Below are 277,016 nucleotides of genomic sequence, written 5' to 3' on the forward strand. Positions count from 1 at the left end.
ACTTTATCAAGAATCTATCTGGCACAACACTGTAAATCAAGTATATTTCAATTAAAAAAAAAAAAGAATCTATCACTTGTCTCGCTGTTTGTGTCATCAGCTAACAACCTATTCACATGGATGAAATCTGAGAAACTCACGGAGCCTGGCCAAGCACAGCTTTCTTTTAGGGTCATTATCGGCTGGAGATGGCATTCAGAGGGTAGTATTAGAAACCTGAAAAACAGTGACATAAACGAATTAAGGGTTCAATTTTTCTGCATTTAAAGTAACTCTCAAGGTGAGAACAGGGCTCCTAATGGGAACCTGGCTCCCTCTAGCCTCCTGAGCCATCATCTATAGGGCTGACTCTGTCCTGCCTCTAGTACCTCATTTCTTAATTTATTTTCCTCCTTGACACTTACCACATTCTGACATACTATGTATCTATTTGTTTATGATCTGTAAGCTCCTTGAGCATAGGGATCATTGTCTGTTTTCTTCACCCTGAAACCCCAGCATGGAAAATAGCATGTATTTGTTGAGTAAATGAATCAATGCTCTCAGGGTGACTGCTAGAACTCAGACTACCATGTTTATGTTTCTGGCAGGAAGAAGTGGGATAGTGAAGGAGAAAAGGGGACCCAAGACCAGAGAGCTGGCTTCAGAAAAGAACTCTTCTGCAAGCCCATTTAGTGACTTAGGCTGACGCCCCCTTGGCCAGAACTGTGTCGTGCCGTCACTCCTACCTGGACGGGACATTGAGAAAAAGAAAATTGTTTAAAGCAGAGGAATATGGATAAGCGAAATAAAACTGGAGTTCTGTTAGAAGGAGGAATGGGAGAATGCATATCAGGTCTCTGCAAGCTGCCCTCTCTGAATGCCTGGAGCTCCAGAGATCATCCACGGGGCTCTTCACCGTGACCCTAGGCCCTGGACTTTCTACTTTATTTACTCTTATGAGTAACATCAGCTTCCTTGAACTTCACCACACTGTGATTCCTTAATTCTATACTTACTGATTATTTGTTGGGTTTCTAAGACGTAGTTATACATAATTCCAGGAACTGTGAGTAGTAAGAACCCCCTCCCCCAAATCTGTCAACTATTCTATTTCTTAGGCACCATTATTCTTACTGAAACATTCAGTGGCTTAAGCTCTACCCTACAGGTTCCTGACTGCATATGTGCGCACAAGTGCGCATGTGTGCCTGTGTGTGTACATGAACCTGTGTCCACACATCACAAAAAAGAAGAGGGTGGCAGCCTCTCCACACCCCTTCCTCCTCCCTTCCAAGGCTGCTGGTGTCTGGAACTGAAAATGCTTTCATGTGTAGAATGCAGGCTTATGTACCCCAACAGGTAACTGGAGGAGCAGGGAGAGTTGGCGCCTAGGGCCCTGCCTATGAGCTCACTAAGGTGATGAGGAGGGCTGAATTCCAGTTTGTGCTCAGCTCCCTTGGGCTCTCACCACGGCATAGTGCAAGGGCTGTTTGCCCAGAGGAAGGGGCCTTTTTTTTCTAGTTTATGAAAAGTGTGCTCTTCGTTGCCGAGCATGTATGCTTATCAACCGCTTGTGCCCAGAGGACGCGCCTTTTCCTACTTAATTCACTCAGAGGAGGAGTCTTTAAAATGCACCCAAAGGCTCCCTGTGGGCTGGCTTCAGCACCCTCTCCTGTATGGAGGTCAGTAGATTTCGCCCCTGCTTATTCTGAAAGCCAGAGATCTGTGACCACTGCCGTCCCCTGCTTCCTTCTTTTCTCCATCCAGTCAATGTCGGACTACTGAATGAAAGTAATCTGAAGACAGACACATTCTGTTCTTCTCTTCAGACCAACACCTTCTATTAAAAAACCATCTCCCCGTGTGCTGCCGTGAGTGAGATCCAGCCGAGCTCACATGCGGTACAGCCTATGCTGTGCTCCACTGAGTGGTGAGGAATATCCCAGCCTAGTTCACACTCACGTCCAAGTCACCTCTGCAGGTGTCTGACCTCAGCCTCCCTCATCTTAGTTCTATTTTAGAGAGTGGCATCTTCTGATGCTAGCACCAAACTGGGATGAGCTGTTTCTGGAGCCCCTGTGTACTAGCCACAACTTCCAACTTGGAGAACCTGTGAATGTATGAAATAATCTGATCGTAAAATGCTCAATAAATAAGGAAAGTACAGAATAGTTATAGAGCAGACTGGTTTTTAAAAAGTGACAGGTTAACCTGTATATCAAATTAAGTCTCATAGAGAAGCTCGCTGTATAACAAAAACGTGAAGGTGGAGCTTCTCTGTGTGAAGAGGGTGAAGGAGATGAGCCCTCCCCACAGTACATCCACCCAGATACTCGTAAGAGCCCCTCAGGTGCCTCTGTGGTTCTCCAAGGATCTGTTGAGCATGATTTGCAAATGTATAGGTAGTGGAAAGGACCCAGGCTTGGACTTAGGAAATGGCATGAGTTCTTGCTTTGTGGCCTAGGGCAAGTGAAACAGCCCAGTCTCTCATGTCAGCCTCATGTGACCCACGGGAACAGAACAAGTCACGCAGGAGCCCAAAGTTCAAATGGAGAATTACTCAGAAATACCTCCTCCTCGTCTAAGTCTACTCGGAACGTCCTTTCTCAGCAGCCTCCTCCATCTCATCATTTGGCCGTGGATCTTGACATACTCTGGGAGGCAGAGCTGATTGCCGCTTCAAACTCCATTATCCCCCTCTCCCCCAGCAATGGAACCTCAATCTGGTCTGGGCATCTGTCCTGTGGGAGTCTGATGACAACTAGAGTTGATCCCTGATGATTAGGCTGTCCCTTTAGTTGCATCTGTATATACTCTGGCGCTTGTGGGGTATGGAGTCCGAGGTAACGGGTGCCCAAGAATCTGCTGTAGGTTTTTGAAGCTGAGGAGGTGGGAGGAGGAGACGTGAGAGCGATTATGGGAAGAGGGAACTGAGAAAAGTAAGAACATTCAGTGCTTGTTTTGTGCTTCTGTACACTTTTGACCCTGGGGAATTTTAAAGGACTTTTTCTAACATTTATCTTAGATGGATGGAGTCATTTGATAAGTATCCCAGGCACTATGGCACTATGTAGGGGTTGGGAACAAACAGTAAATGCTACAGAGTCCCAGCCTTCAGGGAGTTTTTTTGTTTGTTTCTGTTTTTAATTTTTTTTTATTTGGCCGCACTGTGCAGCATTTGGGATCTTAGTTCCCCGACCAGGGATCGAACCTGGGCCCCAGCAGTGAAAGCACTGAGTCCTAATCACTAGACCGCAGGGAATTCCCCTTCAAGGAGCTTTCTAAGTTTGTTTTTTAACCCCACAAGGACAAGGTGGAAAACCCAGGAAGGTGTTTTGACTGAGGCCCCAGAACACCCAATGCCCAGATGTGTGGACAGAGACACAACTCCCAGCAAAAGCAGAATTCCTTTAGAGCTCTGCTGATTGTGAGGAATAAGTCAAAATGGCAAACCTGCAGCATAACATCCTGGCTCATTTCCTTCTTTTTCTTTTTCTTTTTTTTTTAAATTTTAGCCGCGCCACACGGCTTGCGGGATCTCAGATCCCTGACCAGGGGTTGAACCTGGGCCATAGCAGTGAAAGCACCAGATCCTAACTGCTAGACCACCAGGGAACTCCCATTGGCTCATTTCTTATACAAAGGAAAACACGGAGGGTTTGCTGAAGACAGGAGGAGAAAGCAGCATATTGGGAACAATGTGGCAAAAATGTAAACTGCTCCCTGGCGATTGCTAAGATCTTGATGACCTGATAAAATGGTGTATAAGGCAGAGCAAACACACCCTTGTGACGAAGCCAGAAATTTCATCCACAATGAAAGATGCTACCAGAGGCAGTGCCAGTGTGGGTTGGGGAGGATCAAGATTGTTACCGTGTATAAACAACAAGGTCCTACTGTAGAACACAGGGAACCACATTCAATATCCTGTGATAAACCATAATGGAAAAGAATAAAAAAAGAATGTCTCTATGTGTATAACTGAGTCACTTTACTGTACAGCAGAGACTGCCACAACATTGTAAATCAACTGTACTTCAACAACAACAAAAGACTGTTACTGAGTCCAAGCTCCTACTGCTTGCTGCACAACAGGCTAATAAATCGAGAGATGAGTTGCTGGGGCAAGGAACAGCGACTTTATAAAGAAAGCCAGGGGCTTCCCTGGTGGCGCAGTGGTTGAGAGTCCGCCTGCCGATGCAGCGGACACGGATTCGTGCCCCGGTCCGGGAAGATCCCACATGCCGCAGAGCGGCTGGGCCCGTGAGCCATGGCCGCTGAGCCTACGCATCCGGAGCCTGTGCTCCGCAAAGGGAGAGGCCACAACAGTGAGAGGCCCGCGTACCGCAAAAAAAAAAAAAAGAAAGCCAGCAGACCGAGAAGATGGCGGACTGGTGTCCCAAAGAACCACCTTACCAGAATTAGAATTCAGGCTTCTTTTATACTAAAAAGGGAGGGAGTTAAGTCCTGGTTCCAGCCAGACTTGGGGGGTGGAGTGGGGGGTAGGGAGGGTGGGGATGTGTTAACTTCTTCCTTCCTGCAGCCATTCACAGGTGGACCAGATCAGGATGTTTCCTATGAGCTGAACAAAGGTATTTTAAGGTATTTTAGCTTACCTGGGAGGCAGAGTTCCCAGAGATGGGCCATTGTGTATAATTTAAGCTCATAGGCAACATCCCTTTAGTGATTAACTTGTAAGAGAATACAAAGGTTCTTTCCTATTACAAGATTGGTGTCTGGAAAAATAGCTGGGAGGCTATTGAAACTGTCTCAGTGAGTGGTGATGAACGTTTGAATGAAGACAGCTGCCAAGGGCATGTGGGGAGAGATAGGAGACCGATTTCCAGGCAGGAAAGACTGATGTAAGGGTAAAGGAGTGGAAGATGACTCTGGAGAGAATACCTAAGGCCTGTGTTCTTTCCTCACATACCATGTTGCCTTCCCATGGAATGGGGACCCCACCTCAGTCCAACTCTTCCACTTTATAACAAAAGGAGGACATTAAAACCCAGCAAATGGGGACTTCCCTGGTGGCACAGTTGTTAAGAATCCACCTGCCAATGCCGGGGACATGGGTTCGATCCCTGGTCTGGGAAGATCCCACATGCCGCGGAGCAACTAAGCCCGTGTGCCACAACTACTGAGCCTGCGCTCTAGAGCCTATGAGCCACAACTACTAAGCCCGCGTGCCACAACTACTGAAGCCCGAGTGCCTAGAGCCCACGCTCCACAGCGACAAGAAGCCCACTCGCGGCAACTAGAGAAAACCCACGCACAGCAACGAAGACCCAACGCAGCCAAAATTTTAAAAGAATTAATTAATTAATTATTTAAAAACCCAGGAAATGGAAACCATCATCTATGGCTGAGCTGAAAGTTGGGGGAGGAGCCCAAGTAGAAGCCAAGTCTCCCTTTCCTGATCCTACCCCTTCCACAGGTGCACATTAGAGCCAGCCAGGCCCTTTCCACACACCTGTGCCTAGGCCACACCCCCTCCAGTGAATCAGAATCCCAGGGCTGGGACCATGAGCTATTCCAAGGCAGTGCACAGGTTTCTCTTCCTGCCGTGACCATGATAGCACGTTCTGCCTGGACCACACTATTTCTCTGATTCATAACTGCATTACATAATTGCAATACATTACGTATTACTACCGATAATTGGAGAGGTGCTGAGTGCTTGGATAGAGAACTATATGCAAACAAAATCCTTCTTCATAGGCCCATTAGTGGTAATAAACTAGAACTAATTTGTAAACATCTCATTGCAACTGCAGGAGAGGGAAGACTTTGGAGGATGTTCTCCAGTAAAAAAGGGTTAATGGACAATCAATCATTGTTCAGTCAGCAGTTACCAATCTAAGTTTTGTAAAATTGATCATCTCTTTATGAGTTTATTTTAATAAAAATAAAGAATATTTTTATAAATTTATTTATTTTTGGCTGCGTTGGGTCTTCATTGTTGTGCACGGGCTTTCTCTTGTTGCAGAGCACAGGCTCTAGGTGCACGGGCTTCAGTAGCTGTAGTTCGCGGGCTCCAGAGCTCAGGCTCAGCACTTGTGGTGCACGGGCCCAGATGTTCCGCGGCATGTGGGATCCTCCGGGACCAGGGCTCGAACCCGTGTTCCCGGCATTAGTAGGCAGATTCCCAACCACTGCGCCACCAGGGAAGTCCCAAGAATATTTTTAAAAAACAAAATCTTAAAATTAAAAAAAATTGTGGTAAAATACACGTAACATGAAATTTACCATCTTTACTATTTTTAAGTGTACAGTTCAGTACTGTTAAGCACGTTCACATTGCTGTGTGACCATCACAACCATCCATCTCCAGAACTCTTTTCATCTTGCATGACTGAAGCTCTGTACACATGAAACAACTCCCCATTCCCACTACCCCTAGTCCCTGGCAATCACCATCCTACTTTCTGTCTCTACAAATTTGCCTAATTCTTAGAGGTGGAATCTTACAGTATTTGTCTCTTTGTGGCAGCTTATTTCACAGAACATAATATCCTCAAGGTTCATCCATGTTGTAGCATGTATTAGAATTTTCTTTTCTTTTAAGGCTGAATAATATTTCATTGTATATGTAGAGACCATGTTTTGTTTACTCATTCGTTCATTGATAGACACTTGGGCTGCTTTCACCTTTTAGCTATTGTGAGTTGTGCTGCTATGAACATGGGTGTATAAATATCTCTTTGAAATTCTGCTTTCAGTTATTTTGGGTATATCCCCAAAAGTGGAATTGCTGGGTCATATGGTATTCTGTTTTTAATTTGTTAAGGAACCACCACACTCTTTTGCTCCACTACTTTACATTCCCACCAACAGTGCACAAGCGTTCTAATTGCTTCATATCCTCACCAACACTTATTTTCTGTTCTGATAGTAGCCATCCTAATGGTGAGGTGACATAAAACCTTTCTAAAACACAGGTTTGCTAATGATTTTGATCTCCCAAACCCTTAACTTTTCATAAAGTCCTAAGTTCCTTAATCACAATATTTTCATTCATGAATATTTTTAGGAAATGACCCCCCCATAGCTAGAGAAGGAATACTGTATAGTCATTTTATCAGTCTTTACCAACTAGAAAGGTAAAAATTTTAATTTATTTTAATTTTCTTTCATTATTAGTGAAGTTGAACTTTTCACTATAATTGTTAATTAGTTATAGTTTCTCTGCTGTGAATTGTGTCTGAATTTCTTACATGGTACAATATAAAAATAGAAATAACTATTGAGTGCTTTCTATGTGCCAGCTAGTGTTCTAAGAGTTTTACATGTAGTAACTCAGTTAATCCTGACCCACCACCATGAGGCAGGTGCAATGATTAGTCTCATTTTATGGAGGAAACAGAAACACGGAGAGGTCAGTGAACTTATCCAAGGTCCTACCCAGGAAGTCTGGATTCAGAGCCTGTGCCCTTAAATACAAAATGGCCAATATTTTCCTAACCTATTTGTTTGATGTTTTTTCTATTAACTAAAAAAATTTATCAGTCTACTCCTTTCTTTTGTTGGCATTTTTTTTTTTTTTTTTTTGGCCATGCCATGTGGCTTGTGGAATTCCCCGATCAGGAATTGAACCTGTACCCTTTGCAATGAAAGCGCAGAGTCCTAACCACTGGATCGCCAGGGAATTCCCGGCACTTTTTTTTTTTCTTTCAGCCAGTCTAGAACATCCTGTCCTTTTCAGATAATTGAAAAACAAATTGTTTTAATATATGTTTTACATATGTATGTATTTTCCAAACATTTATCCCAAACTATTTTTTGAATTATATTTTTTGTTCCATTGTTTTGTGATGGTATCTTTCTACTGGTCTTTATTTCCTAATTGCTTGGGGTTTTTTTTGTTTTTTTTTTTTGTTTTTTGCGGTACGCGGGCCTCTCACTGTTGTGGCCTCTCCCGTTGCGGAGCACAGGCTCCGGACGCGCAGGCTCAGCACCCATGGCTCACAGGCCCAGCCGCTCCGCGGTACGTGGGATCTTCCCGGATCGGGGCACGAACCCATGTCCCCTGCATCGGCAGGTGGACGCTCAACCACTGCGCCACCAGGGAAGCCCTAATTGCTTGTTTTTTAAATGAACATTATATGTTCAATCATCTCTTTGAGAATGCTGAAGTCTCTTTCTGGTTTTCATATTCTTTTCACTTCACCTGGCATGAATCTGTCTCTGGAGAGTTGATGTTGCTGACTCCCTTCCTCAGTGTTAGTTTTTGTGTATTTTGGAATTTTAGTTTCCAGGTCATTTCCAGGTTTTCTATCTCTCTTCTCTGGTTCCTCACTCCTCCCTGTCCAGTGACTGAGCAGTTGCCCTCCTCGGAACCCTGTCCAGAGTGAGGTCTTATATGGCAGCCAGGGTCCCTGCCCTGGCCTGACCCTGAGGATGACTCAGGTCCAGCCCCATGACAGAAGAGGCTGGGTTAAGGTCATGTGTTGCGCCATTTGCTCCATAGGCCACAGTCCCAGGCAAAGTCAGCAGCAACTTATTTCAATCTATTTTCTTGAAGAAGGTGGGGAGAGGTCAGTCACAGCTCCTGGATTTTTTACCTGAATTGATGACTCTGTTCCCCCACCTCAAGCGGGCAATTCAATTCTTTCTCATCATTCAACAGGACTTGAATTAGCAGCTGCCTTTTACTGTATCCAGACTCCAAAAGGCCACAGCATCAGCCCTGTTCATCTTTTGCATTTATAGTCAATTTCTGGGAATATCCATGGGGATATTCTCCACTTGTTGAATATGGGTTTTGTATTTTCTCTAATAGTTTATCCACCATTGCTTTGTACGGGAAGCCTTGGGCTGTGTATTCTGTTTCACTCGTGTGCCTGTGTCTTTATGTACAAGCATTCATTGTAGCTCTCTGCTATGAGTTAGGAAGCCACTCTCACAAGTTCCTCCAATCATGTCCTGATAGATTTCTTGAGGCTGGAGCAAGTAGGAGGCTCTACAGCCATTACCTGAGATGAGAGTGGAGGAAGTGCTACTGTCCCCCACCCAATGTGAAGACGCATCAGAGAAGCCCTGGGGTAGCTGCTCTGGGACAGGAGGAAGGTTTCTCTTTGAGAGCTCCATGCCACCATGTCATCAGGGGTCTCAAGCCAGGGTAGATCCAGTACCAGGGAGTATATGAGAGCAAAGATTGGTGGCTTGACATGGTCCCTAGATGGACAACCAGAAGTTTCAGCTGTGGTAGGGTCCCTGCAGGACATAATGGTGTATATGGTGCCAGGATGCATGTGCGGAATTATGCACCATGTCCTTAGGACCCCATGAGTAATTCGTCCAACATTCCACACGCACCCCTGCCTGCAGGCAGGGCAAATACATGGCCCCAGCTCCTGCCCCCTCTCCTGCTGCACCAGAATACTTCTCAGTGCCATGGGCACAGTGATCTAAACACGGAGCTGCGTACAAAGTGGTGCCTCTTTTGCGATATAAACAGAACCAGATCTGCGGCTTGAGTGCTCTCTTGGCTATGAATTCAGGGGTAGGGAGAAGCAGCCTCTGCCCCACCCAGAGGCCCTGGCTCCCTTTCCAAAGGCTCAGCCTGTGATAAGGCCCAATGGGGCTGAGGAGCAGACATGGGCAGGCTTCCCTAGCACCAGACACACTGGGCTCCCCGCTTGGCCAGACCGTCTCCTGAGGTGCCCGTGCAAGTTTGCCCCAGAAACCCTTTCTTCCTGGGACGGGGTGTCACCTCAGGACAGAGAATGCCAGGAGTCCTAACTTGGCCCTGCAGCAACTGAAGTCTGCCAATCCAGCCTGAGACAGCAGGTTGTGCTTGGGCTCTGGGCCTGAGCTGGGACTTGCAGCTCCGTGGGGAACCTCTGGGAGTGCCACCAGGGGGAGCCCTCTCTACATCTTGGGCGTCTGGGTCTGCGTTCAGCCTCCAGAATGTTGGTGTCTACACACACGACTTAGTTTATGGATTGAATCACGCCTCCATTTTCGCAATTTATGTAGTCAACCTCATCTCCTGCCACGGTTCAGGTTCTGTCTCGCTTCAGATGTAGTTATGTAACACTGTAGTCACAATCACAGTGTGGGGTCGGGGAGAAACGGGAGGGGTAATGTGTGTCTTCACTCCCCAGATGCCAGTCTGTCCACCTCACCTGGCAACCAAGGTCCTGAGATTGTCCTGAAGCTTCAGAGGCCCAGGCAGCGGGCGGAGAGGGGCACAGAGGTGGCGTCTGTGTGTGGGGCGTCTAGATTGGCTGCACCGTCCTCCAGCAGGTACCTCCACTAGGATGGAGAGGCCTGGCTGCAAGCAAATCCTTCCTGTTCCCTTTGGGTGCTCTGGACATGGCAGGTGGGGCTGCAAGTGGTTCAAGGAGGCTCAGGGAAGACATGCCGGGTGAGGAGAGAGTGTGGCCGCATCTGAGGAGGGCAGTGCTGACCAAGCTTTGGGTGCACAGGAGGGAGACTGGGGAGCGGGGTGAGGCAGAGAGGCTGAGGGGGAAAGGTGAGGCCAAGGGGGCCTTTCCAGCTTGAATGCCACAAACACCACTGTAAAGCTCCCTGTAGAGCACCTCATGCTCCCTGCCTGGGTCACAACACTGGAGGGTGTTGCCATTAGAGGCCATCAAGTAAGTTGGAAGGAATTTCAGGGTCTTGGGGGCCTTATTATTCTCTGGTGCAGGCTGAGAAAACACCAGGCCCTTCTAGAAAAAGAACCATATTCAACATAGTGCTGCCCACATTGTAGGTAAGAGATGGGAGAAAGGAGGGATCGAAGTGGAGAGAGAGGGTGAGAGGTAGGGCCTGCTGGTCCTCTCTGGCTCCTAAGTTTCAAACCCTAGTCCCCTGAGGGAAATGAATGGATTCATGACATAAGCCCGGCACCTAGACACTAAGAGCCACCTTCTTAACCCGATGCGAAGGGATTCCCTTGGACTGGAGGGCGGAGGCGACTCACTGAGGCTGTGGACATTTGTGGGTCCTAGACGATGGGGGTCCTTGGGCTGAGCCCTGGGCCTTGGGCTGAGCCCTGGGGAAGGGGCAGAAATGGCAGAAAGGTTTGTGGCGTCAGAGGGAGACCTCTGTCGTGCTTCTTTGGGCCTGTAGCCCCTGAGAAGGAAGCACCATGTCAGCACGAGCTGTCAGCAAGGCGGGGCCTCGGTCACCTCACGGCGAAGTCCTGTGCCTCAGCCAGAGGCAGGAGATGGGGGGCGTCTAGATTGCACCCCACACAGATGCACCACGTCCCCCAGGGAGCATGCTGCAGCCTACACTGGAAACCACCCCAATACCCTTCCACAGGAGAGCGGGAGGGAAAGTTGTAGCAGATTCATGCAGTGGGACACTTCTCGGTGAAGAAAACAAATCATCCTACAGCCCCATGTGACAATGCAGTGAAGCTGCAGACAAAAAGTTGAGTGGAAGAAGCCAGACCCACAAGGGCACATAGGGCACCATTACATCTATAAAAAGCCCAACTCCAGAGGTCAGGAGAGTGCTTACCCTTAGGGGAGGGTAGCGACTAAAAGGGGACATGAGGGAGGCCCCTGGCATCCTGAGAATGTTCTATTCCTTAATCTGGGTGCTGTTTGCACAGATGTGCTCTGTGTGAAAGTTCATTGGGATTCGTGTGCCTTTATGGATGTTATATTTGTGTAAAACATTTTTTGAGATTTAAGTGCAAAAAATGAGACTACAGAATGGAGTGAGGAGATGGGAATGGTCTACTATTATTTCAGTGCCCACGGTGCTCCATGCCTTCTTCATAGGATCTTTGCTCTTGTCTTATCAAGAGGAGGAGAGGCAGGGCAGAACTTAAATCATGAAGGACTTTCAGCTCTTTCATTCCTGACATCTTCTGTGAATCAATATTTTTTTTTGATCAACTGTTTCATGGCATCCTAAATTTATCTCATGCATTTTCCAGCTCCTGCAAAAACTAAAAGGGATTAGATGGGGTTTGTGTTATTGTGAGCCCCCAATTTGCTGCCTCCTTCATAAAATACTAGCTGGACTCTTGTATATGAGCATCAGCATGTGTAAAGCCAGCGGCAAGACCTGTGGGCTGCTCACATCAACCTGGCAGACACTGCTGATCAAGTCTGAGGTCTCCTTGGTATCATCTCCAGAGCCCCCAGTTTCACTGGTGCCATTGCTGCGGCAGGTCTCAACTCACCTGGACTCACCTGGAGGAAGGGGACTAATTCCATCCACTGCTAGAGATTAAATAAAGATGGCCACAAACGCTTTTGGTCACTTCTCCCACTGAGAAGTGGGGTCTCCTTGAATCTGGGTGGGTTCTGTGGCTTTTCGATCAACAAAAATTGGTGGAGGTGTTGCTGAGCCAGTTTCCAGACCTAGGCAACTTCCACTTCCTGTCTCTTGGAACACTCTCTGGGAGCCATGAGCCGCCATGCAGGAAGTCTAAATTCCCTTGAGGCTGCATGCTGGAGCAGCCATGCCCAGCACTGTGGTCACCATAAGCAGAGCCCGGTTATCCCCACCAAGGAGACAGAAATGTGAGGAAAGCTGTCTTGGACACTTTGGACCAGCCCCTCTGCCAACTGAGTGTGACCCCAGTAGACACTGATAGGAGTAGAACTGCTGAAATGACAGATAAAATCATGAGATATGAGGCAATGATTGCTGTTTTAAGCCACTAGATTTGGAGTAGTTATGAAGCAATAGGTAACTGGAACATTTGAATTTCTACCTGGACCACAGCCTTTGTGTCCTTGGCTCTGTAAGAATCCATCTCCTTAACTCACTTTGCCAGTGTGGCTATAGCATTTGACAACTCTTCATTCCATTAGAATTCTTCTGGCTGCCAGGCTTGTGGCAAGATAATTTATTGTGGAATTATTTTTTTGTTCTGTTTTTGTTGCTCTATGTATATTTCCCTCACTGAGAAAGTTATGAAGCCCTTGTTCTCAATTCTGAGCTTCTGTTTTGGGTATGGAGAGAGTCGGTGAGTGTTGGCATTTGGATTATGTGCAAACACCTAGGCTAAGAGAGACAGAAGTGGGCTGTGAGCATGTGCTGAGCAGAGACTGAGAATCTCTGAGATCTGGAAATTTGGTGCCCTCCCCCCAGTGAGTAGTAGAGACCCAGGCCCCTAATTTTTGCCCAGAGCACACCCAGGCTGAACAACTGCTGGCAAATGCCCAGAGAGGATAGGCATGGTTTCTCCTAGGCTGGGCCATATAGGCCAGGGGAGACTCTGCAGTCAGTGATATGGACATCTGTAAGGGGTAGTGCTGGGCCTGACCCAGAGGCCTCCAGGGTTGACAGCAGCCTCTGAAATCAGAGGCAGCAACAGAAACAATGGCTGCTGCTATGGACTGAATGTTTGCGTCACCCTCAAAGTCATATATTGAAACCTGAAACCCCAATGCAATGGTATTGTAATGGATGGGAGGTAATTAAGTTTAGATGAGGCCATGAGGGTGGAGCCCTTAAAAGAAGAAGAAGAGACCAGAGGTGTGTCTCCCCGCCGCCACCCACCATCTTGTGAGGACACAGTGAGAAGGGGGTCATCTGCAAACCATGAAGAGAACTCTTACCAGACACTGAATCTACCAGCACCCAATCTTGGTCTTCCCAGCCTCCAGAACTGTGATAAAGAGATGTTTGTTGTTGAAGCCACCTAGTCTGTGGTATTCTGTTACAGCAGCCTGAGCTGACAGCTACCACTAGTTAGTAAGGACCTGTCTTGCTCTCAGCTTTTCTGGCACTGCATAAACCCCTGAGAGTTTATAGTCTCATGAAGGGAGGAGGGAACCCCACTAATGACCAGGGTTCAATTTCCTTCCAGTCTGGCAGTTTGGGACACAGAGCAGATTCCATTTAATTGAGAAAAAAATAAGGAATGTGATATTTCATGCACATTTTATAACCCAAAATAATAAATGTAACATGCTTCTCAAGCCATCCAGAACATTTAATGGCTTTCTCTTTATTGCATTGTGGGCTCCCGTGCCCATTGAACTGTTGGTATTTTCCTTGGCAGGATTTTCGTGAAATATCTCCAAGATTTGGATTTTTTTTTTCTTTTTAAATAAAAAGAAGGGCATGGAAACAGAGGAGGGGCTTGCTCAGAAAAATAAAACCCAAATATTGTTGACGCATGTTCTTTATTTCTCACTTACTGAATATCTGCTCTCTGTATTCTTTGATTTTAACAAATCATGTATGGATTTTTAAAATTTCTAATCTTTTTAGTAGCTATTACATTTATATAGTTTAAAATGAAAATTACATCAAAAGGTACATGAGAAATGTCACTCTCACTCCATTCCCACCCTCTGTTTTCTCTCACTTTGCCCCTGAAAGTAACCACTTTTATTATAATAGTGAAGTGGGGCTTCCCTGGTGGCGCAGTGGTTGAGAGTCCGCCTGCCGATGCAGCGGACACGGGTTCGTGCCCCGGTCCGGGAAGATCCCACATGCCGCGGAGCGGCTGGGCCCGTGAGCCATGGCCGCTGAGCCTGCGCGTCCGGAGCCTGTGCTCCGCAATGGGAGAGGCCACAACAGTGACAGGCCCGCGTATCGCAAAAAAAAATAATAATAATAGTGATGTATTTATCCTTCTGATGTTTCTTTATGCAAATGTACCTTTATTTTTTCCTTTCTTACTCAAAAAAGCATATTATACATATTCTGCTCCTTCCTCTTAAAATTTTAACTACTTACTCTGGATATCCTTCCATGCCAGAGCACATAAAACTCTTCCTCTGTTTTTTTGACAGTATTCCATTGGTAGATATACCAGAGTTGGCTGTTTAATAAGTCCCCCATTGCTAAACACTTGGGTTGTTTTTGGTTAGTTATTATTACAGATAATGCCACAATGAATAATCTTATACCTAAGCAAGTTTACGTTTGTGTGGGCAAATCTATGGGATGGATTCCCAGAAGGGGTCTTCTGGGTCGAAGGGTAAATGCATTTCTAATTCTGGTACGTACTGTAGGTTCTGCCACACAGGACTGTGCTGTTTGCACTGTTGCCAGCGATATATGGAGGCGTCTGTTTCTTCCTGGCCTCACTCACGCAGTGGGATGTCAAACTTTTGAATTTTTCCCAACCGATGAAAGATTCATGTAAGCTTAACATGTATGCACTTGGACTAATTCTCCTTCCTGCATTTCCCTAAGAACATCCTCAGACTTTTCTTTCACATCAGACCCCTTAATTAGCTCCATCTTTTCAAGAGGTTGGCCGTTTTTATATTTCCTTCACTATCATCACAGTTATGAAAGATTTCTGCCAGGGGTGGTAGGTTGAGTAACCATGGTCTCTGTTGGTTATTGCAATAAAATCAATAGCTACAGGTGGCTTGAATTGTTTTAGATGGAATTGACCTCAGGTTAAAAAAAAATAATGTTATTTTGTCACTCTTTGTATCATTACTTTCTAAGCTTAAATATCTTTTATGAAATATTTGTATAAATATTTGCATTTATTTAATATTTAATAAAACAAAGTTAAAATATTTTGTAAACAGAAAGTCCAAGCCTTCTTGAATAAAAGTTGAAATATTAAAAGGAAAAGAAAGGCCTCCATCACAGCCATGTCTTTGGTAGACTCCACCCCCCTCCAGTAGGCTCTCTGTTGTATTGTTTAGGATACAAATGACCCCTATCATGCTGGGGTACCTTTCAGCCAAGGCATTGGCAGTAGAGAGGCTGCTTCCTCTCTTGTTTTGCCTACTCCTCCGACTGGTCACAAGATTTGTTCATTTAAATTAATTCCTTATTGTAAAAAAAAAAAAAAATTGTCTTATATATGATATAAAGAACTCTAATCAATTAGCGTTAAAATACAAGGCAGAACTGATTCCCCACAGCAGTTTATGCATGGCTGGGGGTGGGGTGAGCCCGAAGCGGCTGGAGCAGGAGAATTTGGAGGCCGGGAGGCGGTGAGCAGCAGAAGGCTCACCTGTCTGGAATGGAGGAGCTGTTTTCACTTTGGAGATGAGATGCCATATATATATTTTAAAGGAGTCTTTTATAGCAGATTAATAAGTCTGAATTTCCGTCTTTTCCTCCAGAGTGACAGGAGTTTCTGATGACTGTGCAGGACTGTGGGTGCGTGGTGGCCATTAAGACAACATGACCTGATTCAGGAGTGTAGTAGTCAGGATTCTCTGTTCCAGAGAAACAGAAATACATATATTCTCTCTATATATTCTGTATTGGTATATATATATATATATATGGCGCAATTATGGAGGCTGAGAAGTCCCATGATTTGCTGTCTGCAGCTGGAGAGCCAGGAAAGCTGGTGATGTAATTTGGTCTGAGTCTGGAGGCCCAAGAACCAGGAGTGCAGATGTCTAAGGGCAGGAGAAGACAGATGTCCCAGATCAAACAGAGAATGAATTTGCCCCTCCTCCTTCTTTTCATTCTATTCAGGCCCTCAATAGATTGGATAATGCCTACCAATATTGGGGAGGGCAATTTTGCTTTACAGAGTCTACTGATTCAAATGCTAATATCTCCTAGAAACGCCCTCCCAGACACACCCAGAAATGTAGCAGCTATCTGGGCATCTCTTATCCCAGTCAAGTTGACATACAAAATTAACACAAAGGGTAATAGCCAGGGTGTGAAAACCCCATCAGAGGACTCAGGTAAGAACGCCTGGGTCAGCCTCTCATGCTGATGCATCAGACCTAGAGTACACTTAGATAAACTTTTTCTTTCTCGGAATTAATGACTATTTTGAAAACTTAGATTAAAGACAATGTTTCCATTTTGGTCTGATATTCAATATCTATAGGATGAGTTGGAGGGTCTGGGAGGGAACACAATGTCTGAGGCCACACTATACACCAGGCAAATAGAAGAAATGCAGGAGGGATGGAGTTGCTATGAAGCCATATGTCAATGATAAGGGTACCTGGTGTCAGCACCGTCCTCTGCCATCCTGGGGGAGAAGCATTACTCAGCAAGTTTCCATCAGAGGAACCCCCTTGAAGTAAGATTCCAGGATATAAACAGATTCTTTCCTTTTTCATGTAATGCAGATAATTATACAGTAGCAGAGGGTGGGTGGCCTTCAATTCTGATCAGGAGGACATAGATCAGATCTGGCTCCTTTTCATGAACATTTCCATAAAATTAAATAAGGAAGTTAAAACCCCCCACTAAGAGCTGGAGGTTATGATCGCTTTGCTCCTGAACGAGCTAAAATAAAATTGGAAATGTGGCTGATAATTGCATCATTGCACTGTCCTGGCTGGTGGGTGGCAAGAAGCCAGCAGTCAACTAAAGCCACGGTGAGAATCAACTGAAGGACATCTGTGAGGTGAGAAAGGAAGCCCTACTGAGAAAGGAACTATCTCAGGCTGTGACGATTGCTGAGAAGTACTGCAGTGCGTGAAAGAGATAGGATGTCCCAGTGATAACAAGAATCCCCAGAGCAACGAAAATCTGTTGGTAGGTGGGTAGTACTAGGCATTTGTAGCTCAGTTCCATACAGCCTAGGGGAGGAGCAGTTTTTCCCAGCACAAAATAAAAATGGGAAAGTAGAATGTTCTCTCCAATTCAGAGCATTTAAGCAATGTATATTTGAGCCTGTAGCAGGGATCTGTATTGTACAATAGTCACTCGCTTATTTGTTACGCAGAATCCATTCATTGTTTTGTTCATGGTAAAGGAAACATCAAGATGGCAAACTTCTGATGAAAACTCAGGTTAATGAATATCACACACACACTCATACACACAATGGAGGAAGTTCCGGAAAAAAATGGAGGCAGTAGGAAATGTATCCTGAAGGCATATAGGTTAAACTTATGCAATTATACTGTTAGCATTTGCCAAAATCTAGATAATCTAGGAAAATCAGAGAAACAAAAATCAGAGAATCAATAAGCAAGAAATTGTAAAAATGTAGGAATGTGTAACAAAAAGCATTGGAATTTGTGTCTTTGGGTAAATCTGCCTTTCCTTTGTCTCCAACCTTTATGAGATCACACAGATGGGGGCATCCCAGCAACGCCCTGACAAGGAAATAACACAAATGACTGGAATACTGCAGCACAATTCTGACACTAGTCACCCGGAGTTAGCATTAGACTCCCAGGTTAAGGGCACAGTCCTCAACAAGACAACCCTCACTTCAGATGCCAGTCACAAGTTTGGGGGTCCCCAGGCCACTTGTTTCAAATGGCTACACATCTGGGGAGTTCCAATGACACCCCCTCAGGTTTGATAATTTGCTAGAACAACTCATAGAACTCAGGAAAATGTCATACTTGCAATTACAGTAAAGGATACAAATCAGGAGGACCAGCCAAATGAAAGGACACATAGGGCAAAGCGTGGGAGGGTCCTAAACACAGAGCTGCCATGTGCTCTCCCTGTGGAATCAGGGAGCATCACCTTCCCCACACATCCTTGTGCTCACCAACCAGGAAGCTCCACCAAACTTCAGTGTCCAGGGTTTTCTTCTGTAGGCATGACTGATTGAATCATTGGCCCCATGATTGAATTCAATATCCAGGTCCCCTTCCATCCCTGGAGGTTGGCATGGCTCAAAGCCCCAACCCTTTAATCACATGGTTGATTTTTCTGATGACCAGCCTTTCATCCAAAGTCATCTCATTGGCACGAACTCAGGTGTGATCCAAGCGACTCATGAATAATAAAGATACTCCTATTACTGAAGAAATGCCAAGGAATTGGGGTCTTTTCCAGGACCCAGGGACAAAGGGCAAATTCTTTATTGTACAATAGGGACATATAATATAGTTGGCCCTCCATATCTTCGAGTTCTGCATCCACAGATTCAACCAACTGCGGATCGTGTGCTATGTTTACCACCAGAGGTTGGTTGAATTTGCAGATGTGGAACTGGCAAATACAGAGAGCTGACTATGGGATTTGAGCATCGCCAGATTTTGGTATTCCTTGTGGGTCCTGGAACCAATCCCCTGCAGCTACTGAGATATGACTGTATTATAAAATAGAGATGAGAAATCCTGACATATCTTGAGAAGTCTATCACAAGAGCTTAAGTATTTAGCAAGTGCATTATGAAAAGAAATCAGCCAAGTGCAGTGTCTTATCATGGAAGCATAGGATCCAAGCATCCAGTTATTGTAGGAATTGAAATTGGTTGTAATAAAGGCTCAGACATTGTAAAGGAATTAGTATTACAAAAGATGAGAGAAGTTGAGGACTATGTCAAGATGCAAAAACGAAAGATTTGTCACAATTTACTTATCTTTTGCTTTCTCTTAGGGATGGAACAAGACTAAAGATTAACCCAGGAAGCATATAGTAAAGTTGGCTTCCTCCCTTGTACAATTCCACATTTAATATATTCCACATTTATATTCATATGGAATTGATTTTGAGTAGAGAGAGACAATCCTAATCATTAATGTATTTCATATGGTTAGAACCAATGTACCATTTATGTAATGTAATAAAGCTTTCTTTTCCCTCTAGCTTGAAACGCATATTTTACTGTACACCTGTTGACCTAAAACAGACTGCGAGGTACTTCTCCAGCAAAAGTAAGTTTACTCTGGATGAGCAAAAAATTGCAATTCAGAGCCTCTAACCACAGCAAGAGGAGAGCAAGTCCCTGCACAAGAAGGAGAGGAAAACCTCTTTTAAAAAGGGGAAAAGGAAGTTGGGAGGGCTATAGTAAACAGTCCACTGGAGGAATTGAGAGTTCAAAGTATAGTGGCTTGTCATTGGTTGAGTTGTGACAGCCTCTCATTGGCTGAGCTCTTGCCAGGAAGAAGAGGAAGTCTTTCTTTTTCCTGTTGGGCTTTGCTATTGTCACAGGGTGTGAGAGCTCCCCCTTCTGGCCTCCTGACTATTTTAATTGAGGTTTCCGTTTATCAATTTTTTTTTTTTTTTGCGGTACGCTGGCCTCTCACCGCTGCGGCCTCTCCCGTTGCGGAGCAACAGGCTCCGGACGCGCAGGCCCAGCGGCCATGGCCCACGGGCCCAGCTGCTCCGTGGCACGTGGGATCCTCCCGGACCGGGGCACGAACCCGTGTCCCCTGCATCGCCAGGCGGACTCCCAACCACTGCGCCACCAGGGAAGGGAAGCCCTCAATTTTTATATACCAAATTCTTATATACAACTTAGGTCTCTTTCTGGGCTTTATGTTCTGTTTCATTGATTAAGCTGTTTTAGTACCAGCAACACTTGATTTTAATTATTGGGTCTTTCCATTACATTTTAACATCTAGTAGGTCTGATACCCTTTCATTCTTTTTATTTTCCCCAAAAAATCTCTTGAAAATTTATTACATTAAAAATCCTATTATTATTGTAATTACCTTATATTCATAGATAACTTGGGAAAATTGATATATTTACAATAATGAGGATTCACATTCAAGAACTAGGGGTATTTGCATTAATGTTTATGGTCCTTCAAAAACATTTGTAATCTTCTTTCCAGGGATGTGAATGGATGTGTTTCTTTTGAGTGTGTTTCTTAAGTATTTTCTATATCAATATTGTGAATGTGAATTTTCTAATTATATATTCCAACAGGCTGTTGCTGATAAATAGAAAATCTATTGCTTTTATATATCATTTTGCAATTGTCCACATATCTGCCCTTAATAGTTTTACAGTTGATACTCTTTGATTTTTTAGGAAGATAATCAAGTCTGCAAGTAAGAATACTTTGATCTTTTCCTCCTTTCCAATATATCCAATATATATTTAAGCTCTTTAATTTTATATTATCTTATTGTATTGGATATGACTGTCTAGGAAGTGTAAATAATAGTTAATGATAGTGGCCATAGTGGGAAATTTGCCTAATCATAGGAATGTTTCAGTATGTGTTATGTTGTTTCTTGATTCTTTAGCACGATAAGGAAGTATCTTTCTATTCTTAGGTTCTAAGAATTCTTTTTTTATATACTTATAGGATTAATTGTTCAATTTTATTAACTATCAGTAATCTAGATGATCATGTGGTTTATCTCCTTTGGCTTACAGGTGTGACAAATTTGTATATATTTAAAAATATTAAGCTATCTTTGAACTCTTGGTTAAAATATCTCATTCTAAAATTTCATCTTCTGGATCGAGACTCTGGAAACCTTGAAATTTCTTCCAGAAATTCTATATATCCAGTCAGCTCCCAGAAAGCCTCCTATAACTAACCTCTCAAAAAGAAGACATTTTTTTCCCCTTTGTTCTTAGTCCAATATCAAAGGAAACCTCCAAATTCCAAGTAGGTCAGGCTACTAATACACACAAATCAATTCTGATAAAATCATCATACAATAAGTGACTGTTGTTTACTAAGTGATTACTCGGTGCTAGGCATTGGATTAAGATAAATATTTTACTTAAGCCTTAAAATTACCCTTAGTTTCTCATCAAAAGTATACTGTAGTTGAGACAGGAGGGAAGGGGACAGAGCACAACCTTTAAAAGAATGACATAGCCATTGAAGATATGACAAAAATTGGTTAGAACCTAGTAGGCCCAAGATGGCAGCAAGATTCAACTTCCAGTAGACCTTGAGCCTCATTATAGGCTCACTGTAATACACTAGGATGCTAAATGGCGTAGGACCCTATGGCCCTTCCCCCACACCCACTCCTACCCCATGTCCTCAGTCTGCCTTTTGTCTGTAGAAAAACTTTAGCCAAAGAATAAGTTTAATCAGAGAAGTGAGAAAAATGAAGAAGCAAAGGAAAGTAGTCAAACAGGACAAAACACTAATAGTTTAGTCATTAAGCAAAGTCAAGGACTTTTAGTTCCTCCTCAAGGGCTATAGGTAATATTCTGAGCCATATTCTTTGAGCTGTCTTGTAAATACTGAAAACCCCACCAGGGAGAAGAAGTTAACTACGTGATGACCAGACTGTAGCCATGACATAAGCTGCCACAGTTCCAAGAACTGGCCTCGAGGAAATGGGAACAACCGACCCTGGCACTGAAGATTAACTGTACCTAAAACAATCAGGATGATGCAGGTCAGACCAGCGATGACCGATTTCAAGACGACGGTCAGAGCTGACAGTGCTGTTCTGCGTGGAGCCCCCTCCCTCCACCTATAAAAGCCCTTGCCGGGACTTCCCTGGCAGTGCAGCAGTTAAGACTCTGAGCTCCCAATGCAGGGGGCCCGGGTTCGATCCCTGGTCAGGGGACTAGACCCCACATGCGTGCTGCAGCTAAGAGTTCACATGCCGCAACTAAGACCCAGCACGACCAAATAAATAAATGAAAAGAAAAAAAAAAGATACAGAAAACTGACTGATAATGGAAACACAACAGGCTGAAATTGGACATGGCTAAAGCAATACTTAGACCAACAGAACAAACTCAAAGGAGCAAGAAAGAATGAAACACTAAGATGAAATAGAGAACAACAACTTACATAATAGAGAATATTAACAAAATCCAAAAGCTGGTTTGTTGAAAAGTTTCTTAAGATAGACCATTACCTAACCAACAAGAAAAAAAGAGAAAAGTTACCAAAAAAGTAAAGCTTAAAAAAAAAAAAGCTCTTGCCCACTGATGGGGGAGGGGGTTGGCCTTTGGGCAGGAGTCTGCCCCTCAACCCCCTGCCCTCGTTGTCAGCCTCCGAAATAAAGCAAACTTTCCTTTCCACCAACATTGCCCCTCTAGTATTGGCTTTAGAGAGGCAAGCAGCCCAGCCGGACCCCACTTTTGGCAACAAAATGACACACCCAGAGGTGCTATGACAGTTCCAAGGCCAACCATAAAAGGCCAAAGAGTGGCCCAATTCCAGGAAATCCCTGCCCCTTCTCCAAATAGTTGGAATATTCCTCCCACTCATTAGCCAATGAAATTACCCAGCCCATAAAAACTAAGCACCCCATATTTCCGGGCCATGCGCACCTCCTGAGACAGACCGCATTCTGTCTATGGAATGTGTACCCCTGCTTTCACTTTACTATGGCTCTGTTCTCGAATTCTTTCCTGCCTGAAGCCAAGGACCCTCACTTGGCGGCCCTTCCCACGAACTTGCCCGAGACCTGGGACATGACCATCCTCTCGTGCCCCATTTTCCTGCAGATGCTTTACAAAAAATATTAATAAATCTACTTACCTATCACTTTGCCTCTCGCTGAATTCCTTCTGTGCCAAGACATAAAGAACCTGAGCTTCATTAAGTCCTGAGACGAGCTGTGTTAAAAAAAAAAAACTCTGCTTACAATGATAATTTTCAAACCTACACAAAAGTAATGACAAGAGCATAGTGAGTCTTCTTGTATCTGTCGCAAAGCTTCAACAACTGACAAAATTTGGTCATACTCATTTAATCTACCCAGACCACATTTTCCCCCCTGGGGATCTTTTAAAACAAATTCCAAACATTGTACCATTTCATTTATAAATTCTTCAACATTATACCCAACTCATATTGAGTCCCTGCAAGCTGACAGCATAATGCTAAAGCGCAATTCATTATAAGAGAGTCTTTTTCTAAAAAATAAATTTATTTATTTATTTTTGGCTGCATGCGGGCTTTCTCTAGTTGCGGCGAGCGGGGGCTACTCTTGGTTGTAGTGCTGGGGCTTCTCATTGCGGGGGCTTCTCTTGTTACCGAGCACGGGCTCTAGGCTCGCGGGCTTCAGTAGTTGTGGCTCGCAGGGTCTAGAGCGCAGGCTCAGGAGTTGTGGCACAGGGGCTTAGTTGCTCCGCGGCATGTGGGATCTTCCCAGACCAGGGATCAAACCTGTGTCCCCTGCGCCACCAGGGAAGTTCCTATAAGAGATTCTATAAAGGTTTAAAGCAATGCAATCCAAATTCACAGGGCAGTGAATGTAATTACACAATCTACAGAACTGGAGGAACTACATACTCTTCGAAGAATCCTACATGGACTTTGTTTCACTTAACTGAGTTTCTGATAAGAATTGGGAGGGAGGGAGTGATGTTCAAGGTTATGTATTCTGGCAAAAACTTAAGAGTCCAAATTATTCTTGTTGGTTAAGAGAGATCCATTAAGCAGAAAGTAGACTTAGCATCCTTGTAGAGAAATTATATAGCCTAACCAGAATTCATAACACCTAGTCACTGCACAGGCAAGTGACTTGAGCTCTTGGCAGGATTCTCTGAGATGAACTGTCTTTTATCAGAATGGTGTCTCTTAAAAGTGGACAGCCAGAGTGAAAGAAGCCACATCCCATCTACCCCCAAAGTACCTTCTTATGATTTCATTTATATCAAAGTCTAGAAAATGCTTATTAACCTATAGCGACAGTAAGTAGGACAGTGGTTGTTTGGGAATGGGGGTGGGGAGGGGGAGGAGAAAGGGAATTACATAGAACAAGAGAAAACTTTGTGGGATTGTGATGATGGTTTCACGGGTGTATACATTTGACAAAACTTATTGAAGTCCACCCTTTAAATCTGTGCAGTTTATTTTTTGTCAATTATACCTTCATAAATATATTTTTTAAAACGAATAGCCAAGGGATTTCCCTGGTGGTCCAGTGGTTAAGACTCCACGCTCCCAATGCTAGGGGCCCAGGTTCTATCCCTGGTCAGGGAACTAGATCTCGCATGCCGCAACGAAGATCCCGCACGCCGCAGTGAAGATCCCGCCCGCCACAACAAAGATCCCACATGCGGCAACTAAGAAATGGCGCAAAAAAAAAAAAAAAAAAAAAGAAAAGAATAGGGACTTCCCTGGTGGTCCAGTGGTTAAGAATCTGACCGCCACTGCAGGGGATACGTGTTTGAGCCCTGGTCTGGGAAGATCCCACATGCCGCATAGCAACTAAGCCCGTGCGCCACAACTACTGAGCCTGCGCTCTAGAGCCTGTGAGCCACAACTACTGGAGCCCGCGTGCCTAGAGCCTGTGCTCCGCAACAAGAGAAGACACCGCAATGAGAAGCCTGTGCACCGCAACGAAGAGTAGCCCCTGCTCGCTGCAACTAGAGAAAGCCCGCGCAGCAACGAAGACCCAATGCAGCCAAAAATAAATAATAAATAAATAAATATATATATTAAAAAAAAAAAGAATAGCCAAAGGGCAGAGTAGTGGAAAGTAGATGCCATTTCAGAGATGCTCCAGGTCCGGATCACAAGGGTAACTCACAATAAGAAGAGACAGGAGTCTGAGAGCTGACATCCATGAGCCCACAAATTAAGGAAATTATGCACTCTTTGGGTTCATAAACTGCTCTTTGGTTATAGAGGCCTAAGCAGCCAGTTGGTTGAGTCAAGGGTGGAGATGTGAGCCCTGCTGGCTCAAAAGACTACCCTGGAGATATAGTCCTTGCCTCCAAGGCTTTCCCAGGTGTTCTGCGAGCAGTCTGATAAAGCTGCCAGCTTCTTAAAGCAACAGGACATTTTTTGTGTACCTGGACCTTGTCATGCTCAGGTGAAGCTGAGAACACGGTGTGTTTGTTTCTGGCTTGGTATCTAAATATAGAAGCTAAAAAAAAAACCCCAAAACGGGCATGGGAATTATCTGGTACCCAAATCCCACCAAGAATTGCATTGGGTGTCTAGTGGAATTTAGCCATCAGGCGGGAGAAGATGCCAGCCAGTCACTACGATCTAGAATTTTGCTGTCAGCTCGGGACTCCAACCTGGACAACTGAAATTTCAGGAAGGATTGACCAATTTTTGTATGACAAATTGGTCCAAGTAGTGGCTCAATGCACGTGGGTAGAGGGAAGGCTGCTCTTGCTGGTTTCTACCTACTTACCTAACAGGCTGCTTCAGAGGAGGCACACCCCATTGACAAGGCCAGGTGTTTCCATTACTAGAGTCTTGCCCCTTCATGCTTTGCAGTCCCATCTCAAGTCCTTCATTTCTCCCACTGGGAAACATTGGGGTTGCCCAGGGTTGGCATGGGTTGCCCAATCCTACCTGCCCTGAGCTTCTTCCTCATGCCTGAGGGGCTTGAGGCTGTCCTGAGAAATGCAGAAGACTACTGCTGCATCCTCCACCTTTGGAGGATGGTTGAAGTACCAGTCTAGACTTGAGCCAGTCCTCAGGGGCTGACTAGAAGGGGTATCTTACCCTAGACAATGGAAGTTGGAAGGGCTGGAAGGGTGGGCCCCAGATAAGGCCTGGGAGAGAGCTGAGAGTCAAGCCAGGGAGCCCGAGTTCCCATGCAAGTCTAGGATAGTAGAAGGAGCTCAGTCAGGACCAACCAGGAGAGGAGCAATTTGGGAACAAAATGGAAGATGGGAGGATGGTTGCTCTGAACAGTCTGTGGCTTGTGCCACTATATCTACAGGCCATCGGAGCATCATTCATGAGGGGGAAAAGCTGATTTGGAGCTACAGAGGCAGGGTGAGCCCCACTCACACTCCTGCTGCTGGGCTGTGGCTCCCTTAGAGTCACCAGGGGAAGACTCTGAAGAGTTCTGGGCACTTGGGGTGGGGGGCTGTTTCATAAAACCCATATCATTGGGTCACAATTTCCCATGCCCCTAGTATTTGGTGATGGCCGTGATGCTTGATCCTAAAAAGATCCTGGTGGCTCCTACTAATGGCCGTCTGGTATTTCCGTATCTCTCAGCAGATCATTATTTTCTCTGTCACTGGGAGTTGTTCATGGCATTGTTTCACTTTGCCAGGAAAAGCCTGACCACAACAGTAATTAGACAGTGGGTCCAGTGCTCCCCTAGTGGGGCTGATGCCCCATTAGTCATGGCAGACTTTTTTTTTCTTCCTTGACATAGATTTTTACTTATTTTTCTTTTTATTGGGGTATAGTTGCTTTACAATATTGTGTTAGTTTATACGTACAGCAAAGTGAATCAGCTATACATATACATATATCCCCTCTTTTTGGATTTCCTTCTCATTTAGGTCACCACAGAGCATTGAATAGAGTTCCCTGTGCTATACAGTAGTGGCAGACTTTAAAGCCACTGCCTGGATGCTGCTCTGAGGGTCCTCAGCCTTACTGAGCACTACACCCCTGGCCCAAGTTCCTGATCATTCTTGCAAATGTTCTAGGCTTCCTCTTTTTGTTCTCTCTTCCTTGGTGTCACTAATCATGGGATATGGGTGGACTGCTCCTGTCCACTGCTCCTGACTTGAGGGGGTGAGCCGGAACTGCCGTCTCTTCATGTGACCCCCTGAGGGAGATCTCTAACACTTACACATGGATATTCTCCTTTGCATTCTAACATTTGCTATGAAACTTACTGGCATGGTTCTGGAGCTCTCCACAATTCTAAACCCTGTGTAGGTGCCACCCCAAGCATCCTGCCCCAGAGCCCAGTCTGCATGGATGCCAGGGATATTGCTGGTGCAGGACCTATAAGCTTTGTACCAGCCTCCTTCTCTTTCTCCTTTCATGACTCTGTTACTCCTCCAGTATATCAGGGAAAGTTCCAGCCAGCATATTAAATGGCTAATTCTCTAGACCTGGCACAAGACTATGAGAAATCATCTTTGGTCCAAAGGCTTTGGATTTCTGGTGACTCGTTATAACCATTACATTGGTACAACTATATACTGAGTAAGAAAAATCATGGGGCATAATGGTGGAGACCACCAGCTACACACCAAACTCCACTCTTCTTGGGGTACACATACTACATTTCCCAGACACCCTTCCAAACAGGTTTTGTCACATGACCAAGGTATCTCCAACGGAGACCAAGTTACCTCCAGTGGAATGTGAGCAGAAGTGTACATACCAAACTCCAGGCCTGGTCTATTAAAAAGCTCCCATGTTCCTCCTCCTTTCTCTTCCCCCTTCTTCTGGCTGATTGGCAGCTTGACACCAAAGGTGACCTTGGAAGCCATAAATTGAAATTGGCAAAGCCACTATCAATCCAAGTTCCTGATAGACCATCAGGAGGAGAGCTGCTCTTGGAATGCAAACCTTCTCAGCAGTGTTATATAAGAAATAAACTTGTGTTTCAGGCCTGAAACTTGTGTGTGTGTGTGTGTGTGTGGTGTGTGTGTGTGTGTGTGTTTTAATTACCACAGCCTAGCCTACTCTAACTAATAGAAGGTGAGATCAGGAAGCAATTTCATTTTCATTTCTCTTTGTCCCTTTAAGCCCATTTTGTGGGACCCATTCTCCTTCTGCTCCTTGATGGACATTTAAAACAGGTTCCATGACCTTCTGGTCATTGTATGTAATCAAAGTTCACCTGGTCTAATTTCCCCAAAAGTTTAGTAATTAAATGGTCTGGTTTCGTGTAATGGTAAAACTTCAAACTTTATTTAAACTCAAGGCTTCTTCCCTTTCTTTGTGCCATATACAGACCAGCTGCCTTCACTGGGAATTGAAGCGTGCAGTGATCTCTCATTTCCCATTTCTTGCTTTGTGGCAGAAACTGCTATTGTCCCCCAATATTCATTCACCTCTTCTTCCTTACTAATAAAACTCCCAAATTTTTAGTGGACTTGTAGCCACCCTGAATAAAGACTACATTTCCCAGCATCCCTTGAAGCTATGTGTGACCATGTGACTAACTTCTGGGCAAAAGGGTCTGAGTGAAGTGAGTGAGGAACTTTTTGATAATGCTCTGGATGGCCGGGATGGTGCTCCAATTCCCCTTTCCCTCTTCCTGCTGGCTGGAATAAGGACCCAGTGGATGCGGTGATGGGTCATCTCAACCTTTCAGGTGAGAGCAGCATTCCAGGGAAGGGCAAAACAGCAAGACAGAAGGACCCAGGGTCCCCAACATGGTGGAATTACCATATCCAGCCCAGGAGTCCTTATGCTGGAACTATTCCATGAGAAATACTTTAACTTTTGTCTCTTTTTAACATAGAGTTTTTTCCCCCAGCAGCTGCTCCTGTATACTTACTATACAGGCCATCCTTTATGGGTGCTTCTGTCTTTCCTCCATCATCTTGCTAACTCAACTTGGACCTTGGACCCCAACAGGGTTGGAGTGGTGAGAGGGAGAGGCCGAAAGGTGCCAGGGGAGGATTTATTTGGCTAGAACTCCTGTGAGATGGCATAAGTCATCCCTGGGTTTTTAGGAATAGGTGATCCTTCCTTTCATTAGGCACTTTTGTGGATACTTTTGGAGACAACTCCTTCCCTTTGCTAAGATTTCTCACTCCCTGATTGTTCGATGTGGTCAAATGCCCTGCTTAGGCTAGTCAACTATATTTCTTTCTCCAGCCTCTACAAGTCTGGCAGGACTCTCTTAAGCTCACCAATCCCTCCAGGTGACACTTTTGGACAGGATCTAACATCACCCTGCGTCAGGCCCCACATCTGGTCCACAGGAAACGTCATAAATCCAGTGCTGGTATCTGGGAAGGCTGGCAGCCTCTCAGCCCAGCAGCCTCTCTTGTTCCACCATCAGGGCAGCTAGCCAATTTGGTTTTTGATTTTCAGAATGAGCCAGCCACCAGCTCTCCCAGTCCTCCACACTGCAGGGAACACACAGTAAACTCTCTGAAGGATACTATGAAGCCCCTTTCCCTGGGCTTGAAGGGAAAGAAATGCCTGCCTCAGATTTCCTCAAGAGGCTGAATAGCTACCCTGTTCCTACTCCCATCTATGGTCCCACCTTTATGGGGACATTCCCAGGCTTGGCACTGTAAAGGTGCTCTGGCACCTTCCCTCATGATTCTCCTCTTGAGAAAGAGATTCAAACTTTTTAGAAGTCATTTCTCTTGAATAAGAGCTCATTTGTCTTGTCTGTTTGCTTTCCAAATACCAACCTCACCCACTTACCTCATATCTTCCAGGGCATCACAGAGGAATTAACATGCCCAGAAGCTCTAGTGAAACTGCATTCTATTCTCCTTCTGTTTGAACTTCCAGTCTACCTTACCCAAGCCCACCTGCAGTGATTCCACCAGAGCCACTGTCATTGCCACTATCCCCAACAGAACAAGGGGCTCTCACCCCAGCGGTAGTAATTAGTCTGTGGTGCAAGTAGTATCTCAAGGTTGAGTTCAAAAATGTAACCCGAGTTTCCCTGGGTCTCACTAGCCTGCAAGGACATGCAGATGGGGTCATCTTAAGGTAATAACCCAAATTTTAGCGTCTCTTCCCAACCCCTGCAAAGTCCCCTTCTCTGCCGAAGTATTTCTAGGGATCTGAGGGAAGTCTCACATGTGCTCATAAATTTAGCCATCCAGGGATATTGTAACTGTCTCCATCTCCTGCTGAGCATCACTCGCACTGAACTGGAACCCTCGAGACACCAAATCTGCAGGGTGTGGGGGGTGTCTATGCCCAGTGGTCAGATGCCTTTCCTCTCTTTTGTGATCCATTTCATTAGTGGGGCATCCAAGCAATGCCTGTAGGCCCCAGGGTCTTGCAGAGCTTGTAGGACCACAGCTTCCAGATTGACATTCAGCCTTCTTCATGACTGGGATGGAGGCAGGACTGGACTAGGGATGGTGGCAAACAACATCCACTTACTCTTTTAGTCAACAGATATTTCCTGAACTCCTCTTGCATGCTAGTCACACGGTGAACAAGATAAATGTGGTCTCTGCAACCAAGGAGTTTACAGCCTGATGTAAGACCAAAAACCAAACCAAACACACACACACACACTCACAGAGCCAAAAAAGGCACTTAAAATTTAATGTTCAAGACTTTGTTATTATTGGGTCAAGTTCACTGTACTTGGCTACTGCTTCTGCCTGGGTGAGTTCTGTGCATGAAGCCTGTCAACCTTCAGGCAAATAGACGCTGACAGCCGGACAGCCGGCCTTACCTGGGGCAGCACCACCCCTCCTCACCATGCTGCTACAGGGATCCACTGGGGCCCAGGGCTGGAGGTTAACCCTTGCTGTGCTGCAAGTGTCTGATTTTTTTTTTTTTTTTTTTTTTTACACTCAGCGACAACCAAAGGAAAACACTTATGGCACCTCCCCCATCCCACACCATGGTTTCCAAACTTTCCATTCCCTGCAGCAAAACTGGTTAAGAGACTGGACAGGCCACTGTGATAACTTCAAAAATATAAGAGGAGGCCAGGGATCTGTTAATTCTGGGGTAAGAGGGGTCAGGCCAGTGCAGACCAGACATGGGGAGGTGAAAAACTTTGAGAGAAGGTAAAGGGAAGGGCTATTTGTGGAGAGAGAGGGGTTGGGTTGAAGAAGGAGGTATTGGAGGAATGGAGGGCAGTCTTGGAAGCCCATCTTCTGCTGGTCTAGGGAACCAGAGATGAGAGGGAGAAAACCTGGAAATGAACCTGGAAACTAAAATTCCAAAATACACAAAAAGTAACACTGAGGAAGGCAGCCAGCAACACCAACACTCCAGAGACAGATTCATGCTGGATGAAGTGAAAAGAACAGAACAACAAGAAAGACACTTCAGTATCCTCCAAGAGATGACTGAACATATAATGTTCATTAAAAGAAAACAGCAATTAGGAAATAAAAACCAGCAGAAAGGTGCCATCGCTAAACAACTGAAGAATAATATAATTCAATAAATAGTTTGGGAGAAATGATTATTTGGGAAAATACATACATGTAAAACATCTAATGTAACAAAAATCCAAATATTTTCTATTATCTGAAAAGAAGAGGATGTTCTAAGCTGGCTAAAAGAATAAAATGGTCCAATAAAAGAAAGGAATAGACTGATAAATTTAACCACAATTTTGTTTTCATTTTTATAGTTAATGGAAAAAAATTAAAAGCAAACAAATAAATTAAGAAAATATTGGCCATTCTGTATGTAAGGACACAGGCTCTGAATCCAGACTCCTTAGGTAGGACCTTGGGCAAGTTCATTGACCTCTCCATGCTTCTGTTTCTTCTATAAAATAATAATTGCACCTGCCTCGCGGTGGGTCAGGATTAAGCGAGTTACTAAGTTACTACATGTAAAGCTCTTAGAACAGTAGTTGACACATGGAAAGCAGTCAATAGCTATTTCTATTTTATTTTGTACCATGTAAGAAATTCAGACACAAACAATTCACAACAGAGAAACCATAAGTAACAATTTAGTGAAAAGTTCAACTTCACTAATAATGAAAGAAAATTAAAACAATTCAAATTTTACCTTTCTAGTTGGTAAAGACTTTAAGATGACAATAGAATATTCCTTCTCTAACCATGGGGGTTATGTTCCAAAAAACCTCCTTGGATGAAAACATTGTGATTAAGGAATTTAGGACTTTATGCAAAGTTAGGGGTAGGAGAGATCAAAACCTTTAGTAAACCTATGTCCTAAAAAGGTTTTATGCCACCTCACCATTAGGATAGCTACTATCAAAACAGAAAATAACAAGTGTTGGCAAAGATATGAAGCAATTAGAACCCTTGGGCACTTTTGGCGGGAATGTAAAATAGTGGAGCTGCTACGGGAAACAGTGTAGTGGTTCCTTAAGAAATTAAAAACAGAATTACTATATGATCCAGCAATTCCACTTTTGGGGATATACCCAAAATAATTGAAAGCAGAGTCTCAGAGAGATATTTATACACCCATGTTCATAGCAGCATTATTCACAATAGCCAAAAGATGAAAGCAACCCAAGAGTCCATCAGTGAATGAATGAATAATCAGAACGTGGTCTATATATAAAATGAAATATTATTCAACTTAAAAGGAAAGGAAATTCTAATGCATGCTACAACATGGATGAACCTTGAGTATATTATGTTCAGTGAAATAAGCTGCCACAAAAACGTAAGATTCCACTTATAAGAAGTAGTCAAGGGCTTCCCAGGTGGTGCAGTGGTTAAGAATCCACCTGCCAGTGCAGGGGACACATGTTCGAGCCTTGGTCCGAGAAGATCCTACATGCTGCAGAGCAGCTAGGCCCGTGCACCACAACTACTGAGCCTGTGCTCTAGAACCCGCGAACCACAACTACTGAGCCCGTGCGCCTAGAGCCCGAGCTCCGCAACAAGAAGCCTGTGCACTGCAACGAAGAGTAGCCCCTGCTCGCCACAACTAGGGAAAGCCCACGCGCAGCAACGAAGACCCAACAGAGCCAAAAAGAAAGGAAGAAAGAAAGTCAAGGGACTTCCCTGGCAGTCCAGTGGTTAAGACTCCGTGCTTCCACTGCAGGGGGCGCGGGTTTGATCCCTGGTCGGGGAACTAAGATCTTACACGTTGCGTGGCACAGCCAAAAAAATAAATAAAAGTAAAAAAAATAAAATTAGAAAAGGAAAATAGTCAAAGTTGTAGAGACAGAAAGTAGGATGGTGGTTACCAGGGGCTAGGGGAAGTGGGAATGGGGAGTTGTTGTTTCATGGGTACAGAGCTTGTCATGCAAGATGAAGGGAGTTCTGGAGATGGATGGTGGTGATGGCTGCACAGCAACGTGAATGTACTTAACACTACTGAACTGGACCCTTAAAAATGGTAAATTTCATACTATGTGCATTTTACCACAATTTTTTTTAAATTTAAGATTTGTGTTTTATGTTAAAAAATATTCTTGGGCTTCCCTGGTGGTGCAGTGGTTGAGAATCTGCCTGCCAATGCAGGGGACATGGGTTCGAGCCCTGGTCTGGGAAAATCCCACATGCCGCAGAGCAACTAAGCCCGCGCACCACAGCTACTGAGCCTGCGCGTCTGGAGCCTGTGCTCCGCAACAAGAGAAGCCCGCGACAGCGGGAGGCCCGCGTACCACGATGAAGAGTGGACCCCGCTCACCGCAACTAGAGAAAGCCCTCGCACAGAAACGAAGACCCAACACAGCCAAAAATAAATAAATAAATTCATTAAAAATATATATATATATATCTTTTAAAAAATATGTTCTTTATTTTTACTAAAATAAACTTATAAAGAGATGATCAATTTTACAAAAAATTAACTGCTGACTGAACAATGATTGTCCATTAACCCTTCTTTACTGGAGAGCAGCCTCCAAAGGCATCTCTCTCCTGCAGTTTCAATGAAATGTTTGCAAATTAGTTCTAGTTTATTACCACTAATGGGCCTATGAAGAAGGATTTTGTTTGCACATAGTTCTCCATCTAACACTCAGCGCCTTTCCAATTATCAGTAGGAATATGTAATGTACTGCAATTATGTAATGCAGTTATGAAACAGAGAAAAAATGTGGTCTAGACAGGATGTGCTATCATGGTCACGGCAGGAAGAGAAACTTGTGCACTGCCCTGGAATAGCTCATGGTCCCAGCCCTGGGATTCTGATTCACTGGAGGGGGTGTGGCCTAGGCACAGGTGTGTGGAAAGGGCCTGGCTGGCTCTAATGTGCACCTGTGGAAGGGGTGGGACCAGGGAAGGGAGACTTCGCTTCTACTTGGGCTCCTCCCCCAACTTTCAGCTCAGCCGTAGATGAGGGTTTCCATTTCCTGGGTTTTAATGCCTTCCTTTTGCTATAAAGTGAAAGAGTTGGACTGAAGTGGGGTCTTCATTCCATGGCAAGGCAACACGGTATGTGAGGAAAGAACACAGTCATCTTCCTCACGCTCCCCTTACATCAGTCCTTCCTGCCTTGAAATCTGTGTCCCGTCTGTCCCTACCTGCCCCTTGGTGGCTGTCTTCATTCAAACGTTCAACACTGCTCACTGAAACAGTTTCAACAGCCTCCCAACTAATTTTCCAGACACCAATCTTGATCCTCCCCAACCCACCCCGACCCTGCCTCTGGTAGCATCCTTCACTGTGGATGAAATTTCTGGCTTCATCACAAGGGTGTGTTTGCTCTGCCTTATACACCATTTTATCAGGTCATCAAGATCTTAGCAATCGCCAGGGAGCAATTTACATTTTTGCAACATGGTTCCCATTATGCTGCTTTCTCCTCCTTTCTTCAGCAAACCCTCCGTGTTTTCCTTTGTATAAGAAATGAGCCAATGGGAGTTCTCTGGTGGTCTAGTGGTTAGGATTCAGTACTTTCACTGCTATGGCCCGGGTTCAATCCCTGGTCGGGGAACTGAGATCCCCAAGCAGTGTGGCGAGGCTAAAATAAAGAAGGAAATGAGCCAGGATGTTATGCTGCAGGTTTGCCATTTTGACTTATTCCTCACAATCAGCAGAGTTCTAAAGGAATTCTGCTTTTGCTGGGAGTTGTGTCTCTGTCCACACATCTGGGCATTGGGTGTTCCCTGGGGCCTCAGTCAAAGTGCCTCTCTTGGGATTTCCACCTTGCCCTTGTGGGGCTAAAAAACAAACTTAGAAAGCTCCTTGAAGGCTGGAACTTCGTCTCATTTACCATTTATTCCCAACCCCTACACAGTACCTGGGATATTTATTGAATGAATGACTCCTCCATCTAAGATAAATATTAGAAAAAGTCCTTTAAAATTCCCCAGGGTCAAAAATGTTAGAAGCACAAAACAAGCACTGAATGTTCTTACTTTTCTCAGTTCCCTCTTGTCATAACCGCTGTCATGTCTCCTCCTCCCACATCCTCAGCTTCAAAAACCCACAGCAGACTCTTGGGCACGCCTTACCTAGGACTCCATACCCCTTAAGTGCCAAATCACATCCAGATGCAACCAAAAGGGACAGCCTAACACTCAGGGATCAACTCTACTTGGCCTCAGACTCCCACAGAACACTTAGCAATTCTCATCACAGAATGGGATGCATATTTTAGTCCAATAATGTTAATATTAGCACTAATTCCCCATCGATCTCTTCATCCACTCAGAAATTCAATGGCTCAATAGCGAGGAGTTTGGAGCAAAGGTAAGTACATGTTAGATGTGAGTAAAGACAACCCACTTCCAATTCTTACTCCCAGGGAGCTTTCTATACACAAGCAGGGAAGAAAAATCCAGAACTAAATAGGGTCAGGAGGTCCATCTTAGGAGTTTTAAGATTGAGAAAGGGATTTAAAAAAAAAAAAAGAAAGGGATTTGCCTGTATCTTGATGATGTGAAAACCATATCAAAGTATCATCTGTCACTTAGAACGGAGATAGCCCCAAGTCCTGGGCAGCAGGTGCCTGGGAGCGGGTAACTAGTGCACACCCAGAGACTTGGTGCTGTTTATAGTTGGCCTTGAAAACCTTCAGAACCAACCTTCCTCAGGGTTTTCTGTGAAGGTAAAAAGTCTCCTCAACTCCCAAATGGCACCTAAAGGAGATGTGTCCTTGCCCCACTTGCTCCAGGTGAGGAAAGGATCTCGTGAAGAACACCCCAGTGAACAAACAGCAAGACCCGGCCCCTTGCCTGCCTCTCACCCTGTCCTGGGCCTTCCCCACTGCACACCGCCCTCCAGCTGTGCAGCCCAGACACACCCAGCTGAGGCTCCTGCTTGGTTTGAAGGTCATCCAGAGTTGAATACCAGCCCAGAATTTCAGCTTCCTGTCCAGGAAAACAAGCTACATAATTTTTTTTTTTAATTTTAAACTATTAGAATTTCAGATTTCCATTTTCATTTGCTTACTTTCTAATTGTTCCGTTGTTTGGAAGACAGAAATTTTCAGTCCCTGCCTCTGTTAAGTCTCTATTTTTTTTCTTCTTTTTTTAAATGGAGATATAATTTATGTATAGTGAAATGTTCAAATCCTTTTTTTTTTTTTTTTTTTTGCGGCACGCGGGCCTCTCACTGTTGTGGCCTCTCCCGTTGTGGAGCACAGGTTCCGGACACGCAGGCCCAGCGGCCATGGCTCACGGGCCCAGCCGCTCCGCGGCATGTGGGATCTTCCCAGACCGGGGCACGAACCCGCGTCCCCTGCATTGGCAGGCGGACTCTCAACCACTGCGCCACCAGGGAAGCCCTCAAATCCTTTTTTTAAAATTTATTTATTTTATTTATTTTTGGCTGCGTTGGGTTTTCATTGCTACGCATGGGCTTTCTCTAGTTGTGGTGATTAGGGGCTATTCTTCGTTGCGGTGCACGGACTTCTCACTGCGGTGGCTTCTCTTATTGCGGAGCATGGGCTCTAGGCGTGCAGGCTTCAGTAGTTGTGGCACGCAGGCTCAGTAGTTGTGGCTTGCAGGCTCTAGAGCTCAGGCTCAGTAGTTGCGGCGCACAGGCTCAGTTGCTTCGCAGCATGTGGGATCTTCCCGGAGCAGGGCTCGAACCCATGTCCCCTGCATTGGCAGGCGGATTCTTAACCACTGTGCCACCAGGGAAGTCCCAAGTCTCTATTTTTTAAAAAATATTTATTTATCCATTTGGTTATGCTGGGTCTTAGTTGCAGGAGGTGGGCTCCTCAGTTGTGTCTCACTGGCTCCTCACTTGCGGTAGGCAGGCGCCTTAGTTGCAGCTCGCCAGCTCCTTAGTTGTGGCATGTGAACTCTTAGTTGCCACATGCATGTGGGAATCTAGTTCCCGGACCAGGGACTGAACCCTGGGCCCCCTGCATTGGGAGTGTGGAGTCTTAACCACTGTGCCACCAGGGAAGCCCCCTCTTTTCTTTTTAAAATTAATTAACTAATTTATCTTTGGCTGTGTTGGGTCTTCGTTGCTGTGCACGGGCTTTCTCTAGTTGCGGTGAGTGGGGGCTACTCTTCGTTGCAATGCGTGGGGTTCTCATTGCGGTGGCTTCTCTTTGTTGCGGAGGATGGCCTCTAGGCACATGGGCTTCAGTAGTTGTGGCTCATGGGCTCTAGAGCCCAGGCTCAGTAGTTGTGGCGCATGGGCTTAGTTGCTCCGTGGCACGTGGGATCTTCCTGGACCAGGGCTCGAACCCGTGTTCTTAACCACTGTACCACCAGGGAAGTCCCTCATGTGATTCTTTTATCAAGTGAGAGATTCTTTCACAGTTTGAAAAATTTCACTCTGTTTGTATGTAGAATGTTTTGGAACTCATGTTATGACGTCAGTTCAATAAATTAAATGGCTGATTCCATGATGGGGAGGATAGATCTCTGCAGAAAAGTTTCTTCCTCCACCTCCCACCTCCAACCCCTACTCCTCAGACCAGGGTTTTCATGAAGCACAAGCCTCACTCCAGGTGGGAGCCCTGCTGAGGCTGGAGGAAAGCCTCCAGAAGGTGACTAATACACTGCATTTGGCCCCTGGTTGTGGGCAGTGGCAAGTGGACAGGCGAAGTTTGAAGGCTATTTTCCAGAGACACGATGTGAACTTCAAGCCTCAGCTGACCGTCACGTGGTTGTGTGGTGGTGGCAGACTATTTATTTCACGAATGGAAGGACTCAGGCAGTGCAGAGGATGACATGGGCCACGTTGTCTGTATCACTATTGCCCTCGGGTCAGGGGGCAGGTCATTATGAAGCCCTTGCCAGTGGGTTCCCTGGAGTCTAGGTGAGAGACACATGAGATGTCCCACACCCATGGATGTGTCATAGATGGGAGTATAGTTTACAGCATGATGCTTAAAATTATCAAAAATATCACTTTTGGCACCCTAAATGGGACACAGTGGTCTGTTTCAGGAGCACAGTGGCAGAATTTAGCACTTGTGTGAGCCTCCTTTGATTAAAACATTATCAGCCCCCGCCCACCCCGAGCTCTGATCGCCCCCCCACCCCCACCCCCCACAGGGTGGTTCTGGGTCCTAGGCAGGCATTAAGAGTCTGCTGTTTGTACTCAGCTTAGCTCCACCCATGGCTGAAGAGCTGTGAAGTTCACGGTGGAAGATCTCCAAGAAGGGCGGTCTTTGCTGCCCCTGTGATTCAGCGGGCATGATAAGTTATCCAACCGTCTGCCAGTTCTGGTTTCCTAGTATGTATATGATTTAGAATTAGAAGCACATAAAAAATAGCCTTATTACTGGGACCTCTGCCTCTAATTCCACTTTGCCTTCATATAATTCTTTACAGCATTATGAAAATCTAATCATGCCCAGACCCAGTTTTTAAAAACACTTTCCAGAACCTACTGGATAAGACCCAAACCCCTCGGCATGGCAGGCAAGTCCCTTCAAGAAAGCCTGTCCAATCTCATGAAAGCATTTTGTAGAGGATATTTTGGCATTCACAAAACGGCCATCCCTACTTCCTTGCTGGCAAAGCTTTTCAAATTTTATTTATTTATTGTTTCAGTGCTGCCCTCCCATATATTCAGAGAAGACGGTCCCTTCACGGCCAAAAGAGATATATTACTATGATTGCTCTAAATCAGCCACACCATTTCCATTCCTTTTCCCATGATGGATTTAGGAGTGGGGCTCTGGGCCCAGTGAGACATAGGGGGGTGTTAGTGGGGAGTCGGCGGGGGTACTTCTGGGAAAAGCTTTCTACCTCTGTACATTGCTGTGGAGGATGTGGGATGTGGTGTCTGCAGCTGAGGCGGCCAACCAAAGTCTATGAGACTGAGTCCTGACACACTGAGGATGGGAGAGCAGAAAGTTGGAAAGAAGCTGGTCCTTGATGACATCATAAAGCCACCAAATTAACCAAGAACCTTTCTTTCCCAGGAAACTTCTTCACCCAGAACTTTTTTTTTCTTCTTTTTTTTTTTTTCATTTGTTTGTTTAAGCCTTTTCTGGTACTTGCAGCCACAAGCATTCTCACTGATAAACCTGCCCAACATCATCTTTTATAATTCACCTTTCCTTCTACTTAAATCCTGCGGTGGTCTCTCTCACACCTTCACATTCTACACACTCTCACCTCAATTTTTGGTTCTGTCATGTAAATTCTTCTTGGAGTTTTCCCCAGGTGCTGCCCTATGACCGCTTCACTTTGTGACCCCTCCTTCCCTCCCTCAGTCTCAGCAGCCCCGAGGTCCCCAGCTCTAACTTCCTTGCGCTGGATCTTTGGGGGAGGGTGGGGATTTGGACTTTAACAGAGATTCCAACACTACAGGTTTCCTTTGGAGACTCCTGAAGGCCCTGGGTCGAGTTTAGCCCTGCACTGAGGGCTAGAACTTGAGTAACGTATGTCTTTTGGAAGACATACAATTCTCATGGACTTGACTTAAATTATTTTTATAACAAATGTGTGCAAACACAGCTAACTATGAACCCTTCCTGCTTCAGTACTTAAGCAGTCATAAACCAAAACAAAGTTGCAATAAGTACAAACAAAAGTGGAAAGACAATTTAAACTAAAAGTAATTTGATGTGATGAATAGTGTCGTTTTTTCTGAAATGAAGTTGGTGCTGGCAATATGAACACATAATACCTAACTGGCTCTTTTGAAGTTGACACAATATTCCACTGTGTGCCCAGCATGATTCAGTTCTCCCCCTACTTGTGTCTGCTCAAATAACGAAGAAATCTTTGTCAGTACGTGTCCCCTGGACTTCACTTGGTACGAACGCAAGCCAGACAATTAAAGAAGTGCTAACTTGACCACAAGTAGGTAAACACACAACACAAATGCAGGCACTCACATGCAGGTCCCTAGATCAGTTACACAGGATCCAGAATATGCTTAAAATACTTTCCAAAAAATTACCAATGAAACAAAAACATGGAATTTAATAACTTTCACAGAGCATTCATGGAACCTCAGTTTGAGAAACACTATCCTAGCACTGACCTTGACTTCTGGTGTGACCTTGGGCGAACTGTTAGCCATCGTTCAGTCTCTGTACATTGTGTACAAACAAGAATAATTTGGACCACTAGTATTCTTGGGAGATGAAGGAAGTTAGAGGAGTTAAGGACAATGTCCCAAGATCTTCAAGGACTTTAAAGGAAGGGGTGAGGATTTATGACAGATCCCTAGAGTTGGACAAATAACGATAGCTCAGACACTCCAGTCCAGCTTTGACTTTGGAGTCAGAAGGACTTGTGTTTGAACTCCAGATCTGCCAATTGCTGTGTATGTGTCTGTGGGCAAGTTACTTGATTTCTCTGACCCTCAGTTTCTGCCCCTGTAAAAGTGGAAGTATCTCAAAATACTGCTGCCAGAGCTGCAGTGAGGGCCAAATGCGATGACTTGGGCAAGTGCTGAGGGCAGAGCCTGGCACCTAGCAAGGCTCAGTAATCAGCAGCTTTTATCAGGAAGAGGCCAAGGGTTGCTGAGAATGCCACAGGCTTTGGCAAAGAATTAAAGAAAAGAGAAAGTGAAGATTCTAAGATTCTGTCCATAAATAACAGTATTTCTGCTATGTGACTGTCAGCGTATTTCACACTAATGAGCCCCGCAGCTACCCTAAGCTTCCGCTCAGCCTTTCTCTTTTCTCCCTCCCTGGCTGCCTCTCCAGAGCTCTGCGCGCCCCGGTTCCACGTCCAGGCTTGAAGCTCCTTCCCTCCAGGTTTTCACTTTCTCCAGTAATTATCGTAGTGTTGGTCACCTGTGCAGCGAGCGCCCCCCAGTGGTCTTTCTGTTCATTACAGGGACCGTGGGGCCTACAAAAGACTGAAGAAAGGTGCGGTTTCCAAGGGGGCAGGACTCAAGAGGCTCAGGCCTTTGCCTAGCCCAGCCACTCAGGAAGCCGTTCTGGATCTCCCTCCTAGCCCCTGCCCCCTTTCGGAAGAGAGAGGCGGATAGAAGTCCTGGGTGGAAAGCAGTAACTTGCCACAGATCTAAGGCAAGTTACAACCTCTCCGGGCCTGATTCCCTTTTGTTTTTTTTTGTTTTTTTTTTTTTTTTTGCGGTACGCGGGCCTCTCACTGTTGTGGCCTCTCCCGTTGCGGGGCACAGGCTCCGGACGCGCAAGCTCAGCGGCCATGGCTCACGGGCCCAGCCGCTCCGCGGCATATGGGATCTTCCCGGACCGGGGCACGAACCCGTGTCCCCTGCATCGGCAGGCGGACTCTCAACCACTGCGCCACCAGGGAAGCCCCTGATTCCCTTTTTAAGAAGAGCCCTGCCCCCATCCACCTCAGAGGCCCCAAGGAAACAACCAAATGATAGGTGAAAACACCGGGAGAGAACCGAGCATGTGCTTTTCTGTAGGATCTCACCATTTCATCATGGCTTTGCTGGTTGGAGGGCGGGGGCGGGGGGGGGGGGGAACCCCGGGCGGATGTGGACGAGATAAAGGGGGAATGAACTCCTCCCTCCTCCTCAGCCATTGCTCTGCACTGTGTATCCAACGTGCTGCTGCCAGAAACCACTTTTAAAATAACACCCATCTAATCATGCGTTTCCCAGCTCAAAGGCCCAAGGCCCTTCCTCCTCACCTTCAGAATAAATGAAACTACTAATGAGATTACCCCACCTCACTCTGCCTCTCTGGGGTTAACGCATACAGGCTCTGTTTTCCAGCCACAGCTGCGTTTTCACATAACCATGTTTACGGCTCCCTGCTATTAGCCAGGAATGGCCTTGCTTCCTTTCTGCAAATCTTTGTCTGACTTAAAACCCAGTTCCAGCTCCAACTCTTCCATGATGCTGTCCTTGATCTTGCCTCGCCCCCACTCAGGAGGACCTGGCCTGCCCCTCCTCTGGGTTCCCACAGCCTCTTCCAGCTCTGACTATAGCATGGGTAAGGCTGTCTTCTCTGATTATATACATATACAAACACACATACACATACACATATGTGTATTTATACATATACATATATATACATATTTATACACACATATACATATACATGCCTTGCTCCCCCTCCAGACTGTAAATGCCCAGAGTGGGTTGTGTTCCTCTATGTATCCTTCATAGCTCATACTGTCAGAACCCTGCCCTGCACAAACCCTTCATAACTGTGGAATGAATTGGGACATGGAACTCAGGGACCCAAGTGACACATGAGAAAGCCACAGATGGAGATCATGTTAGTGGGGTTTGGATGGTTGTTTCCATCAATGGGGCCTGTATGCCATCTCACATTATCATCCCAACAGACCCCCGGGGGTCTATTAGCTCCACCTTTTGGTACTTTGCTTCCTCTCATGTGAGGCCTCGTTACTGCTCCCTCCTGGCCCTACTTTCTCCAAGCCTAATCAGTCCCCTTTGGCTTTGGGAAGCATATTTTCCAAATCAAGAATTGGAGTACATTGTCTGACAATGATATTTGTACTTCAGAGGTAACAGGTCAGAATATGTTTGAATTGGGATTGTTCTGGAAAACTGAGGGTGCCTTTTGGCCTTGGGTACTTCCTATGCTTTGGTACAACTTGCGGGGGGGGGGGCACTCACCAACTAGGAAACCGGTATTCTGGTTCTCCCCGGAGTGCAAAACCCTGACAGAAGAAATGAATTGTTAAGGACGCAGAAGGAGACCTCTTAAGGACCACTGTTAATCTCTTCTCCCACCTCCTGTCTGTTTGTCCCTCTTGCCTGGATTCTCCCCCTCAGCAGGACCTAAAGCCTGCTGCCTAAGCTCTCAGCCACAGTCAGCCGCTGCTGCTTTCTCCCGCGCTGCTTCCCTTCATCTCCCTTTGTCTAGGGTCTTTGTCTGCGGTCTCCCTGCGGTTCACAGTTCTCCGCCTCCCCTCCCTTTCTCCCTGGCCTGGCTGCTCCCTCCCTCTCTGCGGGGGCCGGGAGGCTCGGCGAGGGGAGCGGGCTGGGTTGCCATGGTCACGTCGAAGCCCGCCGCAGCTGGCCAGGGCAGCTGCTCCCGGGGCTCCGGATGGGCAGACAAAGCCAGGCGGCCTTGGCAGCCCCAGAGCCGGAACCCTAAAGGCCTGAGACTGGGGGGACTGGGACCCAGGATAACCCTGAGCTGGAGGTGAGAGGGAGAAAGCGAGAGCGGGAACAGGGAGGGCAGGAGTGGGGAGTGGAGTTGGGCCCTCCCCTCTTGGGGAGGGACCAGGCGGTCCAGGCTGGAGGTGTGGTGGGAGGAGGGGAGTGTGCCTGAGCCAGAGGGGTGGGGAGGAGGGAAAGGATGGGGAATAGAGTTGGGGGCGGTGGTGTGGCAGATGGGCCGAGGACTAGGATGTATCCAAGTAACCAACCAAGAGGTCTGGGGCCTCTGTGTCCTGCCTTCAGAAGCAGGTTTGCTTCAATCTCTGGAGTTGGGGCCTCTGTCTCCCCTGGTCTGTCCCTCAGTTGTCCCTTCCCTTCTCAGCCCTAACTCTTCTCTTCTCCCCAGTCCCTTCGTTTCAATCCCCGTGCCTCCGTCTTCCTCTTCTCCCATCTCTGGGTTTCATTCCAACCGCTTCTTCTCCCCTTTGTCCTTGTTTGGCGTCCCCTTGAGGCCCTTCTCTTTCCTGCCCTCCTCTCTGAGTGTCCCCCCACCCTTTCCCCATCGTCTCCACTCCAGTTCACTTGCTCACCCAGCCCTTTTCCCCAAACTCCACTCTTCCCACCTTTTGCCGTGTGCCCTCTCATCCCTTTCCTCTGTCTGATCTCCAGTACCCCTCTGCCTCAGCCTCAGTTTATCTCCTGCCTCTCTGAGTTCCATCACCATGGCCCCATCTCTTCCCATCCCCCAGGCTGCCCACAGCTGAGCTCTGCCTCGTCTTCCTCCCTGTGCTGTATCATCTCTTCCTCCTCCTGCTCCTGGGCCTCAGTTTCCCATGTGGACTTGGTGGTATCAAGGCCCAACTCACACTCGGGGCCTTGTCCACCCCCTCACTCTGCCCCCCACCCCCCAGTGGATTCTCACTCTCCCCAGCTGCTGACCCAGAGGCAGCTGCATCTCCCAGGAAGGGGACAGCAGCTTGTGTGGGGGGCCCATCTGGCCCATCCTCTCTCTCACTGGTCCTGCTGGGCTTCCCTGTAGTGGCCCAGTAGTCTGCAGGCTAGAAGCTGCTCTCTTCTACATGCCTCTCCTCACATTTTTTCAGCTGTTCCTCCTCCTCTTTCCTGGGCAGCAGAAGGCCATTGGCTTGAAGGGGAGGGAAGCCCTGAATTGGAAGACACGGATGGGGGAGGGGTAGAGGGTCCTTTGGGGGCTCAGGAGGACATGGGGGCCTCTGGAGCTGTGAGTGATTCAGGAGATGTGGGATGCGCTCTGGGGACCACGGATGGGTGGCTGGATACACTAGGTCTTTGGTACTACTCTGGGGGCCCCTGAATGGCTGGGATTTCCCTCTCTGGCCCCTGAGAGTCTCGGCTCAGAGCCTGGCATTCCAGCCGGCTCCAGCCCCCTTTCCGCTGTCACTTGACTCCACAGGGCCCCAGCCCTGCATCCCTCCCACTCCTCCAGCTCTGGGCTGGGTTGAGGTGGGCATCACCGACTAGGAATTTCTCCTGGGGGAGAAGAGGGAGCGAGGGTTTCAGGATTCTATGGTTTCTTATACTCTCCGCAGTCGACCCCTCTGTCTGGCACCGCCATGCCACCTGGCCGGGGTCAGCGTGGGCCTGGGCTGTGGAATGTCCCACTGGGGTGTGAGGGGCTGTTCCTCCTTCCCTGAGGGGTCTGGCTGCAGCTCAGCCGGGCCGCCTGCCCGGGGCTTCCCGGGAGCACAGCCCCTGGAAGGAAGGGCTGAGAGTCCGCCCAGGTGAGGTTACTTGGGAAACCTTGGCCCCACCCCCGGCCTGGCTCCACCCCCGGCCCAGCCTCTCCGGGCCCAGCTTCCCCAGCTGCCCTCTCCGGAGGGGTAGGTGCACCGGAGGAACCCTGGGGATTTGGTGGGAGGGGACGGTGGGAAGAGGCAATTCTCAGGGTGGCCATGGGGCTGTCTGTTAGTGAGTCCCTTAGCAGTTGGGGCGCCCTAGGGTTTGTGTGTTGACCCGTGAGTTGGAGTACGTGCCCATATGTGCTTTGGCCTCTCCCAAGGGCCAGCCTCTTCCTGGCAGTGCTTTTGTGTACTTGTCTGGGACTTCGTGTTTCTTTCTTGGGACTGTTGTCTGGGACTGCACGTAGCGTGAGTTTATATCTATCTACTGTGAGGTGCAATGGGGCAGAGATCTGCAGTGGCGTGAGACCTTACCCTGCAGGTGATTGGTAGGTGTGGGGTGTGGAGAGAGGTGGTGGGGCCCCAGGTAGCGCTGAGCGGGGTGGCACAGTTCCCACCACAGCCCTTCTGTCCTGCCCACCTCACCCAGCAGCTCTCCCGCTCTCTTTCTCTCACATTGGGTTTGTACCTCGTCTCTCTGCACCCAACTTCTCTGGATCTCGCGTAGTTATTTTTTGTCTGTGCGTGATTTTTTCTTTGCCCCCCTATCCTCCTCCTCATCCCCACCACTCACCTTGTCCGGGCCTATCCTTGCCAGCGGTCAGAACCTCCGACCCCACCAGGGCAGAGCTGGCTGCCCTGAAGAGAACTCCCGGGCTTTGAGCAGGGAGCCCAGGGGAACCAGGACCTCGGAGTCTGGACCCCAGGGTCCTTGAGAGGACTGGGGAGGGCCTTGTGGAATTATGGGGAGGAACTGGAGGTGGACGTAGAGAGAGGGGTCTGTTCCTACGGCTGGGTTGGGGTGTAGAGGACCAGAGGCTCAGAGGGTGCCAGAGAGAAGCAAGGTTGGCGGTGTGAAGAGAGTAGGTCTAGGAGGCCGGGTTGGACAGGTGAGCCCTGCTCCCTTCCCCCATTCAAACTCCTGCTGCCGGACCGGGCGCCGGGCCTGTGGGAACGTGCTCCTTCCCTGTGCCCTGGGGCTGCTCCCCTTCACCTCCCTCTCCAGGAACTGAGCCCAGAAAAGGGGGAGTAGGGAGGCGGGCCATCCCCTCGTGGGGCCTGGGAGTGGGGGAGGCCCTGAGCGGTTAGCCGCTGGGCCCCTGCTTGGGCCCTTCTTCTTTGTGGGGATCCTGGGGGGGGGGGTGGGCCGTGGGCGGGTGGAGGGGGATGGGCACGCAGCGCCGAGCCCCCGGCGGGGACTGAGGCACGGTTACCTGGGGGAGGCCGGGGCGCGCGGGGGAATGCGGGGTGGGCGTGGCGGGGCGGAGAGGAGCGCGGGGCCGGGAGAGCGGCGCCGGGCGTGGGAGCGGCGGGGCCGGTTCAGCCCGGGAGGGGGAAGGGAGGGCAGCGGCCCGAGCGCCCGGCGAGCGGGCGGAGGGGGGAGCAGGGAGGGGGAGGCGGCGCCTGGGTCCGAGCCGCCCCAGCCCTGGCTCCTCTCCCCGGAACAGGCCCCCGACAGCTGCTCTCGGGAGCCGCCTCCCGACACCCGAGCCCCGCCGGCGCCTCCCGCTCCCGGCTCTTGGCTCCCTCCGCCTCCCCCTCCCCGCGCCCCGCCGCCACCAAGGAGGCCCCGCTTCGGGGTCGGACGCCGGGGTCTGCCGTGAAGAGCGATGAGAGGTAGGAAGAGCGGCGGGAGGACCCCTGCGGGACGGAGGGTCGGGGGCGGCGGCCTGGGGCTCCGCTGACGCGCGGTGGCCGAAGGATGAGGGCCTGGCCGGGAGGCAAGATGTTCCCGGACTGGACTTCGTTGTCCAGCGCCGCTAAGTCTGTCCCTGCCCGCCTCCACAGTGCTCTGGTTTACTGTCTGAAAATGGGGGGGGGTGGGAACCCCCTGAGCTCCGAGAAAGTGTGTTCCAGCCTTGAGGAAGGACCCCCTTTACCCAGTATGGAGGAACTGAACCCCAGGAAGACAGGTGCTCATATGTGGTCCTACTGAATCATCTCCCGGCCTCCTGGAGAAGTGGGCCTGTCCTCCTACTTGGCCAGTCTCTGCGGGCATCTACGAACTGTTAAGCCTCCATCCAGCCAGTTCCCAGTTGGGCAGCCTGGCCTCAGCCCAGCAGAGAGAGGGCCTGACATCATAACCTGCCAGTGACAGTCGTTCATCCACGGTTGGATGGTCAGTTGGTTCTGCCAGGAGTTACTGTCATTGCCCAGGGAGCACTATCCCCAGTGACCCTCCCCCACTCCCTCCTCTCCAGCCTTCACCCTACAGGTCCCCTGCTGGCTGGACATTCCTTTCCAGCACCTCTACCCCCAGCCAGAGTCTGGTGCTCAGACTCACTGTTGCTGAGGGCACATAGTGTGTCCAGAATTGAGTGGTACAGTGGAGATGAAAGCTGAGCATATGGGAAAATAGAGAAATGACTTTTTTTTTGGTCACTCCAGCCACCCAAGTTTCCTTCTGTTCCCCACTCTCTTGACTTCCCTCTGGCTTGGTCACCTTGAGTATTAGGGGTGGGCCCCAGTTCTCTTGGGATCCTGTGGCTGAGGACCTGAGTGTGTGTCTCACACTGTCCTCTGTAGGAGCATGTTTGTCATTTCATGTTCACAGGTGTCTGAAGGTGACTATTAACTAAGTGATGGGATTGAACTTGAAAGAATGCCGAGGTGTGGATGGAGGTGATGTGTGCTTGAGTGTCCGTCCGTGTTTGCCTTGGCTGGGGAGTCTATGTGTGTAATGGATTTATGAGGATGTCACATGTGTCTGTCTCTGAAAGTCTGTAAGACAGTTGTGTGTGTGTGCGTGCGCATGTGTACAGAGCTGTGTGAGTGTTGTCTGGGGTGAGGGTTGGGGGTTGGGAGAAGAGGGCGAAGGGCTTGTGGCAGAGTGTTCCAGCCCCTGGCTTCCAGCCTCCTGCTGCACCCTGGGGCGGCACATGGGGGGCCTGATTGACTGATGGATTGTAGTGGGGTTGGGGTAGGTCTTCTGGGCCTGTCCTTGGTGTTTGTGACCCAGTGGAGAGAAATGGGGTGACAGGGTGTCAGCGAACAGATTGCCCCAGACGTCTCTCTCTGTTTCTCTGCTTGGCTCTGTGCCCTGCGCTTCGAAGCCCGCTCTGTTTACCTCTTGCTTTGTGTTTCTCGCCCTGTCTCCCCCTGCCTTCTATCTTCTGCCTGTCTTTGTATGTCTGCCCCGGGCTCCTCTTGCTTGCTCCGTCTGGCTCTGATGACTCATCTGGGATAGGCATGAAGGTTACCCAGGGGAACAAGGGCCCTGCTGTTCCCGAGAGAGGTGGGGGTGGAGAGCAGCACCCAGGAATTCCAGGCCGGCTGCCTGGGGCTCCGGCAGCTTGCTCCCCTGTGCCAGCTCCCAGACCCCCAAGGGACCAGGCGTGATGCTTCCGGTTCCAGCTCTCCTTTGATACCTGGGTCCCCCCATAACTCAGTCAGCCCCCTCAGCTGCTGCTTTGGAGCTGTGGGGTCTCAGCTGCCTCTTACATTCCTGCCCTAGAGCATTGTGGGAGCAGCTGGAGGAGGACAAAGGGATGGGGGAGTATCCCCCCACTCCTCCTACCTCCTGGGGTGACCTGGCTTCCCCGTCTTTAGATCCGCCCTCATCTCCCAGGCAACTCAGCCTTTTCCTCAGCCCTGGGCTCTTCCTTCTGAAGCAGTCCCCTTCAGAAACTGGGAACTGGGGGGATAGGATGTCGAGGTCTTAGGAAGGGAAGGCAGAGCAGGGAGAGGGGATGGAATACTTTGGACCTGATGGCAGAGAGGATCAGGGTTTGAGGGGTGGCACTAGGGATCCCAAAGGATTCCAGGGCCTGGAGAACTCAGAGCAGACCTCTGCTGGGAAGAAGACAGGTCAGGATCGATTTTCCGGGGCTGGGGCTGGGGCTGGGGCTGGGGCTGGGGCTGGGGCTGGGGAGGGTAGATACCTGGGTTCATAGGGAGTTGTAGTTGGAATGGTTTTCAGGGGGCAAGCTGCCAGGGGCCCAGTGAGGGAGAAAAAAAGCAGGGATTCTCAAGCTTTAATAGGCACAGGTCACCTGGTGATTGTGTTAAAATGCAGACTCTGATTCAGCAGGTCTAGGTTGGGACCTGAGATTCTGCATTTCTCCCAAGCTCCCAGGTGTGGCTGAGGCTGCTAGGTCGGGGGCCAGCAGGGCTACAAAGGACACTGAGATTGGAAGGTTGCTGGGGTCCCCCGCTTCGCTTAGAATTCTGGTCTCCTAGGTGGGGAGGGGACCAGAATTTAGCTCGGTGTCTGGCACATGGGAAGCATTCTAAAAATATAGCTGATGCTGTTAAACGGTGACTGTTGTTGTCATTTCACTGCTATTATCCCCAGAGCAGCCCATCCTGTCTCTTCATTATTGGCTGTGAGCCAGTCTCCTTGACTGCCCTTTAACTAACCTCCCCCCTCATTATGTCCCCTGCAGAGATGTTGCCCCCACCCCCGTAGGCCCAAGGGATCAAGAGCAATGGGGCCAGGGGCCCTCTCATTTCTACTGCTGCTGCTGCTGCTCTTGGTGGCAACAGGAGATGCTGACATGAAGGGACATTTTGACCCTGGTGAGGAGACTGGCTCTTGGGTCTCTGAGGGATGGGGCTTGGGAGACCGAGTTGGGAGCTTTGACCCTCCGTATGCCTGTGTTCACCCAGCCAAGTGCCGCTATGCCCTGGGCATGCAGGACCGGACCATCCCGGATGGTGACATCTCTGCTTCCAGCTCCTGGTCAGACTCCACTGCTGCTCGCCACAGCAGGTAGCTGGCACACCTGGGCTGTCCCGGAGGGAACCCCTGGGGACTCTACTTGCCCTCCCGACACTCTGCCCAAGCCAAGAGGCTTCTGAGAGGGTCGATGCCAATGAAGCCCCCCATAGTACTGGGCGGGGGTATTAAATACTGGAGACAGAGGCAGACCTAGGGCCAGATGTTCCCTGTGACTTCCTGCGCCCTCCCAGGCTGGAAAGCAGCGATGGAGATGGGGCATGGTGCCCTGCGGGGCCGGTGTTTCCCAAGGAGGAGGAGTACCTGCAGGTGGACCTGCGGCGGCTGCACCTGGTGGCGCTGGTGGGCACCCAGGGGCGGCACGCAGGGGGCCTGGGCAAGGAGTTCTCCCCCAGCTACCGGCTGCGCTACTCCCGGGACGGCCACCGCTGGATGGACTGGAGGGACCGCTGGGGCCAGGAGGTGAGGCTGGCAGCGACAGTGCCCAGGGAAGGCTGGCTCTCCTCTGTCCCCCCGCTGTACCACCTATCCACTGATGACTCTGCAGTGTACGCCCTCTCTAGCCCAGACATCTCCCCTGAGCTCCATCTAGTGTTGCAAACCTGACCACTTTCCACCTAGATGTATTATGGTCAACTCAAACTTACCATAAACTTCTCAAGCTGAACTTGAGCCCCATTCCCATCCCAGACCTGCTCCTCCCCCAGCATTCTCCAGCTCAGGAAATGGTACCACCATAAGCTAAGATGATATCCCTGATTCCTCTTTTTCTCCCACCTCCTACTTCCAAAGCATCAGCAAGGCCAGTCTGTTCCACCTCCATGATATTTCCTGAATCTGCCCACTTCTTACCACCTCCACCTCTACCCCTAGGCCAGGCCCCCACCATCCCCAGCTAGATGAATGCAGTAGTCTCCAAACTGTTCTTGCTTCTTTCTCTCCTGAAGTCAAATCTCCACCTGGAGGCTACATCTAGGGTACCTGAGAAAATGCAAAGCAGATGCCTCACACCTGGCCCACAGCCCTCTGCTGGCTTTCCTGCTGCCAAAACAAAAGCTGAGGTCCTTTGTGGGTGCAGAAGCTTAGCCTGTGCCGGCTCCTGTCCACATCCCTTACCCCTCTCCCCATTCTCGCTCCACCCGGGCCCTGCTGGTTTTCTTGCTGTTCCTGGTACATGCTAGGGCTCACCCCACAGCCTCAGGACACCTGCACTTGCTGTTCTCTGTGCCTGGAAACCTCCTCCCCGAGCTGTCCACAGGCTCTCCTCCCTCCATTCAGTTCTCCCCGAAGGTATCACCTCCTCATGGAGCCTTTTCTGACTCCCCACCCCCAGCTGCCTCTTGTTTGTCACAGCTGTTTCTCCTACTGGACTGTCCTACAGGAGAGGGACTGATGCTCACCCCCAGGAATGTGCCCGGCTGGTGCAGAGTGGGTGCTCAGCCAGCATCTGCTGAGTGAACAGAGGGAATGGGTGAAGGAAGAGGGGAAGCCAGAGCAGGGGTGCAGAGCCGTGAGGGACTGGATAGAATCTGGGCACAACAGGACGAGAGACTTAGAGGTCAGGACAGACCATCAGGCCCAGAGAGGTGTCAGAGGGCTCTGCTGTAGCCCCTTGTCTTACAAATGCCTGGCTGTAAGCCATGCCTTGGGTGCTCAGTGCCACCCTTCATGGGTCTCTTTGTGGCCATTGTGGGCTGGGCCAGGGAGCAGCTGGTGGCTGGGAAATTACATCCGATCTGGAGCCTTCCTCCCCCATCCACCCCTGCATCCTGGCCCACAGGTGATCTTAGGTAATGAGGATCCTGGGGGAGTGGTGCTGAAGGACCTTGGGCCCCCCATGGTGGCCCGACTGGTTCGCTTCTATCCCCGGGCGGACCGAGTCATGAGCGTCTGTCTACGGGTGGAGCTCTATGGCTGCCTCTGGAAGGGTGAGTCATTCAGACCCCTGAGGATTCATTCCTGTCCTGGGGACTGGGGAGTGGGAATGGGGGAGAGGGGCATCCAGGATCCTCTGTCCTGTTGGGAATCTGTCACTCTGAGTGAGGAGGGGACTGGCCAGCATTGCCTCCTCCATGCCAGTGGCCTGTGGAGGGGTTACGAGAGAGGGACCTGAAACCTGCCCAGGCCTGATGCAGGGGTCGGGGATGGAGGCTCCGTGCCCCTAACGCCCCTCCTCCCCCTGCCCCAGATGGACTCCTGTCTTACATGGCCCCTGTGGGGCAGACGATGTACTTATCTGAGGCTGTGCACCTCAACGACTCCACCTACGATGGACACACCACACACACCGTTGGCGGGTGAAAGAAGCGGGCCCCACAGGACATGGAGCCTGGGGTGGGAGAGTGGATGGAGTGGGTGGGGGAGGGGGTTGTCTGGACAGCGAGAGGGAAGAACTGCAGAGAGCGATGGCTTAGGTGGGGCTCAAGGGACAGGACCAGGATTGAGGGATAGCACGGTGACCACTAGCTAATGTGACCCTTTGTGCGAATTAGAGAAAGGCCTGCCTCTGCTAAGACACTTAAATCTGTTGCAAATTGTCACAATAAATACATCGTAGGTTGAGCGGTGTCCCTTAGAGGCAGTGCCTTTGTATAGCATGTGACTTCAAGGTGCCCTAGAGAGTCCTGGGTGGGGGTAAGAGAGAGCTGTGTGAGGTTGGGGCAGGGGTGGGGGGTTGCTGGGCTACGCTGGCCAGGCCACTGGAGGATGGGGGTTGTAGAGCACCCAGATAGGTGACACTTTCTTCTCTTCTACCCTCTTCTTCCTCGGCTCCCCTCCTCTCCAGGCTGCAGTACGGAGGTCTGGGCCAGCTGGCAGATGGCGTGGTGGGGCTGGATGACTTTAGGAAGAGCCAGGAGCTGCGGGTCTGGCCAGGCTATGACTATGTGGGATGGAGCAATCACAGCTTCCCCAGCGGCTACGTGGAAATGGAGTTTGAGTTTGACCGGCTGAGGACCTTCCATGCCATGCAGGTTAAGTGCGGCCAACTCCCAGGGAGGGCTCTGAGACCAGGGTGAGTGCCCTGGGGTGCTCGCTCGGGCTCTCCTGGACTTGACCTTGTGTCCTTCCTTCCTTCCCCCAGGTCCACTGTAACAACATGCACACGCTGGGAGCCCGCCTGCCTGGCGGGGTGGAGTGTCGCTTCAAGAGGGGCCCTGCCATGGCCTGGGAGGGGGAGCCCGTGCGCCATGCCCTGGGGGGCAGCCTGGGGGACCCCAGAGCCCGGACTGTGTCAGTGCCCCTGGGCGGCCGAGTGGGCCGCTTTCTGCAGTGTCGCTTCCTCTTTGCTGGGCCGTGGTTACTCTTCAGCGAAATCTCCTTCATCTCTGGTAAGCCCCTGGTCTCTGCCCAGTTCCCAGCCTCTGGGATTACTAACCCATAGTGCCCTCGAATAACCACTCCCGGCACCAGTGAGACTTTACAAGTAAGGCTGCCCTAAATAATTTGAACACTTCCCTCCCCCTTTCCCCCTGCCTGTCTCAGTCTTTCGTTTATGAGCCCCTCACTCACGACTGATGTTGAGCAGTATGACTGTGGTTGTTAAAATATTCTGTGCTGGTTGAGAAATAGCCTCTTCTCTAAGCCTCCTGACAGCCAGGATCCCCCTGCACCCCGGGCTCTCCTCAGGAGTCCCGCTTCTCCCCACAATCCAGCAACTAAAAGATTAACATCCAGCACCGCCACAACCATCCAGGACCCTCCAGGATCCTGTCCCACCACCTATCCTGGTTGGTTGGTACATATACTGAGTATCAGCCCTGCTTTTACTCCCCACCCAATAATAGAATTCCCTCGGTCTCATGCATGTGTGCCTCCCTTTCGTCGCCTCCTCCCTATCTGACCTCCCCCTTTTTCTTCCTTCTCCCCAGATGTTGTGAATGACTCCTCCCTGGCTTTGGGGGGCACCTTCGCACCAGCCCCCTGGTGGCCACCCGGCCCACCTCCCACCAACTTCAGCAGCTTGGGTGAGCTGCCCTGGGGCCCCCGCCAGGGCGTGTGGGTCCTGTGTCACCAGTCCTCCCTGGGCCCCCTCAGCCTGGGTGGGAAGCCACCTGTGGTCCTGACCCTTCTGCCTCCACCAGAGCTGGAGCCCAGGGGCCAGCAGCCTGTGGCCAAGGCCGAGGGGAGCCCGACCGCCATCCTCATTGGCTGCCTGGTGGCCATCATCCTCCTGCTGCTGCTTATCATCGCCCTCATGCTGTGGCGCCTGCACTGGCGCAGGCTCCTCAGCAAGGTGGGCAGTGGCGTGGGGACCCTTGGGCTACTGGGGTGGGGCAGCCTGGGGAGGGATGGGCAGGATGTGGGCATGGAGAGTGAGGCCAGCGTGTGTCGGGACTCCTGCGTTAGTTAGGATCCAGCAGGGACCATAGAGCACAGCCGGATGAGAATAATTTGAGGGAGGCTTAGTAAGGAGACCACGTAGAAAGATGTGGGCAGGGTGTACGTACATCACGAGAAGCAGCGCAGTTCCCCAGGCCTGGTCACTGCAGAGCGCCTACCATCCCTGGGTCTGTGGGGTGAGAGAAGGAGGCAGTTACTGGAAGGCGGGAGGAATCTAGGAGGAGTGTGTGGAGAGGGCGCCTGAGAGGGGCAATGGACTTTGGTTCCAGGATGCAGCTCACCTGGGTCCATCCCTTGGGGAGGGGCTAGGAGAATAAACACCCTGACCTCACTTCCTGTCTGCCCTCCAAACTCCTGCTGGGGCTCCTATCTGGCCAAGCCAGACCCAGCCCGTTGACGCAGTCCACACTGATCGACCTCTTGGGGCAGAAGCCCAGCGGGAGAAGGTGGCGAGTGGAGCTACAGGAGTGACTGGAAGAAGTGCGGCACACCCTAAGCCCACGTCTTCCAGGCCAGAGTCCAGTGGTGGGGATGCACGTTACAGTTAATAGTTATGGACTGGTAGGATTTGGGTTGGAATCCCATTGTGGGACATCGGGGAACCCACTTAAATGCCCTTGAGTCTTTCTTTACCTGAAAGATGAGTTAGCAGTACATACGACTACAGGACTTTGTGAGGACTGAAGGAGGGAACACGGGTGTAGGATTTAACCAAGAGCTGGGAAGTGCGCGCCGAGCGGTAGCTGCCCTTAATATTTCCCGTTCCCCATGACAAGGCCGAGCGTCGGGTGTTAGAAGAGGAGCTGACGGTTCACCTCTCTGTCCCTGGGGACACCATCCTCATCAACAACCGCCCAGGCCCTCGAGAACCACCCCCTTACCAGGAGCCCCGGCCTCGTGGGAATCCGCCCCACTCTGCTCCCAGTGTCCCCAACGGCTCTGGTAAGACCTTCCTTGTTCCAGTCCCACCTCCGTCCTCTGCCTGTCTTCTCAGTGTATCCTTTTTCCTCTCCTTTACCATTCCTTTCTTTTACTGTCTTCCCCAGTTTCAACTCATTTTCTTATTTCTGTGTCCCTGGTCACAGCCTTCTATATTACTCCATGTTCTTACCATATAATCTCCCTCAGGAATTTTCCATGCATTACTCACAGTCCCCAGTGCTCTCATCTTGTTTCTGTGTCCCACACACTTCCCTCTCTCATCTCTGTTGTGCCCTCTCATTGTGTCTTTCTGGCTCCTCCCCTCTCTCCTAGACACACTATGTTCATTCCATCCATCTACCTATATTTATATATCCACTCATCATTCATCCGTTTGTTCATCCATCCATATATATTCATACGTCCATTCATCCATCCATCATCTGTTCGTCCGTCTATCACCTATCCATCCAGTTATCCAGCACTCTCCAGATGCTTGTTTTATTCCATTTCTGTCTCTTAGTACATTCGTTCTCATCAGCCCTAGTCTTGCCCTATTCTGTGTCTCCCTGTCTGTCTAGCCTTGAGTCTCATCCCTTCCCCGTGTTTCCCCCCCTCCTTCTCCCGACAGCGTTGCTGCTCTCCAATCCAGCCTACCGTCTCCTTCTGGCCACTTACGCCCGCCCCCCTCGAGGCCCGGGCCCCCCCACACCCGCCTGGGCCAAACCCACCAACACCCAGGGTAAGCCCCTCTGCCCCTAGTCTCCGCCAGGCTCCCCGTAACTCTACTGGGGCAGGGAAAAGTCCTCACACCTTGCACTCCCTCCTCTCCCCACTGTGGCCTCTTCTGCTCTCCTGAGCTCCCAAGGAGGAAGCTCTTGTGTCCTTAGCTCTCCTCTGCTGCTGCTTGCTCCTTTTTAAGGCCTCCCCCTTGAGCTGAGGAGTAGAAAGCTCCCTGGTTCTCAGCTCTGTTCCCTTCCTCCTGTTCCACCCCATCTCTTGAGCTCTCCAGAGCCAGAGAGGAGGTTGCTATGGTGGCTCCAGGCTCTCTTACAACCCTTCCTTCACTCTCCCCTCTCTCTAGAGCTGCAAGGAGGGCCTCTCCCCCAGTGCTTGCCCTCTCACCCCACATGTCCTCTCTCTGCTCACGCCCCCGCCCTTCCTGTCTGCTCTTCCCTTCTGTGTTACCTTCTTCTCGTCACCCCTTCCCCAGGGCCAAGCGGGGACAGCTCTGCTTCCTCTCCTCTGTCTGTAGACTCCATGTTGCGTGGGCTGTGAGGAACTGTTTTCCTCTCCCTCTGTGTGCCCCTGTCTCTGCTTGTCTTTGAGCTTGGTATGTTGGGTCAGGGAGGGCTTGGGTAACCATGGCAGGGAGGATGAAAGGATGAAAGCAACCGGTAGAACGGCTACGTGAATGGCAGTGGCTGGCGGTGAGTGGGTCATGGGTTTGGAAATTGGAGGGTGACTGGATGGCTGGGACCATCCTTCTTCCAATGGTGGGTAGAGGAATTCCACTTGGCAGCCAAGACTTCTTTCATGGTCTTGGACTGTGCTGGGATCCCTAGAGTACAAGACCTTATGACATTCTTTGCTCAACCATTTCCACTGCCTTGAAAGCTCTGTAGCAGCTAGCTCTTATTCCATGCCAGCGCCTTCTCTGTTTTGAGGCTGGCGGGTGGAATACCAAGGAGAGGAGGGTAGACCCAGTCTCTCACCCACCTGGGAGACGGGGCGCCTCTGGGAGACGGGGGTGTGGAGAACCGTGGCTCTCGGGGGCTGTTCCTGATGCCTCGTCCTGTCTTCTTTTCCCTCATCCTGTAGCCTGCAGTGGGGACTACATGGAGCCGGAGAAGCCGGGTGCCCCGCTTCTGCCCCCACCTCCCCAGAACAGCGTCCCCCATTATGCCGAAGCTGACATTGTCACCCTGCAGGGTGTCACTGGAGGCAACACCTATGCTGTGCCTGCGCTGCCCCCAGGGGCAGCTGGGGATGGGCCCCCCAGAGTGGATTTCCCTCGGTCGAGGCTCCGCTTCAAGGAGAAGCTTGGCGAGGGCCAGTTTGGGGAGGTAAGAAGGATTCCTGCCCAGCCATCAGCAGTGTCTGCCTCTCTCTGCCTCTCTTCATGCCATGCCCTGATATCCCCCTTGGCTGGGAAACCATCATCTGTGTTGTCCCAATTGACCGTGTCTCCTTGGTGAACCTTGTGACCCCCTACCAAATCACCTTCTTTCTCCAGGTGCACCTGTGTGAGGTAGAGAACCCTCAAGATCTGGTCAGTCTTGATTTCCCCCTTAGTGTGCGCAAGGAACACCCTTTACTTGTAGCTGTCAAGATCCTACGGCCAGATGCCACCAAGAATGCCAGGTGAGGACCAGGGATGGCATCTGGAAGAAGGGAGGGGGGGAGGCCATGAAGAGAGGGGAGCAATCTAGAGAGAAACATGGTGGAGACCAACAGTGGGGGAGTGTCTGGGGACTAGTGAGTAGAGGTTGGGGAGTGGGGCACTGGTTTGTGGGAGCCGGAGGGAAGCTGCAGGTCAGCCCCTCGGCATCCCACCACCTTCTCCCTGCTTCTCCAGGAATGATTTCCTGAAGGAGGTGAAGATCATGTCGAGGCTAAAGGACCCAAACATCATCCGGCTCCTGGGCGTGTGTGTGCAGGACGACCCCCTCTGCATGATAACTGATTACATGGAGAATGGCGACCTCAACCAGTTCCTCAGTGCCCACCAGCTAGAGGACAAGGCGGTGCAGGAGGACAGAGATGGGGAGGCGGCCCAGGGGCCCACCATCAGGTACACAAGGGGGTCTCCTCCGTTCCCCTCACTCCAGCTTAGAGGGAAAGGGGGAACGTGGGGTGGGCAGGCAGGTAGAGGTTCCGGGAGGGGGCCTGGCATGAGACACATGTGGCCATGTTCATCTAGAACTTGAGGGGAAGAAAGGCTGGAGATTACGACAATGAGGGTGGTGAAGGGACTTGGACCCTGTCAGGAACTTCCCTGTGCTCTCTCGCCCTCACTGTCCCTGAGTCCAGATTGTGGAGCATAACAAAAGCGGTAGCTTCCTGGGGTCGGATGAGCTAAAGAAAGGTTGAGTGGGCATCTACCCACTGGCCTCCACCAGGGCTTTCCATCTGCGCACCAGGAGGAGGGGTAACCCAGTCCTGGGAAAAGGGCTCTCCTTCATCTCCCAGGAATCTGTGAGGTGGGGACGAGTCTAGGGCTGCCCCTATGACCCGCTGTTGTCGGCTTCTACACTCAGCTACCCGATGCTGCTGCATGTGGCGGCCCAGATTGCCTCGGGCATGCGCTATCTGGCCACACTCAACTTTGTGCATCGGGACTTGGCCACAAGGAACTGCCTGGTTGGGGAGAATTTCACCATCAAAATCGCCGACTTTGGCATGAGCCGGAACCTCTACGCCGGGGACTATTACCGTGTGCAGGGCCGGGCGGTGCTGCCCATCCGGTGGATGGCCTGGGAGTGCATCCTCATGGTGAGAGGCCCTTAGAGAGGCGGGAAGGGAGGGGCGGTTAGGGGAGCACTGCCTGCCACTTAAGCTCCGGGATCTTGTTCAGTCACTTGCCTTCCCTGGACTGCAGTTCTCCTCATCTCTGAAATGAGGGTTTGGACCAATGCTCTATAAGGTTCCTTCTGGCTCAAGGGACTGGAGAAAGCAGAGGGTTATGGTGTGATTGGAAAGGGTCTAGGAGCCAAGGGCGAGTGTGAGAGATAGAGTCAGGGTAGCAGAGAGAAAGAGAGATAAGGAGGCTAGAGATAGAAGGCGATGAGTTGGGAGAGTCAGGACCAGAAAATGGGGGGAAGGATGGGTAAAATCGGGAAGAGGTGAGGAGAGGACTAGAGCACAAGAAAGAAGGCAGAGCCAGAGGAGAGGAGCAGGCTTAGTGGGAAAGAGGGCCAGCTAAGGAGGGTGGACCGCCGGGGGTTGGGAGGGAGTCAGGTGGGTGTGAGGATGATGCTGAGTGGATGTGGGGTCCCAGTGGGGAGAGGAGGAGGGTCTCTGTTGACTGATGCCTTTCTCTGCCTCTGTTGCCTTATCCACGCACCAGGGGAAGTTCACGACTGCCAGTGACGTGTGGGCCTTTGGGGTGACCCTGTGGGAGGTGCTGATGCTCTGCAGGGCCCAGCCGTTTGGGCAGCTCACCGATGAGCAAGTCATCGAGAACGCAGGAGAGTTCTTCCGGGACCAGGGCCGGCAGGTCAGAGCAGAGGGGAGGGAAGATGGGTCTGGGGGTCCAGGAGGGCCAGAGCCTGTCATCTTGGGGACTAAAGAACATTTGCTTGCCTTTCATCCACGCTGCCACAATGCAGGTGTACCTGTCCCGGCCCCCAGCCTGCCCACTGGGCCTGTATGAGCTGATGCTTCGGTGCTGGAGCCGGGAGCCTGAGCAGCGACCACCCTTTTCCCAACTGCATCGGTTCCTGGCAGAAGATGCGCTCAACACAGTGTGAATCACAACACCCAGCCGCCCCTCCCTCAGGGAGGATTCAGGGGAGGCCAGCGGCACTAAACAAGAGGAGCTAAGCGCACCCCACTCCATTCCCCCTCCTGACCGCCCTTCACCTCTGAGAGAGGCAGTGTGGCTGAAGGTGGGCTGGGCCTGCCAGGGAGCTGACGCCCTCCCTTCCCCAGATATGCTCTCATGCCCCCTTCCTGCTCCTCTTAGAAGCCCCTGCCACCCACCCAGCTGGCCCTGTGGATGGGATCCTCTCTGACCTCCTCTAGCCATCTCTTGGGGGAGGTGGGAGAAAATATAGGGCAGACACTGGACCTGGCCCATTGGAGCACCTGGGCCCCCCTGGACAACACTGGTACCTGGAGAGAAGGCTGTTGCCCCCAGCCTCTCTCTCTCTCCGTCACACACTGGACCCCACTGGCTGAGAATCTGGGGAGTGAGGAGGACAAGAAAGGGAGAAAGGGGTTCCCTTGTGCCTCCTCCTGGGATTGCCCTCAGCTTTGGCCTCCCTCCTCCATCCTATGAAACACTGGACTTGGGGGTGATCCCTACCCCCCCCCAGCCTCTCCACTTCCCATCTGCCCTGTTGTAGGTAGAACTTCTCTAAGCCTGTATGTTTCTGTGGAATAAGTATTGGGGTTAGGGGGGAAAGAGAGCAATGGCCCATGGCCCTGGGGTTGGACATCTCTATGGTAGCTGCCACATTGGTTTTTCTATAATCACTTGGGGTTTGTACATTTTTGGGGGGGGAGAGACACAGATTTTTACACTAATATATGGATCTAGCTCAATGCTATTTTAATCCCCTGCACTAGGCAGGTAATAATAAAGGTTGAGTTTTCCACAGCTACGAGTGGGTTTCTTAGGGTTTTGGTGAAATCTGCCTCCTGCCCCCCCAAACCCATTTCCTTTCTTCCTTCCCCTCTTTTTCCCTCTTCTTCCCATTCCATTTCCCAACATGTGTTTTTCCCAGCATAGTGTTCTGTTTCTGCATAAGCCAGGCCCTCGCCTGTGGGACCTAAGGTCCCACATGAATATGGAGCTCTGCAGGAGACCTGGAAGGAGGTGGATTAGGCCAGCGGTCCTAACCTTGTCTGACCCATGGACCCCTTTGGCAGTGTGGCGAGGTCTACTGATTCCTCCTCAGAATTATGTTTTAAAACCCGTTTAAAAATATTTCATATATATACAATTATGATTACACATGTGCAACAGGAAATCAAAGCATTTACCAAAATGTTAAAAAAATGAGATAGTAACATGTGCTTCTTTTAAATATATTTAATAATAAGACCTAGTAGCAGGTGTAATAATTATTGATATTTTCAGAAAGTAATGAGCATAAATGATATTCAGAGATTTCTACAGCTATAGTGGGATATGAGAATAGCTGTGGTGTCTGTTAGTGACAAGTCACAGGTACTGCTAATATACTGGGGGTTTTGCTCATACTCATACTTGGAGGAAACGCTAAATTTCAGTTCGAAGTTAATAAAAATAGAGATGTAATTCTCTTCTTGCCCAAATTCTAGGAAACCCTCTCCCACTGTCTGCACCCCAGGGTCTGGAAGTCCCAGGAGGAGAATCCCTGTATTAGACTGATCAAGTGTTCAAATAACAAATAGGTTTGAATTGTTTGAGAGCCAAGCCAAGACCCTAAATTATCTCAGAGGCTTGGAAGGATGAGCCACAGCTGCCAAGAAAACATTTAACAGAGTTCAAATTTGGTTGTAATGAAAAAAAAAAAATCAGTTGCAAGTATGGGAAAAGGCAGACCCATACTGATGGCAGTTCATGTGAAATAAAGGACCCTGGGGTCTCAGTTGATGACATTTACAAAATGAGCCAACTGGGTAATGAGGATGACAATAAAGATAATTTAATCTTCGGTTGTATTGATAGGCCCTTCGGGTTCCAGGTCACAGGTCTGAGTCCTGCTGGAACCTACACAGGTCAGACCACTGTGACCCACAATTTAAGACAAGCACTGACAACAGTTTAGAGGCCAGAACCCAGAATGGTGAGCAAAAGAAGCCATGGCAGTGAGCCGAGAACTCCCAAATTTCTGAGCTTAGAACTCTTAAGCTCTAGACCTGCACAACCACCTAGGGTTCATTTGAATTTCAGTCTCAGCATGTTCAAACCTGCTGCTCCTCCATGGTTCTCTGACTCAGTGAATGGCAGCTCAGCTGTGCAAGCCAGAAACCTGGGCATCATCGTTGACACCCCTTCTCCCTTACGCTCACCTCCGAAGTCCAGTCTATCAAGAAGCTCTGTTGCCTTTGATTCCATATTTCCCTTAAATTCACCATTTCTGTCTCCATCCCCATCGGAGCACACGCCACCTCCATCTTGCTTGGACCACTGCAGTAGTCTCCCAGAATCTGTTTCTGTTCCTCTCTGGTTTGTTTACAGCCCTACAGCCAGTGTGATCTTTAAACACACAAATCTGACCCCACTCCTTTATTCTAAACCCTTTAATGGCTTCCCATTGACCTTAAAATGAACAAAATGTTCTTGGTCAAGTTTGCCCCTCCTCCCGCTTTGTGCACCACTGGCCTTCTTTCAGTCCTTCCTGCCACGTGGCATTTATAGCTTGCTGTTCCTCCACCTGGGACATAATTCCCTGCTGTTTTTGCCTTGTTAACTCCTGCTGGTCCTTCAGCAATCTTCCCTGACTTGCCCGACCAAGTCAAATAAATGCCCTTGATGCTCTCTGAGCACGACTCTCCTATTTGTAGGACATACTACAGGTGCGAATTTACATGTTTTTTGTTTGGCTGTTTTGTTTTTTTTTTTGCGGTACGCGGGCCTCTCACTGTTGTGACCTCTCCCGCCGCGGAGCACAGGCTCCGCACGCGCAGGCTCAGCGGCCATGGCTCACGGGCCTAGCCGCTCCGTGGCATGTGGGATCTTCCCGGACCGGGGCATGAATCCGTGTCCCCTGCATCGGCAGGCGGACTCTCAACCATTGCGCCACCAGGGAAGCCCTGACTGGTTTTTTATAAAATGATGCTATTTACTGAGCACCCTCTCTGTGCCAGGTACCATACTTATTACATATTGTATCTTATTTAATATAACACAGGAAGTAGTTAAACTTATTGCCATTTCACAGAGAAGAAAACCTCTCTTGTTAGGTTAGCAACATGCCCAAGGCAGCACAGCCGGGAAATGGAGAAGTTGGTGGAAAACAGGCCCGTCAGCTCCTGGCTCTGTTCTTTCTCTCCAGGATGCTACCCGAGGGGAGGAGGGCATGAGCTCTCCATTACCCAACACAGGACGTTTTCAAGCACAGGGTGGATAGCCCTATGTCAGGGAGCTGTTTCCACAATCTCAGCTCCTAGGAGCCCAGGCTGATTTTCTTTCTGAAGACCACTTCCAGGAACTCAGCCTGCGCTCAGCCTGACATCAGACACCTTGCATCCCTTAGGGCAGGGCTCTCCAAGAGAACTCTGTGATCATGGAAATGGTCTATATCTGCACTGTCCAATAGGTAGCCACTAGCCACATGTAGCTGTTGAGTATTTGAAATGGGGCTAATGTGACCAAGGAACTAAACTGAAAACTTTATTTCAGTTAATTTAAATTTAAATAGCCACAGGTGACTAGCAGCTCCTGTTCTGGACAGTGTAGCCCTAGTTTTCCCTACACTGTAGCGAACTGCAACCAGTCTGCCCAGCTCCCCCTTGCTTGCTCTAGTCAAAATGAAGCATATGGCCTATTTGAGTTTAACACACACATAAAAGCCTCTTTTACAGAGATGGCACTGGATTAGGCATGCCATTTTGTAATCTGCTCTTGTCCCCGTCATGATAGGTGGTACATAGCTCAGGCCAGTGTGCAGACAGTGACCTCCTCTGCAGGCGTTGCCCAGTATTCTACATTGCATTCTACCCACATTTTATCTAACCAGCTCCCAATGATGGACATTTGGACTGTTTCCATTGTTTTCATGCTACAACAACAAACACACTTCAATAAACATCTTTGTATGTATATCTTTGTACCCATGTGGCAGAATTTCAGTATGCTACTTTCCTAATGGAGGAGTTGCTAGGTCAAAGGGTAATTACATTAAAATCACTGGTACATACCGCCAAACTACCCTTAGAAAGGTGTGCCTATGTCAACCCTCCACAAAAATGTGTATGAAAAAAAAATATGAGTATGGTTAAGTGCTCATGTATACTCAAGCCAACAATGAGGTTGTCAATCCTTTTTTTTTTTCTAATTGGACTTTTTATTATTTCTTTAATTTACTTTTCCTTAATTAAGAATGAAGTTGAGAGTTTCTTCATTTGGTTACAAGGCACTTGTATTTCTTCTGTTTATTGCCTGTTATTTCTTAATATTTCTACTGTGTTGTTTCTTTTTCTTATTGCTTTATAAGAGCTCTTTGTATTTTGTCTATTTTATCAAATATTTCTTCCCAGATTGCAATTTGTCTTTTAACCTTACCCAACGTTTGCCATAAGGAAGCTTTGTCAGTTTTGTGTCATTCATTTTTTGAGGATTTTAAACATTGCTAAAGAAACGGAACAACAAAACAAGCATGGGTGGGCTACAAAGTATAACAAAGTCTTAGTTCTTACCATTTTGATTCCTGGTCACTGGCAAATGAACTTCAACTCCCAGTTCGGGCACTTTCTAGATGTCTGGCCGTTGGCAAATTTCTTAATCTCATTGAGCTTCCGTCTTCTAGTCTGCAAAGTGGGAATAACAAAACTTGCCTTATAGGAATGTGGGGAAACGTGTAGCTCTGGCTTTGGCCGAAGACGTTCCCTTCCCTTACCCCGCAGTAGTTTCATAAATCAAATCAGACCAAACAATTGGTTTCTTTTTAAATCTGCATTTATTAGGATCTTCTAATTAAACGGGAGGTGGGGAGGTGGGTGGAAGCATGGAGGACGTGACAATTAAGATTTATTGAGTACTTACGTGCCGAGGAAGGCGCACTGGATCGAATTAACTCCTAATTCGAGAAAATCCTCTGGAAAGTGCATTATTCCGATTTCACGGGGAGCAACTGAGCTCAAAGAACCCAGTTTCGTGCGTCTCCAAACCCAAGCGCCTCACCACCATGTCTTTTCTGCGCCTCCGCCAGGAAGCTCTCAGCGCATTTCTACTCCCAGCGTCCCCACTCCAGCTCGGGTCGGTTAGATTTGCCGTTGGCCGAGAGGGCGGAGAGCTACGCGGAACAAAGCGGCCCAACCTCTGGTGCCCCCGACTCTCTCAAGTAAAAGCCAGCCTCTCCCCTCTAGGCTTCCCCGCGGTGCCTTTTGGGAGTTGTAGTCAGACGCGCTTCAGCTTGCTCCCGGGTGGGGAAAGACAAGACTCCAATTCCCAGTATGCCCTGCGGCGGGCAAGCGCAGCGCCGATTCTTGTCCTCCCTGCTTCTCCACTCCTTCCCTTCTTTTCTGCATCCTCCACTCTGGTCTCCTGTCGGTGAAATCCTTCGTCCCTCTCCCATTTTTTCCTCTCATTTTCCGCCATCCTTTTCCCTATTCCCCGGAGCCAATGAGAGACATTGGCTCCGTTTAAGCGACGAGACTTGGAGTGCACGAGGGAGGATCGACACTGAGTGGTAAGGGGGCTGGGAGAGAAGCGGTGGCGGAGGTATAAGAGGGAGAGAGTTGAATGAGAGGCGAGGACTGGGAGGAAAGTAGGGGACAAGTTAGAAGATCAAGCGGTGTGGGTCAGGCTGAATGGGGTGAAGTAGTCTTGGGGGCGGGAAGAGGAAAGAGGTGGAATTGGATTTGGGAGACATGGAGGGGTAAGGTAGTTATTGCCGTGCCCAGCACGAGAAATGGGGCCAAGAAATAGATGGGAAGAACGGACAGATTTGGAGCTTATAGGCTGCTCAGACCAGGAGAGGTAGAAGGGAGAGAGGGTTGGGCTCCAACAAGTCTCTTTGTCACTGCTTAGATAAGATGAGACCAGTCATTGAAATACAAAGTTTGCAAATATGGGACAGTTAACAATTCTGCCATCTAGAAATTTAGAGAAGACTGGAGTTGAGGCCAGCAGTGGGGCGAGGAGGCAGGAAAGAGGGGAGGTTGGTCAGGTTTGGGACAAACAAGAGGAGATGAGTGACATGAAAAAGGAAACCATAGAAAAGATGCGTTTTTGTGGGGGCCAGTGGCTCTGGAGCTGGAGTGAGAAAGGTGAGGGGCAATACTGGCATGGTCTGTGGGGGAACGCTAACACTTGCACCTCTCAGGTGATGGAGAGCACCCCTTCCAAGGGTGGACTGAGTCGAGTACACCTACAATGCAGGAACCTGCAGGAGTTCCTAGGGAGCCTGAGCCCTGGGGTATTGGACCGATTGTATGGGCACCCTGCCACCTGTCTGGCTGTCTTCAGGTGAGGACACCCTTCATGGCAGGGACCATGGTGGGGAAATGTAATAAGGCCTGCAGACTGGAATAAGTTCTCGTGGGTAGAAGCTTAGCCCTGGTGGGCTTGGAGATTGAAGTGTGCCAAACCAGATGGAGGTAGTGGGGGCAGCAAGACTGGTGAAAGTGTGGGGGGTGAGGTGAGGTGTTTGAGGCCATTGAGAGCAGGGATGCAGTTCTCAGGCAGCTCTGATATTAACAGTTTCCCTCTCCTGCCTTACAGGGAGCTCCCATCTTTGGCTAAGAACTGGGTGATGCGGATGCTCTTTCTGGAGCAGCCTTTGCCGCAAGCTGCTGTAGCCCTGTGGGTGAAGAAGGAATTCAGCAAGTGAGTGTCTCCGGCATTCTCAGATACAAATTTCTCAATAGCCAAGTTTCCCAAACTGCTGTTCTTGGGACACTTCCAAGAAATACTGATGGGAACACCACAAACTTGTAATTAAGCAAGTTTTGGGAAATTCCGTTTACTGTATTTTGCCTCTTGGAGAGTTCTGAGGTCTGTAAGAAGGCTCGGGTAGGTGTTACAGTAAAGAAATTTGCCTTAAGAAGACACTGATCTTACTCTGTGAAACAGTGTTCCAAAGATCACCAGTTCAGAACAGGCAGAAATGGAAGCCTTTATGGGCCTCCTTCTTTCTGTTCTCCAGACATCCCCCTCACCTCTCTGCTTCTGTTCCAGAGCTCAGGAGGAAAGCACGGGGCTGCTGAGCGGCCTTCGTATCTGGCACACCCAGCTGCTCCCTGGTGGTCTCCAGGGCCTCATCCTCAACCCCATATTCCGCCAAAACCTCCGCATTGCCCTTCTGGGTGGGTATGTCACACCTTTTCCTAAGCTAGGCAGGGGAAATAGTGATTAAACTGCTCATTAAACTGCTGGAGGGGAAGCTCCTGAGGGGGCCTCTCTGGAAGCTTGTGGGCTCCACTTTGGAAGCTCCTTTAGGAATAAGTTGGACCAGACATAGCTACATGGTGTAGGAAATGTCTCCCACTCATGGCCCCTGGGGACGAAGGTGGAAAAAGGGCAGAAGGGTTGGCAGGGAACACAGGCAGGGTTCCTTACTCTCGACTGTCCTGGCATAGGGGCAAGGCCTGGTCTGATGACACAAGTCAGCTGGGACCAGACAAGCACGCCCGGGATGTCCCCTCACTTGACAAGTATGCCGAGGAGCGATGGGAGGTGAGGACTTGGGACTCTGTGTGTGTCTCTGCTTGTGCTCCTACTTCCCACGGCCTTTAGAGGCATCCGACTCTCTGTTCTCTTCCGTTCCTCAGGTGGTCCTGCACTTCATGGTGGGATCCCCCAGCGCAGCCGTCAGCCAGGACTTGGCTCAGCTCCTTAGCCAGGCTGGGCTCATGAAGAGGTGAGGAAGCCAGAGGTACAGCGGCTCTGTTTTGCCATCTGCTTGGGTGCCTGCTAAATTGAGTGTCCACATCGGGTCAGGATTGCAGAGGGTTGACTGTAAAAGGAGAGCTGAGCAGAGTACGGCCAGAGATAAACCCCCAAAATGTGATCACACAGGTGGGATGGTGGCCTTTCTCTGCACACCTCTGCCATGGGCCCTCTCTGTCTCTAGTGCTGAACCTGGGGAGCCGCCCTGCATTACCTCTGCTGGCTTCCAGTTCCTATTGTTGGACACCCCGGCCCAGCTCTGGTACTTTATGTTACAGTATCTGCAGACAGCACAGGTGAGCAGGTCAGGGGCTGCCTGCCGGCATGCTCTGCTCTTCCCAGGACCCACTGAGAGACTGCTGCCTGTAGACTCTGTTCCCTGATTTTTTTCTCCTCATTTCCTCCCTCCCATCCCTCTCCCTTTGTCTCTGCCCATTCCTCCCTAGAGTCGGGGCATGGACCTAGTGGAGATTCTCTCCTTTCTCTTCCAGCTCAGCTTCTCTACTCTGGGCAAGGTAAGCTGGGGGCTTGGGTGGGCAAGATGGGAAAAGAGTAGAGAGATGGGAAAGGGAAATGAGGTTATGGGGCAATACAGTGAAAGATAAGAATGAACAAAGATGGGGAAAGAGGGAGTGAGTGTATGGGGTTGGGAAAGGGAGGATGAGATGTGTTTTGGACCCCAGCTGGCCATCTCTCTTCCCTAGGATTACTCTGTGGAAGGTATGAGTGATTCTCTGTTGAACTTCCTGCAACATCTGCGTGAGTTTGGGCTTGTTTTCCAGAGGAAGGTATGAGCACCCAGATACATGGCTTCTAGGGAAGAGGCAGGGTGGTATGGTGCCTTGGCCTTAAAAAGGAGCGGGGTCTCGGGAGGCAGGAAGCAGTTGCCAGGACTGAATGCTTGGGTCCCTCGGGAGAGAAATTGGGAGTTGAGGTTCTGTGCACTGGAAGGAATCTATAATGTCTGAGGAGGAAGATGAAGGGCAGTGACGCCAGAGAGAGGGCCTATTGCCTTTCCCTTCTCCTTTCCAGAGGAAATCTCGGCGTTACTACCCCACGCGACTGGCCATCAATCTCTCGTCAGGTGTTTCTGGGGCTGGGGGCACTGCACATCAGCCTGGGTTCATTGTCGTGGAAACCAATTACCGGCTGTATGCCTACACGGGTGAGGCTGGACAGAGGGCCCCTGGGAGAGCAGGCTGGGGAGGGGAGTTGGGAAGGGGAAAGGAGGAGGGACTGCCAGTCTCTGGTCATGTAAACTTGGTGGTTTACAGAGTTCTCTGAGGCTTGAGCTCTGGGTGTAGAGGAGCCTCCTAATCCTCTCTTCCTATCCTTGGGTCAGAGTCGGAGCTGCAGATCGCCCTCATTGCTCTTTTCTCTGAGATGCTCTATCGCTTCCCCAACATGGTGGTGGCACAGGTGACCCGGGAGAGTGTGCAGCAGGCCATTGCTAGTGGCATCACAGCCCAACAGGTATTGCCTCTTGGGGAAGGTGCAGGTGGGAAGAAAGGCTGCACCTGGCCTGTGGGGTACAGGGTGGTCACCTCATGGAAGGATAGCATGGGGTCTGTTACAGTAGGTGGTGGTGAGTTGTCTATGTTTGAGCATCAGGCACACAAGAAATCAAGGCTCTAGGTGTGGGAATAGGTAGACCGTCGAGGGGAAAAGACACGGAAGAAGGACACCACCACTTCCTAGATGCACAGATGGCCTAGTTGTTTCTCTTCTCTGAGTCTCAGTTTCCTCATCTGGAAAATGGAAATAATGAGAGTTCTCACCTCATAGGGCTGTTGGAAGGATTCAGTGAAATAAAGGTAAATAATTTAGCTCAGAGCCTGCCATGCAGTAAGTGCTCAAAAATAATAGTTGTTATTTTAAAGATAAAAAAATGAAAAACAAGACTATGGAAAGGACGATGTGTCAAAGAAGGAGTAGCAGACATCACCAGTGGGAACAGCACCTGGGGACAACAGCTAAACTGGGATGGGTTGAACTGTTGACAGGCATGTGCCCATGAGTATTTAAACAGGTGCTATTCAGTGACATTAGGTGACAGCTTAGCTAGCTTTCCTGCTTTCTTAAGCCCTTGATCCCAGTTCTTGTCTGTTTTCCTAGATCATCCATTTCCTAAGGACAAGGGCCCACCCAGTGATGCTTAAACAGGTACAAACAGGAGACTGGAGGTATAGGCAGCTGCTGGAGGCTGACAGCTCTTGGCATCTGGCGATGAAGTGATGGAAAAGAGAAAGGGGCACCTAAATCTGGGGAATGAGTGGAGGGCTAGGGTTGTCTGGAGTAGTATTCCTGAATCTTACAGCCATCCCTTGCCCCTGCAGACACCTGTGCTGCCCCCCACCATCACGGACCAGATTCGGCTGTGGGAGCTGGAAAGGGACAGACTCCGGTTCACCGAAGGTGAGTGGCTTTTGGCGGTTGATTCTTGGTCATTGGCCAGAGGAAGGACAATTCAGTCTTGATGAACTGAAAAAGCTATTCATGCATTTTATTTTTTGTTTACTGCATGGGCTGGTAAACACATGCACTTTTTATTTTGGGGTGAGTCAGTGGCAGTAATTAAATTGTCTCAAATCAGTGCAATTTAGATTTAGCTAGAAGAGGGAAATTGGGAGGGATAATTCATAGTGATTTCTCTGGTTTTGGTAAGCATTAATGGGTTTTCTTATTGTATTATATTGCTTTCCTGAATATGCCTGGATCACACTAGTGTTAGAATGAGCCCTGGAGGAGGCAAACATAGAAGATTAGTATTTAAACGTGGTGGATGGCAAGCCCAGACCACTGCCCTGAGGCTGCCACCCAGGGGCTCCGCGCCTCAGTTTCTCACCTCCTCTCTCTCCCCTGTCGCTCCTGACCTGCGGACCCCAGGCGTCCTGTATAACCAGTTCCTGTCGCAAGTGGACTTTGAGCTGCTGCTGGCCCACGCTCGGGAGCTGGGCGTCCTGGTGTTCGAGAACTCGGCCAAGCGGCTCATGGTGGTGACCCCGGCCGGGCACGGCGACGTCAAGCGCTTCTGGAAGCGGCAGAAGCACAACTCCTGAGAGTGGGGGACCGGACCCGGGAGGGCGGGCCGCGTGGAGGCGGGCGCAGCCTCGGAACTCAGGAGTTTTTTTATTCACACGTCGGGACTCTTCTTGTTAAATAAAGTTGTGAAATTGAACCATGCAGCCCCCGGCGCCTCCCCGAGAGGCTACCCAGCTCCGCGGAGAACGCCCTCCCCTCCGTGTCGACAGCCATTGGACCTGGAGGGGAAGGAGGTGGGGCCGAGGCCAGTTACCGCGCATGCGCCCGGGCGGGGACCTGCCTCCCAGCGCCGGGGTGACCGCGAGTCAAGTTCCGGGGTCCCGTTAGCTGGTGCTCGAGCGCCTGCTGTCGCCGCCCTAATCGCCCGCAGCCGCGGGGCGCCCTGGGATAGCGGCGGGCTCACCGGGTGAGCGCGCGGCGGGCCGGCCTTCGGGGAGTGGGAGGTGCTGCAGGGTCAGGACCCACGCGGCGGGACGGGCGGGAAGGCCTGGCACGCGCTGGCTGGGGGCAGTGCGGACGGCCTCTGGGGCAGGCGGACAAGTAATAACCCTGGCGGGACTCCTTGCTGGCTCTCGGGAGCGCAAATGTCCATCTTCTGCCAGGATCCCTGAGTCCTTTCTCCTCCTCTGTGTCCGCGGTCACCCCCACGTCGCAGATGAGCAGGTTGAGGGCCTGAGAGTCCTACCCTGTCTTGGAAGAGCCCTGTCGACACCATGCAATCTAGTCTTCACAGAGGAGGGGTTGTGACGGATGGGATAGATACTTAAAATAACAGACCAGTGCTTGGAGGGAGGCAGAGACTAAGGAGGAGGATGTGATTTTGGGAGGTGTGACCCTCCCTCACCCCCCTAACTTCCTAGTGTGTTCTCTCTGGAACAGACCTTGGCCCCTTTCCAAGTACTCCAGATGCCTCATTTGCCTTTGGCCTCTTTTCGACCACCACTCTGGGGGTTGAGGCCCTCAAGGGGACTCCCCAGGTCCCATCCCATTTCCACCCAGTCAGAGCCCAATGGATCAGCCATCTCCCAGAGGAACCGTGAAGCCAAACAGAAGCGCCTGCGACAGAAGCAGGCGGCGCTGGAGGCTGGAATCGCTCAGAGCAAGGTTAGGGGTCAGACAGCTGGTCCTTGGTTCTCTGAGAAATCTTGGGAGGGAGCTGGAGGAGAGACTGGCTGGATCCAGATACCTGAGGTATATTCGAATTGCATCCTGCTTTCTGGTTCCTCCTCTCCGCAGTCACCTGCCGAATCCAGTAAGGCCTGGACTCCTAAGGAGATAGTGTTGTATGAAATCCCCACGGAACATGGTGAAAAGAAAGGTAACTAGGACACCTGAAGGCCTTTTCCCTCACATTCTGGTTGCCCATTTGGTCTGCTGAAACGCAACCTGGAAACAAAACTCAGGAGTTAGTGGAGCTCTCCTCTTCCTCCATAGATGTCTCCCGGCCCCTGCCTCCTGCATACAGTCCCCAATATGTTGAGGCTGCCTGGTACCCTTGGTGGGTGCGAGAGGGCTTCTTCAAACCAGAATATCAGGTTAGTACCTGGTAGGGAGGGGTGCTAAATGGTCCTCAGGGCAGAATGGCCCATGAGGTTGGTGGGCATGAGTCTGGAGCTCGCAACCAGCCACATTGCAGAGGCTGCCAAAAGCAGGGAGAGCTTGCCTTCTCCCTCTGGTGCCTCCAAGGTGTCCACAGGTTTTCCCCTTCCCTGTTATTTGCCCGACTGTTTTTCCTGCAGTTCTTTCTGCCTTGGAGACACCAGAGTGTGCTATTTCCCCAGGGAACATGCAGCCCTGTCTTGCCCTTTGACTTTCCCTTCCTCTAGGCCAGGCTGCCCCAGGCCACACGGGAGACCTTTTCCATGTGTATCCCACCTCCCAATGTCACGGGCTCCCTGCATATTGGGCATGCGCTGACCGTAGCCATACAGGACGCCCTCGTGCGCTGGTGAGATGGGAGTGGGGCTGCTTGAGTTCTTGGAGGGGAAGGAGAAAGTGGGAAGGAGTGAGGATAAACAAACATGTAAGACCAGGGATTCCTGTGAGGGTTTTTCTTTTCTTTTTAAAAATATTTTATTTATTTGGTTGCTCCGGGTCTTAGTTGCGGCAGGTGGGCTCCTTAGTTGCGGCTCGCGGGCTCCTTAGTTGCGGCACGTGAACTTTTAATTGTGGCATGCATGTGGGATCTAGTTCCCTGACCAGGGATCGAACCCCGGCCCCCTGCATTGGGAGCGCAGAGTCTTAACCACTGTGCCACCAGGGAAGTCCCATGACGGTATTTCTTTTGCAGGCACCGGATGCGTGGGGATCAGGTGCTGTGGGTCCCTGGATCAGATCATGCAGGGATTGCTACTCAAGTATGTCTTTTGCCACTTTTTCTTTTCTTGGGTGAGAGAGTTCTTCCCCCAAAGCAACGTGATTCTCTGTTTGCCCTCTCATCTTGCTGTAGGCTGTGGTGGAGAAACAGCTGTGGAAGGAGCGAGGAGTGAGGAGACACGAGCTGAGCCGGGAAGACTTCCTTAGGGAGGTGTGGAAGTGGAAGGAGGAGTGAGTATGGTGGGCAGGACTGGAGGGGCCGAGACAGCAGGTTTGGGTCCTTGCTTCCCAGCCCCTCTCTCCTAACATGTAGTCCAGGCTTTTTCCATTCAGTCCTAACTTCCTGTGGTGACTTAAGCTCTGAAGCCCCTTAGCATTTGGTGGGGTCTCCAAGCTTTGTGTATATGTGTGTGTGTGTGTATTGTATACGTTAAAATGTAGATACTTGTGTATATGTACGTATATATATGTGTGTATATATGTATGTTTTTCCCTCTATTTATCCCATTTTCCCTTGCTTAGATTTCATCATCTCTCCTCAGCCATTCCCACTTTCCATCCCCCTGAAATTACCCTCTTCCTTCCAGGTCTGTTAACATGTGCCATCTTCTCTGTAAAGCTTCTTTGGGTTTCTCACAAATCGGCTGCCCCTTCCCCTGTTACTGTAGAACTTTATGCTTCTTTCAGTGTCATGGAAGACCCCATACTGGGTTTGTCTGTGTCCATTAGCTTCTAGAGGCTAAACCAATGTCATACTCACTCCAGGAAAGGTGGAGAGATATGTGAGCAGCTCCGAGTGCTGGGGGCCTCCCTGGACTGGGACCGAGAGTGTTTTACCATGGATGCCGTGAGTGTTCCGTGCCGTGGTCCCTGTGGGTGTTGGGGAGGTGTTTAGAGCTCTGTGCAGGGAGGCGGGTTGCTGTGTGTGTTGGGGTAGCAGGGTGGGATGCCTGGGTCCCTGAGTGGGGTGATGGGCTGAGAAGAGGCAGTTGGATGTGGACACTCAGATCATTCTAGGGCTCCTCAGTGGCTGTGACAGAAGCTTTCGTGCGGCTCTACAAGGCTGGGTTGTTGTACCGGAGCCGGCAGCTTGTCAACTGGTCGTGTGCGTTACGCTCTGCCATCTCGGATATTGAGGTGAGGCAGAGAAGGAGAGGCGGGTTTGTGAGAGCTCTGAGGCAGGGGGAGAGCTTGGACTTTGGAGCCAGACTTCCTGGATTCTCATCTGCGTCTGGCCACCTCCCAGCTGTGTGGCTCCTGGCAGGCTGTTAGCTTCTGTCAGCCTCAGTTTCCTCAGTCTGTAAATTAGGGGTGATGGAAATGCCTGTGTCATGGGGGTGTTGTGAGAATTCAGTGAGAACTCCTGGAAGGTGCTCGGCACAACACCTGTGCGTGGTTTAAGCACTTGGTGAATATTTTCTGTAACTGTGGCTGCACAAGGATTAGGTGAGGGAAGGGAGGTGGCTCCTGAATCCTCCGAGTGGCTTTTAGATGGGTTGCAGGGAGGCGGGGCCATGGATGAATGGAGGTGGGAAGCCGGGTGCAAGCCTTGCAGAAAGGCTGCTCTCTGACCCTGCTTTTTCCATGCCTCCAGGTGGAGAGCCGGCCCCTCCCTGGCTGCACGGAGCTTCAGTTGCCTGACTCCCCCACCCCTGTGTCTTTTGGCCTCCTCTTTTCCGTGGCCTTCCCCGTGGATGGAGAGCCTGGTGAGGGTAGTCCTCGGAAAGGTCACGCACTTGCCTCTGCTTCCCGTTTTCTCAAGCCCATGTTGGGCTGATGGAGGGAACCCACCAGCCTATCTCGCACATGACATAAGGAACCTTGGTAGTGTTGCGTCCTCATGGGCACTCACCCTGGGTATCCTGGGCCATGTAAGAAAAGTGCACGTGGTCACTGCCCTGTGGGAGCTTAGCATAATTCTGCAGGAGGCTGCTACCCCCAGAAGAGACAAAAGATCGGTTCTGAAGTGTGGTTTGAACAATAACTGTTCCCAAGAGTTTGGAGAAGGGGAAGATAGATGAGCTGGAATAGTCAGAGGAGGATTCTTGTAGGAGGGGCTGCTGCTTGCCCCAAAGAATGCACAGTATTTATGATCAGGGCACCGAGAACTCCCAGTGTCCTCTGTGCACCCAGCAAGGATTCTAGTTGTATTTATTAACATTCTGTCCTTGTCTCGCAAGCAAGTTATTGAGGAATTCCGCAGCACCCGACACCCCCTCAGGCCTCTGGTCATTAGCTTGGGGGAAACCTCAGGCTCCCGTAGACACTGGTCCTAGTTTTCTCTAGTTACTCCTGGGGGCCTGCTCAACTTTGACCATCCCTGTCCCCTCCCTTTGCCAGTTCTCCTGGCTTTAGCTTTGTCAGGAGTGTGGGGTGAGGGCGAGGACCAACTTGAAGTGCTTGAATTTTGTCTTCAGATGCAGAGGTTGTGGTAGGAACCACGAGGCCAGAGACGTTGCCTGGAGACGTGGCTGTGGCCGTCCATCCCGATGACTCCCGATACACAGTAATACACAGCGCGCGCTCTGCCACGTGGCCTTCCCACCCCCATCCTCTTCCCTTCCTTTTATTTTTTTTTTGCTGTACGCGGGCCTCTCACTGTTGTGGCCTCTCCCATTGCGGAGCACAGGCTCCGCACGCACAGGCTCAGCGGCCATGGCTCACGGGCCCAGCCGCTCCGCGGCATGTGGGATTTTCCCGGGCCGGGGCACGAACCCGTGTCCCCTGCATCGGCAGGCGGACTCTCAACCACTGCGCCACCAGGGAAGCCCTTCCCTTCCTTTTAGAATGGCAGCTCCTCCTCTCCACTTTCTCTTCCTTTTCCTAAAATTTCCCTTATCTCAGTTCTCCAGTGGCTCTGAGTCTACTCCCTTCTCTTCCTAATGTTACACTTCAGCTCAGGGGCTGACAAACTATGGCCCGTGGGCCAGATCCACCTGCTGCCTGTTTTTGTACGAGCCACCCTCGTTCCCTGTGTATTGTCTGCACCTACATCATGTATTATATAACTCGGCCATGGTGGTGGAGTGGAGTTGTTGTACAGAGACTGAATTTGCCTCTTGGCCTGTAAAGCTTAAAATATTTATACTCTGGCCCCTTAAGAAAAAGTTTACGGAGCCCTGCTCTGGGGCTCGTATTCCCAGGGTTCTCATGCCCACCCCAGACCCTTCCATCCCACACACGTGCCTGTCCTTGATCCCTCTCCCTTCCCTTCAGCATCTACATGGACGACAACTTCGTCATCCCTTGACAGGGCAGCTTCTCCCCCTTATCACAGACTGTGCTGTTCAGCCACACCTGGGCACAGGTGAGTGGGGGCAGGGGAGAGAGAGGAAGTCAGGGCTCCTGGGGGACAGGAGGGAGGGATAGGGTAGCGTGGGCGATGACGATACATCTGGAAAAGCCAAGGTCAGGGTTCAGTGCTTACATCAGTTCTGCTCCCCTAGGGGCAGTGAAGGTGACTCCAGCTCACAGCCCTGCCGATGCTGAGCTGGGGGCCCGACACGGCTTGAGCCCCCTGAGTGTCATTGCGGAGGATGGAACCATGACCTCCCTCTGCGGGGACTGGCTGCAGGTAGTACCAGCTCAGTGATACCCCGTTCTGTGGGGGCACCCTCTGCCCCATTTCCCCTCTCCCACTTTCTTGTTTTCCTAGCAGCCTTTAAGCTTTCCTGTTGCTGCTTTTCCCCAGGGTCTTCACCGATTTGTGGCCCGGGAAAAGATTCTGTCAGCACTGAGGGAACGGAGCCTGTTCCGGGGATTCCAGGACCACCCTATGGTGCTGCCCATTTGCAGGTAACCCCATTTTCACTCCTTTCCGTAGGGACCACCCCCAGATGGGAATGGATGAAGCTTAAGAGTGACCACAGGGTGAGCTGTGCACCCCTTATGCTAGAATGCGAGCTCTGTGTCAGTGTTGTTTACTGCTGTATCCTCAGCGCTTGAGGGCCTGGCACGTAGTCGAGTCCTGTGTCCCTTTCAGCCGCTCCGGGGATGTGGTAGAATACCTACCGAAGAGCCAGTGGTTTGTCTGCTGCCGGGAAATGGGGGACAGAGCTGCCAAGGTGAGGCTGCAGTGTGAGGAGGGCCTGGGGCCTGGGCTGGGGGACTCCCTGAGCAGTGGAATGAAGAAACAGGGAGGCTGGGGGCCCTTCTGCCCCACAGACCTCTCTAGCTGTGCTGTTGAGAGGAGAGCTGTGGGGATGGAGGCCTGGTGCCCAGAAAGGGCTGGCTTGCATCCTCACTCAAGCCCAGAATCTTCTCAGGAGGCTTGGGAGGTTCTTCCTGAGTTTTAGAACCACTTCAGAGACCACTTGTCCCATTCTTGGGGGGTTGAGGGGTGCAGGTAGGGAAGCACCGTCTAAAGGTCCTTTCCCTCCAGGCTGTGGAGTCAGGGGCCCTGGAGCTCAGTCCCTCCTTCCACCAGAAGAACTGGCAGCACTGGTTTTCCCACACTGGGTAAGGAGAGGGGGGGCTCTCAGGAGATGGGGAGGGGGCCCACTGGTTATGCTAGGAAATCACTCGTGTCCTCCCGGCAGGGACTGGTGTGTCTCCCGGCAGCTGTGGTGGGGTCATCAGATTCCAGCCTACCTGGTTGTAGAGGAGCGCACACAGGTTGGTAGGAAGAAGTGGAGGGGAGGGCTGGGTGTGGCTGAAGGAGCCTTAGCACAGGAGTCCAAGGACCTCCAGTGCCCGTCCCAGCTCTGCCTTTGCTGTGCTTTCTGGTCTTGGTCCCGTAATCATCTGTCGTGTGATCAGAGCTCCTGAGCTGGCGATTCTTCATCTCACCACCAGAGGGTGCCGGCCATTCTCAGACCACCTGAGAACATGAAAGCTCAGTGGCGTTTCACACCCGTCAGGTGCTGGTCTTCCTCACTCTTCCCTACCCCTTACTTCTGCAGGGCGACGCGAAGGACTGTTGGGTGGTCGGGCGGACAGAGGCTGAGGCCAGAGAAGTAGCTGCAGAATTGACAGGGAGACCAGGGGCGGAGCTGACCCTGGAGAGGGGTGGGTACCGGAGCTGGGGAGGGCAGGGGAGGGCGTCTGGGTACTGAGGGAACAGGTACTGAGGTAGAGAAGGTAGGGTCGGGAAAGCTGGGAATGGGGCAGAGCGCTCGACCCCTGGTCTCTGTGGGTGGGGCTTGGGCTGGAAAGGTGGGTAGCAGTGGGCTGAGGTTCTGAAGCTGAGGTTCCAATTGTTCCCATTCCCCATTCTGTTTCCCAGACCCCGATGTCCTGGATACCTGGTTCTCCTCGGCTCTTTTCCCCTTTTCTGCCCTGGGCTGGCCCCAAGAGGTGAGGTGGGTTGAGAGGAAGAGAGTGAAGGTGGGGATGAGGAAGTGGGCCCCAGGGCCCCCAGAGAGTCTCGAGAAGAGCTGGAGGCCCTGGGCTTAGGCCTCTCACTGGTTATCTTTTTCTCCTAGACCCCAGACCTGGCTCGTTTCTACCCCCTGTCACTTTTGGAAACGGGTGGTGACCTCTTGCTGTTCTGGGTGGGCCGCATGGTCATGTTGGGGACCCAGCTTACAGGGCAGCTCCCCTTCAGCAAGGTAACGGCCCGGCCCTTTGGTGCCCTGCCCCTCTCTTTGACTCCCCAGTCTTCCCCAAGCCTTGTTGTCCATTCTAACCCCTAATGTGGGGTTTTCTGTGTTCCCAGTTCCTTTGTCCTGATTCACTTCCCAGCCTAACCCCTAAAGCCTGGAGGACAGCCAGGGGATCCTCCAGGGGAAAGTTCTCCAGGCCCCCCTCTGCTGACCCCCTCCATGCCCCCAGGTGTTGCTGCACTCCATGGTTCGGGACAGGCAGGGCCGGAAGATGAGCAAGTCGCTGGGGAATGTGCTGGACCCACGGGACATCATCAATGGGGTGGAGCTGCAGGTCAGGATGAAGGGCCCGAAGAGGGATGGGGTTTTCAGGAGAGAGGAAGGCAGGGGAGGGGCCGGCTGGGAGGGTCAGTAGGCGGGACCCTTGTAGGGGCAGGGTCTTCCACTGAGGCCAGTGAATTACTCACCCACCCCAGGTGCTGCAGGAGAAGCTGAGGGATGGGAACTTGGACCCCGCAGAGCTGGTGATCGCGGCCTCAGCACAGGTGAATCGCCAGTGTCTGACCCATCCCAGCCTCTAGCTCGTGGCCACCGGTTTCCTCTGCAACCCAGCTTCTGGCCCCGCAGCCTCATAGGCAGCTGCCACCCCTCTTCTCTTTCTGGTTGCAGAGAAAGGACTTCCCTCATGGGATCCCCGAGTGTGGGACAGATGCCCTGAGATTCGCCCTGTGCTCCCATGGGGCCCTGGGTAAGCCCGGGTGAGGGCAGCCGGCGGCAGCCCCTGTGCAGTGGGGCAGGGCGGGGCAGGGCCAAGGACTCCCTGTGCAGCCACCACCAGTGCACGCTCCCTCCTGTCTCTCCCTCCCAGGGGGCGACTTGCACCTGTCTGTCTCTGAGGTCCTGAGCTTCAGACATTTCTGCAATAAGATCTGGAATGCCCTGCGCTTTATCCTGAATGCTCTTGGGGAGAAATTCATACCCCAGCCTGCAGAGGAGGTAAGAGAGAAAGAAGGGGTGCTTGGGAACTGGGTAGTCCGACATCTGAGGCTTGGTGGAGGCGTCTAGAAGGAGAATAGGCAGCGGAGTGGGAGTCAAGCTGTCCCACCCTGAAGCCCCTTCTGCCCGCAGCTGTCCCCTGCCTCCCCCATGGATGCCTGGATCCTCAGCTGCCTGGCCCACACTGCCCGGGACTGCGAGCGGGGCTTCCTCACCCGCGAGCTCACGCTCGTCACCCACGCCCTGCACCACTTCTGGCTTCACAACCTCTGTGACGTCTACTTGGTGAGTGAGGCGAGGGCACTCCCCCTGCAGACCTGCTTCCTGTGCCCTGGCGGAGGGCTCTGAACCGGGTTCCTAATTCTTCCCCCCAGACAGGAAGACAGATGAGATGGGGAAATCCTAATTCCCCTCTTCCCTGGGACTGGCCCGGGTGCTGTTCCCTGCCTGTCACCAGAAGAGAGAGGAGGAGGAGGGGAGATTTCTAGAAAACCAAGTCTGACAAAGCAGGATTGGGAGGCAGATGGAGATTTTTTTTAATCCCTGTGATTGCTGAGTTTGGACCCCGGGCAGGCTGGGAGCTGGGAGCAGACAGGCAGGAAGAGTAGGGGTCTTTAGACCAAGGGCTTCTCTCAGAGGGAGGGCTTGTTAACCGCGGAGTGTCAGTCCCACCCCCAGAGCAGCTCAGCCAGCAGGTTGGGGGATGGCTGGCAAGAATGTTCATTTCTTGTCCCAGGTGATGCTGACACTGATGGCCCAGGACCACTCCCCTAGATTTCTGTTTCTCAACTTTTTAAAAAATTTCTGTCTCTTTTTGATGAAAAAAAACTCAGTGCTTTTCATCCTAAACGACACAAACCTCCCTAACAATTTTATTCCCCACCCATCCCTGAGAGTCACTGCCCTAGATTTCCCGTTGTCACACGCTCCACACTGTGTCCAGGGACAGTTGATGGTCTCAGAGATGCTGGGTGCTCCTGCCCGTGTTTACCCACAGCATCCCCACTGATAGGGCGGGGAGCATGTGGAGGAAGGACATGGCCGTGGACGGCCCCTGACCCCTTGGCCTCCTCCCTAGGAGGCTGTGAAGCCAGTGCTGTTGCACTTGCCCCGCCCCCCGGGGCCTCTTCAGGTCCTGTTCTCCTGCGCTGACATCGGTCTCCGCCTCCTCGCCCCGCTGATGCCCTTCCTGGCTGAAGAGCTCTGGCAGAGGCTGCCCCCTAGGCCTGGTGGCGCCCCTGCCCCCAGCATCTGTGTTGCCCCCTACCCCAGTGCCCTCAGCTTGGTGAGTCACGTCCATAGAGCCTTGGAGTGGGACTTCTGGTCAAGGCTTGGGGAGCAGTCTTCTAGAAGGGCTTGCTGCTGTGGGGTCGTTGACGGTGGTCTGTATTTTGCCGTGGAGTCTTTGGGAGGATGGATTGTTCCTGTAGGGCTGGGATAACTCCAGGGTGTTGGGGGCAGTATTAGCAAGTGGTTAGAGTAGGATGTTGTCACCAGACTGACACTAGCCGTGTGACCGTGTATCAGTTCGTAATAGTACATGTCATGGTTGTGATGAGATTAGTTGTTAGTGATAGGATATCCCAAAAATCTTAGTGCAGTGTTAAGCTTTAATAACTTGAGAAGGATAAAATGCTACAAACTCACCCAAAAAGTAATTCTAAAGTTTAACTCAATTTCTTTTTTACTTACTTGGTTTTGTGAGTTTTGAATAATACCTTTTAAATTCTGATTTTTGGTTGTTTGTCATCTCCAGTCAGAGCGACTAAACAGACATTAACCAGCGATCATCTAAGACCTTCTTAGATGACACCCCGGTTTTTGCCATGTTCCGTTCCTTGAGGTGGTGAATTATGTGTGTGGTGGAGAGAGCAGATCGTTGCTCTAAGGAGATAGGGGTGGGCGGGTGGAGATTAGAGCCAGGAGAGTTGAGACCGAGTCCCCCAGGTGCCTGCTTACCCGCTCTGGGTGCCCATCTCCAGGAGCACTGGCACCAGCCCGAGCTGGAGCGGCACTTCTCCCGGGTACAGGAGGCTGTGCAGGCGCTGAGGGCTCTCCGCGCCACGTACCAGCTCACCAAGGCCCGGCCCCGAGGTGAGGCGGGCCCTGAGCTCCTGAGTCTCTGCAGACAGGAGGGGCTGGTGGGGAAGAGGGGGAGCCTGGAGGACAGAGCCCAGAGTTGGGAGGTGCAGGATGAGGAGCTGCTCTCTTGACCCTGACACTTTCCTTTCCTCCCCAGTGCTGCTGCAGAGCTCAGAGCCAGGAGAGCAGGGCCTCTTTGAGGCCTTCCTGGAGCCCTTGGGCACCCTGGGCCACTGTGGGGCCGTGGGCCTTCTACCCCCAGCTGCAGCAGCTCCCTCGGGCTGGGCCCAGGCCTCTCTCAGTGACACCGTTCAGGTCTACATGGAGCTGCAGGTGACCACAGGAGGCTGGAGGAGGGAGGGGTGGGGTTGAAAAGGATGTTGGGAGGAAGGCAAGGGGCGGGTTCTATAAAAGTGAGGTGGGGGGTGGGGGGGGGAGTGAGGAGGGATCTTGGAATGGAGGGAAGGGCATGCTGGGTGGACTGTAGATGTCTGAGCCTTCTCTCTGTTCTTCCACAGGGCCTGGTGGACCCCCAGACCCACCTACCTCGGCTAGCTGCCCGGAGACACAAGTTGCAGAAGCAGCTTGATGGCCTCATAGCCCGGACCCCGTCAGAGGGAGAGGCGGAGACTCAGAGGCAGCAGAGGGTGAGTCTGGGGCAGGCCGCCCAGGATGCCTGACTCCCTAAGGGAATGTGGGCTGGGGACGGGGGGTGGGGGGGGTGGGGGGAGGCTATACCTCGATCCTCACCTGCTTCTCTCCTTGCCCAGCTTTCTTCCCTCCAGTTGGAACTGTCAAAACTGGACAAGGCGGCCTCTCACCTCCGGCACTTGATGGATGTGTCTCCCAGCCCTGGGGAGCTTTGAGCTCTAACCATCCCTGCTAGCTTTCCTCCCTCCCAGACCCGCCTTTGAGGACAGATTCGGCAGCTGTCCTGGTGCCGTGGAGCCTCAGAGACCATGTGGTCCAGTTCCCTCCTTCGTCAATGAGGAAACAGACTGGTTTGATCAGAGTGACTGGGTGTCCTCGAGACGCTCACGTTTTTGCCCCAGCCTCCGTCCTATGCAGTCCCACCTGGAAGTTTAGGAATGAGGAAATTCAGATAAACTAAAAAACCCAAACATGTCTGCTTGTGGTCCTTTTGTCCCTCTTTCCCCCAGCGGTGACTTTCTGCCTCTTGGTTGTTCCCTGACACTTTGGTCTGGGAGAGAGGCGGGTGGCCTCTTAGTGCTGGGTTCCGGGCCACAGTGGGAGTGTGGGTGCTGGGCGGGGCTCCCTCATTGGAGGAAGGAGGAGCTCTCGGTAGGGCCTGGGAACAGTGACGTGGCTTCCACCTACTTCCTGCACTTACTGACAATGGCCTGACTTCTGCAGGCCCTTCCTCTTCTGCTTCTCACCAGAAGGAAGCTTCCCTGCTTCTTGGCCTTATCACCAAGGGTTCTGAGAGGATCCGGGACTTCCTGCAGACCTCGGGGGAGCTATAGGTTGTGCTGGGAATTGAGTTCCCCCCTGCTTCTGTGTACCTGAAACCAGAGTGCCAGGGACACACCGTCCCGCCCCAGGCAGGGATATACACATGCGCAGATGCCCACCTAGCCACCTCCACCTCCAACACCTTGTCTCATTGGTGGAATTCAGGGGCCTGGCCCTTCCACACCCAAGTGACATTCTGTCCAGCAGCTCTGAGAAACTACTGTATGTGCGGGCCTATACTGGGCTGGGTCCTCTGTGGTGCCATTGAATCCTCCCAAGAACCTCACGAGGTGGATATTTGCTCCATTTTAGAGTTGAAGAAACACGCTCAGGGAATAAAAGTAACTAGTCCAAAGTGTCAACTGGGATTCAACCCAGTAAGTTAGGTGCAAGTTTTCTAACTGCTGTAACCAAGCTTTAAAGATAATGGTGGCTAATCTATAAAAATACTGAATCACTGTGTTGTACACCTGAAACTAATATTGTAAATCAACTATACTTCAACTCAAAAAAAAAGTTATTTTAGAAAAAACAACAACAAAGATAATGGCTCAGACGAGATGGGTGTTTCTTTTGCTGGGCAGAAGCAGTGCAGGACTCTGAGATAGAGGGTCCCATACCCCTTTTGATCTTACTTTGCTGACATTTTGATACACTTCCCAACTCTGGGTCTAAGATCTTCTCCCACCACTATATCCACATCCCACCCAGAGGGAAAGGAAAAGGAGGGAGTGAGCACCTTCCTTTTTCCCTTCCCCCAGTTCAACAAGTATTTCTTGAGCACCTATTATATGCTGGGCCGTATTCTGGGCCATTGGATTCATCAATGAATGAAACAAACATCTCTGCCACTGTAGTTCTTTCATTCTAGCAGGGAGAGTCAGAAATAACACATGTAAATAAATAAACTAGTGTGTCTGAACGTCATAAATGCCAGGGGGGAAAAGGGTGAAAAAGGTAGGGGGCTCCGGTGCATATGTGTGTTGGGGTCAGGCAGGTTGTAATATGAAATGGGTCAGGGCAGAACTCATTATAAAGGTGAGGTTTAAGTAGAGACTTGCAGGAGTAAAGACTTGAGGTTTAAGTAAAGACATCCAAGTGGATGTCTGGGAGAAGAGTGTTCCAGGTAGAGGGAAGAGCTAGAGCAAAACAGTAAGATGGGAGTACAGCTGGAGAGCTCAAAGAGTAGCAAGGAGGTGGTAGGGGGCGGTGGGGAGAGTGAGAGGTGAACTCAGGAAAGTAAGGGATGTGGTAGGGATCAGGGAAGGCTCAAGGCAATCATCTAGACCTGTGCTGTCCAAAATGGTAGCCACTTGACTATCTCAATTAAATAAAACTAAACATTCAGTTTTTCAGTCACACTAGCCACGTTTCAAGTATTTGATAGCCACGTGTGGCTAGTGGCTACCATATTGGTCAGTGCAGGTTATAAAATAAAACATTTCCATCATCATGAGAAGTTCTATTGTAAAGTGCTGGTCTAGGACCTTGTAGGCCTTTGTAAAGACTTTGTTTTCTTCCCTCTGGGAGAAGGGAAAGGAAAGGAAGTGACCTTTCCTGTCAAAGATATTACCAGGAAGTTGTATACATACTTCCTTTCTACTTACAACCCGTTGGACAGAACCCGATCACAAGGCCATTCCTAGCTGCAAGAGAGGCTGGGAAATGTAACATAGCAATGTGCTCAGCTAATATTTACATGACTATCCAAAAGGAGGGGAATGACTATTAGGGGAAAGTTAGCAGCCTCTGCCACCCCTAGGTCTAGTGAACCCCAAAGCATTCTTTTTACTGCCCCGCTCTGCCTTGAGTCTGGGAAGAGAATTCTTTGAGAAAAGAATCTGGAAATCACAGCCCTGTGATCCCAGGCCCTGAGATTCGAGAACCAGGTTAAGAAGCAGTTAGCTTGGGAGTTCGGGACTGACATGTACACACTGCTATATTTAAAATAGATAACCAACAAGGACCTACTGTATAGCACAGGAAACTCTGCTCAATATTCTCTGATAACCTAAATGGGAAAAGAATTTGAAAAAGAATAGATACATGTATATGTATGGCTGAATCACTTTGCTTTACACCTGAAACTAATACAACATTGTTAATCAACTATACTCCAGTATAAAATAAAAATTTAAAAAAATTAAAAGAAGCAGTTAGCTGTCTGCTCCTCCAGCCTTTTGGAGATCCAGACATTTAATCCCTTGACTTGTTTGGGGCCTATTCACTTGACCCATGGGTGTCACCTGCCCACCAGTGCAGGCTAGGGGCCAGTCATGAAATATTGGGGCCCTTTGGAGCCCCCAGCTACCTCTCCTCCAGGCCAATAGTCTCAGGACAATTGTCAAGGAAACTAAAGGAATTTTGTTTTACTATGCTTTCTCATTTTCAGGGATACTCCATATGGAACTGTTGTCTTCCCCTCCCTCCGAAGGAGTCAGTCTCTAGTTTCATATGGTGGTGATGGTGTGCAGGGGAGGGGGAGCAGGGTTGGTAGGACAGGTATTGTGGACAACAGGAGGCAATCATACCAATGCCCTCCACATGGTCAAGTCTGGGCTGCATGCTTGCATTTTGAGACAGCCGGTAAGAAGTCAAGATCATCTTGAGTGTGGAGTCAGATGTGTACCTGCCTCAAGAAAAGCAGGAGATGGGAATTTCCTGGCGGCCCAGTGATTGGGAGTCTGCACTTCTACTGCAGGGAGCATGGGTTCAATCCCTGGTCGGGGAACTGGGATCCGGCAAGTTGGGCAGCCAAAAAAAAAAAAAAAAAAAAAAGGCAGGAGAATGAGGACCCCTGGGGGACTAGGATTTATGTGCTGGGACCAGGTTTCCACCCTAATAACGATCCTTACCTCCCAGGTCCACTATCTGACAGGTACCATGGCAAGTGCCCTAGGTAACTTATCCATGTAATCCTCAGCCCAGTCCTAGGAAGCAGGTACTATCATTATCCTCTTCTGGCAGGTAAAGAAATGGAGGCTCTAAGAGAACAAGAAACTCACCTAGGATTTAAGAGTGGGCCTGTGGGACTACACGTTCCCATAGTTACCAGCACAAGAGCACCCATCCTCTTCTCCCCACCACTCTGCCAGGCTGGCCATCCTCCCACAAGCTGAACCCCTCATCTCTCACCTGAACGGCCCCCCACGCCACCTCCTACCCAGACTGACCTGTGTGGATCCCTTGGTCAGGCGGCCCATATCCTGGGGGTGTTCTGCTCACATCCCTGTCTGATGTTCCTGAGCCCCCAGCCCCAAAGCTTAAGCAGGGGGAGATGAAATTAAAACCTTGCTTAAGCCAAGGCATTTGTCTGGTGTCAGATCTCTCCACTGCTAATGGACCTCAGTGAGTGACTTATACTCACTAAGCCTCAATTTCCTCATCTGTAAAATCGGATAATGAAACCTATTATGCTACATGCAAGATTGTTGCAAGCATTGAAATGGGAAAGCCTCACGCCTGGAACAAAGCAGGACTTCAATAAATGTTCCTTTTCTTTATTCCCAGGTGTTCTGAAGAACTCAGCTTGAAGGGTATGTGTATATGCACATGTGTATGTGTGTGTGGTGTGTGTGTGTGTGTGTGTGTCCAAGCAGTTAATTCCCCAGATTCCTTCTGGCCTTTGACACTGGTGTTAGGAGAGAGAGCACCCACCCTGGAAACCCTCTGCTTAACAAGGGAGAGTCAGAGACTTGAGTGTCCAATTCCATTTTGCTGCCGGCCCTTCTGCTCATGAACCCACAAAGTCAAGTCGCTGAGCTCAGCATATTTACTGCCACTCAGCAGGGTGAGGGCCTGCTGGAAGACGGGGTCAGGCATTGCACCTGCACCCCGGGGACGGGATGCCCCAGCCAAGAAGGGCACAGGCTTCGACCGCACTCAGACTTTGCAGGTGACGTGGTGTGGGGATCCTGCATGATGCAGGGTGACATTGGTCCCTGATGGGAGGTGGAGGAGGGAGCAGAGCTGAGGGAGAGAAAGGGATAGAGGGCGAGGTGTGAGATGGTCTCACACCCCGGAGACAGCCAGAGGCCCAAGCTGACTCACAAATGCACTCCAAGTTCACACAGCCCCATCCTTTTCCCTCCCCAAGGACTACCTTCTTGAGCAGTCCCAGGAAGCTGGAATCATAGGAGGAATTTGACAGAAAGGAGTCCTTCATCTTCAGTTGCAAAGTCATTTCTGACCCTAGGGATCCAAAAGCACAGCTTAGGGCCCAGCCACCAGGGCTGGATTCCCTCAGAGATGCGGGCAACCCCTCCTGCCCCACGCCCACCCAAGTTCCTCTTCCCTGACAAGGCCCTTCCAGACCCTCTCGCTGCAGGAGTTCAGCCCTGAACACTCAGGAGCTCAGGACTAGGGTGCCTCCATCTCTCTCATTCCCTTTCTCGGACCCTTGTCTTGGGCACCCAGGTGTCTAGCCTTCCAGACCTTACCTGTTCCCTGTGAGCTGGCGAGGAGGGTCAGGAGGATGAAGAGGGACAGCCCAGCCCCAATCGCGGCTCTATCGCTTCTTGCTTCTCAGATGGACAGAAGAGATGTCTGAAGGCCTGCTGGTCTCTCCTTAACTGGCCTGCCTTCCTACTCCCCACTCAATCCTTAGCACAGGTGTGTGTGGGGAGATGGGAGGGGGAAGCTGGGTAACTGGACTTTCCAGTTCTCTCAGTTTGGCTCTGAGGACCCAGGAGAGGGCCATTCACTGGGCTGCTGGGGAAATAGAGGGTGGTCCCCTTTCCTCGATCCTGCGCCCCACTTCTCCCCCATGTCTCGAGGCTTGAGGGGGTGGGTCCCTGGTCACACAGAGAGGGAAGCTGAGGGTGTCCCTCTGTGCAGGTGTCTGGGCCCCACCCAAGCCTGGGCCTCTCATTGCTCTTTAGGGGTTAATTATTAACTGCAATTAATTTCTATCATCCATGCCACCGAAGGGCTCAGGAATGTGGGCCCAAAAGGGAGGGGTGGATTAGGACAAGTTCTTCCCAAACCCAGGTGTTCTGTTACTGCAGCCACAGTGGCCTTCTAGGTGAGAAATCTGGGTAAGGGGGAACATTCGTCTTTGAATATTTTGTTTTAGTTGCTCTAAAATATCCTAGCTACTCAGGCAGGGACACGAATTTCATCAGATATCTGCCCCAACCCCTGCCTTGTGCACTCACGGCAAAAGGGACTCCCTCATCCTCCCAGCCAACACCCTTTCATAAGGCACTCAGAATGGCAAACACAAGGACAGATTTGTAGAGGGAATTTGGAGCCCATCTACTTTACCCTCTTTCTTTAAAAACTAGGAAACAAAGGCTCAAAGAGGGTAAATGACTTACTAAGGTCACACAGTCAGTAGCAGAGAGATTAGAACCCATCCGTCATTCTGCCAGACACAGGGGTAAGCTCAACAGACTGACAAACTTGTCACGTAAACCCTCTAGAATGCACAAAGGCACATGCCCTTTGTCTTCTTAGCTGCCTCCCTTTTCATCTTCTCCCTCTTCCCCCCAAAACCAATGCGCCCCTGTACAGAGTGATGGAGGCAGAGAGGACCCAGGGCAGAGTCAGGGAGAAAAGTCAAAAGCAGGACCAGGCACCTTATCTTTGATAAAGGAGGCAAGAATATACAGTGGAGAAAAGACAGCCTCTTCAATAAGTGGTGCTGGGAAAACTGGACAGCTACATGTAAAAGAACGAAATTAGAACACTCCCTAACACCATACACAAAAATAAACTCAAAATGGATTAAAGACCTAAATGTAAGGCCGGACACTATCAAACTCTTAGAGGAAAACACAGGCAGAACACTCTATGACATAAATCACAGAAAGATCCTTTCTGACCCACCTCCTAGAGAAATGGAAATACAAACAAAAATAAACAAATAGGACCTAATGAAACTTAAAAGCTTTTGCACAGCAAAGGAAACCATAAACAAGATGAAAAGACAACCCTCAGAATGGGAGAAAATATTTGCAAATGAAGCAACTGACAAAGGATTAATCTCCAAAATTTACAAGCAGCTCATGCAGCTCAATATCAAAAAAACCAAACAACCCAATCCAAAAATGGGCAGAAGACCTAGACAGACATTTCTCCAAAGAAGATATACAGATTGCCAACAAACACAAGAATGTTCAACATCATTAATCATTAGAGAAATGCAAATCAAAACTACAATGAGATATCTCACACCAGTCAGAATGGCCATCATCAAAAAATCTAGAAACAATAAATGCTGGAGAGGGTGTGGAGAAAAGGGAACCCTCTTGCACTGTTGGTGGGAATGTAAATTGATACAGCCACTATGGAGAACGGTATGGAGGTTCCTTAAAAAACTGAACATAGAATTACCATATAACCCAGCAATCCCACTACTGGGCATATACCCAGAGAAAACCATAGTTCAAAAAGACACATGCACCCCAATGTTCATTGCAGCACCATTTACAATAGCCAGGGCATGGAAGCAACCTAAGTGTCCATCGACAGATGAATGGACAAAGAAGATGTAGCACATATGTACAATGGAATATTAGTCAGCCATAAAAAGAAACGAAATTGAGTTATTTGTAGTGAGGTGGATGGACCTAGAGTGTGTCATACACAGTGAAGTGAGTCAGAAAGAAAAACAAATACTGTATGCTAACACATATATACGGAATCTAAAAAAAAAAAAAACGGTCATGAAGAACCTAGGGGCAGGACGGGAATAAAGATGCAGACCTACTAGAGAATGGACTTGAGGATACGGGGAGGGGGAAGGGTAAGTTGTGACAAAGTGAGAGAGTGGCATGAACATATATACACTACCAAACATAAAACCGATAGGTAGTGGGAAGCAGCCACATAGCACAGGGAGATCAGCTCGGTGCTTTGTGACCACCTAGAGGGGTGGGATAGGGAGGGTGGGAGGGAGGGAGACGCAAGAGGGAAGAGATATGGGAATATATGTATATGTGTAACTGATTCACTTTGTTATAAAGCAGAAACTAACACACCATTGTAAAGCAATTATACTCCAATAAAAATGTTACAAAAAAAAAAAAAAGCAGGACCAGGGAAATGGAGAGATGGAGGGAGACACGGCCTATCCCATAAAAGTAAACAAAGTGTGATCCCAGGGCTCCCAGACTTCTACTGGAGAGCAGGAAGCCCAGAGTGGGAAGAATTAATAGACAAAAAGATCATCAGACATAGGAGGTAAGAGCAAGGGTGAGAAGGTGGGAACATAGAGAGATGCCTTGGGGCATCTGAGTCCTCTTAAGAGGAGAGTGGGAGCATGCCCATGTCTTTCTCAGCTGGCCCTCTTCTTTCCATGTAATCATAGCTGAGGCTTCTGTGTGCTAGGCACCTTAGAAACATTATTTCCTTTAATGCTTATTATGGCCCTTTGAAGTCCCAGTTTTAGGGGTGAAGAAACGAAGACTTCGATATGTCATGTGACTTGCCCAAGCCTGCACAGCTTAGAAGTGGTGGATTCCAGTGCGGTGGATTTAGAGCTGGGTTCTGAACTTGCTCATTGCACTGTCTCTGAACATGATGATTGTCTTACCAGGTGTCTCTCTTCTCCAGTCACCCCTTCTCAGCCAAACAAATGGAAAGCTCTATGGGCTGCAGCCATTGGGAATGAAGGATGACTCAGGTGTTCACCCTCCTGCCCTGCCTTGGGCTCTCCTAAGAGTCAGATGCAGTCCCCAGATAGTGACGTTCTCCACCCACACCCAGCTCCCAAATCCTGCTTCCACAAGGGACCCGTATATCCTCACTCCCAATGGTTATACTTCTAGGAGCAAGAGGACCTTGGGAAATAGGACACCTGGGTCTCTTCCCTTTGAAGAGGGCCTCGGCTGGGGACTGACTTGGGCCTGGGGGTTAGATCCCTAATCTGGAAAGAGCCTGAGAGCCTGGTAGGGGAGTCCTCAGGATCTTACTCACTCTCCCCCTCACCCAGGGCTTCCTGGGATCAGGCTGGGACAGGTTAGTCCCCTAGGGACAGCTTGGTGGCCTCTCCCTGGGGATGGAGATCCTGGTGTTGATGGAGGCCCCAGCACACCTGGCTCTCCCGAAACTTGTAATAAGGCCTCAAAGCCTTTAAAGAGGCGGGGAGACAGTCCTGGAAACGCACCTCAGTGGGCATTATGGATGCTGCACTGGTGCTACTCTTGGGCCTGCAGGCCTTGGCTGGCTACGGTGAGCACCCAGGCTCTGACGTGAGGCACTGGGATCAAGATGTGGACTCTGGACCCAGGGAGATGGCCAACTCTTCTAACTCCATCTTATCGTCTTTCTTCTTCTTCCAACAGCTCAGCTGATCCCATTGGGGACCTCTAACTCTGGAGGCATCTCCATCACCTCTGGGGATGTCTCTGCTGGTCTCCCAACTGCCTCTGGGGATAACTCTGCAGGTCTCCCTACCATCTCTGTGAGTTTCTCAGTTTCTTCAACATCTGGGGCTTTGTCCAGCAGTCCTCAGACTTTAGATCTGACCATTTTGGGGAGCACGACAGGAGTGGTATCAGCTTTGCCAGGTGATACTTCTGTTGCTCAGTCCATCTCTGAAGAACTCTTTGGCTTGGTCCATGGCGTTGGGCGGGGGCTTCCTGTGTTCAGCCCTGAGTAAGTTGTTAGTTCCCCGGAACCTCACTGAAGCAGTATCCTGGCCTTGGTGGCTATAAAAAGGCTCCCCTTCTGCTTTTCAACTCATCAACTTTTTCTCTTAGTGCCTTTTGTATCCTGCCTAAGACATTTTTTTGCCTACTTCAAGGTCATGAAGATATTCTACTACATGTTCTTCCAGAAACTTTATTATTTTTGCTTTCAAATTTAAACCTATTATGCATCTCAGATTAATTTCTGTGTATGGAGTGAGGTAGGGGTCAAGATTCCTTTTCTCCCCTTACAGATAACCAGTTGCCCCAGAACAATTCATTTCAAAGACCTTCCCTCTCTCCCCACCATTGAAATGTGTGAGTCCCTTTATCAAAAGTCAAGTGACCATGTATGTGTGGGTCTATTTCCGGACTCTCTCCTGTTCTGTCTGTTCTTACTCCAGTGCCACAGTCCTTAATGTCTGCAGCTTTGCAGCAAGACTTGAGGTCTGCTAGTGTAAGTCTTCCACTTTTGTTTTTCTTTAAGACTGTCTTAGCTATTCTCAGTCCTTTCATTTTCATTGAATCAGTTTGTCAATTTCTACCAAAAACTTGCTAGGATTTCAATTGAGGGGCACTGGATGGAATTTCTGCTTCTGTTCTCACATCTCCTCTAGCTGTTTTCCCCTCTGCCTTTCTGGGATCTTTCTCGGCCACAACAGCCCCTGGAGCTGCTTCATCTGTGCCTGGGACTTCCACACCAAGTGGAGCTGTCTCAGGAAGTTCCACTGCCACCGCAGCTGGGGCGGCCACCAGCTCAGCGTCCCGACCTGAGCTCAGCGTCCCGACCTGTAAGGTGCTCTTGTTTGCATTGGGTCATTGACCTGCAGGCAGCTCGGCTCCTGGAGAGGAGTGTAGGGACAGGCATTAGGACCTGCTTGCAACTGTGTTTTGAGTATGTCTGAGGATGTCTCCAATACTTAAAAGGGTTTCGGTTCCCCCTCAAGCCTCTGGTTCGACCAGCAGCCAGATGTCTGGTTACCTGATTGCTTCCTCAAAAGGTTTTCAACTTTACTCCTCGTGGCCCAATCTGTCTTTCCAGGGCAACAAGCATCCCCTCCACAGATTCTGTCCTCCCTCCTCCCTCTGTCTCCCTCCTCCCCTCCCCTTCAATCCTAGTCTCCCCATCAGGCAGTCTGAGGGCAGGAAATGAGTGGAGGGAAAACACATAACCGACTCTGGCTCCCCTTAGAGATCAGAGTTAGTGTGGGCCGGTGGGAGGACAGGGGGGCTCAGAAGAAGGAGTGAGACCCACCCAGGGACCCTCACAGTGCAGAGACATCACAGATGGAGAGAGACGCGGACAATAGAGCCTGCGATATGGAGGAAGGTTCAGAAAGACGGAGAGACGTGGATGTCAGTGAGGACTTTAGAGACTGACAGACACGTCCACAGGTGTTGGGAAGAGCTGACTGGGGCTTGGAGTGAAGCCCTTTAAAACCCCCTCCACTGAGATTCTGTTCCCGAGATGACAAGACAGAACTCCACAGAGAAACGTGGTCTTAGAGTTACATAGATGTCAGAGTCACAGAAGGAAGGATGGAAAGTCACAGAGGGCAGTGGGGGTCAGGGGGTTGAGGTCTCCTTGTGTTCTTCAGGCCCAAAGCCACAGGAGAAGGGCTCTGTCGCTGACTGGGCCATTGTGTTGATCACTCTCACTTTGGTGGCAGCAACTGTCAGCCTACTGTATGGTATCAAAAAGGTGAGTGGGGGGCTTCCCTGGTGGCGCAGTGGTTGAGAGTCTGCCTGCCGATGCAGGGGGCACAGGTTCGTGCCCCGGTCCGGGAAGATCCCACATGCTGCAGAGCGGCTGGGCCCGTGAGCCATGGCCACTGAGCCTGCGCATCTGGAGCCTGTGCTCCGCAACGGGAGAGGCCACAACAGTGAGAGGCCCGCGTACTGCAAAAAAAAAAAAAAAAAAAAAAAAAAAAGGTGACTGGGGACTTCCCTGGCAGTCCAGTGGTTAAGACTTCGCCTTCCAATGCAGGGGGTGCAGGTTCAATCCCTGGCAGGGGAGCTAAGATCCCACATGCCTCACAGCCAAAAAACCAAAACATAAAACAGAAGCAATATTGTAAACAATTCAATAAAGACTTTAAAAATGGTCCACATCAAAAAAATCTTAAAAAAAAAAAAGGTGAGTGAAGCTATGGTCCAAATGTGTGGGTCCCTGAGGCCAGTGGAGCTGGGACCTGGTGCCCCAGAACTCTGAGAAGAACAGGGGCTTCAGGGTAAAAGATGACAGCTTGCCACACTTAGGGAGGGATGAGGGGAAAAGGGAACCGCAGTCTGGGTGGCTGAGAGGAAACACTGACCGGGCAGGAATGGGGGTTTGGGGCCACTGAAAGAGAGGCTTGGGAGCGCTGCGGGCTGACCAGCCCATGGAGGTGCTAAATTCAGCTCTAGGCAGTGAAGAATCAACTCTGTGAAGTTAGTTTATAACCTGGGTTTTGAATCCTGGCTTTGTCATTATAGCTGTGTGACCTTGTGCAAGTTACTTAACCTTTCTGTGCTCCATATTCCTCATTAATAATAATAACTAATAATGTATAATAATAATAACTAACACTTAAATAACACTTATTATGTGCCAGGTACTGTACATATTTTAGTTCACAGCAGCCCCGTGATATAAGCAGTATTACTGTCCCTTATTCTACTGAGGCCTGGGTCCCTGGGGGAAAGCGTGGGGTAGCAGACTAGTGGAAACAGGAGTTGTCAGTCAGTCCTGCGTCTAGATGAAGCCGCAGGGGAGGGGGGGTCTGCCTCTGCCTCAGTCTCCCCATCCTTCAGGACGCATTGCCTGGGAGGAAGGCTGCCCAGTTCTGAGCAGTTAGGCACCTGACTCCATGGAGCTTAATTAATCTCCCATTAATTGCATTAACGACCAGTTGGCCGCTCCTCTTCCCTCCCATTCCAGCCCTGCCTAGGGCTTAGGGACTAGTCATGCCAAGTACTGAGACGGATTCACATATTGGCCCTCTAGTCCTCCCATGAGCCCCACTGCCCCAGGGCCCTGGCCTCCTGCCCTCTGGGTCCAGCCCTCTCCACTCCCTCTGCCTGTTCCACGTCCCCCTAGAGGCAGTAGCCAGCCCTGGCTTCCACTCCATTCGGCCGAGTCAACACTATTGATTGTCTCCTGTGTGCCAGGCCCTGTCCCAGGTGCTGGGGATGCAGCAGACCTCACCTGCAGGGTGCTGACTTTCCAGTAGTGGAGACCCACAGTGAACAAATTAAGTGGGCGATAGGGGCAGTGACTGAGACACCTGGACCCATGGCTTTCTCTCTCCTTAGAGTCCCAGGTAGCCTGTCTCTCTCCTTAGAGTCCCAGGTAGCCTGTCCTCCCCTTACTCCAGCCTCAGTAACTGTCTCTTGGGAACGCAGTGTATGAATTTTGACAGTCTCTGAGCTAATGTTTGCTTCAGGCATGGAATCAGGACAAAGGGGAGAGAGAGACTCCAGGGAGCTCCTAGAAATGAGAGGTCTGCTTTTCTGTTTAGGGGTGGATGGGGGCTTGCAGGCAAAGAGACTGCCGCTGGACTGAGGTGGGAGAGGACGGGGCGAGGGGAGAGGGAAGGCAGAGCCCCTGTCCACTGAGCATCTCTGCCAAAGATCTTGGCTTCAGTGCCTCTGGGTGGCCTGGACCTGCTGGCATCCCTGGTGAGGAATGTCAGTCCCTGGGGTTCCATAGCTGTCTTGTCTCTGCCACTGCCTCCACTGTCCCCACTTCTTGTGTCATCTCTGGACACCTGGAAGCACCTGTCTCTGCTATGTGAGGGCTTTCCCGCTTCTCTGCTCTTTCACCTGATACTCATGGACAGCTCCACCCAGGGCAAAAAGAGTGACCTTGTGTGAGTAAGGGGTGTGGAGAGCTGGGCTGACACGAGAGAAGTGGGAGGGTGAATGTGCAGCTGGAGAAGAATCAGAATTTGAACCTCCTCCCAGAATCCAGGCATCCAACCAGCTCCCTCCCCATCTGGCCCCAGGCAGAACTCAGTCCTTCTGGAACCCGTCATCTGCTCCCCACCTGCCCAGAACCCTGGAGGCTGCCCACCCAATGCCCCACCTTCCACTGGGGCTGGGGCAGGAGTCTGTCCCTCCCAGTTGCCTTTCCCTAGCCCCAGATCCCACCCTTTCAGTAGGCATCCACGTTCCTTACTTCATGACGAAGCAGCTGCGGTCTCCTGTTATCAGGGCACCCCTGTGGGGTGGGGCAGTTCCATTTGTTTAAGATTTAGGCCTGAGGGGCCCCAGCCCCAATGACGTCAAACCTGGGCCCATATAAGCTGAGGGGACCCCAGCCCATGGCCTCAAGCAGCCATCCATCTCCAACATGGCTCAGCCGGCCCACTGCATCCATTCTATCTTTGGCCTCCAGTGCTGCTTCCTCTTCCTTCTAGCTTCCCGGGAGGCAGGTAAGGTGCCCTCAGAGACGAAGGGGTCACCATCACATGGGGGGATAGAAAATAGAGAGGCGTTGTTTCTTAGCATTCATACGGTTGAACGACCAGTCACAGAAATGAACAGCAAGTGACTATGTGGTGGGAAAGGGGGTGGGTTCGGAGCTACTACATACAGCTGCCTGGGGTGTACACTGCTCAAGTTCGCCATCTAAGGGGCATGTTGGAGGTGAATTACAGCCTATGCTCTGCTCCTCAAGACATGACCTGCAAGGCTGCAGCCACCAGAGGGGGACTTCTTTTAGTCTGGATAAAGACACTGGCTGGGCTGGCAGTCCTGGGTAGGCAGCGGCAGGGATCTTACACTCCCTGAGCCCCTGCTCTGTGCAGGGAATTCACAGGCGCTCGAGGGAGGTACTTCATCTCATTTCATGTCCTCAAAGCCCCTGAGGTGGTTAGTAATGTCCCATTTTATAGTGAGGCGAATGAGACTCAGAGAGGTAAAGGGCTTGTCCAAAGTCACAGAGGCAAGCAGGGGTTCCACCATGCCACCCCCGCCGCTGTCCTCAGGGGGCATAAGGTGCATTTCTTTCCCAAGAGCCCTGCTCAGTTCTGATCTGGGTTCCAGCCCTGACTCTAGCCCATGTACTTAGTCTGGGCTTCTGTAAAATGGGAAGGATGCCGCCTGGCTGACATGAAGTTACTATGTGCTTGGCGTTGTTCTAGGCACTGCATCTGTGTTTACTTATTTAATCCGCATGACAACTCGATAAGGTGTGTATGGTTTTATCCCCGTTTTACAGTTGGGAAACATCCCAAGGCTTTGGTAAGAAAGTAAATATAGAAAAGTTTGACGGTGGCCTATAGGGGGAAAAATTGTTTTAAAAAAGTGGATATACATATATGTATAACTGATTCACTTTGCTGTACACCTGAAATGAACACAACATTGTAAATCAACTATACTCCAATAAAAATTTAAGAAAAGAGGGCTTCCCTGGTGGCGCAGTGGTTAAGAGTCCACCTGCCGATGCAGGGGACGCGGGTTCGGGCCCTGGTCCGGGAAGATCCTGCATGCTGCGGAGCAACTGGGCCCACGCGCCACAGCTGCTGAGCCTGCGCTCTAGAGCCCGCGAGCCATGGCTGCTGGGGCGCCCGGGCCTAGGGCTTGTGCTCCGCAGCTAGAGAGGCCACCGCAATGAGAGGCCCGCACACTGCAGCGAAGGGTGGCCCCTGCTCACTGCAGCTGGAGAGGGCCAGAGTACAACAACGAAGACACAACACAGCCAAAAATAAATAAAATTAAGTAAATTAAAAAAAAAAAAGAGGTGCTGAATCATTTAAAAAAAAAAAAGAAAGAAAAGAAAATTTGACAAGCAAAATAGACCCTGTAAGATAAAGTGAAATTGCAAAATTAGTTCACTTAGTTAAGAGAGTTTTTTGACTGAACTTGGGGAGCAGAGATGCCCAAACACAGGGGCAGCTTGGAGGGGCCTGGGCAATTCAGAGGAGGGTCTTACAAGGTAGACACTTGGCAAAAATAGATTTAGAGAGACTCTCTACGTACTGCATAGGGTCATCCACAGTAACAGTGTTGATGATCCCAAACCAGGCCCGGGAAGGTTGTGAGTCTGGATGCTCTGGGCAGCACTGTGGGCAGGGGAAGCAGCAGCTTATCCTTCCAATGGTATTTGATCAAGGGTGATGTTAGAGAAAGTTTCTCCTTCCCTGAGCTCAGGGTCACGCTGGGGCCAGAGGGGATGCGAGCTGGTGACTGGGCAGATGGTGGACGGCAGGGGCAGGGGCAGGGGCTGAGGAATCTCTAAGTTGTCTCTGCTGGGTCTCAGCAGTGTCTTGATTTGATGCCCTTCCCCCCACCTCGAGGGTCTGGGGACAGAGGCATCAGAGCCGCCCTGAGCTGCCCACCACCCAGTCCCACGCACCTTCTCTTCCCCTTCCTGTCAGGCTGATTGTCTCACCTGCCGCTCTCCCTCCTCTCCTGTCCTGCTGCTGCCCAGGAAGAGGAACTTGTAGGGGGCAGAAGGGGATGAGTCCTGAATCATCTCCACACACATTCACTTTTTTCCCTCACATTCACTTTTTTTTTTACAGTTTATTTTATTTGTATTTTTTAAATTTTATTTATCTTATTTATTTTTCGCTGTGCCGGGTCTTCGTTGCTGCATGCGAGCTTTTCTCTAGTTGAGGCGAGCGGGGGCTGCTCTTCGTTGCGGTGCCGGGCTTCTCATTGTGGTGGCTTCTCTTGTTGCGGAGCACAGGCCCTAGAGTGCGCGAGCTTCAGTAGCTGTGGCACGCATGCTCAGTAGTTGTTGCTCCCGGGCTATAGAGCTCAGGCTCAGTAGTTGTGGCGCGGGGGCTTAGTTGCTCCGAGGCATGTGGGATCTTCCCAGACCAGGGATCGAACATGTGTCCCCTGCATTGGCAGGTGGATTCTCAACCACTGCGCCACCAGGGAAGTCCCTCTTCACATTCACTTTTGAGGGAGATTTTCTCTGAGGCACAGGACAGGCACAGGGCACACTCAAGATCCAAATTCTGGAGCAGGACACTCTGGGCTCTGTGTGTGTGGTCTGGGAGACAGCCACGCTAGAGCTTGGCTGGCTGGGATGGAGGGGACGGGTGGGGAGGGAAGAGCCGCTGGGCGCTCAGATTCTGCAGAGAAGAGCAAGGGGGTGATAGGTGAGGGAGGGCTTGAGTCTGGGGTGGGGTTGGAATGGAGTCAGGGTGCAAGTGGAGTGTGAGTCAGGGCTGACACATAACTGTGTCCAGCAGACGGTGCGGCCAGGGTAGGGAGGGAAGAGTGACAAGAGGAGTGGATGAAGACCTTTAGCCCACAGGTCTGGGGTATGCCCTGTCACTTATCCACAGGACCAGTCAATACCCAGACTCAGATAACTAGATCCTAGAACCCCAGAGTCGGCATCATGCAGCCACAGAACCACAGGTGCAGCATCTAGATTAAATCATCACTGAAGAAAGCACAGATGGGGCTGAGGTCCTGCCTGAGGAGAATCTAAAAAAAGACATTTTCCTATAGCAAATGTTATTTGATTTAATTTCTATGACAAAAATAATATATGCTCAATCTAGAAGCTGAAAATGGAAAAAATTAGAAAGAAAAAGAAAATCTTTTCTAATACTCTGTAGTTGTCCATGCAAACATTTGAGTGTTTTTCCCTTTCATCTTTTTTTTTTTACTATGTCTGTGTTTTAGGTCACATATTGAACTTAAACTGTATAGACACTTTAACAAACATTTATGCACATTATTGCAAATGGAGTAAGCCATTTTTGAGGGACTCTTTTGTGTGAGGCTGCTCTAACAGAGACTCCATAGCACGAGTCACTTAGTAGGATGTCCATCTTCTTTTCAAACTAGTGAATGAAGCAGATAGAACAGACCCTTGGAACTGTACATAGTTTTGATGCTGTGGGATTTGTTTTTACTCTTTTATCCAGGCTGAGTATCTACCACCAGTGTCTTGTGCTAAAGCCAGGTTTTGCTCTCTCCCTATACCTCAGTGACCAAAACAGTTCTTTTCTGACCATTATTATAGTCAGTGGAATGAATATCTTATGGTGGAAACTTCCTAGGAAAAGAAAGTTGCTACCAATGACAGATTTCCTGGGGAGAAGAGATGGTCATCTCAACCTGGGGGTTAGGTCACTGATTTGCCTCAAGGCTCAGGACCAAGGAATCCCTTGAGCTTCAACTCCAGGTTTTATAATCAATGGTTCCACAACTATGTGATGCTGGAATTCTAAAATCTAGTTATCTGAGTCTGGTTATTGACTATGTGGCTCCTGTGATTAAATAACGACCAATATCCCAAAATGGGTGGGCGAGAGACCTTCTTTCAACATCTTTTCATCTCAGGGCTCAATTACTTAACATAGCAGAAGTTACCCTTGGTCTCCCAACCTTTGGAGGCCACAATTATGTTTGTTTTCTTACTTAATATGCATAATGAAAGGTTGTTGGCATGGCTTCTGAAGAGTTTTCATCAGTCTTAAAATATTGTCTCATTCATCCATTCAACAAATACTTATGAAGTGCCTCCTATGGGCCAAACATTGCTCTGGGCTGGAGACCTAGGCAATGAATAAAACACATAAAAGTCCCTGCCACTGGGGGAAGTAAACCGCACTTGTAATACCTTAGAAACTGGTGAGTGCAATGCTGATAAAACACAGCAAGGGAAAGCAGCTCAGGAATGTGTGTGTGGGGGTGGGTGGGGGGGTATTGAAGTGTGGTCAAGGTAGATGCAGAAGTATATGGGGTGGGGGTGGGGGGAAGCCAGGAGAGACACCTGGAACTGCAGAAGACAGGAGGGCAAGGCCACAGGCTCAGGCTCCCCTTACTACCAGGAGAAGAGCAGAGCAAAGTATGAGATTGTTTCAAAGACTACAACTTGAATTCAGCAAACACTTTCAAGAGCCTTCTACGCTCCAGAGTCTTCTATGCTCCATACTTCCTTTAGTCCTCACACTAAACTGGTACGTTGACATCATCGTTATTTACTGTTGAGGACATGGGGCTTCGGAGCATTTAAGTGACCTGAGTAAGGATGCAAACCTAGTGAGGGATAGTGCCTGGACTCTATCCTCTCCTCAGATTCTTTAAGGCCAGTGGAATTTGCCACTCCGGGCTGCTGCCTGCACATTTATTCACTCCATGGATACTTAGTCATCTCCTATCACATTTAAAAGCATCTGGGGTGTAGTGAAAAGCCTCTTTGCCAATTACTCACCTTCTTTGAACTTCCTTTCCTCACCTGTAAAAGAGTAAGATCATACACTTGCCTCACAAGTTCGTGGTGAAGATTAAATAAACAAATATATGTTTTTGGTCTTTTTTTTTTTAAACCCACTGAGTTGTACACTTTATTTATTTATTTATTTGGTTGCACTGGGTCTTAGTTGCGGCTCACAGGCTCCTTAGTTGCGGCATGAGAACTCTTAGTTGTGGCATGCATGTGGGTTCTAGTTCCCTGACTAAGGATCGAGCCCAGGCCCCCTGCATTGGAAGTGCTGAGTCTTATCCACTGCGCCACCGGGGAAGTCCCTAAACAAATATATGAACATCATCTTTCAGAGGTTCCACAAATGTCAGTGTTCTTCCTTCCCCAAGAGACTGGGCTGACCTATAGGCTGTATAGTGTGGGCTTAACCAGTTAAAGCCTGGGCCTGGGAGCCCAGAATGTATGTTCCAGTTCTGTCTCAACCTCTTACTTGCTGAGTGTCCTTGGGGAGATTACTTAACCTCTCTGAACCTTGTTTCCTCATCTATAAAAAGAGAGAATAACAAATAGTTCTCAACCTCAAATGGTTGTTGTAAAAAGTAAATGAGTTAATACATGCCCTCCTTCGTAGGACCTGCCTGTCTCCCAGTAAGTGTTCCAGAAAGGTTGGCCATTGCTGTGGCTGTGGGATTGTGTGCAAGTCACCATTGCTCCAAGAAATTCAAGTTTCTTGGCTGTAAAATAGGGACATTGACAGATTCTAAGATGCCTTGTGGGGAGCTGGGAGATCAATCACCTTAGAAGACAACCCAGAAAGAGAATGACTATGAGGCAATTAGCTGAGCTCCTGGCCCCAAGAAGGGGCCCAATAAACAAGGGCCACGGTCGGTATTGCTGCCGAGGGAATCAGAGAATGGACCCGGCCTGGTGAAGTGAGGGCCTGGCAGTTCAGTCCTCCTCTCTCTCCCCAACCTTGAATCCGATCAGGGACTTGGGCTTCCCTCCTACCCTCACCCCCTTCTCATCCACCCGTATTTCTTTCAAGGACTAAGTTCCCCAACCCTCAACCCTCTTAAGGAGTCAGCAGGGAGATGGATGGATTGTGGTTTCCGGTGACTGGGAGTGTATCCAGGCTCTGGTTGCCACCTTGAGTTAACAGAGTCTGGAAAGCTCAGTTATGTAACGACGCTATCTCTCTCACTTTTCCCACTCTCCTGGCTCTTACTGTCCTGGTTAGATATCAGAGACATCGCCTCTGTTCCCACTGGTTGTTCTTCCATGGAATTAAGGCCCACATCTGTTCATTGATAGGGGTGTTTTCTCTCACTCCCTGTCCATAAACATAGTCGGTCCCTGCCAGAATCCAGCTGCCTTGTTCACACCTCCCAGGACCCCCAAGTCGATATCCTTTTCTTTCAGAAGGGTCACCTTCATCTATCTCAGATGGCTTCAGGTGTGTGAAGAGGGGGAGCCAGTGGGGAACCATAAGGGTTGAGTCATCTCATCCGCTTCCCTGCATCCAGGTCAATCTTCATCACCAAAATGAAAGGTTCCCATCCCCCTCCTCTACCTACAGTCCATCCCTCTTCTTATCCTCTCACGCATCACCTGTGTCTACTTACTAATCTCTGTGGGAAGTTTTGCCAGATGTCTCACCGCAGTCTCTCGCACAGTCACATTTGGGATGGAGCTGGACTATTAAGGAAAGATAGAGATTCTGACATTTATTCCCTTTCCTCTCAGCTCTACAGTGGAAAGGCAGCTCCATTCCATAAGTATATAAACTCTAAAACAGCACTTGCGGAGCAAAAGGCCAGTCAATGTCTCCTCTCAAAATCTTACAGTGTGATAAGCCGGACAGGGAGGTTGACAGGCACACAAACAACTGCAATGTCACGTTGAAGGTAGCAGGAAAGAGTAACTAACCAAGAATTTTTTTGAGCACCGAGATGAAGCTGGATCTTATCTGCTTAGAAAGATCAGGAAAGATGCCATACAGCTAGAAAGATCTGAACTTGAGAACTGAAGAGTAGAGGTGGAGAGGAGAGAGGTGGCATTGTTGCTGAAAGGACAGCCTCGACAAAGGTCCAGAGACTGGAGGTGAGAATGGGGATTAGATACCAGAGTATTCTGAAGAGACTGGCTGGGGAGATACATCTTGGGTAACAAAGGGACCCCTAGAGATGAGGTGAGAAGGGAAGCAGGGAAGAGCATGGAGGAAGTTTCTTATTTGCCTCCCTCCCTTCACAGGTGCTGCCACACTTCAAGAACACCAGAAAACTCATGAACACCCAACATCTGATCATTTTTCCTCTCTGGCTCAAGGCCCTGTTTCTATTAACCGCTCTGACTACATTGCTCTTCATTCAGAACAAAGCTCCCCAGACCACTCAATATCTACAGAAACCCATAAGCGAAAACACCAATGCAATACCACACACCACTCCAAGCTGCTTCACCAGGATGTAGATAACTCCCAAAGCTCTGCAACTCAAGATGCTCCTCCCACTTCTGAACAAAACCCCAGCAATCAAGGAAAAGACCCAATTACCAGGAACAAACACAACATCAATACTTATGACTCCACTAACACAGATAAAGAATCGGTTCACAAAAAACATCCAATCCCAGAACCCAAGAGCAAGACAACTTGTATTAAGCGCACAACAAAGAGACCAACAGTAAAAAGTAACCCAGCTAAAACTGTAACACCATGTACCACCTCAGACAAGACCACTGAAAAGACCACACAAAAGCCAGGAAAACCTAAAGAACAAAAACAAACAACCATGTCAAGTCATGAGAGGACCACAGGAGCCTCAGAAAATCCCACAAGACACGGAGGAAAGACCACATCGGGCCGCGAGAGGACCACGGACACCCCAGAAACACCCACGGGACACAGAGGAAAGACCACATCGGGCCACGAGAGGACCACGGGCACCCCAGAAACACCCACGGGACACGGAGGAAAGACCACATCGGGCCACGAGAGGACCACGGGCACCCCAGAAACACCCACGGGACACGGAGGAAAGACCACATCGGGCCACGAGAGGACCACGGGCACCCCAGATACACCCACGGGACACGGAGGAAAGACCACATCGGGCCACGAGAGGACCACGGGCACCCCAGAAACACCCACGGGACACGGAGGAAAGACCACATCGGGCCACGAGAGGACCACGGGCACCCCAGAAACACCCACGGGACACGGAGGAAAGACCACATCGGGCCACGAGAGGACCACGGGTACCCCAGATACACCCACGGGACACGGAGGAAAGACCACATCGGGCCACGAGAGGACCACGGGCACCCCAGATACACCCACGGGACACGGAGGAAAGACCACATCGGGCCACGAGAGGACCACGTGCACCCCAGAAACACCCACGGGACACGGAGGAAAGACCACATCGGGCCACGAGAGGACCACGGGCACCCCAGATACACCCACGGGACACGGAGGAAAGACCACATCGGGCCACGAGAGGACCACGGGCACCCCAGAAACACCCACGGGACACGGAGGAAAGACCACATCGGGCCACGAGAGGACCACGTGCACCCCAGAAACACCCACGGGACACGGAGGAAAGACCACATCGGGCCACGAGAGGACCACGTGCACCCCAGAAACACCCACGGGACACGGAGGAAAGACCACATCGGGCCACAAGAGGACCACGGGCACCCCAGAAGCACCCACGGGACACGGAGGAATGACCACATCGGGCCACGAGAGGACCACGGGCACCCCAGAAACACCCACGGGACACGGAGGAAAGACCACATCGGGCCACGAGAGGACCACGTGCACCCCAGAAGCACCCACGGGACACGGAGGAATGACCACATCGGGCCACGAGAGGACCACGGGCACCCCAGAAACACCCACGGGACACGGAGGAAAGACCACATCGGGCCACGAGAGGACCACGGGCACCCCAGAAGCACCCACGGGACACGGAGGAAAGACCACATCGGGCCACGAGAGGACCACGGGCACCCCAGAAACACCCACGGGACACGGAGGAAAGACCACATCGGGCCACGAGAGGACCACGTGCACCCCAGAAGCACCCACGGGACACGGAGGAATGACCACATCGGGCCACGAGAGGACCACGGGCACCCCAGAAACACCCACGGGACACGGAGGAAAGACCACATCGGGCCACGAGAGGACCACGGGCACCCCAGAAACACCCACGGGACACGGAGGAAAGACCACATCGGGCCACGAGAGGACCACGTGCACCCCAGAAACACCCACGGGACACGGAGGAAAGACCACATCGGGCCACGAGAGGACCACGTGCACCCCAGAAACACCCACGGGACACGGAGGAAAGACCACATCGGGCCACGAGAGGACCACGGGCACCCCAGATACACCCACGGGACACGGAGGAATGACCACATCGGGCCACGAGAGGACCACGGGCACCCCAGAAACACCCACGGGACACGGAGGAAAGACCACATCGGGCCACGAGAGGACCACGGGCACCCCAGAAACACCCACGGGACACGGAGGAAAGACCACATCGGGCCACGAGAGGACCACGGGCACCCCAGATACACCCACGGGACACGGAGGAAAGACCACATCGGGCCACGAGAGGACCACGGGCACCCCAGAAACACCCACGGGACACGGAGGAAAGACCACATCGGGCCACGAGAGGACCACGGGCACCCCAGAAACACCCACGGGACACGGAGGAAAGACCACATCGGGCCACGAGAGGACCACGGGCACCCCAGAAACACCCACGGGACACGGAGGAAAGACCACATCGGGCCACGAGAGGACCACGTGCACCCCAGAAACACCCACGGGACACGGAGGAAAGACCACATCGGGCCACGAGAGGACCACGGGCACCCCAGAAACACCCACGGGACACGGAGGAAAGACCACATCGGGCCACGAGAGGACCACGGGCACCCCAGAAACACCCACGGGACACGGAGGAAAGACCACATCGGGCCACGAGAGGACCACGGGAACCCCAGAAGCACCCACGGGACACGGAGGAATGACCACATCGGGCCACGAGAGGACCACGGGCACCCCAGAAACACCCACGGGACACGGAGGAAAGACCACATCGGGCCACGAGAGGACCACGTGCACCCCAGAAGCACCCACGGGACACGGAGGAATGACCACATCGGGCCACGAGAGGACCACGTGCACCCCAGAAGCACCCACGGGACACGGAGGAATGACCACATCGGGCCACGAGAGGACCACGGGCACCCCAGAAACACCCACGGGACACGGAGGAAAGACCACATCGGGCCACGAGAGGACCACGGGCACCCCAGAAACACCCACGGGACACGGAGGAAAGACCACATCGGGCCACGAGAGGACCACGGGCACCCCAGATACACCCACGGGACACGGAGGAAAGACCACATCGGGCCACGAGAGGACCACGGGCACCCCAGAAACACCCACGGGACACGGAGGAAAGACCACATCGGGCCACGAGAGGACCACGGGCACCCCAGATACACCCACGGGACACGGAGGAAAGACCACATCGGGCCACGAGAGGACCACGGGCACCCCAGATACACCCACGGGACACGGAGGAAAGACCACATCGGGCCACGAGAGGACCACGGGCTCCCCAGAAACACCCACGGGACACGGAGGAAAGACCACATCGGGCCACGAGAGGACCACGGGCACCCCAGAAACACCCACGGGACATGGAGGAAAGACCACATCGATCCATGAGGGAAGCACTGGCACCTCTGCAAAGCCCACAGGACATGAAGGAAAGACCAAATGGACCCATTACAAGAACTCAGGAACTCCAGCAGAATCTACTAGACATCAGGGAAAGACCGCATTGGCCACTGAGACCACAAAATCCCCAATTAAACACACAGAAAATTCAACGAAAGTCACAGCAGCCACAGAGAGTATAAGACCTCCAGTGAAGGTCACAGGAGACACGTCTATCAGTACTACCTCTCCTTGTCCAAAAAAACCTGAGATTTCCCGTCATGTGTCAGTTGGTTCTTCTACAGCCACCAGATCGATCATGTCGGAAGCCCCTGACAAGAGCCATCCACACCAGAACAAAGCTGGCTCACAAGGAGATTTCCATGCTGGAGAGAGGGGGGAGAATGATTCCTTCCCTGCATGGGCCATAGTTATCGTGGTCCTGTTGATAGTGATTCTCCTCCTGGTGTTCCTTGGCCTGATTTTCTTGGTAAGGGAGAGTGATGCCCAGGGGAGTGAACCCATGGGATAAGGAGTTGAGGAGATGTTATGGATCAGAACTGGAGGGACTAATAAGTCTAGGAAAAGAGGCATAGTGTGGAGGATGGTAATAGAGGGATTGTGGTGGTGGAAACTATGGAGAAAGAAAATAGATGCATGTGACATGAAAAGTGGAATTGGGAAGAAAGCAGTGGCTGAGAAAAAAAGAGTGTAAAGTAGGGAAAATTTTGGAGTTGGCGTGTGAGAATGGGGGATATTAGAATAAGGAAAATAAGACAGAGGAAGGAACTGGAGATGAAGTCTGGAAATCAATGTACCGGATCTGGGGCTGGAATAAGGATTAGGGTTTGAATGGAATCTTGGGAAAGGAGCAAGCCAACGTCCAGGGTCAGGGAGAATAGAATCAAAGGACCTGAGATATGGGTGTCGAGGAAAGTAAATGGCATGGCAGATGGTACTCATGCCTCCTTTCTCTTCCCAATCACAGGTCTCCTATTTGGCACGAACACGCCGTGCACTGATCCAGAACACTGAGGACAATGACCCAGAGGATGATGGGGGCCCCACTTCCTACCCAGTCCACCTGATGGAGCAACAGACTCTTGGCATGACCCAGATCTCTTCCCCACAATGATGTTTCAGAAATCGCCAACCCCCAGCTCTTCCATGCCTTACCCCTTTCCTGGATGGAAAATGAGACCCACAATTCCTATTTCCTGGACTCCAGGAAGGGCAAAGTACTGATGGTTAACACATCAACCCTTCAACTGCTGTGTTATTGAAACTGGTCAAGGGGTGAAGTGATAAGCAAAAAGGATATGAGTTTGGGGTATAGAAAAGAAAGAACGAATAATACAGGCAAGTGTTCTCTAGAGAAGATGATGATCTGAAAATGAAAAGGTGTCTGATGGATGTACAGAGTGGGGATCAATATAGGACTCTGAGTTTTGGGAGGGACAGCACAGTGAAGGGAAGTTCGGGGGCCTTAGAAGGCAATGCTCCAGACTGACTGTGAGTCAGGGTTATGGGCAGGGCGAGTTGAAAGACAGAGTTTCTGGGTTTCAGGACCAACCTATATTATTTCCATCTACTATTACTTAGAGTTTGTGGGAAACAGACTTGTCTCTGAGTTCCCAGGGCCCTTGACTGTTTTTGGTTTTTTTTTAATGAAAAAATAGGATCTGAGAAGAAAAGAGGATTTCCTTCTCCACCCTCTCCATTCTCAGAAAAATTCCAGAAAAGATCATAAATATCTGTCACCCAGATGGCTCTTCCCTCTCCCTCCTGAATCCCTTAGTTTTCCTAAATGTCTGCAGTGGGCATCCTGTTGGTTTGGCTTGCTGGATTGTGTGTGGGCACACAGGGAGGGATTTTTGTTTGGCCTGCAGTCTCATCCATGGATCCCCACCCCAGACCTTCCTTGACGGTGTTCCCCACTCATCATTTATTTTCCTCTCTCCCCGCAAAGCCCCAAGGTCTTGGCTTTTTTTCTGTAGGAGTCATCCATCTTCTCTACTGCCCCTATTCTCTCCACACCTTCACCCCAGATTCTGATTTTTCTCCTTGCAGACATTTCATCTGTGTATGTTTTCTGGATTTTCTCTCCAATTTACTAAAGCCCTTTCACTTATTACTGATTGGGCAGAGGGAGTAAGGGAGAGTTAGCTGATGACAGATAACTTCTTTCTATCTATTGGTCTTTTTACAATAAAGTGTAAAGTATTTATAAAGTATGGCATCGTAATTACTGGGCTATCAGTTGGGAGAAAGTCCTGACTGGTGTTCCTGGCTCTGGCTGTGACCTTACAGATGACCTTGAGCAGGAGTGGCTGGAAGACAGGAATTCTTTGGAGGGTCGAGGAAGAGAAGGCTGAATTTCCACTGTTCCTAAAATGGCTCGTTCCTGGATTTCCAGAAGAGCCAGCCTGAGTTCATGCCTGGCTCATTTGCATGGTGACAAAATGAGGAGAAAAATGGGTTAATTAATAAGCAAGTATTTCTAAGCACCTATTATACATTCTGTTGAGGATTACAAAGAAGTATACGACATAGTTCTCATCTGAGACACAAATACAGGAAAATTAAAATTAAATAATTCAGTACGAGTTATCACAAGGCAGCACTACACAGAATAAAACAAAACTCTAACGAATTAAGCCCAATGTTTATGCACATCTGCCATGTTCCATACTCACGGTAGGAGAGCAGCCCTGCTCCAAAACCATTCCGTGCCCAAATGTCAGTCCCAACCGAACCACCGCCCATCATCCACGTAGCCTTGGGTCTCACTCTTAGTGGAAGAGGATAGCATCAGCACCTCTGCTGACCGGAAAGGCACTCCAGTTTGCCACAGGCCTTCCAACCTTGACTTTATCCAGAATCAAACAGCAGGGCTGCGAGCAGCTTTTTGCCACTTTTGGCATCTCCATTTGCAGGAAGCTGGAAGCCCATCATGGACAGTAATCCGAACCCGGACACTCGTGTCAGTGGATTATCTGCCAGGACCCAGCCCTGGGCTGGGAGGGCCCTGAGGCCTGAGGGGTTCTCTGAATCTTCCACTGCAGATCTGCTCTGCTAAGGGCAGAATTGTAGCGTGAGTGCCAGAAAGGAGGCAAGCCAGGTGCCAGAGGGACCCCAGACTTAGGTCCCTGGAGAGAGCCTTGAGGCAGAGAAGGACACCTGGGCTCTGGAAGAGGGCTGGAGTGCCATAGGACAAAGGAGGAAGCTGCCCGGCTTTTAGTCTCTGGGCAGATGGTGACGCAGCATGTGGCAGCTCCCATGACAGGAAAGTCACTCGCTCTGGGAGGAAAGCAGATACCCCCTAACCCCAGCCTCTAACCATGAATTTCCCCAGCCTGGACCCTAATTAAAAAACCAAAACAAAATGAAGCAAAACATCCAACTCGACCAATGCCTCCCTGCCAAGGCACCAAAATGGAGCATTGGGGGTCAAAGAGCGTGTGTTTGGGGGAGTGGGGGAGGTTCTACATCTCCCCAAAGCAAACGGGGACAGTGAGTGCCATGGGCCCCAGGGCACAGCCCTGAATGTCTCCCTTCCCACTTCTCTCTCCCAGGCTAGTGATCACTTTGCTATCTAAGGGGAAATCCTTTAACAAGCTCTGGAGCTGGGCTCTCATTGGGAAAAATTACTTAATGAGTGAGTGGCAAGGCAGGGAACGCTCCCCGGCCACCTTCCTGGGGAAGAGAGAGCACGTCCTAGCAGCGAGCACCCAAGATCCCTAGGGCTAGAGCAGGCTCCAGGTGCGAGAGCAGAGGGGAAGCCTGAGTAGGGCGGCCCGGGGCCAGGCAGCGGGGACTCTGGGTTCCCCAGTCCACGGCCCTCCTTCCCTGGAGGCTCCACTTGACCTGTGGCTCCTGAATCTCACTCCCTAACAGAGCGGAGTCTGGCTGAGGGCGACAGTAGGCTCATCTGAGGATCCCGCCAGGTCCCCACCTCCCCCCGAGGAGCGGCCCGCCTGGGCCTCGGCCGATGCCCTCCTCCCACCCTGAAGCCACTCTGATGGGGGGGGCGGAGTTTTGGGCGAGTCCCCCGTCCTGGCCTCAGCCACAGTCTCTGAGAGCATCACAACCTCCACGATAACATCCGTGCCCACAACACCCTCTACTTTGATCTCTGAATCCACTGAGGCCTCCACCAAAGCGCCGGAGACTACCCGTCCTCAGCAATAGCATATGTGTCCACCACTGGCTCTAGGAGTACGACAACATCTTCTGAGACCGCCATGGTCTCCACCACCAACTCTGAGACCAGGACAGCTGCCAGCACAGCCTAGCCTCTGATACCACAACAGTCTCCACTAAAATCTCTGTGACAGCTACAGCTCTGTGCCCTCCACAGCTACCACAGTGCCCGCTGAGACCACAGCAGCCTCTGACAGCACCTCAGCCTCCATGATGACATCTGTGCCCACCACAGTCTCCACCAATGAAGCCACCACAGGCTTTGAGACCACTCACCATAGCTTCTACCACAGTCTCAGGAACCACTGTGGAGTCTGTGCCCACCAAAGCCTCTGAAACTACTGTGGCCTCGACATACTGAACCCTGGTCCAGGGGATGCAAACGATAATTCACAAGACAGCTCTGGCCTGTTATCTGTCTTTCCAAAGGAAGTGCTGTTGGAACACAGTCACACCTATTTGTTTACATCTATAGCTGCTTTCCAGGTACTTTGCGTAACTGTAACAGAGACTGTGACCAAACAGCTTACAAATTTACCATCTGGCCCTTTACAGGAAAAGTTTGCCAATCCTTGCTCTAGTCCAAGACCAAACTATTTTTTTTCATACTCTGGCACTTGCTCTGAATAAAACCACCTCTGCACTTGCCATCAGCACTCGTACTGGAACTGATTCTACCCACTTTGTTCTGAGCCACCCTCTGCTATTCCAGTGACGGACACTGTTCTTGTATCAGTGTAGCCACGTCTCATCTAAACACAACCATTGCTGCCAACAGCACCATCTCTACTGCCTCTCCTGTCCTCCCACCTTGTCTGAGTCCCCCGCCCCCACCCCGCCTCCGTCCCTGGGGTCGCCAGCTTCTTCACGTGGGTCATCTGTTCCGAGCACACTCAGCTCAACTTTGTTGATCACCACGATTGTGTTAGCTTATGTCACCTCTGCTCCAAGCCATGAGCACTGCCTCATCCATGGAAAAATCTTATTCTGTCATCTCTTCCTCCAGCACCATCCTTATACCCAGTGACTACATCACAAGACTACCAGACCCTATTCCTTTCATCCCAACCCACGCTCTTCTCTGTGGGTGACCACTTCCATAATTGAATAGATCTCCCACGTCCACATGTGTCATGGTCACATTTCCTCAATCTTCTGCTTCCACCATCAACAGCACCATCCATGCACGTATTCTACCTCCTCTTCTGTAAGACACTCACCTTTATTCTGGGGACCATGGCCTCAGGCGAATCACTTTCTACCATCTCTCGTCCCACCACAACACCTCTCCTCAAACCACCAGCACCAGAGATGTGTTAGATCAACCCCTCTGCTCTAAGGACACCTGCCTCCCTGTTAATTATCTCCACTACCAATGCATCATATCGTGTGACCTGTTTCCTAGACACTAGGATCACTGGAACCAAACCAACTACCCCCATCTCTGTCTCCACAGCTCCTGGAACGGACTCCACATCCCCTGCTCCAGGAATACTGTCCCTGGGAGAGCCCCAAATACCTCTGCCCTGGGCACATCCATTATTGGCACATCATCCACCACATCAGTGCCAGGTACTAGGACCACCAGGACAGGATCTACCCATGAGCCAACCACCACTCCTGGAACCAGCACCATCTCCCATAAAACAAGCCCAGTCTCCATGGGCACAAGCACAGTTAGCGTGAGCCACACACCAGCACATGTGATTAAACCAAGTGGATATTTGCGGCTCTGAGGCATCATCCTCATCTCTTGGGCTGCAGTCATGGTTAGTGTTGGACTGTTAGTAGACTGAGTTTTGCCTCGTGAGTTACTGTACATGGAGATGGGGGGAACCCACCTAGAAGATGGATCATGAATGGGAATAGAATAATGGGAATGGGACCAGCAAGATATTCAGAACGAGAAAGCAGTCAGTGTGTGGCGAGTTACACATATGCTAACCCAATCGACATAAGAGCAGCAGGAGTGAAGTCGCAGTCTCACAAAGTCAGATTTATCGGCTTGTTGCACCAAAGGAGACTGTACACTAGAGGGACTAAGGAGCTTCTTACCAACTAAGGAAAAGAGTCATTACAGTATTGAGGGAAGCGTGGAGTTTGGGCGAAAGTTAAATGAAGCAGAGTTTTAATAAGCTCAAAACAAAGCAGGGCTGTGTGTACAAGGATCCACAGCAGCTCTAGACTGTGAAGTGGACCTGGTTTCCTTGGAAAGTACAAAGTTAAGAGATGTGGAATGTTATTCAGAAACTCATCTGCCTCTGGGTAGGAAATCCAGGCTGCTTCTCTGTGCCAAAGTAACTTAGATTCTCCAGACAAGAATGGGATATTTCCTTCTTACTGATATAATTTCAAACAGCAAATTTGCTATTTTAGACAACCAAATTTTTCACTGACGAAATCATTGAAAGTGAGTAAGTCACTCAACGAAGGGGGTTGTTTTGATGTTTTACGGCTGCAGCGTGTCCTTGGGGAAAATATTCTTCCCAGTAATCTTTGCATCTGGTTTAATCCACATTGTTATATCCCAGCCTGGTTAACAGCAGGGTAGATTGCTACTTTCTCAGTCTGATTTTTACTTTCTCACATAGCATAATACAAAGACCGCAAGAGGGAGCAAAACAGAAAATATAAACAATAGATTATATAGCAAGAAATGGAAAAAAAAGAAAACAAATGTGAAGTGGGGGCCCAAGAGAGAGGTAAGTGTATGGGTCTATGTGGTGTGGATAGAGGCAAGGATAAGGGAAAGCATATCTATTATAAAATAGCTGGAACTATATAGCACCAGAAAAAGGATCTCTAGAAAGTGATAATCATTCGGGCCCCCAACAGATTTTTCACGATCATAGATATTACCACATGCTACTTCCTGGGGTGAGAGTACGGGGCTCTTTCCCCCTCTTTTTATGATTTTACCCAAGTGAAAAGAAATTCACTTTTGTAGGTACCCCTTAGCACAGCTCAGATAGGCTGGCCATTTCAAAATACTCGACTACACAGTAAGGGAGGATAACAAGAAAATACCCTTAGCAAGGACAGAAGCCCCAGAAACTCCTGCCCTTGTGTAGGCGAGGCTTCTGATGCTCTGAGAGCTCACCTGTTTCAAGGCCTAAAGCCCCCCGCAGTTCTCTGGGGACAGGGGAGGGGTGACAGCCACATGCCAGCAGCAGACTTCATTTCTGCATTCTATTCTACATCCTGGTCTTAATCTCCTATTCTAATATATCTTTCTTGCTCTATTTTTAAAACATATACTTTCCCATTTTGGCAGTATGTATTCCAGAAGTGGTCTTCAGCATGTGTAGGATGAGCCCGAGTAAATACACAATAAATCAATGAAAAATTCACACACGAGCCACAAACGGCTGGCATAATTTGTTTGTTTGTTTGTTGCGGTACGCGGGCCTCTCACTGTGGTGGCCTTTCCCATTGCGGAGCACAGGCTCAGGACGCGCAGGCTCAGCGGCCATGGCTCACGGGCCCAGCCGCTCCACGGCATGTGGGGTCTTCCCGGACCAGGGCACGAACCCGTGTCCGCTGCATCGGCAGGCGGACTCTACCACTGCGCCACCAGGGAAGCCCCATGGCTGGCATAATTTATAATCAGCTTACTTGTGTTTCTTATTTCAGATCCTCTGATCCCTCCCTGTGGCAAGAACAAAATGTGACTCACCAGCCATGAACGATCCTCTAATTGTTTAAGATAAACATATAATAATAATAACTAGCATTTTATTAACTGTTTACTAGGTGCAAGGTCCAGAACTAAAAGTGCAAGAGAGCATTGTTTCTCCTTAACTCTGCTTAACCACCTTTGGGGCATGTACTCTTATTATCCCATTTTACAGGCTAGGACACTGGAGTCAGAGACTGAAGTAGCTTGCTGAAGATCACAGGGTGAGGTGGTGACAGAACTGGGGCTCTAATCCAAGTCTGCTTCACAGGAGAGCCTGTTCTCTTAGCCACAGTGTTTAAAGCTGGTTCTCCAACCTTTAGTTCTCAATGGGCCTTCCTTTATCTTAAAAAAAAAAATTGAAGTATAACTTATAAGAAGTACACAGATCTCAAGTGTACAGCTTGATTCATTTAAAAATGTGTACACACCCAAATAACCACCATCCCGTTCAAAATATTGAACATGCCTATCATCTGAGTAGTTTCTGGTGTCCCCTCCCTGTCAATACCTGCCCAGCCAAAGGTAACTACTATTCTGACTTCTATTTTATGAACTTTCATAAGTTTCTTGTTTTTACCTTTCCTCATAGACGTGCAACTTTCTTGGCTGATTAACTCAATGAAAGACTCCCTATTTCTGGGAGACTCTACTCTAGGTACAGGATGCGGATTTGCCAATGTACAGAGCAATGATCGTAGCATTCACGTAGAGAGTATGCAAGTGCAATAATCAGGAAGTCTGTTTTCTCAGAGAAGCGAATAAATGAATAAATGAGAGGAAGAGAGACACACACAAAGAATGGACGAAAAGCAAAATTTTGTGATTTTTGACAATCCAAGTTTTAATGATCTGAAAGAAAAGGATTTAACTCTAAAAGTATATTTTTTTCTCTTTTAGAATGACTTTTCTTTTCCCCTGATAAACAGAGGCATTTATAACCTCCATGACCACAGAACTGGCCTTGGTCTGGACCTGGACTCAGGATTGGGCTCTGGAATGTTCTATAGCCTAGAAAATGAACTGGTTCATGGAGGAGCATATGGCTCTGGACACAGGGTAGGCCATGGAGTGCACCATGAATTAAGCCACAGCCAAGGGGGTGGTTATGGCATGGATCCTGGCAGGAGTCATGGACATGGAGGAGGCCATGACAAGAGCCATGAAGTGGATCATAGAAGAGGCTGCCAAGGAAGACATAGAGGAAGGGGGAGTATGGACATAGACTGGATAATGCAGGGCACTCTGGAAAAGGAAATATCGCAAAAGAAGGCGATCATGGAGGAGAAGGCAGTGGCCATAAAGTGGGTCAAGATGGGCTTCCAAAAGGTCTTCAGGGAATTGGCCATGGAGATGGTCATGAGCAAGGTAGAGATCATAGAGGGTTTGACCAACAGGGCAGCCAGAAAAACAGAGAGTGTTTCTGGAGGAGGCCTGCAGCCTCATCAGATTTGGACCTGAGCTCAAGTAAAGATTCTCCCTAAGCTTAACCATAGTTCAGAACCTCTTAGGAAGTCACAGTGACCAACTGCACAACAATTTCTCTTTGCTCTCCTAATGCACAAGTAATAACCTGTACCCTTTCACTTTGGAATTCTTTTCTATTTCCTCATGACGCAGTGTGACCAGTAGGAAGAAGGAAGATATGATTACAGCCTTAAAAAACACAGCTCATACTATTTGTGGTGGCAAGATGACTTGCTTCCTTGTTTATCTGTTTGAGCATTCTTTCCCCTCCTTTTCCCCTTTGTTACTGAGTGCTTACTATGTGCTAAGCATTGTACTACGTAATTTTAAATGCACTATCATTTAACAATTTTGAAATTTGTAATCTTAAAACAATCTTTTGAGAATTTCTACTTTTCTGGCAATATAGTGGACAAGATGCATTAACCACCCCTCTTAATGAAAGCAACAAAAATTACTGGATAAAATATTGAAAAAAATCTTTGTAACTATATCAATCAGCTGGGTAGATAGTATCAATTAGCTGGGTAGATAGTAGGTAATATTTAGATCAACAACCAAGAGAAGGCAGAGACTCAGAGAGGCTGAAGCAGAGCTCTGAACCAGCTGTCACACTGAGGGCATTTGCCGTATCTGGTGAATTTAAGCTTACATTCTCACAGCCTCTTAGCACTTAGGGTACAGGAGACAAAGTCCAGGACCTGCATAAGGGGTGGAGTCTAATAGGAGACTCTAAAGAAAGCTGAGACCTAAAAGGGTTAAGGTTTCAGTGGTTAAACTAGAATGAAATTGTGTTGCCCACCTTGCACATTGGCGACTGAGACAAATGTCTGTCTCTAAACTTGACACTGAGTGGAGGGGAGTAAAAACCTCCCTTGAGAATTTGTAATTGCATAACATTCTTCATTTGGGTTTGCAGCTTCAAATCATACAAACTAGGTAGACAGAAAGCCATCTTTGACCTACACATGTCCTCCAGGTCTCCTTCATCTTTGGGAAGATTCTCCCTCCCCACTTCTTTGTCTCTTCCAAATGCTATATGACAAGTAAGGAGAAAATCACTGCAACGTGCTACCATTAAAATCTCAAAATACACTTGGCATCTATATACTTATGCTCTTCCTTTGTGCTTTATTGTTGCATGCTTATTATGCACCAAACACTGTGCTGTGCCTTTAAATACAGGATCATTTATTTCTCAGAACAATCCAATGAGGACTTAAATTTCTGGCTCTATAATGGGCTAGGTGTCTTAAAATATGCTGAAAAACTAAAAATGGTGTACTAAAAATTCTTCTTAAAAGTATCATTGATTCAGCAGGACAGTAAGGAACGCTAAAAGTAAAGACTAAGTTAAGGTAGGAACCTAAGGAGGTAAGAGTACTCAAGCCAACTTTTGCCCAACCAGTGAATTTAACCTTCAGGTAGCACAACCTCAGTCAGACCAACACAGGTGAGGACTCTTGTAGTAGACCTTCACATAAATCTGAAACCTTCAGGGAGAGTGTAAACTAAAACCAAACCCACCCCGGGACTTCCCTGCTGGTACAGTGGCTAAGATTCCACGCTCCCAATACAGGGGGCCCAGGTTCAATCCCTGGTCAGGGAACTAGATCCCAAGTGCCGCAACTAAAGATTCTGCATGTCACAATTAAAGATCCTGCATGCCGCAACTAAAAGATCCTGCATGCCGCAACGAAGATCCCGCGTGCTGCAACTAAGACCTGGCGCAGCCAAATAAATATTAAAAAACACAAACAAAAACAAACCCACCCCTCCTCTAAGGAAATGCAAGAAAAATTGCCTGTCTCTAAACTCAGTGCAAGGGAAGGGAGGATGGGGGAAGTACCTCTTGAGAAATAACTTGTAACCACAACACTTTACATGGTTTGCAGCCCAAAATCATGTAACCTAGGTAATTCAAAAGAGCTCAAGCCTATAATTTAATTTAAAGGAATCTACAAGTGGTATTGCCTCCCTATGCTTGGCAAAAACATGCAAATTCACTGTGGAAGATCAGAACTCACCTTGGGTTTCAAAGGACTTATTTAGATAACAACCCAAGAAAAATAAATTTACAGTCATAAATCTCAAATCACAAATGAGGCACCATGAGTGAAAGCCAGCAAGAAACAAAACAAAACAAATAGACAACAGGATCAGATCTGCAAAAACTATAGATATTGTCATAGCTTTATGGTTGTCTACTAATATCCATTATCCATCTTTGAAAATAGAATTCTCAAGTTTTAGTTGAGCACATGTCCACCCAGCAAAGGACTATATTTCCCAGTCTCTCTTGCAGCTTACTGTAGCTGTGTGACTATATTCTTATGGTGTGTTAGCAGATAGCAATAACTTCTCATGAAGTTAAAAAACAAGATAGAATTAACATACTTGATAATGTTAGGGTTTGAGCTGGGAGACAGGTAATAAGAATGAAAGAGTTCCAAGGTCCTTGTATTGTTTTGAAGGAGCATAAAGATATTAATTACATTTAGACTGATAAGTATGCATGTAAAATTTTTTTAGGATATCTCTAAAAGGTGAAATCTGGATTTGAATTCAGGACCTCTGCCTCCAATTAATTCTAGAGGGAAGAAAAGTTTTCTTTCTTAGAGTGCTATTGGCTTTACAGCCACAGATTAGGATTGCTGGGAGTTCAGGACCCCATCTGTCACTGACTGGCCCCTCACACCTCAACCTCAGGAACCACCCATTACAGCTGCTAGGCATGTAAGCCTTTCTTAGCACACTCTGTCCCTCCGGACTCCCAGACTGACTTATTCCAAGCTCCTTCATGCCTCCAGCCACCTCCTGCTTGCAGCTTCTTTCTAGCAGGTCTTACATGTCGGGGATACCCATTCACCTATAAATAAACTACCTGAGATGTTGTTTCTTCCACGAAGCTTCTCCTCATTGACAGGGAATGGAGACAGCTGACTTCGGTCATACAGACTGTGCACTGGAACACCCTTTAATCCCACTCCCCTTACCCTGGTCACAAGAAGCTTTCCCCATAAACTCCCCAACCCTCCACTCATTTGGGTCTCTTCAGTCATGCTCATTTAGCTGACTGTGTGTCCTTTCTGCTGCTATATCTGCATCCAGACCCAACTCGAAGTTCCTAGAGGACTTGGACTAAGTAAGTATCTCCCTCCCCCAACAGACCTGAAGTCTCCTAATGTGGTGCCCGTGGTATACCTTGCTGAGAGATGCTTCATTAAGGCTGACGAGAAGGAACATCTGGAGGATCTCAGGGAAGAAAAAGTCCTATGAATTACTCCGAAAACAAACAAGATAGGAACCCCTATGGTTGAGAATCAAAAGGTGGCCCTTGTGGGAGTGGGGGAGGGAAGGATTGGGACTTTGGGATTAGCAGATGCAAACTATTATATATAAGATGGATAAACAACAAGGTCCTACTCTATAGCACAGGGAACTATATTCAATATCCTGTGATAAACCATAATGGAAAAGAATATGAAAAAGAATATATATATACAACTGAATCACTTTGCTGTACAGCAGAAAGTAACACAACATTGTAAATCAAGTATACTTCAATAAAATTTTTTAAAAGGGGGGCCCTATACCACCCCTTTACCTGCTATGAGTGTGACAGGTGGCTTGTTCCTGCATATTCAACACTCTCCCCCACCCTCATCCCCCATGTGCCAGAGACCCCAAAGATGGCTACACTACCCATGGATCTCTCTTTTCCTGTTCAGTCATTGTGCATTGTTGAGTGTCTACTGCATGCTCAGCAATATACCGTCTGTCTTCTGCCCATATCCCAGGAGCCCAGATCCCTAGTTACTGCTCTCTTTGAGGTCTCTTTTTTTTTTTTTTGATTCAAAGATGTTGGGTCCTACCCTTCAGCTCAGTCTATTAGGGCTTCTTCCGTACTAAAAGCAGGCACACAGGACTTCCTGACCAGGAAACAAAGTCTTGAACTGGAACAGGTTTCTGGCCCTATTTTTGCCTCAAGGGTGGGTCTCTTCCACTCTGACAACCTTGATCCCCTTATCGCATTCTACTTCCTGCTCAAACCCATCCCAGTGCCCTGCCTAGTATGATCATGTCATTCTCCTTTCTCACCTTCCTGTTGAACTCCAGTCTATTCCTTCCCAGGCTCAGTATTGTTTTGTTACCTGCTCATAGTTGGCAGAAGAAGAAGGCAACTTCCCAACCCCTCCCTTATATGAAGCTATAAAGGCTCCTGCAGCTCTTCCATGATAAAGAAAGAGGCAACAACATTGTGTGAAAGAAGCTCAAGAAGCCCAGGCATCCAGTCTCCCACCCCGCTAAGCTCCAGATTCTTTCCAAGAACACATACGTAGGAGAACCAAGCTCCTGAAAGCTCCAGCCTTTATCTCTTCACCTTGAACTCTCCTTTCTCAAGAATATTGTTCTTTGCCTTCTAGGTCTTGGCCACATTTGGGATCCAAGCATCTTTTTTACCAGCCACAAAGAGGCAGATCAAGATGCAGAAAAGAAACATTTGCCTTATGTACTGGTTACTGTTGCATCTCCTACTTTTGGAATATGGTGAGTGCTTTTCTTTAAAGGTGGATGGTCTGTGAACTTTTGAGGGATTGTGGGAGATGATGACCGGCACTAGGAATAGCTGGTTCTCCGCCATAGAGTGAGGGTCATCATTTCACCCCAATCGCTTCAGTCTAATAAGGTATCACCTGGGAGGCAGTCAGAGCACAGTGGTTAAAACTGTGGACTCTGGTCTCCAATTGCCTACGTTTGAATCATGGCTCCATCTGTTACTGGTACACTTTGGGTGAGTTAACTTCTCTGTGCCTCCATTTCTGCATCTATAAAATGGTAATAACCTGTGAGATATGGCTGGGGTTTAAATATTAATAACAAGAAGAGTTGACTGTTATTTTAAAATATCACTCTTCTATATTATAAAATCTTAATTTTTCTCGTGTCCTTAACCCCTATTCCACAATCAGCCTCAGTCAGCCTCAGGCCAAGGAGAAAAGGATTTAAGTCAAAACTAACTCCCACCCTGCTCCGCACCTCTGACACTCTATTAAACACTCCTCGGGCCGTCTCCTATTGTGCAACTAGGAAGCATGACTTCTTAGAGAATTCTTTTTTTTGGGGGGGGGGGCAGTGCCACACGGCTTGCACAATCTCAATTCCCCAACCAGGGATTGAACCCAGGCCACAACAGTGAAAGTGCCAAATCCTAACCACTAGGCCATCAGGATACTTCCCCGAGAATTCATCATTTTGAATCAAAATTAGCCCTCATACAATTTTTTTTTTTTTTTTTTTTTTTTGTGGTACGCGGGCCTCTCACTGTTGTGGTCTCTCTCGTTGCGGAGCACAGGCTCCGGACACGCAGGCTCAGCGGCCGTGGCTCATGGCTCATGGGCCCAGCTGCAGCATGTGGGATCTTCCTGCACTGGGGCACGAACCCGTGTCCCCCGCATCGGCAGGCGGACTCTCAACCACCGCGCCACCAGGGAAGCCCCACCCTCATACAATTTTGACTCAACTATTCTATTCTCCAAAACTTCTCAAATCAAATCCACTCCCTCTTTTACGTCACCCCTACTCTTGTTCATCTCAGTTTCTTATTTAGTTTTACTCATGATTCTAACCTTAACTCCAATTTGTACCCCATTGCAGATTTTAGGGGGCCTCCCCCAAATAGAGCTAAACTCTAATACTATGTTAGTTCAAATAAGCTACACACGTGTGGGGTGAGGTGCTAGGTGCTCATGTCCAAATTAATAGTAAAATGAGCCACAAATGAGATAAATTTTGTTTATCTGGGGAGGCTAAGCATCTTTGTCCTTCAAGGTAGTGAGAGGCAAAACATAGGCACAACCTTAACTCTAGCTGAGCCTTCAAGAAGGTGGAAATGCTTCCCTATACCTGTAGATCTTGATTTGCAGACCTTAATCCTGGGAGATCTTATATATTTAAGTTACATATAACTTGCTCTTTTCTAACCTTTGCCTTGTAATCAGGAGCCCGTGGAACTTTAATGCATATGTAATCACCCAGATACCTAGGCCTATCTCAGACTCTGATTCATTTAGTCTGGAGTTGTTTGCCTAGAAATCTTTATTTTCAACAAGGTCCCCAGATAATTCTAATATAGGTGTTTTCTGAATAACACTCAGAAATATTTTCCAAGAAAGAAGCAATACCACTTTAATAATGAATTAAGCAATATATGCTAGTCCCACCTGGGCTCTACACTCCTTTGTAACACTTCTCATCTGTGTTGAATACTGTACAGCAGATGATGGAATAAGCTTTACTATCCGTGAAATTAGGTCATGTAACCCTGGTGTTGGGGGTGGATGTGGAGGGTGACTTAGCATGGTAGCTAAAAGTGCAGATTCAATGGCCTGGGTTCAAATGCCTGTTCTACTACTTACTAGCTGTACACACTTGGGCAAGTGTCAACATTTCTAAGCCTCAATTTTTTCATCTTAGCTGTTGATAATAATAATATCTATTTCATTGGGCTGTAGTGAGCATTAAATAGAATTATCCAAGTAACGAGTTTAACCAACCATTGAGCAGAAAGTAGATATGCTCAATATATGTCACCATCTATGATTATCATTAGGCATAACCTCCATTAGTGGGAGCACACCTAGCCCAACTTCCAGTGAACCCACCACAGCCAACACTGGATCCAGTGCAACCTCCAATGGGACTAGGACAGCCTCCAACACTATAGCCAGCATGACCTATGGTGGTACCAGCACAGCCACCAACTCTGGATCCCAAGTGACCTCCAGTGGATCCAGCACAACCTCCAATACTGAAACCAGCATGACCTCTGGAGGGACCAGCGCAACTTCCAATACTGGATCCAGCCTGACCTCTGGAGGGACCAGCACACCTGTCAACACTGGATCCAGCGCAACCTCTGGGGGGACCAGTACAGCCTCCAATACTGGATCCAGCCTGACCTCTGGAGGGACCAGCGCAACCTCCAACACTGGATCCAGCACAACCTCTGGGGGGACCAGTACAGCCTTCAATACTGGATCCAGCATGACCTCTGGTGAGACCAGCACACCTGCCAATATTGGTTCCAGTATGACCTCCAGTGAGACCAGCATAACCTCCAGTACTGGATCCAGCACAACCTCCAGTGGGACCACCACGGCCTCCAACACTGGATCCAGTGCAACTGCAGGAGGCTCTGGTACACCTTTGACAATTGGAATAATCACAACTTCCAACAGTATTAGCACAAGTGCTGGAACTACAGTGAATGAAGGGCCCAGTGGGTCCCTGAAGCCATGGGAAATCTTCCTCATCTCTCTGGTCTCGGTTATAGTGGCTGTGGGATTCTTTGTTGGGCTCTACTTCTGTGTGGTGAGTGCCTAATATATAGGAAATTGCCTGGGGGGAAGGAATAGGGAACATAGGGAAATAAGGTATGAATAGTAGGGCCACCAAGTTAGGGATGAGTAGGGAGGAAAGAAAAATCAGGAGAAAGCTACGAAAGAGACATAGCAAGTTAGAACCAGAGGAGCCAATCAATGTGCAAAGGAAGCTATTGACTTGTGGGAAAGGGGAGCAAAAGAAGAAATAAAGACTGGTGGAAGGACTGCTGAATGAGGGAAATGGTTTAAAGGGGGAGAAGATTCCAGAAGGAGTCCCTGGTGAAGGCTTCTCGGGAGTGGGGGGGAATCCAATTCTGAAATGATTCTGCCTTCTTTTTCTAGAGAAACTCCCTGTCCCTGAGAAATGTCTTTGACACAGCTGTCTATCCACTCCATGGCCCAAACCTCGGCCCAGGCCCTGGAGGGAATCACACGGTCCACCACCGGTCTAGGTGGAGCCCTAATGGATTCTGGAGGAGACCTGTATCCTCAGTGGCCATGGAGCTGAGAGAGAGCCACAATGGGCTCTAAGAGGCTGCTGAAGCCAGAGAGCCACATTCCTCACAGAGGAAGCCAGCCTGGGGGACCAGAGATCTGAGTGTCCTTTCATTCGTCCCCAGGAGTCCCCTCCTAGCTTTGTTTGGGTCTCTGCCAGTATTGGGAAAGACACTTCCTCCCTCTCTCTTGCTTTTGCCAGACACTGGAAAGAGGAGACTCTGCTGGTCATTCAGCTAAGAAATAAACACATACAAACTGTATCACAGAGAGAACCTGTGTGTGCACACGAGTGGGTGTCTGCTGCGCCGAGTTGAATTTCCCGGTTGTATGAGAGAACCCCATGCTAGAATCCACTTGGCATTCAGAATCTCCACAGTAAAATCCAGAGACATCATCCATATCTGTCCCCTTTTTCTAATGCTTCTTGCCCCAAGCAGGAACCCTGTGCCCCCAAGAATCTCCCAGACTGAGAGGGGAATTGAATTGGGAGAGATGAGAAGGGAGGGCAGGTGCCCAGATCCTACAGGCTCATGGATTAAGCCTGTGGTAGGTAGAGATTATGTTCTAGCACATGCAGAACCCAGAGCATGACAGGAGGAGGTATGCTGTTGGGTGGGGGGAGGGGCGGGGAGGGAGGTCACTCAAAGCCACAGTTTCCAGGCCGTTTATGTTTGCTCTAGACCTGGGTTACTTGTAAGAATGAAGGTGTTGGCGGATACTCTCACTCTCAGTGCTGCCTCTGGAAGCAGAGAGAAAGTGCTTCCTGTTTTTATCAAGGGAAACACTTCCTGGCCTGCTAAGATTTCCTTTCAAGAGGGTCATGGCAGAGACACCTGGGGTAAAGCCTGAGATTCTCATGAATTCCCCTCCCACAAAGGCTGCACATACCCCTTTCATGGTCTAGGATAGAAGGCTCTCTGATCCTACAGGTCTTGGAGGACAGAGGCGAGCTGCTTTGAAAGGCTGGGTTGCTCTGAATCCCTGAGGCCAGTGACACGACTTCCACTGGGGACAGAGGCCTCAGGAGAGAATTAGCAGGTTGTTGGCGGGTTCACCCCAACTCACAGCAGTGGAAACTGCTCTGCCTTCCACCATTCATTGGGTTTCTCAAGTGTCAGCAAACCAGACGGTTGATCCTAGTCAGTGAGGCCATGCTGAGCCATGTACAGGCCCATCATCATTATCTAACCTACAGGGATCCAGCAACCGGAAAGAAGCTGAGTTGAACCCCCTAGAAAGTTGCCTCCCACTGGTGTGAACTGTGGAAAGCATAATGTGAAAATAAAGCAAGGGAGTCCATTTAGATAATTTTAAAATGTAAAACATGCATTTTCAAGTTTAAAATTGTAATAGACAAATTCAAAGATGCTGGTTGAGAATAAAGTTAGTTATTTAGAAGAGCAAGTGGAGAAAGTAGCTCAATTAGATACAACAAACCAGAGATGAAAATCACTGACATAGAGAATAGAAGACACTTGGAGGATTGATTCAGGAGGACTAACACACAAGTAGTAAGATTCAAAACAGAGAAAAAAGGAAGAGATAGACCAGAGGAAGTAAAAGAACAACAGGGAAGAAAGATTTTAGTCTGCAAGTTGAAAGGGCTTATTAATAACAACTCTGTAAATATACTAAACCCCATTAACATCTATTTTAAACAGGAGAATATGCTATATAAATTATATCTCAATAAAGCTGTAAAAATATTATTACCCAGCAGGCATATCGTGTAAATAAAAATTTTGAATTCCAAAGATAAACAGCAATGGGCACTTTGAGACAGTGGGAGATGAAAAGAGATGAAACCACGGTGAGTAAGTAATTCAGCTTGTGGTTAATTGACATGGTTACACTGTGAACATCTCGCTACTCCCAGAAACTGGAGTGTGTACATAGAGTTAGGAAGCATCATGACTCAACTTTTATCATGGGATCTGCTTACATGGACGAAACATGTTTTAACCCAACAAAGCCCCAGCTCACCAAGGAAGTTTGACCCAAGCAGAGGTCTAGGAAGTTGATAGGATTAAGCGCTTTTGCACTGTTGGCCTAGTGCAATGATCTTTAAATGGAGTCTGCCCATACCCTTGGAGGTATATGAAGACTTTCTGAAGAGTATTATGCAGGTGTGGGATATCTTATGGGAATCATCTTCCAGAGCTTCAACTTCGATATGTATTTTGTGGCTGTGGTCAAAGCATCTGCCAGTTATACTTTTCTAGCTTTCCTTCTATAGCCACCCACCCACCTTTTACATTCTAGCTCCTATATTATTATGGTGGATTTCCCTAGGTGCAAAAAATTCCAGGGTGCAAATAAAGGGATAACTCAAAATCTCTTCTAATTTAGTCATTGTATACCCAGAGTAGGGCTTCATGTTTTCCCTTGCCTCACATAAATTCCTATTAGGGGCTAAAAGAAGTGTAATAAACGGGGAAGTTTTGGACATGTTAAGATGTTATTTATTCAAATATATTGTAGAGTGAGGTAGCAGGGGTGATAAAAGATTTCTGCTTAACAATCTCTTCTCTTTCATCTCCTGTCAAAGAATACATCCTTCTGGGGGGAGCAACTCATGAAAGCAGAGCTGTCATCAGTATGCTGTCATCAGTATGAAATAATAAGAGTGGCAGTCCCTTGTTTAACCCAGGCGGAAACCCTATGGCAAATCAACCCACCTTATCTGTCTGTCTACCTATTTTAGAATATTCAAGATTTGTAAAACTTTGCTGGGAAATAGCAACTTACTATGAAGCACGCTTCCCTGGCTTATACACCGTTCTCCATAAGGAGAAACTCTGTCTCATTCAAGAGTTTCTCGGTTTAGATCACAGTTGGATATTTTGCATGATTTTCAAGGAGAAAGACATTATAAGTTGTACATTTACTTCCAGCTGATTAATGTTATATCTTTTTTAAAAAATATTTATTTATTTGTGCTGGGTCTTTAGTTGCGGCAGGCAGGCTCATTAATTGTGGCTTGCCGGCTCTTTAGTTGTGGCATGCGAACCCTTAGTTGTAGCATGCACGTGGGATCCAGTTCCCTGATGAGGGAACGAACCTGGCCCCGCTGCACTGGGAGGGCAGAATCTTAACCACTGTGCCGCCAGGGAAGTCCCTAATGTTTTACCTTAAGACAAAAGGAAGATCCAGAAGCTGTACAGCATACCTGCTAAGAGCACAGATTGAAGAACTAGAATTTCCGGTTTTAAATCTAAGCTCAGCGTGGCCTCCCACAAATTTCTTCACTTTCCTGGGTCTCAGTTTGCTTATCTGCAAAACTGAGGGTGATAACAGTACCCAATTCATGAGATTGCTGTGAAGCCCTTAGAATAGTACATTTGGTAGCACTCTATAAATTATGTTATTATTTTTTATATTGGGAAGGTTCATGTTGCACATTTTCTTGAAAATATGGAAAAACATTGCGGAGTTGGAGAAGGGGGAAAGATAAAAACATTGCATAAGAAAAACATTTTCATTTACTTTTCACCAAAATGTTATTGAGGACTGAGAAATCTAACACTTACAAGCCACAGGAAATTTTTTTTATGTTTATAAACATATCTTTTGGTGCAGAGAAGCATGGTAGGGTGATCAGCAAAAATCTTACAAGCAAAAAATATTACGGTAGAATAATGTAGGGGAAGTAATATCAAGGCAGAATAACAGGGGTAGAAACCAGAGAGGATAGGAGACAAAAACGGCCTGATGAGATGCAGAGGTTTCCAGAGCTCAGCCAGAGCTCACAGGCTTCCTAACATTACTTGTGGAGGCTGAGAGAGCTGTCCCCGCACACCAGTTCCAGACTGCCTTCTACATTCAGATTTTCACCTGGACTTGCTCCCCTATTCCAATGTATTTTCTTTCTTTGCGGTACGTGGGCCTCTCACTGTTGTGGCCTCTCCCGTTGCGGAGCACAGGCTCCGGACGCGCAGGCTCAGCGGCCATGGCTCACAGGCCCAGCCGCTCCGCAGCATGTGGGATCTTCCCGGACCAGGGCACGAACCCGTGTCCCCTGCATCGGCAGGCGGACTCCCAGCCACTGTGCCACCAGGGAAGCCCTGTATTTTCTTTTTGTTCTGAATTTTTTATTTTACATTTTTTGTTATAGAGAGGTACCTTAAACAATGTGTGGAAGATGGCAGGGTATAAATGATGAAGACCATTCCAACTATACATTATTCCTTTTAAACTCTAAAATGTCCTCGAATTATAGGGCACCACATACAGACTCACTTCCACTGGTTTTCTCCTAAACATGCTGGCACTCTCTTATTCAAAACCAAGAGGTAATAGCAATAATAATGGTAGCTAATATTCATTAAGCACTTACTTTGTGGCAGGTACTATGCGAGCATTTTACATGTGTTATTTCATTTTATCCCCCCAATAACACTATGGGGAAAGTGTTATTATTATCTTCATTTCATATACAAGGACACTATTCATACATAAGGACACTATTCACATTTCATATGCAAGGAGATATAAAGAGGTTAACAAACTTACTGAAGGGCACACAGCAGAGAACTCAACCCAGGATCTTTTAATTTCAGGAATCCATGTTTTTAACTGAAAGGCTATATGTTGGATTTCAAAACTGTGGCTCATCCAGAAAAGTTATACTTGGTCTCACAAACATGCATTTCCTTAGTAATACAATGACGGATTCCTGTTCTTTGGTGGCCCATCCCCTGAACCCTGGGATGTTGATTTATTTTTGCTTTGCAAATTCCACCACATTATATTGGTACAGCATAGTAAATTAGAATATAGACACAGTGAGGTTATTATTTTATTTGATTTTTTCCTTATTTTGATGTTTTCACAATGAGAGAAATAAAAGATAACACATGGATATGAAGAGAGACACAGAGATGTAAAAAGATTAGGAAGAAAAAAAATTTAATGGGTTCTCTTAAAAAGTGAAAATCTGTTTCCTTTGCTGTGCAAAAGCTTTTAAGTTTAATTAGGTCACATTTGTTTATTTTTGTTTTTATTTCCATTACTCTATGTGATGTATCCAAAAAAAAATATTGCTGTGATTTACACCAAAGAGTGTTCTGCCTATGTTCTCCTCTAGGAGTTTTATAGTATCTGGTCTTACATTTACATTAATCCATTTTGAGTTTATTTTTGTATATAGTGTTAGGGAATGTTCTAATTTCATTCTTTACATGTAGCTGTCCAGTTTTCCCAGCACCACTTATGAAGAGACTGTCTTTTCTCCAGTGTATATTCTTGCCTCCTTTGTCATAGATTAATTGACCATATAAATGTGGGTTTATTTCTAGGCTTTCTATCCTGTTCCATTGATCTATGTGTTTGCTTTTGTGCCAGTATCATACTGTTTTGATTAGTGTAGGTTTGTAGTATAGTCTGAAGTCAGGGAGTCTAATTACTCCAGCCCCATTCTTCTTTCTCAAGATTGTTTTGGTGGGCTTCCCTGGTGGCACAGCGGTTAAGAATCTGCCTGCCAATGCAGGGGACAGGGGTTCGATCCCTGGTCTGGGAAGATCCCACATGCCGCGGAGCAACTAAGCCCGTGCACCACAAATACTGAGCCTGCACTCTAGAGCCCACAAGCCACAACTACTGAGCCCGAATGCCACAAATACTGAAGCCCGTGTGCCTAGAGCCCATGTTCCGCAACAAGAGAAGCCACCACAATGAGAAGCCCGTGCACCACAACGAAGAGTAGCCCCTGCTCGCCACGACTAGAAAAAGCCCACGTGCAGCAATGAAGACCCAATGCAGTCAAAAATAAAAAATAAAATTAAATTAAAAAGATTGTTTTGGCTATTCAGGGTCTTTTGTGTTTCCATACAAATTTTAAAATTTTTTGTTCTAGTTCTGTGAAAAATGCCAGTGGTAATTTGATAGGGATTGCATGAATCTGTAGATTGCCTTGGGTAGTGTGATCATTTTAACAATACTGATTCTTCCAATCCAAGAACACGGTATATATTTCCATCTGTTTGTGTCATCTTCAATTTCTTTCATTGTGTCTTATAGTTTTCGAAGTACAGGTCTTTTGCCTCCTTAGGTAGGTTTATTCCTAGGTATTTTATTCTTTGTGATGCAATGGTAAATGGGATTGTTTCCTTAATTTCCCTTTCTGATCTTTCATTGTTAGTGTATAGAAATGCAACAGATTTCTGTATATTAATTTTGTATCCAGCAACTTTATCAAATTCATCGATGAGCTCTAGTAGTTTTCTGGTAGTGTCTTTAGGATTTTCTATGTATAGCATCATGTCAGCTGCAAACAGTGACAGTTTTACTTCTTCTTCTTCAATTTGGATTCCTTTTATTTCTTTCCCTCCTCTGATTGCTGTGGCTAGGACTTCCAAAACTATGTTGAATAAAAGTGGCTAGAATGGGCATCCTTGTCTTGTTCCTGATCTTTGAGAAAATGCTTTCAGCTTTTCACCTTTGAGTATGATGTTAGCTGTGAGTTTGTCACATATAGCCTTTATTATGTTGAGATATATTCCCTCTATGCCCACTTTCTGAAGAGATTTTTTAATCATAAATGGATGTTGAATTTTATCAAAAGCTTTTTCTGCATCTGTTGAGATAATCATATGGTTCTTATGCTTCAGTTTGTTAATGTGGTGTACCACATTGATTGATTTGCTGATATTGAAAAATCTTTGCCTACCTGGGATAAATCCCACTTGCATCTTTGCATCTATGTTCATCAATGACACTGGCCTGTAATTTTCTTTTTGTGTGATATCTTTGTCTGGTTTTGGTATCAGGGTGATGATGGCCTCATAGAATGGGTTCAGAAGTGTTCTTTCCTCCACAATTTTTTGGAAAAGTTTTAGAAGAATAGGTGTTAACTCTTCTCTAAATGTTTGGTAGAACTCGCCTGTGAAGCAATCTGGTCCTGAACTTTTGCTTGTTGGGAGTTTTTTAATTACTGATTCAATTTCAGTACCAGTAATTGGTCTGTTCATATTTTCTATATCTTCCTGGTTCAGTCTTGGGAGATTGTACCTTTCTAAGAATTTGTCCATTTCTTCTAGGTTGTCCATTTTATTGGCGTATAATTGCTCTTAGTAATCTCTTATGATCCTTCGTATTTCTATGGTGTCAGTTGTAACTTCTCTGTCTCATTTCTAATTTTATTGATTTGGGGCCTCTCCCTTTTTTTTCTTGATGAGTCTGGCTAAAGGTTTATCAATTTTGTTTACCTTTTCAAAGAACCATCTTTTAGTTTCATTGATCTTTTCTATTTTTTTTTTAGTCTCTATTAAACTTAAAAGCTTTTGCACAGAAAAAGGAACCATAACAAAACAAAAAGATAACCTACAGATTAGGAGAAAATATTTGCAAACAATACTACCAACAAGGGGTTAATTTCCAAAATATACAAACAGCTCATCCAACTTAATATCAAAAAACAAACAACCTAATCAAAAAATGGGCAGAAGACTTAAATAGATATTTCTCAAAGAAGACATACAGATGGCCAATAGGTACATGAAAAGATGCTCACATTGTTAATTAGTAGAGAAAAGCAAATCAGAACTACAATGAGGTGTCATCTCACACCAGTCAGAATGGCCATCATTAAAAAGTCTACAAATAATAAATGCTGGAGAGGGTGTGGAGAAAAAGGAACCCTCTTACGCCGTTGGTGGGAATGTAATTGGTACAGCCACTATGGAAAAGAGTATGGAGGTTCCTTAAAAAACTAAAAAGGCAGTTACCATATGATCCTGCAATCCCACTCCTGGGCATATATCTGGAGAAAACTCTGATTCGAAAAGATACATGCACCCTAATGTTCATAGCAACACTATTTACAATAGTCAAGGCATGGAAGCAACCTAAATGTCTATCACAGATAAATGGTTAAAGAAGATGCTATGTATATATATATATATATATATATATATATATATATATATATACATATACATACACACACACACACACACACACACACACACACAGTGGACTATTACTCAGCCATAAAAAAGAATGAAATAATACCCTTTGCAGCAACATGGATGGACCTAGAGATTATCATATTAAGTGAAGTTAAGTCAGACAGAGAAAGACACATATCATATGATATCACTTATATGTGGAGTCTAAAAAAATGACACAAGCGAACTTATTTACAAAACAGAAATAGACTAACAGACTTATCATTACCAAAGGGAACAGTCAGGGGGAGGGAGATAAATTAGAAGTTTGGATTAACATATACACACTACTATATATAAAACAGGGAAACAACAAGGACCTACTATATAGCACAGGGAACTATATTCAATATCTTGTAATAACCTATAATGGAAAAGAATCTGATAAAGAATATATATAGTATATATTATATATATAGGTATAACTGAATCAATTTTCTGTACACTTGAAACGAACACAACATTGTAAATGAACTATACTTCAATTTTTAAAAATCCTCAAAGCAGGAACAATATGGAAAAGGTTAAACCATTCATTTTTATACCTCTGACCTTTTAATATATATCTTCTATAATACATTTGCTGTGCTTTGCTTTGCTTACTGTTATTAATTTTAATTTCAGTTTCAGTAAAATAAAGATATATACCTGAAAAAAAGTGAAAGTCTGTGATTTTAGTCAACCAGGTGGATTGTGAAATGTGAGAGGAGTACTCTCTTAAAATATCCACATCTTTCTCTTTTAGAGGGATACTCTTCTGCCTCTAAGAAACATTGACACTTATTACACCCATGACCTTGGCCTGGGTCCATTGTTCTGCAGCCTCTACAATAAACTGAGCCATGGAGGGGCCTGTGGCCTTGGCCATGAAGAAAGCTACAATGTGGGCCATGAAATGAGCCACAGTCATGAAGATGATTGTGGAAATGAGCCATCAAGGTGTCTTCTGTGGAAGCCATCATGGAAACCACAGGCCTGGGGCCATGAAAGAGACCATGGAAAAGGCCACACCAGTGACAACCACAGGGCAGACCTTAGAGGAGGTCATTGAAGAGGGCACGGCTATGGACACTGGATAATGGGAGACATTCTAAGGGAGGAAACCTTGGCGGACGAAAGGGTCATGGAGGAGAAGACAAAGAACAATGATGGGGGAGTGAGTCAAGATGGGAGACCAGAATGTTCCCAGCGAATGGCCATAGGTTATGGCCTGGGTCAAGGACAGGACCAAGGAAAGCCTCTCCATGTCTGACCAACAAGGTTACTCAGGCAGCGTATTGGTTTGGAAGACCCACAGCCTCATCAGGCTTAGAGTGAAGTCAAGTAAACGTATTCCCTTGGCTCTCCCCATGACTCAGAATCCCAGGATCAAGGAGGCTGCTTGACAGGGCGTGGGGATGGGCACAGTGACTACTCTTATGGCAGCTGCTTCCTCATCTTCCCTCCACCCAGGTCACTTCAATGCCCTCCAGAGCTTGACTTTGTCCTTAAGAAGAGTCTTCCTCCCTGCTTGTGTCTCCTCCAGATGTTGTGGGATGAAGAAGAAAATTACTAGACAGTCTAAGAAATGAAGATACTCTAAAAAATAAAAGTTTATTAATGTATGTTGTAACCAGATGAAATGCTTATCTTTTAAACTTTGTGTTTGTTTTGCTATTGTACTTTGCTTCTGAGTGACTTCTATGAGTTTTTTAATATACCACCATTTAATCTTCACAACCCTGTGAAGTTCAGATTGTAATCCCCACTAAAGAGACGAGAGAAGTGCTAATATATGAGCAAACCTGCACTATAAAACAAACCCTGTAACTCTAATTGGTTGTAGAGAAAACATCTTTCTACTTAGAAATGTTATTGGGATGTTTACCCTTAGACCAGGGTGCTGAGATCCCAATACTGACTTGTTACTGACCACACTCCTCATCCATCCCCCACATGGGACTTCCTATCGCAGACAGTGGGCAGATCAACTACCAAGCCCTTTCCTAGGGCATCCTAGAATCTAGATTCCTGACCACTCCCCATCCAACACCACATTTTCTACCACATTCCATTCTCTTCCTGCTTTTAAAACTCAGTCATTCACAGTTCTCTCATATCTTAGATATAAGCTCCAAAATAACACAAATTTATTTGTTTTGTTTACTGGAGTACAACGTCTGGCACATAGTAGGAAATCACTGAATATCTGTGGGATGAATCTTCATCTCCTGCTTGTCAGCTCACTTTCATCAGGCCTCACACGCAGTGAATACTCTTTCACCCAAACATTTAAAGAATCTGAAATTCAGGGGAATTCAGGGGAATTCCCTGGCATCCAGTGGTTAAGACTATGTGCTCTCACTGCCGAGGGCCTGAGATTGATCCCTGGTCAGGGAACTAAAATCCCACAAGCCGCATGGCGCTCCAAAAAAAAAAAAAAGAATTTGAAATGGTTCCTCTTCCAGGAAGCCTCCATGGCTGGAGGGGGTAGAGACACCTTGTTTTGATTACACATAGTATCAAATTAGAACTCAAATTTTTAATGATGGCTATGCTGCAGAAATCCTGAAATTTTAACAATTTGGGGTCCTTGCAAACAGGTATACACTGACAGTGGTACACCACTGGTCCCATCTCCTCAACAGCCCAAGCCCCGCTCTCCCCACCCCCACCTCCCATACCTCAGAGATCCCAGAGTCTATCCGTGAGTCTCTCTTCCCACCTCATCCAAGATGTGTGCCTATCACATGCTCACCAGCACCCAGAGGTCCAGGCCGCCATCCCCATTCACAGTGAAACTCACTTGATGTGTCCTTCCAACTAAAGTTTGCTCATCAAGTCTACCTTCCTGTACCCTGCCCCCACACAGTTATCCCAGTTACTCAGGACTTCTCTCCAGGAAACAAGGTCTTGAGCTAGAACAGGTTTTTAGCCCCATCCCTGCCTCAGAGGATGAGTCCCCTCCACTTTGACAACATGATCCCTTTGAACTGTACTACTTCCTGCTCCTCCCGAGGCCCTGCCTAATGCGACCATGTCACTCTTCATTCTCATGGATCTCCTGGCCTCTATACCTCTTCTCTCTGAGTTCAGGTATTCTGTTACCTGCCCACAGCTGGAAGAACAACAGGTCATATACCCAGCTCCGGCCCAACCCAGATGACGCTATAAAGACCTTCTTTGAAAGAGAAAGAAAGAGGTGACATTCTGTGGAGGGATCCTAAGGGACCAGGCATCCAGCGTCCCCAGTCTGCAACCCCAGGTTCTGCCTACTGGTGTTTTTCTTCCCATTGTAGGCCCATTCTTTGGAGACCAAAACCCCCAGAACTCCAGCCTCAGATCTCCAACTTGAGACTCTTCTTTTTCAAGACCCTCAGTTCTTTTTCTTTCCTTTCTAGGCCTAATCATATCTGGGACTCAAGAACGTTCCTTTCCAGGCTTGCAAGGCAGAGAATCTCAAGATGAAGAGAAAAACATTTTCCCTTGAATGCTGGCTGTTGTTTCGTCTTCTATTATTTTTAGGAAATAGTGAGTAATTTTGTTTAAAAGAAGGTAATTTTGAAGTTTGAGTAGTGTTTGTGGGAAGTGTTGCCCAGTCCTGGGATGCACACTCTTCCTGTTAGCTCTCATTCTCATCAAAGAAGTAAGGACCAATATTTTGCTCTATTCTCTTCAATCCAACCCAGCATTTGTTCTCTATTCTGTTCCCAGTAACAACTCTTCTGCCCATAAGTCTGGACTATTTCTTCTGTAATCAACCAATCCCAAATACAGATGCATTGGAGTTGGAAGGGATCTTAAAGTTAATGCCTGATAACCCACAGTAGGCAAGAATCCATTTCCAACATCTCTGACAGCAGTCACCTTCCCTCTAATTAAACTTGTCAGGGGGCTGTTCCACACTTGCACAGATTGAATTTTTTCTAGAATTTGCCCCTCCTTGACTTTGACTCATTTGTTTATGCCCCTGAACAAAACAAAAAAAATCTATTCCCTGTCCATAGGCCAGCTTCCCATCTCAATTTCTCACTAAGTTTCTCTCTCTCTCTCTCTCTCTCTCTCTCTTTTTTTTTTTTGCTGCACCACGCAGTTTGTAGGATCTTAGTTCCTGGACCACGAATTGAACCCATGTCCTTGGCAGTGAAAGCACGGGGTCCTAACCACTGAACTGCCAGGTAATTCCCCTAGTTTCTCTCTTGACTCTGACCATAACCCTAATCAGAGGCATTAACAAGAAGTTTTTGGACTCTTCCCCTAAATCTAAATTTGTAATATATTTTTTTAACATCTTTACTGGAGTATAATTGCTTTACAGTTGTGTGTTAGTTTCTGCTTTATAACAAAGTGAATCAGCTATACATATATCCTCATATCTCTTCCCTCTTGAGTCTCCATCCCTCCCACCCTCCCTATCCCACCCCTCTAGGTGGTCACAAAGCACCGAGTTGATCTCCCTGTGCTATGTGGCTGCTTCCCACTATCTATCGGTTTTACATTTGGTAGTGTATATATGTCCATGCCACTCTCTCACTTTGTCACAGCTTACCCTTCCCCCACCCCGTGTCCTCAAGTCCATTCTCTAGTAGGTCTGCATCTTTATTCCCATCCTGCCCCTAGGTTCTTCATGACCTTTTTTTTTTTTAGATTCCATATATATGTGTTAGCATACAGTATTTGTTTTTCTTTCTGACTTACTTCACTCTGTATGACACACTCTAGGTCCATCCACCTCACTACAAATAACTCAATTTCGTTTCTTTTTATGGCTGACTAATATTCCATTGTACATATGTGCTACATCTTCTTTGTCCATTCATCTGTCGATGGACACTTAGGTTGTTTCCATGCCCTGGCTATTGTAAATAGTGCTGCAATGAACATTGGGGTGCATGTGTCTTTTTGAACTATGGTTTTCTCTGGGTATATACCCAGTAGTGGGATTGCTGGGTTATATGGTAATTCTATGTTCAGTTTTTTAAGGAACCTCCATACCGTTCTCCATAGTGGCTGTATCAATTTACATTCCCACCAACAGTGCAAGAGGGTTCCCTTTTCTCCACACCCTCTCCAGCATTTATTGTTTCTAGATTTTTTGATGATGGCCATTCTGACTGGTGTGAGGTGATATCTCATTGTAGTTTTGATTTGCATTTCTCTAATGATTAATGATGTTGAGCATTCTTTCATGTGTTTGTTGGCAATCTATATATCTTCTTTGGAGAAATGTCTATTTAGGTCTTCTGCCTAAATTTGCAATATTTATGTTAGTCCAGATAATACTAAGAAAGTAATAGGTAAGGGGAAAAAAACCTATATCCCAGCAGAAGAATAGAGTCACAGATGAGGTGAGAGTATTTAGGCATCTGGGAAGCCAAGAGCTTGGTTGTTATTGGGATGGAAAATCAGAACAGGTAGGAAAGAGGCATGAGATAGAGCGAAAAAGCATGAGCCTCACCTTAACTCTGATTCACTAAGCAAGGAGGTTGGGTCCCTTCCTGGAATCCTGGGAGACCTTATCTCCTCCAGCTACCTGTGGCTAGTTCTCTGCCAGGCCAGGTGCCAAGGTCATGTGGGATCCTGTACCTGGTGGCTCCAAAACTTCTGTGTGCATAAGAATTACCTGATAGTGAAAATGCACATTATTTCCCCTCCCAAACTTCCCTTTGATTATTTCTCCTCTGGAAGAAGGGTACAATTCTGTTTGGAGGGTAGCTCAGTTATACACATGGGCCCTTCAACTATCTCTTTTATATTCTTTATCTGAAGAGTATCATGAATAGTTAGAGAAGGATTAATACCTGTGACCCTGGGTCATGTGACTCCCCCGGTCATGTGACTTAGAATGTGGAGTAGTATATGGGTTAAGGGTTGGCTCTCATGTCAGGCTGCCTTGGTTTAAATCCCTGTTACATGACCTGCTAGCTCTCTAACCTGGGACCAGGCTTAATTTCTCTAAACCTCAATGTCCCTATCTATGAAACTGGGTAGCAGCAGTTCCTACCTCATGGAGGTATTGTGAGTATTTGAAGTACTAATTCATATGTGGCACTTAGCACAACACCTGGAAACAAAATTTCCAGTGGAGCTAATCAGCCATCCTTCCTTAATAAGCTGTAACTTCTAATGTTAACACTACAGCTACCTCCCTTGGATCAACCACACTGTCCAGTGGAACTAACACAACAGCTACTATCTCCAGGGTCACCAGCACAAGTACTGCTCCTCCAATGAAAGAGGAAAACCCTAGCAGACACCTGAGGCTGTCGGAAGTCATGCTAGTTACTCTGGCCTTGGTTGCGGTGGCTGTGATTCTCCTCACTGGACTCTTCCATTTCATGAGCGCCTGATGTATAGGAAACCCTTTTTCTGAGGGAAAGAGAGCAGGCAAGTGAGGAAGGAACTAAGCTAGAGAGAGCAGAGTCACTGTGGGAGTAACAAGGATGAGAAAATCAGGAAAGACAGAAACAGCAGGTTAGAGTCAGCAAGACAGAGAGTCAAAAAGCCAAGACATATTCAGAGGAAACTGATGAGGGGAAGAAGGGGACCAGAAGGAGTAACAAGGAGGGAGAGAGCTGGCAGGAGGGGAGATGCTTGGGATCGGAGAGCACTGAAGAGGGGGGCAAGACTCTGAAGCTATTCAGCCTCTTGTTTTCTAGAGAAACTCTCTGTGCCTAAGAAACCTCTTCAACGTAGATCTCTTACCACCCCATGGCCATGCACTCACGGCTGTTATGAAGTTCCAGAAGGGTCAAGGGCCACTGTAACTGACTGCAGAGGAGAGCTGTCTCCTCCTGCAGCTATGGAGCTGACTGGGAGACACAAGTGGCCTGAGCATCCCTGAAGCCAGAAGCATCACCGTCCTCGGGGGCAGAGAGGGAGCTGACCTGGATTGCGATTCTGAGTGTCTGCCCCTCCTGCCCCCAGGGCTGCTCCTCCCAGCTCTGCTTCAGCCTCTGACAGTCCTGTGACTGAATTATTAAATAAATGCATCTAATATATGCGGAACCAGACTCTGTGGTTGTGTGTTTATTTATCACTGTGAATGGAGGTTTCTTATATCCTAAAGACCCCTCTTCCCTGTGTTCTCCCAGCTCTCAAATCCCTAGAGTGAAATCCAGACTTTATATCTGTCCCATTTTCTTCCCCATTCTATCCCCATTCCCTGAAGGCCTCCGGGCTGATGGAAGAATGGAATCAGGAAAGATGGGGGAAGGCAGATGCTGGACTTCACAAGTTTGTGTTGCACAACAAGAAAGTCTATGCAAGATTAGGGCACAAGGGGGCTGGGGGGTGATCACACCAGTTGTGAAGCAGAGCAGGTCTTGCTAATGGGGCTGTACCGAGGCGTGGCACATTCCCTGGTTTCCTGGCCACACAGGTCTGCTCTTCACTGAGAAGACAGGTGTAAGCCACCTCCTTTCTCGCCTGCTCTCCTGCGGGCTCGCAGCCCCAGTGGCAGTCCTGGGCAGGGAGAACATGCTGCGAGTTTCTGCAAGGGCGGGCCCAGCCTGTGCTGTCAGGAACCAGGCTCTCAGCAGTCCCTGAAAAACCAGGCCTCAGAACAGGTACAAAAAGCCTGTGTGTCAGCACTGGACTCTTGCTGAAAGTCAAGCCCTTGTCAAGGGTTCTGGTGTCACTTGCTCATCACACGCATTTGCTGATCCTTCCTTGGGCAAATGAATCACTCACCTTTGTTTCATCAACTTGGCCCTTGCCATGGTTCTCATAGTCTGGACCTTTGCCAGAGCCTTCTTAACAGGACCAAGGCCATTGATGTACATTTTGCAATACTATTAACAAAACAGCTTTAAACAGCTCTACAGAAGCCAAACCAAAAGAGAACCTACGGTATGATTCCATTTGTCTGAAATTCTAGAATAGACAAAACTAATCGACAGTGACAGACAGCAGATCACTAATTTCCCACAGGGGTGAGAATTTTTAGGAAGGGGGAACATTCTGGATGATAGAAATGTCTTATATCTCGGTTGGGCTGCTAGGTACACAGGTAAATAGACATCTGTCAAACACACCTAACTGAGTACTTAACACCTGTGCATTTCACTGTCTGTAAGCTTATTTAAGAAAAAAGATTTAATAGAAATGGTTGATTCCAGGGCCTGGGCAGAGAAAATCCAAAATGAGCATGGGGCATCTTGTGATGCCAAAGTGGAGAAAAGTCCTTTGAAGAAAGGACGGGGAATATTAAAAAGGCACTGGAGTCAGCCTGAGAGAGCTCACAATGGCCGAAATTTGAGCAACAAAATAAATTGTGATAGTATTATATCAAAACCCACAGAACACAATAAATACCTGTGAGTCCACACTGATGTAAATAACCGCATAAATAAAGTGGGGAGAAGGCACTACTTTCCTTACAGAAGAATTCCAATTCATAAATATAGAAGGAAGGAGGGACAAACCCACAATAATAATAGCTGAGGCAAGATGCGCCAATAGTTGCCAAAATTAGTGCATGAAAGTTTAAGCAAAAATAGGATATTTGCATAGTCTCAATACCCCTCCCCAAATATTTAGTAATTACAAAGGGACAAATAATAACTTTACAGTGGAGAATTCTTTCAGACACCACCTTAACCAAGTGATCAAGGTTAGCATCACAGTGATAAGGCACGTTGATACCACGAGCTCCCTGATGTGGTGCCCTAAGAAGGGAACATCATCTCAGCAGTCTCCTTCCCAATAATTCATGACCCTGATTTAACCACAAAAACAAATTAGTGATAAGAAATCAAACAAGACAAAGCGAGAGAGAGGCGTGGACATATATACACTACCAAAGGTAAGGTAGATAGCTAGTGGGAAGCAGCCACATAGCACAGGGAGACCAGCTCGGTGCTTTGTGACTGCCTGGAGGGGTGGGATAGGGAGGGTGGGAGGGAGGGAGACACACGAGGCAAGAGATATGGGAACATATGTATATGCATAACTGATTCACTTTGTTATAAAGCGGAAACTAACACACCATTGTAAAGCAATTATACTCCAATAAAGATGTAAAAAAAAAAAAGAAATCAAACAAACCAAAGTTTCAGGGGAATGTAAATTGGTGCAGCCACTATGGAGAACAGTGTGGAGGTTCCTTAAAAAACTAAAAACAGAATCACCATATGATCCTGGGCATATATCCAGAGAAAACCATAACTGGAAATAATACATGCACCCCAATGTTCACTGCAGCACTATTTACAATAGCCAGGACACAGAAGCAACCTAAATGTCCATCGACAGAAGAATGGATAAAGAAGATGTGGTACATATATACAGTGCAATATTACTCAGCCATAAAAAAAGACTGAAATAATGTCATTTGCAGCAACATGGATGGACCTAGAGATCGTCATATTGAGTGAAGTAAGTCAGACAGAGAAAGACAAATATCATATAATATCATTTACATGTGGAATCTAAAAAAATGGTACAAGTGAACTTATTTACAAAACAGAAACAGAGTCACAAATATAGAAAACAAACTTATGGTTACCTGGGGGGGAAATGTCTCAGTGGGGGGAGGAAATTGGGAGACTGGGATTGACATATACACACTACTATATATAAAATAGATAACTAATAAGGACCTACTGTATAGCACAGAGAACTCTTCTCAATGTTCTGTAATGACCTATATGGGAAAAGAATCTAAAAAAGAGTGGATATATGTATATGTATAACTGATACACTTTGTTGTACAGCAGAAACTAATGCAACACTATAAATTAACTATAATAAAAATTTTTTAAAAGAAACAAAGTTTCAGGACACTCTACAAAATATTGATACTCTTCAAAAGTGTCAACATCATGAAAGACAAAGACAGAGGAACTGTCACAGATTGGAGGAGACTGAGGAGACCTATAAATAAATGCCATGTGGAACCCTGGATTGGATCCTGGAACAGAAAAAGGACATCAATGGAAAAACACATGAAATCTGAATAAATTCTGTAATTTAGTGAATAGTATTATGCCAAAGTTAATTTCTTAGTTTCTATAATTGTATGAATTTTATAATTTCTCTGTACTATCTTTGCAACTCTCCTATAAGTCTAAAATTATCTCAAAATAAATTTACAATAAAACAAAACAAAAAGCTTTATAGATATATACATGAAAAAAGGTTAATTTTATTATATGCAAATTGTGCCTCTTGACTTAAAAATAATATCTATTCCTTATGATAGTCCTTTAAAATATATTCATTAGTTATATTAAATATATACAAATACCTTCTTAATTCATCTAAATAATATTTAATCCACTCAAATAAAATTAGTAGCTGAAGTAATCAATTAAATTTGGTAAACCAGCCATTCACTAAGTTGACTTTCAGGGAATCAGCTGCCATCTGACAGGGGAACATGGTTCCAGCCGTCCTGTAATTCCCGAGTTCCTCTTCCACTTAAGAGGATACTGGGAAAGAGGGAGGCCCCACGAATGGCAGGAAACTTCCTGACTCTGAATGAAAAGAAGCAGCTATAATTTTCTGGACAATCTTGAATGATGCAGGGGTGGGAATCAGCAAAGGAAGGAATATGGGTATTCTCATTCCAAGCCCGATGGGACTCTTGGAGGTGAACTAATTTCATCTGGTCACTGAGGAAATCTTGGTGGGTTGAGGGCATTCAAGTAATAGCATCAAGGAGATGAATCTGCAGGTAGGAGATGAGCCACTGACAAGGACTTGGGTGGATGACTGAGAGAAGAGGGCAGTTCTAAAATAGAGATTGGGGGACCTTCCTGGTGGTCCAGTGGCTAAAGCTCCATGCTTCCAATGCAGGGGGCCGGGGTTCAATCCCTGGTCAGGGAACTAGATCCCATGTGCTGCAGCTAAGGTGCGGCGCAGCCAAATTAATAAACAAACATTTTTAAAAAGATAGAGAGATTGGGTATTTCTCCCCCTTCATCAATGTTCCTCCTTTCTGTTAAGGACCCAGGTGCTCTGTGCCCTCTGACATCTAGCCCTCTTCTCACCATGCACTATCCCCCAGGCAGGCCTGCCAGAAACCCTCCTTGGTCGCCCCAACCTTACCACTCCCACCTGTGGAAAAGGAAGCCCAAGCCCTGAGCACTGAGACGTTGTGTGGGGGACAGCTTTCATCTAGGGCTCTGCATCAGAAAGCGATGCCACCCTCGCTGACAAGTTTGATCACCTGTTATGCTCAACTCTGGGCTCTGGGCAGAGCCAAGATCCCCTTCTTGCACTTATGACATCTCTCTTCTGCCCTGGCCCTCCTCTGCATCAAATTCTTCTTCCCTTGATTGACAGAGAGTAAAGAAGCAGGCTGTTCCTCCCTGAAAGAAGGAAGGAAGACCCAGGCATTCTGGATTCCTTTGTAGCAGCACATATGAACCCCACAGCCACTCTGTGCTTAAGGAGAAAGAGAGATAGAAAAAGTAGAGAGAAGGAGGGAGGAAAAAGCATCCTGGGTTCCAGCCCATTTGGATTCTCTTGAGATGAAAAAAGAAAATGTGCTGCCTCATCCCTTCTCCTGCTGCTGCTTCTGTTCCGGCGTTTGGAACTGGGTGAGTGAACTATTTTTGGAGAGAAGAGTGCAAAGGTTCCCCAGGGTCTGGAGAGGTAGGGGCCGGGATCCCTGGAGAAGGAACCTCTTAGGACTCAGGCAGGGCCAGTCTTGAGAGAAGGTGTGGAATAGGTGAGAGATCCTTGGGGAGCTCCACACCCTGGTACCTACCCCCAGTTCCCTGTCACAGGGGAGTAGGTTCCGATGGTCCTGTTCATTATCTTTCTTACATCCTCTTTTAAGGAAATGTTCTGCTTTTCGTTATTTAGACCTTAACTTTCTGTATTTCATCTCTCCTTGGGAAATGAAATATTTGAGCCCTATTTGAGGAATCGGCAGCAGGTAGGGGGGAATTGTTTTGAGCAGAGGAGCCGAAAACCCCAAAATTTATGCCATGTGGGCTGCACTTATTCATAAGGATAAACACTCTCAGTCCTGATGCCCTGCAGGTGGAGGTGGTGGGAGGTGGAAAGATCCATCTCTTCCTTCTACTTATACCCAATTCAGTGTTTCTATCAACCCCAACCAGACCACATCCACAGCCCCTTGTGACTTCTCCTACCCTCAAACCACCTTGAATATTACCTGCCCTCAATCTTGACACTTTGGCCCCAGATCTGACCCAGGAGCTGCCTCATTCTAAAACATATACCAAGCCACGACCTGAGTTCAATCTCTAATAAGAATCATGGCTCCTGCCTCACTTGTTTACCAGAGACCCAGGCATAACTGGATGAGAGGTGACACAAAGGAACATGGAGTCTGAATACCCGGGATACTGAAATACCAACCCAGGGGCAAGGGAGGTTTAGAAAGAGTCAGGCTTACTTTTCCATGGAAAGAGACCAGAACCACCAAGGGCAGAATCAAAGGCTGGGTGAGAAGATCTTCTAAGGACATGACTTAGCTCTGGATACTCCATATTGTGGTGCATGTTGTAGAATGTTTTATCAGAATTAAACCTAAAATGTCAAATGATCCTTAACTCAAATAAATAAAATCACATTATATGGGGAGAAGTGTCATTTGAATGGGCAAGACACTTGTGAAGGATAGTAAGCAAAGCAGATGACGGGCCATCAATGATCCACATTAAAAGAGATTATTTTTGAGTAGGAACAAGCCAAAATGTTTCCACTAAACACCCAGAGACCAGCCCTGAAAACTCTATCACTTTTGACCCAGAGACCACTAAGGATCATGTCACTGAGGGCCCAGGCACGACAGAGGACTTCACCACCCCAGACCCGGGGACCACAGAAGATTATACCACTGAACATCCAGACACTAAACCAGAGGGGACAGATTCAGTAACAGCAGTGAAACCCCCTGGGCTCCTGACACCCATCAGAATCCCCTTCATTTCCCTGGCTGCCACTGCCACCACTGTTGCACTCTTTGTTGGATTCGGCTTCCTAGTGGTGAGCACCTGGCTCTGAAATGTGCAGGACATTATGGGAATAAGGGCACCTGAGGAGGACGAGGTGGGCAAGGGGAGCTGAGGCATAAGAAATTGTCAAAGGCGAGGAAACGTACACAGAGAGAGCTCTGCAAAGATGCAGAGAGACACAGAGATGGAAACAAAAGGGGCAAGAAGCATAAAAATTGAGGGCAGAACTGAGGGACAAAGGAAGGTGTGAGAGACAGAGGGAAAAGGAGAGAGGAGGGAAGGGAAAGACAGTATGGAGAGAGAGAAAGCAGACAGAAAGAGGAGCATAAAAACACAAATATAGTAAGACATGGTGAGAGCTGGAGTGAGGCTTAAACTATTAAATAAATACAGATGTAAAACTTTGGAAATTTTTATAAGATGAGAAATTGGTCGGGTAAGAGAAGAGGAGAAAATGGAAATATTTTTGGACATCCACTCATGTCAGAAATTATGTTATTTTGTATTAACTACTACCCACTCTGGAATTCTGCAGAAGATTTTTTTAAACCAGGATTGGGTAGGTTTTTATGAGCAGGGCTACTCTGTCTTGGAGAGACAATGGGTGACAGCTCTCAAAGGGGGGCTCTAGGTGTTTTTCTGTCTCTGAGGGGCCTTGTTTCTAAAAAGGGAGATAAAAGGACTCCATGCCAACCCTGTGACTTCCTCTTGCTGACTTTCAGTCTAAAATCCAAGCCTTCAACTTCTGGCCTCTGCTGGACATGGAACGGCCAGCCCTTTGGGGCCATCCTGACTGAAGGATGAAGTGCATGTTGGAATCTCAGCAGGGGCGCTTACATGATTAGCCAGCTCATGCAGGTCATTAAAACCTCATTCATTTCTGTTGGTCACTGATGCCATTGTGCACTGACCTCTGCCCCAAGAGGCAAACCCACAGTGCAGGATCCATTTGTAAGTGTGATTAAGCCAAAAGTAATGCTTTATTCAGTTGAAGTGTTCAGTTTAATTCCACCAAAAGCACACCATGAAACTAGGGCACTCTGAAGGATGGCTAAGAAAAGGAAAAAGGGAATGAAAGCCTTCATATGTACTTGACACACGCATGAATCACGTTCAATATTCATCAGTAGAGGGAGGCCCTTCTTGACTTCACTGTAATCACAAACAAGTGGCTTTTTGATCATGTGGCTCGTGATGAAAAGTCAGATACTCTCGCTCCAGGTTGGTGGAGCCTTTTCTCACTCCAAACCAGGACTCTAAGTCCTGGCAATGGCACCTTCTTAACCTCTTATAGAGACTAAAACCAAGAGATGATTCAAAAGACTCAGTGTACAGAAAGTAACAGGAAAGTTTGTATTACCAAACTTGCTTAACTTTTAAATATTTGACCAAAAAAAGTTTTAAAAAAAGAATTATCTGTATTTCCATCCCTCCCCCAATTCCACTGACCAAAATAATTTTATTTTTCCTATATTACTTCAACATTTTTGGAAATTGTGTATCTTTAGTGGTATCAGGATCTGAAGAAAGTGGTAAATAGGAAGGAGCCATAGAGATGAGTTGAATAGATCTTTATAAATCACAAACCACCAGGACTAAGAGAGGAACCAAGTCTTAAAAACAAACCACTTTCTTTCTCCCTAGGAAAATTGTTTCCTTCATCCATTAAATCCATCCACCAGAGTTGTTTATCATCCCCATGCCATGGATTGGCATGCACCATAAAGAGGATCCCAGCAGTGGCTACAGTTGGCTCTAGAGCAAACCAGACTCCTCAGCCTGTAAAGGACCATGAAGTATGATGTGTGTTGTCCTCAGGCCTCCACTCCCCTCCCCCAGTCTGGAGCCCTGGAATCACCAGATGAGGAAGGTGGCTGGCCCTGGGAATAAACATGTTAGGGACACTCAGAATGCCTGTCTTCTCTGAGTATCACCTAATTCTGGCCGTGATTACACCCTCAGGAAAATTGCCTTTACTTATCTACCAGGTTTAGTCATAAAAACTATTTGGGGGAGATACGTACAATTCAAATATAAGAGATATTCATTAAGTATTATCAAAGAAATAAAGCAAATATTTGTTCCAGTCTAGGTCACATATCTAAATCCATTCATTTAACAACACAGTTATTAAGTGCCCAGCAGGGGTCAAACACTCCATGCCTTTTTGTCTGTTCATCCCGGTCTGTCTAGCTGAGGGATACAGGTTTCTGTTCTCTCAAAAGCACCACATCCAAGTCATCCCAACACCCAGGCCAAAAGACCATGTCTACAGGAGGTAGCCCACTGGTCACTCATCAAGTACGAATTGAGTACAGTTGGACTAGAGGGAAATTCAGTCTCAGTTCTTTTTGCTGCTTCCACAGATCCTGGGGTTGTACATAGGATAGTGGCATAAAGGAACATAGGATAAGGGAAACTCTTAAAGTCAACTGGCCCATACTAATTACCCCCAAGACACCCATGTCCCTCTGGGTCAGCAGTTCTGCCAAAAGTGCAGGAGCTTGGCTGAGTCCACCTCCCTCATCTTACCACGTAGCCTCCATCTCCAGAATGTGGCCACCTCTGCAAGGTGCTGCTAGGAAGGGGGGCATGGTTCCTGCCTTTAAGGACCCACAGAGAGATGCATGGCCATCTGGTCTCTGGACAGTACTGAAGGTAGAAAACAACAAGGTGAAGACGCTGCAGAAACATCCCGAAGGAAAAAAAATGAAGCCTTAAAGAGTAAGGGAGGACTTCCCTGGTGGCGCAGTGGTTGGGAGTCCGCCTGCCGATGCAGGGGAGACGTGTTTGTACCCCTGTCCGAGAAGATCCCACATGCCGCGAAGCGGCCAGGCCCGTGAGCCATGGCAGCTGAGCCTGTGCGTCTGGAGCCTGTGCTCCGCAACGGGAGAGGCCACAGCAGTGACAGGCCCGCGTACCGCAAAAAAAAAAAAAAAAAAAGAGTCAGGGAAACCCCGCCCTTAGTCTTGGAACCCTGAACTACAAGATTTGGTAGTTGGCTTCCAAGTCATATTACTCATCATACTCATTGTGACACTTGTAATTTGCTACATATATCTATGTGTGTCATCTATTTAGTGACTGTATACAGCTCACTCCAGCATGTGAGTCCAGCCACACTCATCTAATCCTCCTTTCTTCTTTATAAAGCCCAATGTTTAGAGGATGTCTTTCTTTAGGTATTGTTAAAGGGCAGTACAAAATCCAAGTGACCCCAACTGGCACATGCGGTTACTGTGCTGCCCAGATTGAGGAAACTGAGCAAGCACACCCCTTAAAGAATTGTTCCCGAACAGGATTTGCGCCCATTTGTCACCTCTCACAAAAATGTCTGCGAATGCACACTCCCGTCCAGTCTCCCATCTTTTACAAATGAGAATGTTTGGTGAAGTTGTCCAGCAATAGTGATTCAACATTCTCCTTACAAAGGAAACCATAAACAAGACCAAAAGACAACCCTCAGAATGGGAGAAAATATTTGCAAATGAAGTAACTGACAAAGGATTAATCTCCAAAATTTACAAGCAGCTCATGCAGCTCAATAACAAAAAAACAAACAACCCAGTCCAAAAATGGGCAGAAGACCTAAATAGACATTTCTCCAGAGAAGATATACAGATTGCCAACAAACACATGAAAGAATGCTCAACATCATTAATCATTAGAGAAAGGCAAAACAAAATTACAATGAGATATCACCTCACACCAGTCAGAATGGCCATCATCAAAAAATCTACAAACAATAAATGCTGGAGAGGGTGTGGAGAAAAGGGAACCCTCTTGCACTGTTGGTGGGAATGTATATTGATACAGCCACTATGGAGAACGGTATGGAGGTTCCTTAAAAAACTACAAATAGAATTACCATACGACCCAGCAATCCCACTACTGGGCATATACCCTGAGAAAACCATAACTCAAAAAGAGTCATGTACCAAAATGTTCATTGCAGCTCTATTTACAATAGCCAGGAGATGGGAGCAACCTAAGTGTCCATCATTGGATGAATGGATAAAGGAGATGTGGCACACATATACAGTGGAATATTACTCAGCCATAAAAAGAAACGAAATTGAGTTATTTGTAATGAGGTGGATAGACCTAGAGTGTGTCATACACAGTGAAGTAAGTCAGAAAGAGAAAAACAAATACTGTATGCTAACACACATATATGGAATTTAAGAAAAAAAAATTCATGAAGAACCTAGGGGTAAGATGGGAATAAAGACACAGATCTACTAGAGCATGGACTTGAGGATATGGGGAGTGGGGAGGGTAAGCTGTGACAAAGCGAGAGAGAGGCATGGGCATATATACACTACCAAACGTAAAATAGGTAGTGGGAAGCAGCCGCATAGCACAGGGAGATCAGCTCGGTGCTTTGTGACCACCTAGAGGGGTGGGATAGGGAGGGTGGGAGGGAGGGAGACGCAAGAGGGAAGAGATATGGGAACATATGTATATGTATAACTGATTCACTTTGTTATAAAGCAGAAACTAACACACCATTGTAAAGCAATTATACTCCAATAATAAATAAATAAATGGTTGTCATCAAAAAGAACACAAATAAGTGTGGCAGGGGTCCGAGCAGGGGTCCTGTCCCTGCTGGGCTGCCGCCCGGGTTGGGCTGCCACAATGGAACTCGGCGCCGAGTACCGCCGGGAGAAGCTGCAGTGGGACCTGGGGGCGGAGCATGTGGAAATGCAGGACACGACTCCCAGCCTTTGTGCGTCCAGCTTCCGGTCCTGGTGGTGTCAGCCAAGTTCGAATGGAAGCCGCTGCTTCAGAGACACCGGCTTGTGAACACTTGCTTAGCAGAAGAGCTCCTGCACATCCATGCCTTTGAGCAGAAAACCGTGACCCCAGACCAGTGGGCCCGTGAGCAGCAGAAATAAGGGACCCGGACCTGCACACCTATTAAATTATGAATCAGACCCCCACCCCCACAAAAAAAGAACACAAATAACAAATTTTGGCCAGGATGTGGAGAAAAGGGAACCCTTGTACAGTGTTGGTGGGAATGTAAATTGGTGCAGCCTCTTGTGGAAAACAGTATGGAGGTTTCTCAAAAAATTGAAAATAGAAGTACCATATGACCCAGCAATTCTACTCCTGGGTATATATCTGAAAAAAACAAAAACGCTAATTTGAAAAGATATATGCATCCCAATGTTCAGAGCAGCACTATTTACAATAGCTAAGACATGGAAGCAACTGACAAAGTTATCAGTTGGATACAAAAGTATCCAACAGATGAATGGATAAAGAAGATGTAGTATACATATACAATGGAGTATTACTCAACCACAAAAAAAGAAGAAAATTTTGCCTGTTGCAACAACATGGATGGACTTGGAGGGTATGATGCTGAATGAAATAAGTCAGACAGAGAAAGACAAATACTGTATGCTATAACATATGTGGAATCTAAAAAATAGAACAAACTAGTAAATATAACAAAAAAGAAACAGACTCACAGATATAGAGAACAAACTTAGTAGTTACCAGTGGGGAGAGGGGCGGGGGAGAGGCAAGATAGGGGTTAGGGATTAAGAAGTGCAGACTACTATGTATAAAATAAATAAGCTACAAAGATATATTGTACAACACAGGGAATATAGCCAATATTTTATAATAACTATAAACCTAAAAATTGTGAATCACTATGTTGTACACTTGAAACTTATATTGTACATCAACTACACCTCAATTCAAAAAAAAAATAGTCTCATCTTAAAAGTTTCAATTCAATGGGGCTTCCCTGGTGGCGCAGTGGTTAAGAATCTGCCTGCCGGGCTTCCCTGGTGGTGCAGTGGTTGAGAGTCCGCCTGCCAATGCAGGGGACACGGGTTCGTGCCCCGGTCCGGGAAGATCCCATATGCTGCGGAGCAACTAAGCCCATGCGCCACAACTACTCAGCCTGCGCTTTAGAGCCGGCGAGCTACAACTACTGAAGTCCATGCCCCTAGAGCCCGTGCTCTTCAACAAGAGAAGCCACCGCAATGAGAAGCCCGCACACCGCAACGAAGAGTAGCTCCCACTCAGAGTGGCAGAGTGGAAGTGGAAGAGGTGGAGTTAAACTCGGGTCTTCATTCACTGTTTACCTCATTAGAGCTGAATCTCAAGTGATGAATAACTGCTCAGCACCCTCCTCATAAAACCTTTATCCTTCAGCTTTTTCTTCTCTAGGCTTTCAATGACAGGTCCTTGGACCTAGCCTTTAATCTGTTTTGAGTTTTGAGCCAAGCAAGAGAAACCAGACACCCTCCCCATTCTTGGGGAGCCCCCAGCCTGAAAACGAATTTTGGACATGCAGACACAAATAAACCCATCTGTGTGTACAATGAACAGTAGGAAATGTGTCATCAGTTTTGACATTTATGGCATTAATTTGCCCTGACAGGTGCATTCTGCTTTTTAAAATATTTGCAGCATCTCAGGCCTCACCCTTGAAAGAATTTGAAGACGACACAAGCAGAGTTGCTCCATTTTTGGCTTAGGACCCCACCCAAGAGTTTTTAAGGCAGCATCCCTGAATCAGGGCAGCTTCAAGGTATTTTTGATTTTCTCCACCCAGGAGAGTTTTTCAGCTCCTCTGCTCTACCCATGGGAGAGATGGTGTGTAATGATTCTCTTAACCATCCATCAGATCTTTACATAGGACACATATGCCAGTTACTATGTGTGGCTCCGAGGACACAGTGGAGAGCCATATAAACAGCTTCTGCCTTCAACGTGCCTGGCGGAAGCTCGTGGACATTGCTGTCATGTAGATGAAAAAGTTCTACACCCTCTTTGGGAACCTTAAAAAAAACTCATGGAGCTTTCAGCAGTGACATTTACCATCGGTCATGTAACCATATGGGGCAGCAAGCAAAGTGAGGTACAGATGCACCCCTGAGCAGAGGCATTTTCTCTCACACTGAGACCACAACAGACACATTCTTCCTTGTTCTGATTAGTATTCACTGCTTGTGTTTAGCTGCTTGCGGTTGATACCCGATTTGTGAATGGAGCTGAAGTATAACGCATCATTGGATACTGGATCACAGAGCTGCAAGTGTTTAAAAAGCAGAACTCACTAGTGAAGTCAGACAAATAACATAAATGTCAGGATTGATGAAAACTGGCATTAGAAAAATTTGGATGTGGTAAAATTGTTAAATTGACATGAATGCAGATTTAATCTGAATACAGAGCTAGCATGGGAAAAGAGATAATGGGGGGGCGGGGGGAATGCAATGAAAAGAAACTGTGGAAACAAACAGCCTGAACAAAAAGAGGCTCCCAGACTGCCTGCACCTTCCTGATTAAATGTCTTGATGAGCCCTCTAGTGGCAATGGCTGGGTAGTGGTCCTCTGAGAGATGAGCCTCTCTTGGAAATTGATTGCCTAGAGTATCTCAGGGGAAGTTGGCTTGCATTACCATCTCACAGTGTCACACACCAGCTCCCTCCTTGTCTTGCACTTGCTGGGCACTGAGCACAGCATATGTCCACATATGTCTTGTAATTTATAAAATATGATAAGTGACTTTTGGTGAGTCGCTTAACATTTCTGGAGCTGTGTTTCCCTACTTATAAACAGCTACACCGTTCATTCATTTACCCATTCATTCATTCTACACATATTTACTAAATGCCAGCTCTGGGACAAGCATTGACTTCAGCACTGAGGCTATAGTAGTGAACAGGTGTCCTACCTTTGTGGGGTTTTTGTTCTAGTGACTGTAGGATGTCTGATGATTTTTGCCACAGATGAGTTCCTCCTTTTTTGACCATAGATGAGTTACAGACTGAAAACAGACAACAGAAAAGAAGTCAAAAAACCTGGGTTCCAGTCTAGTTCTTCCCCTTTATAGAGTGTGTAATGTCTCTCAGCCTTAGTTTATCCATTAATTAAGTGGGGTTATTATTGTCTGTCCTGCCTAGATCATTGTTAAATCAAGAAAAAGCTATATTTTTTCTCATAGCACAGTCCTTCAAACTACATGTAATGACAGTCAAAACAGCAATGCAGCTGTGGAAACAGTGTCCATGGCAACAAATGGTCCGGTCATTCTTTCCTGTCCCTGGGTCAAAAAAGTTCCAGAGTTTCTCTTGTCATTTTCAGGTGTTAAGCAGTATTGTTTTATATACACAAATGTCTAATCCAGAATAATTTGTCGTCTTCAGGTGTTAAACAGTATCATTTTATATATATATATGTATATATTTATATATATTTTTTGTATACATAATAGATATGTATTATATTTGCATATATTTGTATATATATTATATATATTTGTATATATATTACAATTTGTATATATACATTTGTATATATATTTGTACATATGTATATATATATTTATGTGTATATATAAATATGCTATATATATACACACAAATGCTATATATATAAATGTTTTATGTATATATATATATAAATGCTATATATATATAAATGCTATATATATAAATGCTTTATATATATATATATATACAAATGCTAAAGGAACATCCCAAGAGGCACCTATGTGGGACAATAAGGGATCAACAGGTCCATATTGAAACAGGAGTTTGGGGCCAAGGCCTCAGGAATAAAGAGAATTACTTCACCTGGCTACAGAAGTCTATGTCCAAGGAAAAGATAAAATTGATTAATTGTCATGCATTTGAATGGAGAGGAAAACTACACTGTTGAAGGAGAATTTGGTGACAGATTAGTGATAAATTTATATACAAGCCATTAAAGGAACACCAAATATATCTACATTGTTCTGGCTGTCATTCCATAAGGCTCAGCTGAGAACTTGCTCCTTCAGCCCTTCTAAAGATTTCAAAAGCTCCTAACAGCCTTTGTAAAATCCCTTCCTGTTTAATAAACCTAGAATAATCTCTGGTTCCTTCACTCAACCCTGACTGATACAACTTGTTATTAAAAATAGGAAGATAAAAGCCAACTGAGTATTGAAATGTTTGCATCTAGCGAAAGAGAACTAAAGATTGGGAAAGTGGTAATAAGGACCACAGCTTTTTGTTATAAGTCTTCTTCCTTTTAAAATTATATACATGTATAAATTTGGTAAAAATTTAAAATAGTCAAATGAGCAAAAACACATTTGGGAGATAATATACAGTAAGACATATACTGGGTTTAAAAAATAAGCTCCACCATCCATGCAGACTGTGTTGTTTCTTTAAAAGTCGTGTCTGAAACATTCCCACATCTTGGAAAATTTACAAATGTATGATAAGGACACCTCTCCTAAATGTATATGCCTCTCAGTTTTTCCTGACAACATATTACAGGTTGTCGTCATTTATCCCTTTCCCCTGGTATCCTGAGATTGGTATCCTTACACTTTTTAGTGAATGCGGCACCTCGCATTTCTAGCAGATATCAAATAAATTTCAGGGCCCTATATTCTCCACCTTTCCATCTGCTGCTTTCCTCTACACCCTGCAGAAACCCAAGGCTTCCTTAGCTTCGTGCCAATGAAGCAGCTGCGGTCACAAATAAGCTTGTGCCTGTGGGGACCAAGGAGATTCAACGTATTTTCAATCCCCTCAATCTTGGTTTGTGCCCAAGAGAAGGCAGCTGCTCTTGAACTTTCAGACTCTCAAGTGACTCAACTCTCCAATTCCCAGGGTTCTGCGTATACCCTCCTTGATGTCATCTTCCAGACTGTGCCAGATGTTGGGCAAGTCTTCAAAGTTGACATAATCAAGATCCTAAATCCCAAAATCCTCCATCAGTCACCTACGAGCTCCAATGGCCCTGCTGGGGTCCTGAGGGAGATAAGTGTGAAACATACTCCAGGCAAAATCACTCTTTAAGGCTGGTCCATGGGAATTACTCAGAGCCCCCTCCTGCTGGTGAGGGACACTTCGCCCCTCTTTTGAAGGCCCAAGAGTGAAGGACTCATGGGACATGTGACAGGGCATGGTGAGGCGGGCTTCTACACAACCGTGCCTCTTGTCTAGGCAAAGAGTCATTGCGATTAGACATGTTCACTAATCCAGCTTACTAAGGTCAGAAGCCACAATAGAGTTGGGGCCAAACCTCAGGAATAAAGAGTCCCTTTTCCTGGAATGTTCTCAATTTCTCATTAAGGACATTTTTTAATGTCCCTCCTCATCCTCCTCCTTTTCTTCCTTTTCTTCCCCTCCCCCCACTCCTCCTCCTCCTTCTTTTCATTTTGCAATAATTCTAGACTCACCAAAAAAATTACAAAAATAGTTCAGAGATGTCCCACACAACCTACAGCCATCTTACCCCAATGAAAGCATCTCACGTACTGTAGTACGTTGCCAAAACCAGGAGTCAACGCACTTTTTTTCCTCAGGTAGATTTGGTACTTGAAACTCCAGAAATGTCTTTCCATCATGACTAACAAAACAGGTTTATAGTTTTCAAGGTGCTGCCCTTTGAAGAGGAAGTGCTTTGAGTCCAATCCAAGCCAATGCTTGAGGCACAAGACTCTGCAATTTTCTGGTCTAGTTTGTTTGTGAAGAGCTGAGAATCACTGGAGCATCAAAAAAATGGAATGTTCCTGCAGATTGTCACCAGAGAGAGCGGAACTGATGGATGTTAGAAGATAATCCGGGGATGGGTCCTCAGCAGCGGGGAGAGCTAAAGGGCCAATGCAGGTGGTTATTGGAGAAGTTATCTGGATTGTTTTTAATGAGAGACATTTCTCACCTCAATGGGTTTCCTAATGAGTTTAGGTGGTGGAAAACATCATTAAAACAGAAGAAACATCAGTATTTTCCAGGCCCTGAGAGTAATCCACCTACTTTTCCTGGATGAAGTCCCTTCTGAAGAGATACACCATTCTCTTTTAAGAAGATGGGTGCAGAAGCCCAGGAATTCAACCCGCGGATTTCCCTGGTGGTCCAGTGGTTAAGACTCCAGGAGGGGCGTTAGCCTAAGGGGTCCCTGCGGAGAAGCCCCCAAGGCAGCGAGCTGAGAGGACGCCCCGTGTTCTCCTCCGTCATCCTCATCACGGCCTCACATCTCAGCCTCAGCGATAGGCCCTCTAGAAGCTGCCACACAAAAGATAAAATCCCCAGGTCCTGGGCCAGCACAGCTAAAACCCCTAAACCGCTGAGGGTGAGAGTGGAAGGAAAGAAAAGGAGAATAAGGAGAGCAAGCGAGAAGGAAGGAGGCGCAGCGGCGAGGAAGGAGAAGCAAGTTGCAAAGGAACGGAGCAGGGCCGGTCAGTGAAACGACCACAGGCCAGGAGGCGGCATCTCCCGGGGAGAAACAGCTCCACCCAGCGGTCCAGCTCCGCGCGGCTTGCCAGGGCTTCTCATTCTCCTGCCGTTTCTAGCCGGCGCTGCCCTTTCTGTGCTCCCGGCTACCGCCGCTGGTGAGTGGCGTTCATTGAGGTCCTCAGCCGGGAGCCTGGGGCGGTTTCAGGGTCCGGGTGGGATTCGGTGAGCGTCGCGGGGACCGTCTCACTTGCGGTGCAGCGGGGTGGGGAGTGGGGGCGGGGGAGTGGGGGGAGTAGGGGGCGGAGGGAGGTCGGGGAGGGGCCGGGAGCGGCTCGCGGCCTGTGGCCACCACAGCACGTTCCCGCTTCTCAGCCTCTTTCCAACTCCCACCCTCTGCTCCCCCTGCGGCACCCGCCCTCCCTGCTTTCCTCTTCCTCACACATCCGCGTCCTCTGACTGCCCTGGGTGGGAAGGCTGCCCCCAAGCCCGGGTTGCTCCCGTCAGAGGCGATCAAGGGCTCTTGGAGGTCCGACGCTCAGGCGGCCACTTCCCACCGGTGTGTGGGGTGCCCTCTTAGGCCCCTGAGCGCTGTCCTCTCCTCCTGTTCTCAGCTCTGCCCTTTTCCCGTTTCTGGCCTCGGGAATCAGGGGGCTTCCAGGCAGGCAGCGCTCAAGGGCCCCAGGCCTTGGAGTTGAGGGTCTCTTTCTAGTGACTGGAGCTCTAGGAAGGGCCCAAGGGCCCTGAACCACACTTCCTACCGCTGTGGGCACCGTGGCCGATCCTGGCTTTCAATGAGAGAAGCGACAAAAAATGTTTTCCCATATTCAGATACAGAAAAGTCATTCTGACTTATACATGAACTAAGTTGAATTTTGGGCTAAGTAACTTGCCTCTTTGTGGCCTGTCAGACATACATTGTACATCTGCTTTAATTATTAAAGGAAAAGGGCACATTGGCCAGAAGTAAAGAATGTCCATGTTAAAAATAAAGACTAAATGCCCCTCTTCCTGGGACTCCAACGCTGGTTCACCTTTGATGATAAGACTCCCTTCCCAGGTGCCAAGGCCGTACTGTATGTGCTGCACGTGTACGTGCTGGTCTGTTTGTTTTTTTTAAACCTTGGAGAAATGTAGCCCTGACTTGTTTAATGTTTGTTCTGACAAGTTATAAAACTGTGCTGAAGGGGAATTCCCTGGCGGTCCAGTGGTTAAGACTCAGAGCTTTCGCTGCCGTTGGCCGGAGTTCAATCTCTGGTCCGGGAACTAAGATTCTGGTGCGAGGCAGCCAAAAAACTACCCCCCCAGAAAAACAACACCAACAACAAAAAACAGCTGTGCTGAAAACCCTGCTCCTCCAGAGCAGTTTCTCAGAGTTATCTGGGAAGCTGTCTTCCCGGCTAGTCCTTAATTTGGCTCAAATAAAACACTCTACTCTTTTTTTTTTTTTTTATTATATTTTATTTTTTGAATTTTTGAATTTTATTTTATTTATTTTTTTATACAGCAGGCTCTTATTAGTCACCCATTTTATACACATCAGTGTATATATGTCAATCCCAATCTCCCAATTCATCACACCCTCTACTCTTATTATAGATTGTTTATTCATTATTTTCACTGAGAGAAGTTAGGGTCTGACCGTTTTGGAGCCAAGGGATTCTTCCTGTGATTTCTGTGGTCTCCACTGCCCCCCCCACCAATGTTAATTCTTATTTTCTGCTGTGCCCCTGTTCCCACCCCTGATTCTCTCCTTGCCTCCTCCCCTGCCATCTCTTGCACCCCCTCAGGATTTGCCCTCACCCCCCCTGCTGTTCCCTCCTCCCTGCGGTTCTCTGATCCCTTCCTAGGGCGTCCTCACCCTCATCCTCTCGTCCCTCATGGATCTTTACCTGCAAGAATCAGTCACCTGTATGGCTCCTACCTTCCCCCAGCTTTCACTGACCTTACATTTCTGGGATTGACTTTTGCCCACACTCACTTTTGCCCAGTATGAATTCCCTACATCCCCACTAGTTTCATCACCAGGGGGAGCTGTGGTGATGGGCCTTGACAATTGTACCCTGAGCACAGTGCACAGCCCCTGTGGGAGGACCTCTCCCCCGGTCTTGGCACCCATCCTCCTACCTCTGCCGCAGTGCAGGCACCAGCTCTTGGCCCTCATTAACTGTGGACCTTTCACCCAGCATTGCCCCTTCCCCACTCCTGCATCCCAAACGTCACCCTCTGGAGGCTTCCACTCTCCAGGCCTCAGGTGCTGGACTCCACTTGCCCTGGTCCCTCTGCACCTACCCCCATGGCACGTTGCCCAGCTTCCACTCCTTGCCTGAGTGCCTGGGGCCATCACCACGTTCTCATCAATCACAAGCTTCCTCCCAGGAATCACCACGCCATCCTCACCCTCCCTCAACCAGAGCACCCCTCCTCTCCTGTCTTCACCCTAACCCAAGGTCCCCCAGAGTCACCCCTGAGGCATGCTCATCCCCTGCCCCCCAATCCACCCTCACCACTGTCTCCTCTGCAGCCCCTTGCCCTTACTCCCTCCCCAGTAGGAATACTACCCTTGGTCCAACTGCCCACCTCCTTGGCCTTCATCACCCTCTCTTGGGTTCACTGACCCCAGTGGGCTCTCACTACCTCAACCATGTATCCAAAATCCTTGTTGATGCCACTTGGTCAGTTGGCCTTTCCCTACAGGAGGTCTTCCCCTAGCCCTGCCTTCCTGTGCTGCCTGCCTGACCCATACCCTCTGTGGAGGTGTGACCTGCCCCCAACCACTCCCACCATGCAGGTCCCTCCCAATGTGCACCTTGGCTTTTCAGTTCTATTTTCTCTTGCCAACCCTCCTTCTAATTCTCCATGACCCTTGGGCACATGGCACTGACTCAGGCCCCCAACACCCACCTCTCCCAGGGGACACTGGCAGGTCCAGCCACCTCCCCACCTGGGGCCTCCCCATGCCTCTTGCACTCTGGGCCCAGACCCACTGCTTCACCTCCACCAGGGGTACTGGCCCACCTTCCACTCCCTTAGGGCCACAGCCCAGCCCCTCAGGCCCCTCTGCCTCGTGCCTCACCCTCCCTTGAGCCCACCTTGTCCATGATGAGCCTGCCCCACGGGCAGCAGCCCTCGCTCTCCATCTCACCTGACCCGCCTCTGACCAGGGATGCCTCTGATCCTGGGCCTGACACTGCCCCTCCCTCCCCTCTGACTCCACCTCCCCTCACCCTGGTCTTCCTGCCTCTCCCTTGCCCCCTGCAGGCCAGCTTCTCCCCTTGGCCTCCTGCCTGGACCCTTAGGGAGCCGGTGCCTCCCTGTCCTGGCACTTGTCCTGCGTGTTTGCCCATCTCCACCCCTCCCTCCACTCCTCAATTCCCCTCTCCTTCCCTTCTCTTTTTCTTCTTTCCCCTGTGTTGGAAAAATTCTCATTGTGGTCCCTTGTACATGTGCGTGTTCTGCATCCTCAGTCCTGGAGCAGGTCAGGACAGCAGAACTTGTCTGCTAAACATTTGATGTGCACTTGTTTCCGGAAAGCTCTTTCATCTGCGGTTACCCCTTCCCCAGGATCACACAGTCTTCATTACAACCTCACGGCGCTGACCCGGGATGGATCTGTGCAGTCCAGCTTTTTCGCTGGGGGACACTTGGATGGCCAGGCCCTCCTGCGCTATGACTGTGAGACAGGCAGGGTAGAACCCCGGGGGCTGTGGGCAGAAGAGCTGGGAGCTGAGACGTTGGACACAGAGTCCAAGGACTTGACAGAGACCTGGAAGGACCTCAGAAAGCTTCTAGCAGAAATCCTGGCCCTGCAGGAGGAGAAAGGAGGTGACAGTGGGGAGGGTCTGAGAGTGCTGGGAGGCCTTTCACTGGATTTGGGGGCAGGGGCCAGAGGATAGGGGTCTGTGAGTTCAGCAGGGGGGTGGTCATGACTCAGCAGCCCTGGGAAGACATGGAGGGGAGCAGGGAGGGTGCCCTCTGGCTGGAGTTTCTCACTTGGGTGTGAGGACAGAGGGACAGCAGGGACTGGAGGAGTCACTGCTGGTGGGGTGGGTTGCAGGTGTGAATTCCCTCCAGGAGATCTGGGCTGTGAAATCCGAGAAGACAACCATGCCTGGGGCTTCAGGTTTCGCTACTATGATGGGGAGTTCCTCCTCTCCTGTCACCCAGAGACCCATGGATGTACAGTGCCCCAGTCCTTGGCTCGGAACTTGGCCATGGAAATGGAGAAGTCCTGGGACACAGATGGCTTTCAAAGCAAGTATTACCAGGCCCACATGCAGGGAGAGCTTTGTGGAAGACTGCGGGGGTATCTGGAATCCTGGACAGGCTTCAGGGAGAGAACAGGTACTGCTCCTGGGCCAGGGCCCTTCCTCTCCCCCAGACCCCTAGAGCCTCCCCGCCGTGACTGCACATGGAGACCCTTCCTGTCCTCTGGGTGCACATTTGCTCTGCTGGCGTGGTGTCCTGCAATTTCCTGCTCTGTTAAATCCACTGTAGAAAGATGGGCAGGTGGGGAGGGGAATGAACCGCACCAGTGACAATCATCCAGGGGAGCAGTGGGCCCTCCGACAGAATCTGTACCAGGGAAGAGGGGTGTCAGGCAGGAGAGGAAGCCCCTAGACCGGGGTGGGCGCCCCTGGCTCCCAGCCTGCCTGTCCCAGAAAGTTCCCTCCTGGTCCCCAGGAGCCCACCCTGCACGGCCCCCTCCTCAGCTTCAACACGTGGATCCAAGAGAGTGAGGCCCCATCCCAGCCCCTCCTCCTGCCCGGCTGAAGGAACTGGGCCCCAGGGTGCAGAGCAGACTTGGAGCAGGTCTGGGGTGGACCAGGGCTCAGCCAGAGGTGGAGCGTGTTCTCTCCGTCTCCCTTAGAGGGAGCAGGGCTTGGCACCGGGCCTCACTGGCTCTGTGCTTTCTCCCACAGGGCCCCCAGCCGTGAACGTGACCCATAGCCAGGACTCAGAGGGCACAGTCAACCTCACATGCTGGGCTTTCGGCTTCTTTCCCCAAAATATCTCCATGGCCTGGTTTTGGGATGAGGAACCCATGAGCCAGGAGGCCCAGCGGTCTGGGGGTGCCCTGCCTGATGGGAACGGGGCCTAGCGGACCTGGGTGACCAAAAGTGTTCCCCAAGGAGAGGAGCAGCGGGTCCAGTGCCACTGGAACACAGCGGGAATCACAGTGCACACACTGTGCCCTCTGCTGAGCCTGGGGTGATCCTGGAGGGGGTTGTGACCCTGGGTCAGAGGCCAGGGTCAGGGAGAGGAGAGCAGGCCTGTGGCTCTGGGGTGCCTGGGTTATATATAATAAGTCCCTCTCTCAGGAGAGAGCCTGTTGCATCAGAGTCAATGGTGGACCATCCTGGGTGTTGCTGCCTTTGCTCTTGTTTTTATCATCGGGCCTTGTGTCCTTTGCTACTCGAAGAAGAAGAAGACAGCATTAGCTGTGGGGAGCCCAGGTGAGAAATCTGGGCACGGGTGGGGATGGGAGGGGCTCTGCCTGGGATGTAGGGTCCCCCTCGTGTCCCTCTGCACAGATGTGAGAGGATGACAAGCCTCTGTTCCAAGAGCTGGACATTGGGGTATTTGTGAGGGGAATGGGAGCTACATCTGCTCTAAGCCCTTGGTCCTGCCCAAAGCCAGGGCAAGGCTGGGGCCCTTAGTGTCCAGCGAGGCCTCTCCTTGCTTGGGTGAGACTGGGCAGCAGTGAGGGTTGCAGCTCCTTTTGTTCTCATCTCTTTTTCTCTACTCTCAGGCTCACCAGGGCTTGTCTAGGGAGCATGTGTTGGATCATGTGCTGGTTGGGAGGGTCTAGGTGATCCTGGAATCAGAGGGAACCTGAAGTAAAGTGTTTGTGACCTGGTGAGGAGAGGTTAAAAACTGAGGAGGAGTTCAGAGGAAAGGTGGTTTCCTGTCTGCGTTTCTCTCCCCCAATTTTTCAGCCAGTATTAAGAATCCAAGTAGAAGAATCATAAGGCTCAAACTAGGGTTCAGTGGATGGTGCCAGAGCCCTGCCTGTGATGCTCCCTTGTGAGGCCCCACTTAGAGATGTTTTGCAACCTCTCCAGTTCCTCCTCCATGAGCTGTCTTCTGAGTTTCGATTCCTCTTGGTCACCCCCAGCCTGCATCCTTCTCAAGTTCCCATCACTTGCCCCCATGCTTGCTGGGATTTCCTTAATATGGAGGAGTAGTGAGCAGATACCGCTTGACCATTTAGGGAGAGGAGACCAGCCAATCCTTGGACACCTGGGGTCACTGCTTTTATCTTACCTCCAGGTTCTTTCCTGTCCAGCCCCTCAGGACACAGTCCAAGGGCTCTTTAGAGGAGGGCACTGGGTCTGCGTTCTGTGGTCTCACCCTGTCCTCCCTGAGCCAGTTCCCTTGCTCATGGTGGTCACTGCCCTGTAGATTTGGAGAAGGGGATGGTCACATTGATTTCCCCATAATCAGGTTGCTTGAGGGGAGAGGAAAAGAGCAGCAGAGCTTTGTGTTTGGCAAAGAGCAAAGGCAGAGCGTGGAACAGTGAAAGGGTGCCGTGTGCAGAGACTCAGCTCCTTCTGTTGATGCCACCTCTTTGTGTCACTGGCATGCTTGGGGATGTGGTTTCTCATCCATGAGCCTAATTCCCTTATCATTTGGCCTTCAGCCTGGGCATACAGAGATGGTTAGTCACCCTGCCCCACAGCAAGAGGCTCTGTCCATGCAGCACCCAGAGCAGGGGACCAGGCAGCTCTGTAGTTGCTCCTGTTCTCACCTGGGGCACCCCCGACCCCTCCCCACCCCCCCCACCCCCAGGGAACGTGAGTTCTGGTTCCCTTGGAGCAGAAATGGTTGTCTTGTATGTCACTGGAGCATTTGCTGGGAAAACAGTGTGAAGATCATGTGCTAACTTCTCAAAATTACTTTTTAAATTTTTGATGTCCAATAAAAATGTTTATGATTTCAGGTGGCAAAGCTCAGTAGGATTTCCTCCAATACTGATCTTGCGGTGCATATTAAATGAAAGAGGAATTCAAATGGGGCAGAGGTGGAGGGTGGCAGTGGCAGTCGCAGGGTGCAGAGGGGGCCAGGTACAGCCTCGGGCTAGGGGTGTCCCCCGCATCCACATTGAGCAGCAGATCCCTACAGGAAGGGAGGGTGGTCCTGGTTGAATCCCTGCCTGGAACAGGGCAGGAGGGACTGTGTAGCCTCAGCCTAGCAGCAGCACTTGGGGTGGAGCTGGGATTCCAGGAGCCAGTTAACCAGGAAGGAGCAGGGAAGGCCAGGCCTCTGCAAGCCAGGGGTGCTCCAGGGGCAGGTCAGGGGCAGGGCCTGTGGCAGCCCAGTTTTTCTAGATGGGGCTGCTGTCACCTGGGCTTCCCAATGGGCTTTCCAGTTAGGAGCTGCTGGCTCAGGGCTGGAGGCGGGCAGGAGGCTGCGCTGCAGGTGGAGGTCAGGGCCTGAGGTGGAGCCGGGCAGTAGAACAGGTGCTTGTGCAGGTGAGGAGGCCCGAGAACGGAGGAGAGGAAGGAGTTGTGTGTGTGTCCACTCCCAGGCCTGGAGGAACGCAGAGTCGGGACCCGTCTGTGACGGAGCCTCGCACTGTTTCGGGGATGGGTCCGGGCTTAAGGCGGGAGGGCTTTGGGTTTCCACTCCTGGATCTTGTCCTTTCGTCCTGCCGACCTTTGTCCCTGTCGTGGAGGGTGGTGGAAGCAGGGACAGGTGATGATGTTGGGGAGTCAGGGGAGGAGCCCAGCAAGGGCTGGGCGAAAAGGGAGCAAAATAGGCACGGTGTTTTCTTCCCTCAGAGAAAGGCAGAACCTGACTTTGGAGCAACTGAAGGAGAATCTCTGAGGGAATAAAGAGCAATATTCTGCAGCCAGTTGGTCATTTGTTATTGGTTTTTCCTTTTCCCCAGAGCCGTTAGCCTACAAGACCTGGGTCAATGCCAGATGCAGCCAAGTGACCATAATGGCCTTACACAACTGGGATTTCAGTCCTCGTTGTCAGACCCTGTGTCCATCAGTTCCACGGGAGGAGCTTAGAATCTGCCGCCAGAGCCCTGAATTCAGCTCCCTCTTCTGGTCTTACTAGCACTTTCCCTTTTGTGTGTGTTCTGTTATTTATTTTATTATTTTTATGTTTTATTTGTTATTTTTTTAAGGTGTAGTTGATTTACAATATAGCACTTTCCCTCTTTTTTAAATTTATTTTTTATTGAAGTATAGTTGAATAATGAACACAATGCTGCGCTAATTACTGCTGTACAGCAGAGTAACTCAGTCATACATATACATACACTCTTTCTCGTATTCTTTTCCATTATGGTTTATCACGGGTTATTGAATATAGTTCCCTGTGCTATACAGTGGGACCTTGTTGTTTATCCATCCTATATATGCCAGTTTGCATCTGTTAATCCCAAACTCCCACTCCATCCCTCTCCCACCCCCCTCCCCCTTGGCAACCACTAGACTGTTCTCTATGTCCCTAAGCACTTTCCCTCTTGATGCCTCAGTTTCTTCATCTATGAAATGAGAAAAATAGTGTTTATTTCCAGTTGTGGTGGGGACGATTAAAACCGTTCCTATATATGAGGTGGCTGCAGCTGTGCTACACTAGTCACTAACTCTATTTTTGTTTTTTTATGTTATAATAGAATACACGGATAATAATTCAATTATTACAAATAAGCTTTATCAGTAAGTTTCCTCACTGTGGCTTCTCCCAAAATGACTAATAGCAGATTTCTGGAAACTTGAGGTTCCCTTCACACCCTGTCACACGTGTATATGCATTACTTCATGTCTGCAATATCTGTATAATTTCACATTAGGAGTTTTAATTGCTCTTTAAATGCGCATGTCTGGTCTGTGCTTTATTTCACGTGTCTGGGAAGGGACAGCGAGTAAGATTCTGGGGAGAAGGAGAGGTCTATCTCTCTGCCTTGACGCGGCACTAAAAATCCTCCACCTCTCTCTCCCCTCCAGCTCCCAGTGACTGACAGATTCACAGCAAAGCACAAAGGGCTGGGAGAAAATGCACCTGGGGCCAGTGTTCAGGGGCTGACCCTGGGTGGGGGAATCTCCCCTGAACAGTTGTAACCTTTATGTGATGGAGCAGAGCAGAGCTGAAGGGTGATATCACGGGAGGGGGACAGGGACAGGGCTTTGGGGTCTCCTGATTATGAGGAATAGGGATCGGTCTGTTTCTAGGGTGATGTGACTGCTGGGGACCCTTGGGCGGAGGTGAGAGAGTAAAGGAACCCAGAAGGTGGAGGAATCAATCAAGCATCAGCGTCTCCACCAGTTCAGACTGATTTCTGCAGGGCAGATGGAGCGGTGAGATTTCTCCATCTGATCCTCAGTCCTTCCTGACTTCTGGTCTTGGGGCACACAGGTGAGTGGTGCTCTTCTTGTTCAGGACAACCTTAGCTCCACCCGGGTAAAGCACTGCTGTGTACTAGGGGGCGCCTCCCACAGACTCGAGGCAGCTGATGCTTTCTGCAGCAGGACCTGCCTGGAAGCAAGAGGATAATGAGGGGCTCTAGTCAGATACTGTTCCCTCCGTGCCTGGTCCACAGGGTGCCCAGTAAGGTAACAGGGAAAGAGAATTCATTCATGCATCTATTTATCCAGATAGGTGCATACTGACGTATTCTTTCATGTTTTTATTCAGGGTTGATGTCATTCACACACTTGTGGCTGCATGTTTCCATTCGAGTATTCTTGCATTTTAGCCAGCTCTCAAGTGTCATTTGTTGTACTCAGTTGTCATTAAGCATAAACTTTCATACTCGTTCATTTTTGTGGTTTGTTTGTTTGCCGTGCCACACAGCTTGCGGGCTCTTAGTTCCCCGACCAGGGATTGAACCCGGGCCCACAGCACTGAAAGTGCTGAGTCCTAACCGCTGGACCGCCAGGGAATTCCCAGTGTGGTTAATTTAATCTGTAAATTAAGAGGTCAAATATCTGTGCTAGTTTTCTTGTGAAATAGACTATTATTGTAGTCCTCTCTGATTCTCCTCAATTTCTACCTTCCCAGAGGTGACCACTTTCCATATTTTTTAGCTGATTCTTTTGGCTTTTACTTCCAAGTCTCTAAACAAAATGCCTTGTTAGAACTGATGCTTGATTTTTCTGCCACAGCCACTGTCTGTCGCATCACACAGTGGCTGAAGCAATAGTTAATAGTCATTGCTTTCTTTCACGCTTCCCATTCCTTCACTTTCCCAGTTTATTTATATAGTGATCATGTTTAGTTCATTCAGCTTTTCCTTTTGCATGACTAATACACTCATGTAAACTACTACTTCTCACTTTCTGCACAGCCTCTTGTTCTCCCTGAGTTAATAATTGCCTTTGTTTTTGTCTGATTCTTTCCTATGTAGCTCTCACTAATTGAACTTTGATGTTTCTCATATTTATATGATTCTTTCAAGAAGTGAGGATACTCTGGGCATTCTATCACTTTTTCCTTTTTGGAGATAACCTCCTGGGCCCTTCTGATGTGCTCCCACCTGGACTGGAATCTTCTACATCTGGAGCAGAGCCACCCTCCCAGGATGTCCCTCCACCACCATCTGGGCAGTGCTTTAAAGTGCTGTGGATACTGTACAGCACAGGGAACTCTGCTCAATACTCTGTAATGACCTATATGGGAAAAGAACCTAAAAAAGAAAAAAAGAGTGGATATACGTATATGTAGAAATGAATCACATTGCTGTACTCCTGAAACTAACACAACATTTTAAATCAACTATACTCTAATAAACATTTTTTTTAAATAAGTAAAGTGCTGTGGAGCCACCTGAGCATCCTGCTAAAATGCAGACTGCGTAAGGATGTCAAGGATGGGACCTGTGAGCTTGGTTTTCTACCCAGTATGTATGATGCTGATTCTGCCGGTTCATGGATGATAGATGAGGCAGAAAGGATCTCCCTTTGTCTTTCTCCTGTGTTGTATGTCCAGTTTTCTGTAGCCTACACCTTTCTCTCTTTTTTTAATGTAGGCCTTACTAATACATTTTAATTAAGGAAGTAATGTGTTTTGTTTCTCAATGAGTTAGGCTTAATTAATTCTATTGTAGTAAAAAAACATATAACAGAAAATTTACCAGCTTAACCATTTTCTAATGTCCAGTACAGTGGTGTTAAATATATGCACATTTTTGTGCAATAGAGCATTAGAACTTCTTCGTCTTGCAAAACTGAAACTTTATACCCACTGAACAAAAATGACAATTCTCTCTCCCCGCCAGCCCTGGCAGCCACCATTCTCTTTTCTGTCTCTAAGAGTTTTGACTGCTTTAGACCCCTCATGTAAGTAGACTCATGCAGTATGTGTCTTTTTGTGACTGGCTTATTTCACTCAGCATAAGGCCTTCCGCGTTCATCCATGCTGTAGCAAATGACAAGATTTCCTTCCTTTTTAAAGCTGAATAATATTCAATTATATGTATATATCACATAATCTTTACCCATATATCTGTCAATGCACAGTTTGCTTCTGCCTCTTGGCTTTTGTGAATAATGCTGCAATGAACATGGATGTGCACACTTTCTCTGTTTTATACCCTCTCTCATTTTGGTGGAATTAATATTTTAGTAGTTTCTTATCAGCATATGTTTGAAGTACATGTTGCATGTTTCAAAGTGTATTATTCTTCGGCTTGATGAATAGTTTGGCTGAAATTTGGAGGCACTGCTCCATGTTTTTCTTTCTTCTTTTGAAGAAACAGAGAGAGACAGAGGGAGAGAGAGAAGACAGCAGGGCAGCAGCTGCTCATGAGGTCTCTGAATTTCACACATTAATTACCAGACTCTTTCTGCCCTGCCTTCCTTCTAGCACTGTCACCAGAGCACTTCTTAACTCACTATATTACAGTAAGCCAAATTTGTCATTAGTATGATGGGTCAATGTTGTAATATGAGTAAATTCTTGTTGATATTTTATCCCTTTGAGTGCCCCAAATCTGGTAGGGTCCTGGAAGGAAACGGCCGAATCAAAGAGATAAGTGGAGAGAGTGTAATGACCATGCTATTTACAGAGCTGTAGGCAGCTAATAGCAGTAGAAGGCAGAGGTCCCGGAACTAGAAAAAGCCGGAAGCTGTTACCACCTCTAGACTGAAGGGACAGCAGAAGGAATTTGTTTCTAGAACCCAGCAGAGCTGTAGCCTCTGAGAGGGGTCACCGAACAAGTGATAGGGAGAGGAATGAAGGGAGAGGAATGTAGGCATTACTGTAGCGCAGCCCTGGAGGAGAGAGTGGCCATCAATGCCTTGGATTCTCTCCTCCCACACAGTGGTTCCTGCAGTGCCTGCTAATGGCAAACCCAACCAGAAGCCAGAGAGCAAAGCCCCCAGGTGACGTGTTCTATGAGAATAACAGGAAATATAAGTGATGCTCCACAAGCGGTTCAGAACCTAGAGAGTAGACAAAGAACAGTTAGGATGTCGAGATTATGCAGATTCCGTGAAATTAAAGACAAGATGTGTGTCTTCAATTATAAGAATAAATGTTGGAAAAATGACAGACATTAGGCTTATTCTATATGGCCCCATGGGTTATGTCTAAGTGAAAGGGAGAGGAAATAGCTACAGATATTCATGAAGAAGAACAATCTCCAAAGCCAGAAGGTGATGAGGTCTCCATTAATCAGGATGGACAAACACAGGCTGGACAACCACTTAAAAGGGACCTATGTTCATTTCGTGGGATGTGTATCAGAGCGTAAGCCTAGAGACCAAGGTCATGGTGGTAAATGAGAATGGGTCCCTCAGATTCTACTAGCACATGAGAGCTCATGGCCTGTAGGTATTAACCTGCTGGAAAAAGGGACTGTTAACTCCCCTTGAGTTCTTCCCCCTAAAAAGTCGTGGCCCTGAGCTAACCTGCTTGTCCCATTGAATACTTATTTAACATGTATTTTATGTTCCTGACGAATCTTGTGTTTGCTTTCACTTATATGCTTTAAATTCTACAAGGATCACATATACTCATCTGTTAGATTTTCATTTGGAAAACCTCTTCACAACCCTACAAGTTCCACCTGACACTAGGAATTATATGGAACAGGTAATAAACATGTGGGTTTTTTTCAATCACTCATCATTTTTCCTATTTTTAAGATAAAAATTGTCCAATAACATCTCTGTATATCTGAGGTCACACCCCCACAGCATTGTGTACTTTGTGAAGTAATCAGTTGGGTTATTTGTAAAAAACAAAAGCTGTCTTACTCTGTGGGAAAAGGGAATGTGTTGGGAACAACGGATATAGATTATAGGCTCATTAGGTGCAGCCGAAGAAGTAAGGCTCAGGGCCGGTGGGGGCCAGGGCAGTGCTGGGACAGGGGCAGCAACTACTGGTCCTGTCTCATTAACGAACGACCATCGAGATAAAAAATATAATACTGCACAATGTTCACACTCTTGCACTAGCTCAGGGTTCACATTCCCGTGACAGCATATCCAGTCGGTCTAGCTTGGGCCTGCTGTCCACTCCTTCATTAAAAGAAGCAATCAGTATTGATCAACAGCCCTCCTGGCTGTATCCAGGTGGTATATCGTAGTTCCCTAAAAGCATACTGGAGTGCACTAGCAAAGAACAGGCATGATATATAAAAACTTGTAATAAATATTCACTGCACAGGCAAAATAGTGGATTCCTTTTTAAAGACAAGCCTCAGAACCCAGATCATCCTCAGGTCACTGCGCATGACCCCGGTGTGACCAGGGAGGTGACCTTCGGCTGGGTCTGGAGCATCTCAGTTCTAGGCCAGGTACAGCCGTAGCAGGAGAGGGTCTTTGGGGCTGGGGTTCAAGAGGAAGAGGCCTCAGATGCCTCCGCATCTACAACTGATTTTCCCCCACAGGTTTAATGGGTTTAATAAGTTTACCCCTTCAGTTCCTATTTGCAACACCCAATATTCCTTGGAAATACCAGACAGACCCAGCAATGGCCAACAGTAAAGTTCAGACCTCCAGAGTTTCAAAGTTCAGGTTCTCCAACCATTCTGCGTTGGAGTGGCATTTGTCCAAAACTGGTACTTCCCTATAGTTGGGGAACTTTAAATGTACTAGTGAAAAAAGCTTTTTCCTGTTCAAGGGGAAGAAAGAAAATCATTCCTCAAAACCCAGCAGATCGGGCTGTGAGATCTCTCCTCCTGTCCCAGCTCTTCAGGCAGTGGAGCAAGAGGCCAAAATCTAACCTGAGTTACAAGAAACAAGACAGTGATGGGTATAAAGGGAGTGACCAGGAGCAACAGATTCTCCTTTACCTCTCACGTCCAATATAGGTACTTCACAGCAAAACAAGAATAACAGGTCCACAAAATACAACAGCTAGAATTAGAAAAATCCACTCATCCAAGGGTGGTGGAAGGCTGGAAGGGGAAGTGGGAGGGGAAGTGGCACAGGAAGAAAGAGTATTCAAATCAGCCCAGGCACAGGGGCTGGCAAATGCTAGCAAAGAGCTGCAGAAAAACCCATGGTCAATAAAAACAAACAAAAACCTGTCGTCCTTTCAGACTCACAGGTGTTTAAAATCCATACTGGTGCCCGGAAGATTCTGCCTCATGTGCACCAGAAACAAAAGTCCCGATGCCTCAGAGAGAATGGAATATGCACAGGGCACTGGGTAGAGTGGGTCCTGCCTTCCCTGGTTGGGGAGGGAAACAAGGGAAAGAGCTGCCACAGGGGCCTTCCAATCCCACCCATCCCCTCTGGATGGCAGGCGACTCAGTGCCCGCAGCCTGACGTTTGGCAGGCGTGCATCTACAGCTCTGTCTTCTGATTCTCCTACTTCCATCCCATTACGTCTCAGAGTCAGAGTGCCTCTTCTTCCCTTGGTTTGTCTGATGGTTAGGCCAAAAAGTTATGAAAGTGATCATATAATAAGTCTCAAATTAATACTGTGATTTCTAGGGTAACTAATGGAAAAATAAAGGAATGTGTAACTAGAAAGCTAATTGACTACAATACTGAAAAGTTTTTGGATAATCCAAAAGAAGGCAACAAAGAAAAACAATGAAGCAGAGAATAAATGAATTAAAGATAGTAAGTGGCCAGGTGGTAGTAAACACAAGTGTGTCAGTAATCACATTAAACGTAAATGAACTCAAACACTACAATGAAGGACAAAGATGGTCAAGTGGGTAAAAATAAATGAATAGCTAATATGCTGTTTACAAAAGACACAATGTCAGTAGCAGGTTACAGAAATGTTGAAGGTAAAAGGATGGAAAAAAGAAATACCATACAGACATTGATGAGAAACCACACAGAGGTACTCCTTAGAAAGACTGCAGGACATGAATCTCCTTGGACATAAAGTACATGTATACAGTTTACAGCATCTTTAATATAGTTTATTTACCTGATGAGATCCTTGAGACAATATCATGCCACATATTTGATACAGTGTGCAATAAGTGCACATTGAATGAAGGAATAAAGTGCCCATAATTCAGGACTTCCCTGGCGGTCCAGTGGTTAGGACTCGGTACTTTCGTTGCTCTGGGCCCAGGTCCAATTCCTGGTCGGGGAACTAAGATCCCACAAGCCATGTGGTCAAAAAGAAGTGCCCAGTAATTCAAGTGCTATCCATATTTTAAAGAGGAGAGGAAACATCCTCGTGAAGTAAAGTAAAATAAACTAAATTAGGCCCTCTGGATAGCAGAATCGAGAACACATTCTCTGCCTTAAAGGAATCAGAACTACTTAGGGCAATATCATGTATCATGTATGTCAAATATGCCAGTTACTAGGATTGAATTGATACAGACCAGAAGGCAGCGAAAGAAAGTGTGGGGAAGGATTCATTGAATGCAGAGATAAGGGGGAATTGATTTGTTTTAAAGATGGATAGAAGTCTTCAGGACAAAAAAATAGGGGGGCAAAGGCCTTATTTGGAGCAAAGCAAAAGACGAGCTCACCTACCCAGGTGGGCAAATGCCTGACCTAACCCTGCCCTGGACCCAGAGGAGACCCAGGCAAGCAGAGCTCCTGGCCTGGCCGCACCTCCGTGGGACCTAATCGTGGGAGATTTGGACCCCAGGAGACATTCTGAAATGTCTGGATCATTTTTTGTTGTCTAACTTGGCAGAAGCGGGTGTTGTAAAGTGAGGAAATACTGCCCTCTAGCGGATAGACGCCAGGGCTACGGCTAAACATCCCACAAGGCACGGGACAGCCCGCCACAGCCAAGAACTCTCTGGCCCAATAAGTTAATGGTGCCAATGGTGAGAAACCCTGTCCTAGAGGTTAGTGCTGCAATGTCCTCATCACTTCTCAGATGAAGAAACGGAGGCATCAAGAGGGAAAGTGCTACAGACACAGAGAACAGACTTGTGGTTGTCAAGGAAGAGCAGGGTGGGGGAGGGAAGGACCGGGAGTGTGGGATTAGCAGATGTAAACTATTATATATAGGACGGATAAACAACAAGGTCCTACTGTATAGCACAGGGAACTATATTCAATATCCTATGATAAACCATAATGGAAAAGAATATATATATATAAAAGAATGTCTCTGTGTGTATAACTGAGTCACTTTGCTGTACAGCAGAGACCGGCACAACACTGTAAATAAACTATACTTTAACAACAAAAAACTGAATTAAAAAAATTTTTTTTAATGTAATTCTTCTAATCCGTGAGAAAAAAAAAAAAGAGGGAAAGTGCTAGGAAAACCAGAGCAGTGAGTTGAATCCTGGTCACCTGGCTGCAGATTCTGAGCTCCCCTAGTTGAATCAGTGGAGTGGGGAGCTGACCAAGGAGACTGATTCGCAGCTGAAGGGGGACATTACAGTCTGTTGGTGCCATCTGTGTTATCACTGGACTTGTAGCTTCACAAGTTCTGGGGGAAAAGGTAAAAGAAAAAATGACCAGTAAAAATGAGTTAATTGGGTGGGAAACCCTTGTATGCTCTCAGGGATACCCCCTTCTCAGGCTCTCCAGATTTCAGGACTTTCGTCTGAATTCCTCCTCAGTTTTTAACACCTCCCCACCAGATCATACATATTTTACTGTGCCTTCCCAGAGATGTAAACATCTCTTTTTAAGTGGGGCCACCCAAAGGGACACCGCGGCCAGGGCTCCAGCACCATCCACTGACCTCTAGTTTGAGCCTGTGGTTCTTTTCCTTGGATTTTTAAGAAGGGCTAAAAAATTGGGGAATAGAAATTCAGGAAGAGATAAGAGCCATCGCCTTCCATCTGAATTCTTCCTCAGTTTGTAACCCAACCCAGTCATAGACACTTTACTGCATGCAGGTTCCCTCTGAATCAATCCATGATCACCTCTAGACCCTCCCAACCAGCACATGATCCAACACATCCCCCCTAGATGAGGCCTGACGAGCCTGAGAGTGGACAGAAATCAGAACGGAGCAGGGAGTTGCAACCCTCACTGCCACCCAGTCTCACCCAGAGCAAGGAGAAGACCTCGCCGGACACTAAGGGCCCCAGCCTGGCCCTGGCTTTGGGCAGAACCAAGGGGTTAGAGCAGACGTGGCTCCCATTCCCCTCACAAATACCCCAATGTCCAACTCTTGGAACAGAGGCTTGTCATCCTCTCACATCTGTGCAGAGGGACACGAGGGGGACCCTACATCCCAGGCAGAGCCCCTCCCATCCCCACCCGCGCCCAGATTTCTCACCTGGGCTCCCCACAGCTGATGCTGTCTTCTTCTTCTTCTTCGAGTAGCAAAGGACACAAGGCCCGATGATAAAAACAAGAGCAAAGTCAGCAACACCCAGGATGGTCCACTATTGACTCTGATACACCAGGGTCTCTCCTGAAAGAGGGACTTATTATATATAACCCAGGCACCCCAGAGCCACAGGCTTGCTCTCCTCTCCCTGGCCTTGGCCTCTGACCCTCCCAAGGTCGCAACCCCCTCCAGGATCACCCCAGGATCACCAGGGGGCACAGGATGTGCACTGTGATTCCCGCTGTGTTCCACGTGACACTAGACCCGCTGCTCCTCTCCTTGGAGAACACTTATGGTCACGGAGGTCTGCTGGGCATGCCGGCACATGGGTTCCTCATCTGGAAACCAGGCCACTGAGATATTCTGGGGAAAAAAAGCCGAAAGCCCAGCATGTGAGGTTGACTGTGCCCTCCAAGTCCTGGCTGTGGGTCACGTTCACGGCTGGGGCCCCTGGGGGAGAAAGCACAGAGCCAGTGAAGCCCATGTCCAAGCCCTGCTCCCTCTAAGGGAGACGGAGAGAACACGCTCCACCTCTGGCTGAGCGCTCGTCCACCCCAGACCTGCTCCAAGTCTGCTCTGCACCCTGCGGCCCCGTTCCCTTAGCTGGACAGGAGGAGCGGCTGGGATGGGGCCTCACTGTCTTGGATCCACATGTTGATGCTGAGGAGAGAGTCTGCTTGGATTTTGATTCCTACTTCCTGGCTTGATGGCCATTCCCCAAACTATTCTTTTTTTTTTTTTTTTTGAAGTTTAAAAATTTTTATTTTATATACGAAGAGTTAGTATTGTTTCTGAGGAAGGTAGATATGCGTGATGACCCATTCAAGAAGTTCACACTTAGTCCAACTTAATGAAGCCGATGTCCTTCGAGTACTGGCGGAAACACTGGCGGCACATATTGAGGCCGTATTTCCGGATCAGACTGTGCCGGTTTGAGCAGACGTGGCAAGAACGAGAACCCTGGCCGAATTTTCTCGGATGGCTCCAGTAAAGCTGCTGGTGCCCCATGTTGCTTTCTCGGCTGCAACAAGGCAAAAGCCCCAAACTATTCTTGTGTCGGCTCCCGGGCTCACTGCTCTCTCTTTAGCGTCTCTTCTTTATATCTGAATCACAGGCATGTATTTCCTTGAGTTTCTAAAAATTGTAGTGATTTGTTTTCAATTCAGCATTTCTGAGGGCTTTCAGTAAGAAGAATTCTATGTTATTCTAAGAATTCTTAGAAAGAATTCTTTCAAAAATCCAAGAAAATCATACTTTCATGAAGGACAACACCCACAGAGAAGTGGGCAGCTCGTAAGTGCGCAGTGGATTTTCACCAAGTGAACACTGGGGTAAACAACACTCACATCACGTAACCTTTCCAGCATCCCAGGAAACCCTCTTGAATCCTATTCAGTCATAAAGGAACCTGCCCACCCCACCCCTCAGAGTAATCATTATCTTGATTTTTAACGCCATACATAGGTGAGTTCTGCCAGTTTCTGATTGGAAAGAATTATGCAGTGGATGCCCCCCTGTGTCTGGCTCTCTCACTCAACATTATGTCACCGGGTCTCACCCCTATTGCTGTGTGTGGTTGTAATTTATTTATTCTCGTGGTGTTCCATTATAGGAATAGACCACATTTCTCGTCCTCTACTGTTCATGGGCATTTGTGTTATATCCAGATTTTACAAATCGGGCCGCTATGAATAATATTTTCATATGTTTGGCACACATATGCACGCATATTTATTGAGTATATAACTAAGAGTGGAAATGCTGGTGAGTGAATGTTTGGTTACCACCAAAGACGTTTTCAAAGTATTTGAATCAATTTACTCTCCCACTAGCAATATATGAGAGATAATTAGCCCAGATTCTTGCCAGCAACTGATTTGGCGTGGTTTTTTCATTTTAACAACCCTGGGCAGTGTGCAGCGATGTCATATTACGGTTAATTTGAATTCCCCCTCTGACTAAAAATGTTGAGCAATTTTTCATGAATTTATTTGCCATGTAAATATCCTCGATAGGAAGATGGACTGGACTACTTGTTAATGACTGAATGGGACTCTAGTCATGTGTCAGCATCTTTTAACTGTTATGGTCCTTCTGCTCTAAGGGATCTGTGGTCAAAGACAGGGGCTATCTGAGTGATAAAAGCATCTTTGGGGTGCTAGGGCGATGACTCTTGGCTGAAAGGTCCTAGAAGCTTCAGGATGGGGTCTGGTCACCAGAAAAAACAGGCCATGATCAGAGGGTTGGAACTTGCAGCCTCACTCCTTGACCTCTGGGGAGAGGGGGGCTGGAGGATGAGGTCAATCAGTAATGGTCAATGATTTAATCAATCATGGCTACATCATGAAACTTTCATTACAAACCCTAAAATGACAGAATTTGGAGACCTTCCAAATTGGTGGACACATCCACATGCTGGGAGAGTGGCACACTTCAACTCCACGGTGACTGAGGCTCCTACACTCGGGACCTTTCCAGACCTCGACTTAGGTACCTCTTCATCTGGCTGCTCACTTGTGTCATTTATTATAGACTGTAATGGTAAGCATAGCATTTTCCTGAGTTCTATGACTTGTTCTACCAAATTATCAGACTTGGGGGGAACCCCTAGCTTTGTAGTCAAGTCAGACAGAAGTGCAGGTAACACAGGGACTTGAGGCTTGCAACTTGCTTCTGAAGTAAAGGAAGTCTGCAGGACTGAGCCCTGAAACCTGTGGGGTCTGATGCTAATTCCAGGTAGCTCGTGTCAGAATTGAGTTGAATTGTAGGACACCCAGTTGGCGCCTGAGAATCAGAAAATTGGTTGCGTGAAGGAAAAAATCCCTCACCAGCTCACAAAGAAATTCAGAGTAAGAGTAGTAAGCAAGTAAATCTCTACCTTGGATGTCATTTATTAGTCACTTGTTCTTTCAACCAAACCCGAGTGCCTACAATGTACCAGATCCAGTTCCAGTCTCAGATCTTTGCTCTAAGAATTGAAATTTGACATCCTTTTTCCATCCCTCACCACCCCCTTACCTGATTAGGACAATTCCTAGATTAGGAGAATCCCACACTGAAAGAGTAGGACAATTCCTAGATTAGGAGAATCCCACACTGAAAGAGTAGGACAATTCCTAGATTAGGAGAATCCCACACTAAAAGAGTAGGACAATTCCTAGATTAGGAGAATCCCACACTAAAAGAGTAGGACAATTCCTAGATTAGGAGAATCCCACACTAAAAGAGTAGGACAATTCCTAGATTAGGAGAATCCCACACTAAAAGAGTAGGACAATTCCTAGATTAGGAGAATCCCACACTAAAAGAGTAGGACAATTCCTAGATTAGGAGAATCCCACACTGAAAGAGTAGGACAATTCCTAGATTAGGAGAATCCCACACTAAAAGAGTAGGACAATTCCTAGATTAGGAGAATCCCACACTAAAAGAGTAGGACAATTCCTAGATTAGGAGAATCCCACACTAAAAGAGTAGGACAATTCCTAGATTAGGAGAATCCCACACTAAAAGAGTAGGACAATTCCTAGATTAGGAGAATCCCACACTGAAAGAGTAGGACAATTCCTAGATTAGGAGAATCCCACACTAAAAGAGTAGGACAATTCCTAGATTAGGAGAATCCCACACTGAAAGCGTAGGACAATTCCTAGATTAGGAGAATCCCACACTGAAAGAGTAGGACAATTCCTAGATTAGGAGAATCCCACACTGAAAGCGTAGGACAATTCCTAGATTAGGAGAATCCCACACTAAAAGAGTAGGACAATTCCTAGATTAGGAGAATCCCACACTGAAAGAGTAGGACAATTCCTAGATTAGGAGAATCCCACACTGAAAGCGTAGGACAATTCCTAGATTAGGAGAATCCCACACTAAAAGCGTAGGACAATTCCTAGATTAGGAGAATCCCACACTAAAAGAGTAGGACAATTCCTAGATTAGGAGAATCCCACACTAAAAGAGTAGGACAATTCCTAGATTAGGAGAATCCCACACTAAAAGCGTCTTGGTAGGAGGCAGAGACCACCTTCCTCCATCAAAGAGGAAAACCCACTTTCCCGAACATTCTTGCAGGTGGACACAGCATGGAGCTCAGGCCTCACCACTCAGGAGACCACGTTTCAGGCTCTGCTCAGGACGTGGTGACACAGAGCGGCTGGGACTGAGCAGAATGCATTTGGCAAGGCTGGTGTGAGTGGGAGTTACACAACCTCCAGCTGTCAGCAACCGCAGTGACAGCCGTCCTCGCCGCAGGGTCCACGTCCAGCACGCGGGGCTCACTGTGTGAGCAGTGACATCTGTGCCCAGCAACAGGGGCGAATGTTCCTATGTGGGACCTGGCCTAGGGTGGACACTGTGGGTTCTGTTCCCGTGGAGCCTCAAGCCTGGCTCTGTAGCCTTCCCAAAATGATATGAGCCCCCGTATCATATATATATGGTACTTTAGGCCTAAATTAGAAAACTTTTGGATCCTATTGTTTGTTCCAAGAGTGAGTGAGAACTCAGTCTGGAGAATAACTTCAGAGAGCACGGATTTCATTATGCTGAACTGTGAACCACTTCCTAAGTCTTCCACCCGACTATACCCCATAGTAGAGAGAACTACATGTATTTCCCAGCATCACATCTCATAACTGACAATATAGATACTCCCTTTTCTTTCTGAAAAAAAAAAAAACACTTTTAAATGTGGATTTAAGACCCTTCTCTGGCCACTCTGTGTCACTGACCTTGGTGGTTCCCAAAGTGGCTGAGCATAAGGATTGCTTGTGGGGCTTCTTACAAAATGCTCAGGCCTCTCCCCAGGACCACCTTCTCAGAGTATTAGGCACAAGATCAAGGAAAAGCTTATTCAGCAAGTCCTATGCGTAAGGCTGATGCACAGCCATGTGGGAATCCCGGTCTACGAACATTCTTGCTACTAAAAGTGTGATCTGGGGACTTCCCTGGTGGTCCAGTGGTAAAGAATCTGCCTTCCAATGCAGGGGACTCAGGTTCAATCCCTGGTCGGGGAACTAAGACCCCACGTGCGGCAGGGCAACTAAGCCCGCATGCCACAACTAGAGAGACACCTGCACGCTGCAACAAAGAGCCCACGAGGGGCTTCCCTGGTGGCGCAGTGGTTGAGAATCTGCCTGCCAATGCAGGGGACACGGGTTCGAGCCCTGGTCTGGGAAGATCCCACATGCCACGGAGCAACTAAGCCCGTGCGCCACAGCTACTGAGCCTGCGCGTCTGGAGGTTATGCTCCACAACAAGAGAAGGCCGCGACAGTGAGAGGCCCGCACACCACGATGAAGAGGGGCCCCCGCTCGCCGCAACTAGAGAAAGCCCTCGCACAGAAACGAAGACCCAAAACAGCCCTAAATAAATAAATAAATAAATAGATATCAAATCTCTAAAAAAGAGCCCACGAACACCAACGAAAGATCCTGCATGCTCAGCAAAGATCCCACATGCCACAACTAAGACCCGATGCAGACAAAAATAATAAATAAATTTTTTAAAAAGTGTGATCTGAAGACCAGCAGCATCAACACCAACCTTGCTCTAAACCCAGAATTTCATGCTTTCTGACTTCCTGAATCTTAAAAAGATGTCCAGGGCTTTCCTGTACAAAGCAAAGATCAGACTCCCGGGTCTCTGTGCCGTCTAGACGCAGTGTCAGAACCACGCATCCTGCTCAGCTGTGTGATCTGATCCGATCACATAGCGCTGGGGGGTCCAGGGTTCAGTCCTTGTCCTTCCTCTTCTACAGCCATCACTCCCTCCCTTGGAGACCTCATCAGTTCTCAAGGCTTTAAATATCATGATGTGGCATCGCCTCCCAAATCTATTTCTCCAGCCCAGACATTGCTCTTAAACTCCAGACTCATTTGTCCAACTGCCAATCCAACTACCTGGCTTGTATTTCTAACAAAATCTCAGCTCCAACATCTCTTAAACCAAATGCCCATAATGCCCCCTCTCCCCCAAAATTTGCTCCTTCGTCTTCCCCATCTCTGGTGAGAGTAATGCCATCTTTTTACTTACATAGTCCAAACTTTAGGGTGTCCTCCTTAACTCCTCTTTCTCATACCCCAGATTTAATCCTTTAGCAAATGCTGTAAAATCCACCTTCAGGACGTGTCCAGAATCTAATTACTTCCCATTACATCCACTGCTCACACCCCAGTCGAAGCAACGGCCATCTCCAGCCTGGACACTGCACTAGTTTCCCACTGCTTCCCTATGGCCTCACTCCCTCCTTGCCTCTCAGTTCTGTTCTTAGCACAGCAGCCAAAGTGATACTTTTAAAGGTGAAGTCCAATGGAATATACTCAGCCATAAAAAAGAATGAAGTAATGTCATTTTCAGCAGCATGGATGGCCCTAGAGATTATCATAGTAAGTGAAGTAAGGACAGAGAAAGACAAATACCATATGATATCACTCAAATGTGGAATCTAATTTTTTTAAAAAGGTACAAATAAACTTATTTACAAAACAGAAACAGACTTAACAGATATTGAAAAAAACTTATGGTTACCAAAGGGGAAACGTGGAGGGGAGGGATAAATCAGGAGGTTGGGATGAACACACACACACTACTATGTATAAGACAGATAACCAACAAGGACCTACTGTATAGCACAGGGAACTCTGTTCAATATTCTGTGATAACCTATATGAGAAAAGAATCTAAAAAAGAACAAATATATGTATAACTGAATCACTTTGCTAAACACCTGAAACTAACACAACATTGTAAATCAACTATACAATAAAATTTAAATATTAAAAAAAAATAGGGACTTCCCTGTTGGCACAGTGGTTACGAATCCGCCTGCCAGTGCAGGGGACACAGTTCGATCCCTGGTCCGGGAAGATCCCACATGCCGCGGAGCAACTGAGCCTGTGCGCCACAACTATTGAGCCTGCACTCTAGAGTCCATGAGCCACAACTACTGGGCCCACACTCCGAAACTACTGAAGACCACGCGCCTAGAGCCCACGCACTGCAATGAAGGGTAGTCCCTGCTAGCCACAACTAGAGAAAACCAGCACACCGCAACGAAGACCCAACTCAGCTTAAATAAATAAAAAAATAAGAGAGATAAAACCTATTAAAAAATAAAGAAGTCATACCATGTCCCTCTTCTGCTCAAAACAATCTTATAACGCCCCTCCCACTCAGAGCAAAAGTCAAAACCCTCCCAGCATCCTCCAGGCCTTACATGGTCTGGCTGTACCTCTGATCCCATCTCAATTAATCTCTGCTCCTGCCATACTGGCCTCCTCACTTTAACTGGGACACACAGACATGCTTCTGCCCTGGTGCATTTGCCTGGAGGTTCCCTCTGCCTGGAAAGAACCTCCTCCAGACATCCTCAGCGATAATTCCTCATGTCCTTCAAATCTTTCCTCAAAGGTCACCTTCCCAGTGAGGCCCACCCTGACCGCCCTAGTAAAACACCCATTTTCCCTGTCCCCGTGCTCACACTCTGGATCACCTTCTCCACTGCATCTTTTCCATTGTACGTATCCCCTAGTAACAGAACACTTTCCTTATTTACTATGCTGATAGCACATAGTCTGTCTCTTCCCACTAGAATACATGCTCCACAAGGCCAGCAATTTTTTTGTTTTAACTTCAGTGAAATTTCCTAGATGCAAAACATTGTGTCATATATCTGGCACACAACCGGTATCAGCTGAGTGAATGTTCAATGTAAAGCACCTCCCTATTCTAGACAGCATCTTTACTAATGTGACCTAAGGCCAAACGCTGTTTTGTGGCAGCTACAGCACAACATCTACTCACATTGACGTCAATGCTGCCAGTGTTTTTCTCACAAGTGCTCTTCTCCCCTTCCCCCCAACCAACCCTCCTCCGCACTGCCTCACACAAGTATATTTTTCTTTTCAGAAAACAATGATCCTTGACTTATGAGTCCTATTTTCCAACCAAATATAAACCTAAATTAGACTCTGCTTTATAAGTCCATGAGTTTGTACTGGGGCCAGCACTGGGATTACTAGAGCTAAGGGCAGGGAGAGTGGGTAGGCGAGCAGAGCAGAATTCCGACAGGAACTTATCTAAGACGAGACATTATGGTTTCCCGCCTTTCTGCTAATTCCAGAATCTGGATCCTTTGAGAAGGTTGGGGGAAATATGGAAAGAACAATCAAATCCTAGAAGGAAGGCAGGAGCTAGTTGAACCTGAAAATCCATCTCTGGACACCACAGACTCTCCTGTGTGCAGGGGCAGGCTTGGGCCTTGTGGGGACCACGACAGGCCAAACGACTCCTCCAGCTGTCAGAGGTGGGGGACACCCAGAGGAGAATAAAACACAAACTCAGGCAAGAACCTCTAAAGAAAGAAAGAAACAACAAATAACACCCAAAAGATAGGGGCTGAGGACTGGACACAGGCCTGAGCCGAGGCTGACCTGGTGACTTCTTCTGAGATCACAGCTGCTGGTGGGACAAGGTTCTACTGAAGGGACAAGGACAAAGGAGCTGAGAAGATGTGACCAGGAGTGACCACCTCAAAGCCCACGATGCGGTAAGCATGGAGTGGGCACAGGCCACATCCACGCTCAGCTCCTCACAGCCTCCTCCTGTCCCACCTGCAGCAGACAGAGCACAGCAAGCACACGGAATCTGGAAGGGTCTCAGTGCTTCCATTTATTTCCTCTCTCAAACTTTAGGAATCCTCTCCTTTATTATCCCATCAACCCCTCATGGCATAAATAGCAAAAAACAAATTCATATCCTGATTTTTTTTAAGGCACAACATGAGTATATTTTAATACACAACCAAAATACAAAACGCCATAGTAAATTGATGGCAGTAAAACATGGTATTTCATTTACATTGCATGACAAATTGTTAACATCCTTAGTCATAAATTAGTTCTTAGAAGCCAGTAACAAAGACGTTGATAATGCTAAGGGAAATGAATTAAAAAAATAAAACAGAAGGAAACGAAATAACAGAACTAGTAATGACTAAGCATATATGAAGATGACTAAGCTGAACAATAACAGAAGGAAGCAATTTCTTTGTAATATCATATTACCAAAGATTAAGTATCTAACATTTGTACAGTTTTAGGAAAAAGACCCAAACAAACAAACACTGGGGGACAAGACCGATGAGGACCCATCTATATAGTAGGGGGAGAGCTGTAGTTCGGATCCTGATTTTCAATAGGATATGAAAGACATTACTTTTCGGCGCAAAATGAAGTTAAGACAAAGATGGAGACGGCCCAGCCCCGCCTCTGTTCGGTCAGGAAAGGCCATCAAGGAAGAGAACACAGGCCAGTGTGGGGAGGGGTCGTGGTGGGCAGTGGTGGGCCAGGCTCCCCACCTCTTCATTTTATGCTAACAGGAACATAGACACATTCAGATGACGTTTGCAGAAAGTCAGAAGATCTTGAAGTCACAGTGCAGGGGTGGGATGCGGAATCCTGCATCACTCAGTCCCCACAAGGCAGCTGTCTCAAACTATAGAAGAAAATAATCATGAACAAATTCAGGGCAGTCACATAAGTGCTGACCTTCTGACAGCCCCCCACCTGCTCAAATGTCCCACGCAAAGAATCCCCATCTCCCAGGACATCCCCTCTGCCCCATCCCCCATCCTAATCTAGACCCTCCAGAGCCTCACCCTTAGGATGCCTGAGAGACACATCAGAGCCCTGGGCACTGTTACTGCCTGGGGGAGAACAAAACAAGGACGTGGTCAGAACCCACAGGAGAGAAACTAGAGAAGGAACTTTAGGACGGTGAGGCCCCTATGGCCTCCTGTCTGCACCCTCACAAGGGTCTCAGGAATCACAGCCCCTCCACATACTTGCAGCCTGAGCGTAGCTCCCTCCTTTCTCACCTGTAAGAAGAAAAGCTCACGTGAGAGGCCAGGGAGAAGACTGAGTTGAGATCCTAGAGGAACCCCCTAGTCCTGGACCACAGAGAACTTTCCAGAACTGTAACCAAAACCCATGATAGGATCAGGAACACAAAGAAAGGAGATGTGGGGGGACTGGACCAGCTGCCCTCCTGGGAGTCTGTCCTCAGCAGGCACCTTCTCCTCTGACCTGCAAGCACTGAGAAACACGCCCCCAACTGGAATTATGAAGGTGAAAAATCTGTCTTTCATTTTCATATGTACTTTATGAAAGGGTAAGTGTTAGTACTCAGCTCCATATTCCACATGTGTGTGTAGGGTACTTTCCAGTAACGAGGCAGGCAAACGTCTACCTGGGCTTGAACCCCCCAGTGAGACAAGAAAACTCAGATCCCTCCCCACCTTCCCTACCTGAGTGCTTCTTCCTCCAGATCACAGCTCCAGTCACCACGGCTCCAGTGACCACCAAGAGAACCAGGCCAACAATGAGGCCCATGATGGGGACGGTGGGCTGAGTAGGTTCTGTGGAGGAAAGGGAAGGGGCCCTGACCTCAGGCCTGAATCCCGACCTTGCTGAACGTGTCCAGAAGGGCTCCTGCTTTATCTGAGAGGAAGCTCCACCCCACATGTCCCTCCTTACCCCATCTCAGGGTGAGGGGCTCCTGGAGCCCCTCGTGCTGCACATGGCATGTGTATCTCTGCTCCTCTCCAGAAGGCACCACCAGGGCCACCCACTTCTGGAAGGTTCCATCCCCTGAAGGCCTGGTCTCCACAAGCTCCATGTCCTGGGTCTGATCCTCCCCATCACGCTGCCAGGTCAGTGAGATCTCCTTAGGGTAGAAGCCCAGGGCCCAGCACCTCAGGGTGACCTCATGGTCAGAGATGGGGTGGTGGGTCACGTGTGTCTTTGGAGGGTCTGAGGAGGAAGAATCAGAAAATTCACACTTAGTGTTACCTTCATGGGCCACTGAAGCAGCATCACGTGACCATCCTGAGAATGAACAGCACAACAGGTTTGAAAAGAAGCAGCAAAAACACCAGACACCAGCCTGGACTCCGGGGTCTGGGAAAATCTCCCAGTCCTTGGCAAGTTCTATGATAAGGATGAAAGCCAAGGTAGGAGGCTCCATGTAAAGGGGAGAATACAGAGCAATGGTCCTGACTTTGGTGGAGGCTGAATGACTCAGAAAAGCTGGAGTCAGGCCTCCTAAGATGTTCTCGGGCTGAGAAGAGGCTTGAGAGAGAAAGTCATGGTTCACAAGATGGGGGTCAGGGTCAAAGGGCGCCGCTGGTCAGTTATTTCAGGGATGGTTTCCTGTTTCTTCCCCAAAGAGACTGGATTCCTTCACTGTCTTTCAGAGAAGTGAGGCCACCGGCGAGTCACTGTCTCGTACAGAATACGAAAACCTGGGCGGATTCCTCCCTCTCCCAACAAGAAGTTGGGGCAGTGTTCCCACAGGGACCCCATTTCCTCCCCTTGTGGGAAGCCAGCTCCAGCCCGAGGGGACACCAGGGAGGCCCCGCGGCCCCTCGTACCTGCGCGCTGCAGCGTGTCCTTCCCGTTCTCCAGGTATCCGCGGAGCGCCTCTACGCATGCCCCATCCAGGTAGGCTCTGTGGCGCTCCGCATCACCGGCCTTCTCAAACTTGCGCTTGGTGATCAGAGCCGCCGCGTCGGCCGCGGTCCAGGAGCTCAGGTCCTCGTTCAGGGCGAGGTAATCGGCGCCGTCGTAGGCTAACTGTCTGTACCCGCGGAGGAGGCAACCGTCCGGCCCCACGTCGCAGCCGAACATCTCCTGGAGGGTGTGAGACCCTGACCCCGTCCCGATCAGCCGCAGCGATTAAATCCAAACTGAAAATGAAACCGTGTAAAGTCCCGCCGTTTCCTCCCGAGTCGCGGGGCCGGGCGGGTCCCGCAATGTTGGGGTTGCCCTCGGACCCGGAGACTCGGGGCGACGCCGGCCCGTCCCTGGGGATGGGGGTCGTGACCCGGACCCGGGCCCGCGTCGCTCACCGGCCTCGCTCTGGTTGTAGTAGCCGCGCAGGGTGTTCAGGTCCACTCGGTAAAGCTGTGCGTTTTCCTTGGAGATCCGCGTCTCCCGATCCCAGTACTCCGGCTCCTCCTGCTCCACCCACGGCGCCCGCGGCTCCATCCTCGGATTCGGGGCGTCGCTGTCGAACCGCACGAACTGCGTGTCGTCCACGTAGCCGACGGTGATGAAGCGGGGCTCCCAGCGGCGGGGCCGGGACACCCCGGTGTAGAAATACCTCAGGGAGTGGGAGCCTGGGGGCGGGGAGCGGTGAGATCCGGTCCGACCCTCCTCCCGGCGCGGGTCCCCGGGTCCGAGGTGACGGGGCCGGCAGTGGGGAGGGGCGAGGGGCTCGTGAGACGGAAAAGGTGTGAAGGTCGGAGAAGGGCCGGCACCTGGGGGGGAGAGAAGAGGGGGCGGGAAGCAAGGGAGGGACAGGCGGGGACCGGGGTGAGGGGGCGGGTCTGGACCGGGGGCGGCGGCGTGGCTCGTTCCCTGGGAGTCCTGACCCCCGACCCCCGGGGTCTCCTCGCTCCTCCCCGCAGAGGCCGTTCCCTCCCGACCCCGCACTCACCCGCCCAGGTCTCGGTCAGAGCCAGGGCCCCCGTGAGAAGCAGGAGTGTTCGCAGCGCCATGACCTGTATCCTCGGCGTCTGAGGAGAAACTGCGTGAGGCGGGTCGGTGGAGACTTTATAACCGGGAACCGCGGGGACGCTGATTGGCTTCTCCAGAAACCGGACACGCAATGGGAGTGAGAAGTGGGGACGCGTCACGAGTGTCCAGGCAGGAGGGCCCGACACAGGTTGTGAGAGAGAAAGTGAAACTCCGGGAGACTGGGGATCCCCACCACGGGGCGTCCCCGCCCCAGAGACCGCCTGACACCCTGAGAGCCTGAGAGCCTGCCCCTCCCGGGACCTGGGACTTTGCCTGATCCCTCCCCTCCTGCACCGAGAGCTCTTTGTCACAGTGTCTCCCTGAGTCCTGGCCCAGGGACTGTGTAGTCAGCGATTTTCACATTGTGGTCAGAATATTTATACAGTCTTACAAACTAGTGACGACCCCACAGATAATTTTATGTGGATACCTCTATCGGTACTTTCCAAAGCAGAAATAATAGAGTTTAAATTTTTAAATTAATTTATTTAGAATAATATTAATAACCCATGATTTAATATGAAAAATAACTACTTCCCAAAATAAACACGGTAGTGGGAAAAGTGGAGCTTTTCAGATTTTTATATTTTTGCAAGTCTTTCTCTTTCTTGTCTGTCTCATTAGAAGACCCCTGGATGTTCATGTTTGCTTCTTCAATGAATCCGTTCTTTTGATTGAAGTCTATGAAAATAAAAAGGCCCACACATATGTAGGAGTAGTATTTTTAAAAACCTTTTCAGACAGTCATGGATGTTAGTCTTTGATACAAAACGAAAACTACACAAGTGGTAGTTTCTCAAAGGTTATTTTCAAAGTGGACCTGAAACAATATTATTAACTATTTCCTATTCTGTTACGTTAAACTCCATAACCCTATTTTGCACATTGAATGTCTCTTGGACTAAGGTAAGATTTTTAAAAAGTAATACGTTGTTTCACTAAGTTATATAGATCTTCCAGTGTCATTCATTTTTTCAAGTAAACATTGTATTCCATGAAGAAGAGGGTAGTTCAGGTCACACAAATTATTTTCCTTGGGACATAGTACTTTGGAATGTAGCAGAAGGGCTTGATGGGTACTTCCCATGTCATCTTAGAAGATACTTTTAAAATGGATTTAAGGGAGTTCCCTGGCAGTCCAGTGGTTAGGACTCAGAGCTGTCACTGCCATGGCCTGGGTTCAAGGGTTCAATCCCTGTTCAGGGAACTAAGATCCCACATGCTGTGGGACGTGGCCAAAAAAAAAAAAGTGGATTTAAGGATGATTTAGGAAACAAAAGAATTTTTATGTATTTTTTAAAGTTTTTTTTAATGAGGTATAGTTGATTTACAGTGTTGTGTTAATTTCTGCTGTACAGCAAAGTGATTCAGCTATACATGTGTATATACATTCTTTTTCAATTTCTTTTCCATTATAGCTTATTAAGGAAAGATAAAAATTTGTAATGCATCAACCAGAATATTTTAAAGCAAACCTGCTTTTTTTTTTCTGCAAGTAAGTTGTGGTGAAAATAATTATATTGCAGTTTGCTACAGTAGTCTCCATCACTGCTAAGTTATACCTCAAAGCAAATGTCAACATAATGGAAAGTCAAATAATATCTTAGTAATGCTATGAAAGTAGGTTTCACCTCATGGATCTCATGAAAGTGTCTCAGTGACTTCAAGGGTTCCACAGGTCACACTCTGAGAACTGCTGTTCGAATAAACCTGGGAAAGTCTCCTAACTGACCCTTGCCTTTGCCTCCTCTTCGTTTTGGAGAATCCCTCTCCCTGAGCTGGACTCCCTGCCTCCCCACACTTAGCTGAGGGCTCTGCCCCTGGGCTCCCCTAGGAGAGAATTCACCCCTTGGAAATTGATCCCAGAGAGTGTCCTCAGTCCGGGAAGGGAGGTAGGGGGACAGGTGTTTCCCCTTTGAACCTGGAAACAGTTTGTGCCTGAAGGCACCGTACCCACTCATAACCAAGTTTGGTTTTGTTACACACCAGCTAAGTATGTATTCATATCCCAGACAGAAATCTGACATCATCTCTAAGAGAAATAATATTGGCCCTTTCATGGGTCCATTATATCTGACTTGAGGCCCAGAAAACATGAAGAGCAGTCCTGTCCAATAGAATGTTCTGTGGTGAAGGAATTGTTCTACACCTGTACTGTCAAAATCAGGTAGCCACTAGCTACAGGTCGCTATTTAGCACCTCAAAAGTGGCTACTGTGCTGAGCACCTTAATGTTATTTAGTTTAAATAACATTAAATATGTGGCTAGTAGCTAGCCTATTGGGCATTGCATATCTATAATGTTCTTAATTTCCAGTCTCTTCCCCCAAAAAGATACTGTGTGACTCATAAGTTGATGCATATTAAAATAACCTTCACATGGAAATCATGGATTTGTCTATGTGGGTCTTAGATATATCCTTAAAATGCAGCATGCGCAGAAAGTTTCATTAACATGTATTTTAACAACTAGAGTGTTCAGACATTAAGGACACCGTGGTTTATCACCTTAAGGTCATATGTGTTCAAAACTGCCCATCGCTGGAGCTAATTCTTGTCTTTATAACCTTGAGCTCTTGCTGTTCTTTTCATTAACCTGGTAAATATAAGCAGACACTGAAGTCTTCACTTAGCCCAAGAGAAAGTATTCACTGAACACAGCATATATCAAATACCTTGCAGGACCTGTACATACTTGTAAAGTGATAAAGCAGGAGATGTAAACCTTAGAATCCACCAGCTTAGAATTCTTTACTGACTGCTCCTGCTATTCGTTCCCCCCGAATTCAGTCAATTCTGTTTCCCTTCACCCTTGGACCCCTCTCTCCTAGACAAAAAAACACTTGAATTTTTTACATTTGGGGAATGAAGAGTTGTATGACCCAAAGAAGAAAAACCACTAAAAAATCATAAATTTTCTCTGTGTCAACCAGACATTCACAAAGATACTAACACATGACAAAAACATTGACAAACAGGTAGCAATGTTTTTCAGCCAAAGACCACCAGGAGAACATCTGTGGGCAAACAAGTTGGATTTATTACTGGATGCAGCGAGGGAGATGACACACCATCGGGGACCATGGTGTCTTAGTGTGAGGTGTTAGATAGACTACCTATCTAGATAGAACATATACAGGAAGTGGGGTCTGGCTGGGTGATCTGGAGGAGGGTGTATGGAGGAGGGGCTCACTCTAGATTGGGTGTTGTCAGGAAGTGGGGGCAATTCTGTGACCGGGCATGTCGGTGAATCTTCCCTGAAAGGAGGAAAGACTAGAGTGAGGATGCAGCTGTGATTGGAAAGAAGCCGTGGTCGCTGGTATCAGCACAGGGAGAGGTTTGATACATTGTGAGGTGCATAGTGCTGCCTTGTTTGGTCTGTGCTTGGACTAAATGATGTTGTGGTCTTGTTTTGTCTCACTGTATCATGGTCTCAGGTGTCCTTGTCTGATGTTGATGTTCTGTGAGGTGACATATGCCCAACAGCAGAAGAACACGGCTGCGTGGTGAGCACCAGCCCAGCTTCTGGCAACGCTGAGGCCTAAGGTAAACGTCAGACCAGCTTCTGATGTTGGAGGCTGCTTTGTCCTTCCTGAATTCAGTGTTTAAAATAACTAAATCCCAAACAAAACATAATTAAAGTGTATTAGAAAACAATTTGGAAAATAAGAAATGCAAATGTCAAACAAATATATAACAAATAAATGTAAAGAAAAATGTAGATGTGGTGTAAGGAATGGGAATAAATTAAAATCTATCATCTTGGCAAAGATAATAGTATGAGGAGAGTATTGACAGGAATTTAGGGAGAATATACTGTCATAAAGATTGATGGGATTGAAAACTGGTACAAAAATTTTAAAGGTCACTATGCAAAACGTCTCAATTTCAGTATATTTACATTTAAATTTTTTTTTAATTTTGTATTGGTGTATAGCTAATTTACAATGTTGCGGGGTGTTTTGTTTTCTTAGGTGTACAGCAACTTGACTCACTTATGCATAGGCGTATATATGTCCTTTTTTGGGTTCTCTTCCCATATAGGTTATTATAGAGTGTTGAGTGGGGTTCCTTGTGCTATACAGTGGGTCCTTGTTGATTATTTTATAAATAGTAGTGTGTATATGTTCATCTCAACCTGCTCATTTTTCCCTGCCCACCACCTTTCCCTTTTGGTAACTGTAAGTTTCTTTTCTAAGTCTGTGAGGCTGTTTCTCTTTTGTAAAGAAGTTCATTTGTATCCATTTTTAGATTCCACCTGTAAGTGATATCATAGGAGACTTGTCTTTTCCTGTTTCGCTTCCTTCCTTATGGCTGGAAATGGCATTATTTCATCCTTTTTATGGCTGAGTAATATTCCATTGTGTATATGTATCCTATCTTCATTATGCATTCATCTGTCCTTATACACTTAGGTTGCTTCCATGTCTTGGCTATTGTACATAGTGCTGCCATGATCGTTGGGGTGCCCGTGTCTCTTAAAACTATGGTTTTCTCCGGATCTAGGCCCAGGATTGGGATTGCTGGGTCACATGGTACTTGTATGTTTACTTTTTTAATCAACCTCCATACTGTTCTCCCTAGTGGATGTACCGATTTACATTCCCACCAACAGTGCAGGAGGGTTGCCTTCAATATGTTTACATTATGACATAGAAATTTCTCTTTCAGAAATTTATCCTGCGAAGATAATCACACATGTTCTCAAAAATATATATTCAAGGATGTTTCTTGAATTGTGGTTTATAAAAGCAAAGAATGGAAAAAATCTAAATGCTATAGTCATTGCAATGATGGTAACTATGAATAGAGGAACACTTAATAAGAATTAAAGCAATAATGCCATGTGATTTACATAGTGGGTCAAATTTATTCCTCAAAGCAAACCCACGAGGGGACTTCCCTGGTGGTCCAGAGGCTAAGACTCTGAGCTCCCAATGCAGGGGCCCGGGTTCGATCCCTGGTCAGGGAACTAGATCCCTCATGCCACAATGAAGACCTGGTGCAGCCAATAAATAAATAAATTAATTAATTAAAACAAAAAGCAAACCCATGAGGCACCCAACATGTGATCCCTTTGTACAGACACAGAGAGAGAGACTCAGAGAGAGGAGACACAGAAGTGTAGACTCAGAGAGGTTAAGGAATGTATATTTCAAGGCCACCTTCAATCAGGATCTGGAGACACTGGAGAAAAAATGAAGAACAACAGTTAGGACCTGGGTGATGTGCGACAGGCACTTTGGTGAGGGAGATGGACAGAAATGACAAAGAAAATTGTAAATCACTACTGAGCTAAGTGCTGTGAGGAAGAAGTTCATGATATCATGAAAGTAGATAACCAAGAGACCTGACAGCTCCCCTACCACTATTAGCAATAATATTTGAAAGATGTAAAAGATATATGGTATATAAAACAAAAACAGAATTCTATACAATTATATAAAATCATAGAACCAAAAAAGGGCTCTTTGAAATTAAAAATAATGTCATAGAAGTGTATAATTCAGTAGATGAATTGAAAAATTACAGTCATACTCACAGTAAGTAATAGGAATAGAAAAGTAATGGCAAGGAGGAGAGAAGACCTATAAGAATATTCCTCTATCTATCAAGAGATTCCAGCGAGTAAGCAATACAAGTTTCAAAAATAAGGGAGAGTAGGAAATAATAAAAAAAAATTTTCAAGAAAACCTCTTGGAGTTTACAGACAAAAATTTACATCTGAAATGGCCTAAGCAAACTCTTACTGCAGTGGATGAAAACAGACCGACACTAAGAAACATCACAGTGAAATTGCAGAAAGGATGGAAAAGAAGAGAGACCTTGAAAACTTCAAGAGGCAAAAAACATGGGCCTGGAGGCTAGAAGACAGTGAAGCAATGCCTTCCAAATTCTAAGGAAAAAAATCAGTATTTCCAACACAGAGTTCTATATTGAGTCAAGATGAGAGTAAGTCCTAGGGTAGCCTAAGACATTTCAGAGTTACAATGTTTTGCTTTCCATGTTCCCTGCTTCAGGATACTGTTAGACAAAGTGTGGGGGAAATGATGGAGAAAACCAACAACAGGGAAACATGGGATCCAGGCAGCAGGGAAGCCTTGTAAAATTATGCAGTAGGAGAGAGAGGCAGAAGGCTGCCCAGAATGAGGAGAAGGAGATCCGGGACGTCAGCCCTGCCCCAGGTGTGCAGGGAACCAGTCTCCGTGTGGCAGCACGGAGGGCTGTGGGAGAGTCTGTGCAAAGAGGTGAAGTTGGTGGAATATCCGATGTGCTTGAGTGTATTCAGAAAGACTTAGATTCTGCACAGAGTTTTAGAATGATTTAAAATGAGTACAATATGGGGCTTCCCTGGTGGCGAAGTGGTTAAGAATCCACCTGCCAGTTCAGGGGACAAGGGTTTGAGCCCTGGTCCGGGAAGATCCCACGTGCTGTGGAGCAACTAAGACCGTGTGGCACTACTACTGAGCCTGCGCTCTAGAGCCCGTGAGCCACAACTACTGAGCCCGCCTGCTGCAACCACTGAAGCCCGCGCACCTAGAGCCCATGCTCCGCAACAAGAGAAGCCACTGCAATGAGAAGCCTGCGCACCGCAACGAAGAGTAGCCCCGCTCGCTGCAACTAGAGAAAGCCTGCATGCAGCAATGAAGACCCAAAGCAGGCAAATAAACTAAAAAAAAAAAAAATCAGTACAACCAAAGTAAGACATTATTTATTCCAGCGAAATCTTAAATATCCATTCAAGAAAAGTAATCACAGTCTACTAAATGCTCACTTGTGACTAGCATTTCCGTCATCATCATAAGGCAAATATGGCACAGCGAGCTAATCAAAATTACAAAACTGACAGATGTATAATTATAAGTTATAACTATTTTGGGGAGACAGGGGTGTGTGAAAGAAAAACCAATTAACTAAAGATGATACATAAAACTGAAAGCAAAGGAGTATTAAAGGCATGCATTTTAGAGACATAGAAGAAACAATTAGAGAATCAGCTTAAGAACTAAAAGAGCTTCTCTCTGAGATTCAAGAGACGGGGGACATGGAAGATTGGGGACATCGGTCTAGATATCAAGTCTTGTAGAAGTATTTTACTTTTTAAAACTATGTGCACATATCCATTAGCTAAAAATAAAAAAGACAACCTAGTAGATGAGAGAATGGCCTTTGGCCTTAGGAATTGTTCTGTTAAGAAGAGTCACAGAAATGGAGCAGCAGTTGGAAGGAAACTGTCCACAGAGTGGTGGATGTTTATGGGAGAATTTTGTTTTGAGTTATTTATTTTTGTTTGATTAATTTTAATGGGAGGAATTGCAGCATGTTTGTAGGCAGGGATGAAGGAGCAGTAGAGAGTGGGAAACTGATGACACGGGGGAGGATGGAGTCGGATCCTGTACCCACGCTGAGGGGCAGCCTTAGACAGGAGGGGACCATCCATCATCACTGGTGGGAAGGTGAGATACAGGTGCAGATGTGGGAATAGTGGAGGAGGAGGATGTAATTCTCACCCGAGTGCTTTTTTTTTTCTGAGTTAAAAAAGAAAAGCTCATCATTAAGAACAGGGAGTGAGGGATGAGTGGAGGGGTCTGAGGGGAAAGGAGGAAATGAGAAATCGCCCTCTCAGGGGTGTGAGAGTGAGCTGACTGGGAAATGGCATCTGGAGAGTGCAGGGTGGGGGCCACTGAGGTCTGGGCTGTTCAGCTTAGAGAAATTTCCAGCTCTTGGGCAACAACAGGAGGATGTATAAGAAACGAAAGAAAAATGCAACAAAATATCTCCAAATGTGAGGATTACATTCTTTTTACTTTGTCATTTATCACTTTTGACACTTTATTACTTGCTTTACAGTGAACATACATTATATCCTATATTATACATTACACATATACATCATAATAAGAATTCAAAAGCTTTGTTTAAATTTTTAAAAGGAAGGCAAGTGGGCAGAAAAAGTGAAGAGCTGTGGGCCCAGAGCTGGACGTGCCGGGCTCCGTGCCTGAGCTCTGGGCAGTGAACTCACACAGCCTTTTCTCCTTTTCTCAGGACCGTGTTTTCTTTGGAGGCCAAGCAGGATTTTTCCCTTCTTTTTTCAGTGTGGTCACTTATTAGGACCTTGTCACCTCTTTGATGCTTTTAAGATGGTTTTTATATTTTACATGGCATTTTCAGTGAGCAGAATCCCTACAATCCAGCCCATCTTTTCCAGTAATGGAATTTCTGTGGCAGAATAGCTCAGTTAAAAGACTTTGGGTGCCAAAGTAGAGAATGTGTTTCCTAATGCACGATCTGAAGAGGATGTGTCAGGTGTTTTACAAGTGCAAGGGATTTTAATGTAATTTTTGAAAGCATATTTACCTACACAGAAGGGGACTGAAAAGGTACTCAAGGGTATACAAAATAAATAATTCATGTTCTCCCTCTCGTCCCCCATTTGCCCAGGTCCTCTACTTGGAAACCGCTGCAGTTGGCAATTTCTCATTTTTCTTCTCCCCAAATATATCTCTGCATTAATGAATACTGTTATGTCAGTAAAAGAGCTCAGGCCACAGACTGGGAGAAATGATTTGCAAATTCACATATCTGATGAAGGACTTGTTTTAGAATACACATAGAACGCTTAAACTCAATAATATGAAAACAATTTAAAAATGAAGGAAAGTCTGAACACACACCTCTTCAAGAAGATCTATCCATGGACCTGTATATGAAAAGATGCTCAACATCATATATTATTAGGAAATGTAAATTTTAAAAAATGATGTATCATCACACCTATTAGAATAGCTGGAATCCAAGAACTGGTGATACCAAGTGCTGTCCAGGATGTGGAGCAACAGAAACCCTCACTCACTGGGGCAGGAATATGAAGTAGCACAGCCCATAGAAATGATGGTCAGCAGTTTCTTATAAAGCTGCACATAGACCCTCCATCCAGTCTACTGAGCGCTCTAGTCCTCATGCAACTCATCTGAAAACTTATATATGCACAAACCCCGGCACACCAAAGTTTATAGCAGAGCTCCCCTCAAGTGTGGGTTGCACGTAGTGACTTCCTTCCAAAGGCTACAGTACAGAAAGTAGGGAAGTAAAAATAGAAGTTCACAAGGAGAGACCTGGGAAATGTACCTTAGCCGGGTGATGAGGTGAACTTATTAGTGACATTCCAGTGGACAGTATATACCCTTTATATGTGGAGAATGTCACTTCATCTCTGTGGCATTCTTCCCCAAAACCCAACTCAGATAAAGAGACATTCTACAATATCCCTGAGGAATACTCAAGAACATCAAGGTCATCAAACACAAGGGACCTCTGAGGGACTGTCACAACCACAGGAGCCTGAAGGAGACATGATTGGGACTTAATATAATGTGTCTTTGATAGGATCCTGGATCAGGAAAAAGAAAAACTAATGAAATCCAAATAAATTCGGGTGTTTTTAGTAATATTGTATCAATGTTGCTTCATTAGCTGCGACAAATGTGTGATGGTGGTATAAGATGGTAACATGGAGAAACTGAGCGTGGGATTTACAGGAACTCTCTACTAACTCTGCTACTTTTTTCTAAATCTTGAACTATAGTAAAATTAAAAAATATATATTTTTTCAGATATCCACCAGAAACAAACAGGGAGTGGAAGAAACAATTATCGACTTTGAGTTTTCCAGGGTGTTTTCATGAATGAGCTGGAGAGAGGAGTTGTGGAGAGAAAAGATGGAAACCTCAGACACAGCAGGGCTCCAGGGCCCTCCTCCCCTCCAATCTCTGCCTCACCCCCAGGAGCTGCTCAGAAGGCATCTTCATCCCCCCATTGCTGTCCAGCCTCCAGGGCAGCCATCTCTTTCTGACAGACCACAGTCCATCCTCTCCCGCGCTGTGCTGAATAGGAGAGAGCAGAGTGGTGGCGCCCCCGTGTGGCCACAGTGCTGATGACAGAAGACCTGAGCTCCCCTTTGACCTCCTTACCAGGGACCTGCCCAGGGTCTCCCTGGGCTCCCAGCAGCAGGCCAGGGCTGTGCACACAAGTTGGCATCCCATCCAGTGTCAAGTTTGAAGTTTGAATTGTTACCCAAAATACACGCTGACATGGACGTTTTTCTCCCCATTAAATGACTAAAGATTTTGGCCCCAGGGAGGATCAGATCTCAAGGCCATAACAGCTGATTCCCCAGTCCAGGGTGGACCCCACAAACATACTGGGTGTCCTCAGCCTCCTGGCGTGGGACCTGGAACCCCAAGTCCCTGTCACTTCTTCCGGCTGCTGACAGGGGTATAGGCTCTTCCTCCAAGGAATCAACTCTGGAACCTCCATCCCTAAGATGGGGTGGAAAAGGGGGCAGAGGAGGAGGGAATCCCCAAGGTAACAGCCTATGAAGAAGTGAGAAGTGATGAGAGGAAGGAAACAGTGACATTAGGGGATGGAGGCCAACAGGAGCAGAGGGGGAGGAATGAGAGGGGAGGGGGCAGGGCGGGTCACTCGGTGGACACGTATGCGGGGAGGGTGGGGTCTGTGTGGAGAGAGGCTCAGGGGCTTCTGGCCTGGGCGCTGGTAGAGGCTCTGTTTTTCACCTGGATGATAAGTACACAGGTGTCAGCTCTCTATTTTGCTGGTAAACTATGCTTATGTTTTAGGTGTTTTCCTGTCCTTACAGGTATGGTATAACTCAAATACACCTGGAAGAAAGAGAAAAGAGAAAAGGAGAGAGGGTAGGTGGTTAAAGGAATTCCTCTCTTCCAGAGAAATAACCTCACCCCCAGTCCTCACTCCACCCCACACACACATGGTGCTGGCGGGCAGCAGGGAGACTCAAGGAAGGGAGAGTCCATCCCAGCTCACAGCCCGGGGCTACCTGAACATCGTCTCCCTGTGAGCTAAGACAGCGGGGACCACTGTGCCAAAAAGACTGGCTAAAGACCTTTGGGAAAAGACCTGCCCAGCTGGTGACCATGGAGGTGGAGAGCAGAGGACAGGTGAGCAAAGGACAGGACATGGACTGGAGCCTGGAGACCACAGTGGGACAAGGAGATCAGCCATGAGTCTGGGCCCGGGGGTCCCCCTAACATTTCCCTGAGACACGAAAATGACCTCCCCCATCCCCAGACCTACAGAACCCAGGTGTCCCAATACCGTACCCAAGGACACCAAGCATGGCCCCTCCTGTCCAGGCATGAAATCCACCACCGTTTGAAGCCTCAAGGGTCCTCTCCTCTCCTCCCCAGTCCCGAGAGCCCAGGACACCCCAGTGTCCTGCCTCTTCTTCCCCTCCGTGGACCTAATAATAGACAGGGACCTGCTGTCTGGATCCCTCCAGCCACTTCCCAACCTGAACTTAAAGGCCCTGTGGTCCTGGACTCAGATCTAATTTCTGGCGTTGATGTTGACCCAGGACTTCGGGGTCAGGGGTCAGGGGAGGCTCCCCAGGGCCCCACAGGCTGCAGCTGAGCCAGGCTTCCAGCTGAACAGAATCAGCTGATTCTGGACATAAAACTGCGACCTGGAGGAGACACATCAGCCACACGGAGGAGTGAAAAGCTGCCTTTGTCTCTCCCCCCTTCCGTCCACAATCAGTAAACATCCACAACACACCACAGGTGACTCTGCCCAACACACCAGGACTCCGGAGAATCCCACCCAGTGTGCATGGAAAGGTGGGTGGACTGGGACACAGAGACGAGGCAGAACCGAGGGAAGAGCAGAGGTGGAGATAAGAGATATGAACCTAGACATGGCAAGGTTACAGCTTATACAGGTAATTGGCCTGAAAAAGGAGCCAATACAGAGACAAGAGGAAACAAGAGGTGGGGAGTCTTAGTTGCATTCAAGCCCCTGGTTCTAGCTGTACTTGAGGTTCACTTGCTCCCCTGCTTTTCTTTAGTTTGTTCAGTAAGACAATGACTCCCCTTTGACAAGCCTGAGTCAGATTTCTACCACTTTCAGCAGAAACATAACTGATGACTACATCAAGGTTTCACTTTTCTAGAAGAACATAGTGTTTTTATTTGCCCAAATAGTAGAGCCCACCTCAAGGAAAAGCCCTATTCATTGAGAACATTTTGTTTGTACAGCTTTGTGTCTAATCATGTTTCCTTCACACTCAGAAATCTGAAAGGGATTCTGGAGGGTGTGTGAAATCTCAGAGCAACACTCAGGATTCTATATTCTGCAGGTAGAGAAGCTGTAATGCCTTCTGTTGTCTGAGACATTTAGAAGTGAAATGGCGTGCGTTCACAGAAATAGCATGCATTCACTTCTAACTGTTCACTTCACATTTAGAAGTGAAATAGCGTGTGTTCACAGTGAAATAGCGTGCCTTCTGTTGTCTGAGACATTCAGAAAGTGAAATAACGTGCGTTCATAGAATTGTATTTAGAGCACAGTAGGTTATGTCTCTGTACTAGTACATAAGCCAGTAATAGAGCAAGTCACCCCCGGTTTGTGCCTGGTGTAGACAAGACGGTAAATGGGTTTACCCTCCTCATGAGGCCGAGTGCCTTCCTTCTTCGGCAGCAGTGGCATTTGTGTAGATGTGATCTTTGCAAACCAACACAGGAATAGCTGTTCCTCCTGGAAAAAGAAAAAAGCCCTTTCCTTGCTCTGCTCACAGAACCAAACTTCCTGTGCTGGATTCTCACTGGGCTCCAGTGTTTAGGAGGCTGGGGACCAAACTGGCCAGAATCCACTTGGGCCTGATGTCCCCTCTTGAAATGTCCTCTTGCTAAATGGACAGCACAGGGCTTCCTCAGTGGATCTGAAGGATCTGTGATGCCTTCTGTTGCCTGAGACATTTAGAAGTGAAATAGTGTGCGTTCACAGAAATTTTTACAAATAGAATCCAGGACTGAAAGAGTAACTATTGGTACATTTAAAATTGTGTTTAGCATACAGCAGTGGTAACTTTCTAAATCTCGGGGTTGCGGGTCCTGCCCCCGGAAGGGCACCGCTCCTTCCCCAAGCCCGCCCCAGCTCGCCGGACTGCTTTGCTTTACATTGCCAGAAGGTTCTCCGTAGGGACTGCCCTTACGGCTTGGAGAGTGTGGGGGGGGGAAGAGAGGGGAAGGAGCGGGGCTCCAGACAGGGGTCATCACCAGAATTATCTTGGTGAGAATCAAAAGAGCCCGTGGATCTAAGGCTCTGCAGCAGGGAATGGTACATGTTATTTGCCGCTGCTCAGCCTAAAGGAGAAATCTGAGTTGCCCCAGGGTGGGATTCGGCATCCTGTCTGTCACTTACTGGAGTGAAAGAAATATGAGGGTGAGGGAGACCCAGTCCTTAAGTTTCAGAAAGTATGGAGAGAAGAAAGGATGAGAGGGGGCGGATTTAGGTGTCACTGTGAGCTGAGTCATCGGGAAAGAAGGAAAGACCACAAGAGACCTTGGGCAGGACAGACTTCAGGACCAGAGAGATAGGGAGAAAGAGATGGAGCCCTGGCTAGTCCTTTTTTTTTTTTTCCCCTTTCTGCAGTACGCGGGCCTCTCACTGTTGCGGCGTCTCCCGTTGCGGAGCACAGGCTCCAGACGCTCAGGCTCAGCGGCCATGACTCAGCGGCCATGGCTCACGGATCTTCCCGGACCGAGGCACAAACACGCGTCCCCTGCATCAGCAGGCGGACTCTCAACCACTGCGCCACCAGGGAAGCCCTCTGGCTAGTACTTTTAAAACTCTGGGGCCTCACACTTACTCAGTAAGAGCATCAGTGTTTGCTTTTATTCCCCACTGTTGCTGCTTGTTCTGGCTTACAAAGCTACCCAAAGCCCTGGCTCCTTCACGCATCCCCTGCCTCGGCCTGCCCTCTAGTGGAAGTCTGCGGAGTGACAGGAGCGCGGGTTTCCCCACTTGCCGTCTTAAAAACGTTAGTGATCTTACCACCTCGCAGAATTGTAGTGAGGATAATTAATGGTTATAGTTTGGGCAGCAACAGAAATGGCAATAGTTGTAGCAGCGGTGCTAAGTGATTTACATGAGTCGTCTCGTTGAATCCATACAAGTTGGGGAGCGATATTATTATCTCCGTTTTATAAAAACTTCGAGAGCTGCTCTAACCTGCCCCAGGTCAGCAGCAACGACTGCCAGAATGAATGTGTCCTTACAGTAAGCTGCCTAGTACTCTCTGTCTTTCCTCAGTGCTGGTTCCTTCCTCTTGTCTTCCCTTGGAAAGCATTACAGAGGGGTTTACCTCATATAAAATGAAGCAAGAGAATTCATCATTTATATTGTTGATAATGCCTACCTTGGATGGTTGTTTGGAATTAGAGAAAATTGTAATAATAGTAACAGCAGCAAAAGTTTATTGAGTTCTTATTGTGGCAGATACTATGGTCAGCATTTAACATGCAATTATTTGCTTGAGTCATCTCAGCAATTCTATCCCATGGGATCTCTGACTATCCCCCCTTTTACAGATTAGGAAACAGATTTGGAGAGTTTAGTGCCTGGCCCATTAGTTACAGTAGTTACAACCATAATTATTCAATGTCATGAGAAAGGCACAGGGCAGAGGAGTTCAGTGAGGGGTCAGGAAAGACTTCTTGAACAAGGAGTCATTTGCAGAGGGGTTGGTTTGTTTGTTGGTTTGGTTTCTTTGTTTTCATTGTAAACCTAGTATTGTATGTATATGCTCCTTGAAAAAGTTCAAACAGTGCCTATGGTTACAAAGTAAAAATCTGAGAAGCTTCCACCACCAGGGAGTAACTGCTGAATAACACCCTGAAGGAACTTTCTCCATGAATATACTGTCTAAAAAAGAGATCAAGCTGTACATCTCTATTATTTTCTTTTTTCTGGGTATCATTATTTTTTTTCTTTCCTGATTTTCACTGAGGAGGGGGGTGGGTGACAGGAGCAAGGGTGCGGGGCGGCCAAGGGCTTGAGGGCTGGCCGCTGGGCCAGGTGCTGGGCAGGGACCAGGTACTTGCTTGCTTACATGCATTCACTGGTTCTAAAGCCACTCTCTGAGTTCCTCCAGTAGTGTCTGCCCTGGCCTAGAGCAGGGCCCAGGGATCAGGGTGAGGAACAGAGGAAGCCAGAATCCAGGGGGCCAGTTGGCCATGTGGTAATGACCTTCAGTGCAAGTTCCAGGCTCTGCAACCAGCTGATACTTGAGCAGGGGAGTGGCCTGACTAGAGCTGACTTTTTAAAAAATTGTATTAAAATACACATAACATAAAATTCACCATCTTGGCCATTTTTAAGTGTACAGTTCAGTAATATTAAAAACATTCACGGGCTTCCCTTGTGGCGCAGTGGTTAAGAATCTGCCTGCCAAGGCTTCCCTGGTGGCGCAGTGGTTGAAAGTCCGCCTGCCGATGCTGGGGACAAGGGTTCGTGCCCCGGTCCGGGAAGATCCCACGTGCCGCGGAGCGGCTGGGCCCGTGAGCCATGGCCGCTGAGCCTGCGCGTCCGGAGCCTGTGCTCCGCGACCGGAGAGGCCACAACAGTGAGAGGCCCGCGTACCGCAAAAAAAAAAAAAAATCTGCCTGCCAATCCCAGGGACATGGGATTGAGCCCTGGTCCGGGAGGATCCCACATGCCACAGAGCAACAAAGCCCGTGCGCCACAACTACTGAGCCTGCGCTCTAGAGCCCACGTGCCACAACTACTGAAGCCCGCGTGTCTAGAGCCCGTGCTCCGCAACGGGAGAGGCCACTGCAGTGAGAACCGCGCACCGCAACGAGGAGTAGCCCCCGCTCGCCACAACTAGAGAAAGCCTGCGGGCAGCGACGAAGACCCAACGCAGCCAGAGATAAATAAATAAAATAAATTAATTAAAAAAAAAACAAAAACCATTCACATTGTTGTGCAGCCATCACCATAACGCTTTACATCTTGTAAATCTGAAAGTCTATACCTTTTAAACAATACCTCCCTGTTCTCCCCTCTCCCCAGCTCGAGCTGACCTTAGGATGGGCTGCAGGAGACAAGACCTGTGGGTAAGAGGCCAATTAGGAGATGGCTGTAACCACCAAGGCCAGAGGCCATGAGGATCCCCATGTGAGAAAGAAGGGCACAAACAGGAAACACATTTAATAATTAAATAAAAGCACCTCCCTGTGCACGAAACACTCACTGTGCCAGGCCGCCTGAAGGCTTCTGAGGAGTCATTTCCTCTCCGGGTGACTTGCCCAGCTGGAGTCAGCAGCCACAAATTTGAAGCTCTTTTTTGCACCCATTTCTCACATTATTGAAGCTCCTCCATCATCAAAATCTCCCCCTTCGCTCATCAACACTCACTCCCCTTCAATCCCTTCTCCACTCTGAAAAATCACTTTGAAAGGTAAATATGTTTCTCCCCTGCTTCAACCTCTGAATTCTCATGGTTCTTCAGATATGGATAAAACCCCCAAACCCCAAATCTCTAAGAGGGCTTACAAGGCCCTGCAGGATCTGCTCCAGCGCCTCCCCTCCTCAAACAGCTGTTCCTTCTTCTTCTTTCTTTTTATTTTTTTGGCTGCTCCGCACGTGGGATCTTAGTTCCCCAACCAGGAAACGAACCCATGCCCCCTGCACTGGAAGCGTAGAGTCCCAACCACTGGACCACCAGGGAAGTCCTACACAGCTGCTCCTTCTGCCTGGAAGGTGCCTGCCCTGCCACCATCCTCCAAGCCCCTTCACACACACACACACACACACACACACACACACACACACAGGACTGCCCTGCTCTATAACACATCACTGTTTTAAATTCAGTATTCTTCATGTAAACATGTGATGTGTTTTTCACCCCTGTTAGCCTGTAAGGTCCAGGAGGAAGGGACCATGTGAGTCGTGTTCCCTACTGTAGCCCCAGTGCCTTGACATAGTAAGTGTGCAATGTTGACAGCTAAATGAGTGAACAGTGTAACCTGCTCTCAAGAAAGTTATCTTAGAGTCCATTGCACTGAGTTGCAGATGACTGGTAACAACTTGGGTGATCCTGGAGAGAAGACTGGAGAGGTGGCAGGTGAAGGAGGTGTATGTTAAAGGGTTCGCATAGTTGCTAGGGCTGCCGTACACAGCATCACAAACTGGGTGTCTTAAACAACAGAAACCTGTTGTCTCGCTGTTCTGGAGCTAGAAATCTGAACCCAAGGTGTCAGCAGAGTTGGTTCCTTCTGAAGGCCCTGAGAATCTATCTATTGCATGCCTCTCTCCTTGCTTCCAGTAGTCTCAGGCATTCCTTGGCTTGTAGGTGACATTATCCTTATGTCTTTACATTGTCTTCCCTCTGTGTGTGTCTGTGTCCGAATTTCCTCCTCTTTATATGGACACCAGTCCTATTGGATTAAGCCCCACCCTAATGATCTCATGTTAACGTGATTACTTCTGTAAAGACCTTATTTCCAAATAAGATGACATTCATAGGTACCCAGAGTCAGGACTTCAACATAGAGGGACACAATTCAACCCGTAACAGGGTTGAATATGGTCTCACCCTGAATGACTATAGCGCAAACAGACCTAGCCAGGTGCAGAAATCACTGAGCACTTAATCCTGTCCCAATCTAATGACTTCAGAACCTCTACAGTGAACTGACTCTGTACCTCTGCTTTGTTCTCACACGCAACCTGGTCCAGGGTGTGTTCCTCTCCTTCAGCCTCTTGGTGACATTAAAAGTCTTCTTAATTGGGCTTCCCTGGTGGCAGTGGTTGGGAGTCCGCCTGCCGATGCAGGGGACACGGGTTCGTGCCCCGGTCCGGGAGGATCACGCATCCCGCATGCTGCTGAGCCCGTGAGCCATGGCCGCTGAGCCTGCGCTTCTGGAGCCTGTGCTCCGCAGCGGGAGAGGCCACAATAGTGAGAGGCCCGCGTACCGCAAAAAAAAAAAAAAAAAAAGGAGAGCTAATATAGTCAACCCAATTCCTCATCTTCTAGAACGCCCTACTAATTATAATAAGATACAAATAAGAATTAAGATATAATAATGCTAATAGATCAAGTCAGCATATCATAATGAGAGAAAAACGTATCATAATGAGTGGAAAAATCCACTGATCAAGAGGGATTTTTTTAAGTATGTTATATTAGGGAGAAGAAATAGGTTGCAAAATTCTAAAATCTATACACTTAAAAAGAGTTTTATTCTCCAGTGAGATACAGTTTCACAGCCACTAGGCAGGCTCTAATAAAAAGACAGATAATAACAACTGTTGACAAGAACATGGAAAAATTGGAATCTTCATAAACAGCTGGTGGGAATGTGAAATGGTGAAGCAGCTTTGGAGAATCACGGTTCGGCAGTTCCTCAAAAGGCTTAACATGGGGTTACCATGTGACCCAGAAAGTCACTCCTAGGTATATACTCCAGAGAAATGAAAATATATGTCTACACAAATACTTGCACACAAATGTTTATAGCACCACCATACATAATAGCCAAAAAGTGAAAACTGCTCAGAATATCCATCAACTGATGAATGGATGAATACAATGTGTTGTACCTATACAATGAAATAATAGAGAATTCAACAATAAAAAGGAATGAAGTGCTGATATCTGCTACAACATGGATGAACCTTGAAAACATTGTGCTAAGTGAAAGAAGCCAGTCACAGAAGACTACATATTGTATTTTCTATTTATGTGAAATGTCCAGAATAGGTAAATTCATAGAGACAGAAAGTAGAGTGGTGGTTGCCTAGGGCTAGGGGAAGGGGAATGGGGAGTGACTGCTAATGGGCACGGAGTTTCTCTGGGGAACAATGAAAACGGTCTAAAATTGATTGTGGTGATGGCTGCACAACTCTGAGTATACTGAAAACTGAAGTATAGACTTTCAATGGGCAAATTGTATGGTGTGTAAATTAATAGCTCAAGAAAGTTTGTTTAAGTTTTATTGACTCAACTAGTCTTCTTTAATTAGAAGAAGGAAGAGGAGAAAGAGAAAAAGGAGGAGGAGGAAAGGAGAAAGAGGAAGAGGGGCGGTGAGGAGAAGGAAAGAGCCACAGCTCATGCTGGTGATCAGCAGCCCAGATCTGAATCATAAGCTGTGCGACCACGTCTCATGTCCAGACAAGACTAAAGTGGTCACAATGCCGTTCCTAAGTTTACTGAAACCTCAGGATGGGATAAAAAGAGAAAATACTGACATCCTAGAAAGGCAACCCAACCCAAGAATAGAAGAGGAAAGAGAAGGAGAATAAAGAAATAAGTTTAAAAAATAAAAATGCATTATGGCAACGGGGAAAAAAATAAGGGTTTTTTAAAAAATAAAAAGAATTTAAGGAATAAAAAAAAGAAATAAGCTTAAATCCATGGAACTAGCCTTTCATAACTGATTTTTAGTGGAAGTGAAGTGATTGGTTTTGTAAATGTTATAATAACTTTTGTGTTTGTTTGCTGCTTAGGGGGCTTAAGACATTTAAGAGAATCTTACACATCAGACTTGAGATCTGAATTAAATGCTTAAATTGGTTTAAGTGTGAAACAATATCAATGGTTGAATAAAATTTGGTTTATTAAATCTGTAAGTTTTGGGGTAGTAGTTATGTAAGTAGTACGCAGAGGAAGGTTGTTTAATGCTTAAATGTTAATTGTATAACAAACTGGTAAGGGTGATAAACTTTGCATTACACAGAAATGCCTTAAAGTCCTTTAGACAATGGCGGTGTGTTCCAGGAGGGGAGGCTGGGGTCGGATAATTAAGGGCCCACTAACATAGTAGATCGGTTTTATCTTTCTAGGCTCGTCATCTTCGCCCCTGTTCATCACTAACAGAGTTAGTTCTTCTGAATTCAGCATCTTACAATGTCACAGTGAACAGAGAGCCCCAAAGAAGTGGGGTACAGGAGAGGTGGGTTTTGATGGGGGTGAGGCAAGGGGGAAAGTCCAGTGCATGGGATGAACGGTCAGACCAGCCAGAGGGGAATCCTGATGGATTGTCCTGGGTAGCCAGGGAGCAGTTAAGCACAGAAAAAAGGTACATAGAGAGGAGACAGAGGAACATTGAGAAACATGCCAAAGAAAATGGCTTCCGCTCAATCAGTCATAACTGCCTTCCTGAGGCCAAGAAAGATTAAATGGTCTCAAAACTAGTTCACAACTTGTTTCTACCACCTTTCCACAGTGGGGCTTGCCTAACGGGAGACCCTATTAGACCAGAAATTATTTCACATCAACCTAGCCCACTGCTTTATTTATTTATTTATTTATTTTTGCTTTATTTATTTATTTTTTTTATAAATTTATTTCTTTTTGGCTGCGTTGGGTCTTCCTTGCTGCACGTGGGCTTTCTCTAGTTGCGGTGCGCAGGGGCCACTCTTCTTTGTGGTGGGCAGGCTTCTCATTGCGGTGGCTTCTCTTGTTGCGGAGTATGGGGTCTAGGCGCGCGAGCTTCAGTAGTTGTGGGGTATGGGCTCAGCAGTTGTGGCTCATGGGCTCTAGAGCGCAGGCTCAGTAGTTGTGGTGCACGGGCTTAGTTGCTCCACGACATGTGGGATCTTCCCGGACCAGGGATCGAACCCATGTCCCCTGCATTGGCAGGCGGATTCTCAAGCACTGTGCCACCAGGGAAGCCCCTAGCCCACTGCTTTAAACCAAACAGCAGGTATAGCACCAACTTTACTACCACCTCAGGATAAACCATATCCACCGCACTGATCTCTGTGGGGACAATAACAACCCCGAACAGTCATTGCTACTGAGAATGTGAAAATGGTCCTTCCTACCCTGGCCACGACCATGCCTCTAAGACCTGAAACACCTATTCTCCTCCCACTATCCCTCCCCTGGACTGTACAGGCCTCCTTGACCAGGGTATTCTGTGAGTGGACAGAACTAGAAACCCTGGCATGTGACCAATCTTCCCGAGGGCTGGTGTGCTCAGTCTCGCGTGTGACAATCTGGGCTCATAAAAGTGTCTTCCTGATGTGTTTACCAGTTTCCTGACAGCAAAGGGAGAAAGCAGATTTAGAAAGAGGTAGAGGGAGTCCCCTGGTGGTCCTGCGGTTAGGATTCGAGGCTTTCATTGCCGAAGGCGCGGGTTCTATCCCTGGTTGAGGAACTAAGATCCCGTGAGCTGCCAAACAATGAAAAAAAAAAAAAAGAAAAGAAAGAAAGAGGTATAAAAAGGCAATAGGGGACATCCTTCCAGTGGAATGAGAGGAACACAAGAGGCAGGCATTTGGTCTGGAGAGACAAAAGCACAGTCTGGCTGCTGGTCTTCAGATGACATGAAAATGGCTGAAAATGGACGTGTCGGAGGAAGGACTCCAGGTGGTGATTAAACTGTAGGGGCTGGAGAATCTTGCTTTCACCTGCTCTGTGCAGTTTGCCCAACTTTGCTTGTGGTTTCCAAATGGTACCATACCCAAGCTCCACCTCTTACTGGCTGTGTGACCTTCAGCAAGTTACCTAACCCTGCTGAGCCTCAGTCTCTTCACCTGTAAAATAGAAATAATCAGAGTAAGTACATCCTAGAATTGTTGTGAGAGTTGAGATAACCCTGTAACACATTTTGTTCATGGTAAATATGTGATAAAGGACGCCATTATTACAATCACCCGAGAGTGTGTGTGTAAGTGAAAAACGTCTGAGAGAACACAAGTTTGTTTGAGGAATGAAATAGTTCAAGGAGGAGCCGACTCTCCCTTCTTGATCTTGGAATAATTCTCTTGAGTGTAATTCCCAGGGGGAAGCATCATACCACACTCAACAGTCAACCGTGAAGTCAACTACGGCCACTTCACCGACCAGCCCACTGTGGGCTGAGAACTCTCCTTCTCTGTGATGCCACCAGGACTGCCTCACTGAGACAACATTTTGCATTATAATCAGGCCCTTACACCTGCTCCATTTTTCAGTCTCTAATGCACTTTATCATTATCTTTTTTTTAATATTTATTTATTATCATTTATTTTTTTTTATTTGGTTGTGGCCCAGTCTTAGTTGTGGCATGCATGTGGGATCTAGTTTCCTGACCAGGGAACGAACCTGGGCCCCCTGCATTGTGACCGCAGAGTCTTAACCACTGCACCACCAGGGAAGTCCTATCATTATCTTAATTAAGTTTCATAACAATCCTGCGAGGTAGACTGGACATCTGCTTTCATCCCATTTTACAGATGAGAAAACTAAGGTCTGCAGAGGCAAATGACCAGCCCAAATTGTCACAGCAGAGAGAGCTGTGTGGGCACATGGAAGGGGAACCTTGTCTTCCAACTTCCAGCCAAGTGCTCTCTCTACTGTAGAACCTTCAAGAAATGACTCCTGCTACTCCAGCAGCTACTTCCACCAATTAACCACTAATAAAAATGTAAAAATCTGTATATGAGCAGCAGCTCCCACTGCAGACCTTAGGACATTTATGATATCACAGATTACTGACCAATCTCACTTTTTTTTTTTTTAATAGCAACAACTAACCCTAAAGCAAAGGCCAGTCCGACAAAGCTGACCACGGCTACCCGGGACCATCCATCAGCAGCGAGCAGTGGATGAACTGCGCTCCCTCGGCTCAGTGTTACCTCTGTCAGCCTTGGCTCACCTCCCTCTCTGGGCCTCAGTATCTCCACCTGTATAATGGGCCCAGCAGTGCCTACACAATGGGATTGTTGTGGCAATTAGCTGGAAGGGTATTGTGAAAGCAACTCGTCCAGAGTCTGGCACATAGCAAGTACTCAATAAAAATTAGATGGGTTTTTGTTAATTGCATAATATACTCGAACACTCCCTGGACAGATAGAAAAATTTGGTTTGAGTCACTGACTCTGTCACGTGTTAGCTATGTCACCTTGTGTAAATTGCTTAATCTCTCTGAGCTTCAGTTTCTTTATCTTACAACCTCTTCCTCACAGTTGTTAATGAAGGTGAAAGAATGGAATGTACAGAGCATTCCCAAGCTAGGAAGGGTTTTGTGGGGTTTCTAGGGAGATGTCAGTGAGGCTCTGGGAAGGGCATGGTAGCAGTACAGATGGGAGTCTGTGTGCAGCCCTGTGGCTCAGGAATAAAGTGGAAGAAGAGAGAAAACAAGGGAGTCAGAGAGAGAGTGCGAGTGCGTTGGCTCAGTGTTTGCTGAGTGCTGACCTTGGTCCAGACGCTGTCCGTGGTGCTGGGAGTTCCGCAGTGAACAAGCAAAGTCCCTTTCCCGTGGTGCTTGTGGGGAACAGAGGAAGGGAGTGCCGACACAGAATTTAAAAGTGCAAATAGGAGTGAGAGGGAGGCAGCCAGAAAGAGGGACAGACAGAAATGAGACCAAGCCTAAGAATGAGCTTGGGCTTGTGGAAGAGACAGGTGCTGAAAACAGAACCGCCTGCCCCAGGACAGGGAGAAAGTGAGAGTCCAGGGTGGGAAAGAATTGGGGAAGGAGGTTGGGGTGATAGAGGGTGGTGTGACTGGTGATGGGAAGACATGGGTGGACACCAGAAGTGTGCCCCCTGGAAACCCCATCACCCCCACCAGCTTCTGTTAACTTCCTTCTGCACTTTCTTTTTTTTTTTTTTTTTCTGCACTTTCTTAGAATGACCCTTCCTCACCCCACTCCAACTCCTGTACAAGGATACTGAGCTCCTGGGAAAACCAAAGGGAGGGTAGTGTGACCAAAAGAAGAGACTGTGTCATCACTTGAGAATAAAAGCATCAAATGCAGCCATAGGCAGGACTGTTGGCTCCAAGTTTCTCTCTTCCTGTCCCTTCTCCCCTTCCTTTCTTCCTCTATTGAGGTCTGCTATTTGTTCAGCAAATGCCCAAAGTCTGTAGTTCTCTGGGGCACAGTGTACCAAGTGATGCGTGTAAGGGACATCAATGCCTCTTCCACTTCCAAGAACCATAACTTTCTGGGAAGAAAAGGTAAGCATAGACAAAAATGACTCTCTCTGACCCTCTGTGTCTCTGAATCAAAGACTATTCATTCCCCACTTGGCCCTGGTACCAACCTCCTGGACTTCATCCTTGCCTCCTGCCACAGGTGCCACCTCAGTTAGTCCTGCTGCCCCTCCTCCCCTTTTCAGATTCCAGGACAATTCTAGAACCAGCTCTCCCACTTGGCCCAGATGAGACCACAAGGCCCCACCCTCAAACACCTGGGCTTTGATCTTTTGCAAAGGATGGGGATAGCAAGAGAGTGTCAGGAGGACCCTAGAGGGACATGAGGATGACTAGAAAATGGGGATGGACAAAACTCCAGTTTGCACCCAGAAACAAAGACACTGAGAAGAAGCGGATTCAGTAAGTGCTGTGTTTTATTGGAGATCAGCATATGGGGAGCAGGGAGGCAGTGAAAGTGGAGAGGACGTTAGAAAACAGCTGATAGGATCTTGATTTAGCTCATACTGCAAGGGGAGGGAGCAGGACCCCCCTCTCTGACTTCTAACTTAGGGCTGCCCCCGCTCTGTCATTCTCCTAACTCCATTATGACCCAGGGTTTTGAGGATTGGGAAAGCCGGCTGGGATGCTCTAATAAGAGCCAGGAGCACGGAGAAGTCTGGGAGGAAATTGATTATTGCCTGGGTGTAGATGAATATTCTTCCAGCTAGTACCTGGATACCAATTAATAATCCTCCATCTGATACCTGGATACCCCCAGGTAGTACTTGGGTATTGATTACTGTTACCCCAGTTTCCAAAAGGGTAAAAGGGGTTTGGTCTCCATCCAGTGCCAGGACCTCCACCTCCCCAGGGTACACTGGGATTCAGGGGCCCCCAGGGGTAACCAGGCAGAAGTGGCCATCGAATCCCATTGATGAGAGACCCGGGACGGGGTCGGGCAAGGATTTTTCTCTGGGCGCCCAGCACATTAGAGCGGAGTGGCCATCTAGACTCAGAGTCCTGGTGGAGGAGTGAAGCCTCGGGTGAGGGGTCCGCGGGGTATGCAAAGGGCTCTTCAGGAAAAGGCCCACTGCCCGGAGGGAGGGCAGCCGCACTAGAAAAGTAGGACGGTTCTTCAGGCAGCTCTTCTCCCACATGGTCCTCGACCACAGCAGGCATCATCGGCCAAGGGTCCTCCGAGGACCAGGAGTCCATGGAGGGCAGCTTCCCAGACGGGGGCCACATCTGTACCCCAGCACCTCCTTCAGGTTGAGAGCCATGTGATGGAGAAGCATTGGGCTTCAGAGGAGCCCTTGCTGAATCATTAGGCTCAGGGTCTGGTTTGGGCTGAGGATGTTCCAAGTTGGAGGGGCTGGTCAAGGAAGGTTGTCCAAGCAGAGGCAGGTTGATCCCCAAGTCTTGGGGAAATTTCTCCTCCACCACACCGATGCTCCGGGCAAAGAGGCCTGAGGGAAGGGGGAGAGGAGGCAGCCAGTGGGCCAGATATTTAGTCTCAGTGCCCTCCCTTCCCTGACTCCCTGATTCCCTTTGCTTCAAGTCCCTCCACTTTGCCTGCGCCAACTCTTTCCTCCCGCAGGGACCCAACTGTACACATTTCCACCTTTACCTCTCCCCTCAGTCCCGGCTCCCCGAGGACCGCCAGTCCGCTCCTGCCCAAAGGTTGGCACAGCCTCCATACCTGGGAGATGAAGACAGACCAGGAGCAGGCCCAAAGGAGCCCGGCTCCCTGCGACATGGCCCTGCATCTTGCTCTGCATGTCCCTCAGCCTCAAGACAGCCAGCCCTTTATCCTGTTAGTGGGTGGGGGACACCAGAAACAGGCTGAGCCAGTGCTTGCGGAAACAGTATATCTCTACGTTCCAACCTCGTTCCTAATTCATTCTGTGACAACAGATGCCGCTTGAATGACTCAGGGAAGCTGGGTGTTCCCACCCTGCTCCTCTCCTCAAGCTCCCCACCCCTTCCTAACCCAGGTGTCCTGGCTCACAGCTCATCACTGGTTGCCGGCCGTACCCCTCCTGGCTGCTGACACCAGGCACATGAGGACCTTCGCCCTTGGGGTCCCAATCTCGTCACTGATTTCTCAACAATAGAAACACCTGATTCTGTTTCTCTTTGGGATCCATATCATTCTCTTCCAGCACCCCTTTCTCGTGCATCCCCATAGCTACATCATCTTGACCTCAACCTGCAGGAGGTTCTGGGGTGCAGAAGTGCCCCCTTCTGAGGGGCTGCTCCTAGATGAGACCCTGTGTCTAGGGAAATAGACCTGGTTCCCATCCTTAAGAGATGATGGTGTATTGGTTTGCTACGGCTGCTATAGCAAGTAACCACAGACTTAATGGCCTACAACAACACAAATTTACTATCTTACAATTTTGAAGAGCAGAAGTCTGACATGGGTCTCACTGAGTTAAAATTGAGGTGTTGGCAGAGCCTTTCTGGAGGCCCTAGGGAAGAATCCATTTCCCTGCATCTTCCAGCTTCTAGAGGCCACCTGAGTTCCTTGGCTTATGGTCCCCTTCCTCCATGTTCAAAGCCAGAAACAGCAGGATCTTCTCACATTGCATCAGTCTGACCTCCTCTTCTTCCCTCTCCCATATTTAAAGACCCTTATGATTACCTCGGACTCACCCAAATAATCCCAGATAATCTTTCTACTTTAAGGTCATCTGACTAACAACCGTAATTCCATCTGCAAACAGTTTCCCTTTGTTATGTAGCCTCACATATTCAGTTTCCAGGCATCAGGACGTGGACATCTCTGGTTATGGGGAGGGCACAAGTCTGCCTACCTTAGATGGTCAAATGTATCCACAGAATATACAAGAGATACAGAGAGAGAGAGAGAGAGAGAGTAGATGTTTCCAACTAAGTAGAAGGAGGGCATTGACATGTCAAATAGCCATGAGCTGATCATTGTTAAGGCTGAATGATGAGAGCATAGGGATTCATTAAGTATTTTGTCTACTCTTAAATATGTTTGAATTTTTCCTATAAAAAGTGTTTAAACGCCTTTGTTTCTCTATTGCTTCCAAGACGCACCCAGACTAGGCTTCTCTTGTTGCATGAAGTTTAAATATTAGCTGTTAGATTCTACTATTCCATCTTCATCCCCAGCCCCTGCTAGCTGGCTACTGGAAGGGTAAAGAGTTCCTCTCCAGATCTGGCCAGTGGACAACATATATTCCAATAAAAATTTTTTTAAAAAGAGTGCAGATCTGGCCAGTGGGTACAGGGCAGCAGCCTTTTGGGGTGACATCCAACAGCTTTGCAAAACATTTTGACCTGGATCACACCAGAAACTAGAGGAATACTCGTGTCAGAGGCTGCGTCCCTCCCACAATTGCGGTCCACAGAGCCTCTGAGGGCTTTGATTCCTGTCATTGGCTGCAGTCCAGGGGGCACATGGTAACCAAGGGTGACCCCACAGTGATGACAGAAACGGGACTGTTCTGGAGGCCTCCTCTGTCTTCAGTCAACCCTGCAGGTTGGCTCAGCTGCCCCAGGTCATTTCTGATCAACAAAACATATTTCTGCTGATTCGAGAATTCAACAACAGTCCTAAATTTGGGGCCAGCTGACATCATCCCAATAGGAGGGAATGAGCTAGATCCTAAGGTAGGGGTGAATTCCTTTGCAGCCAAGCAGAGGCTCTGAGAGGTGGCCTGTGCTTTGGGGTGAGGGTCTTCCTGTAAGGGTGAGCACAGCCCACCCTCCCCTCCTTGGGGCATGAGAGCTTCCTTGGCCTCAGTGTCTTCCCTGCTGTCTCCAGAACATAGTCGCGTGGCCCTTGGCACCCTGTCTACTTTTTCAATCTTCTCCCATGGAGGCCACCTCCCCTTCCCCACTGTAGTGTTCAGCCCTCTCGCCTCTCCCAGCTGTCACTCTAGAACCACAGCAGAGGCAGCAGGAATGCGAAGGTGGGGAGGACACTGTTCTGTCGTGGGCTGGGGCGTTTCAATGTAGGCCAGTGGGTCACCTTGCTCGGCTGCACACCCGTCATGCCCCTGTCCTCTCTGTCTTTCACTTCCTCCACCTGCAGCTCCCAGAACCACGCCCCCCTTAGCTCCTACTCAGTCCCCAGGAATGTGGTCCGGGCTGCTGTGTTCCAGCCTTCCCAAGGCTCCTGGTGTCCCAGAAACCCAGGAAATCGACGCTCGGGACTCCCAGAGAGGATGGCATCTTGAAGGTGAGGCCAACTAATGGATAAGGAGAAGGAGCCAGGTGGGGAGGGGGAGGAAATCATTAAGGCTCTATGTAAGGAGAGGGGAGGACTGCAGAGTGAATGGGCAGTGGGACAAGAATGGATTTCCTGGGGCAACGAGAGAGAAGAGATGTGAGAGGAAGGATCTGGGAGACCAACTAACCCCTGCTTTCAGTTTAACAAATATTTATGATTTTCCTCCTTTGTGGGAGGAGCTGTAAGATGTAAGAAATACCAGGCCAATTTATGAATGAAAGTGGGGGACACAGGACCTTTAGAGGCATAGGAAAGCATCACTCAGGTCCCAAGATGAGACCCAGGGCTCCAAGAAGGCAAAAAGTCTAATCCAGTTCACACAGTTTATTGACACATCTGTCCAGGACCCAGAGAGAGCAGGGAGCCTGCTCCAGTCTCTGCAGATACCCTGGTATCTCCTACACACAGGGAAGCCTCTGAACGTTGAGGGAAGTGACAGCCAGGAAGGGGGACTGAGATGGAGACCTTGAGAGACAAAGAGGAATGTTGGGAACTCAAAAAGGGTGTGCTGAGCTCTATAATGGAGCGTGGGAGTGGAATTGGGAGTGTGAGAACCCAACAGGATATCATGCTGGTTGACCAGATGGTGAAATGAGACCGGTGAAAAATGGTCACTGTTTTCAAATAACTGTTTGGATTGTGCTTTATTTGGCAAAGTGGGGGGAGGGGGGTGGGGAGGGGATGGCTTGTCCAGGCATCAGAGTTACTGTAGGACATTTCAGGGGGTTCCCAGTCAAGAATCTGAATGAGTAGGGTTAGCCAATGGACTATACTGTCTCAAAGAAATGGCGGAGGAAATGCTAGGGAGAGGGTATCTGGCAGGGAGGGCACTGCAGCACAATGGGAATCTAAACAGTAGGAGAGAATGAGGAAAGGGATTTGGAGCCTACAATTTGGGGAGGTAAAGAAAGAAGAGCTGATAAGGGAGAGTCTGCCACATTGGGACAATGGGGGAAGTAGAGCAGCTGTCTTGGGAGGGTGGAAGAAAACTGAGCTACCCCCATGGCTGGGCTCCTGAACTTCTCCCACCTGGGAGATGGTGCGTGTGTGTGTGTGTGTGTGTGTGTGTATGCCTGCACATGTGTGTAGGCAAAATCTGCTTTATGGACTGTTAGGTAACTCTCCCTGGGGTAGGAAAATTTCAGGGTCAGCTAGCTGGGGCCCCAGGGGTTTCACTTGGGTTAGGATGTCCCGGATGGAGTGGCAGGGGATCGTTCCAGAGCTGCCAAAGCCACAGGGCTTGGCACCAGCTGAGGGGTCATGTTGGGAGGAGCCAGCTCGACCCCTACTCAATGTTGAGGAGGAGACAGAAATGCAAGAGTGACCAGAAGAGCTGGACTTGCTGCCACAGGGTTGAAGGATGATTTTGCCATGGGATTGGGAGCTGGAGCTGCCACTGAAGGAGCCAGTGCCTGGTGAGGAGCTGGGCCTCTGGGAAACACCACCACAGGGCTGGAAAGATGAACCAGAACTGCTGGAAAGGCTAGAACTGCTGTGGACTCCAGAGCTAGAGAGGGAGCAGGGCTCCTTAGAGCCCTTGGAGCCAACGCCATAGGGCAGGACCCCACCAGAGCCCACCGGCTGGAACACAATGGCCGAGGAAGCTCCCGACTGGTAGATGTTGGAACTAGAAGAGCTATGGCTGGGGATGATGGGGTTGCTGGAGAAGTATTTGCCCTCAGAGATGGGGGCCCCGGCTGCAAAGGAGGGATCCCCTGGAGAGACTTTGATGGGGTGCTCTTTGATGAAGTGGCCCACCGGGTAGATTTTGCCCCTGATGTAGGTCATGCCTGGGACCAGATAACTGTCAGAGGAGCCACCCACCACCTCATAGCTGCCATATTTGCCTACAGAGGTGATGGGGGGGCAGGGCTTGCCTGGAAGGCCACCATTGCTACAGGGGACGCTTTGACCCACTCTGGGGCCACCAGAGCCATGCTGCTCCACCACCACCACTACAGGCATTTTACCCCCAGACACAGAATGGGAGCTGGAGATGTAGGAGCCAGAGTGCGAGACGATGGGTCCCCCACTGCAGGGAGAGTCAGGGATGTTGGAACTACAGGGGCTCAGCTTGGCGTTGACCTCCTGGCCACTGCTGCTGGACAACGAGGAGGTCTGGGAAACAGAAGAGCTCGAGCCTCCTCCAGACTGGGAGCTGAGGCTTCCTGACTGGGAGGAACTAGATGCACCCTGTAGACTAGAGCTAGGTCCAGAGGAGTAGCTTATCTGGGAATACCCCGTTCCTGGCTTAAATAACGATAATCCTGAAGAACGACCCTGGGTAGCAATGGATCCGCTGGAGCTACCACTGGAGCCATTGGAGCCGCCACTGGAGCCATTGGAGCCGCCACTGGAGCCACCACGGGAGCCACTGGAACTCGAAAGGAAACTGCTGGAACTGCTGGAGCCACTTTGGCTACTGAAGCTGCTGGAGCTCCCCTTCCCCAGGAGACAGGGGTCACTGGGGGAGGTGATACTCGTGTGGTCCCTGCAGGGGTCTGAGAAGGTCCCAATGCTCTTGGCCAAGGTCCCTGGGGAGGAAAGTAGTGGTTAGCAAGGGCCAGAGAGGCTGGACTTTCTTTCTCCCCTCCCAGACCCACTTCAGTCATCTGCTACTCTGATCTCTCCTGAGAGGAGCCCAGGGAGAGTTTGGGGTGGAAAAGGCAGGGAGACCCCAAAGAGATGGAGAGCAGGGGAGACTGAGACTCTGAGAGGTGGGGGAGACCGTGGGACCAGATGGAAGGAGGAGATGAAAGACAGAACCACAGAGGACTGAGAAGGGAGGGAAAATAGCCAAACAGACGCTGAGAAAAAGAGAAAGTGGGGGAGGGGCAGGGGGACGGCAGTAGAGGACAGGACACTTGAGGATTATGATTGGGTTGCCAGCTTCCCCTCGAGAGGCCAGGCTTGGGTACGGAATGGAAATTCTGCTTCCCGCCTCAGCACCGCCCATGCCAGGAAAGCTGGGTGGGGGCCAGGACATGGGGGCACGCACTGTTGCTTCAGAACCCGCTTGTACCAGCAGGACAGGACCCTGCACCCCGAGCCCAGCTCAGGGACGCGAGGATGCAGCCCTCCTCCGAGGCCCCTGACCTTTATCAGTTGTCTCCCCGCTGGCCAGCACCGCGTGCCTCCCTGCCCCCAGGCCCACATCTGACAGCTTCTGCCTCTACTTCTTTCCTTAACTAACCCTTTGCTCCTCACCCAGGCTCCCCTCCCCCCACCCTTCCTCTACTCCCCACCTTAACCACCTCCGGTCCCAAGTGGTGTGGACAGAGCCACGTACTTCAGGTCGTACATTTGGAGAGGCCAGATCTGCCCTACCTTCCTCACAGCGTTACGGTGAGCACTAGATGTGACCACGCATGCAGAAGGTGCTTTACAAAAGCAGAAAGCATCAGACATGATTTATTACTGCCATTCCTCCTTTGAACCCCCCACCAAAAACCAGGTCTCCACACTCTGTGAGCTCCCCATTCTCTCCTCAGAAAGAAATTCAATGCATCCACCCCGCAGCCCCGCCCCGTGCTCCTCCGATGCCACACGGCCACGGGGCTATGGGCAAGGTCACCGTGATCAACAGCACAGGCCCTGGAGTCGCCCAGCCTGGGCTTTGGATCCCGGCTTAACTGCTTCCTAATTTGTGAGCTTGAGCCAGTTTCCTAAGCTCGTCAAGCCTCAGGGTCTTCCTGTGCAGAGTGAGGGAACTTCTCTCACACCATCCTTCTAGCGGTCAAACGAGCTAATGCATTAGAGCGCTAGCGGAGTGCCTCGCACGCAGAAAGGGCCCTATGAATGGTAACAGTTATTACGACTATTAAATATCGACTCCATCTTCTAGCGCTCTAATAATAATAATGACAAAAACAGCCAACATGAGATAACTCTCTAGGAATTCGACAGCACTGTGGCACACATTACTTAGAGGCTCATAGAGAAACTAGAGCTAGGTGTTAACTTTAGCCTCATTTTTAGAGTTTCAGAAACGGAGCCTCAGTAAATTTAAGCAGTTTGCCTGAGGTGTCAAGGCAGTGAGGAGCGGCCCCCAGACTCAAGCATCAGATTCCAGAGCCCCTGCCCTTCCGCCCTCGCTGGGTCCTCTCCTGGACTCTCCCCACGCAGGGCTCCCCCCAGCCTTCTCTGACCTGGCATCTGCAGTCCTGCCCCCCTCCTCTCCCCACTCTCTCTGCGCCCAGGGCCCCCAGCCTCCTACCTTGCAGGAGGAGACTGGCCAGCAGCAATGCCAACATCCCCCGTCCTCCCGCAAGCCCTATCCGGGATGCTTGCACAGAGCCCATCTTGGACTGTGTGGCCTCCTGAGTGACAGCAGCTCGTGGACACCCGGGGCCTTTATGTCAGGGCTGGACATTTTCCGGGCAGGAGTCACTGTGGGGAGGGGAGGAGAGGTGGAGGTGGAGGTGCCGGGGTGGGGGGAAGTTGGTGTGGCCGGGAGGAGCTGAAGTACTGTTTGGGTATTGCCTACACAGCAGCAGGTGTGGCTGCAGTGTGGGGCCCCGTGGCCCTGGGAACACCTGGCTGGCCTGCCCCGGCTCCTCGTTGCCTAACCTGGAACCAGGTGCTCTGCCCCGAAGGCCGCCCACTGCCGGGCGGCCACCCTCACCACGGGGCCCAGTCCCCTGGCTCCTTCACTCTCCTGCCTTCCCCAGCGTTGGCCTCTCTGACTGCTTGTCCTCCCTCCACGCACAGATGTGGGCATTTCAACTTTCCCTTCAGTACCGGCTACCTGCTGTGGCCCGCACCCCCGCCTCACGGTTAACCCCGCCTGGGAGCCCTCCACAGCCTCTGGATCCACGCTCCCCTTTCCCTGAGACCCTTCACTCAGCTTCCACTCTCTTCCTCCAGGTATAAGGATCTACACCCCACGCCCTGCTGTCACTGTCCAAGTACCATGCTTGCCGCACAGCTATTACGTGTGTCATCAGTGAGCGGACCTTTGGAGTCTGCACTCCAAAGCCAGTTCCCTGACCTCTCCCTTCCGGGGGGCTCCAGGGACGGCCCGCAGGTGCTGGACGCCAAGGCCTCAGCCCGGAGACAGGCCTGGGCTGAGGACCCCTGTCATAGCTGGGCCTTGGTTACTCACAGGCCACTCACAGCCCCTCCCCGAGGGGTGGCCCTGGCTCCAGTGTGTGAGCAAGAGGCTAATAAGACTAATTGGGAAGGTGGTGGCCCTGCCGCCCATTAATTGACTGCCCAGCCTGGATGAGCAACAGGAAGCAGCCAGCTTGGTCTGGGTAGGATGCACGGTAGGACCAAGGAGGGTCAGCAGAATCCTGGGTCCCTGAAGGATGAAGGGCAGGACTGGAGGACCAGAGCCCTGAGACCTGCTAAGAGGGGTGGTTCCTCCTCCATTGCATTCCCCTCCCTCCGCTTGGAACCTGACCCCACCCCAGCCAATTAATTGCTCACTGGTATTGCCAAGAGTATCAGTATTGGAAGGCGGGACCTGGGAGTTGGGTCAGGTTCTCTGCCTCTTCCCCAAGCCCACCCAGCCCTCTCCCTGCTCCCCTGGCCTGGACTCTCATTCCCGCACTGCCCCGGTCTCCTCACAGAGGCAGCCCTACCGCCGGAGCCCTCGGCTCGTTTCTCCCTTTCTCTGTCTCCTGCCCTGCTTCTGACCCAGCCCAGCACTGTCCATAGAACTTCCTGCCATGATGGAAATGTTCTCTCTCTGTGCTGCCCCATACAGTAGCCACGAGCCACATGTGGCCACTGAACATTTGAAATGGGGCTAGTATGACCAACTGGAGGAACTGAATTCTTAATTTTACTTAATTTTAATTCATTTAAATGTAAATAGCCACTTGTGGCTAGTGGCTACCAGCGAATCTAGCCCTTGACTGTCCCCTAGCACCCAAAATGGGAGTGGAAGAGAGAGGGACCATGGGGGCAGTGAGAGAGCAGCCCCTGAAGAGGGTTGATGCAGTAGGGAGGAAAAAAAGAAAACACTCGTTTTATTTTATTTTTAAATATTTATTTTTTTATTTGACCGCACCGGGTTTTAGTTGCCGCACGTGGGATCTTCATTGCCGCGTGCGGGATCTTTTAGTTGCGGCATGCAGGCTCTCAGTTGTAGCACGTGGGATCCAGTTCCCTGACCAGGGATGGAACCCGGGCCCCCTGCACTGGGAGCGCAGAGTCTTAACTACTGGACCACCAGGGAAGTCCCCTCACTGGTTTTTAGAATCAGGATGACCTGGGTTCAAGTCCCAGCTAACCTCCCAGCTTTGGGCAACTCACCCAACCTTCCTGAACTTCAATGTTCTCATCTGTAAAATGGGAGTATTTTTTTTTAAATACACTTATTTGTTTATTTGTTTTCACTTTTTTGGCTGTATTGGGTCTTCATTGCGGTGCGCGGGCTTCTCATTGCGGTGGCTTCTCTCGTTGTGGAACACGGGCTGTAGGCGCGAGGGCCTCAGTAGTTGTGGCGCATGGGCTCAGTTGCTCCGTGGCATGTGGGATCTTCCCAACCCAGGGCTTGAACTCGTGTCCCTGCATTGGCAGGCGGATTCTTAACCACTGCACCACTAAGGAAGCCCCCGGGAGTATTTTAAATGATGTCTACCTTGCAGGGTTTCTGTGAGGATCGAATAGGAAATTATCAGAAAGATTAGATGGGACAAGGGTGTGGCCCTCTTGGCACAGGCTCTTGGCAGGTGGAGTCTGCATGTCCTGTCTGTGTCGTCCACTGGGGGATGGCAACTAAGATGGGCTCACGCACAGCCTCAGGCCCTCTCTCCGGAGACTCCAGCCCAGCTGACCTGGAGGAGTCTCCTCTCCACTCCCCTCCGCCCCCTACAGAGCAGCAGACACACATGCACACAAGGATGCAATTTAAAATGATGATGTTCCTTCCGAAAGTCAACTCCTCCCTAGAGTCTCAGGCCTGGCTGGCTCCATCTCCAGCGGGGAGGGAGGGAGGGGGCCCTGGGAGCCGGAGGGGAGTGGCCGAGAGAAGAGGAGCCTTGAGGTGGACAGAAAAGGAGGAATGGCTTGCGCTCTGTGGGGAATTCTTCTCCAGCATAAACAGAGGTGGCAACATTTGTCCTGTTTTCTCCTTCCACTCCTCCCAGCCTGGGCTGGGACGGCCGGGGCTGAAGGAGGCACAGTGTCTCTGGGCCTCTCACCAAATCTCCAGCCACACACACCACGCAATGGTGCGGCCACGTTCCTCCTCCTGACCGCTGCCCTCCTGCCCACCCCTTCCACCCCGTCCTCACCCACGTCCGCCCCATTCCTCCACTGCCTGCCCACACGTGGGCCCTCTGAGCCCCTCTCCTCCGCTCTCCCTGTTTCTTCCTGAAATCTGCCCTGATGTGTCTTACTCTGCTGTGTCCCTGGGTCTCACCCTCTCTCAGCTCAGGCCGTGAAAATCTGAAGCTAATGGGGGCCCGGGGAGCAGGAAAGGGCATTGGCTGAGAGACCGCCCAGACCAGGGCGCCTGGGGATGCTCACCAGTTAGACGAGGCCCACGGTGGCACAGGTGGGTCTGCTGTGTTCTCCAGCCCCGGGGCTACCCTTCACCCCGCCAGCGAGTGCCCTGCCCAGTGGGAGGACTGAGTGAGAGAACGTGGGAGGCCCAGTAAACCTCACCAGACAAGGCCAAGCTTAAAGCATGTGCCTCCCATACCTGTCCCTGCCCCATATCTGAAGAAGGCGGGCTGCATCCCCTCCAAGCCACCCTGGGCTGCTCTGTGCTGTCGCGTTCTGCACGGGGCACAGGTTCAAGGTGCACGGTCCTAAACTGCAACAAGAAGGAAGATGAGGGCTTTCCTGGTGGCGCAGTGGTTGAGAGTCCGCCTACCGATGCAGGGGACACGGGTTCGTGCCCCGGTCCAGGAAGATCCCACATGCCGCGGAGCGGCTGGGCCCGTGAGCCACAACTGCTGAGCCTGGGCGTCTGCAGCCCGTGCTCCGCAACAAGAGAGGCCGTGACAGTGAGAGGTCCGTGCACCGCGATGAAGAGTGGCCCCCGCTAGCCACAGCTAGAGAAAGCCCTCGCACAGAAACGAAGACGCAACACAGCCAAAAAGAAAAAAAAAAAAAGAGTGCTTGGTCTAGCCGGGCAGTGGCAGCAGGCACGTGAACTGGCCTCTGACACAGAGCCACCCACCTGTGCTCTCTCGTGGGCCTGTCTGTCCTGCCTTCATTCCTCGTGTGTGACTGTTCCCTTGAGCCACTCTTCTCTCCCCGGATGAGCTCTTTCCTCTGAGGGATACAGCACACTTCCATTAACAAATGGCAGAGCTCACGTGGCCACGAAGAGGAAGTACGGGGATTCCCCCCTGGACAAAGCATTCATCTGATGCTGGGGTGGGGTAGGCAGTGCTGTGTAAAAAAATCACCTAAGTGACTCTTTCAGGGACTCTCACCCCAGCATAACGTGTGACCCCTGGCTAAGAATTGCTGCTCTGGGGGGGCAGTCTCCACCCCATCAAAATACATCTACTCCCTCAAAATATATTCCACGGTGTGGTCCATACTCAGCTACACCCTTCCTGCTTCTCCCCCTCAGCTCCCTGGTCCATCACTCTCTCCTCTAGGACTGACCTCCTGGAACTTGACCTGGTGAGCATCTACTTTTGCTCTTCCCGGCCCTGTTCTCACCCTCTTAGCAACCCCGCTTGCATCCTCCAAGGGACCCGGGTACCACAGCAGGGACATGGGAGTGAAGATCGGGGTCAGAGCAAGGAGCATCCTCAGCCAGTGAATCCCGTAGAGGAAACACTTGGCAGGCAGGGGCTCTGCCCACCAGGCTATGTGTCCCCCCAGCCCTCGTTCTTTTCCCTTCCTCCCCCTGCCCTCCTGCAAGCAGCAGGGAGTCAGCTGAGCGACGGTCATGCTCCTAGAGTCCGAGACTTCATAGCTCTGCTTAAGCCACATCTGATTTGGCCACCAGCCCTCCTGTCTTGTGAGGAGGTGAATATAGAGGCTGTGATTAGCTCTCAGAGTAACAATAATGTTTTTCCTCTTCTCTGCGCTGTGGAGCGAGTGTTAGGGAAACCAGCGCTCCTTGTCTGCTCACTACACTCAGCTATTAAATAGTCGCTCTTTCCACTGTTGCTGTTCATGCATTTTATTGTTTTCGGTCACCCAGAATTAGAGACCCAGCTCCTTCCTGATCCGGCAGGAAAGGGTGAAGACGGGGACCGAGGCAGAGTCTGAATGTGCTTTCAGGAGAGGCTGGAAGGACTTGTCCCAGGAGGGACTTCTAGGCAGGCTGTGGCCCTCACTGTTTCCGGGGGTGGGATCTGCAGGGGCCCATCCTCTCTCCTTCTCCCGGACTGTCCGAAGCCCTCTGGCTGAGAGCTCCTCGTGGGCAGGGAGCTTCTCTCACCCCACAGTGTGCCCCTGGTGCCTGATGCATCACCCACACACACAGGTAACACACCAGTAAACACAGAATCCTATTGGAGAGGCGGGCGTCCCACGTCCAGCTCTGTTCTCTGGGGCCCCAGGACTAGAACCGGAGAAGGACAGACTCCTCCTCGACAGCGTGTAGCAATCAGCTCGTCATAAACATCAGCACGTGCGGGATTTATCTTGATTCTCTCAATGCTCCTGCGAGACAGAAATTATTATTTATCCTTTGGAGCTGCAGACACAAGTTCCGGGCGTTAAGATGATGCCCACTACCAGTAGCTGGGGACTTTACCTGGTATCCTGATGCTGTAGGCTACACATAGCTAGCTTTTCCTCTTCTCCCTGGATCGTGGCATGACCTGGCTCAGTCTCTCATTTCTTTCAGTCCTTGTGACCTGCCATCTTCTCAGAAGCCCTCTCTGACTTTCCTATTTAAAATTGTAGCCCTCCAGCCCCACACTCATGGACCGTATCATTCGCTATGTCCTTTCTCTTGCCTTCTTTTTCTTCATAGCTCTTATCAGGACATGATAGCCTATGACATACAACCTGTATGCATCTGCTTGTTGCTCACTTCCCCCACTAGAAGGTAAGCCTCGGGAGGGTGGGGCCCTCCTTTCTGACTCACCGCTGTTTCCACAGCTTCAGTGCCGCGTGGCTCATGGAGGGGACTCAGTTAATAATGAGAGAAAGAATAGATAATGAATGGACCGCTTGGGCAAGCAGCCTGGCCTGAATTTTCCTGAGGGCCCCAGCGCCTGCCTCATTTCACCTCATGTGCCTGACTCACCTTAGAGGAGTCACCTTGGCGACTAAGAGGGCATTAGTGGGACCTGATGGAGGCCGGACGAGTGATGATGTTAGCGGCACACCAAGGAGGACTCTGGAGGGAAACGCCTTGGAGGAGTCTCTATGCTGCCCTCCGGTGGTATGTCGTGGAACACCACAGACGAAGAACTGAGGCTGTCAACCTTGCGTGGCAATTTAGAGATGATTAAGGAAATCCCCTAAATTCACATCCCAGGGCCACGCAGAGATCAGGTGGCAGAGTAGGAACAACGAATTGGGTCACAATCCGATGCCTTCACCACTACACCATCCTGTCTGTCCCCATCACAGTTGAGATTATGCTGCAAAAGAGAAGGGTATCAGCTGGAAAAACCTTCGGAGAGAGGTTTGGTTTAATTCGACAAGTTATTTGAGCCAGTGCTAGACACCTGGTGGGCAGTTAATTAAAGATTAGAGGGAGAAAATGTACAGTAAGAGAGCTTAAGTTTATACCAAAGCAAGTCTTTGGTCAGATGAGTTTGAAACATGAAATTGGCAGAGGAGTTAGCACGGGTGTGCCCCTCCCTAATTTAACTTTTATCACATTTTATTGTCATGATTTATTAATACATATTTGTTTCCTCTCTAGACACAGAGCTCCTCGAGGGCAGGGAGGACTGAAACTTCTCCCTGAGACTGTCACCATCACCTAGCACCCCACACAGTAGATGCTCAGTCGTTTGGAGTTTCCCTGCCTAGAGATCTTCAAAGGAGAGCAGATAACCAACTCTTCTGTCTAGTCCAAAGACATTATTCGTCTGCCCAAAGGCTGAGGGCTGTGCCCAATGCTTTCTCAAGGTAACTCAGCTTCTATAATTAGATTATACCAAGATACCAGTTCAAGGTTCTTTTCTCTTATTGGCTAAGCATTTATTGACTACCGGCCATGTCCAAGGTACTGAGCCATTGTTCTCTAAATCTATTAGAGATCCTATTCTATTATTTAATTGTATGACTCCATGTTGACATAAAATGCAATAGTGTCCCCACCGCAGTCACTCGTAGGTGAGGTCAGTCAAGGCAGATGGGGAAGAATCAGCATTGTCTAATCTAAGTGGATAAGCTGGCACAGTGGGTTCCCCTGTGTTAATATTCCATACCATCCAGTCCCACTCAACCTCCTCCCAGCTAATAAACACAGCATTTTTAGGTACCAATATCTGCTGCCTATTAATTGGTATTAAAATCTCCAACTACTTTTTTTTTTTTTTGCGGTACGCGGGCCTCTCACTGTTGTGGCCTCTCCCATTGCGGAGCACAGGCTCCGGACGCGCAGGCTCAGCGGCCATGGCTCATGGGTCCAGCCGCTCCGCAGCATGTGGGATCTTCCTGGACCGGGGCACGAACCCGTGTCCCCTGCATCGGCAGGCGGACTCTCAACCACTGCGCCACCAGGGAAGCCCTCCAATTACTTCTTGCTTTCCCTTCCCTCTCCCACTCATCTACCTGTTGTGTCAAACTTGGAAGAGTTGGTTTGGAACTTACATCCAGTTTTGACTTTGGCACTTGTGTTGTCTTGGAAGGTGAGTTACCTCTGTCAACAGTAGTTTCCTCATCTGTAAAATGAGGTTAATAATTTGCTTTATTGAACACCTTGTGGGCCAAGTACTAGGAGAGAAGTAAGGCATACAAAGACAGACCAGGCACAATCCCTGCCCTCAAGAAGCTCATACTTTACAAAGGGAGAAAGACATGGAAACCGATATAATGTGGAAATGATGCAAAGAGCCTGAGATCCTTTCCTGGGTTACATCAGGGACTCAGTTCTTTCCCTCACTTTCTCTCTCCTTTAAGAATGTTTTTCTCTTTCCATTCCCAACAAACTCCATTGCACTGGCTTGAGAATTTGCTGAGGGAGGGCCAGTTTGAGGAATCCAGACTTCCTTCTTCCCTTCTATCCCATACCTCCCTGCCACAGTACACCAGACAGGTTATATGTGCCTCCCCACAAAGAACACAGTTCTATCCAAGGAGAAAAACTTTCAGATATGAGCTCCTGAGCCAGGCACCAAGACCTTCTCTAATTCCCCCCAACCTACTTGTTCCACAACATTTCTTTCTTCTCCAGGCTATAAACTCTTCACTCTGGGAGTTCCCTGATGGCCTAGTGGTTAGGATTCCGTGTTTTCACTGCCACAGCCTGGGTTCAATCCCTGGTTGAGGAACTGAGATCCCACAAGCATCATGATGAGGCCCCAAATATACATATTTATATACTTATACATTTATATATATTTATGTAGATATATAGATATCTCCTTCACTCTAAACATTTTTATCTACTCTCTGTTGCCCAAACTCACCATTCATTAATGAATTCAGCCATTCATAAAACATGTATGTGATGGTTAATTTTATGTGTCAGTTTGACTGGGCTAAAGAATGCCCAGAGACCTGGTGAAACCTTACATTCAGGTGTGCCTGTGAGGGTGCTTCTGGAAGAGATTAGCATTTGAATCGGTAGACAGTGTTAAGAAGATCGCCCTCACCAATGTGGGTGGGCACCATCCAATCTGTGAGGGCTGAACAGAACAAAAAGGTGGAGGAAGGGCAAATCTGCTCTCTGTTTGAGCTGGGACACCCAGCTTCTCCTGCCCTTGGACATCGGCTCTCCTGCCTCTTGGTCTTTGGACCCAGACTGGGACTTACCTCATCAACCCTCTGATTCTTGGGCCTTTGCACTCATACTGGGACTTAAAACCATCAGCTCCCGTGGTTCTCAGGCCTTCGGACTGGGATTAAATTGCTCCACTGGTTTTCCTGATTCTCCAGTTTGCAGACGGCAGATCGTGGACATTCTCAGCCAATTCGTGTAATAAATCTCCATGTATAGTCTATTGGTTTTGTTTCTGTGGAGAACCCCAATACAACATATTCAGTGTCCATGAAGGCCCAGGCACTGTATTCCGTGTCAGATTTACACAGATGAATAAAGAGATGGGATAATGTAATTAAAATCAGGACAGGCCTCAGTTCAGATCCCAGTTTTGCCATTTTTCTCCATATGACCTTGCATGAGTCACTGTACCTCTCCAGGCCTTTGTTTCTCTCCTCTGAGAAATGGTGATAACAATAGGGTTATTGTGCAAATTAAGTGAGAGCTTAATCTCTATGCCTTGGGCAAGAGTACCCCTATTGCACATGCGCAGTAAAAAGCAGCTGCAAGGGTTTATAGCAAACCGTTCGTTGTGTCTTAGGCTGGATGTTCCAGAAGCAGATCCTGAGACAAAAATTCAAGTAAAAGGGATTTATTAAAAAGTTATAAGGGTGGGGAGGAGGGAAAGGGAGCGGGGAAGTGGGACCAGGAAGGGCTCCCCTGGCCTAATTTTAAGCTTCCTGAGAATGGGAACTGTATATTTTTATTCGTTATATTCCCCCGTGGCACCTGACATTGCAGGACATATTGAGGGTATGAGATAATGATTGAATGAATGAGTGAATCTAGTCCACTTTGAGGCCTATTAAATTACAGGCTCACACCTACAATTCGCACCTGTTCTAAGATTATTTCCAAACTCTAAACTTAGGGGGCTTTTTGTTTTATTTCGTTGTTTTTTTTTTTCAAACCGGTCACATATAGGTTTTGATGGGAGTTAACCATGTAAGCAAACTGGGTCCTAAAGCGGTGGATTTTAAGGTCAGGGAACCGTCATTTCTTTTAGGCCCTCTTCAACCCCACCCGGGCCAGCCACTTGATTGACATCGGGCCATTGGGATCTCTGGGCTCCTGCCCTTCCAACTTTCCTGCTCAAATACACCCTTAAAGAATTTGGGGAAACTATGTACCCCTTACACATTTTAAAGTCAACAACTAACATTTTTAATCTTCAGTTTAAATACTGCAAAGGGTACACTTTCTGGGAAATTGTAAATACTTATATATTTAGAAAGTCACATCACTCTTTTAAATGTAGCGGATGGAATATAACACCATAGCCCTTTCATGTTCATTAACACCCTTTTAATAAGTGAACAAGTCCATTAGCCAGTCAGCAAATTTACCTCATTTATTTTTCTTTTTGGTTCCTTTTTCCATTTCATTTTCCCTATAGTTTGGTCCTAATGAAATATTGTTTGCATTGTATCACCTTTTTTTGTATTTTAGTGTCTTTTTGGAAAGTCTTTTATTGTATATCTCTATAATGAAAATATGTACATATCAATAAATTGGAATTTATTTCCTGTGACCATAAGACTATTTTAAAAACCATTATTCTGCCCTGGGTTTATAATTACAATTATTAAAAGATGCAATTGATCAAAACTACAAATATTGACAATGATTAAACAGAAAAGTAAACTTCTACTAAAAATTCATCTCTTCATGAGATGGAAAGGGCTGATTTTTATTTTCCATTGACTTCATTTGGTAGCTCCAGGAAGAGCACCCAGGTTCAGTTCAGGGTGGGCGAGAGAGCTCGGCCTTCCTCTGTCTAGTGAGAGAAGGGTCACTTGTTAATGGAGGCATGTGGAAAAGGAGAACACAGTTCTCAGGCAGATTCATTTTAGGAAGGGACACATATGCTTCTGGAAATTGATCCCCTTACAACTTAGTCCTGCCCACGTCCCCCTGGGAGAGTTTTCATGTTCAGCCAGAGGTATGCAAACCATAAGCTATTAAAGAGAGACTTAACTTGGTTTCTCATTCTCCAAAATAGGGATCCCAGATGGGAGAAATGTGGGTCTGAATGTCCTTGTAACTCTGAGAGTTGCATTTCCAACCCTCCACTGGCTGAGTTCCACATCCCTATGCATATGGGCAAGACAGGAACTCAGATGACTTCCAGATCTCTGTAGGTCCATGGCTGTTATGAGGGCATCTGAATGTTCAAAGTCCTGCTCATTGGCAAAGACGCAGCCTAGAGTCAAAATTAGAAAACATGGTTTTTTGTTTTTCCATTTCATGGAAGCACCGTGGTCTCCTGGTAGTTCCCAGCTGGCGGCCACCACATGGCAGCAGGGAACACAGTGCTGCCAGCCCTGCCCGGAGAGTCCCCGGGGTGGGGAAGAGGTGGTGGGAGGGGAGAGGACTGGAGGTGAGGTAGGGGTGTTCACTTTGGCTGTCAGAGGAAAAAGAAGGGGGAGGTGGGGGCTAAATACCGATCTCAAGAGGGGACAGAAAATATTGAAAACAACACCTTCCGGGTTCAGAATAAAACAGAAGGAATGAGGAAAGGAGTTAAGGAGTTAGGCTAAATTGGGGAGAATTCAAGGGAAATCAGAAGGGTAGAGATGGGCTTGAGGGCAGAGGCCCAGGATGCCTCTGGGGGATCCATTGTCTGTACTCCTCCTGGGGTGGGTCAAGATCTGGCTCCTCCTGAGATCCGTGGCCCACCTTAGAGGCAGGTGGGCCAGGGGTTTTCTGGAGGCTGGGGTCCTGCTGGCCAGGGGTCATCAGGCCGGGGAGGTTGAGGGGGATCAGTTCTAGGGGGTACAGGAGGCCAGACTCCAGATTCAGGCAGGTCTCTCCAGGGACGACTGGGGCCTGGAGGTGGAAGGTCCTCAAAGAGAGGGGGTACCCCTGGCCAGGGGTCACCAGGGATTGGGGGGCCCTGAGGCAATGTTGGGGGGCCCTCCTCCTCTGAGGGCTCTGTGGATGAGGGAGATGGATGGTCTCCGCTGCCTGAGGTGCCTGTAGAGGAGGAAGGAGAAAGATAAGAGGCTGTGAGGATCCCCCCTCTCCCCGTAGCTACAGACCCAGGGAGCATCACCTCTCTGCGATGGACCACAGCCTGAGCTGATCCCACAAACAAAACTCAAAAGTAACTCTCACACATTCACAAAATACCAAAGTGATCTTAAAATGACATGAAACGCCGTCCTGAACTACTGACTGGACCAACTTTAAACTGACAGGATCCCCTGCTCCCCCCACATAAGCTCCATCCAACCCTGGTTGGGACACCCCACTGGCAGGGCCACTATATGTGTCTGCAGTCCCAAAGCTGTCTACACCCTGGCACCGCGTGGCACCCAGACCCCACCTCTACGATGACCTCCACCCCCTTAACACGGACCTCAGCTCTGATGAATACTCACCCCACACCTGAATGCTGATCTAAATCGCCACATGGAGCTACACCCAAATCAGCAAAACATTTATTCTGCGCTAAAATGCACCTTCCCGCATCACCTCCATCCCCTTAACTCTTCCCCTTATGTGAATTCCCAGGATCTCCCTATCCCTATGCATCCATCTCACCCTTGCCTCATCTTTACCGTCCCCCATCACCCCAACTCACACTCCAGGCCTCTATTCCCAGCTCACCTCCAGCAAAACAGGCAAAGGACCAGGATCCCCAGGAGCTTCCAGTTGAGCATCTTGCCTGTCTCCTGGCCCCCAAAGTCAGGGGTCGGCTGAGTCTGGGTGCTTGGGAACCCCAAGAGGCTTTATAGGGGAGGAGGGGGACGAGGAGGCCAATCTCTGGGGAGGGACTGGCCCAGTCACACAAGGAATCACATCCGAACCTAACTGGTCAAACCCATTTGGAAGGCCGTGGCTAATTTGTAACCTCTGATGGTGGTGTCCCTCACTTTAGTCCCCCAGCTCAGGACCCAGCCACCCAGGCTTTATCGATGACCCAGACCTTGGTCACCCCACCATTGTTTTCATGTCCTCCTTCATACACACCCTGCAGCAACCCCTAATAACAGGGACTTCTACCTCTAGTCCCTCAAGGTCTTTGGAAGCCAAGGAATGGGAGCAAACCACGCGTGGGGAAGCAGTGTAATTACAGGGGCTGGGAGGCAGGATGCCGGGCAGGGGGTGGGCAATTGGGGGGAGGACAGGGGGTGTTCCCTTGAACAGCTGGGACACAGCTAGAACGGTCTCAGCTAGTACACCAAGCCTCCCCCACCCATCCCAGTGTGAACCCTCTCCTTGGGGCTCAGCCCTTCCTGGAACTTCCACTTCCCAGCATATGCCTTCTCCAGGCGTGAAGGGGGCCTCCCAAGCAGTGACATCTGAGAATTTCATCCAGGAGCCACCTGGGGTGACTGCAGGTGAAGGAGACAGTACGAGGACATCCTGATTCCTTCTCCCCACCCCAGGGCTGGTTCCATCAGTCACACCCAGAGGCTCGGGAAGAAGTTGCCTCAGCTCCCCCTGGCATCTCAGCCTCTTTCTCCTCCCTCTGGAATCCTCCTCACTGCCCCTTGAGCCCCTCTCCGTGTCCTTGGTGTGAACTCTGTGCCCACCCCTTCTCTCCCCTCCTCCTTCAGTTGTCAGTCTGTCTGGTCTGAGTCGTTCAGAGATCCCCCTAGAACTTTTCCTCAGCAAGGACTCCTCTGCCTGGACGTCTCACGAGCCTCTCAGAAGTAACGTGTCCAAACTCACTTCCTCCCCGGGTTGTCCCCCACCGGGTCTGCTCCCCCGCAGTAAGGGACACCACTGTGTCTTGGTGGCTCACTTTTGAGGACTTCATTCCTCTCTCTCCTCATCCCGCGGCCACACCCCAAACCCATCCTCCACAGCCAGCCAACAGATCTCTTAAAAATGTAAGTCAAGGGCTTCCCTGGTGGCGCAGCGGTTGAGAGTCCGCCTGCCAATGCGGGGCACACGGGTTCGTGCCCCGGTCCGGGAAGATCCCACATGCCGCGGAGCGGCTGGGCCCGTGAGCCATGGCCGCTGAGCCTGCGCGTCCGGAGCCTGTGCTCCGCAGTGGGAGGGGCCACAACAGTGAGAACTCTAAGGACTTTAGAGAGTAAAATCCAAGCTCCACCAGGCCTGGCCTCTCCCTGCAGCATGCTCCCTCGGGTTCCCTCCAGCCTCCACGTCTGCCCAGCCTGTGGCCGCCCTCATGCTCCTCCCAGGGGACTGCGCAGCCTGCGCCTCACCTCACCCCGGCCTCAGCACCACATCCCTCCGGAGAGAGGCCTTGCCTGTCCCCCCATCTAATGCCGCCCCTCCCCACACAGCCAATTTCTACCACATCACTGTCATTTCTTTTTTCTCTTCATATTCATAGCACTTATTATTGTTTGAAACGGCTCATTTGTTCATGTGAGTACTTGCCCATCGTCTGTCTCTCCCACCGGACTGTAAGTGCCACGGGAGCAGGGACCCGCCCATCAAGTCCACCACAGTGGCCCCCGGGGCAGGATGCTGCCTGGATCTGTGATTCCTGTCGAACATGTGAATGTTTTATCTGCTTCATTCCTGGCACTGATCACCTTCCAGAGGTAGTTTTAAAACAAAAGTTGAGAATAAAAAGAAACCTGGAGCTTCTCCAAAAACTTCCTGGGCAGCCTAGGAAAGGGGTTTCGAAAAAGGAATTATATAGAGAAAGAGCTGTGTGGGGGACCACTTCTCACATTTCTCGGACAAGAGAGGCTGCAGGGAGAAAATTTCCTTATATTCCCAGAGAGAACTGTCCAAACAATGGCTCCTACTGCAGTCATCTTTATTGAGCCACGGGAGAATTCACAACATCTTGGCGGCTGTCCCCGAGGGCAGCTGGATGGGAAGGGAGCTGGGCTGGACGCCCTCCCCAACCCACTCCTCCTCCATCCTCATCCCTTCGGTCCTCGCAGCTGCTCAGAGGCAGACAGAAGAAGAGGTCTGGCTGTCTCTTTCACAAATAGCTTCCTCTTTGGAAATGGCCTCACTCAGGCCCTGCAAGTCATCGAGCAGGACAGAAAGGGATCCTGGGAAAGAAGACCCCAAGGGACAGAAGGTGGACAAGAGAAGGCTGTCACAGTCACGCCGCAGGATGTAAGGGTTATGAGGGAGAAGGCTCCTGGTCCAAGGCGGGCGTGAATAAGAGAGGCTGTGGGCCTCCAGGAGTCACAGAGAACAAGGCTCATGCATTGCAGAGTGCCTGGAGGAGAGATGCCTGAAGTCCCCCACCATCTGTCCCTTACCTTTGATGGACTCCTTGGTGCATAGGGCCGCTGCCGGAGGTGCAGGCGCTGAAGACTCTGAGGGCCTGAGGCTGGACTCCACAGGTAACCCCTTATCCGACGGGGAAGGAAGAACTGCCAACAGTCGCTGCTGCTTGTAACGGGAGAGGAGACCCTCTTGCTGCAAGGTGGCCTGGGAAGGAGAGGGTTAAACGCCACCAAGCCCGGGCAGAGTCCCCTCCCCTTTCCACAGCTCTGCTCCCTGAGAAGAGCCCCTTCTCAGCCTCCCTCCTACCAGCATGAGGTTCTTGTCTCTCTCCAGCTCCTTCAGGCGCTGGGTCAGCCGCTGTCCCTCCTCCTTTCGGGCCTCATCCTGCAGGCGCCGCAGCTCCTGGTTCCGCTCCTTTTCCCGGGTGGCTTTGCGCTGGATCTGGCGCAGGGAGACCACTACGGGAAAGCCAGGCCACAGAGGGGACGGGTGTTGGGCAGCCTAGAGGCCATGAGGCACCTTGAAAACAAGCCTGGAAGGATGGGCAGGAACACTGGGTCCCAGCTCTGTGACTCAGGTGAGCCACTGACACTTTGTGGCTTTCAGCCTTCCGTACAGAGGGGAGTCTGATGCTCTAGGATCCTATGAATCTGCGAACCCAAAGTACCTCCCCCATCACTGAAGCTTCCCAGAGTCCTGCAGGGGGAATCTGAATAGGGACTGGATATCAGATTTTGTGCAATTCATGTTCATTTTCTTAAAGTGTGACAATGGTATTGAGGTTACATAGGAAAATATCCTATTTGTGAGAGATGCAGCTGAACAGTCAGGATGTGTGCAACCTACTTTCAATAATTCCCCCCCAAATGTTTATATATCAATATGTGTATATATACAGATAGATGGGAAATGTGACCAAAGGTTATGAACCGCTGCCTCTAACCAGAGAAGGCATATGAGCATCCATTACCTGATTCTTTTAACTTGGCTAGGTGTCTGAAATGTTTCCCAATAAAAAGTTGGGGATAATCGTTGCTATGAGATGTCAGACTGCCTTTGCAGAGGGGGGTGACTGGGAGGGGCTGCAGGGGATCCAGGGCTGGTCAAGTGCTGTTGCTTGAGCTGGCTATATAGGGGTGTTTACCACCTGAGAATTCATCTTCCTTGATAACTTCATGACTCGCACACTTCAAAAAAGCTTTAAAAATAAAGTTTTTAAAATAACCTCATGCCTCAACACTTCCTTCTTCCTGAAAAGCCACGTCCACCCCAGCCAATCTCACCGGCCTTGGTGTGTTCCCTGCGAGCCTCGTTCAGTCTCCTTTCTGATTCTGAGAGCTGCTCCCGCAGTCGAGTCTCCACTTCGGCCACCTTCTCCTGCAGCGCTGGGATGGAGGTGCACGTGGGGTGTCAGGCGAGCCTTGGTTCATGGTTCCCACCCCCACCCCCACCACGGGTCTGCCCACGCCCCCTCCTGCACACCTTGCCCGTAGACCTCCTGCTGCTGGGTCAGCTCCTGCCGGAGACTGGCAGCCTCTGCCGTGCTCTCCTGCTGGCCCTGGCGAGCCGCCTCCAGCTGCAGCCCCAAACTGGCCAGGGACTCCTGGGTGCGCTGCAGCTCCCGTTCCAGCTGCTGGGCCACTTCGCTCAGCTTCTGCCGCTCCGCCTCCCCTGGGAAGACGTGGTGCCCGCTCAGGCTTCTCCGTACCCTAGACCCCAGCTCTTCCCTCTTCCTCTTCATCCCCCAGACTCAGACTTTGGCCCCGGCTCAAGCTCGGTGACTTGAGGACCAGGTGTACCTTGCTCCCGGGCCCGGCCCACCTCCTGCTGGATGATGTGGGCGCTCAGCTGCAGTTCTGCGTCCAGACGGTTCCGTTCCTCCCGCAGCTGCTCCAACTCCAGGCTCATATCCGTGGCCGGTGGGGGTCGGGGGCAGCTGAGACAGGGAAGGGAAACAGAGATGGGGGGAATCACCCAGCTGCCTGACCCCTAAGCCCCCATCCTTCCTCCATCCTCGCTTTTTTGGGTCCCAGCAACCACCACCTTAAAGCCCCACTCCTGCCCCTGATCCACCTCAAAGTGGCCCAAACTTCACCTCTCCTGGCGCAGCTGAGCAAGGGCCAGTTTTCGAGCCATCAGGCCTGGGGAAGAAAAGGCAGAGAGCAACAGAGAGGTGAGTTTGTGGAGGAGAAGAGGGAAAATGGGAGATGCCTGGACTGGTAAGGAGGAGGCAGGAGGGTGGGTGTAGGATGAGAGAGCTGGTGGGGCAGCGGGAAGGGCAAGACGCATCTGGAAGTTGCCCTACCCACCCCGAATGGTGTGGACCTTGCGGACGGCATAGCTGACTCGGCTGCTGAGGCCGGGCAGCCGGGCTGCAGCCCGCTTCACCTCCGCCACAGCGCCCTGGAGCCAGGTCTCAAAGCTGGAGAAGACACACAAAGTCATGACCCTTCAACCCCATCTTATTTCCAAAAGGACTTGATCCCCTCTATCCTGTATTGCTATGTACGTGGGGAAAGCAGGGAAGGGGAAATCAGAGCAAGGGCAAGAGAAGCTGAAGCCAAGAGTAGGGGCCCCAACTCTGTGCCCTGCCAGTCGTGAAAGAAAACTGAGAGCTTAAGCCCCTTAGTGATTGTCAAATAAAAATGATGCAGTTGCTCATAAAAAAAAGCACAGCTAGGGACTTCCCTGGAGGTCCAGTGGTTAAGTCTCCGTACTTCCACTGCAGGGGGTGTGGGTTTGATCCCTGGTCGAGGAACTAAGATCCCGCATGCTGTGTGGCCCAGACAAAAAAAAAAAAAAAAAAGGCGCAGCTATGTCTGGTCCCAAAACCTACATAAGCTTCTCATTTGCGTCCTTGCAATCAGTGTCTTTAAAAACAACCCTACGGTAAAAACAATAATCAGGTTCATGGGGTCACACCTTATCTGGACTCAGATGCCATCACAAAGTAAAGGGTTCAGTAACATTGATTCTATGGGGCTAAAACAAGTGCCCTAAAGCAGGCTTATCTCTAGCTGATTTAGGCTTTTGCACCTCAGGCCTCCAGGTGCGTCTCCAGGTTTGGGGAGTCTCCTGCCACCATATGCCACGTTTGGGGTGTATGAACTTATGTGCATTCTGCTATGGAACAAAGCCCATAGCTTCCATCAGTTTGCCCCAAGAAGGCATTAAATGACTGTACATCTTTTCAAGCAATGTGCTAAGCTTATTTCTCACGGTCTGCCTTTTGATCACTATTAGGTATCAGAGATCAAAGTTATCCTCTCTAACAAGTCCCTGATACCAAAAAAGGCCGGGTCCACATGCTTTATCAGCTGGCTGTGCCCAAAGCAGGATCCACGTGGCTCATGGAAGTTGAGAAGTCTAAACGGGTCCCCTGGGAGGAGGGCCTATGCAGCACCCAGGGGGAAAACAAGTGGACGACAAAGGCCAAAGGCTGTATCCCTAGCAGCACGGCAGAGATCACTTTTATCTGAAAACTGTTTGAGCGGGTGCTTCCAACACCTACTGTGGCTCTTATGAAAGCCTTTTCCTGACAGGATATCCAAGACACCAAGAGACTAACAAACCTGGCAACAATCCGAGCTTGGGTTGTTTTAGGCCACGTGGACTTTTTGGCAATAAATCATTAGCAAGGACCATTTCAGTAATGTCCTGGTATCAAAGTAAAACCCTGTCCACACTGTATCTTTCTGTCTTCCTGGAGGTAGGAGGCACATGCAATGGATTGAATCTGGGCAGTAGTTCATCATAACTAGTCTCTCTAATGCCATGCACGCTTGAAATTTTTCATGAAATTTTTTTTTTTTTTGGTTAAATTAGTCCTCAAGGTACAAATCCAACAGAAAGGGATGGTAGGCAAGGACCCACCCTGCATCACAATTTTTCTAAGCCAAAACTGTTGTGTGATCCATCTAGAAGAGCCTCATAGTAAAAGTGAACATTTACAGAATGCAGACAATAAGCCAGGCGCTGTGCTGAGAGCTCTCCTCAGACCGCCTCTGTGTCCCCATGTTCAAAGCCGAGGAGGGATTGTTACCTGTGCAAAGAAACCTGTGCTTCTCCTTAGAGGTCTTTCTAAAGGTTATCTAACAATAGCTGTGAAGGAAACACCTAGGAAGTTGGTATGAGAGACAGGCTTGCAATAGATTAAAAAGGAAACTGGCAGGGAGGGGGAAGGGTAAGCTGGGATGAAGTGAGAGAGTGGCATGGACTTATATACACTACCAAATGTAAAATAGACAGTTAGCGGGAAGCAGCCGCATAGCACAGGGAGATAAGCTTCGTGCTTTGTGACCACCTAGAGGGGTGGGATAGGAAGGGTGGGAGGGAGACACAAGAGGGAAGAGATATGGGGATATATGAATATGTATAGCTGATTCACTGTGTTATAAAGCAGAAACTAACACACCATTGTAAAGCAATTATACTCCAAAAAAGATGTTAAAAAAATAAACAAATAAATAAATAAATAAAGGGGGGGAAGGAAACTGCAATAAAGCGAGTCACACGAATTTTCTGGGTTCCCAGTGCATATAAAAGTTACGTTTATGCTATACTGTATAAGTGTGCAATAGCATTACGTGTGAAAAAACAACTAAACATTTAAAAATAGCATTAATTTTAAAACAATGCTGTTGGAAAAAAAATGGCACCAATAGACTTGCTCGACACAGAGTTGCCACAAACCTTCGATTTGTAGCAGCATCTGTGAAGTTAATAAAGCAAAGTACAATAAAAAGAGGTATACCTGTGGGTGTTCAGCTTTAAAAAAAATAGATTAAATTTTTTTCAACACAACAGGGCATGCCTGCAAAATTTGAAAGAAAGAAAGAGAGAGGGAGGGAGGGAGGGAGGGAGAGAGAGAGAAAGAGAAAGAAAGAAAAAGAAAGAAAGAAAGAAAGAAAGAAAGGAAGGAAGGAAGGAAGGAAGGAAGGAAGAACAAACGAACGAGAAAGAGAGAAAGGAGGGAAGAAAGAAAGATCAAGTGTCCACATTCCCCATCCTCGAACAGCTCTGAAGGTGGAGACCCTCCTAGGTGCTCTATTTAGCTCAAGCCGTTACTAACTGCAAGAGGAAGTTAGTAATACCTCATCTCCAGCCAAACATGCAGTGGGTGGGAGTCATAACAAGTGACCCTGCTGTGAATATGGAGGAGGGTTGCCCCAGGAAAAAACAAACACAAAGATTTTACAGGGCTACATACCTCCAGCCCTGCATCCTCCACACGGCCAGCTTTCTAGCCTCTCTTGCCTGAGGCTCTTAAACTCCAAGATGCCCAGGAAGCTGTCGAAGCAGAAATGCTACTCCACCCACCCTGCAGCCCAGATACCTGCTGACAGCATTGGCCACAAGCTTCAGCTGCTCTTCCGCTGTGGCTGTCTGCTGCTGCTCCCGGCGCCGGGCCTCCTGAGTGCGGCTCAGCTCCGTCTGCAGGGCCTAGGAAGGATATGGTAAAGATGGTCCCCTGAGGACTTCCCTGGCGGTCCAGTGGTTAAGACTGCTCGCTTCCACTGCAGGGGGCACGGGTTTGGTCCCTGGTTCGGGGAATTAAGATCCCGCATGCCACGTGGTACAGCCAAAACAAAAGTGTCCCCCTCCCTGGGGTTTCCCTGCCCTCCCTCAGCCTCTGCCCGTCTCAGACACTGACCTTGGCACCCATCCGCTCTACCTCCACCTCTGCAGCTTTGTCCTGCAGGGAGCGCTGCAGGATGGCCTGCTCCTGGCACTGGGTTTTGACTCCTTCCTGGAGCTCGGCCACCTGGGGGAGGAGAGGAGGCAGGTCTAGAGCCAAAGCTGTAGGGGAGGCGCTGGGAAGGAAGGGGCAGGAGCAGGGGTCTCTGAAAGAAGGCCACACATGGAGACAGTAAGCCCGGGTTCCTAAGAATGGAGTCTGGGTCCAGGTTTCCTTCCAGAAGCATGTTCCCCGTGCCCACACCTTAAGGAACTACCCTGTGACCAACCCACCAGGACCCGTGGCCAGCCTCTGCCCGTGGCACCCACCCATCCTTGGACACTGTCACCTTCTGGGGGAGGCCGGCCCACCTCACAAAATGTAAGCCTCATGAGAGCAGGTCCTTGTCAGCCTTTGCTCAGGGCTGTGCTACCAGCATGTGGGAACCACCCAAGTATTTGGTGAATAAATGCCACCCCTCCTGTAAGGAGCAGAGAGCTGGGGGAGAGCATGGGGAGAAGGAGGGTGCCAGGCGACCTGTCCCTTCAGCTGCTCCACGCAGTCTCTGTGCTCCAGCTCCTGGGCCTTCAGCTGCACCATAAGGGCAAACACCTTCTCCCGCCAGCGCTTCAGTAGGGACTGGCACTTCTTGGTGAACTCGGGCTCCAGGCAGTCTGAAGGCTGAACCTGAGGGTGGAGGAAGTGAACAGTGTGGGCTCCTGGGGGTGCAGAGGAAGGAGGTGGGTTTTATTTCTTCTGTCCTGCCCAGGCATCAGGAGCCAGAGCAAGAAGAGGCGTTCAGGGGAAGAAAGACGCGGGCAGGTTCTAGGAGCGGCACCCCAACCCCTCCCATGCACAGGGGGCACCCGGGGGTGAGGGGCCTGGGCCAGGGGCCTACCCTCCGGGCCAGCTCCTCCTCCTGCATGCAGAGGACGTGCGTGAGGCTCTGCACGCGCACCCGCAGCAGCTCCGTGGTGGTGCGCAGGCCGGCCCGGTCCTCCCGCAGGTGCTTCGGGTGGGGTCGGGGGAGAGGGAGAGGACCACTACCTCTTGCCGGGTCTCCCAGTGGCCCTCGGGCGGCGGCCAGTCTGTGTGCCCCTTGACAGCACTGCCTTCTCTCCCGGGGACTGTGCTCTTCTCCAGGGCCCCCTCGCCCAGGACCTGAGCCCTCACGTCCCACCCCATGCCCAGCACTCTCTCACCTGCACGGTTTCTAGAAGCTCCTGTCGCTCTGATTCCCACATCTGACTGTGGACCTCGGGAGGGACCTGCTCCCCCACGTACCTCCTTAGGTTCTCAACCAAGGTCACCTGAGCCTCCAAATCCTCTTGGGTCTTGCTAGGGTTGGGGTGGGAACAGGGTAGCCATCGGGGGGCACCCTGGAGACCCAGCCCACCCACCAACCTACCGAATGCCAGACCACCTGCCCTTCAGTCGCCCACCTGCCCACTCACCTCAGCTGCTTCCGCAGCAGCTCAGCCTCCCTCTGGGCCGCAGCCAGCTCTTCGGCTTCTCCCGACCTCCTGGTCTCCAGACTACTCAGAGACTTCTCCAGGCCCCCAGCTTTGCTAGTCAAACTGGAAAGAGCCTCCCGGTGAGCCTGTGTCAGGGAGGAGAGCTGTGGAGAGAAGGGAGGGCTCAGCAGGGGCCAGCTCGCCCACACCTGGACTTTCCAAATCCGCCCTCTGCTTTGGCCCTGCCTTTCACTCCCACTTTCTGTGACCTTGGACAAGCACCCAAGAAATCACCCAACTGTGCACAGCAAAATGGAGACCATCCTTGGTGCCTCACTCCCCATCACCCTCCAACCCACCAGCAGTTCCTGTCAGGTCTCCCACCAAAACATTGTCACTTCTCTCCACATCCAGTGCCACCAACCTGAGGCAACCCATGCTCATCTCTGGCCTGGACAATGGCAACCATCTCCTGACCGGTCTTAGAAGCCTCCAGTGGCTTACCACAGCGTTCAGACCGGCTTCTTCCCTGGGCCTGTGAAACCTGTCGTGTCTTGGCCTCTGCCTGCTTCTCTGAGCTCTGTCCTGTTTCTCCCACTGCCCACTCTGCTCCAGCCACAGTGCTCTCCCACCGTCCCCCCAACAAGTCTGCTCTTTCCCACCTCAGAGTCTACCTGGAGGCTTGGCTTCCCCCAGCTCCTCAGATCTCAGTGATGCCGCCTCGTGGGGAAGGCCTCCCCAGACCGCTAATCCCTACCCAGCACCTGTGCTGTCCTATCACCTGTTCGTGCCCTTCCTGCACTTCTTATCATTATGAAATGATCCTGCTTCTGCACGTGCTTACTGTCTGCTTCCCCCCATCCAGAAGGAAGCCCTAGGAAGGCAGGGAGCTTGTCCTTTTCTCACAGCACCACCAACAGTGGTTAAGGGTGTCAGATACGCTGAAAGAGTCACGGTTCAGCTGGTGAAGGAAGGGAAGTGGCTGCCCTCACTTCCGGTCTGCCCGCCTCTAGCCCTATCTCTATACCATAGTCACTGTGAGCTTTTTGAACACGAATCACAAAACTGGTCCTTTTACATATAAAATATAAATCTGATCATGTCATTTCCCTGTTAAAACCTTTCAGCGGTTACCCATTGCTCTTGAGGTAAAGTATAAAGTTGAACAGGCCCAAGGCCTCACACTCCACCCCAACACCCAGAGCCCCTCTCATCACCTGCACTCAGGCCCCTCTGGCCTCCTCCCTTTCACATCTACTTGCAGCCAAGTGTCACACCAGCCCCCATCACCTCCCCACATGCCTGCCCACCAGCCAACACCTATTTATTTATTTATTTATTTATTTATTTATAGCTGCATTGGGTCTTCGTTGCCATGTACGGGTCCCCTTCAGCTGCGGCCAGCTGGGGCCACTCCTCGCCACCACACATGGGCCTCTCATTGCAGTGGCCCCTCCCACTGCAGAGCATGGGCTCTAGGCACATGGGCCTCAGCAGTTGTGGCTCGCGGGCTCCAGAGCGAAGGCTCAGTAGCTGTGGCGCATGGGCCCAGCTGCTCCGCGGCATGTGGGATCCTCCCAGACCAGGGCTCGAACCCATGTCCCCTGCACTGGCAGATGGACTCCCAACCACTGCGGCACCGCCAATTCCTATTTAACACAAATGTCAACTTCTTATCATTAAGCATCTTTCATGAAACTAAAGGCTCTTTATATTTTTCTTTGAATGATCTCCTCTGTCCATTTTCTGCCTTGACTGCTGTCTTTCTCTTCTTGATTTCTAGGCACACGTTATATAGTAGGGATATTAGCTTTTTCTTGTGATATGACCTGGAAATATTCTTCTATAGTTTATCACCCTTTAATTTTACTTTTATTTTGTCATTCCTAAGTTTGGTATTATAAAGTCAATATATCAATCTTTTCTTTAATGGCTCTGGATTTTGATTCACAGGTAGAAAGGTTTCCCCATTCCCAGGTTATAAAGGAATTCACCCATATTTTCTTCCAATATCTTTATGGTTTCATTTCCTAACATGTCGACTGGTTAGGGTGGCCTTCCCAAACCCCCAGACCAGTCAGGGCTCCTTTGTCCTTCTCCTTCATGGCTCTTTTCCCAATTGCAATTAATTAATTAGAATTAAATTACGCATTGAATGTGTGTATCCCCCACTAGGCTGTCAGCTCCACCCACAAGGGCAGACAGTTGTCTGATTTGCTCACCCCAGTGTCCAGGCTCTTGTCTCAGGGATGGCAAAGAGTAAGCACGGATAAATGCTTGCTGACTGCATAATCGCCCCTTCCCAGTCCACCTTAGGACCTCACTCCCACCTCCCTCACTCTCCCTCCCACAGTGTTCCCAGATGAACTGGGTACCTGGAGTAAAGTAGAAGGACAAACTACTTCCTACCGGAAGAGGAAGGAGAGCTTCAAGTGGTGGGAGGTCTCCTGAGTCCTGGCGGAAACGGGCAATCTGAATAAGACCAACACATCCAAGTTCTCCCTCTTTCCAGGTCACCTGTTTCTTTCACCTTCAGCAAACATCTCATCACCCTTTTCTGCAATGCCTGCTCTTTGCTGGGGAGCTCCTGCCCAGCTCACCACTGTGCAGCTGAACCCTTACCAGGCCCACATTCACCTGCTCTTGGTGCAGCCTCCGAACGTCCTCCAGCTCCCGCTGGCTCCCTTCTTCCAGGTTCTTCCGGACAACCTCGGCCCCAGCCAGGGCAGCACGCAGGCCCTCGGCCTCAGCGCGGCCAGCCTTCTCTGCCCGTGCCAGTGCCTCCAGCTCCACGGCCTGGGCCTCCAGCTTCATCTTCTGCTGCAGCGAGGTCTCCCGCAGCACCCGGACCTCCTCCTCGAGCCGCCGCAGCTCTCGCAGCTGCCGAGAGATCAGCTCAGCCTGCTGGCTCAGGGCCTGCGACCCCGCCAGCTCCACGGACCTTCAAAGACAGGTTAGCACGGGTGAGACCCGTCTCTGGTGCTGGGAGGGTGGCCAAGGCATAAGTGGAGACAGGAGGAGGAGAGGATCCCTCTGCTCCCATATGGGGAGATAGATGGCAGGGGATGAAGCTGGGCCATGGGGATCTCTGCACTTCCGTCACCATCATCATTGACAACAGTCCTACTAAGCATATCTGGGCCCACAGGACCTAAAGGCTGAGTTCATGGAACATGACCTCTCTCGAGGACAATATACAGGCAGATGTGTTCAACATCAGATGTGCACATCGTTAGGCCACACGTTCTGAACTGGAGAAGCTGGAAGGACACTCAGAGATTTCTGAATTCGGATTTAAGGGCAAGGAAAAGTTTGATGGAGGTGGAAAGAGAGGTCATGGCAACAAGTATCAATATGGTGAGTCCAGGCACTAGTTAAAATCATTTACTGAGTGTTAGGTACACCACATGAGAAGTCTGAGAGTGCAGTACCTCAGTAAATTACATAGTCCCAACCGTTGGAGAGCACGGTCTCCTGGCGTCACATAAAGTTGAAACCAGCTTATAACATGGCTCTTGACACAGCTCCCTCACTGAGGCCCAGAACCACAGCATTTTCTTTTTTTTAATTTTTTTTGGCCGCACCATGCAGCTTGCAGGATCTTAGCTCCCTGACCAGGGGCTGAACCTGTGCCCTTGGCAGTGAAAGCAGAGTCCTAACCACTGGACCGCCAGGGAATTCCCCAACACCTTTTTTAAGTGGCAGAGATCTGTAGCCTAGAGAAATGAGGTGACTGGCCAAAGGACCCCTAGCTGGTAGCCAAATTAGTCACAAAGAGTCTCTGTCTCCTGACACTCACTCCAATGCTCCCCTTTCATCATTATGCTCCTTTCCCCTTGATGGGGTCCAAGGTAGACTCACATGCAATCCACTCAAGAACAAAATGGCAGGATGATGTTCCAGTACATTTGGGAAAAGACACACATGAAACAACAAGAATAAGAACTTTTCACAGACAACAAATTGACAGATGGCATGGTCAGCTCCGTCAGAATGAATCTATACTACCACAGCACACGGTCTGTACTCCCAGCCCGTACTTCTTCAGCCTGCTTTATACTACACTTAATACAATCAGCTGTGGGTCAACCTATCTCTTCCTTTAGGATTTAAAATTCTTTGATAGGGGCTTCCCTAGTGGCGCAGTGGTTAAGAATCCACCTGCTAAGGCTGGGGACACGGGTTCGAGCCCTGCTCCAGGAAGATCCCACATGCCACGGAGCAACTAAGCCCGTGTGCCACAACTACTGAGCCTGCGCTCTAGAGCCCACGAGCCACAACTACTGAGCCCGCACACCTACAGCCTGTGCTCCACACCTACAGCCCGTGCTCCGCAAGAGAAGCCACTGCAATGAGAAGCCCACACACCGTGACGAAGAGTAGCCCCCACTCACTGCAACTAGAGAAAGCCTGTGCACAACAACAAAGGCCAACACAGCCAAAAACAAAATAAATAAATAGATAAATTCGTTTAAAAAAATTATCAAAAATAAAATAAAATTCCTTGATATCAGGATCTCTCTTATTTATTTTTGTTATCCTTGTCCCTAGCATCTAGCACACTGCTATTATTTATGCATTGTAGGCAACAACAACTGCTTATATAAAAATGAATAAATTATGGAACTAAGGGCTGAAATAGGGTAAGGAATCTGTTTCAGGGAAGAAGCGCCACTGGCAAGCAAGCCCAAGAAAACAGCAACATTAGATCTGTACCTGCCTCTCCACCCTGGCTCCTGCCCTTTGCCAGAAACTTCCTGTCCCCACATGGTCACTTGAGGTCTCTGGTTATCTGGCCGCCTCTCTAAGACATCTTGATGGGCTGGGGGCTGAACCAGGGGAATGTCTGAGACCCACGTGGGAGCCATTCTTGGCAGAGTTGGAAGGGGCCGAACTTGGAAGTGGGATGGGGGAATCAGCCCAGTGGAACCTGAAGAATCATAAGGACAAAGATGGTCAGTTTCCCAGGGAGACATAATCACCAGCCCCCTTGCCAGGTCCCACTGACCTGATGGTCGAAACATTTCCACATTATTTGAAGTCTCTAGAGTCTGTGTCCAGCCATCTATGCTCCCCTGGACAATAGGAGAAACAAGGACACTCCAATTCAATTTTCAGGCCACCTTCCAAAGAGAGAGCCCATACAATAACAAAGTCATAATCCTTAAATAACAGCCAGGTCCATCTGACTCTTAGCTCCTCTTATCCTACTTCCCAAAAGAAGTAGGAAATACCCGAAGATCACTTGCTTGTCTCAATCTGGTTCCTGATAGGACTGTGGCAACAGCCATGAGATGGAGAGAATTTACTGAGACAGGCTGAGAGACGCTCTGGTTTTACTCATACTTTTAGAATTCTGGGCAGTGCCTTTACCATCCTCCTTAAGTTTCTACAGTCTCTGCCTTCCCTGGATGGAGGTGAAAAAGGACGGATGCAGTACAGAGGCTGTGAGCCCAATTTCAGAGGTCTCTCCATGGCTCACCAAGGCCTTGGGGAAGCCCATCCAGACACCACCAAGCCATGACTCCTGGGTCCTTCCCTATCAAAGCGCTGGCCCAATGCCTGGCCCCTGATGAATGTGGCCACATGTAGGGCAGGACGCCTACCCAGGACCCCTGGGGAATCCAGGTGGCCTAGACCCCTTGGCAGAAAAGCCAGCTTCCTGACGTCGCATCCAAACCCTTCCAGCAACCTTCCTCTCAGTTTCTCTCTACTGCCTCCTCAGCTTCCATCCCTGTCGCCCACCCACCTCTCCAGAGTCCTAGAGCAGAGAGAGGGGTCTTTAAGATCTCCCCACCCTGCCACCCGAATTCATCTATTTTTCCCCCAATCTGGGATTCCTATCCCTCCCTACAACCTAATTTGCTTTTATCCTGAAGAAATTATTCTGGCCCCTCACTCTCATCTCCCAATAGCCTGCTCTCCCTTCCTCCTCTCCCCCAGATATGAGTCTTCGCCCTGCTGGACGCTGAGCTCTAAGGCTGTTCGGACCACCTCATTTGTTCCTTTACCCTGCCCTTGCACCCCTCCACCCTATGGATCCCTGAACCCACCCCCGTACCCCCTCTCAGCCCCTTCCCGCCCCCAACCGACTTTTCCCGAATGCCCCTTACCCGGCGCGAGAGACCCCCTCAGCCCTTTGGCCACACCCCCTATACCTAGCTCCCGGGCGCGGCCTCGGCCCCTGACAGCGCCTGCGCAAAGCGGGCAGGTTGGCGGGACGCTCTAAAACCTACAAGCCTACCACCCCGGAAGGAGGAGAAGAGGTGCACGCAGGCGCAGTAGTGTCTAAAGCCTGGCCCAATTAAGGCGTTGGGGGGCACCTCCGAGCCCTGGCAGCTCCGCCCAACTCCGGGAACCCGGGAAAACTTGTGAACTAATCAGAAAAAGCGGAAGGCGGGAGATCGGGGACCCTCCCAGCTCGTCGCCCAATGGAAAGGAGGAGGGCAAACGAAATGGCCAATAAGAAACGGCACGGGGGGCGGGCTCGCTCGGCGGGAGGTTCGGACCCGGGAATTCCGAAGGCGGGGTCGGCGCTGCCCGCGCGCGGAGGCCGCGCCCCCCCTGGCCCTGGTTTCCTCGCTGTCAAACAGCCGCAGGAGCACCAACCCCGGCCGAGCTGGCACTGCCTGGAGAGGGGACCATTCCGAGACTGCACCGCGCGGTAGATACGAACCTGGGCTGGAGCGGGGAGGGAAAAGGCTGGGTTTGCCTTGCATCATCCCGGGAGCCCTTTCTTCTGTTTTTATCCCACCGGAGAAGTCGGTAAGCAAGGGTTTAGATCCACTTTACTGGAGAACGTTAGAGACCCGTTTGCACTGCCTTTTGAGGGGTGACAGTGGATACACTTCCCACTGGGGTTCAAGCCAACTAGTTTTGAGTGAGGGATTGGCCAGAAGAGTGAGGCGTGGGCTAGCAGGAGGGTTACTCTATTTGGATCAGCAGGTTTTACAGGAAGAAGCTTCTCTTCTCCAAATTACAGAGGTGACAAGTTAATATCACACAGAAGCAGTCCCTACCCTCACCCCCACACCGACAGTTCGAATTTCCCTAGAAGCTGCCTAATGTATTGTTGCCTTGCACAGATTGAAGGCTCCTGGAATACTTAGCAGCCTGAGGATTCGATTCAGCTTCGTGCCACAAGACGCCTTCATTTTTGCACTACACTGGGACCTTCACCAAATTTTTCAGTTGCAAAGCTGTTGACAGACAATTTTGCATCGCGTCCTAGGCTCCTTGCACTCTGAATTTGCCCTACTCAGGGAGTGTGCTCAAAGTTGAAATTGCACAAAGGACAGCTCAAGTTTGCATCAGACGGAAAGTGAACCTAGGCCAGATGTGCATGGCCCAGGGAGTGGGAAAGGTGATGGATTCCTAAAGTGGAAGAGGTGGTTTGGAGGGGGCACCGCCCATGCTGCCTTGCTTCCAGCTGCTGCGCATAGGGGGCGGCAAGGGTGGCGATCTCTACACCTTCCACCCCCCAAGTGGGGCTGGCTGCACCTACCGCTTGGGCTGCAGGGCCGATCTCTGTGATGTGGCCCTGCGGCCCCAGCAGGAGCCCGGCTTCATCTCTGGAGTCCATGCGGAGCTGCATGCTGAACGCCGGGGTGACGACTGGAGGGTCAGCCTGGAGAACCATAGCAGCCAAGGTGAGGAGTGAGCAGAGCAGCCTTATGCCTGGGCAGTTGCAGTTCTGGGCTGGAATGACCGAGTCTCCACAGGGACTCTGCCTGCCTCCCAAACTCGCCATCAGTTTGGATGGATGGTTGTCATCCAGACCTGTCTTCCCACCAGAAATGTGCAGTGTCAGGTATTTGTGGGGCTGACCCTGTTTAGCTCTTAGAGGGGCTGGGAGGTAGATCCAGGGCCTGCAGTATCAGTGGGGTTGTTCTGGGGCCACTGGGGGACAAGCTCAGACTTGACTAAGTTTCCAGATTTGTTTAGGCACCTTGTCCTTGGCTTAGGGCAGTTATATGTTGAATTATGTCTTAATGATCTGGACATGTGTCTTACTCCCTGACTTGGAGGCAGTTAAGTCAGCCTCAGAAGGCCTGGGTTCCCATCTCAGTTCTGCTACTGGCACCTGGCAGTATCACTCAGGCCTGTCACTTCACCTTTTTAGATCTTAGTTTCCTCTTAGGTAGAATGTAAATCTTTGTAAGGTCTGTTTTTGGGGAGTGCTGTGGGGATTGGATATAGTGGCCAACATTCATTTAGCGCTTACTATTATGAGACAAGAACATTTTAAGGGCATTGAATGTAGGTGAGCACAAATACCCCACTTTACAGACAAGGAAAATGAGGCATAAAGAAGCAAACTTGTCCAGGGTCACATGGCTGGTAAGTGGTGGAGCTTGGATTTGAGCCCAGTCTGAGCTATGCTGATTAGTACCGAGTTGGAACTGAGTGAAAGTGGGTGTCTCTGAGAATTGGACCTCAGTGAACTGAGGGAAGGAGTTCATTCCCTCCATGTGCCCTGGGGGAGGGCATAAGAAAAATAAACTCATTCCCAACTCACAAGGAGTTTCATATCTGATGTCACCTGCTGAGAGATTTAGAATGTGAGAATTTGATGACAGGTGTCATGTTCTTCCTCATGTTCCCCAGAAAACCAGACAGGACCAGATTCCTCCACTTCTGACCTGTCATTTGTTTTTGTCGTTCTCTGTATTTGTCTGGTGCCCCACAATCAACAGGGACTTTGGTCAATAATGTCCGACTCCCAAGGGGTCACAGGCTGGAGTTGAGTGATGGTGACCTTCTGACCTTTGGCCCTGAAGGGCCCCCAGAAACCAGCCCCTCAGAGTTCTACTTGTTTCAGCAAGTCCGAGTCAAACCTCAAGATTTTGCTGCCATTACTACCCCACGGTCTAGGGGAGAAGAGGGAACCGGGGTTGGTTTCCGGCCCATGCTGCCCTCCCAGGGGGCTCCACAGCGCCCCCTCAGCACCCTCTCCCCTGCCCCCAAAGCCACGCTGATCCTCAACTCCATTGGCAGCCTCAGCAAGTTCCACTCCCAGCCCCTCACCTTCTCACGGAGTGGGGGTGGGCCACAGAGCCTGCCTGTTCCCACTCCAGCTGGGGAAGTGGGGACAACCCCTTCTGTCCCACCCCCAAGAAACCGGAGGAAATCAGCTCACCGCGTGCTGGCAGAACTGGATGATGAGAGAGAGGCTCCCAAGAGCCCCCCACCAGTCCTTATGGAGCCCAGGAAGAAACTCCGTGTAGAGAAAACCCCACTGACACCCAGTGGGTAAGTGGAGAGAACTTTGTCTCGTTATTTCACTGCCTTTTGATTCTTTTAGAGCCCTAGGCTGGGAGGTAGGTCTCTGCTTGGGGGATGGGGATGGGAGATGGAACAGAGGTTGGAATGACAAGACCTGGGTTAGTTCTTCTAACCAGATTCACCTTTAGTCTAGTGAATCTATATAGGTTCACTCTGCAGTTATCCAGGGGAAAGTTCTAGGCTTCTGCAGGTTTCTAGTGACCCTGGTTTTTGTGTCACTTTCTTCAGAAATCGACGTGGGCGTCCTCGGAAACACCCAGTGAGCAACCCCAGGGCTCCCCCTGCAGTTGGGGGCGGGGAGCACTGTGCAGCCCCTTGTTGCTGCCTACCCCAAGAAGAGACAGTAGCCTGGGTTCAGTGTGATGGTTGTGACATCTGGTTCCATGTGGCCTGTGTTGGTTGCAGCATCCAGGCTGCCAGGGAGGCCGACTTCCAGTGCCCAGGCTGTCGTGTAGGCATCCAGACCTAAGGCCCACCACCAAAGCACCAGAGGACAGAGCTGGCACCTCCAGGACATGGGTGGACACTGGGGTGCCAATGGGTCCTAAGAGATGCCCTCTTCTTCCCTTGCCTCTCTAGGAGGGAATAACTACAGGGGAAGGGTCCATTCCTATGGATTATCAATTCAAGGCCTGGAACGGGCCCTCATGGCCAAGGTAACAGAAGAGATGGCTTCCTGCCAAAGATATTGCTGCCTCCAGGAAGTTGCCAGTGAGCTGGAAATTCCCGCTTGTCACAAGCTGTAGGTCCTTGTTGTCATGGACACTAGAATGTCTGGTCAAGAGAACCCATCAATTGCAGAGGTCATGCCTGGGAAGTCATAAGCCTCAGACTTGAACAAGCAAGTTCTAAATGTTCTTGATGGCATCGCCTAAGGCATCTCTGGGAAAACCTAGGGCACAGCCCCCAAACTCCCTTACATTGTGGTCAGTCCTGCCGCTGATCCCCATGATTGTGACCTGACTTTTCAGAGCTTTGCTTCCATTTCCAAATAAAGAATGAGCAGCTTCATATACTCCAAGGTACTTACTCTTTGTGGGTCTGATACTCCTTGCTTTCCAATTCTTGAGAGAATGGAGTGGTAACGTCTGGAAAACTAATTCAGATTCTTAGGGGAGGAGATGAGCAGACAAGGCAGAGAAGTACAAACCTGCTCGCTGAAAAGGTACAAATATATGAGGTAAGCTGGAGGTGGAAAGACAGGAAAAAAGGAATCCAGGTAATTACAGTTTCTAGTTTAAAAAAAACAGATCTGGGACTTCCCTGGTGGTCCAGTGGGTAAGACTCCGAGCTCCCAATGCGGGGCGGCCCAGGTTCGATCCCTGGTTGGGGAGCTACATCCCGCATACATGCCGCAACTAAAGATCCCGCATGCCTCAACTAAGAGTCCGCATGCTGCAACTAAGAGCCCACATGCGCCACAACTAATAGATCCCACGTGCCGCAACTAAGACCTGGAGCAGCCAAAATAAATATTTATAAAACAACAACAACAAACAACAGATCTACTGCCATTAAAATAAGGTACTTGGGATTTGGTCAAGTTCATGAGGGTGGCAGAACTTTTACAAGGTTCACCAGTACTACCAAGAAGAGAAAACCTGAGACACCAGCTACAACAGATGGCAACCTGGTCCAGTGTATCAACGTAACCCACATATGCTACACTGATTCTCTTCTGAGAGTCGTACGCCAAGCCAAGATACTGTCAAAGTAGCATTTCTGTAGTTCTTATTAGGAAAGCCCTATCTTGACCTATCCTATTGTACCTGCATATCCATCCCCTTCCTCCTCTACTTAGACTTACCAACCCAAGTTTCTTACATTGAGGAAAGGCTCCAGAGCAAGGGCCCTAATTAGGAAGTGGCAGAGGCAGGACTAAAATGTGGGAGTTTTGGTGAGTCACAGACAGGGTAGGCAAAAACCTTAAGTGGAAACAAAATGGACCCAGGTATCAAGAAAGCACAAAGTAGAGTTTCCGGTTGGGGTGATATGCAGAAGAAATGAGTACCTAAAAGACTTGATTTCTTAGCACAAAGCCACTGAGGACTTTCAGAGTAGAGTGGGGAAAAGCAAAAAGCCAGCTCCTAATAGGGAATGGGCTATGTAATAACTGCATCTTTGGGCAAAAATAAGGTGTTCACCTCCAATTTCCCCACGTCACAGGCTCCTAAGAACTAGCTCACACCTATAAGAGCCCTCTACGTATAAACTTGGGATCCAATCCCAGATCTCCCTCTGACATTGTGACTCTGGGCAGTTTAAATGGCATCCTTGGTCTCAGGGTCATTTGGGTGGGAGAGCTATTAATATCCACTATTAACTATCCCCATCCACTCTTCAGTAACTAGAGGAGAGTAAACCAAAGACAAAAGTATCCACCTACTAGGTCCCAGGCTTCTTTATTTAAGAACAAAGTGATGAGTGATGTGGGGATTAAAATCAAGAGCATCATTGAACTTCACCTTCCCTCCAACCAGTTCCCCCAAACTCCCTGCCCCCACACCCTTTGTGTTCCCAATTCCTTTCTTAGTGAATGAAGAACTTAATCCCAAAGCCCTGGTATGAACCCCAGGGTTCTCTCCCTAGCTGTCCCCCTTCCTCTGCCCCCATTCCTGGGAAGGGCAGACACCTCAGTTGGAATGCATGGGGGAGCCCAGAGTGGTGACAGACACCGAGGGAAAGGCCTCAGCCTCAGGAAATGGGACCGGGGAGTACAGCGTAGTGAAATGAGGACCCCCATAGCCTGGGGTACCAAAATGGGGCCCTGGCGCCAGAGGAAAGGATACTGGTCCCCCTGAGAAGGGAGACCCAGCAGCCTCAAAATCCTCTCGTTGCGAACAGTCACTGCTTGATCGTTTGCCCTTCTGGCGACGGTTGCAGAACCACACTCGGACCACCTGGGAGAGGAAGACAGGGGAGAGGGACATTCGATCATAAGCTCTGGGAGGTGTGACTGGGAAGGAGATGGAGCACACAGGGATGCAGACAGCGGCACTCACATCCTTCTCAAGCCCGAGCTGCTGAGCGATGTGGCTGATCTGCTGCAGGGTGGGCTTTGGGCACTGCAGGAACATGCTCTCCAGGTTGCCTCTCACTCGGTTCTCAATACTCGTCCGCTTTCTCTTCCGGGCCTGCACAAGGGTCTCTGCCTTGCATATCTGGGCAGGTGGGGAGGAGATGACAAGGAAGGAAGTGGGAGGGCAAGCCTCGAACCTGCTGAGGAGCAGCATCATGAGGTCAATGACTCGAGAGCCAGCTGCTCAGGAGCACTGACTGGCACCAGGGCCACAAGAAAGATCCCGGAATGTTGGGTTTAGACCAGTCGTCCTGGACCTTCTCCCAGCAGAACTGAGGAATTGCATTCCATCCCATTGAGGACTACTGCCTCCAAGAGGGAGAGCTGCCAGCCACAGATGGAAGCAGTGGAAATCGGGCTGAGACCAGGCAGGTCCCTATGCATCCCTCCCACCCTCACCTCCTGCAGATTCTCGTTGTTGTCAGCTTCCTCCACCCACTTCTGCAGCAGGGGCCGCAGCTTACACATGTTCTTGAAACTGAGCTGCAAAGCCTCAAAACGGCAGATGGTCGTTTGGCTGAACACCTTCCCTGGGGAGGTGGGTTGAAAGAAGCAAGGTGAGGCAGCAGGCAGGGCCCTTTCGACCCCAAGACCCAGGGCTTGCCACCTCTTCCTGCCCTCCCAAGATCCCACACAAGTACGGTATCTCTTTCCCCTCTACCCTCACCCCTAAAGAGGGTAGAAACACCCTTCTCTCACTCCCTTGGTGGGGAGGAAAGGCCCAAATTCAGGTATGTTCCTTCCAGGGGAGAGGTGGTCCCTGTGTTCTGTGGGTCAGAACATGCTAGGTGAGACTCACCAAAGAGAACCCCCAGGGTGAGCCCCACATCGGCCTGGGTATATCCCAGGGTGATCCTCTTCTGCTTTAGGACCTTGGCAAATTGTTCGAGGTCTTTCTGAAGAGCTTTGATGTCCTGGGACTGCATTTTAAAAGGCAGAGGACATGTAAGAACATAAACATACCAGTTACCCACCCCACCCCCCTTCAATTTGGGCCCCAAGGAATAAATAGTCTATGAGAGTATCTCTGCTTCCAGGCTGCCCACCTAACAAGTAGAAATAAACTATATACAAATGTCATTTACCCCAGAAAGTGACACATCCATCAGATGCAGAACATCATTTGATAATGGAAAGAAAAGCCCAGGCCTCAATGAGAACATCTATCGGGTTATGAAGGGGGCTCCTGCCCTTTAGTTCTTTAACACTCACAAAAGCTTTTTGACTCTAGTATTACCTCAGTTTGAGGAAGTTTTGAGTGTAGAGATACAGAGCACCATGTCTCTGGTTCTCTTTCCAAATATACTCTCTCCAGCTTACTTTGAGGGTCCCACAAACTATGACAAAGCATGCATATTCACAAACACACTACAAAAGAGTCGTCATACGAGGTATGAATAACATGCTTTGTATATAGTTAGTGCCCAGTTTTTAAAAATCTGATTATCCCTTATTTTTAACTGTATCTTTTTGCAATATAAAAGCATCCTCATTGACTAATTCAACATATTTATTGAGCACCTTCTGCAAACCAGTGGCTACACAAAGTAGACCAAAAACCCTGGCCCCAGGGACTTCCCTGGTGGTCCAGCTGTTGAGACTCCAAACTCCCAGTGCAGGGGGGACCCGGGTTCCATTCCTGGTCAGGGAACTAGATTCCACACGCCACAACTAAAAGCCTGCATGCCGCAACTAAAAGACTCCACGTGCCACAACTAAGACCTGGCGGCGCAGCCAAATAGTTAGATAAATTTTTTTTAATAAAAAAAAGAAAAGAAAGAAACCTAGCCCCAAGGGGCTTTCATGTGATGAAATAATTATTATCCAGTATGTTAGAAGTGCTATGGAAAAAAGTAAAGCAGAGTAAGGAATTATGGGGAAGGTGACAGTCTTAAATAAGACAGTCAGAGGTGATGTTTGAGCAAAAGGAAGGAGCAAAGTGGAAAGGCCCTGAGGTGTGTGGGCCCTGGTAGTAGCAAAGCCAGCAGCAAGGCCAGCAGCAAAGCTAGCATGGCCGGAGCAGGGTGAGAGGACTGAGGAAAGGGAAGAAGAGGAGCTGATGAGGTCACAGAGGTGAGCAGAGCAGATCCTGGAGCTGCCGCCGTAACTTTGGTTTACTCAGAGAAATGGAAAGCCGCCGAAGGGCTTTGTGCAGTGAAATGATCTGACTCTCACATTTTAAAATGTTCACTCCAGTTGATGTATTGACCATAGACTAAAGAGGCAACTGCAGTAATCCCAGCATAATGGTGGCTGGGACCAGGATGGCTCTAAGTGATTGATTCAGGATGTATATCCAAGGTAAAGATAGCAGCGTGTCCAAAGGATTGGATGTAAGGATGTGAAAGGAATGAGGATGACTGGTTTGGGCCTTAAGCTACTGGGAGATGGACAGGGTGGGGCAGTGCAGGGAGCCATCCCAGCAGGAGACAGAAAATGCGGTGGTCATGTCTAGAAGATATTTGAGTCTTGAGGGTGGATGAGAGGTGGATGAAAGGTAGACAGAGCAGAGGTTGATAGATGGAGCCCTGAAGCTCTCCAATGAAGGCCAGTGGCCAGAAGATGGAGAAGAGCAGCCAGGCCTCTATGCAGTCCTGAAAACCTAAGGGAAGTATTTCAAGGGTCATCAATCACATCAAACTCAAATAAGGTAACTTCCATTCCCAACTTCTGCTCAACCTATGTCGCAAACCTATAAACGTCAGCTGTCCCCATCTCGGCTTTTCCAAATCATATTTTGGGGATTTGAAATAAGGTAAACCCCAGTTCAAATCCGAGCTTTACCATTTAGCAGTTAAGACCCGTGAAATAGGCTAATAATACCTCCCTAGGAGATTCTGTGCAGGTTAATGAGATAATGATGTAGAAACTGAGCCCACAGCCAGGCATTTAGGAAATGGACCACAATTGGCAGCCATTATCATTCAAGGCTCAGCCGTCGCCTCGAGCAAAGAGTCTAGGGCTACTCGGTCAGCTGCAACCAATCACACCTCCTTCGAAGAGGTCTAAAGGTTTAGTACTTGATCTCTAATTGCTTGCACTTGTCTCTTCCTCGGACTAGAAGATATATCCTTAATAGTCCCCAGCAGGGCTGGATGCGGACGTCTTCAATTCCCTCAGCAAACCCTACGTTTGGGGAATGGCCTGGAGATGACTTCTTCCCCTTTTCTCCCCCTGTTCACTACTTATGGAATTACGGCCGAAATTGGTGTTTCCAGCTCTCTACAAGGGGGTGTCAGGGTGTGCACTCTGCCTGACGGTGACTCACTGGGCCCAAGGCAGAGGTCAAGGGAAGACAAGCCCTAAACTTGATGGAGGGTAAACCCAAACTCCACACATCCACGCAGCCCAAACAGTAGCTTCTATCAGAAACCAGTCACACCCTAGACTTTCAGGAACAATAACCCTGGGATAAGCACTGTTTTCACCCTCGGGCCGCACTTAACCCTAAGGCGGAGATCCTGGATCTGATCAAGCTCAAATTTTCAAGAAGGGATCCGGGTAGAAGAAGGGGCTCCAACCCCAAGCTGGGTCTGGTGCTGGGCTGGTAATGAGTGACCCGACCCAGGTCAGACCTAGGAAGTGGAAGTACCTACTTGACAAGGGCCGAGGGGGGAAGCAAGGCCAACTTCCGACTGCCCCAGGCCGCCCTGCCCTCACCTGCGGTTCTCTCTAAATTCCAGCCCCTAGTTCCCACCTGGCCCCTGCTCAGGGCGGCCTGCAGCCGCCACAAACGCGTCCCGGGGCGCCGCCCTCGCCCGCTCCCCTCCTGGGTCGGCGACCCGGGCAGCTGCAGGCGACCACCTCCCTTCGCGTGGCCGCCCCCGGCCGGCGCGGTCGGCCCCCGCCGCCCGCCCCCAGCAGCTCACTCGCCTCCTCGGGGTTCGGCTCCAGCTTCTCCTTGTCCAGCTTCACGGCGCCCGCGGGGGCGGCGCAGGGCTCCGGGGAGGCCCCCCCGGAGCTGCTCTCCACCCCGGCTCCCGCCTCGCCCTCGGGCTGAGGGGTCTCCAGGCCGCCTTGGGGCACCAGCCCCACTCCAACCTGAGGTGCACAGTAGGCCATCCCTCCGCACAAGTCGTAGGGCGGAGGGCACGCGGGAAGACCCCACACCTCGGCGCCGGGCCCAACCCCCGGCCCGATCCCTGACCCACCGGGAGGCCCCTGGAAGCTCATCCAGGTCCGAGGATCAACCCAGCCCGGCTCTGGCCCTCCCGGCCCATCGCCTCCACCGCCCGGCGGGGGGGAGAAGGCGAAGTCGGAAGCCAGGTGTCCCGCCATGGGGAAGGAAGGCGCCCCAAGCCGGGGGCCTAGGAAAACGAGGGCTCTCCAAGGGACTGCTCGACACCTCTCTCCCTCCCCAATCCCACCCACTAGCCTTGACCTCTGGCCCCGCCCCCTGGATGGGTGGGGGAGGGGACGGTGGGGGTGGGAGAAACTGAGGCGGAGGGTGTTTGCCGGCTGGTGGCGGTGGTGTCTGGAAGCCGAAACCCAGGCAGCTCCAGCCGGGCGCCTCTCCAGGCCCCAGATCCCGAGGCTCTTGGTGCAGGTCCCCCATGCGGGCCTTCACTCCCAACTCCCAGCAGGCCGCCCGGCCCTCCCGACGCTCCGCACACATCAGAGCTGCCTGGGATCGCTTCCACACCTCCTGCCCGTTCTTCAGGAGCCCGGCTGCTGGACCCCTCTCCAAACACCCTGGCACCGTCCCCTCACCCGAGCCCAGCCACCCTCTCGGCTCCTCAAACATTAATTGTCTATGTGTCAAGTCCTGATGGGGCTACCCCTCAATTCCTTAGCAGCCTCCCTCCCCGTTGTCCTCCTGCACCCCCGATCCAGGAGCCTAGGTGTTCCCATTTAGACTACTGGCCAGATTCAGTTACCCCAAAGCTGCGATGCCCAGCAGCCATCTATCTGCCTAGCGTTCTAAGTTCCACCCCATCACCAGGGGCAGACTGCCAGACAGGCTTCCATTCCATCCCCGGCTTTCCCGGCCTCAGAGCCCCCTCACCTACCGGAGTCAGGGATGGAACCCCTTTCTCTTCTAGGGGCCAGGCTCTGGACTGACTGGTCCTGAGTCTCCCAACCTTTGTCCAGACAGAAGAATCGGACGCCCCCTCATGGGTGCCCCACTGTGGGTCACGCACAGCAAGTTCCATGCCCCCCTCTTCAGAGACCTACATTATCTAGTCCGTAGTAGACTGTTCTCCCTCCCCCACCTCCCAGCCCAGGCCTCCGGCCCTAGGCCCTGGGTGGGGAAAGCCCAGGAGGGAGGGGGGAAGAAAAAAATATCTGACTTCAGGTTCAAAGAGGCTTGGGAGGGACGGGGGGAAGGGGGCCGGACAATGGCCTTGGCTGGACAATCCTGGTCCCCAGAGGGGGCAACTCTAACCCTAAACAAGTGCTCAACCCTTGAATGGGCCTGGATGGCTCCCCTGGGGACAGCTTCCTGCCCCACAACCCCCCAACCCCAATCCCCTCACACGGAATCCCCCTCAGAGCAGCTAAAGAGCTCCAGCAATAACCCCCCCATCCCCTCAAAGACTGAGCCTCAGACAGGGACCCCCCACTGGGACCTAGGTCTCCTGTCCCCCTCTAGAGGACTCAGGCGTCCAGCCTCATCATCTACCCCTCCCCCAGCCCCCCAGGCCTTTGTGTGGGGGGCTGATGAAAAGATGAGGAGAGGGTGGAGAGTGGTTTGGGGGGGTGCGCAGGAAGCCTGCCCTGAGCTCTCCCACAGGGTCTGTTTTTCTGGGCCTGTCCTGAAGGCTCACACTGCAGGCATAGTGCTTGATTCTGTTTGCAAGAGAATAGCTTTCAGACTGCCTGTCTGCTTGGGATGAGGTTTGTCTGTCTGCTCCCCAAACTTGCCCTAAATGAAGGCCCCGAGGTGAACTGGGAAAGGCTGTAGGCCAGAGCTCCCTACAGCTCGGAAGGCCAGAATCCTGAGCCTGGGACATGGACCTCTGCCGACTTAGACATCTCTTCATCTCAGCCCCGTCTGAGGTTGTTTGCTCAGCGTCTGCCTTCTGAGGGCTTGGGGGTCCTGCTGGGGGTCCTCTTGACTGTGGCCAGCCGTCTTCAACTTGGTGGTATCTGGGAGTCCTCTGAGCCTGTTTTTTTGGGTTTTGTTTTTTTTTTCCTCTGAATCTATATCACACAGCCCCTGCTCCAGCCCATCGCTAAGTACTTTTTGGGCAACTAATTGTATGCATGCATTTCAATACTACCCGTAGGTCTGTTGGAAGATCTACAGGGCAGCGAAACTGGAGCTGTATTCACCGCTAAACCACTAACTGCCCAAAAGGCAGATAGATTAAGGGGCCCGGTGGGGGTGGAGAGGTGTGCTTTGGACCAGGAGGGGCCCCTCCCCAGCCATCTCCCCAACCCCCAGGACAGAGCCATCACAGCCCCTTTGTCATGCATCTATCTGCTGTCTGCCAAGAAGACGGCCTCCCGGAGGAGGGGGATGGGCGGACCTGGGAAATCTCCTACAGCAGTGCTTCTTGGCTCGCCGCCCTCTAGGCTCCCAGAAACCCCTTCCCCCATGTGGTCCAGAGAGCCCCTGTACCCCTGTCTTCCCAGCGGCCCCTAAAACACCTTCCCTTTTCCCCGCACTCAACAGCATCCTCTGTTTTTTAGATTTCAATCAATAGTTGCTCTAGGTGGTATGTTTCTGGCCTGGGCAAGAGTCCCATTCCAGAGGGAGAGACAGAGGAGGGGAGGGTGCCCAGCTGCCTGGCTGGCTTGTAGCCAGAGATCTGAGCCAGATCAGTCAGGTGTTGCCTGGAGCCTGACCCAGAACCTTAATGGAAAGTTAAGTTTGTCTGCAGTCCTAGCCAGCCCCTGCCCAGGCCAGCTCTGTGCAGGCCCAGAGGAGACTGGAAGCGGGGTTAAGTCATCAGACCTGGCTCCTCCACTCTCCTGGGTCTTAGGGAGTCACTAAACAGCTTCAAGTCCCCGAAACCAATTTAGGACTGGTCTCACAAACTCTCCACATACACCTTTATTATAGGTCCTACATAAAGACAAATGCAAGTATCTGGTTGTAGAGCATGACCCAGGGAGGGCAGGTGAGGGCCACCACTCCCTGCCAGGTGTGACTGGCCTGGCATGGTTGCTAGGAGGTGCGATGGTGGCCTTGCTGCTGTCGGCCCAGCCATCCCCTCGCTGTTCTGTTGGGAAAACCAGCTGAAATGGCTCATGGGAACCAACGGAGACTTGCTCTAGACCAGGGTAGCAAACCCCTTATTTTGGCTTCTGGCTGTTGTCAGTCTGAAGGCAGAAGAAAGGGAAAGAATGCAAGGCTGAGGAGAGAAGGATTCAGGCTTTGCCCACTTTGGGAGAATATCTCCCTTAATCTCAATTTACACATTTTCCACTGCTCCCCGTAAACCACACCGCTTCTTCTCAACAACTGACCCTATGATCTCTCCTGCGAGGTCTGCAAACTGAAATCTTCTTTTCCCAAATCCAGGTACTGTTACCTCAAATCTAGGAGTCAGCTCTCTGCTTGTAGTCTGTAGGGGGATAGAGAGATGAAAGCAAGAGGGAGGGCAAGCCAGGAGAAGAGGTCAGGAATAAACCAAGGGTCTGCAGACCAGGGTCCTGGGCCCTGGCTCTGACACCCCAGAGGACGGCGCCTCGCTTTCTGTGCCTTGGTTTCCTCATCTAATAAAGAGGAATTGGACCAAATGAGCCCTAAATTTCCTTCCAGCTCAGACATAAAAGTGCTGCCCCTCTCCCATACACCCTCCTCTCTATCCTCGCCATTTAGTTGTCGTGGGACTAGCAATCTCTCTCTGCACACCTGTGAAGAGAAATTGGGGTTGGAGGGGTGGGAAAGAAGGGACTCAGTGAGATGCTGGCACAGGCTTTCCCTCCCTGCACCCCCATCTCCCAGCAGCCTTCCTGGGAAATCTAGCAGAGTTTCCCCTCAAGTTTGATCAAGATTTGTTTGATGAGTTTGGGAGGCCAGTTTTGATTTGGTTTTGGTGTTTGGGAACTTATAAGAAACATACTTCAGGAAGTAAAACTTTGTGTGTGTGTGTGTGTACAAAGGCTAGAGAGGAAACGGAAATCCTAACCTACTCCTTCTTCTTTTCGTATTTTTCATATTCCCTCCTCAGTTGCTTTTCTCTAAATCACTGCTCTTGGACCTCAGCCTCCCAGAGAGAGGGAAACCAGATGATCCTTAAGGTCTCTTCCAGCTCTAAAATTCTAAAAAAAAAAAAAAGAAAAAGAAAAAGAAAGCAAAACCTGTCGGGACTTCCCTGGTTGTCCAATGGGTAAGACTCTGCGCTCCCAATGCAGGGTTCAAGCCCTGGTCGGGGAACTAGATCCCACATGCATGCCGCAACTAAAAAAAGAAAAAGAAACACAGTTCTAAAATTCTGAGCATACCTGCTGCCCTGCCCTTCTGCCACTTCTTCCAGAGGAAGGTGCCTACAGCTCCCACAGTGACCACTCCAGAGGCCAGGAGCCCAAAGGAGATCCAGACAGGGGTGGGTGTGTGTTGCTTAGAACCAGGAGGCTCTGAAAGGTGTGGGCATGTGAGGCACTGACAGACGAGCCTGGCTCCCCGACCCTTTCCCTGGGCTACCCTGTCTGCTCATCTGAGGTCCTGCAGAGACCCAGCATTGGACTGGGATGCCACCAGACAGGAAACCTCTGCTGTGTCAAAGGGCATCTCAGTGGACTGCTGGCTCTAAGCAGTCCCATCCCACTGGGATCAGATGGCTTGAGGTCCCAAAGACCCAGGCTTCAGGGACAGCTGGACACCAGAGGACAGAAGCCACGGGCCCTGCATGTTGGGATGGGCTCTCTTCTAGGGGGCTTTGTAGAGAGGCACACGCACTGAGAGGGCCAGTGGGACAGGGAGGAGTGGTGGCAAAGGAGACCTAGAGACTCCTAGACCAGGGGGGACTTGCCACCTCTGGTCTTGCCACACTGCCATGCATCCTCCACAACAGGGCCTGGGCTGCCACCCAGGCACCATACACACCACATTCCATGGTGACTGTCAGTCACGCCCCGCCCTGAGTACCCTGGGGTGCTAAGCCCTGGGCCAGAACTTGAACACCAAGTGGAGAATGGATTGACCAAATATGTGTGAGAGAAGGCAAGGCCAGTGGCTAGGCTGGTTAGCAACAGAACTGTGCTCATGTAGGACAAAGATAATGCACGGACTTCCCCGCTGGTACAGCGGTTAAGACTCCACACTTCAAATGCAGGGGGCACGGGTTCGATCCCTGGTCTGGGAAGATCTTACATGCCACGTGGTGTGGCCAAACAAACAAACAAAAAACTGTGCTCACGAAGGACACATTTAATGCAATAGAGGTCTGCTCCCTCATCCCTCCCCGCCATGCCCTCAGCCCCTTCACCTTCCACACTGCTCAGTCCCCACCTATCATTCCTATCATAGGCTGCAGGCTGGGGCCCCACCCCAGCTTCCAGGTATTTCCTGAAATGGTGGAGGCAGCTCTTGGTCAAGAAGGATTACTCTTTTCACTTCTCTCCATCTGTAGTTCTGTTTTTTCCTAGCTTGCTTTTGCTGGAATTGAAAGACTCAAGTGTACTGAGAAGGGAGTCCTGGCCATCAGAGTTGTATTGTCAGTGTCCCCAGGTGCTCTGATTCCCAAGCAAGTCGTGTGACTCTGAAATGCCGAAGTCCCAGAACTCCAAAGGAGAAGAAAACATTAGTTTTCTCTACCTCCACTCCCACCACTTCCCAAAATGCCTGGAATTCCCTTCCTCGGCTGATAAACCTTCACTCATTCTCCAAGACATATCTTCCCGGTCATGCACATCCCCACCAAAGTCATGCTGCACCCCACCCTTCATGCCCTGCGGCAAGTGGCTCCCTCCTTTGCTCCCATCATGCCCTGCTCATGCCACAGTCATGGTACTGACCACACTGAGTCCTCCTGAATGCAGGGACCCATGCCCTGTGCCCAGCATCATGGGGTTTTGTTTGTTTCTTTCCTTTTGGCCGCACCTTGCCCATGCAGGACTTCCCTGACCAGGGATAGAACCCTCGCAGTGGAAGCGCAGAGTCTTAACTGCTGGACCACCAGGGGAGCCTCACCAAGCTTTTTTCATTGAAGTATAGTTCACATACAGTATTATATTAGTTTCAAGTGTACTACATGGTGATTTGACATTTGTGTACATTATGAAATGATCATCACGAAAAGTAGTATCCACCTGTCTCCAAAAGTGTTACTACTGGGGATTTCCCTGCTGGTCAAGTGGGTAAGACTCCACGCTCCCAGTGCAGGGGGCCCAGGTTCGATCCCTGGTCGGGGAACTAGATCTCGCATGCATGACACAACTAAGAGTTCACATGCCACAACTAAGAAGTCCACGTGCCACAGCTATGAATGAGCCCGCATGCCGCAATGAAGATCCCCCATGCCGTAACTAAGATCCAGCACAGCCTAAAATAAATAAATATTTTTTTAAAAATGTTACTACCGGGGCTTCCCTGGTGGCACAGTGGTTCAGAGTCCGCCTGCTGATGCAGGGGACACGGGTTCATGACCCGGTCCGGGAAGATCCCACATGCCGCGGAGCGGCTGGGCCCGTGAGCCATGGTCGCCGGGCCTGCGCGTCCGGAGCCTGTGCTCCGCAACGGGAGAGGCCACAACAGTGAGAGGCCCGCGTACTGCAAAAAAAAAAAAAAAACTATGCAAAAAAAATGTTACTACCATATTATTAACCATATTAACCGTATGCCTTACACAGCAACATGTTTAAATCCCAGATCTAAATGCCACTATTAGATATATTGTCCATAGCAAATGTAACTGGACCTCTCTAAGCCTCAATTTCCTCATCTGGGAGTTGGAGATAACAATAGTGATCAAATGATATAATGCATGCCAGTGTTAATGTCATACCTGCCAATAAGAATTCAAGAAATTCAAGAACTAGTAGCTGCTATTTATTTTTTTAATATTTATTTACTTATTTGGCCACGCTGGGTCTTAGTTGTGGTACTCAGGATATTCTATCTTCATTGTGGCATGCAGATCTTTTTTAGTTGTGGCATGCAGGGTCTTTTACTTGTGGCATGTGGGATCAAGCTCCCTGATGAGGGATCGAACCTGGGCCCCCTGCATTGGGAGCTCCGAGTCTTAGCCATTGGACCACCAGGGAAGTCCCAGTAGCTGCTATTGTAATGTTTATTATTGGTAAAGCGCCATGAACAGCATTTATTAGACCCTCAGATATTGCTAGATGAAAAAAAAAAAAAATGATGTAGGTTAGAAATATACTTATCTTGGGACCCTGACCCAGTTTCCAGGGTTCCTATAAATACTGGTGGAGATGGGGAGGTGGCTACGTCAGAAAGGCCATTTATTTCCCAGACCCTGGATTTGAAAAAGTCGGATACAATTTTTTTTTTTTCACCTGAAGGGAAGTCGTGGGGTTCTTGAGACAATGGAGAACTCTCTAGCCCTGTTCCCTGACTGGAGAAAGGTAGGAGTCTTATACTTAAGTTCTACCCTTTCCAATACCCAATACTCAATATCCAATCTTTTGGGCACCATCAGGTACACACTAGGGTCTGGAGTCAGGGATGAAACCCCCCAGGAGGAGGCAGCATCAGTGAAGGGTGCTGTATCCAGAGTGCTCAGCAGGGTGCCTGGCTTCGAGTTTAATAAATATTAGTTTAACGATAATGAATGAACAACTCCATATCTTTAGGACTGCTTTGAGCTCTTCCCTTCACTCCCCATCACCTTGGCTCTGATTCTTCTGCTCCACGATGCTTCTTAGTTGATAACAGGGTACTGGGCTTTGGCCTTCATTTTGAGAATCAGCTTTTCCCAAACCCTTAGGTCCCTGGCTTCAGACCAGGATGCCTGGAACTCTGCCCACCTGCCCTCCTTGCAGCACCATTAGAAAGACTGGTCATCCAAGAGCTTGAGAATTCATAATGGGCTTGCTCAGGGCTAGGCTGGGAAGCAGTGATGAAGCTGTAGTGCAGAGAATAGGTTGCTGAGGGGAAAAGAAATGGTGGGAATGGGCTATCTCTAGTGGGCACTTTTTTGGGGAGATGATTCCACCTGTAAGAAGGTGAGGAAGTAGGACTATCATTAGGACAGCAAAAGAGTGAGTAAGGGGCATGGGGAGTGAACAATGGGAAGAGAAACTCTTGCTGCCCTGCAGGATCTCATCCAGGCTCATAGTTTTAGATAGTAATGACTCCACTGTCCAAATCCTTGCACTTCACACCAGTGTACCCAACCACCTATTGGCCGTCTTGACAGAATGTCCTACATCACCTTAAATTCAACATATCTAAACTAAGGATATCCTCTTAGCCCCCACCAGGGAATAATCTGGCCCTCATCCTACATTCCTGGTAGGTAGGTGGCATCACCATCCGACCTATCTGCTTGCTTAAGTCAGAACTGGGTTGTAGTGTGGGAAATTAACTTATGTCACAGTGGCCTCCTGGTACAGTACCATGAAGCTATCCAGAAGTCGTGGAACAAAAAGGCTCACAGACCAAACTAAGATGCTTGAACCACGTGGTTTATTAAATAAAGGTAAAACACACCATGAGGAGCAAGGGAAAGTGATGAGGGGAGGTTAACACATTTAAGATCAGGTTCCTATTGGGTGGAAGGCTCTTGCAGCCTGAATTCTGGGTTATGCATGCTGATAGCCTCAGATGCTCTGTGGCATGTGGGATCTTCCTGGACCAGGGCTTGAACCTATGTCCCCTACATTGGCAGGCGGATTCTTAACCACCGCGCCACCAGGGAAGCCCTCTTTTTCTTTCTTTTTTTGGCCCCATGGCATGTGGGATCTTAGTTCCCCAGCGACTGAACCCACGGCCCCTGCACTGGAAGCACAGTCTTCACCACTAGACCTCCAGGGAAGTCCCCCTCCCTCTCCTTCTACCTCAGTTCACACAAATACGTGTTCTATTGATACATACTTATGGACGTCTAACGTGTCTCACAGATTTCCAATGTGCTTACCTTTATAAATTCCATCTGTCCCATTTGTCTTCTTGTCTTCTATAGCAGAACTGGCTATTCCCAAACAATAGGCAGGTGTGCTTTACATGGGCGCTTATACTGGACTGCTGCCTACCTCAACACCTTCCAGTTTCAAACCATTACCAAGCTCTGCCCATTTTTAACTTCCCATTCCTCAAATCTGGACATTCCTCTCTATCCTCATCAAACCAACCCATAGCATTGCTTGTTTGGTTTATAGCCAGAGTCTTTCCAATTGGCCTCCTTCCCTCCCGTCTTAACCATTTAAAATCCGTCTTCCTTGATATAATCAGGGTAATCAATCTGGAAATATGTGTCTGACTGCATAGCTCTCTGCTGCTCCGTCAAGGATTCCCTTTCATTCTCAGGATGACTTCCAAGCTCCTTAGCAGACTAAACAAGGCCCCTCAAAGGCTTACTTCACCCTCATCTCCCACCACTCCCTGCCTTCACTCTGGGACCAGGAATGTTTGAGCATCTCTACTCCTGCTGCTGTTCCACGTCCCAGTGTCTTCCTGAGACTGTTCACTCTCAAGGGAAGACTCGCGACCCTTCTGCTCCATACACCAGTGGCACTGAAGCCTTACCCTGGCCTCAAACTGTCTGCGCTCTACTGCACCCCTTTATTTCAGAGATGACCTCTGACTCTTACTCAGAGAATGGTGGGCTAATCCACAACGCACACACACACCCTGCACACTCATCTATGGGCTGTGCTGCCCTAACGGGGCCATCCCTTTTCTTCTTCAAAGCTTCTTCCTTGGCCTCCCTTTGACCCCCTGGTTATTCCCTTCTATCTAGCAGGGGAATAGAGAGGTAGGAGGTTTGAGGACAGTGCTCCTCAAGCTTGCCAGAGCCTAAGAATCACCTGGGCTGTCTGTTTCCTAGGCCTTTCCTCTCTAGAGCCTGACTCAGGAGGTTTGGGTGGGACCCAATAATCTATTTTTAACAAGCACCTCATTGGTGATTCTTATGAGATATAATGCCTTGGTTTTAAGTCTCTGAGCTTTACTTTTCTCATGTATAAAATGAGGAAATAGTGCCTATCTTAGAGGACTAAAGGTAATACCTCTCTCCCTAAAAAAAAGAAAAGAAAAGAAAACTGTAGATTTTTAAAAACACATTGCTAGTTAGACATAACTCCTGTTATCATTGGCTCCTTTTCCAGAAATTTCTCCCTTTAGACTCACTCCTTCTCTTCCCAAAATAGGCTCCGAGAATAAATTGTCCTTCTCTACTCCTTAGCCCCTCACTGTTTTCCTCTAATTTTTTTTATTGAAGTATAGTTGACTTATAATATTATATTAGTTTCAGGTGTAAAACATAGTGATTCAATATTTTATAGAATATATTCCATTTAAAGTTGTTATAAAATATTGGCTATATTCCCTGTGCTGTACAGTACATCCTTATATACTCCTTTTTTTTAGCCCTTGCCGCATGGTACCTGGGATCTTATTTCCCCCACCAGGGATCGAACTTCTGCCCCCTGCATAGGGAGCACGGAGTCTTAACCACTGGACCACCAGGGAAGTCCCTATATTATTTATTTTATACCTAGTAGTTTGTACCTCTTAATCCCGTGCCCCTATCTTGCCCCTCCCTCTACTCCTCTCCCCACTGGTAACCACTAGTTTGTTCTCTGTATCTATGAGTCTCTTTCTGTTTTCTGTTGTTATAGTCATTTGTTTGTTTTATTTTTCAGATTCCACATATAAGTTAAAAAAAACAGTATTTGTCTTTCTTTGTCTGGTTTATTTATTTATTTATTTATTTATTTTTGTGGTTTGCAGGCCTCTCACTGTTGTGGCCTCTCCCGTTGCAGAGCACAGGCTCCGGACGCGCAGGCTCAACGGCCATGGCTCACGGACCCAGCTGCTCCACGGCATGTGGGATCTTCCCAGACCAGGGCACGAACCCGTGTCCCCTGCATCGGCAGGCGGACTCTCAACCACTGCGCCACCAGGGAAGCCCTGTCTGGTTTATTTCATTAAGCATAGTACCCTCCAGGTCCATCCATGTTGTTGCAAATGGCAAACTTTCATTCTTTTTATGGCTGAATAATATTCCATTGTAGATATACATCACATCTTCTTTATCCGTTCATCTGTTGATGGATACCTAGATTACTTCCATATCTTGGTTATTATAAATAATGCTGCTATGAACATTGGGGCACATATATCTTTTCAAATTAGTGTTTTTGTTTTCTTCAGATATATACCCAGGCGTGGAATTGCTGGATCATATAGTTGTTCTATTTTTAGTTTCTTTAGGAACCTCTACACTGTTTTCCACAGTAGCTGTACCAATTTACATTCCTACCAACGAACGGTGCACGAGGGTTACCTTTTCTCCACATCTGCACCAATAAAATTTATTGTTTGTTGTCTTATTCATGATAGCCATTCTGACAGTGTGAGGTGATATCTCATTGTGGTTGTTTGCACTTCCCTGATGATTAATGACATTGAGCATGTTCTCATGTGCCTGTTAGACATTTGTATGTCTTCTTTGGAAAAATGACTATTCGTGTCTTCTGTCCATTTTTAAAATCAGGATGTTTGATTTTTTGGATATTGAGTTACATGAGCTGTTTATATCTTTGGGATATCAACCCCTTATGAGACATATCATTTGCAAATATCTTCTCCCATCCAGGATGTTGTCTTTTTGTTTTGTTGATAATTTTCTTCGCCGTGCAAAAGCTTTTAAGTTTGATTACTTCTCATTTGTTTAGTTCTGCTTTTGTTTCCCTTGCCTAAGGAGACAGATCCAAAAGAATATTGCTAAGACTTATGTCAAAGTGTGTACTGCTTATATTTTCTCCTAGAATATTTATGGTTTCCAGTCTTACATTTAGGTCTTTAATCCATTTTAAGTTTATTTTTGTATAAGGTGTGAGAAAATGTTCTAATTTCATTCCTTTACATGTAGCTGTCCAGTTGTCCCAATGTCACTTACTGGAGAGACTGTCTTTTCCCCACTGTATATTTTTGCCTCCTTTGTCATAGATTAATTAACTGTATGTGCATGGGTTTATTTCAGGACTCTCCGTTCTGTTCCATTGATCTATATGTCTGTTTCTGTGCCAGTACCATACTGTTTTGATTACTGTAGCTTTGTAGTATAGTCTGAAGTTAGGGACCATGGTACCTCTGGCTTTGTTCTTTTTTCTCAATATTGTTTTGGCTATTTGGGGTCTTTTGCGGTTCCATACAAATTTTAGGATTATTTGTTCCAGGTCTGTGAAAAATATCATGGATATTTTCATAGAGATTGCATTAAATCTGTAGATTGCTTCGGGTCATTTGGACATTTTAACAATATTAATTCTTCCAATCTATGAGCACAGGATATCTTTCCGTTTACTTGTATTGTCTTCAATTTCATTCATTAATGTCTTAGAGTTTTCAGAGTATAAGTCTTTCATCTCCTTGTTTAAGTTTATTCCTAATTATTTTATTTTATTTTATTTTATTTTTTGCGGTACGCGGGCCTCTCATCACTGCAGCCTCTCCTGTTGCGGAGCACAGGCTCCGGACGCACAGGCTCAGCGGACATGGCTCACGGGCCCAGCCGCTCCGCGGCACACGGGATCCTCCCAGATCGGGGCACGAACCCGTGTCCCCTGCATCAGCAGGCGGACTCTCAACCACTGCGCCACCAGGGAAGCCCTATTTTATTCTTTTTGATGCAATTGTAAACGGGATTGTTTTCTTGCTTTCTCTATCTGAGAGTTCATTCCCACTCACGTCTAATTAACAAAATATTTTACTTGATTGCTTTTTTCTGATAATAAAGTAATATCAACTATCGCAGAATAACACCACAAAGAAAGCAAAAGGCCCTCCAACACCTTTCCTCCCAACATAACCAGTGTCATCAGCTTGGTGAATGCTCTAAAAGGTTACTTTTCATGAACCTGCTTTTTTAAACAAAAAATTAGATTCTACTCTTATGTAACTTCTTTATTTTCTTTTTTTTCCCCAGCCAGTTTCTTTATTTTTCTTTTTTCTTTTTTTGATTTTAACATGTTCTTGCAACTTTACTGAAATCATGAATATCCCAGAGTCATTTATCATTTTAAAAAATCAAGTTAATGCTATCAAAAGGTGATATTCACATTAATCCTGTTTGCCTTCACACCACTGTCATGAGCCTTCATTCCAAGTGCCATAAACAAAGAGGGCCAGCACCATGTGGGCGGCGACCACTGCAACAATAACAGCATAAAAATAGCTGTCCCTATTGGACATCCCAAAGGCACCTTCAAAAACATAATATTTATCGTGAAATATAACCCAGCAGGTACAGTGATCTTTAAAGCTGTGAAGAACAGGAGCATCTCCAGAGTGAATGCTAATGAACTCTCATTTCTGAAGCCGGGTGGCTGCAGTGTGTTCAGTGACGCTTTATCAAGGCGCTCCGTGCCCGCAGCAGGTGCTCAGAAGCGGGCTGGCCTCAGTGGCTGTGCTCAGTCGGCTTGGGCGACAGGTCAGTCCAGGCGGGCTGCACTGGAAGTGCCTGTGAGCTCAGACTGACCAGCCTACTATCCACTTCCTAATTGCAAAATCCACCAACACTTTTCAGCCCTTATCTGATGTGCTCTCTCAGCCTCCTGTGACCCTGGATGTCACTTCCTCCTGTCACTCTCCTGTTTGGGAGCTGACTCCTCTCCCCTGCTTCCCAGACTGGCTCCAGTACCCCAGCCATGACTATTGGGTTTTCTGAGTCACTTCTTCAAGCCCTACCCTGTGCTCATTCTCCAGGTGTTGCCTGGAAACACCCACTCACCTCTGGACTTCTCTCATTACCCTCCTAGCTCCCATCATCCGTCCTCCACACGGCTGCTTTTTCAACACAAGTCTGATCATTTTACTGCCCTGCGTGAGATTCCTTCAATGAGACCTTCCCCAATGCCTTCAAAAATAGTCCATTTCTCCACCTGGCTCCTGTGAGAAACGAACCTGACCAGGATTTGGAATCAGAAAAATCTGGATTGGCGTTTCTCACTCAACAACATATCAGCAGTGTAAATTTAGGGAAGCTGTGTAACTTCTAAGTCTCTCTCTCTCTCATCGGTAACACAGGAAAACAAGACTAAGGAATATGGCTGAGAGTCAAGAGTTTAATGTTAGTAAACACCCAGAATGCAAGGGCAGAGAGGAGCGCTTTAAAAATCGGTATGCTCTGATTCAGCCTATGCTTTCCTACCCTCAGTCAGATTTTCAGATCTCCCTGTGATTCCCAGAAGCCCACTCTTGCTGCCCAGTTGCCTGGAGTGCCCTTTTCCCCCTCTGGTTTGTCTGCCCAAGACCTGCCTATCTTCCAACATTACTGAATTTCAGCCACTTCCTCTCAAGCCTTTCTGAACCTCCGAATGTAGAATTCACATCCTCCTCTGGGAAGTCCCTGACCCTCCACATTCTGCTGTGATAGCATCTTTAATATTTTATTGCACTAATCTGCTCACTCAATCGTTTTTTTTTTCTTTTTTCTTAAACCAAACTGATACCCTTTAACATGAGATTTTATTCATCTTTTCAACCCTCGCACCAAGCACAAAATAGTTCATCAGTAGTGGGGGGGTTGCCAACACCAATTCGATATAAAACTCATTTCCCCCTCTGCTCAGTTCCTGCCATGATGTAGGACTAAGTGTAGGGATTAAGTTTCAGACTGAAGTGTGGTGGGAGAGGATTTGGGGCAATGTTACTTATGGCCTTATCTTCTCTCAGCTTTGGCAACCTTGTCTCCCCAGACCTCTGTTGCTGGGCTGCAGGAAGTGCTCACAAAGGGCTCACAGAAGCCACGGTTTGGGGGAGGGTGTGCTTGGGGTGAAGGGGAGAGGGTGGACACAGTTGAGTGGCCCCAGAACTCAGCGCCCCCGTGATTGGGGTGGTGGGGGCGGGGCACCTGGCCTCAGTTTCCCCGGGGGGCAAGCCTCTAGCTGCAGGGTTGGGGATCGGGCATGGAGGGGGTATGTGCAGCAGCACAGCAGCAGCACAAGCAGGAACCGGCCAGGGCCCGGCATCTAGCCCCGAGGCAGGGCGAACCCCACTGCCCGACCCGGCTCCCTGTGGCGAATCCCAGGGAGGCTCCCACTGGGCCATAGCTGCTTGAGAGACTGGACTTTTCCTTTTCCTTGAATCCCTTTGGATTAAATCTAGTCAGAGCCAGGCTTCTGCCCTACCCTGATGGACAGAGGTGCTTTGGTTCATCCTGACTGGATTAATGAATTTAAATTGTTCTTCCGGGGCTTCCCTGGTGGCGCAGTGGTTAAGCATCCGCCTGCTAAGGCAGGGGACACGGGTTCCAGCCCTGGTCCGGGAAGATCCCACATGCTGCGGAGCAACTAAGCCCGTGCACCACAGCTACTGAGCCCGTGTGACACAACAACTGAAGCCTGCGTCCCTGGAGCCTGTGCTCCACAAGCCACCGCAATTAGAAGACCCCCGCAACTAGAGAAAGCCCGCGCACAGCCACGGAAGACACAACGCAGCCAATAAATAAATAAATAAAATCTATTTTTGGAAAAAAATTTTAAAAAAGAAATTGTTCTTCCTCGGTCACCATGGGATTATGACTGTTTTTATGCTCAGACTTCTCTTCATCAGTTAAATATTATGCTTTTAAAAATCTACTTTCGGGACTTCCCTGGTACTGCAGTGGTTAAGAATCTGCCTGCCAGTGCAGGGGCCACAGGTTCGATCCCTGGTCTGGGAAGATCCCACCTGCCTCGGAGCAACTAAGCCCGTGCGCCACAGCTACTGAGCCTGTGCTCTAGAGCCCGGGAGCAACAACTACTGAGCCCACACACCACAGCTACTGAAGCCCGGGCACTCTAGGGCCCGTGCTCCACAACAAGAGAAGCCACCACAATGAGAAGCCCGGCACCGCAACGAAGAGTAGCCCGCGCTCGCCACAGCTAGAGAAAGTCCACAGGCAGCAACAAAGACCCAATGCAGCCAAAAGTAAACAAAAAATTTTTAAAAAATTTAAAAATCTACTTTCATGTCTGATTTCCTAACCTCTGACTAGCCCCAGCTTCCATTCTCAGTTACTGGAGCATTTGAAGATGCATCGGTGTTTTTCTGGTTTTGTTTCAAATTGTGGTAAAATACACACAACATAAAATACACCATTTTAACCATTTATAAGTGTACCATTCGGTGGCATTAAGTACATTCACATTGTTGTGCAACCGTCGCAAAGAAACTTTTGTATGTATTCAATATAAAATTTAAAGTATAAAAGTAATATGTGCTTCCTGTTATAGGTAAATGCTCCAAAAATTTATAAACGAAAAGTTAACAAATGTATTCTGTTTCCACCACCAAGAGGTATAACCACATTAACAGTCTGCCGTGTAACCCGTCCAGATGTTTCATTAATGACCATACAAGCAGATGTCCACATATTTGAGGGTTTTACTTTTTGCTTTTACAGGGATGGGATAATGCTGTTCATAATAGTCTGCAACTCACAGACATCCCTCTGTACATATAGATTAAACGCCTTCTTTTTTTTTTTTTTTTTGAGGTACGCGGGCCACTCACTGTTGTGGCCTCTCCTGTTCCAGAGCACAGGCTCCGCATGCGCAGGCACAGCGGCCGTGGCTCACGGGCCCAGCCGCTCTGCGGCATCTTCCCGGACCGGGGCATGAACCCGTGTCCCCTGCATCGGCAGGCGGACTCCCAACCACCGCGCCACCAGGGAAGCCCTAAACTCCTTCTTTTTAATAACTGCATAATAGTCCATGATATGGATGCGTCACAGTTTATCTAGTCTTTCACTGGATGGACATTTGAGTTGTTTCCAGTTCAGCACAACAAATACAGCTACAATAAACATCCTTACATGTTCTTAAGCTGCTACCTCCATAGGAGATATTCCCCACCTTGGACTGCTGGCTCAGGGGGTGGCAGGTATTTTCCTTTACATTGTCAGATTATGTTCACAAACAATGGAAGCAGTTTCCAGTCCCCACAGTTTCCACTCTCAAGAATGCCCCTGTCCCTGTGCCTTCATCAGCTGTAGATGTTATGGCTTTGTCAGTTGAGTGACCTTTCATGGGTTTGCAGACCATTTGGAATTGTAATTAAAGATTTTAATGAGGCTGAACTGCCAAGTTTATCTCTGCCTCAAAGAGACTTCAGCTTCCCTATTAATTCAGCCAGGATCAGTGCTGCTTGGTTTCTCAATAGTCAGGTTCTGAGGCTGGCTAGGGCCGTGGTACTCATGCGGAACACCATGGAATGTAGTCAAGGGCTGTGAGAGGTTTGGAAGAAGGCTGGACCTAGGAGAAGTGTGGGTGGGCAGTGGTGACCAGTAGTACCCAAAGATCTTGGGCCTATGTCCTTGGGGAGTGGTCTCTTCACCCCACCCGTCTGCCTTGTTCTGGAATGAGCTTGCTCATCTTTCAGGAAGACTGAAAGGAATTCAGTCAGAAAGACATTATTTACCTGTGTGCAGATATGAATTCCAGTAAAGAGAGTTCTAGAACCTGTCATACCCTATGTGTCAGCTGCATCCAGGTCACCTTCCCTGAAGTACCCCTGTCCTCCCTCCAAGGATGGGGATGACACCTAATTTTAACACAGAAGGAGATTATTACAATCTTCTCTAGTGCCTGCGTGCCTCCCAGACAGTAAACTCTTTGAGAGCAGGAGCTGTCTTACTCATTTTCTTATCCCCAGAGACAAGGACAGCTCTTGGCACTCAATAGGCACTCAGTTGTGAAGCGAATGGGCTGGTGTGGGAAAAGGGAAAAGGTGGAAAGGCAGAGACCCCAGGAGAAGAAAGGTCCATGAAGGGCAAAAGCAATTTCTTCTTCCTTCCTCCCCAACTCTAGCCATTGTGGAGAGAGGGAGAGGAAGGGGTGCTGGGTAAATCAGAGGGGATGATTTCAATTGTTTGAGGAAGGCATGGGGGAGGGGAGGGAGGGATGCTTCTCCACTGTTTTAGTGCAGATCCAGCTGATGCATTATCCCGTCTCACCACCCATTCAAATTCTTCCCCCTGCTTTGGGGTCCTGAGATGAGATAATGGAAACAGGGCAGGCTTGGAGGCTGGAGTCCTGGGTATCCATCCAGCTTTGCTCCCAGGTGATGTTGTAGACTGATTAGATAAGCTCTGGACTCTCAGGTATAGATGTCTGAAATGGAAGGTTCCTCTTCACAGGAACATTGTGAAGATTAAAGGAGATTCTATCTAAAGTTCCTGGCAAAGAGTACATAGGCTACAAAGAAGCAAGCTACTTCCCCCCTCCATCCCAACCTCTGCCCCCTAAACCCTTAATGCTTCCTGTGGCCACACTGATCTCTCTTTCCTGAAGTCATACGAGTCACAAAATGTTGGCTTGCAGATATGTAGGATCTTATCTCATTATCCTGTGGTTGTGGTGTGTTTGTTTTACTCTCTTCTCTTAGACAAAGTGTGGAGGTGCCAGACCGCAGGGGTTTTGAGCTCTTTCTGTCCCTCTTCTCTCTGGCCTAGTTTGGGTGCTTGTCAGGTGTCTCACGTCATCAGTCATGAATCTGTCCTGAAAAGGCTGTTTGTGCAGCCTCCTTACTCTCTCTGGGGCTTCAGCCCCACGCAGATGGTATTTGGTAGATTGAAACAGGGTGTGGGAGGGGTCCGAAGAGCAGGAGCTCTTAATGAGCTCAGGAGAGAATTGTTTGATTAGATTATTCATATCTTTATAGGGATAACAGGGCAGAATATTTGACTTTCAGACTGTTAAAACTTGAAGTGGTCCCTACCTTCAAAGAGTCTACAGTTGAAGGAAGGTAGACAAATGTTTTAAAAGATACACAATAATACCAAGTCACCTTCTGAAGAAGCTAAAGAAGACACAAAAATGGAGAATTCCATTGTATTTGTATTGAATTAACCAGCCCCCTACTGATGGATTTTTTGTTGTTTCCAGTTTTTACAGTGCTGTGGTAGATGTCTTCATACATCTTGCCTTCAATTATCTTATTTTTATTATTAATATTAACAATTTTGGGGAATTCCCTGGCAGTCCAGTGGTTAGGACTCCTCGTGTCCACTGCCAGGGGCCGGGTTTGATGCCTGGTGAGGGAAGTAAGATCCCGCATACCATGCAAAGGAAACAAAACAAAAACATTAACATTTTTTTTGTTAGAAACATTTTTAAATTGAGGTATGATGTACATATAGTGAAATGAACAGAACTTTAGTGAATCAATCAATGAAATTTAACAAAGACATGCAGCCATGTCACCCACACCCCTATCAAAATATAGAATGTTCCCTTCACCCTAGAACGTTCCCTTTACTCCCTTTCGTTTAGTCCCCCTTCCCCAACCAAAAGCATCCACTGATCTGGTGACTATCACCACAGATTAGTTTTGCCCGTTTTAAAACTTGATACAAATGCACTCACAGAGTATGGTCTTCTCTGTGTCTGGCTTTTTGCCTTTGGCATAATATCTATGTGATCCATCCATGTTGTTGTATGTATCAGTAGTTCTTCATTTTAATTGCTGAGCAGTATTCCATTGAAGATTGGGCCACAGTTTTTGGCTATTTGAGGGTATTCTCAGTTTTTGGCTACTACAAGTAAAGCAACTACTAACATTCTTGTACATGGTTTCTATAGACATATATCTTGATTTCTCTTTTTTTAAAAAAAAAATTATTTATTTAATTTATTTTTTTGGCTGCATTGGGTCTTCGTTGCTGTGCGCAGGCTTTCTCTAGTTGCGGCGAGCGGGGGCTACTCTTTGTTGAGGTACACAGGCTTCTCATTGCAGTGGCTTCTCTTGTTGCGGAGCACAGGCTCTAGGTGCACAGGCTTCAGTAGCTGTGGCACGTGGGTTCAGTAGTTGTGGCTTGTGGGCTCTAGAGCACAGGCTCAGTAGTTGTGGCGCACGGGCTTAGTTGCTCCGTGGCATACGGGATCTTCCTGGACCAGGGCTTGAACCCGTGTCCCCTGCATTGGCAGGCGGATTCTTAACCACTGCGCCACCAGGGAAGCCCTATCTTGATTTCTCTTGAGTAAATACCAAGGAATGTACATGCTGGTCATAGATTTCTTGATGTTTTACTTTATTTGAAGATCCAAAACTAATTTCCAAAATAATCATTTTATATTCCTATAGGCAATGGATAAGAGTTCGGGTTGTTCCACATCCTTGCCAACATTTATGGTTATTAATCTTTTTACTGTTAGCTTTTCTGATGGGTGTCGTGGTTTCTAACTGTGGTTTCAAAGCTTTGACTTTGTATTTTCCCGATTGATGCTGAGAACTTTTTCATATATGTGTTGTCCATTCATGTATCTTCCCTTTGTAAAGTGCCTATTTAAGTCTTTTACTCAGTTTTGTTGTTGTTTGTCTTTTTATTATCAAGTCATAGCAGTTGTTTATATACTCTGGATACAAATCCTTTGTCGGATACATGTATTGCAAACATTCTAACAAAGGAGTTTCTTTTTAAAAGAAAAAAAAATTCTTCTGGAAAGCAAAATCTACTGATTTTTCACACATTATTGAGAACAATGGCCCAGATT

General features: G+C 48.8%; 13 protein-coding genes, 3 long non-coding RNA genes and 4 pseudogenes across 53 annotated transcripts; 10 read left to right on the forward strand and 10 right to left on the reverse strand.

Moving 5' to 3' along the window:
* Positions 1–225: 225 nt before the first annotated feature.
* Positions 226–70,579, reverse strand: LOC111170674 (uncharacterized). Of its 3 annotated transcripts, none has more exons than XR_016394581.1 (6): positions 64,512–70,579; positions 64,166–64,276; positions 54,280–54,341; positions 42,788–42,831; positions 23,031–23,107; positions 226–2,863 (listed from the first exon to the last, which is right to left on the reverse strand). It is a non-coding gene; the product is annotated as an uncharacterized LOC111170674 (long non-coding RNA). The 3 variants fall into 3 exon arrangements; XR_016394580.1 differs by lacking the exon at positions 226–2,863 and adding an exon at positions 2,872–16,292; XR_002643482.2 differs by lacking the exons at positions 226–2,863; positions 23,031–23,107 and adding an exon at positions 38,272–38,467 and having other exon boundaries at positions 64,512–70,577.
* On the forward strand, positions 45,156–60,416 carry DDR1 (discoidin domain receptor tyrosine kinase 1). 11 transcript variants are annotated; one of them, XM_089918519.1, is made up of 20 exons: positions 45,158–45,402; positions 46,602–46,770; positions 46,942–47,272; positions 49,539–49,671; positions 49,762–49,864; positions 50,065–50,293; positions 51,612–51,759; positions 52,020–52,128; positions 52,617–52,803; positions 52,914–53,160; positions 53,701–53,796; positions 53,914–54,065; positions 54,949–55,114; positions 55,725–55,835; positions 56,915–57,159; positions 57,330–57,457; positions 57,672–57,887; positions 58,354–58,588; positions 59,163–59,312; positions 59,425–60,416. In XM_089918519.1, exons 3-20 carry the CDS (start codon positions 47,270–47,272, stop codon positions 59,563–59,565), a joined length of 2,799 nt encoding a protein of 932 aa, XP_089774645.1. In that variant the 5' UTR covers positions 45,158–45,402; positions 46,602–46,770; positions 46,942–47,269; the 3' UTR covers positions 59,566–60,416. The 11 variants fall into 11 exon arrangements, with proteins under 11 accessions (XP_089774651.1, XP_089774645.1, XP_089774649.1 ...); XM_089918523.1 differs by having other exon boundaries at positions 47,038–47,272; XM_089918521.1 differs by having other exon boundaries at positions 45,400–45,482.
* On the forward strand, positions 60,519–70,536 carry GTF2H4 (general transcription factor IIH subunit 4). 3 transcript variants are annotated; one of them, XM_022566182.3, is made up of 14 exons: positions 60,519–65,157; positions 65,794–65,936; positions 66,192–66,296; positions 66,648–66,779; positions 67,049–67,145; positions 67,241–67,329; positions 67,543–67,654; positions 67,805–67,873; positions 68,063–68,146; positions 68,391–68,523; positions 68,701–68,831; positions 69,474–69,521; positions 69,695–69,773; positions 70,245–70,536. In XM_022566182.3, the coding sequence occupies exons 2-14, from the start codon at positions 65,797–65,799 to the stop codon at positions 70,415–70,417; spliced, it is 1,392 nt and encodes a 463-aa protein (XP_022421890.2). In that variant the 5' UTR covers positions 60,519–65,157; positions 65,794–65,796; the 3' UTR covers positions 70,418–70,536. The 3 variants fall into 3 exon arrangements, with proteins under 3 accessions (XP_022421890.2, XP_022421891.2, XP_022421892.2); XM_022566183.3 differs by having other exon boundaries at positions 67,850–67,873; XM_022566184.3 differs by lacking the exon at positions 69,474–69,521.
* Positions 70,580–70,690: 111 nt separating the features above from the next.
* Positions 70,691–82,458, forward strand: VARS2 (valyl-tRNA synthetase 2, mitochondrial). Of its 4 annotated transcripts, XM_022566178.3 has the most exons (30): positions 70,691–70,806; positions 71,280–71,504; positions 71,637–71,718; positions 71,835–71,935; positions 72,227–72,348; positions 72,691–72,757; positions 72,850–72,947; positions 73,482–73,563; positions 73,734–73,853; positions 74,311–74,422; positions 75,134–75,222; positions 75,933–76,023; positions 76,163–76,290; positions 76,408–76,511; positions 76,699–76,780; positions 77,098–77,174; positions 77,255–77,330; positions 77,618–77,723; positions 77,941–78,011; positions 78,140–78,265; positions 78,489–78,593; positions 78,736–78,804; positions 78,929–79,007; positions 79,128–79,255; positions 79,388–79,540; positions 80,334–80,540; positions 81,238–81,349; positions 81,495–81,670; positions 81,856–81,984; positions 82,108–82,458. In XM_022566178.3, exons 2-30 carry the CDS (start codon positions 71,307–71,309, stop codon positions 82,201–82,203), a joined length of 3,186 nt encoding a protein of 1,061 aa, XP_022421886.1. In that variant the 5' UTR covers positions 70,691–70,806; positions 71,280–71,306; the 3' UTR covers positions 82,204–82,458. The 4 variants fall into 4 exon arrangements, with proteins under 4 accessions (XP_022421886.1, XP_022421887.1, XP_089774643.1 ...); XM_022566179.3 differs by lacking the exons at positions 70,691–70,806; positions 77,618–77,723 and adding an exon at positions 77,511–77,575 and having other exon boundaries at positions 70,826–71,504; positions 77,941–78,016; XM_089918517.1 differs by lacking the exon at positions 70,691–70,806 and having other exon boundaries at positions 71,378–71,504.
* Positions 81,778–91,376, reverse strand: SFTA2 (surfactant associated 2). The gene is made up of 4 exons (XM_089919858.1): positions 91,331–91,376; positions 87,250–87,330; positions 86,913–87,001; positions 81,778–86,779 (listed from the first exon to the last, which is right to left on the reverse strand). The coding sequence occupies exons 1-4, from the start codon at positions 91,374–91,376 to the stop codon at positions 86,693–86,695; spliced, it is 303 nt and encodes a 100-aa protein (XP_089775984.1). The 3' UTR covers positions 81,778–86,692.
* A 4,388-nt stretch (positions 91,377–95,764) lies between these two features.
* MUCL3 (mucin like 3) lies at positions 95,765–107,568 on the forward strand. Its single transcript, XM_089918549.1, has 4 exons — positions 95,765–95,858; positions 102,857–104,153; positions 104,973–106,851; positions 107,350–107,568. Exons 1-4 carry the CDS (start codon positions 95,777–95,779, stop codon positions 107,494–107,496), a joined length of 3,405 nt encoding a protein of 1,134 aa, XP_089774675.1. The 5' UTR covers positions 95,765–95,776; the 3' UTR covers positions 107,497–107,568.
* Positions 107,569–119,831: 12,263 nt separating this feature from the next.
* MUC21 (mucin 21, cell surface associated) lies at positions 119,832–132,602 on the forward strand. 3 transcript variants are annotated; one of them, XM_089918545.1, is made up of 4 exons: positions 119,832–120,046; positions 120,135–120,258; positions 122,321–123,081; positions 132,282–132,602. In XM_089918545.1, the coding sequence occupies exons 2-4, from the start codon at positions 120,195–120,197 to the stop codon at positions 132,585–132,587; spliced, it is 1,131 nt and encodes a 376-aa protein (XP_089774671.1). In that variant the 5' UTR covers positions 119,832–120,046; positions 120,135–120,194; the 3' UTR covers positions 132,588–132,602. The 3 variants fall into 3 exon arrangements, with proteins under 3 accessions (XP_089774671.1, XP_089774673.1, XP_089774672.1); XM_089918547.1 differs by lacking the exon at positions 132,282–132,602 and adding an exon at positions 126,139–126,318 and having other exon boundaries at positions 119,836–120,258; XM_089918546.1 differs by lacking the exon at positions 132,282–132,602 and adding an exon at positions 123,435–123,850 and having other exon boundaries at positions 119,837–120,258.
* A 500-nt stretch (positions 132,603–133,102) lies between these two features.
* On the forward strand, positions 133,103–138,528 carry LOC149748177 (uncharacterized). Of its 2 annotated transcripts, XR_016394579.1 has the most exons (3): positions 133,103–135,046; positions 135,609–135,693; positions 138,175–138,528. It is a non-coding gene; the product is annotated as an uncharacterized LOC149748177 (long non-coding RNA). The 2 variants fall into 2 exon arrangements; XR_016394578.1 differs by having other exon boundaries at positions 135,609–138,528.
* An 8,510-nt stretch (positions 138,529–147,038) lies between these two features.
* On the forward strand, positions 147,039–150,416 carry LOC149748178 (bolA-like protein 2 pseudogene; annotated as a pseudogene).
* Positions 150,417–155,670: 5,254 nt separating this feature from the next.
* Positions 155,671–163,727, forward strand: LOC111170722 (MHC class I polypeptide-related sequence B-like; the record flags this gene model as incomplete). The annotated part of the gene is given in 10 exon segments (XM_089919859.1): positions 155,671–155,815; positions 159,222–159,482; positions 159,715–159,732; positions 159,735–160,001; positions 160,580–160,810; positions 160,813–160,896; positions 160,979–161,193; positions 162,450–162,454; positions 163,498–163,636; positions 163,638–163,727. Coding segments are annotated over 10 exon segments (1,455 nt in total), but the record flags the coding sequence as incomplete, so codon positions are not given.
* Positions 163,728–173,294: 9,567 nt separating this feature from the next.
* On the reverse strand, positions 173,295–174,384 carry LOC111170650 (small ribosomal subunit protein uS14 pseudogene; annotated as a pseudogene).
* Positions 174,385–182,853: 8,469 nt separating this feature from the next.
* Positions 182,854–185,937, reverse strand: LOC149748179 (BOLA class I histocompatibility antigen, alpha chain BL3-7-like; annotated as a pseudogene). Its single transcript, XR_016394778.1, has 7 exons — positions 185,850–185,937; positions 185,260–185,529; positions 184,783–185,058; positions 183,887–184,162; positions 183,658–183,768; positions 183,032–183,228; positions 182,854–182,983 (listed from the first exon to the last, which is right to left on the reverse strand). The product of XR_016394778.1 is annotated as a BOLA class I histocompatibility antigen, alpha chain BL3-7-like (transcript).
* Positions 185,938–210,070: 24,133 nt separating this feature from the next.
* C10H6orf15 (chromosome 10 C6orf15 homolog) lies at positions 210,071–211,447 on the reverse strand. Its single transcript, XM_089918548.1, has 2 exons — positions 211,282–211,447; positions 210,071–211,120 (listed from the first exon to the last, which is right to left on the reverse strand). The coding sequence occupies exons 1-2, from the start codon at positions 211,430–211,432 to the stop codon at positions 210,303–210,305; spliced, it is 969 nt and encodes a 322-aa protein (XP_089774674.1). The 5' UTR covers positions 211,433–211,447; the 3' UTR covers positions 210,071–210,302.
* A 2,780-nt stretch (positions 211,448–214,227) lies between these two features.
* CDSN (corneodesmosin) lies at positions 214,228–218,316 on the reverse strand. The gene is made up of 2 exons (XM_022566077.3): positions 218,135–218,316; positions 214,228–216,452 (listed from the first exon to the last, which is right to left on the reverse strand). Exons 1-2 carry the CDS (start codon positions 218,217–218,219, stop codon positions 215,020–215,022), a joined length of 1,518 nt encoding a protein of 505 aa, XP_022421785.1. The 5' UTR covers positions 218,220–218,316; the 3' UTR covers positions 214,228–215,019.
* LOC149748180 (uncharacterized) lies at positions 218,243–228,484 on the forward strand. Of its 2 annotated transcripts, none has more exons than XR_016394576.1 (3): positions 218,243–223,894; positions 224,723–225,656; positions 228,186–228,484. It is a non-coding gene; the product is annotated as an uncharacterized LOC149748180 (long non-coding RNA). The 2 variants fall into 2 exon arrangements; XR_016394577.1 differs by having other exon boundaries at positions 224,723–224,931; positions 225,395–228,484.
* Positions 228,115–246,369, reverse strand: CCHCR1 (coiled-coil alpha-helical rod protein 1). 15 transcript variants are annotated; one of them, XM_089918532.1, is made up of 19 exons: positions 246,253–246,369; positions 245,103–245,169; positions 244,811–245,024; positions 242,732–243,035; positions 242,504–242,566; positions 240,095–240,258; positions 239,843–239,978; positions 239,539–239,649; positions 239,178–239,327; positions 238,617–238,727; positions 238,299–238,405; positions 235,273–235,385; positions 235,059–235,104; positions 234,763–234,899; positions 234,446–234,634; positions 234,247–234,348; positions 233,270–233,421; positions 232,996–233,125; positions 228,115–228,992 (listed from the first exon to the last, which is right to left on the reverse strand). In XM_089918532.1, exons 2-19 carry the CDS (start codon positions 245,116–245,118, stop codon positions 228,763–228,765), a joined length of 2,475 nt encoding a protein of 824 aa, XP_089774658.1. In that variant the 5' UTR covers positions 245,119–245,169; positions 246,253–246,369; the 3' UTR covers positions 228,115–228,762. The 15 variants fall into 15 exon arrangements, 13 of the variants coding, with proteins under 13 accessions (XP_089774658.1, XP_089774656.1, XP_089774657.1 ...); XM_089918530.1 differs by having other exon boundaries at positions 232,996–233,167; positions 246,253–246,367; XM_089918531.1 differs by having other exon boundaries at positions 232,996–233,167; positions 246,208–246,303.
* PSORS1C2 (psoriasis susceptibility 1 candidate 2) lies at positions 228,999–230,659 on the reverse strand. Its single transcript, XM_089918550.1, is given in 3 exon segments — positions 228,999–229,483; positions 229,485–229,768; positions 230,406–230,659. Coding segments are annotated over 3 exon segments (465 nt in total). The 5' UTR covers positions 230,455–230,659; the 3' UTR covers positions 228,999–229,351.
* Positions 246,370–247,295: 926 nt separating the features above from the next.
* On the forward strand, positions 247,296–250,398 carry TCF19 (transcription factor 19). Of its 2 annotated transcripts, XM_022566085.3 has the most exons (4): positions 247,296–247,743; positions 248,791–249,346; positions 249,608–249,638; positions 249,959–250,398. In XM_022566085.3, the coding sequence occupies exons 1-4, from the start codon at positions 247,506–247,508 to the stop codon at positions 250,037–250,039; spliced, it is 906 nt and encodes a 301-aa protein (XP_022421793.2). In that variant the 5' UTR covers positions 247,296–247,505; the 3' UTR covers positions 250,040–250,398. The 2 variants fall into 2 exon arrangements, with proteins under 2 accessions (XP_022421793.2, XP_022421792.2); XM_022566084.2 differs by having other exon boundaries at positions 249,608–250,076.
* Positions 250,399–251,237: 839 nt separating this feature from the next.
* On the reverse strand, positions 251,238–257,134 carry POU5F1 (POU class 5 homeobox 1). The gene is made up of 5 exons (XM_022566082.3): positions 256,332–257,134; positions 253,258–253,378; positions 252,858–252,988; positions 252,382–252,540; positions 251,238–252,279 (listed from the first exon to the last, which is right to left on the reverse strand). Exons 1-5 carry the CDS (start codon positions 256,734–256,736, stop codon positions 252,013–252,015), a joined length of 1,083 nt encoding a protein of 360 aa, XP_022421790.2. The 5' UTR covers positions 256,737–257,134; the 3' UTR covers positions 251,238–252,012.
* A 12,467-nt stretch (positions 257,135–269,601) lies between these two features.
* Positions 269,602–271,511, reverse strand: LOC111170676 (vacuolar ATPase assembly integral membrane protein VMA21 pseudogene; annotated as a pseudogene).
* Positions 271,512–277,016: the final 5,505 nt, after the last annotated feature.

Source organism: Delphinapterus leucas, chromosome 10, assembly GCF_059928025.1.
Source record: "Delphinapterus leucas isolate spDelLeu-1000000601 "Yukka" chromosome 10, BTC_Dleu_Yukka2, whole genome shotgun sequence".
NCBI classification, from domain to species: Eukaryota; Metazoa; Chordata; class Mammalia; order Artiodactyla; family Monodontidae; genus Delphinapterus; species Delphinapterus leucas.

Excerpts from the sequence above, each read along its gene's own strand:
- DDR1 (XM_089918519.1), top strand. Across the intron at positions 53,161-53,700 it reads CGAAATCTCCTTCATCTCTG|ATGTTGTGAATGACTCCTCC; the intron begins GTAAGCCCCTGG and ends CCTTCTCCCCAG. Across the intron at positions 58,589-59,162 it reads CCTGGGAGTGCATCCTCATG|GGGAAGTTCACGACTGCCAG; the intron begins GTGAGAGGCCCT and ends TCCACGCACCAG.
- GTF2H4 (XM_022566182.3), top strand. The coding sequence starts at position 65,797 with ATGGAGAGCACCCCTTCCAAGGGTGGACTGAGTCGAGTACACCTACAA. Across the intron at positions 67,655-67,804 it reads AGTATCTGCAGACAGCACAG|AGTCGGGGCATGGACCTAGT; the intron begins GTGAGCAGGTCA and ends ATTCCTCCCTAG. Across the intron at positions 69,774-70,244 it reads CAGACTCCGGTTCACCGAAG|GCGTCCTGTATAACCAGTTC; the intron begins GTGAGTGGCTTT and ends TGCGGACCCCAG.
- VARS2 (XM_022566178.3), top strand. The coding sequence starts at position 71,307 with ATGCCTCATTTGCCTTTGGCCTCTTTTCGACCACCACTCTGGGGGTTG. Across the intron at positions 71,719-71,834 it reads GGAACATGGTGAAAAGAAAG|ATGTCTCCCGGCCCCTGCCT; the intron begins GTAACTAGGACA and ends CTTCCTCCATAG. Across the intron at positions 76,024-76,162 it reads TCAGCCACACCTGGGCACAG|GGGCAGTGAAGGTGACTCCA; the intron begins GTGAGTGGGGGC and ends CTGCTCCCCTAG.
- SFTA2 (XM_089919858.1), bottom strand. The coding sequence starts at position 91,376 with ATGGACCAAGCCAAAGAGTTCTTCAGAGATGGACTGAGCAACAGAA. Across the intron at positions 87,002-87,249 it reads CGCCAGCTCACAGGGAACAG|GGTCAGAAATGACTTTGCAA; the intron begins GTAAGGTCTGGA and ends TTGGATCCCTAG. Across the intron at positions 86,780-86,912 it reads TCCTGGGACTGCTCAAGAAG|CTCTGCTCCCTCCTCCACCT; the intron begins GTAGTCCTTGGG and ends TCTCTCCCTCAG.
- MUCL3 (XM_089918549.1), top strand. The coding sequence starts at position 95,777 with ATGGCTCAGCCGGCCCACTGCATCCATTCTATCTTTGGCCTCCAGTGC. Across the intron at positions 95,859-102,856 it reads TCTAGCTTCCCGGGAGGCAG|GTGCTGCCACACTTCAAGAA; the intron begins GTAAGGTGCCCT and ends CTCCCTTCACAG. Across the intron at positions 104,154-104,972 it reads GGACACGGAGGAAAGACCAC|ATCGGGCCACGAGAGGACCA; the intron begins ATCGGGCCACGA and ends AGGAAAGACCAC.
- MUC21 (XM_089918545.1), top strand. The coding sequence starts at position 120,195 with ATGCAGAAAAGAAACATTTGCCTTATGTACTGGTTACTGTTGCATCTC. Across the intron at positions 120,259-122,320 it reads TCTCCTACTTTTGGAATATG|GCATAACCTCCATTAGTGGG; the intron begins GTGAGTGCTTTT and ends GATTATCATTAG. Across the intron at positions 123,082-132,281 it reads TTGGGCTCTACTTCTGTGTG|AGGGATACTCTTCTGCCTCT; the intron begins GTGAGTGCCTAA and ends TTTCTCTTTTAG.
- C10H6orf15 (XM_089918548.1), bottom strand. The coding sequence starts at position 211,432 with ATGCAGAGCAAGATGCAGGGCCATGTCGCAGGGAGCCGGGCTCCTTTG. Across the intron at positions 211,121-211,281 it reads AGCCGGGACTGAGGGGAGAG|GCCTCTTTGCCCGGAGCATC; the intron begins GTAAAGGTGGAA and ends CCCTTCCCTCAG.
- CDSN (XM_022566077.3), bottom strand. The coding sequence starts at position 218,219 with ATGGGCTCTGTGCAAGCATCCCGGATAGGGCTTGCGGGAGGACGGGGG. Across the intron at positions 216,453-218,134 it reads GGCCAGTCTCCTCCTGCAAG|GGACCTTGGCCAAGAGCATT; the intron begins GTAGGAGGCTGG and ends TTTCCTCCCCAG.
- CCHCR1 (XM_089918530.1), bottom strand. Across the intron at positions 235,105-235,272 it reads CAAGGTCCACACCATTCGGG|GCCTGATGGCTCGAAAACTG; the intron begins GTGGGTAGGGCA and ends TTTCTTCCCCAG. Across the intron at positions 234,349-234,445 it reads GCAGGAGGTCTACGGGCAAG|CGCTGCAGGAGAAGGTGGCC; the intron begins GTGTGCAGGAGG and ends CCTCCATCCCAG.
- TCF19 (XM_022566084.2), top strand. The coding sequence starts at position 247,506 with ATGCTGCCTTGCTTCCAGCTGCTGCGCATAGGGGGCGGCAAGGGTGGC. Across the intron at positions 247,744-248,790 it reads GGAGAACCATAGCAGCCAAG|GGACTTTGGTCAATAATGTC; the intron begins GTGAGGAGTGAG and ends CACAATCAACAG. Across the intron at positions 249,347-249,607 it reads ACCCCACTGACACCCAGTGG|AAATCGACGTGGGCGTCCTC; the intron begins GTAAGTGGAGAG and ends CACTTTCTTCAG.
- POU5F1 (XM_022566082.3), bottom strand. The coding sequence starts at position 256,736 with ATGGCGGGACACCTGGCTTCCGACTTCGCCTTCTCCCCCCCGCCGGGC. Across the intron at positions 253,379-256,331 it reads TGGAGCCGAACCCCGAGGAG|TCCCAGGACATCAAAGCTCT; the intron begins GCGAGTGAGCTG and ends TTTAAAATGCAG. Across the intron at positions 252,541-252,857 it reads ACAACGAGAATCTGCAGGAG|ATATGCAAGGCAGAGACCCT; the intron begins GTGAGGGTGGGA and ends CCACCTGCCCAG.